General features: G+C 42.4%; 3 protein-coding genes and 1 long non-coding RNA gene across 13 annotated transcripts in view; 3 read left to right on the top strand and 1 right to left on the bottom strand.

Annotated features, from left to right (window-relative positions):
- The first annotated feature begins 8,754 nt into the window (after positions 1-8,754).
- CAPN11 (calpain 11) lies at positions 8,755-62,355 on the top strand. Of its 2 annotated transcripts, XM_089529648.1 has the most exons (22): positions 8,755-8,969; positions 25,885-26,175; positions 30,281-30,350; positions 34,779-34,897; positions 35,131-35,264; positions 35,934-36,102; positions 39,436-39,519; positions 39,604-39,689; positions 40,178-40,252; positions 40,568-40,728; positions 41,065-41,234; positions 41,338-41,349; positions 41,885-42,096; positions 43,537-43,576; positions 44,516-44,581; positions 46,410-46,467; positions 46,614-46,678; positions 50,498-50,566; positions 50,700-50,778; positions 53,060-53,176; positions 54,899-54,957; positions 59,107-62,355. In XM_089529648.1, exons 2-22 carry the CDS (start codon positions 25,930-25,932, stop codon positions 59,131-59,133), a joined length of 2,118 nt encoding a protein of 705 aa, XP_089385774.1. In that variant the 5' UTR covers positions 8,755-8,969; positions 25,885-25,929; the 3' UTR covers positions 59,134-62,355. The 2 variants fall into 2 exon arrangements, with proteins under 2 accessions (XP_089385774.1, XP_089385775.1); XM_089529649.1 differs by lacking the exon at positions 41,338-41,349.
- A 355-nt stretch (positions 62,356-62,710) lies between these two features.
- Positions 62,711-98,868, bottom strand: LOC149310742 (uncharacterized). The gene is made up of 3 exons (XR_016281703.1): positions 98,753-98,868; positions 89,577-89,662; positions 62,711-65,051 (listed from the first exon to the last, which is right to left on the bottom strand). It is a non-coding gene; the product is annotated as an uncharacterized LOC149310742 (long non-coding RNA).
- On the top strand, positions 97,787-174,588 carry LOC149310741 (uncharacterized). 4 transcript variants are annotated; one of them, XM_089529639.1, is made up of 32 exons: positions 97,787-99,007; positions 103,791-103,880; positions 114,074-114,235; positions 115,826-115,957; positions 116,728-116,916; positions 121,398-121,481; positions 122,781-122,899; positions 123,084-123,198; positions 129,302-129,388; positions 130,437-130,552; positions 131,464-131,587; positions 132,571-132,671; positions 133,415-133,508; positions 134,032-134,169; positions 134,784-135,040; positions 135,657-135,780; positions 137,879-138,103; positions 141,084-141,239; positions 142,981-143,198; positions 145,074-145,251; positions 149,082-149,228; positions 150,733-151,140; positions 151,890-152,009; positions 154,184-155,962; positions 156,857-156,937; positions 158,773-158,859; positions 159,767-159,858; positions 160,378-160,463; positions 161,193-161,259; positions 162,235-162,386; positions 164,793-164,951; positions 168,562-174,588. In XM_089529639.1, the coding sequence occupies exons 1-32, from the start codon at positions 98,585-98,587 to the stop codon at positions 168,798-168,800; spliced, it is 6,549 nt and encodes a 2,182-aa protein (XP_089385765.1). In that variant the 5' UTR covers positions 97,787-98,584; the 3' UTR covers positions 168,801-174,588. The 4 variants fall into 4 exon arrangements, with proteins under 4 accessions (XP_089385765.1, XP_089385766.1, XP_089385767.1 ...); XM_089529640.1 differs by having other exon boundaries at positions 159,764-159,858; positions 161,223-161,259; XM_089529641.1 differs by lacking the exon at positions 151,890-152,009 and having other exon boundaries at positions 159,764-159,858.
- A 6,922-nt stretch (positions 174,589-181,510) lies between these two features.
- The window catches only part of SLC29A1 (solute carrier family 29 member 1 (Augustine blood group)), a 121,746-nt gene continuing 74,711 nt past the window's right edge, over positions 181,511-228,545 (top strand). The window contains exons 1-3 of one of the 6 annotated variants that reach the window (XM_089529631.1): positions 181,511-181,695; positions 198,854-198,941; positions 208,780-208,922. The gene's annotated coding sequence lies outside the window, so the exon portion shown is untranslated. Of the gene's footprint in view, positions 181,696-198,853; positions 198,942-208,779; positions 208,923-226,204; positions 226,284-228,545 lie in introns of those variants that run through there. The other 5 variants (XM_089529634.1, XM_089529633.1, XM_089529635.1 and 2 more) reach the window with 5 other exon arrangements.

The following is a 228,545-nucleotide window of genomic DNA, read 5'->3' as shown; positions in this document are numbered from 1 at the left end:
TTGTTGTACACCTTGGTTCTGTATTGGCTATTGCTATCTTTTGTTGTGTTACAGTTGGCCCTCCATATCCATAGATTCAGCCATCCACATCTTAAAATTATTCAAAAAAGAAATTCTAAAAAGCAAAACTTGATTTTGCCATTTTCTGTAAGAGCACCATTTCACTAAGCCATTTGATATACAGGATGGGTCTCCCTTATCTGAAATGCTTAGGAATAGAAGTGTTTTGGAATTCAGATTTTGAAATATTTGCATACACGGAATGAAGTATCTTGGAAATGGGACCTACATCTAAACAAGAAATTCATTTATATTCAATATATACCTTGTACACATAGCCTGAAGATATTTTTATAGACAATACTTTTAATGATTTTGTGCATGAAACAAAGTTAGTGTATGCTGAAGCACCAGAAACAAAGGTATCACTACCATAGCCACCCACATGGTCCATTTTGGAGTATTTCGGATTTCCAGATAAGGGATACTCAACCTGTCAGGATCCCTAGTGGCACAGTAGTTAAGTGCTAGTACTGCAGCCACAACATTGTGAGTTTGATCCCATGGCTCCGAGGTTAATTCAGCCTTCCATCCTTTTGGAAGTCAGTAAAATGAGTACCCAGCTTGTTGGGGGCAATTGGCTAACACTCTGTAAACCATTTAGAGTTCACTATTAAGCAGCATAGAGATGTTATTGCTATTGCTGCTTGAGTAACCTCTGATTTTGGTATCCAAGAGGGGATCCTAGAATCAAATCCCGTTGGATACCAAGGGCCCATAAGCATAAAGAGCAGAAAAAGTGATATGGGAAGAAAGGCTAAACAGAGTGATAAAGATCAGACAGCTAAACATGGATTGTTGTAGCGAAATTACTGTTACCCTTCAGCCCACATCTAACAGCTGCTGAAGTCGGCTATTGCCATAATAATCCAGTACAATGCAGGTACACCTCAGTTAACAAACTATTTATGTTCTTGGACAGTACTTTAAATTTGGTACCAGAGGTAGAAACAACACGAAGGAATCAAGATATTCCTACTCCACAAAAAATAAGAGCAGTTCAACATGTTTTAGCAAACTTTTTATTCAAAATTAACAGTTCATGTACATACACACTTGTGAAATGAAATGGCCAGGTCAAGACAGCCTGGTATAACAACGAAAACATTTTGACTCTTCTGGAGACCAAGATGATACATTGCAAAAGGAAAGCATAGCCAACTCGTGCCAATCACAGAATCTGCTCCTGTAAGACAACACATAAAGCTTAACTCTACTTGTTTGTCATGATGGGGGTTGCTGATGAGTGCCAGCGTGGTGTAGTGGCTTGAGCATTGGACTGTGACTCTGGAGACCAGGGTTCGAATCTTTGCTTGGCCATGAAACTCACTGGGTGACCAGATGCCCTAGGAGTATGAGGCATTGCAAAAGGTAGTACATTCAAGAAAAATGTAGAACACATCCAAGCAAAAGCTAAACACACTGATATAAATATAAATTAGTCCTGCTCCAAATGGAGGACATTTTGGAATTCCAGCCAGGGCAGAAGGCTGAAATGTAGTAGATGTCCTGGAAAAGGAGGATGGCTTATCACTCTGCCCTGAGCAAGTCACACACTCTCTGCTTCAGAGGATGGCAATGGCAAACCTCCTCTGAAGAAACTTGGCAAGAAAACCTCATTATAGGGTCGCCATAATTCAGAAACAACTTAAAGGCACACAACAACAGCAGCAGTCTTAAAAAGCAGGCTTCAAGAATCCACATTCTTTAACTACTTTGCACGTCCTCAACACCTTTCCTTAGCTGAGAGGGAGGAAATAAGAAGTGCCTTTTCTATACCAGCAGAGGGAACTCCAGTCCTGTATAACTAGTTGTAACTCCCATTGCATTTCCTTTCCATCAGGGAGCTTGCAGGCTGTTTCTTTCTTCCAGAGGCCCAACCAGAAGCTCCTGGTCAAGAACCTGGGAAGTGAGCCTGAGGAGTCTTTTGGTCCAAGACACAGCAGAAAATGGCGCAATGCTAGGGAATCCTGGGATTTGTAGTTTATGTTACGCCCAACATAACATTTATTGTGGCCCCAGAGCTCTCTGATAGAAAAGGCTAAATGTCTCACAAAACTACAGTTCCATGAATTCCCTAGCATTGAGCCAAGGAATCCAAGGAAGTTAAAGTAGTCTCAAACTGGATTGTTTCTGCAGTGTGTTTTGGAGCTCTTCTTGAATCATGGGATGAGTCATTTCTTGGGACTGAAGAGCTCTAGTTCTAAAACTAAAGGCACAGAAGAAAGCAGGCTTGCCTGAAGCTGACTCATGGAAGCCCTTCCAAGAGCCTTGGGTTGGAAAGGGGAAGGCATTTTCCTTCGAGGATGGATCATGCTGCAGAGGCAGTCTGCACATGCTTTTGCTCAGAGTCACTATTGTGTGACTTTCAATGTTTCAGCCCCTCAGTACAGAATGGACTCGTGTCCTCCTCGCCACAAAATAGAGGACATTCTAGAAAACATGTAGGGACGTGGCCAAAGAAAAACTAACGACACTCCTAGAAATGTAAATTCATGCTTCTTGGTCCTGCTCAAAATGGAGGCCATTTTGGAATTCTTCCCAGACAGAAGGTTGAAATGTACGGTGGAAAAGGAAGACATTTGGTCACTGCACATAAGGAAAAGGAGGGCGCCTGGTCATTCTGCTTATAAATATAAATTCATGCTTCTTGAGTTGTGCTCAAAATGGAGAACATTTTGAAATTCCTCTTGAACAGAAGGTTGAAATATAGGACACACCTTGGAAAAGGAAGACCAAATCTAGTCACCCTGCATAGCAATGTAAATCCATGCTTCTTAGTCCTACTCAGAATGGAGGACATTTTTGAAATTCCTCCTGGACAGAAGGCTGAAATGGAGGGTGTGCCATGATTGGTCACCCTGCCTCAGCACTGGGGAAGGCAGAGACTCAAACTAGTTCACAGGTTTATCTTGCCATTCAGAGAAACCCCTGTTTGTGTTCAGTAGTCAATCTGGGTGTGGCAGCCCTGATCCAACAGAAGTTCTCCTCTAGCATAGCTGAGGCCTGAATCACAGCCCTGAGCTGTGATGCCAGACACACTTTGCCTCCATCTTTTGAGGAGGAGAGGAGAGGGCAGCCAGGCTCTTATAGGCACAGAGGTTTATGGCCTGAGCTCCCTTTCACTCTTTGGCTGCATCCAAGTGGAAATAACCTAGTTTGACACCACTTTAATTGCCATTGCTCGATGCTATGGGATTCTGGGAATTAACAGTTTGCTGTGGCAAGACTTTTGCTATCCCTTCATTAGCACTGAAATTGGATTCAAATGCCACTCCAATCTGCTTTTCTATAAGCAGTGTGCATATGGGGAGGAGAAGGGTGTAATCTTGTCCAATGCTGCAAGCAGCGAAAAATCTTGAGCCAGCCCTGGCAGTCATTTATTAATTTGTTTCAAAGATGTCGTGATGAGTGAAAAAGCTGGTACCTATCGTTTCTCTCCAGTGTTTACATGTTCTGCTTTGGAGTCTTATGGACCTGTCAGTGGTTATAGTTTCTTTGTTAAAAGAAACAAGTGGACTTTGAAACATATAGCTGTTGAGTACAAGTGGCTGGATTCCATGTGGTACATACCAAATCATAGCCAATGGAGCAAGAAACAGAACTTGCAACCCAAAGATAAATTGGGGGAAGGGGTGTGTGCCTTTTGACTATGAATAAATTTGCCCTTGTTTGCCTTTTGATGATGATGATGATGATGATGATGATGATGATGATGATGATTATTTATATTCTGCTTAATCACAGGGAATCCAAGCGGATTGACGATGAATAAATTTGCCCTCGGAAAGCCAAAGTCTCCCTCAGTTCCTGTTGCTCTGCCCTCACCTATACCTTTGTCATCTCTATTGTTCCTGTAACGAAGCACAATGCACTGAACTTTTCAGATACAAACAGGAAAATAAATAAGATGGGCGATCCAGCTAAGCTTAAACAAATAGCAAAGGGAGAGTTTCCAGGCTAATCTCACCCAACCACATTCCTCAATGTTTGCTTTCCCAGTATGTGTAATTCAGAGCCCCACTCATCTGCATTAGGCATGTTAGCATGGTGAGTACAGGTAAACCAGCATCCCTCCATGCGTATCCAGGATTTCACACCTAACCAGGCACACTCATCTCCCAGTCTTTTTTATAAGCCCATAAAGACATGCATTCAGAACATGTTATGCATAGAGGTTCTGTGGTCAGATAATTTCCAGAACATATACATTGCAAAAGTAGCAAGGATGATTAATAACACAAGAACAATGGGACCAAATAATGTGCTCATCCACTAAAATTGCAATGCCATGCACATTCAGGGCCTTATCACACGTGAAACAGGAGCTCCAATTCGAAGCGAGGGGGGGAGCAGAGTCACTTCTGATCCAAGGCAATTCCCTGAGGAACGAAATTGTGATCTCTACTTGGGCAAAGCGGAGTGAGTGTACATTGTATTACCACACCAGAGGGATTCAACTATTCGAATTGGCATCCTTGCGCATGCTCAGTGGGGCTCTGGACACTGTCATCCTTCATTGGGACAGGTGACAGGGTGGCAGAGGGGGCGAGATCGGGGTGGAGGAGCTGGCAGGGGATGATGGGACAGGTTGCAGGGGGTCACTGGGGTCAAGATCGGGGTGATCTTCCACACCAGACCAATTCGAAGTGAAATCGAAGTGAGCTCGGAAACAATTTTTGTGAATTCTCGTTACTGAATTCACAAAAATGAGGAGTCACTCCGAATTGACTGTGGATTTGCCTCGGAACGACCTCCCATATAAAGCAATCATGTCTAATAATATATAACGTTATAATGTGAATACGCATGGCTGGACCCGCAGTGTCTCCAGATCTGAGCTGCAAAACCCCTCATGTGATAAGGCCCTCAGTTGGATTCTTGCTGAACTCAGTGAGGCATAATTCTAAGCAAATGTATGCTGAATGGGGCTATATAAGTATACAAGCATACCTAAGTTAACAAAGCCTCTGACAAAGAAGCTTCTTTTCACAAAGGCCCTGTCCAGAGGCCTGAATCTGCCCTCGGAAAGCCCAAAAGCACGTACTGAATACATGCTAGGGTTGCCTGGGAGCGTCTTTTTCAGACGTTCCCTAACCCTAGTACGTACTCAGTACGTCAAAATGGCGGTGCCTGTTCTACATGGGCGCTGCCATTTTGACACGACGGACGTGTAGCGTCTGCATGTCCTGTCGCACTTGCAACATCACAAGTGCGCCATTTGCGCACTCGAGCTTCACAAGCACAATGCAAAAAGAACCCGCTTTTTGAGGGTTCTTTTTCCACCGCCGGGTAGCCTTGCCATTTGGCAGCTAAGGCTTCCCACTGGCAGAAATGGAGGCGGCGGCAGACCACCCTTTTTGGGCGGTCTGTATCCCACCATTGTCTTTTTATACTCACCAAACCTCCGCCCACCACTTCTTCATTCTCTATCCAGCTGAAAGGTTAGAGTTTTTAAAGCAGTATCTGTATTGGGAGGGTGGTGAAGGAGCACTGAAAAAACACACACTTTTGGTGTTGGGTTGCAGCAGCATGTCTGCAGCAAATAATGCAATAAATCTTTAGCTGGGAAGGAATGAGATTCTGCTCTAGCTGATCCTACTGCAGCTTTATTGTCTCTGCCTAAAACAGTAACGGTAATCAACATTCAATGAATCAATAGCAAAACAGAGAAAAGGTGAGAACAGATAAGCCTTCTTTACAGCCACCCACACCATGTTTCAATGCATAGATGTGTTAGAGGTTTATCACACGGAGATTTTTAGAGATTTTGCAGGTCAGTTCCAACGTGACTGCACTTCCAACGATGCGCATTCATGTCGTAAAGTGAATGTGTTATCAGACGCCATTCCTTTCTATGGGAGCTCCTCGTGAGGTGCTTCCGCAGTGATTCCTCTCATTTGGTAAAACCAAAAAAAAAGTAACTTCACAGAATTCGCTTCTAAGCTCACTTCAATTGCACTGCGAATTGGTCTGGTGTGGAAGACCACTCCGATGTCACCACCCTTGCCCCCCTGCGTCCTGCTCCGTCATCCCCCTCCTCCTCCTCCATGCCATCTCGTCCCCTCTGCCACCCTGCAACCCATCCCATCATTCCCATCATCCCCTGCCTTCTCCTGCATCCCAATCCTGGCCCCAGCGACCCCAGCGAGCTATCCCATCATCCCCTGCCTTCTCCTGCATCCCAATCCTGGCCCCAGGGACCACCAGCAAGCTATGCCATCATCCCCTGCCTTCTCCTGCATCCCGATCCTGGCTCCAGGGACCCCCAGCGACCTATCCCATCATCCCCTGCCTTCTCCTGCATCCCGATCCTGGCTCCAGGGACCCCCAGCAAGCTATCCCATCATCCCCTGCCTTCTCCTGCATCCCGATCCTAGCCCCAGGGACCCCCAGCGACCTATCCCATCATCCCCTGCCTTCTCCTGCACCCCGATCCTGGCTCCAGCGACCCCCAGCAACCTATCCCATCGTCCCCTGCCTTCTCCTGCATCCCAATCCTGGCCCGTGACCCCCTGCCATCCACCCCATCATCCCCCGATTGCTCCTGCATCCCCATCTCACCCTCTCTGCCAACCTGCCACCTATCCCATCATCCCATGCTGCTCCTTCATCCCGATGAAGCATGACAGCTAAGGAGGGGGCAGGGAAGGAGGACAGCATCCAGAACCCCACTGAGCATGTGCAAGGGTGCCAATTTGAATCGTTGAACCCTCTGGTGTTGTAATACAATGTGCACACACGCTGCTTTGGTTGAATCCACATCACGTGACTTGCTTGGAATAGAACTGACTTCGCTTCCCCCTCAATTCGGAAGGCAACCAGGTGTGGTAAAACATCAAGATTAACCTTAATTTGCATTGCTAGACAGGAGTGACTCTGGATCTGGTGTGAAAAAACATCACGCTTTGCATTGCCAGAACAGGAGTGACTGCGGATCTGAGCTGCAAACCCCCCCCCCCCCCCCACGTATGATAAGGTCCTTAGTCTGGTCACCAAAATGGCAATTATAAGAAAAGAAGAGGCCAGTGAAAGAAAAAATCCCTCTGCATTTTGGTAGAGGTCTTCAAGGGGTCTTGAGAAAATGTTTAACTTTCCCTATGCACGACCTCATTTTTCCACTTCATGCATGCATACTGTGAATTTTAAATAAAAATTGACTGAAATATGTCCAATTGATCTCTTTTCAGTGATGAAGTAGACCGTATGAAAGCTCCTGCTGCCAACTTCTTTCTTTCAGTTAGTCCCAAAGGTGCTACAAGATCTCTCTACATACTTTCCATGTTATTGCTGCCTCTGGTACCAATATGCTGTTAAAGAAATAGTTCCCAGGAATACATCTGTTTCCCTGTGAGGTACACCTGTATATGGGAAATAATCTTTGCAGAGATGCATGGAAGCACTTTGCCCCCTTACACTTATGGCATTCCAGTTGCTCAGCCATCCATCCACCCAGGCCTTACATTCCTCATCAATGGTTCAGATGCACTCCAAGGAGACGGGTATGACAAAAAGGGAAGGAAATAGTGAACGGGGTGCATCTATTAATTCAAAGGCAGGAAGGCAACAGCTTTCAGATGCTGACCTCCAGATCCCATCAGGCCCAGTCAGCAATGGAGATTTAAAGCGTTGTAATCCAATAATATCGATTGATTTAATACCCTACTTTTCCCAAAGTGAATGACCCAAGGCAGCTTACAACATGAACTAAAACAGGATACAGCAAAAAGCAGCCACTGATAACACTACTGAAGAACAATGTGAAAACATGAAGTAACTTGTAACATCAATACCGAAGACTGAATTAAAATACTTTTAAAGCTTCTGATGACAAACAGTTTAATGACTTAGAGCTGGTCTTGGCCTCTTGGCAGGAGGGTGGCAGAGAGGGAGGCATCTCTGGCTGCCCTTGCACTACAGAAACAATCTGGTTTGACACCACTTTAACTGCCCTGGCTCAGTGCTATATGCTCCTGGACAGGAGGCTGAAATGGAGACATGTCTTGAGAAAGGAGGATCTCTGGTCACCCTGCCTCTAAATGTAAAGCCATGCTTCTTCAGTCATGCTCCAAATGGAAGGCATTTGGGGATTCCTCCAGGACAGAAGTCTGAAATGTAGGGCCTGTCCTGGAAAAGTAGGGCCTCTGGTCACCCTGCCTATAAATATAAATCCATACTTCTTAGTCATGCTCAAAAAGGGGAAGGCATTTGGGGATTCCTCCTGGACAGAATGCTGAAATGTAGGGCGTGCCCTGGGAAAGGAGGACCACGTCTAGTCACCCTGCCTATAAATATAAGTCCAGGTTTCTTAATCATGCTCCAAATGGAGGGCATTTGGGGCTTCCTCCTGGACAGAAATGTAGGGCGTGCCCTGGGAAAGGAGGACCGAGTCTGGCCAATATAAATCCATGCTTCTCAGTCATGCTCCGAATGGAGGACATTTGGGGCTTCCTCCTGGACCGAAGCCTGAAATGCAAGTCTGGCCATCCTCCCAAATCCTCCTCCTCCTCCTCGACGAGGGCGCCGCCTTTAGCCCTCCTTCCTCCTCCTCGCTCGCATCCCGAGGGCCGGGCCAAGCCCCACCCTCTCTGGGCCGAGGAGGGCCCAAACTCGGCCCAAACTCTGCGGCTCTGAGGAGGAGGAGGAGGAGGGGAGCCAGCCAGGCCCTCCAGCCGCGGGGCCTTCCTTCCTTCCTTCCTTCCCTGAGAGTCACCGCCTCCCTCCTCCTCCTCCTGCTCCCCCTGGAGGGCGCCGCTCTGCTGCTGTAACCCGATGAAGGGCCCAAGGCGCTGAGGGGGATTGCTAATTTGGGCGCCTCCGTTGGCTGCTGCTGCTGCCGCTGCCGCTGCTTCTGCTGAAGGGCCTCGGCGCCCTGCCCCAGCCCTCCCCGCCCTGCCAGCCTCGGCCCGGTAAGCAGGGGAGGGGGCAACAAAAGCATACTCCCCTGGGAAGGAAGGAAGGAAGGAAGGGCCCTCCTCCCCATCTCAAAATGGAGGGCCTCCCACAGGAGTGCGGGGCACCCGGCCCAAGGGAAGCCCAGAGCACTCCTCCAGAAGCATGGAAATCCCTGCTCCTCCTTATTAGTCCTGCTCAAAATGGAGGGCGTTTGGGGATCCCTCCTGGATGGAGAGCTGAAATGGAGGACCAAGTCTTCTTTAGTCCTGCTCAAAATGGAGGCCCTTTTGGGATTCCTTCTAGGCAGGAAGTGGAGGACGTGTCCTGGAATAGGAGGACCAAGTCTGCTCACCCTCCATAGAAATGTAAATGCATGCTGCTCAAAATGGAGGGCGTTTGGGGGTCCCTTTTGGACAGAAGGTGGGGATTGAGGACAGGCTCAGGAAAAGGAGGACCAGGTCAGCATCATAGAAATGTGAATTTATAGTCCTTAGACCTGCTCAAAATGGAGGACCTTTGGGGATTCCTCCCGGGCAGAAGGTTGAAACGGAGGACATGTCCTGGGAAAAAGGAGGACGTCTGGGCAGCCAGGGCTGGGGAGACTGTCTGCCTGGGCTCTCCTTCCCTCTTGGCTGAGGATTTGGCTTTGCATTTCACCCTCAAATTAAGGGGTTTTGTTGTTGTTGGATGCCTTCAATTTGTTTCTGACTTAGGGCGACCCTGAGGCGAAGTTATCATGGAGTTTTCTTGGCAAGATTGGTTGGGGTGATTGCCTTTGCCTTCCCTGGGGCTGAGAGAGTGTGACTTGCCCAAGGTCACCCAGTGGGTTTCATGGCTGAGCAGGGACTTGAACCCAGGTCTCCAGAGTCATAGTCCAACACTCAAACCCACACTGGTCCTGATACATAATGTGAGTTTTGAGGGAACAAAGGGACAACAAGTCCCATCTGCAATGTTTGTAGAAAAGGATGCTTCACTATAGGCCTATGGTTGTGGGAAGCATACTCTGTCTCTCAGGATATATCCACATGGCAGGAATAAAGCAGTTTGGCATCACTTCAACTGCCATGACATTATCTTACAGAACAGTGGGATTTGCAGTTTGTTGAGGCACCAGAGCTCTCTTGACAGACCAGGCTACAAACTGCAAATCCCAGGACTCCACAGGATGGAGCTACGGCAGTTAAACTGATGTCAGACTGCTTCACTTCTGCAGTGTGGCAGGACTCTGAGTCTGCATCCTGGCACTGTACCATTTTTCACCTCAGATCTTTATGCCTGCAAATGGATCCCAGTGGGCACCTAATATTGCCTAGCAAGACCCAACCAGGAGTTGTTTTAGGGTCTGGACCGGGTGAGAAAACCTATTTCTTTAGAGTTGCAAATGCTGAAGTTTCCTTTAAAAACTCACAAGGGATACTCACTCTCTGGGGATATACCCTGCCTGCTTTAAGGGATGAGGTTGTGCCATCAGATCCCAGGCTGGAAAGGATGGCCAGCTGTCATAACCGTAAAGGAGGACACGGCACTGCAAAATGTAAGAAGTTTGAGGAAAATGTAGGACATGTCCAAATAAAGGCTAAAAACACTCATAAGAGTATGAGCTTCTTAGTCATGCTCAGAATGGGGGACATTTTGAAATTCCTCCTTAACCGAAGGTTGAAAAGGAGGACATCTGGTCAGAGTAAGGAGACAGAAGATTGAAGGATTTTTTCCCCTCCCTGCATGACTCTCCATCTCCTTTTCTCCTTGATGCACATTGGAATAAGACCAGGCAGAAGGCAAGAGGAAAGCAAGCCGAACTGAAAAACTGCAGAGCTCCTGAGAGAAGTAAGCTCTGCAGTCCAGCAACGCATAAGAAACAGGGAACTAGCCATGCCAGTTTTAATGCTGGTGAGGACAGGCTGGTTTATTTTTGCCCCAATATCTTTGACAAGTAGAATACAAATTATAAATTAGATAAATGATCAGATGTTCAGAACTAGCACTACATGCTGAGATAACTGTTTCAGCCTTTAGTAAAGAGGTGTTCTTTACTATTACCTGCTACCCATTCTGTGATGTTCTTGGGTGGGGGCGTCTGTGGTCCAAAACAGACTGCAGAAATAATCCGGTTTAAGACTGCTTTAACTGCCCTGGCCTAATACTAGGGAATCCTGGGAATTGTAGTTCTCAGAATTGAGCCAGGGTGGTTAAAGCAGTCTGAAACTGGATTATTTCTGCAGTCTGTTTGGGACCTGTGATCTTGAAGTACTTTAGGAAGACAAGCACTAGTGAGTTTTCTCCAGGACTTTCATTAGATGCCGTACCCAAAATCACTCATTCCTTACTTCTATGACCTCACAGTGTTTGATTCTGTTAACTCCTCACAGAGAAACCTCAACTTTCTTTGACCAGCTACTAGTTTATAATCTGGCCAGTTTGAGGCACAGTAGTAGCCACTGTTTACTTTTATCATAGGCCTTGTTCTGCTACATAAGCAGTCAAATGCATTTTGGAGATATCACTGGAAAAAATCTCACCCAGACTATCTGGCCTTCTAAAATCGGCCATGTTCCATGGCTTAATGACTCATAGTTTCTCTTTGGTTGATAGAGTAGGAAGACTACGCCAAAATTGTTGTGCGGGAGGGACTGCACAAGGCACAGCAGTGTCAGATCTCATTGGGGCTATTGCTCATCCCCACTTTCTATGGAGTTTTTCTGGTCTAAACTAGTTTCTTGCTGTCTGATTCTTTTTTCTTTTTCTGAAGTATTTCTCTAAGTAATGCATTCTGTTGCAAATTCCATCCTGTAGATACTTCTGTTCTGAAGCTTTGTGTATCAGTTCTTCAATTGGGATTTGCCATCATGTGTCTGGAGTTTGGGGTGACTGGGTGCAACCCATGGGTTGCTGTGGCTTATTATGGCAATTTGTGGCTTTCCTGTTTCCCAAACCTGTGAGGAAAATGCAAAGGATTTTGCCTGCCCTGGTAGGATGTGGCCAGAAATAACACTTTAATTATATTGCAGTGATTTTCTTTTTCTGCAGAGTAACCCTAGCTTCCTCCTATCTTCTCAATGTAAATGACAGGCACATTTTCTAGTTGACTGAGTTGTCACTCTTGTCCTCTTCCCCACCTTCAGGTAGTCTTAAAGTGCTGCATGTCTGTTTGTTCATTTAAATATTATTCAGTTTATTTTAAAAAGTATAAAAGAGTTGTAAAAATTATTCTGGGGGTTGGCAGGGAAATGGATCGGTTGTGCACAGATGCCATTCAAGCAGTGCTGTGCATAGTCTGCTATTGTTCATACTTGCTGAATTGGATTTTCTTGTGTCTGACCCTGGAGAAAAAAAGGATTTAAGTAAAATAATGTGAGCATGCTTATAGAGTGGCCCTTGCTTTCAAACCATGTTATAACTGTGTTCATCCATGTACTGTTGAGGTGCCAGCTTCCCTGAAGGATCTAGTTTTAATCACAGTGCAAATCACTAGTGAGGAAGATCCTATTTCACCATCATTTGTTGTAGAACTACATTGTTTATTGTAACCTAAGTATGTATTCAAAGACATAGCTGTGCTAGTCTGGAAAATCTGTGCAAAGGGGTCTTGTAGCACCTTTGAGATTAACTGAATGCAAGAAGCTGGTAGCATGAAATTAGCTGAAAGCAAGAGGCTTGGGTCTACTGCCTGAATATCAATTCCTCTGTATTCAGAGATGTAGGTTTCATTAAAAAGTAACTAAAGTAGCTACTATTAAAGAGCAAATTTTATGAATTGTTTTCAGATTAATTTCAAATTAATAAAAATGCAATCACTTATATTTATAGCTAACCTTTTCCTCCTTATTGAGATATGTTTCATCTCCCTAAATTTTCAATTTATTGATCTTCTCTGTCTTCATACGCAGAGAGAAACAAGGCAGAAGGGAAAGAAAAAGAAAGTTCATATGTACTACCTGAAAAATGACAGGTCACATTATCCCTCTTATCCATAAATGGCTGTTAATATATACATAGAATGTAGATCAGAGTATAATAGTTTTTTTAATAAAAATTTGAAATTGCTTTGAATTTTTAAAATCCAGTTTTTAATTTTTAAAAAATAATTATTTTTATTTGCCGTAGTTGAAAGAGTATTGCTACCATTTTCTCCACTTAAGGAAGTAAAATTAAAATGATGTAATCACTTTGTTTTGGTTGTAGTCTTAGTAATAGTATTTTCTCTCTCAGTGGTATCAGCAAAAAAGTATGCCTGATTTTGTTTGGTTCAAATTTAATTTGCTTTGTTTTTAAAACAAAACTCTATTTTCAAAGAAGCTGTTTTCATGTTTGATGAAGCTGGGTTTTTGAAGATGTGGGCTACATCTAGGGGACAAATACATTATACTTATGGGAATGCAGCTTCACTGTTGCACATCAATCAAAGTATGACCCGTTTGCTACTATAGAGCTGGAACATGTTTGTAGTCTGCATAAAAAGGAGTACAATCCTAACAGCCGATAGGGTAGATGTTCTAGACTTAGGCCTTGTATACACTGGCAAGTAAGTATTCAAAACTCTTTGCATGGAGTTTGGATTCTGAATGCAAATTAGTGTATCTGTGCACATTTATTTATTTTGCTACTGGCATGTAGACAACATATCCATTTGCCTTTCTTTTCCTTTCTTTTTTTATGTGCAGTGTTGAGGCAGAAAGATTAGGTTATCATTATTATTATTATTATTATTATTATTATTATTAACTTTATTTCTAAATTATACACAGCGCTGTACAAAGTCGGTAAACTTAAAGAGTATATAAAAGCCTGCCCAAGGCGTACACTCTAAGATAGTAACAATTAAAAAGAGGAATAGGTTGACAAATGGAGTGAGGAAACAGAAGCAAAATGAGACCAGCCTTTATGGAGAAATGGGCAATGGGCACAGTGCTGGGCACTGTCAGCGTACGACTGCTTTTCTCTGTATCGTTCCAATTTTAGTATATGTGCTGCCAAAGCGAGCACAACATCTTGGCCTTTCAACTAAGATCAACTGTAGTATCGTTTTTCTCTGTAGTCATGAGGGTCGTCCAGTTTCCTTTTAAAATACTGTATTTTCTGGCGTATAAGACTACTTTTTAACCCAGGAAAATCTTCTCAAAAGTCAGGGGCCGTCTTATACGCCGGGTGTCGAATTATAGGGCAGGTGCTGAAAAGTATGAGCTGGACTGGAGAATCTGTGGTCGCTGTATATGATGAGGGGAGCTCAAAAACGGCCACAGTCACATCCCCACAATATGCGGCGACCGTATGAAAGCAGCAAGGGCGGTGCTGTACAAGTACGGTAGAAGAAAATCCATTCACCAGGATTTAAATGAATGGGGCTCATGCATGTGGCAGCGCACATGCACCACAGGCACGTGCCCCATTAGTCCCTATGGGACGCGCCGCCCCTTCCTCCCTGCGCTGAAAGCCGCATAAAGCACGCCCACATATGATGAGGGCACACTGTATGTGTGTCTGCGCCTTCAAGAAGCCTGTCAACTTACAGTAGCCCCATAAATTTCATAGGGTTACAACATGAATTTCAGAGGCTTACAGCAACCCTATGAATTTTATTAGGCAAGGAATATTCAGATGTGATTTTGCCAGCTCTTTTCTCTGAAATATAGCCTACAGCATTTGGTATTCTTTGGCAGTCTTCCATCCAAGTACTAACCAGGGCTCACCCTGCTTAACTTCCAAGATTAGGCAGGTTCTCATGCCTTAGGGTATTCTTAGCTCTAGCTAATCTATATTGTCAATCATGTTATCACTTGCGAGTTACACTAAGTCAGGACAAACCCCTTAGAATTTCTTATCCAAATGTCCTATTGCACTTCTAAGGAAAAGCTTTTGTGCCAGCACTCTGTGCAGATCTCATCCACAATGCCCTTTTTGCAAAGCAGAGTTGCTTGTTGCACTGTAGCAGATGCCTGGTATCTGTGGCACGGGGAAGGAGCTTCCCACATACAGCAGATTAAGGACTGAAGGTTCTGACATTCCACCCATATTTAATCAGAGGAGCAGGAATGAGAACGGGGCAAGATAAATTCTTTTAGTTGGGATGAATTTTTTTTTCCTGAGCAATCCCTGTGTATTCAGTGCTCAGGGAGCTGCTTTCTGACATGGCTGAAATACCTGCAAATCCATGGCTTAAAGCTGTGTGTTTTTCTGTCTTAGCATTATATGCAATGATTTGGTTTCTTTCTTGGGATAAACAAGTATGATAGGATGGAGACAGTTTGAGCATCTAATTGAGCCATTCCATGAGTAGAGTATTGCCGTTCTGTCATGTCATCACCCTGTCTGTGCTACATGTGCAACAAAATTATGCCCTTTAAATTTCAGGTTATTTCAGGTGTTGTACCTGCAATCACTAAAAATAAATGGAAAATAAAAGTGATAAAAAATTATTTTCCAGTATTGTGTGACTAGATGCTTGACAAGATCCTAAAGTGCAAAAATATAACTCTGAACAGTAAAGTTAGGATCATCCAAGTCGTAGTATTCCCAGTTACCATGTACGGACGTGAGAGCTGCACAATGAAGAAAGCCAATAGAAAGAAAATCAACTAATTTCAGATGTGATGCTGGAGAGGAGTGCTGAGGATACCATGGACAGCCAAGGAGACAAATAAATGGGTTCTAGAACAGATCAAGCCGAAACTCTCCTTGGAAGCAAAGGTCCAAAACACACTGCAAAAATAGTCCAATTTGAAACCAATTTAACTGCCCCTGACTCAATGCTAGGGAATTCTGGGAACTGTAATTTTGTGAGTCATTTATTCTCTCAATCTAACTTATTAGACTTGTGCATGAGTATATACAGTATATCATGAGAAGGAGTGGATCATTTAGAAAAGACAGTGAAAGGTAGAGGGCAAGAGAAAGAAAGGAAGACCATATGCCAGATGGATGGATTCAAATCAGGAAGGCCATGACCCTGAGCCTGCAGGACCTGAGCAGAGAGGTTGTGGATAGGCAGTCTTAGCAATGTCTCATCCATGGTGTTGCCTTGAACTGAGGTCAACTCGGGAACAGTTAACAACAACAACCAGTGCTGGAGGTGGATGATTCCACATAAGGAAGAAAGCTGTATCAAATCCTAACTTGCCTGCTTTCAATGGGCAAGTAGTGTTTGACTGTAACTATGGGTGGACAACTATGGTCCTCCAGATGTTTTTGATCTACAGCTCCCATTAGCCCTGATCAGTGTAGCCAGGAGTGAAGTATTATGGGATTGGAAGAGCAAAAACAAGTGGAGGCCCACTGTTGCCCACCCTTCAGGAATGTAAAAATATGGAGTCCAAGAAAAACTTTCTCGTGATGGTAAAAATTGATGTTTGCAAATGAGAGTCACTGTATCATGCTGGTAAACAACCTTCTTTTTAACTACTCTTGGAGTACTCCTAAATAGGAGTAACAAGAGTAGTTAAAACATTTCAACTGCTTTTCATGGAAAGGTCTTGAATATACTCACCTGGATTAAATCTTGACAGCATCTGTATCTGCTGAAGTTTTGTATTTTTGGAGGAAGGAAGACCCCATGGACTTGAACTCATAATTCTGCAACCCAGCTCAGCAGTATGCACAGATCCCAGTCCTAGTAATTACTCGTTTTAGTTTGGCATGGCAGAGGCATTTTTAAAGAAATGAATAATGGATTACTTCATCCTGATGCCGGTGTTGCAGAGGAATAGTGCCTTTGGGGATGAAACTGCACAGAACTTTCTTCACCATTTTAGTTTGCATTTAAAGTGGCAGGAAATGGTTGGAGCAGGAAATATTTCTGCAAAATCAAATGATTGTACCAGCTGCAAAGGCCCCAAAATATGCTGAAAGGGGAAGATTGCAGGGGAAGGGCATCCTTTCTATTCAAATATGTTTAGCAGCTGACTAAACACTGAATCCTCTGGATGTGTGTGATGGGGTGGCACTTTGGGGAGGGATACAGTGTGTGACAGGGAGTTGAAGGAGAAAACAACCTGGACAGAGATTGTTAATTACATGATCTGAAAGCCTATCTGCATAACAGGAGAAAGAAAACAGCATGACTCTTGTGGCTATCACCTACATACTAGTGACCCTAGAACTCTGGAGTTGGCATGAGCTTCTTGTTTTATTGTTATTTAGATAGAGATTGTGTGACTTTCCATGTTGCAGAGCTCAGTTATGTCACTTTTGCGGTGGAGGGGGGGTTGTAGTTCCCTCCAGTCCCCCATTTAATGACTAGTGGCTGTGCTGGCTGAAGGATTCTAAAAGCTATAGTCCAGAAGTATTTTTTCCAAGCTCTTAGGTATTGTTGGATTACAATGAATCATAGACACACCTTTTGTTGGTGGACCGCTTGTATAGCAATAATAACTACTGTTTTACTGGATGAAGTTAACAATCCTGAGGATATGTTATCTTTGTAATTACCTGTACTAATAGCAACAGGTTGCTGGTACGGTGCCAGTGTTAGCAATTAATTGCAGCAATATAATTGGGAGTTGGCTGCATGGACAACCAGTTTCTTTTAGCATTTCATTATTAGAAACCTGGAAAAAATTAAAATTTACTAAGTTGGGCGTGGCGAAACCACAGTCTTACCAAATGAACCCCTGACATGCAGAGCAGGTACTCTATCACATATTCACTGGTGGAACAGCGACATCACCAAATGTTCTGCCAGTGAGTCTGGGCAGTCCCAAACATCTATCTCTTATGGCAACTGCATTTCAGGCAGTTCACCCAGTGCAACGGGGCTTGTGCCAGGTCTGATAGACTATCAGCCTCTGTAACTCAAATAAAAAATAGTTTTGAGTATTATAGTATATCTCTGCATTTGTCTCTCATATGCCTTTCCCAAGCATCCTAGAAGGTTCACATAAAGGAATGTCTAATATTTCTGAAGTGTGACCAAAAAGCATCTGAGCCTTTGAGTTTTCTGCCTGCACAGTCCTCTTAATATAGAACTCTTTCACCCTTTCTCTCTGTTCCCAAGATACAGGAATATTAAGTTGCAAAAAGCATGACTGTTAGGTGAAGTGCATGCTTTAGGAATTACTGTATATACTTTTCAATACTTGTACCCACTGAAAGATGTACCAGGTAGGTAAAAACCAAACAATAATTATTCCTGTAACAGATACTTGCATATCCGTGCAAAGGGGAACTGTGAAGGAGGCACTAGGTGGACTTGGCTTCAGAGAAAGAAGCCTGTGGGGGATCAGAAAGGTATCTGGGGGTATTTGGACAGGGTTGACAGTTGGATGAGTCAATGGTACTGGTGACCCAAAGGGCAAGATCTGACATTACTCAGGTTGAATATCATTATATGGTTGGAACTAAGTACTAGAATTTGTTTATTGTTTACTATTCTATGGTATTTAACAAACCACATTCATTCCCTTGATATTTTGCTAACTCTGACTCAAGACTGTCTTTGTTCATCCTGATTCAAGGGATGATCATGCTTACCAACGCAACAAACAGCTAACACATAAACCTGTTCACGCTGATATCACCTGGGTGCTCAGAAACCCAACCTAGGAAAGAGAATAGTTGGGGGAACAAGGACAGAGTGAGTTGTAAGATTCCTAGGGGCTGGAGTGTTAGGTCCAGCCTGGGTAAAGAGATCTGTTACAGAAACCAAGTTTGTTTATATGCAAATTAAGAATATTGAATTTGCATATATGTATTATGTATGTATTTTGTTGTATTACAGGCATACCTCAGTTAACAAAGGCGGGTTACACACCGCCAAAAAGTACATGCTCAGCAGTAGGGTTAGGAAGGGGCGTCCTTTCCGGATGCCCTAACCCTAGTACATGCCAAGCACGTACAAAATGGTGGCGTCCTATACACATGGGCGCCACCATTTTGACGTGGCGGACACTTAGCGTCTGCATGTCGTGGCATGGTTATGACGCCACAAGTGCGCCATTGGCACCTTGCGGCATCATAACCGCGCCGCAAGAAGAAGCTGCTTTTTGTGGCTTCTTTGTGCTGTGCGGAGGAGCCGCGTGGTTTGTCCACTGTGGCTCCTTCGTGGAGCAAACACGGGCGCCGGCAGACCGCCATAGTCTCTGACAAGCTTCTTTTTACAATGGGTTTTTTTGTCCACCTTCTCTTTTTTTCCTTGTCCTCTGTCTAGCTGGAAGCTTTTTTAAACCAACATTGGGAGACTGGTGAAGAACTGGAGAAACACAGACTTTCAATTGCCACATTGGATCAGCATATCTAAAATAAACATGCAGTAAAACTTGAGCTGGGGAAGAATGGGATACTCCCCAGCTGATCCTACTCTAGTTATGCATGCCTCCCTATAACAGGCAAAGTAACAGGAGCTTCCTCTAGGATCTCACAGAAAAGGGAATGAATTATTCTGTCTCACAGAAAGGGGAAAGTGAATTATTCTGCCTCACTGACTACCTGCAGTATGCACACGCACACATGCACATACACAGATCTATAAGTTTGTCCATTAAAATGAAAACCATAATAAAAGTCAAGGCTGGTGGGGGGGGGGGTAAATCATCCCTGGATGCATTTTGAAAGAAGCTTTCAAGTCGTCCATGGGAGGTTAAAAGTATTTGTGTTTACTTATCAAAATCTTGCCGGGCCTGATTGTTTCATTTCACATGTGCATACTGTTAGCTTAAAATAAAAGCATTGGTGAAACATGTTGAACAGCACTTTTTTGTAGTATAGGAACCTATCTCTGTTCTTTCCATATATTTATACTTCAGATACCAAATTTTCTCTTACAGAAATAATGTCTAGAAACACATCTGCTTTGTTAACAGGTATGCCTATACCTAGCTTTTTTGTCTATGACGTTAATTGAGGAGGGAGTAATTTTGATCAAAGAAATGGCATGGGGAAAACACACATTTGTGTGTGTGCATGCATACATATACTCACATATAGGGGTGTGTGTGTGTGTGTATTTTACTGGCCTAATCCAGTTCACAGCAGGCACACACAACTAGAGTAGGATCAGCCAGTTCACATTAGCCAAATTCAGGTGGCATTGCCTCCATACCTGGAATAAGGCCCATATATTCCCCACCAGTTCCATCCTTGCCATGAATTTGGAGCATATCTGCAGAAGGCATTCTGAAAGGGCTGAAATTGGGAGGTGTCCCATTTCTGGATTCCTCGTGTCATGTATCCTAGCGTTCCTGGGTCTCAGATCTTAGTGTTGTGGCAGAGGGAAGTACATGTATCAATATCAGAATTGTTCCAGATGGCATTCTGTTGGCAGCCCAGTTTATATAGAACAAAGAAACCACAAATACGGAAGCAGTTGCCATGATGTGGATGACTGTGCTCAGGGATGCCATTTTTCTCCACCCTGCCCTTGTGAGTCAGCAGAAGGCAAGGATGCCCTGGATAGAAAGATCTAGTGGAGAGAGAATATGTATATTTATGTTGGTGATTTTAACTTGAGGCAAACTAATTTTCTCTCAATATAGTTGACCTTGTTACAATTTGGAAAACATACTTTTGGGGACTATAACTCCCAGACAAAATGTAGTTCAAAAATGTGAAAGTTCAGAGGTAAACTTCCAATACAGAAATTGGAAGACTGTGTGAAACTTTTGAACTCCATTGGGAGGGACTTAGTAATAAGTTTGGAATATGGAAAAGTATTGCATATAAAGATGTCCATTTCACTGTGTGCTCTTTAATGTGTTTCTCACATACCTAAAGAACACACGGTGACCTGGTCAGTTTTGCACATAGTGTTCTTTTATAATGCATATATGCTTGAGATCTACCATTTGATGTGTAGAAGTGATAATCTGTGCAGATTGCTTTTCATCGGCAAAGCAGCTCTTAGCAAACCACAATGTGGGATGCAAGAGTTAGCCCATCCTCAAAAGGAGAAAGTCAAGAGCAAGTTGGGGTTAGTGGTTCTACAATTACAATGGGAAATAATGATTTATGTCTCTTGGATCAGGTTTAAATTTCAATGCAGCAGCTTCTTAGTCATTACTAGGTGCAGAGAAAACTTTATACCCAGACTAAAAGGACTTTGATATCTGAAGTCTCGGTTCTCTGTTTTCTAAGTGACTAAATAGTGTGGTGTTCCTTGATATTTCTGCAACTCATTCTCTCCTGTCTTTCTAAACCATAGGCTTTCCAACATCTGCCACAAAACAAAACAGAGCCACCAGATGTGGATGTCAGAATGAACTAAACATGTAGAAATGTACAGAGATACTTGGTTCTTATGTAATGTTTCACAGTGTGGTGTATCTGATTAATTAATGTTTGATTTTATCAACAAATAGAGGTGGGGGTGGTGGCTAAAGACAGTGTCCCAAAACTTTTCTTCATGTCAGATGGTGTTTGATTCATGTCTTCCTGGCTGTAGTGAGGCTTTTCAGACTTTCTTCACAGGACCTGCAGACATGACTGTCTCTAATCCCCAGCTGTACAGGGCTGGAATTACTTTGCTGATTTTTCCCCCCATGCTATTTTAGACGACCAATGCTTTTTCACTGCTAATTTCAGAAAATGTTTCTTAAGAACCAGAGACTGAGCTAAGAAGTGAGCACTCTGCCTGCATTGGGGGGAGAATGTCTGTTTATATGAACCCTTTCACAATTTGGGGGGGGAAGGTGGGAAGAGTTTGGCAGAAAAAAGTTTCTGTCTTTCACAACTACTCAGAGCTAGATCCCACGTGATGTTAGTTACATGTTTAAATGTGCATCCTTAATCAGGCCACTTTTATTTTAAAAGAAAAGTGTCTCAATTAGCAACCCTTACTGGTGGTCTCTTGCAGATCACTCCCCGCCTTTGTTTTTGCCTGAAAATGCAAACAGCACCTTCCATCAGCAGGCAAAGATTTTTTCATTCCAAGAGGCTTCTGGATAATAACTGACTGTTTTTAACAAAGGGGCTTTTAATAGACTCTTGCTCATTAGTGTTTCATAGGCTGGCACTCATTAGTGTTAAAACGTATTTTAATAATGAGTTTGCATGTGTTTTTATCTGTACTTGTTTTAAACTGTTTTAATTTTGTAATCTAACCTGATTCCCAGTTCTGAGTGCAATGGTGGGATATAAATACAATGCAACAAAATAAATCTTGACTGGTAGTCAGTGATAGTCATATCTTACTTGTTTAAGCCCACTTGTTTAAACACGTGACATCACATGAAGTTTGGTTCTTGGAGACAAGGATTCCTTTCTGCAAACTTTCAGCCAATGCCTGGGCTAGCCATCTCTGTTTCTCTCTTGCATACTCTACCCCCCATCCTGTGCTTCACAGCAAGCTTTCATTCTTTTGATCCTAATGAAAAAGGAAAATGTGGTGTTTGTTCTTTGACGCAGGGTACAAAAATAGCCAAACTGTGTTTCCAGTCTAGCCATAGACAACTCTGTCTCTATCAGACCTGAATCCCTAAAATAGGGTTGTCATCTTTAACATATGTACAGTATATTGACAGAAATTCAAAGTGTGATATTTGGGAGGCAAAGAATTATCTTTTATTTCTGCCTCTCATGCAGCTGTTGGACACAAGAGCCCATATTAAAACGAGTTAAAGTATTAGTCACAGGGAAAGGACTTTTTATCAAAATAGGATTAGAATATTGGTTGAAATTTTGACTGAAGTAATGGTTTTTAGCACTTTGAAACTGTTAAATGGATCTGTAATTGGTAGACCGGCCGAACCCAAAGGGTGCTCAACAATGGCTCCTTTTCATCCTGGAGAGAAGTGACCAGTGGGGTCCCACAGGGCTCTGTCCTGGGCCCAGTGCTATTCAACATCTTTATCAATGACCTGGATGACAGAATTGGGAGCATACTTATCAAATTTGCAGATGACACCAAATTAGGGGGAATAGCTAATACCCCAGAGGACAGGATCAAGATTCAAAATGACCTGAATAGACTAGAAAGCTGGGCCAAAGCTAACAAAATGAAATTCAACACAGAGAAATGTAAGGTATTGCACTTAGGGCGGAAAAATAAAATGCACAGATATAGGATGGGTGACACCTGGCTGAAAGAAACTACGTGTGAAAGGGATCTAGGAGTCCAAGTAGACCACAAGTTGAACATGAGTGAACAGTGTGATGCGGCAGCTAAAAAGGCCAATGCTATTTTAGGCTGCATCAATAGAAGTATAGTGTCTAAATCAAGAGAAGTAATAGTGCCACTGTATTCTGCTTTGGTCAGGCCCCACCTAGAATATTGTGTCCAGTTCTGGGCGCCACAATTCAGAAAGGACATTGAGAAACTGGAGCGTGTCCAAAGGAGGGCGACAAAAATGGTGAAGGGTCTGGAAACCATGCCCTATGAGGAACGACTTAGGGAGCTGGGGATGTTTAGCCTGGAGAAAAGAAGGTTAAGAGGTGATATGATAGCCCTGTTTAAATATATGAAAGGATGTCATATTGAGGAAGGGAGCAAGCTTGTTTTCTGCTGCTCCAGAGAACAGGACCCGGAACAATGGATGCAAGCTACAGGAAAAGAGATTCCACCTGAACATTAGGAGGAACTTCCTGACAGTAAGGGCTGTTCGACAGTGGAATGCACTTCCTCGGAAGGTGATAGAGTCTCCTTCCTTGGAGGTCTTTAAACAGAGGCTGGATGGCCATCTGTCAGGGATGCTTTGATTTGGATTTCCTGCATGGCAGGGGGTTGGACTGGATGGCCCTAGTGGTCTCTTCCAACTCTACGATTCTATGATTCTTTACTTGTGTTTCTGTTGCCAGAAGCTCCAGCCAGCATGCTAGATGGTAGAAGATTGGGGGATTTTTCTGATGGACCAAAGTGAAGATTCTTCACCATTGCATTAGAGCATTCAAGTCTTATGCTTGCACCTCAAGATCAGAACTCTCAGGGCTTGTTTATAGAAATAATAATTATGTAGCCATCACCTAAATGTGTTCAGTCAACACAAAAGAAGATTGCAAGCTAACCTTTCCCCCTCTGTCCCATTTTGGTATTCTCCACACATAGAGAATTACATATCTGAATAGGAGCACTTCCCTTATGTGTAGACACTCTACATAGTTGGGAACAAATCTGCCTGGAAAGAATACACTCCTAGAGGAAGCTCTCTTTTTTAAACTCACCATTAATTTCCATTAAGGATAGATGAAGTGGGGCTTGTGTATTGGTAGAATTCACTTAAATAATGATGGTAGTAGGCTCATCTCTGAATCAAGATGTCAGGACAAAAACAAAAATTGCCTTACCTTGTGAGATGTTTGTTTTCAGTGTTGAAGTTTCTTTAGGCTGATATCTTGTGAAGTATCAGGGTTTACTCCCCAAGGACATATAATACATCTCAGCAGATGCTTTATTATGAGAAAGTTAAAAGATATCCACTGATTATTTAGATCAGCAATCTGTTGCAGACTAGAAACTATAGGTATACCTCAATTTACAAAGTAGATGTGTTCTTGGGCTTTACTTCTTTAACAAAAACGTTGGTACCACTGGTAGCAATAACATAGAAAGAATAGGGATAGTTTTTTATACCACAAAAAAGAAGAGCTGCTCAAAATGTTTAATCAAACTTTATATCTAAAACAAACATCATGCACATGTGAAATGAAACAACTAGGTCAGGTAAGCCTAGCATAAGTAAACAAAAACATTCTGAATCTTCTCGAGACCACTTGAAAACCACTTCCACAATGCATACCAGAATGATATTTTTTTTCCTTTCATCAGCCTCTACTTTTTGTATGGTTTTCATTTTGATGGTGAGTCTTAAATCTTTGTGCTTTCTCAACATTCCAGGGTAGCTGGTGTGGCAGTCATAGAATCATAGAGTTGGAAGAGGCCACAAGGGCCATCCATGCAGGAACTCTCAATCAAAGCATACCCGACAGATGGCCATCCAGCCTCTGCTTAAATACCTCCAAGGAAGGAGACTCCACTACACTCCGAGGGAGTTTGTTCCACTGTCGAACAGCCCTTACTGTCAGGAAGTTCCTCCTAATGTTGAGGTGGAATCTCTTTTCCTGGAGCTTGCATCCATTGCTCCTGGTCGTAGTCTCTGGAGCAGCAGAAAACAAGCTTGCTCCCTCCTCAATATGACATCCTTTCAAATATTTAAACAGGGCTATCATATCACCTCTTAACCTTAATCTGCCTTTTCCTTTTCTTTCTGTTTTTCTTTCACACATCCTCAGTAAGTGATTTGGAAGATAGCAGTTTGCCTTGCCTGTTGTACTTAAGCTCACACAGCTATAGTAGGATCACTTGAACTACAATCTCATTCTTTCCCAGGTCAAGTTTTATTGCATTGCTAACTGCAGACACACTGCTGCAACTCAATACTGAAAGTCTCTTTCCCTAGCTCTCCTTCCTTTGGCCCATTCTGCCAAAAAAACAAACAAACAAACAAACCTCCAGCTAGACAGAATACAAGAAAAGATGGGCCAGGCTCCCAAAAAGACTTTGTAAAAAGGAGCTTCTTTGACAAGGGCTTTGTTAACTGAGGTACTGTATACCTGTATATTTATGTAATGATGTTACATATTCCCCTTCTTTGAACCAGTTATGTTTCTTCCTCAGCCACGACAATAGTTTAACACAAAGATGGGCTGTTGTTGCATTCTTTGGGGCTTACCGGTTTGCTGATGGATGGTCTGCAGATGCTGCTGTCTCTCACAGTGAGCCCTTTCAAAGTGGTCATAAAGACAGCAGCAAACAGCATAGGCGTCTTTGTTTCATTTGTTGAAAGTCAGTGGCTCTGTCTAGCCCAGCAAAAACATCCAGCAATGTAACTGTTTGGAGGTTTTTAAAAATAGGCTGGATGGCTATCTATCAAGAGAACTTTGATTGTGTATTCCAGCCTGGCATGGGATTAGACTGGATGGTCCTTGTGATCTGTTCCAACTCTATGATTCTATGATTTCCAGCTGATCTGTGGCCTATCTCAGTGTGCTCTTGTTTTTGGATTCTAGGGGAGCTGCTGACACCTCGTTTTCCTACATCCAGCTGGACATACCATGATGCCTTTTGGAGGTATGGCTGCCAAGCTGGAAAGGGACCGTCTGCGAGCAGAAGGCGTGGGTGATCACCACAATGCTGTTAAATACCTTGGCCAAGATTATGACGTCCTGAAGCAGGAATGTTTGGAGAGTGGCAGATTATTTGAAGACCCTCAGTTTCCTGCCATCCCTGCTGTCCTTGGCTTCAAAGAACTGGGGCCAAATTCTGGCAAAACCCGTGGAGTGCGCTGGATGCGCCCATCAGTAAGTACTTGACCCTCTGCTAAAGGGAAGCTTCCTGAAATGCCCTGATGTCATTCTGCATAGTAATTCACATTAGCAGCTTTCATGAAAAGCTTCTTCTCTCATTGATTATATGCCAGCATTTTTGTTTGTTTTTTCTTCACCCAAGGTTATATTAATTACTTCAATGGCCTTTTGCCATCTTCTTAATAATCCCTCTTTCCCATTTGAACTTCTTGCTTTGCATTCCCATAAATTATAAGTAGCTCTAGCCAAATTGCAGATGCATTCACTCTTGCAGAAGATTGTCTTGTCTGCAAAATGGGAGAGAGATGCTAGGCAGTTTCTGCACTTGAACTTTCATTTCAGCACCATTCTGTGGATTCCCAATAACTTCTATATATCAGATACTTCAGCCATTGTTTTGGAACCATTCTTTACCTAAGTCAAGTTATGCATTTATCTGTAAATTTTAGTTTATGAAGCAGCTATGGTATGCATAGTTTTCCATGTCAGTTTTGGAGAAAATGGGCCCTAATGGGCAGTTATTACATAAAAGGAACTCTTTGGCACAGACATATGAGATGTAGGCACACCAGTGAAGTAATTCATAGTATTATAGAGAGAGGTAAGGTCCCAAGAGTCTTCTAGTCAAATCCCTTGCAATGAAGAAATTGAAGCAATGTGCTGGAAGCTATTTCAAGTCCCATCTGTGCTGAATTCCCTGGATGACTCTTTCTTTCTCTCTTGATGTATTCATCCTGTATGGACCAGCAGCAGTTTTTTGGAAGGAGATCAGTCTTTGGATTTGGTGTTGGTTGAGGACTACCACCACTTGGCTATATGGTTATTCTTGTGTCTCTAGAATGACTAGTCTACTATTACATTTATGAGTGAACAGATTATTATGAAACATTAATCTTAGACATAATGCTATAATTGTGCCACTGATGAATGAGTTTTCCATTAGGTTCATGTGAGCCATGGGTCCTTACATGCCACTCCTTTTCTGGTTCCTGGCAGGTGGAGAGCAGGTGCATCCATTTTTAAATTAACTGAAAGCCAGCATGGTGTTGTGGTCCAGCACCCAAACCACTACACCACACTGGCTCTCAACTCCCTAAAATAATAAAGTGAATGACCATCTTTGTACTTTTCTCCTTAGTAGTGAGTTTTTAGAGAGGCTTATTGAGGCACGGACATGGGACAGTGTTTTCAAGCATGGCCTACGGTAGGTTGTACACAAGCAGGCTATAAGCATTTAGTTATTTGTTTAATTATACTTAAAAGGTTTAAAGTCTGCCCTTTAAAAACACTTATCCAGGTATAATATAATAAAACAGCAGGAGGTTCAAACAAAACCACACATTAAATTAAATTAAACAACAGTATAAAGTTTCAGCAAAATATGTAAAACGTGATTAGTTAATCAAGTGGTCAAATCAAAATGTCTTCCTCTGGCCCCAAAGCCACAATACAGTTGGCATCAAGCGAGCCTCCTGGGGACATCATCCATTAAACAGAATGGCACAACTAAATAGACTCTTGTTTACTTCAGTCCCCTCCTCAACCAAGTCTCTTTCATTAGTCTCAATAATACATTCAACTGTAGAAAAGCCTTGAAAAAGAAATTGTATCTATTATTCGTTACTGATGTCTGCTGGCTCCTTTTCATGTGTATCCCTTTCCCACAGATACAGAATCAGTATGCTGAAATGTTCAGAAATACAGTTGCCCCTCCTAACCCGCAGATCTGGGATCTGCAACCTTGAATACTCATGGAGGGGCGACCTCCATTATTTCCAATGGGGCGTGCCCCCATGGCCCATGCCTTGCACGCACTCATGGGCATGCACTGTATTCAAACCTATGGGGCTTGGATATGTGTGAGCCTCCATTTTTGCAGGGGGGTCCGGAACAGATCCACCTCAAAAACGAAGGCCAACTGTATTTTATTTCTGTTCTTGTCGGTTGCTTTTCAGTGCTGCAAATGCCTGTTGGCAGCAAAAAGTTAGAGCAGTGTAGAAACGTAAGGGCTACGTATCACATTTGCCAGGTGCTCCCAACCCAGGAATTCAGCATATTTGGAATTTTTAAGAAGATGATATAGATGAGGCCCCATAAAGGGGGGGGGGGGTGCCCATTCACAAAATGGTGTCAGGGAATGCTGCCAGCACATACACGAACACACGCTGATAATGATGGCACAGCAAAGAAAACAAACTAAGCAGCCAATAGACAGTTTACAGACCTTCCTCCCGTCCGAGTAGAGTAAGCCACAAACTAAAGCCAGGGTCAGGATACCAGAAGTCACGGAAGCCAGTTCAGTCCAAGGTCAGGGAAGCCAGAAGGTTTGGAGTAGTCGAGTCGGTCGTAGGTTCAGGGGCAGACAAAGATTCAAGAAGCACTGAGTTCAAGGAGCCAGTGCCGACAACAACCACTATGATGGATCTGCAATAAACTCTGGCAAAGGGTCAGCGTTCTCCAGCTACCTTAAATCAGAGACGCACTCCCTTGTGCCAGCTTGTAATGACTGCTTATCTGCAGACTGCTTGTCTGCAAGCCTCTTAGATCTCCGCAGGCAAGACCTCTCAGCTCTCTTTTGCCTAAAGGAAGGAACCACCATGCTTTGTTCTTCCACTTCCACTGGGGCAAAGCTAGGCTGCTGAGTGTCTGGAGGGGACCCCACAGAGCTAGAGTCTTGCTGAGCCTCAACCACTGGGGCTGGAAGATCAGAGCTGGGGTCTGGCAGGGCAGAACTGGGACCTGGCATGGCCTCAAGTTCCTTCTGCACCTGAGGAGCCATGGCCGCCTCCGAGTCCTCATCTCGGCTGGCCATGACAATGGCTGCTGTTAAAGTGAGCAGGAATATTTCACAGAAAGGCCAACTGCTGAGCCTAAAAATAGGTCAACATGCTCAAGATCTTTAGCATGAGGAAAAGATGGGGCATGACACTCAAGATGGAGGAATACTAGTTTTAACTCACAGTCTTCCTCCTTTCTCTTATTCTTTGCAGTGGTAATATTTAAATCCTGGTTCTTTTGCCAGAGCAAGGTGGCTTACAAAATTAAAAGAAGTGAAATCTAGTTAACAACTTATAAATATATTGTCAAAATTAAAATATCTATAACACTAAAACAATTTAAAATATACATTAAAAACGCAAAAGGTAAAAATGGTCAAAAGGCAGCAGCATTTATTTTATTCATCTTTCAAGAACACTCCCCAATAAACTCTCTCTCCTCTACTCTCATACACACTGAAGATCTTTTCTTTTTCTCTCTTTCTCTCATACATGTATGCATTCACATTCCTTTCCATTCACATCTGAGCAACCATGTGTTCCTCTCATCTACCCCAACCCACCTCCCTTCTCCATCTTCTGCCCCCTGCAGTTGTCCTGTAGTCCACTTCAACCCATTCATTCTGCAGTTCCTCCATCATCTATGACTATGACATAAGGATACAAAACAAGGGACTCTCTTGAGCTATATGTTTTGCATAATGCAAAGATGTGATGTGGTTGTTTTGTCATATCAAAGGTGATTTTTCCAAAAAGTGTACAACACATGGGGAGGGGGGGGTTCAGAGTTGGCCTAGCAATTACGCTTCCCTACACCAGCATATGAACTGGCAGCAATTTTCAGGCTAAAAATCCCTGTGGTCTGATTCAGTATAAGGTGGATTTCTATGTTCCAATGGTGACTTGCCCTTTTGCATGATAAGATTTTACTAGTACTTCTTCCTTGCCCAGCCTCATGTCTTTCATATGTGTTGGACTGTAACTCATAATCCCCATGCAGCATGGCTGTTTTAAGAAAAATATTAGAAATACATTTAGGCCACTTCAAGGCAAAAGACACTTGATTTCAACTGAAGGTCAAAGAACAAAGAAAAGACAAAGAGACATTTTTAAAAATAAGCCATAATTTTTTTTAAGTTTATGGAATACAATATGCATTTAAGCATATGTTTGGAAAAGTTAATTTTTGGCACTACAACTCCAAGAAGCCCAATCTGACTGTTTTCAGGTTCTACCGATTTCATTACATGATCTGTTCAACTTGTTTGAGAATGCTGAGAAAACTACCAACAGCTTTTTTTCTCCATTTTTCACCTCTACAGGAAATTGTGGATGACCCACAGTTTATTGTTGGAGGTGCTACAAGGACAGACATCTGCCAGGGGGCTTTGGGTGAGTAATGTATGTTTATCCTTTGGAGAAGGAGTAGGATGAGGAAAAGGAGTAGGCTGGTTTGTTGGCATATGGGGGTCAGAATTGGGGTGCTGAATAAATTTGTGTATAATCTTGACAGTAAGGCTTAAATGGTCAGAGAGTTGGAGCCGTAAATTGGTTTACATTGTGCCAATTTTTTTCTATTTGGGCTGCATTTAAGCCTAGCCCAAGATGTAAAGCAATAAAGATGCTTGCATAAGACAGCAACATCATAGGGTCTTCAGATTAGTGAGGAAAATGCTTAATGGTAGAAAGGCAGTTGCTGTCCTTCCCCACAGTGGGTGACTGCATGAAATGAGTGAAAGAAAGGGTGACAATCAAAACAGCTCAGAATGTGAAAACTGCAGGGAAAAAATGGAAGTCTGTGATGTGAAGAGCATCAGGCCATCTTGTAGGAGAGGCAAATTTTCTCCCATTCCCTGTCACCTGAGGTAACTAAGTCTGTCAATCATTGCAGCATCAAACCCAAATTGACCCCCTTATTTTATGCTGTTTTAACTGTATGTAGAGTCAGTTAAGTGCGTAGAGCCTGTATTACGAAAAGAATGGTTCTTGCTGTGCAGCCTGTTGAAATGCCTGAAATAGCCAAGTTGGAAATTTTCCTATACTGGGAAATTCTCAGAATTGTAGTACAAAAATAATATAATATCCTTTATATAGGATATTAAGTTATTTTTGCACTACAATTCCCAGAATTCCCCAGTAAAGGAAAATTTCCAAACTTTACTGTTTCAGGCAAGTCTCCTTTAGAAAGTCTCAATTATCAAGAAGATGAGTGTTTGGGTGAAGAGCCCTGTGGCATTAGCATTGCTACCATGAGAGTACAATAGTAAAATTTTTTGTATTCTGAGGTAGCATTAGGATGATCAGGTGCCAAACAGGCTAATAAGGCCTTTGTCTCTTTCTGAAGGCAGACGTGGTTTTTCCCACTGCTGCAGCCATGAGATAAACTGCATTTATCAATAATCCATTGCCTTCCTAAAAGTGCTTAAAAGTACAGAAGCCCAGACTCTTTCATACTATACAGTTAATAGCACTATGTTTGTTTCAACTGCCTTGGCAGTGTCTTTTATATTATTGGGATTTGCAGTTAAGGGAGCGATATTTAGAATTCTAAGCCAGAGAGCTTTAATACCTCACCAAACTACAAACTCAGGATTCCAGAGGATGTTGGTATGGCAGTTAAAGTGGAATATAGTGCTGTGATTTTGTACTGTGAAAGAGTGCCTCCTTTCAGTAGAACAGAGGTAGGCAAGTGCAGCCAGCAAGGGGCCCATTTTTGCCCTAGTTGGGTACACAGGAGGCTGCATCAACTCAAAATCAGCCCATACGCTGACTGGATAATTTCAAACAGGAGTATTTTAAGGCAACCCACTGTTCCTGCATCTCTGGGAGCAGCATTTAAACATTCTGGGTTCATTTGGGGTCATTTTAGTCCAGGTGGAGGCTTCTGTTTTTTTAATTTTATTTTATTTTTTATTAATTTTTGTACCATTTTCACAGAAACACAGTCACTTCACAACACTTTAAGACGCATACACTACATAACCCCATCCACCTTTCCCACCCACCCAATCAAACCACCTCTAGACAGATACATATAAACAGTATTTCCTTCTTTTTACCCAAATAACAGCTTTGGGTAAATTGTTCTCCATCCAAGTCTTGTAATTCTTCTCATTTTAAACATAAAACGTAGTCTCTCTAGACAACATTTGATTAAAAGACAATAACATATATTGCACGTCCTACTGCTTGTTTTATCTTTAAATAGTTTTACAGCTCATTTTTACCTTTACCTTTATATATAAACGTACCCTTCCACTGAATTTTTATCTCTTTCCTTCACCTTTATTTCCATTAATAATTACACATATTGTCTAGTTGTAAGATACCTTGCTTAGCTACCGTTGCTTCCTTATCAGATAAATTCTCAGACAGACCTTAACGTCTTTAATCCTTAATCTCTCCTGACTTGATATAACCATCCTTAGCCAACTGAGATTGATTGAAATTTTTCAGTTGATTTTAACATATTAACCAAGAATAATGTTCTTCCATTCTTTCTTCAAATAAACATAGAAACTGTCCCAATCTCTCCTTATCTGTTCTTCATTCTTTTCTTTCATCCAGCACGTCATTCTATCCATTTTGGCAACCTCTAACGATTTGATAAGCCATTGTTCTGTTGATGGGGTCTGTTTACATTTCCAAAATTTAGCAAAAACAATTCTTGCACAGGTTAAACAGTAATTTTCCATAGTTCCTATTCAATTCCTCATTTATCATACCTAATAAAAAAGTTTCAGGTAGGAAAGCAATTTGGATCTTTAATTCTAGGGTAATTACATTATATATTCTTAACCAATATTCTTTTGCCTTTTTACATGAAAGTATGATCCGATCTTATTTTCACATTTCCAGCAATATGGACTGCTGTTTTTGTGCATAAATGCTATTTTCTGTGGGGATAGATGCCACCTATAAGTCATCTTGTAAATATTTTCTTTTAGATCTTGATTGACTGTGTATTTCGTTCTTTTCCAAGTATTTACCCACCTCTCATAATCCAAAGTCTTCCCCAAATTCTGTGCCCATCGGATCATGCTTCAGGTGGAGGCTTCTGGGGAGGATAGGACAAGCCTGTGTTGCCACATGTGGCCCATAGGCTGCACTTCTGCACTGTTAAGGTCCAATATGGGAAAAGTTGAATGTGTTAAATTTGTTATTATTTATATTTTAAATACTGTGCAGCATTGGCTCTCTTTTTGTGATGTCCACAAGGGTTGATTCTTCCTGCTTCATACACTTTTTCTCTTGACCTAATCACTGTTGGCTGGAGATAATGCTGACTGTGTGAATTCAATCATTTAAAAAACTAAATTGTAGTCACTATGGGAGAAGGTGAGCAATTATCCTTCCAATAGCTTCCATATCAAAATTACTCCTGCAATTAATCATAGGATGGAAGCTTCTCTTGCTCTCTCCATAGCATGGAGAGAGATCATTAACTGTCCCCTCCTTGCACTCAGTATTCTTTCTTCTGCTATCTCTACCCCTCTAGCTGTTAGAAGTTTTATAAAAAATAAACATAGTCTAGTTTTATCTCTGTACTCTTATCAACATAAGCCTATTGGCTGGTGTTTCATTCATGAAGTTTTGCCGCCTCTGAGCTCCCATGTTACCACACTCCACCTGGACTAAAATGATCCCAAATGAAACCCAAAATGTTTAAATGCTGCTCCTCTGAGCAAAACTTGCTAAGAAACCCCTATGATAGTTTGCATTTAGAGTCAACATGAGTCAAAAACAACTAGAAGGCATACATCACACACACAACAGCATTGTAGGGGGAATAACAGCGCCTGTGGAATTCCTAATTGAACCAGACTCCTTATTCCTGATGAAAAGTGATATCCTTATACCAACCTATACTTCCATTTGCCTCTTGGTAACTTCATTCTTTCATCTATACAGCCTCCTAGTTTATGTTTGGGGGGAGAGGGAATGAATCCACATTCTTTTGATTGATGAGAGCATCTGGAGCTTTGCTGCAAGTTGGTTTGCATCCAGCTAGCTGTCTACTTCCTTCTTCTCTCAGATATCCTAAAAAGAACCTTTAGATGGTTTGTTCTGAGGTTAAATTGTGCATATAGTCATTTTCATCAGTCCACAGGGGCATGATATCAAAAATTTAAGCTGAGCAGGCATCCCTGTTTCACACAGAACAGAATCAAATGGATAGAGACAGCATTTTTTAAAATGTTCTTCTTGGCTTGTATACAAAAAGCATACTTTAAAACAGAAATCAAAAGAAAAGAATTATATAATTAAAAATTGACTAATTTGAAAGTGGACTTAATGCCAGATATTGGATGCTGCCTAATGGGGAATTTTCTTGTAACTTTTTTTAAAAAAAACTGTTTGTTTTTTAAGAGCCAACAAGTACATTGCTTTCATTTTATGGATGCTCAATTCACAAGTTCTGGTTAAAAAATTGTCCATCACTGTTTTTAGATATCATAATAGAATAAAGATGATAATATTATTGTTTTGCATAGATTCTGATGGTTTTGTCAGATAAATAGTTTTAAGGAACACATTTGCACGAGGTTCTGTGTCTTCTGTGCTGATTATTTTTTAGGATTAGAGCTTGGAACAGTTACTTTTTGAATTACATCTCTCAGAATCCCCCAGCCAGCATGGCCAGTGGGTTGAGGACTTGCAATCCAAAAAGTAACTATTCTATGTTTTGAGATATATGTGTTTCAGAGCAAAAGAGGATATATATGTCATGATATAAATGTCATGAGGAGTGAGCCATTATTGAACACATGGAGCAGAATAGTGATTTGGGTACCCAGATATTATGGTCTTGATCTTCAGGTGACTGTTGGCTGCTGGCTGCTATTGGTTCCCTGACTCTCAATGAGGACCTTCTGCACCGAGTTGTACCCCATGGTCAGAGCTTCCAGGAGGACTATGCGGGCATCTTCCACTTCCAGGTAAGATCAAGGAAATGGTATTCACCTCTCCACCAGGAAATGTTTCATAGTCCTTTTTTTAACAATAGAAGGGAACCGGGGTATGGAAACTGTATAGCCACAAAGAGGAAAATTCTTGGCTGGGAAACACGACTGTTGCCCTATTCATCGCTAACATTCACCTTACTTTTACCTCATCATTATCAACAATGCTGGGCCACATCCCATTGTTCTCTTGTTTCTTATCTCCCCAGATCTGGCAGTTTGGTGAATGGGTGGATGTGGTAGTAGATGATCGACTACCAACCAAAGATGGAGAGCTAGTATTTGTGCATTCAGCAGAATGTCAGGAGTTCTGGAGTGCTCTACTGGAAAAGGCATACGCTAAGTGAGTATTGCCTTAGTTCATGTTATGCAGAATGTTTGGGAATTATCGCACGAGGCACTTATCGTGCTGGAGTCGTTGCCCAAACGCTTCAGCAGCACAGAGGTGGGATAGCCAGTTGCACTTCTGATGCATCATTGAGGCGGCCCACTCTTCTCTTGTCCATGAATCGTTCGCAGAGCAGCCATTTTTGTAATAACGGAAGTTCCCATTATGGCTGCTCTACAAACAACTAGTCGACTGGAGAAGAGCAGGACGTCTCAACGACTCTTCAAAAGCGCGACCGGCTATCCCACCTCCGTGCTTCTGAAACGTTTGGGCAAAGATTTAAGCATGGTAAGGGCCTCGTGTGATAATCCCCTTTGAGCGGGTGATGGGTTCCCCTCCTTTACATACTTCCTGCAGAAAGCCATGTTCTTGTTTTGTTACTCCTCCCCGCTTTTTTCAAAAATCTCCCCATATTCACCACCCCATTGCATGCTTTTTGGGGATCAGTAGGCATAGTATAATACTATCTGCCTAAGAGCTTGGAAAAATCACTTTTTCATAGTACAGCTGCCAGAATCTCTCTGTCAGCATGGCCATCAACCATCTTCCTCTATTACTACTCCAGAAAAATACCTTTTCTGAACTCTAACCCAGCAAACTTTCTCACTTCTGTCTGTCATATAGGTTGAATGGCTCTTATGAAGCCCTGTCAGGGGGCAGCACCACAGAAGGCTTTGAGGACTTCACAGGTGGTGTGGCAGAAATGTATGATCTTAAGAAGCCACCTCGTGACCTTGCCAGGATCATTTGTAAGGCTCTTGAAAGGGGGTCCCTACTTGGCTGTTCCATTGATGTAAGTGCCTCATACTGGAGTCATTTGTCAATGCTTTTGAAGAACTGTTATGGTTATAAACAGTACAGGGATTTAATCAGGGCAGAACAGCAGAATGGGCCCAAAGATTAACTGAAAATCATAATGTGGGACAGAAAATATTACGCCATAGATTTCCTTTTCTTATGTTAAGCTGTAGGAAGAGACTTTTGGCTAGTGCCTCCTTGTGGTGAGAAGGTGTACTGAAAATCACTCTTCAGGCAAATATTCACGCTTACATTTTACTTGGAGTTTTTAATTGTGTTCTTTAAATATTGTTGCTTTGTTATGTGCAAAGAGCCAGTCATGTTCTGATCTGAGATACACACTTAATAATAATAATAATAATAATAATAATTTTTATTTGTATACTGCTTTTCCTTCAGATCAAAGCGGTTCAATCATGTCCTGGGACACTTGCCAAACACACATCCTGGAGACACACGTTGGACATTATCACACAGTGACCTATGTGCTGTCATCCCAAAAATAGTTAAAGTGCAGCCACTCCAGAAAAGCAAGCCCATTTGCTAATAATTATCATACGCAAGAGCACAACAAGGGTTTAAAGGCACAGTATTTAGGGTTAGATTCAAATTTGGCTATCAGATGGGTGAGGACAAATCCCCATTGCTTCTGTGTGTGTGTGTGTGTGTGTGTGTCATCTGTTCTGAGCATGCTCCAAACTGTCACTTCCACAAGTGCCTCGCCCACATGCTGCAGGGAGGGAGGGTAAACCAGGGAGGGAAGCCTCTTTGCCACAAAAACCCCAAAAGCTGTTTCTGAGGAAGGCAGGCCACAAAGACACACACCTACACACAAGAGTCATATGAGTCCTATTTCCTGTGGGGCTGAGAGAGTGTGAGTTTCTCAAGGTCACCCAGTGGGTTTCATGACCAAACAAGGTCCCTATCTGTCATCCATCGATCTCTGTCTGTCTGTCTGTCACCCATCTTTCTGTGTGTGTGTGTGTGTGTGATCTATCTATCCATCCATCCATCTATCCACCTACCGTACCTATCTATATCTGTCTCTCTCTGTCATCTGTCTCTCTGCCATCTATCTATATCTATCTATCTATCTATCTATCTATCTATCTATCTATCTATCTATCATATATCTCTCCATTTACCTCTCTCTCTGCCATCTGTCTGTCTGTCTATCCATCCATCCACCTATCTATATATCTGTCTATCCAACTACCGTACCTATCTATCTTTGTCATCTGTCTCTCTCTGTCATCTCTCTCTGCCATCTATCTGTCTGTCTGTCTGTCTGTATGTCTGTCTGTCTGTCTGTCTATCCACTTACCTCTCTCTCTGCTATCTACCTATCTATCTATCTATCTATCTATCTATCTATCTATCTCTGTCAGAGAAGGAGGGGTCCATAAACTTTCCTGGTTCCAGCGAGGGTGAGCCTCCCAGATGTCCTCCTTTTCCAGCACATGTCTTCCATTTCTTCCTCCTGTCCAGGAGGACTTCCAAAATGCGCTCTCTCTTCCTTTGCAAGCTCCAAAACCAGACACAGATACACAAGAGAGAGAGAGAAAGAGGAGGCTCCGGCCAGAAGCCTGCCTAATTCCATGTCCTCCTTTTCCAGGGCATGTCCTCCATTACTGCCAAAGGCTTTCTGCCTCTGCCTTCTCCCAGAAGAAAGCAGCAAAGATGAGGAAAGCCAGGGAAGTGTGTGTATGTGTCCCTTTAAATTCTCCCTCTTTGGCAAGAAAAGGCACCCTGGGAAACGAAGTCGTGGGAGGCTTGCTTTCCACATGGCTGGCATTACGTGAAAGGAGTAGTTCGCAAACAAAAGGGACTCCTAACTCCGGTAGTTTTGCGAATTTGCTTTCTCCTGATTGACCTCCCATTCACCCTAGATTCACTCCAGACTGGCTTCTGCCTTGTGTGGAAAACAGCTGCGAATTTGCCCATGAACCCTGGATGACTCTGCATTGCCCCCACTTTAACCTTCCAATTTTGCCCCGTTTGATAACGTCCATTGTCATTCCCTCTTAAACTTGATTATTTGCCCATTACAAACTCTTCTACAGTTTTCCTATCCATGTTTTTTTTAATGTGCGTAGATAAAAATAATACTAGGGATTGCATACAAATAGACACCAGCCTAACAAGATAAATCCTATAGTTCCAAGTTGTAAAGAAGAAACACGCCAAATCAAGGTTTGCCCCCAATTTGCTTTTGTTTCCCATAAGAAACAGAAACTGCAGACCATCCAATAGAATCCACAGAAGAAAAGAGACACATTTCAAGATGCTCAAAAAACAATTGATTTATTAGTAGAAAAGCCAAATGCATTTTGGCCTGTGTGCAGTCTTAAGGCTTTTGTCACGGGTGCTATTTGTTTTTGTTGTTGTTGCGTGCCTTAAAGTCCTTTCCAACTTATGGCAAACCAAAGGCAACCCTATCATAGGGTTTTCTTGGCAAGTTTCTTCAAGGGGGGTGCCATTGTGCTCCTCTGAGGCGGAGAGAGTGTGACTTGCCCAAAGTCACCTAGTGGATTTACATAGCTGAGTCAGGATTTGAATCCTGGTATTCCAGAGTCACAGTCCAGTGCTCAAAGCACTACACCACGCTGGTTCTTCAGGGTGCTGTATAAAATCATAAAAGGACAACATGTAAATACATCAGATCACATTACATAAAATTGTTATTACACTGGTACATTGGCTATAGACTGAACTTAGCTATTTGAAATCAAAAATTTCTGAGCCAAGAACTCTCAAACTGTTTACTGTGACACATTTGTTCTTTTATGATTTTATATCCCCCTGAAAAAAAAGCCTTAAGAGTACTGTATACATAGACCAGAACACATCAGCTTTTCTACTAATAAAACAAATTCTTTTATTTTCCATACTCTGGCATGGCTGTTAATGCATTGATCCCTAAGGATAGATTTCTATAGATTTGTGAGTTAAAAGAAGTTTTTTCCCTCCTCCAATTCATTTTGGAAGAATCAGAAAGACATTGTGGAGCATGCAAGAAAAATGAATAAAATCCACATCACAAATATATTATGAGAGGATGGGCTAGAGCTAATTTTTTTAGCTGGGAGCATATTTTCTTCATAGAATTTGCATATTTACAAATCCTGTAAAGACTAAAGTTGGTGTATAGTTTACACTCAGTTTAGGGATTCTTAACTGATATTCATATGTTATGTTTAGTAGATATTTTAATCATTCAGTATTGACTTATATTCTGCTGAAATTTAAGATGCTGAAATGGGAGCTTTTTTATGGGGAGAGGGAACTTAGAGCCTACAGACCAATGTCACCTTTTCTTTCTTTACAGATCACAAGTGCATTTGATATGGAAGCAGTCACTTTCAAGAAGCTAGTGAAGGGTCATGCCTATTCTGTCACAGGATTCAAGAATGTGAGTTGCTCTTCACAATGTTGTAGAGAACTGTTCAAAGGCTTAGCCAGGTTTGCAGGTTGCTTAATATCTCAACTTTGACAGGTGGAATATCGTGGCCGACAAGAATCACTCATCCGTATAAGGAACCCCTGGGGTCAGGTAGAGTGGACTGGAGCCTGGAGTGATAGGTGAGTGTGACAAGGAACTGCAGTGTCTTCAGTAAATGCCCACCTGCGGCATCTGAGAAGGGCCCTGTTGTGTGCGGGCACATAAAAGTAATTCACAAATGCAGGTGTAAATGAGCTATCACAAAAAGTTATTTCAGTATCATTTCAAATACAAATGCTTTTTGATTAAATAAGTTCACCCATGTAGCCCTGAGTAAATGAAGAAAAAATCAAGTAAGAAGCCTTACACTGAGTCAAACAAATTTAGTTTACCTGTACTAACAGGCAGTGACTCTCTAGGGTTTAAGATTAGTGTTTCCTAGTCCTACCTGCAGATACTAGGTTTTGAATCTAGGACCTTTTTCAGTGGAAAGCAGGTGCTATAACACTGAATTATTGCTCTTTGAACTAGCCTTTTGTTGCTCCCTAAAAGTGATATTCTTGGATAAATTTGGAAGTGAGTAGTATGGGGAAAACACAGCATAACAGCCTTTTGGTTGCCATTTTAGCTCTTCTGAGTGGAATGAAGTGGACCCCGATCAGAGTGAAGAACTGCAATTAAAAATGGAAGATGGTGAATTCTGGTAGGTACCTAGATTCATGGAACAATTCCTTGATGATTCATGTGCATGCAGGAGCAAAAGCCAACAAATGTGAAAGGTTATCGTTCTCACCTCTGTGTCAGTAAATTCAAAAATAATTGATGCCAACAGATTTTTTAAAAATATACTTATACCTCCTTTTGAGTTTGTACCATAAAGATGGTGCATGAGTAGTAATGGTAGCTATTCTCTTTTCATTTGAAAGCATTGTGACCATCATGTCCCCTTCTGCTCTTGTGCCTTCTCACAGACCTCACCATCCTTTCTGTTTGGTTTTGCCATCTTTTGCCCCTGCAGGATGTCTTTTCGAGACTTTATGCGTGAATTTTCCAGACTGGAGATCTGTAACCTCACCCCAGATGCTCTGAACAAGGATGAGTTAAGCAAATGGCACACCACTCTGTATGAAGGCTCCTGGCGCCGGGGCAGTACAGCTGGCGGCTGCAGGAACCATCCAGGTAATACCTGGTTTTCTATTCTTTCTCAACCTCTTTTCTCTTTCTTTGCTGGTGAACTATTGAGCCTTGTATTCTACATAACGTATACATTTTTAAAATTGGGAACATCATGCATAATTGCATGCTATAACTTGCATCAGTGTAAGTCTTAGAAGCATTGTATCTATTTTCTAATGTGGCATCTCTCTGGATGGCTCAAAAGTTGTGGAAAACCCGTTCATTTCTAGTGATACAATCATTTATTTATATTATTTGTACCTTGCCTTTCTTCCAGTACAAGACCCATGATGGCTTTCATAATATTGTCTAACTGGAGTCTTCCCTCTCTCCTTGCAGCAACATTCTGGATTAATCCTCAGTTCAAAATCAAGCTTTTAGAAGAGGATGATGACCCCGAGGACGATGAGGTGGCTTGCACTTCCTTAGTGGCCTTGATGCAAAAACACCGCCGAAAAGCACGCCGAGCTGGAGAGGACATGCACACCATTGGCTTTGCTGTCTATGAGGTAACCCTGCAAGGTCTTTTGGTGTTGCTTTTCACCAGCAAAATTTAACAGAAGCTAATTTCTAATCTTTATCTTTCTCACCCCTCCCCTCATCTTTTTGTAGGTTCCTGAAGAGGTATGTTTTGAGCAGTGAAAAACATTATTGAACTGTGACAGCTAGCTGAAATGGATTGATCTAAAGATTTATTCTCTTCCTTAATCAGTCTGCAAGGAATCTGGAAAACATATTATTAGAAATAGTCCCAGTGCGTGTACAGCTTCTTGCATATGGAACAACACTTTGTCCACAACCATGATTAACCAAGATAGTCAAAGTTTTATATGTTCTCACTAGAAATTCTCCATCCCCTGTCATTAACCAGAGCAAGTATGCAACATAAGGAAAGGTCAAAGTACTTCCTTACTTAAAGTTTTTTCAACATTGCAGTGGCAGATGGGTTTTTCTTTTGTTCTGATACTTTCCTGTGTCTTCATCATGAAGGACTTTTTGGTTCACAAGACTTATCCCCCATCTATATGATTTTATCTCTGGGCTTTTATTGGGTGTATTTGTATCTATCCATGCAGTGTGTTGGCTGTTTGTCATCTTTGGGGTGCAGGGATGACCCATTTGTATGGCTGCACCATACACCTTGCTGCTTATCTCCCAGGCACAGGGCTGCCAGAATGTCCACATGAAGAAGGATTTCTTTTTGAGGAACCAGTCTCGGGCACGCTCAGAAACCTTTATCAACCTGCGGGAAGTAAGCAATCACATTCGCTTGCCCCCTGGCGAATACATCATAGTGCCCTCTACCTTCGAGCCTAACAAGGAAGCAGACTTCGTCCTGCGTGTCTTCACAGAAAAGCAATCTGACATAGAGTGCGTTCATGATTTGTATGCATTATTCCAGTATTTATATGTTTTTTGTAAGGTATTGGTGAGCATCTCTCAAGCCTACTCTGCAGAGATTTCTGTGCTTCTGTTCTCCAATATCAAGAGTGTTGTTGTGGTGAGGAGAGTTGGTTGGAGGTGGAGAAAACTCTTTTGGGTTGTAGGTGTGGGCAAAATATTCAAAAGCACGTTTAGGAAGCCACCTGACTGTGCACTATTCAGTGCCTTGATCATCTAAAGTGACTTTATATATTTAGATACCTGAGTGAATGCCATAACATACCACTGTATGTGGTAGATGGATGGCTCCCCTCAGACTCATTGAAAGGGATCATAGAATCGTAGAATTGGAAGAGACCACAAGGGCCATCCAGTCCAACCCCCTGCCATGCAGGAACTCTCACTCAAAGCATCCCCAACAGATGGCCATCCAGCCTCTGCTTAAAGACCTCCAAAGAAGGAGACTCCACTATACTCTGAGGGAATGTGTTCCACTGTCAAACAGCCCTTACTGTCAAGAAGTTCCTCCTAATGTTGAGGTGGAATCTCTTTTCCTGTAGTTTACGTCCATTGTTCTAGTTCCTGTTCTCTGGAGCAGCTCCCTTCTCAATATGGCATCCCTTCAAATATTTGAACAGGGCTATTATATCACCACTTAACCTTCTTTTCTCCAGGCTAAACATCCCCAGCTCCCTAAGTCGTTCCTCATAGGACATGGTTTCCAGACCCTTCACCATTTTAGTTGCCCTCCTTTGGACACGCTCCAGTTTCTCAATGTCCTTTTAAAATTGTGGTGCCCAGAACTGGACACAATATTCCAGGTAGGGCCTGACCAAAGCAGAATAGAGTGGCACTGTTACTTCTCTTGATCTAGACACTATACTTTTATTGATGCAACCTAAAATTTTAGCTGCCACATCACACTGTTGACTCATGTTCAACTTGTGATCTACTTGGACTCCTAGATCCCTTTCACATGTAGTTTCATTCAGCTAGGTGTCCCTCATTCTATATCTGTGCATTTCATTTTTCCGCCCTAAGTGCAGTACCTTACATTTCTCTGTGTTCAATTTCATTTTGTTAGCTTTGGCCCTGCTTTCTAATCTATTCAGGTCATTTTGAATTTTGATCCTGTCCTTTGGAGTATTAGCTATTCCTCCTAATTTGGTGTCATCTACAAATTTGATGAGTATGCCCCCAATTCTGTCATCCAATTCATTGATAAAGATGTTGAATAGCACTGGCCCCAGGACAGAGCCCTATGGGACCCCACTGGTCACTTCTCTCCAAGATTTAAAAGAGCCATTGTTGAGCACCCTTTGGGGATACAACAAGAGTGGTGTTTTTCCCTCAAAATCTCAATCTCTGTCAAATGACTTTCATACATACTTACTACAGAGCTTTCTAACAATATTCTTTCTTCTTCAGGGAATTGGACGAGGAGATCTCTGCAGATCTGCCAGATGAGGTAAGAACCCAACCCAGGAGGTGCTTTGTTAAAGTGTCACCTTTTTTTCCCTTTACCACTCTGTACTTGTGCTTTTAGCAATTATAGTGTGTACTGATATTTTGAAAGAAACCTGGAAATATTCCCCTTCACAAATTGCTTTGCCACTAGTTTATTTCCTCCTGAAGAGCTTTATTTTAAGTAATCCTAGCTGGTGAAAACAATTTTGAGTGAAGGATGGAGAAGAAAATAGAACTAAAGTAAGGATTCAGCCAAAGCAAAGAGGGGGAAATTGTATAAAGAAGTGACCTAATGATGAAGCGAACACAAGAGCCAGTGCGTTATAGTGTGTTAGTCAGGAGCTGGCCATTCCAGAGTGTAAACTTATTACCTGACTGTGGGCCAGACTCTCTCAGCTTACTTAGTTGTTACGAGGATACAGTGGGGAGGAGGAGAGCTATTTGTGCTGAACTGAGTTCATTGGAGAAAAGGCAGGAGATATGGATATATATGAAATATAGTTATGAGCTGATCTCATTTCAAACCTGGGATTCTAGAATAAATTCAACAATGGCGGGATACTGACCGCCTAAAAGGGCGGTCTTCTGCCGCCCTAGTTTGCTGCGTGAGGGAGCCGCAGCGGACAAACCGCACGGCTCCCTCGCACAGCAAAAAGAACCCGCAAAAGAGGGTTCTTTTTGCGGTGCCATTGTGACGCCGCAAGGCGCCAATGGCGCACTTGCAGCATCATAAAGGCGCCAAGACGTGTGGACGCTAGGCATCCGTCACGTCAAAATGGTGACGCCCATGTGTGTAGGGCGCCACCATTTTTACGCCCCCGTCAACGTGCGAGGGGCATTTGAAAGCGCCACCCCTTGCACGTGACGGGGCGCCTCATAGCGCCCGTTTAAATCGGGCCAATGTTAGTTGATCTGCTCCTCCTGTTTTTTATTTCCTTAGGAAGAAATCTCTGAGGATGATGTGGATGAAAACTTCAAGAACATGTTCCGTCAGCTTGCAGGAGAGGTGGGTACTGATATACAACATTCTCTGAATTTCTCCCCTACCAGTTGTTCTAAACAGTGAATAGTCAAAATATACAGTGAATATACAACATATCAATTGCTAATGTAGAAGTGTTTAGTCATTTCAGGCTCATAGTCCTTTGGATCCAATTTGCTGTAGTGGATACAGCACATAAACTTCACCAAAGACTGGTCTGACAGGCTACCCTAAGGTCACTTTCTTTCAACAACAACCTCTGATGCTGCCTCCTCCTCCTCTTCCTCCTCTTCCTCCTTCTTGTAGATTGAGTATCCATTGTTCAGAATTCCAAATTCCATAATACTCCAAAATTTAAAATTGTCCACATAGATAGCTGAGATACCTTTGCTTTCTGGCGGTTCAGCATACACAAAATTTGTTTCATGCACAAAATTATTTAAAATAGTATGTATAAAATTATTTTCAGGCTTTCTATATAAGGTGTATATGAAACATAAAAGAATGTCAAGTTTAGACATTGGGTCCCATTTCCAAGATATCTTATTATGTATATGCAGATGTTCCAAAATCTGGAAAAATCTGAAATCCAAAACACCTCTGGTCCCATGCATTTCAGATAAAGGAGGCTCAACCTATATGATCATCATCATCATTATTATCTTTATTGATATCCCTCCTTTCCCCTCAAGATTGCAGACTTACATATTAAAAATATTACAACTAAAATCATAAAACAAAAAAATCAGCATTAAAACTAAATTAAACAATTGACCAAATTAAAAACATACACTGTAAAAGTTTTAGAAGTTTCAGTGTACAATATAGTCATTTGTCTGAACACCTGTCTGAATAACAAAAAATCTTCACCTGCCACCTGAAGGACAGCAAGGAGGTGGCCCTTCTAACCTCATTCTACCTTATAGTTTGATACGGATAAAATGCAGAGTAGTGAGGACTTGTATATTTCACCTAGAATTGGAATGGGACAGTTCAGAATTGGCTAGTTCAGGGTCCAAATTTACCTCCCCCAACAATTTGCTGGTGGATTTTTACTATGTTCCCACCACACACCCAAATTACACAGCATCAGAATTTTACTGATGGCCTTTAAAGCAAAGGGAACATGTCATACGTTTTAGAGAAGGGCTAAACTTCTGGGAATTCTGCAGCTCTCCTTTAAAAGAAGGCCCAAGCTCCTTGTACACCATGTTTTCAGTGGAAACAACCTTGTTTTTTTGTCACCATCACTATACTGTTGAACTTCTTTGGAAGAATGTTGGAGGAAAATGCAGTAAATACATAGAGTAGAATGGAAACACTATATCATTTATGATCTCATGACATCTCAAAGATGATGGTGGCAAATTGGAATGAAGATTTCTGGATGGACGGTTTCTTAGATAAAATTTTCATTTCCATTTTCATGGTATGGCTTTCTTCAAGGTTATCCAGAGCTGTCCTTCAATACAGTGTTTCTTAATGTGGTGGTCCATGGTCTAGTCCCATGCTTCAAGCCATTGGCTGCTGATCCCTGGCAAGTTTCCAGGAAAGAAAAAAGCAAGGCTCTTGATCTTTGAGAGGGAAAAAATGCTGATTCCTCACATCAGATAATTGCTTTAACAGACATTCAGAGGCTGTCCAAAATGAGAGGTTCTTGCCTGATGGTTTCTACTAGAACCTAGGAAATTGGGGGTGGGGGTAGAGTTGGAGTATAAGTCATCAACCCACCCCTCCTGTCACCATGAACATTGTCCTGCTATGGAACGACAGAACTGCTTTTGGAAGACGGTGAAATTCTCAATACATATTACCAACCAGAAATGACATGATCTGCTGTCTGTTCCTCCAGGACATGGAAATCAGTGTCTTTGAACTCAGAACAATCCTAAACAGAGTCATTGCAAGACGTAAGTGTTTCATATTTAGTCCTCTGATCTATAGTGTATAATGATTACAGCTTCTGCACCTTCTTCTCCATGCACATACCCCAACAGTGTGTCATTTTGAAAACAGCTTCATAATTATCCTTGTTCCTTGTTTCCCCTTATGCCAGACAAAGATCTGAAGACAGATGGGTTCAGCTTAGATTCTTGCCGCAACATGGTCAACCTGATGGATGTATCCTTTCTTGATGTGGATAAGTTCAGGAGGAATTGACAAGGATTTTCCTGCTCTAAAGAAAGCCAAGGAAATACAAATCTGATCCAAAGATAGGATTTCCAGAACAAGTAGCCTTGCAAGAGATGACAGTTGTCTTTCCTTAAGTCTCATAGCTTAAATGGCACTGCAATGTTTTGACGTGCTTTTGCTCATTATTTATAAAGCAGAGTGGGAACTCTATGAGATAACCACTCAGTTGTAGAACATTATTTGCCAGTTGTGTGCTATCGTGCAGTCTCACTGTGTGTAGTTTATCCCAACACCTAAACTCAGGGGTAGGCAACCTTTCTGAGCCGGGGGCCGGGTTTCTGTCCCTCAGACAACTGGGGGGCCGAAGCCGGGGGGTGGATCTTCCACCCTCCGGGGGCGGTGCCACACACTGGGGCGGGGCCAGCGCTGGAGGCCTCGCCCTCTTTCCGGGCCCCTGACAGGCCCCAGGCCCTGTCAGGGGCCCGCAAAAAAGCCAACGGCGGGCACCAGCACTAGAGGCCTGGCCCTCTTTGCCAGACCTGCCACACCCCATCTCACATTCATTCTCTTTTCTTCCTCCCTTTTCCTTCTTCCATCTCCTTTTCTCATTCTCCCACTTCCTTCCCTCACTCCCACTCTTTTTCCTTCCATCCATCTCTCTCTTCCTCTCTTTTCCTTATTCTTCCCTTTCTATTTCCCTTTCACCTTCTTACTACCCTTCCATGCCTTTCTTCCTCCATTTCCTTTATTCCCCCTCTCTCACTCTCCCTTTTACTCTTTCTTTCCGTCCATTCATCTTTCTTCCTCCCTTTCCTTTATTTCCCCTTTCTTCCTTCCCTCCATTCCACCTCTTCCTTTATTTCCCTCTCCCTTTCTCTTCCTCTTTCCTTCTTCCTTCCCTCCTGTCTTCCTAGCTCCCTTCCCTTCCCCCCATCTCTCTCTCCACACCTCTTTCCTTCCTTCCTTCTTTCCCTTCCTGCTGGAGGCAGAGGTCCATCCCTTCTTCCTTCCCACCTCCCCTTCTCTTTCTCCTTCCTTCCTTCCCTATGTCTCCCTTCACATCCCCCTTTCCCTCATGTCTGTCTTCCTCCCTCCCTCCCCCATCTCTCCCTCCACACATCTTTCAATCCCTCTCGCCTTCATTTCCCCCTTCCTTTCTTCTTTCTTCCTGGCTCTCTTCTCTTCATCTCTACCTCCACACAGCTCTTTCTTTCTTTCTTTCTTTCTTTCTTTCTTTCTTTCTTTCCATCCCTTCCACTCTCTCTCCTTCTTTTCATCTCTTTCCTTCTTTCCACCCATCTCTCTCTTCCTTTTCCTTCCCCCTCCCTTTCTCATTCTCCCCTTTCCCTCCCTCCCTCCACCTCTCTTCCTTCCTTTCTTTCCTTCCATCCGTCTCTCTCTTCCTTTTCCTCCCACCCTTCCTTTCTCATTCGCATTCTCCCTTCTCCCCATCTCTCCCTCCACACCTCTTTCTTTCCTTCCCTCCTTTCCACTCTCCTTCCTTCCTTCCATCTCTTCTTCTTTCCCTATCTTTCTCCCTTTCTTTCTCTCCCTTCCACTCTCTCTCCTTCCTTCCTTCCTATCCTCCCTTCCCTCACCTGCTGGAGGCAGAGGTCCAGGAAGGAGGAGGCCAGCGGCTCCCCAAAGGCCCCACCCGCGAGCGTGAGAGACCTTTGGCCTCTCCCGCGAGCGAGCGGCGCCTTCGGGCTCTCGTGCGAGCGGCCGCTTGCGCGACAGGGAGGAGGCCGGCGGCCCCCCCAAAGGTCCTGCCCGCTCGCGCACGAGACCTTTGGCCTCTCGCGCGAGCGACCGGTGCCTTCGGCCTCTCACACGAGCAGTGGCTCGCGTGAGAGTGAAGAGGCCAGCGGCCCCCCCAAAGGCCCCGCCCGCTTGCGCGAGAGACCTTTGGCCTCTTGCGCGAGCGAGCGGCGCCTTTGGCCTCTCACGCGAGCCGCTGCTCGCGCGAGAGGGAGGAGGCTGGCGCCCCCCCAAGGGCCTGGTGCTGCTGCCGATTGCCGCGGCGGCGGCAGCACCGGGCACGGGCCGGTCCGCTAGCCTTGGCGGGCTGCATGTGGCCCGCGGGCCCTGCCTAAACTGGTTAGAAACCTGTTGAACGTTCAAATTATTAAGCTATTGTTGGAACCAGTCCATATTGGCTCATCCCTCAACCTCTACTCAGAAAAATATTTTGCATTTCTTACTAATGCCAGTGTGTCTCGTGTGTGTGTGTGTGTGTGTATGTGAAGAAGAACGATTCTATTCTGAAACCATACTATTTCCCAGTACAATTTCCCATTGTACTTACGACCATTTTGGTATTTTAGCTAGTGGACTATCATGTGTCTGTCTAAGGAAGGCACAAACAAATTGGGCAGAGAATGGATGTAAAGAATGGGATCTAGAAGTGAGAGCAAAGCCCAGTTAAGCAAATATGCTACCTGCTACATGTTTTATGCTTTATCTTTCTAAAGGAACACTGCATCAGCACAACAAGATCAGAATGGATCATTTGGGAACAGAAAGCAGTGTGTGAGAGAACAGACTAAAACCATTAATTGAAGCTAGTTGTCTGATTATTGTGATGTGAAACACTTCAGTGCTTTCATTCAGATAGGCACAGATAGCACTGGATTCTAAGTAGCCTTGTTAACAAGCCTTTGCTGGTCATGGGGAGTTAGTTGAAGCAATCAGTCATTCATTCTGCGCAACTCTATTTCACTTTATTATATATACAGCAGTGATGGCAAACCTTTTAGGGGCCAAGTGCCCAAACTAAAAGGTCTTCTGCCTTCTGGAGCAGGACTTCTTTTCCAGAGACAGCTAAAGGCCTGGGGGGGGGGGGAGGGGGAGGAATAGCTGCGAGCCTCCTCCTCCCCTCCGTGCCATTCCCGACCTCCAGCTGTCTCCAGAGAGGGAGAGTCGGGAAGGAGGGGGAACAGGCACATTCCTCTTCTACCTCTTCTTCCTTCTCTCCCTGCTGTGTGCCGAGGGGAAATGGTGTTGTGTGCCGTCTCTGGCACGTTTGCCATAGGTTCCATATATAGCATGGATGTAGGATAATTGTTATGGCCCTCCAGATGATGATGATGATGATGATGATGATAAATTTTATTTATATTTCCTGCCTCTCCCAATGGATCAAGGCAGGATTACAACCTTAAAACAGCAGTTACATCTAGATTACATGCAATAAAACAATGCATCACTCAAAAAATACAGTTTAAAACAAGAAAAACATCATCTGAAATGCACAAAAATGTTTTTGGCCTACAACTTCCAACAGTGCTATCCAGCATATAGGCAATTGTGAGGGATTATGGGAGTTGCAGCTCAAATGCCTATCCATTACATAATGCAGTCATTCTGATGTGACATGCACACAGATGTAGTGATTGCTCAAAGTCTTTTGTATCCTACGTAGTGGTTCTGGGATGGAAGGGTGGATGGAATTGACCTGTCCAATTAACAGTTTGTAAGCCAAACAGTTTGTAAGTGGCTGTGAGAAAGCATTATCACTTTTAGCTTCTGGTGCCACTTCCATCACCATTACCCAAACATCTTTGAGCTTGAAGAAATTTGTGGCAGAAGAGCAGGATATATACTCGAAATTAATGATAAACCTGTATCCCAGCCAATACTACTTTTTGGACTTTGCATACTTCCTCTCTATCCTTCAGTGGTTATTAGGAAGCTGGAGGTCCTGCCTACCTCATCTGTTCCATTATCTTTTCCTCAGATGTAGGAATTGTAAGCTTTTTTCTGTTCCATTTTTGTTTTGTTTTTTTCCGTGACTCTTCTCATCTTTAGAAAGATGGCAGTGCTCGTTTGGGGCTTGTGGAGTTTCAGATCTTGTGGAACAAGGTCAGGAGTTGGCTGGTAAGGAAGGGAGAGAGGCATGGGTGAGTGACACAACTGATACAATTCAAGAGAGGGGGGAGAGAGGGAGAGTACACAAAGGACAATGGGAGAAAGAATTAGAGTGTCAGCATTTTTTTCTTTGTCATGACAGAACATATTTCGTCAGCATGATCTGGATAAGTCGGGCACCATGAGTTCCTATGAGATGCGTCTGGCATTGGAAACAGCTGGTACGTTTTGAAGGGGAAGTTATAAAAATGCTACATTGTTGGGAGTGTTTATGAGCTGAAGTAGATGATACATTGACTGTGCTGTGTACAGATTTTGAATCCAAACATACCTTGTGTAATGCCGTATGTTCTGTTCCACATTGAGGAGTGAGAACATGGTCTAGTTTATCAGTAGGGTTAATACTTTCAGAACCTCAGAAGGCACAGCCAGTAATATCATAGGAATAGGGATCTATCAGTTTCAGCATTCTCTTCCCAATTCAGTTATCAGGTATGTTTTTTTCTTCCCCCTTCTGCATTAATGCAAAGAGACTAAAATATATACTCAACTATAAGTTGACCTCATGCATAGGTTGAGGGCAGATTTGAGGGGGCAAAATTATGGATTTTGATATGACCAATGGATAAGTCACGGGTAAAACTGAGGGACATGTAACAAAGGATCTAAAGGATGAAGCAAAGGAAAATGATACCAAAGAACTTACAAAATTCTGGCAGGCATAACTGTTTGTGCTTACCCTAAAGCCTAGATGGATGAGAGAGTAGAGGGGGTTGGTGCTTCTTTTAGGTTCTCTTAGGACGAGCTAAGCTCTTGCCTTTTGCCACTCTACTCAGAGAAGCGGGTGGTTCCTTTTTTTAATAAGAGTTAAAGTACTGTATTTACATTGACCAATAGATAAGTTGACCCAAATGTTTGAGTCAATTTTTTTGCCTAAAATTTCTAGACTTATACATGAGTATATACAGTACATTTGGATGAGTTTTTCATGTGCGTAAACATGTTTAATTATGTGCATTTTTCAAACCCAGTCATGTTTTTGTTAACATTTTTTCCCTCTGAAATGTTTCACAGGCCTTGGATGCATTTCCAAGGCAAGATGCACTTCATCCCATTGCTAGTCTTGGAAGAACTGGTTTTTAAATTTAATTTAATTTTTTGTGTAGGGAAATGAAAATCCAACAGATTCCTGTATCTGAGAGAGATAGAAGTTGCTAACCTCCTTTGTTCCCCCAACTCCAAAGTGGCTGTAAGAAAGCATAATCACTTTCAGCCTCTGGTACCACTTCCATCACCATTACCCAAACATCTTTGAGCTTGAAGAAATTCCTCAGATGTCTGTGTGTGTGTGTGTACACCCTTTTTCAAAAAAATGTACATGATTAAACATGTTTATGCACATGAAAAACACATCCAAATGTACTATAAAGTCTAGAAACAGGAGGAGCAAAAAAACCTATGTGTATGTATACACACACACACACACATATATTTACATACATACGACACATATACATGGAGATGTGGTGGCTGGGTGGTTAAGATGCTGATTCTGATTATTGCAAGATTGGCAGGTTGGTGGTTCGAGGCCCAAGCACTGCGTGATGAAGTGAGCTTCTGTCACTAGTCCCAGCTGCTGCCAACCTAGCAATTCAGAAGCATGTGGAAATGCAAGTAGATAAATAGGTACAACTTTAATGAGACGATAATAGCATTCTATGGAGTCATGCTAGCCACCTGACCAATAGGATCATCTTGGACAGTGCTGGCTCCCTTGGATTAGTAGTGGATGAGCCAGCCCTCTACAGTCAGACACAACTAAATCTTGTCAAGAGAAAATCTTTACCTTTACCTATGTTCATATTCTGCATAGAAAACATACTTCCTCTCCCAACTTGGCATTATTTAGTGCTCCAGTTACTGCATTTGCTTTCCACTCCACTCAGTTAAGAGGCAGGGTCTTTATTCCCCCAAGACTAACAGGGGAAAAGAAAGATGTTTGTAACATCTGAGGAAGAACAGTGGGACCTTGTTACCCACTGTAATTTGGTTCCAGGATCCCCTGTGGATAACAAAATCTGTGGATGCTCAAGTCCCATTAAATATAATGGCAGAGCAAAATGGTGTCCCATATATAAAATGGAAAATCAAGGTTTGCTATTGGGAATTTATACTTTTTTGGAATATTTTCAAGCCATGTATTCTTGAATCCATGGATAAAAAAATCCATGGATAAGGAGGGCTGACTGTAGCTTATGTTACCGGTTTCTTTCTTTCTCTCAGGTAGTCTCGATGGTGCTACAAGATCTCTTCTTTTGGTCCTTGTTTCACGTGTTCCTCCTCCACACACTTTTCCCCCCCTGGAACTATTGAATTACGTTCTTTCTTCAGCTTGTTGTTGTTGTTGTTGTTGTTGAGGATTTTGTTTAGGAAGAAGCCTCCAGTTCTGTGTTCCTGGCTTAGACTCCTAGTAGACTTAACATTCATGTCTATCTGTTTTAGGATTCAAGCTGGACAACAAGTTGCACCAAGTGGTGGTGGCCCGATATGCTGATGACTCATTGGGTGTGGATTTTGATAACTTTGTTTGCTGCCTAGTCAAGCTGGAGACCATGTTCAGTAAGTTCCTCCATTGTTGAGTTATGAGAAAGGCAGCCTTCTGTAGGAGCAATTAATTCAGCAGCATGTAAGGATACACATGTAAACCTGCTGTTGTTGTTATGTGCTTTCCAGTCAACTCCAATGTATGGCAACACTGACCTGGGGTTTTCTTGGCAAGATTTATTCAGAAAAGATTTGACATTGCCTTCTTGGCAATGTGTCACTCGCCAACAGTCACCCAGTGGGTTTCCATGGCTAAGTCGCAATACTAATCCTGGTTTCCTAACATTCTTGTCCAACACTCAAACCACTACACCACACTGTTGCTCAGACCTGATGTACACATTCCTATATGTCTCAGACTGATCACAGCTGGCACATGATAGTGTATTTGTGTAAAATGGTTTGGATAAGTTCTTGTATAAGCTATTATGCAGGTATAGATCAATTTCATAATCAGGGGATATCCATCAAATTGAATCATACGATTTTGGGACAAGATAAAAAGCATGGAAACAGCTGATGTTTGGCAAGCTGCTACTTGAGTCTAAGCTTAACATTCCTATTGGGAGCCCTGCCCTGCAGTGGGAAACATGATGAAATTGCCCTCAAATCTCCTAGAGAGCATTCAGGGTTATAAAAATAAAAACAACTCTGGGGGTGCTGTCCTTGATGTATATTATTACAGTTTGTGCAAGATTACTCTTTAAGGGAATAACTGTAGAGTCACACACTCAAAACCTGTTCTGCTGCTTCCCAGAGTGCCATTACAATGGTGAAAAAACGTGTAGGACACACATGGGTTGGTTTTGTTTTGTTTTGTTTTTTCAAGGAAGAAAACTTTAGCTTGTGCACCATCACCATTCCCATCAGGAGGGGAACTTTTGTGGGGTCTCATTGCCTTGATTCAAAAAATAACTGGGGTTTGCACTTGTTACTCCAGAAAAGAAAATATAGGTACAGAGCACCCGCGTCATATGCGGGTTTGAGCACACGCTCAAACCTGTAGAGAGCCATGCGGGAGCGCGCGGGGCACAAGGGATGGCACGTTCCATTCAAAGTGAGCATACGCGTTTTTGGGCTTACACAGAGGGGGTCCAGAACGGATCCCCCGCATAAGCCAAGGGCTCACTGTGATATATTTCTGTGTAACAATTGCTGTAAAATTGTATATTAATAGGAGAGATGCTCCAGGTTTTAAAGGAATAATATCCCTTGGATAAAACATAGGAGATCTTCTCTGTCCACCACTGGAACAGAAGCCATGCTGAGTTTACCAGTAAAACAAGACAGAAATCTGTCAGTGTCTGTAGTGTAGGCTGCACGCTATGTAATATGCACCAAGAATATCAGCTTGAAGGAAACTGAAATTTATTTGGAAATACTGTTCTCATGCCAACCACTCATAATTAAGTTCACTTCAGTGCTTTATAATTCAGCTTCTTGGCTGAGACCCTGCTTCGAATGCTACTACCTTTTGGAGGTGAGGTGGGAGACTGCCAAATATAGACCATTTCTGCCATGAAGTGATTGGTCCATTTCTTGATTGATCCATGAAATTTCCTTCAGATATATTTGTAAACCTGACTACTTTGCTAAGGTTTTAGATGTCAATTAGAATGTCTGTACATGGCTCAGTATTTAATGTGTAACCTGCCATATGAACAAAATTTATGGGAAAGGGTAGAATAAATATCCTTTGAATGGCTAAGTGAATCTCCTTTTCTTAAAACCTTGCAGGGTTCTTCCAAAGCATGGATCCTGAAGGCACTGGCAGTGCTGTGATGAACCTTGGTGAGGTAAGAAAATTAAAATAGAGTCAGAAGCGTTGAACTAAAGATCCTCCCTCCAGGAAGGCAGGGTGTGACACTACTATTTTATAGATGCTATGGATAGGTATCAGTAGACATAGATCCTTCTCTTACAACAATTTTTTTGTGCTGTTTTTTTTTTTTTTTTTGGGGGGGGGGGGATGTGGATTACTATCTTGTCCCAGTTCTACAGGTATCCAGACATTCTTTTGGAAGACCAATAGATTGTGAGAAGAATATTTTGCATTAAACCAGAGATGCGGAAACACATGGCCCTCCAGATATTGTTGAACTTCAGTTCTTTTATGCTGTAGATAGCTAGCATAGCTAAAGGAGAGGGATTATGGGAGCTGCAGTCAAACAACATCTAGAGGTCTACACATTTCCTGTCCTTGAATTAAACCAAAAGTGGAAGATCCAGTGGCTTTTCAGCAGCAGATAGTTCAACTGACAGGTATTTACTTAAAAAAAAACCCTTTTATTTCTATTCCGCTTATTTGTAAGAAACAATCAAAGAGGCTTCCAATAGTTAAAATCCTACAGATATAATACAGATAATAATAATAATACGAATATATACAGAGACACACACCCTTAAAAAAGAATTAAACCATTCTAAGATTAAAATTTCAAACGTTAAAATCAACCCAGTTATATTACAATAATAGAATAACACAATAGCCGTGGGCAGAATCATGGCCGGGATTACACAAATACGCAGATGCACCAAGTACTTAGTTCTAAAACAGTGATTCCCAAACTCTGGCCTTCCAGCTGTTTTAGACTTCAGTTCCCAAAATCCCAGACTATTGACCAAGTTGGCTGAGGTGTTTAGGAGCTGAAGTCCTAAACACTTGGAGGACTAGAGTTTGAGAATCACTGTTCTAGAAAGAAGAGGATAAAGTGACAGGAATATCAGCACCTCACCTTAGAAAGGGTGAGTAGTTTTAATAAAAAGTGACCTACTGGATCAAACAAAAGCCATCTCTAGTTCTGTATTCCACTTCCTGCAGTGAACAAAGAGAAGATTTTGCAGAAGATAAACAGATCATGGAGAAGTAGCTCATCTCATTTGGAGGAATGAGTTTGTGCTCTCAGATGGAGTGCACCTGTCTTTTCCTTCCCCCAGGAGGTCAGATCAGCCAGATGTTCATAGAATCATAGAGTTGGAAGAGACCACAAGGGCCATCCAGTCCAATCCCCTGCCATGCAGGAATTCACAGTCAGAGTAGCCCGACAGATGGCTATTCAGCCTCTGTTTAAAAACCTCCAAAGAAGGGGTCATGGTCTGAAATACCTTTTCTCCCATTGGTAAGCAAAAGCAGCAGGGGGTCCTTTCTGGGACTTGACAACTGCTGACTGGTGGAAGATTTCTGGACACAGAATAAGGCCCAAGTGACTTGTCCTCTACACCTCATCCCAAAAGGGACCTACTCATGCATAAGTCACTAACAGAATGCTGGCTGGTACAGTGAAAAGGCTGTGCAACTGGTCCCACCATTTAATATATAATTAATCATCTTAATGGAGGTGTATGCAAGTCTGGATTAAGGTGGTTGGGGTCATGAAGCAGCAGTTTTCCTCTGTCTGTGTGTGTGATCTACTCTAGGACTAGAGTAACAAAAACAAAACAAAAGAAAGAATGAATAATAAGCTAGAATGCAACATTTTATTTATTTATTTATTTTTATTTACTGAAGTAGAACAGAATGTGGATGAGGAATGAAATGTCAGGAGAGATACAGGGATTTACTGGGGAAGAAGAAGAAGCAGGCTTAACCTGGATTTTCCCGTCTACGGTTGACCCATAGCCAGCCAGCAACCTGGAGTAATTGTACAAATTGATAATCCAGCCCTGGATGCATGTGTACCTTGACCGATAGTTTCTCTCAAACCACTTTTAACACTTTCTTGAAAGTAAACAAAAGAAAAACTGTATCCTTTGTGATTTGCTCCACAATTTGAACAGTGTTCTTCAACTCAAAGTGTGGCAATTTGTGGTAGCTTCACAACATCAATCCTTGGCCACACTGCGTAAAACAGATTATACACGTTAGTTGTTCTGGGCTTCTATGACTGAATTTACTGGGTTTTGTGGGGTTTTCGGGCTATGTGGCCATATTCTAGAAGAGTTTCTTCCTGACATTTCGCCAGCATCTATGTCTGGCATCTTCGGAGAATGCTGGCAAAACGTCAGGAAAAAACTCTTCTAGATCATGGCCACATAGCCTGAAAAACCCACAAAAAACTATGGCCCCATGCCCACTGGTGGTTTTGCTCTGGAAGGAACTGGGCAGATTCAGGGGGCCCCCTCCCGAATCTCTCCGTAAGCAAGTGCTCACTACAAATCAGGGGCATTTTAACCTGAATGCCCTCTTAGAGAAATCGGGTTTAACATGAAGGCATCTGCTGTCAATCAAGCGATCATCATAGGTGACGTTTGCAGCACTCATTGGGGCATCGGAAGTATGCTTCCCCCCCTCCTTTTTTTTAAAGAGGCACAAAATGCACCAAAATGCGCACATTTTGTCAGATTTAAAAACCTCTTGTGTGTGTGTGTTGTGGGCATTTGGGTCAGTGCAGGTTATGATCTGCCCTTGGCCCCATTTTCAACCCCAAAATGCAAGCTAATGCATCCTGTATCCCCCCACTCCTTGCCACCCCAGAATGCCTCTTGCACATGTAATAATAATAATAATAATAATAATAATAATAATAATAATAATAAATTCCTCACCTAGGAAATGCCAGAAAAGGATGTGATTGCCATGCATTGTTTTTTGCTTTCAAAAGCAATTCAGGGCTACCCCTGAATTCCTTAGAGACAGTAGCAAAAGCATGTATCAATTTTCCAAATTGAGAAGGGCAACTTTGTAACATTCGAATTGTAGCATTCATTCGCAAAGGAAAAAAAGTCTTGCTCTTTGCAACATTTCCCCTTTGCTGCAAGCGAGCAAATGAAAGGGAAAGGGAACAAGCAGCTAGCCACGTTCTATCCATCTATGTATCTGCCTCAAGCGAAAAACATGTGCATTTTTTGTCAAAAATAATTTTAAAAAATAAAAAGGGGGGGAGGTGCTTGATGGGAGCTCCGTTCGTGCCCTGCCTTTGACCTGAACTGAACTGACCCTTTTCCTCCTGCTTACATTCTCTTCAGAGGAGGTTTGCCATTGCCTTCCACTGAGGCTGAGAGAGAGTGACCTGTCAGTTCCAACTAAAGTAGACCCATGGAATCAATTGGGAATAAAAGGGAAATGCAGCACAGGCATTCTGACTGTAGCATCCACATATAACACAAATAATAATAATAATAATAATAATAATAATAATAATAATAATCCAGGAGCAAGAGGAAATGAAAGTAGCACAAGCAAGCACACAGACATGTCACCCAAAAAATCATGCGCATAGATTGTCAAAAATAAAATAGGCTCCTTCTGCAGCCTGATTTCCCTACATCCCTCCTCCGGCTTGGCCCCACAGCCCAATTTCCCTTGGCAATCCTCCTCCTCCTCTTTCCTTCCGACCCTCCCCTCCTCTGAGCTGCCCTGGCTCCTTCATCCTCCTCCTCCTGCTCCATTATAGAATGCCCTCCATGGCTCCCTTCTTCCTGCGGATTCTTCATCCTCCTCCTTCGCCATCACTTTCTCCAGCCCCCCCCCCCCCGCCCTCCCTTTGCAGCCTCCATCAGTCACCCTGATTTCCCCTTTTAGCCTCCTCTCACCCTTTGTCTCCTGTCAGATTCCCCTTTTGACATCCAGGCTCTTTCCCCCTCCTCCTCCTCCTCCTCCTTCTCCTATGAGGGGAGGGAATGCTCTGCCCTCTACCCACCCTCTGACCTTAAACCCTCCCTGAATTTGCCCCGATCATGATCGGGGGCAAGTTCTTATTTCGCAGAACCCAGGTTTTTTCAGAAAAGACGGATTTTACCCCGAATCTGGATACCCTGCGCTAAGGGGCATTTGCTTGTGCATGCCTCAAAATGGATTGTGACAGAATCGGGCCCAATATGTACTTCACGTGGAAGAATCGATTTCTCCTCCAGGTTAAAAGGTAGTCTGAATGGGCCCTATGAATGCCAGCCATGAAAACCTTTGACTTCACACTGAATTTACTGTTGCTTTTTTTCCTTCGCAGTGGCTGACATTCACAATGTGCGGCTAAAGCAGAGGTGAAACTTCTTGCTGCAGTGACCCTGTTGGACTGGGCCGCCCCAAGTGCCTCCACATCAGGCTGACACAGGATGGCCCTACCCATCTCCTTTTTCATTAATCCACTGCTGAGCAAGATGCCTGATTCCTCCTCTTCCCTTGACCACTGACACAGTAGTGTCCCATGATTTAAGCACCCTTTCTCTCACACATATTACTTGCTGGGGATCAATATCTCTGTAGAAATCAGGGCAGAGAGGAGGCAGCTCTTTCCTACTGTGAGTGTACCCCCTGACGTCACTAGATTTGCTGGGGCAAGCAAGAGAGGGGCATGAGTGTATGCTGGCTTTAATGTAGCTGTACTTATCAGGAGGGGATGCCTTCAGAGTTGCCTGTTGCTTCCCCTAAAAGGTTGGCCTTTTTACGCCACTTGCAGCTTTTACTGAATCTGGTCTTGCAAGAAAATCACCAGCTGTCTCTTGGGATCTTTCTACACCCTTCATCTTTGCTTTTCACTGGTAAATTTAGTGGCAATGGGAAAAGGGATCTGAGCCCTTAATTCAACTCTGTAGTCTTACGTAAATGAATACCCCCACCCCAAGTGGTAAAGTCTTTTGCTGAGATCATAAAGGAGCTCGTTTTTTCAGAATTATTGCAACTATTCTCCTTGCATAGAGCATTTTCCCTTACAAAAATACAAAATATCAGGTAATGCATAAGAATTATTGGTTCGAAAACAATAGCCTCTTCCAAGCAAAAGGCATGAAGAAGCACTTGCAGAAAATCCCAGATTCCAGGACGCTGAGATAATGGTCCTGGTCCCAAAACTAAGTGCTATGCATCAGGAGTTCTGTGCCCTCTACATAAAGCAGGCAAGGTTATTCTTGGAACCGGTAAGTGCAAGATTCAACTACAGAGTGAAAACAAGTCATCCTACCAGATTTATGAAAAACCTCAACTAGAAAGAAGGGAAGCAATTTGCTTCATATTAGTGGCCTCAGTGGCCTCTCACACAAAAAAATGCTGCAGGTGGCTTCATCTGTCCTTGGATATCTATAACGGATGAGACTGGCTGTGATTAACAACAAATTCTTTTTGGAACAGACTTCAAAAAAATCAAAGCATCACAACTGATTTCCTGACACTTGAGTCTTTAAGTTTCATTTTTACCCCTCTAATTAAAAAACATAGCCAAATTTTTAGAACTTCTAGTAGGACCCTGCAGGTTGCCACAAACATGTCCTTGGCTTTGTGTAGTACATATGCTAAATGACGATGTCTGCTTCAATATGGAGGGCTCTTTCCTTCATCAGTCAGAAAACACTGGGCATTCTTTCCTCAGTGGATTTTAGCTGAGGGAACTAAGACTAAAAACAGAAATGGCTGGAAAGACATACAAACTATCATACACAATGAAAACCTTTCCTGGAAATATCTAGCATCTCCTAAGGGTTAAAAATGAAGCCTGCTGGTTTTGAATCTTTTTTTCCTTGTCTCCCAACACTTTCCCATACAGCTCAGAAAATAAGCTGGGAGTAACTAATACTGCAGCTTTGTTGGAGCTGCAAGCATGAATATGACCACTACAAGCAATATGCAAGCATTCTGAGTAATCAGGCTAGTGCAACCAAAGGACAGAGTCCCCTTCAGTATATTACTCCTAGCCTTGCCTACAACTTCCTCTTTGGCTTTGGCTCAATCCTTTTTCTGCTTTTAGTTTTTCCACTCTAGAGATCTCTTCTAGAGAAGCAAAAATAGGGGAGAGTATTACTCACAAATTATTCCTTAATGCTGAATTGCTACAGTGCTGTTGCACGAAGCACTCTATCATACTATGCTTCTCTGTCCCTCAGAAGCTTCAGAATCACAGTAGAATTCCCACCTAAGCAGCAGTTGCAAGCAGCTGATTTTCACCTGCAGATAATTGGTGCAGGATTGGATTTATCTTTGAACCATGTCCTTCTAAGTGTTATATTTTGGAGTAACTAACAGAACAGCAACTATCAAGAAGATTTGCCAATCTTTAATGCTGCTCTGACATGGATTGGAATCTCTATTCCACACTTAAGATGTATGTTTGAAAAAAGTATAAACCAAGCTATCAGAGGGGGAAAGAGTAAACATTTTCAGTTACTATCCTATATATGGAAATTGCAATTGCCCTTTTTGCTTTTACCAGTCATGCCTGGCATTTGACAGGCTATTAAAAGTCCACAGTTTCAGCTCTGTCATTTTATTTGTGTGCCAGACAAAATGATTCAGATGTAATAAAATGTGGATCTGGCAGTTTTCAAAGGCATGACAGAGCAAGGTGGAAGTTTAAGTCAGTAAGAGGAAGAATGTGGACATGAAAGTGGGCATTCAGGTCTCAGTGCAGAGTACTTCTGACAGCAGGAAACTGGCATGAAGAGTGCTGGGATTTTCCTCTTAGTTGAAATTGTGTTTCGCCATCCCTCCGCTGCCATCTTCTCTAAACACTGCCAGTGCATTCCCAGGTTTGGTTATCCCATAAGAATGTTTAAAATTCTTGAAAAGGAAATTTTAAAATATTTTAAACTCCCAAGAGGAGAAAAGATGCCAAGTAGCCATTCCCAATATGAGGCTTCTGCAGGATCACCAAAATGCCATCCCTCATCTGATTAAGGAGAGCTGGAGTCGTGTAAGCAGTAGATGCAAGCCAACTATAATTCATTACAGAACTTTTCATGACAGAACCTTTGGTAACAAAACTCCCTGAATCCTCCCAAGTAGCATGACTTGTGGCCATGTTGATTTGGGGACTTGTAGTCTAAGAAGTAATTTTTTAAGCTTTGGTTTGGGATGATAGATTGATAGGAAATTGTTAGACTAGATGTAGCAAGATCGAAATTACAGAAGGAAAGTAGTGAATCAGATCATGTTGTACTGTCTCACATACTTGCCCTCTTGTGTGCCCCCTTGTCTTCCATAAGGACATTCCAGCTCCTGGTTACATTTCTTTCTTCACAGCCCCTCCACTGCTGGTGCAGTGCAATATTTCCCTAGGCAATGCCAGTCCTGACTCCTTCATGCCTTATGCCTGCATCCAGTTGGCAGAGTGGCCTTATTGCTTGATTAAAGGGCCTCATCCTCCTGCTGCTTTCGAATTCCTGCAGAATATGGTTCCAATGATAAACCACTTCAACTCAAACAGCAGGGCTGCCTCTTCAGCCCAATTTGCAATATATGTGAAATAATAAATAGAGATATATCAAAATTGTGGCTTGTGCACTGAGTACATGTTTGTAAGTGGATTTACATGTGTGTAAGAATGTGTATATGTGCTCATGCTGATGCACAAGTTGGAAACTTTATGCCTTTGGCAGCAGTCAGTTTGCCAGTTTGAGTTATTGTAGTCCACATGGTAATTTGCCTACGTATAAGCTAATACAGAATTCCAGCCTATGTATAGAAGTTGACATGGCATAAAATTATCATGTTCCACATACGTGCAGCCTTCTACATTCACAGCTTTGACTTTTACGGATTTGATTATTCACAAAAAAAAATTATATATGAAGTTTATTAGATTTTAAAAAGACATACATATTAAAACATCTTCCTACCTTTATTCACAAATTTGATTAACATGTTCTCTCTAAATCCTCAAGCATGACTGTACTCAACTTCCATGAAAAGCAGCGCTGGAGGACTTAGAGAACACTTCTCTGGGCATTTGTAGGTCCTCCAGTGCAGTTTCGTGGTCAACTTGTGGCAGATGTTAACTATAGAATTGCCCTAGAGGACCTAGAGCAGTGGTGACGAACCTATGGCACAAGTGCCAGAAGTGGCACTCGGAGCCCTCTGTGTGGGCACACACGCCATCACCTCAGTATAGAGTTCGCCAGAGTTTGTTACTAGGAAGTCAGAGGGACATGGCACTTTGCGATAAATAAGTTTTGGGTTGCAGTTTGGGTACTCAGTCTCTAAAACATTTGCAATCACTGACCTAGAGTTTCCTAGAGAGGTGTTCTCAGGTTAAAAAAAGTTTTTTTAAAAAAAATTGTGGGTTTCCACTTTCACGGGGGTCCTGTGCCCCTAATATGGAGGGTCCATTTACTACTTAAACATTTTTAAATTGTTTTTATTTCAAATGGATCATCTGTAGGTTCCTGAAGGATAAAGAGCGCATAACCCTCTTTCATTTTTTCAGTTCAAGAGCAAGAAAACAACCATCATAAAATAGAAGACACCATTAATGTTATTAAAAGAGAAAATTACTTTATCTCCACTAGCTTGCCAGAGTGTCAAGCAGACGTAATACACTCATTCCCATAAAAAGAACAGAAAAGGAAACCAAGACCAGGAATTGTAATGATCTGATGCTGTAGATAGCCTTATCTAAAATTCTTCCTCTTACATACTTTTTAAAAATAATTTTGGTGCTGTAGATATATGAATACTTTTCTGAATTTATTCATAACCCTAAAAGAGAATATTCCATAATCTTTCCTTATTTTTCTGGAGAAGCAAGGTTTTAGAAAAAATTGAGATATCTTTTTTTACCCCTGAATTTTTCCTTTTCCCCCCTAGGCCTAGGTAGTGACAAGGGGATGCTTTGGAATGGCCCTGTGTTTGAAAACATAACTTCAGTGTTTACTTAAATCTGTTTCCAGATTTTGATTGACTTTTGGGATAAACTTTTCTTTTTAATCCAGAAGCCACTAGGTGGCATAACGGTTCTTTTTTCCCCAACAGCCCACTTGACTCCCCTCTTGCCTGTTACCTGGCGGTTGTACAGTACTGTGATCTGAAAGTGCCAATGGGCTCAACTCCAGCAAAGCTGCCCTGTTGGCTTAAACTCTGGAAGAAGCCTGTATTGGAGCTAATGAAAAAAAGGGCTGGCTCAAGAAGCCAAGGAAACATTTGCTAGATGGAGCATCATCTCCCTCCCAGTCCCAGCCTTAAATCCATGCAATGAAGTCATCTTTACAGCTTACAAAAAGCACCTTGATGAAGAAGAGACTAGCACACTGAAAAGACTTGGGCATATGTTTAGCCATCATACTAATGACGATATCACATGACGGGTTTTGCAGCTCCAATCCAAAGTCACTCCTGGTCCAACCACGCGAATTCACGTTATAATGTGATTGATTATTACACATGATTGCTTTTTATGGGAGATTGTTCCAAGCCGGATCCAAAGTCAATCCAAAGTCCTGTTTTTTGTGAATTCGGTAACAAGCGAATTCACGAAAATTGTTTCCAAGCTCACTTCGATTTCAATCCGTATTTGTCTGGTGTGGAATGCAACTTTGCTTCTGTTCTGGTACAACCCCACAAGCCTCCAAGGTGGCAAATTCCCCATGATGCAGTGCTGCAATTTTGCTCCATTTGCTTCCGGTACTCCTTCAAAAATGGAGGACATGTTTGGATGTGGCTGACAGATGAAGGGAATGAAATGGGCGACACATTTGGATATAGCTGACAGATGAAGGGAATGAAATGGAGGACACGTTTGGATGTGGCTGACAGATAAAGGGAATGAAATGGAGGACACGTTTGGATGTGGTTGACAGATGAAGGGAATAAAATGGGCGACATGTTTGGATGTGGTTGACAGATGAAGGGAATGAAACAGAGGACAAGTTTGGATGTGGCTGACAGATGAAGGGAATGAAATGGAGGACACTTTTGGATGTTGCATGAAGGGATGGATAGACTGGGGACACTTTTCTTCAGAGAGGCTTTGTCATCCTTGGAGGCTGAGAGAGTGTGACTTCATAGCCCAAGTTCACCCAATGGGTTCCCATAGCTGAGCCAGGATTCGAACCCAGCTCCCCAGAGTCCTAAATAAATAATTAGCAGGGACCAAAAGAGGGTCGCTTTTTGGACCGCTTCCCCAATTCACAGGTCGGTGTCACACTTGGACCGAATTTTCTTTCCTCTTTCAAATGGGGTGCATTTCATCTGTTCATAGAAGGTGGGAATAAAATAAAACAATAAAATACAATAAAATAATAGTAAAATATAATAATAATAAGATAAGATAAAATAACAAGGTAAAATAATAAAATTAAATAAATGGGTTCTTCAGGCTACAAACAGTTTCCTATACGCAGCCAAGGAGGAATGAACTCCACTGTCATTATTTTTAAAAGTGTTTTTTGTAAATGTGTTTAAAACAGTGTTCAAAAATAGTGGGTTTTTTTAAATTAAAAATCTAAAGCAAAACGAGGACAAAATATTCCCCACCTCAAAAAATATAATACACTTTTAGTTTGTGGTGATGTAACTTTGAGCAACTTATTTGTGGTTTTGGTTGGCTTGTGGAGCTTTTGGCACCACAACTTTGGACACTTTAAAAATGTGTGTGTGTATGTGTGTGTGTGCGTGTGTATAATGCCGGTTGATCAGCCCCATAAGTAGTTTGTGATCGCTCAAAAACTTCGTCTGGACTTGCATAATTAGCAGCTAATTAGTTCAGCCGCTTTGCAGCTTGTCTAGTATTACAATCCAGATGGATGGATCTAACAACAACTACAACAATAATAATTTAAACATCATCATCATCAAATTAATCATCAAATATGTTTTAAGGCGTATCAAAATACATATTGTTGCTATTATTATTATTATATCCATTTCCAAATTGATTTCATCATCATCATCATCATCATCATCATCATCATCATCATCACCAAACTTGTTGAAGGTGTATCAAAATATAGACTATTATTATTATTAGATTTATTTACAGATGTATCTAAAAATAATAATCATCAAAATGGTTGAGAAACTGGAGCGTGTCCAAAGGAGAGCAACTAAAATGGTGAAAGGTCTGGAAACCATGCCCTATGAGGAAAGACTTAGGGAGCTGGGGATGTTTAGCCTGGAGAAGAGAAGGTTAAGAGGTGATATGATAGCCCTGTTTAAATATTTGAAGGGATGTCATATTGAGGAGGGAGCAAGCTTGTTTTCTGCTGCTCCAGAGACTAGGACCCGAAGCAATGGATGCAAACTGCAGGAAAAGAGATTCCACCTCAACATTAGGAGGAACTTCCTGACAGTAAGGGCTGTTCAACAGTGGAACAAACTCCCCCGGAGTGTAGTGGAGTCTCCTTCATTGGAGGTCTTCAAACAGAGGTTGGATGGCCATCTGTCGGGGATGCTTTGATTGAGATTTCATGCATGGCAGGGGGTTGGACTGGATGGCCCTTGTGGTCTCTTCCAACTCTACGATTCTATGATTCTATGGTGGAAAGTGTATAAATATATAAATATATTATTATTAGATGCATTTACAGATGGATCTAATAATAATAGTGATAATACTAATATTCAAACTTGTGGAAGGTGTATAGAAATATGGACATATTATTATCATTAGATCATTTCCAGATGGACCTAATAATAAAAATAGTGATAATAATAATCAGATTTGTGGAAGGTGTATAGAAATATGAACATATTATTATCATTATATGCATTTCCAGATGGCTCTAATAATAATAGTAGTGATAATAATCATCATCAAACTTGTGGAAGGAGTATAGAAATATGAATATATTATCACTAGATGCATTTCCAGATGAACCTAGTAATAATAATAATAATAATAATAATAATTGTTGTTTAAGATGTATAGAAAGACATCTTCGTGCTGCAATGAAGACAGTAGTAGTTACACCTTTTACAGAAACAAGAAAGTAGACGTTAAATAAACTGGGGACACATTCGAATGTTGCATGAAGGGATGGATAGACTGAGGACACGTTTGGATGTAGCATGAAGGGATAACATGAATGACATGGAGAACACATTCAGATGTGGCTGTATACTCGAGACCACACATGGCAGGAGTTGCAGGCATTGCTAAATACTTGAAATAGAGTAAATAGAATAAAAAATAGAATAAAACAGAAGGGAAGAAGAAACGTGAAGCAATCATTCATGTGAGGCTAGCATTCACGTGAAACTGGAACCAGGAAGTGGCCCCCTTCTTCACCCCGGAAGTGCAAAGCTTCACGATGCATTCAGAGCCCCACTGAGCATGCGCAAGGGAGCCAATTCTAATAGTTGAATCTGCATGGTATGTTCTGGTGTGATAATTTATTTTGCACTCGCTCTGCTTTGCCTCAGGAATGACCATAATTTAGCTCTTCATGTGTGATAATCATGTGAATTGTCTTGGATTCGAATTGATTCTGTTTCCCCATCCCTTCGGATTGGCTTTGGATTGGAGTTCCAATTTCACATGTGATAAACTCCTAAGAGAATTAAGGGGAAGAATTTACCCCTCTTAGTCTTCTTGCGCCCTTTAAAACGTTTGGAGACTAAATAACTTTCATGTCTTAAAATTATACCAATAGGGGGGGAAACGTATTAGACAGCATCTCAGGTGTGTACTGACTTGGATTAGAACTCTGTGGCACCACAAATGTTGAAGAAACTAATGCAAAAGCCATACATCTCAAAAGATGCTGACATCTCTGGGTTTTTTAAGCACTTTATTTTAGGAGGGTACCACTCAAAGTGAAGTTTTCACATTGGGTGGGAAGTGTTGAGAGGGGAAGTGCACCTTTTTAAAAACTTGGAAAAGGAACAAACAATATTTCTTTGTTTTTCTACATTTACAGTGGGTCCTTGGTATCCACTGGGGTTTGGTTCCAGGAAACACCCCCCCCCCCCATAAAGACCAAAATCAGTGGGTATTCAGATCCCATTGTATACAACAGCATAGTAAAACAGTGTCCCTTAAATAAAATGACAAAATCAAGGTTTACCTTTTGGATTTAAAATACATATATATTTTCAAGCCATGGATGGTTGAATCCATTGATGCAGAATCCATGGATACAGAGGGCCAGCTGTATGACCCTTCCATGCCATAGGCCCAGCCAGCTAACCATAATATGGTTTATAAAACAATACAACATAAAACAATTTAAAGCTTGCCTCTTTTAAAAATAAGTAGACAGTAATAAATGAAATACTGGACAAGTCACCCAAACAGTTAAAACAGCTGCTAAAATAAATATATATCTTGAAAATTAAAGAAGATGCCTATCCCAGCCTTGCACAGCCACAGAAAATATGAAGATAGGCTTTCATTCTTCCATATACTAAAATAGGGAATTGCCTATAAGCCATCCTAAAATGGCTCTCAACATAGAATTTCAACCAACTCATAGTGTTATTTATGAGGGACAGTACTCTGTAGCGGAAGAGGTCTACACATGTTCCCTCAAAGACCTTCTCTGGGGAAAGCCACTCTGCATTTGGGCCACCACACCAGATCGGGCCAGGCAGAAAGCTACCTAATGCTGGGCCAGCTCTCGATGGAGAAGAGCTTTGAATATGTGTTAGGCCTACCCATTGTCCTGCTTGAAACAGAGCAGCAAATACTGCTCTTTACTTACCTAAGTCAAGGCTTGTTGGTGATGCTGTGTGCCTTCAAGTTGTTTCCAGTTTAGGGCAACCCTAAGGAAAAACTATCATGGAGTTTTCTTGGCAAGAGGAGGTTTGCCACTGCCTTCCTCTGAGACTGAGAGACCCCAAGATCTCCTAAGGGGTTTCATGTCCGAACTGGGAATTGAACTCTGGTCTCCAGAGTTGTAGTCCAACATTCAAACCGCTACATCACACTCTTAGTAGCTAAAGATAGGCCCAATTATTTTGGCAAAGGAGGTAGAAACTCCCACAAGGACGTTTCTCCTTCCCAGGAAGTAAACGTACACGAATAACAAGGTAGATCATTTACCATTTGCTACCCTTTCAAGATATCTGAAACCTTCTGCCCTAGGTAGATCACAATAACTCACAGCTACCCCAATCTGTACTTTTTAATGATCTCTATTTACGTGTGTGTGTGTGTGTGAATGCAAGCATTGCCCATATCTCTGGGATGGAGATACATTTTTTTCCCCAACAGTGCTGGTTATATTTCCACAGGCTAATTTCAGCTTTTCTAGGGCAGTCCAGACCACAACTTTGGTTTGATTAGAGAAACCACAACAGAATGCATACAAACAAAAATATGTGCATTGTGCGCCATGTCAGTTTAACATAACTACCTCCAAGATGCTGAAGATCTGTTGCCTCAGGGTGCTGCCCAGAATGCTTGATCATGGAAAAGAGATTCCAACAAGAAAGGGCAGACAGCTTTTTCCTGTTACGTCAGAAGTCAAATGATGTGTGCTACTAGTGGCAGTACTGGTGCTGGTTCAAAAACCTGAATTAAAAATTCAGTCAAAGCTCTTGGCTTCAACTGTGGCAAGAAATGGGCTGTAACTATTCACTGCAAACATTTTTTTTTTAATGGAGACAAGCCTAGTACTTAAGAACATTCAGCATGGAGTATTTACAAGCTCTCATGGATCACCAGCAAATACTTTCTGTGCTCCTTTGGCACTGAACGGCAATCTCACCAGACAGGCCCAACCAAGCAGCCCTGTGCCAAGGTTCCAACAGGAGCTGATCTTGTTTTTTTCCACCTGGCTACTGTCTCCATTCAGTCCCAACAGTCAGGTTACTGCCTGACAAATGCTAGTAGAAGCTCTGGGAAAACTTGAGTTTCCTCAGAAACCACAGAATTAAGAAGGGCAAAGGAGCAAAGCGAATCCCTCTGTTCCAACTCATTGGGCTTGGGAAGTCTGGACCACACAAGGCACTTGCCCTTGGGTAGGATTTGGAGGAGGCTGGGGTTATTTTCCTGTGTTTTTAGGCCAGCTGTGGCTCACAGCTGGACATAAAACATTTCCAGGAAACTTTTTGAAATGAAGAAGATGGAACTTAATGTTGCTCACAAAATGTGATGCCATGTTGGAATGAACTGTGTAGTTCCATACTTGCTTTCTCATATATAGGCCTCATGGCCCTACCCCTCCACATGGACTTTTAGTGGGGAGATAGAAGAATCAGTGGGGCCAGTGGGGCCATTAGAACAGAAAACTGGGCCAAATATCCAGGACCTGTTTCAGCAGAATGAATGAAGTGAAAACTCAATGGCACCTGCTCATCACATAGTGAAGTAATTCACATGACCATGTCGGATAAGGTGGATGACCATTAGATCTGGATTCTACATGAATTTATCTACACACCTGCTTGTGGGGTTGACACAGCTCCCCTAGAGAATCCATTGTTTCCCACGCATTCCATTTAAATAGGGGAAGGCTACCAGGGCCAGCTCTAGGTTTTTTCCACCCTAGGCGAGAAATATTTTGGCATCCCTGTCGCCCCTCATAATTATTTTCACCCCTTGATTTCCGCTGTTTCATTTGTTAAAGCTAAACATGACTTATAACTTAGGCGGGATACAGACCGCTCCTTTGGGGCGACCTGCAGCCGCCCCTTTGTGCCGGGGCAGCCACAGAGGCCCCAATTCGGCACATTTCGGGACCAGAGAGAAGCGGCAAAACGCTCCAGGACACCCCAGGAGCCAAAGCCAGGGAGAAAGAGACCACTCGGCCCCTTTCCCCCTGGCGCCATTCCTGCAGCAATTAGTTGCCGTGGGAACGAGGTGCCCTCTGGGAAGGAGCTCCATTTCGGCCTGACGCAGCCCGAACACGTCACACCCACGCCATGCCGTTTGGACACAGTGTGGCTGTGACGTCATAATGGTGGTGCCCATGTATACAGGGTGCCGCCATTATGCTGCAGCAGCTACGTGTTAGGGTTGCGGGGCGTCTGTAAAGGACGCCCCAAGGCAACCCTAACACACATCCAGGCTGGCGCAAAGTGCCAGTCTGGATAGGGCCTTAGGTTCCAATCTCTCGTCACAATATTGAGAATTAGTCATAAAGCCAATTAGGTTTTTACAGATTAAAGTCCTTTTTTATTGCTGTGATATAAGGAATGGAGACTAATGCATACATATTCCTTTTGTAAGCTGGAAGCATTATTAATTCTAATGATGTGGAAAAATCTGGATCCCATCCCCATAAATTTGTGGGGTAGTTGTGGTCCATCTATGACCCCTAAAAACTAAAAATCTTCACCCAAGGGGCAAAAAAGGGTGTCACAAGAAAGAGAAGAAAAACAGTAGGGTCACCAGGTGAGAGGATCAGGGCTGCTGCCACACTGCAGAATTAATGCAGTTTGACACTTTAGCTGCCCTTGGCTCCCATGGTGACCAGATGTCCTAACCGCAAAGGAGGAGAAGGCACTGCAAAAGGTAGGGCTTTCAAGTAAAATGGAGGACATGACCAAGTAAAAGCTGAAACCCCTCATATAAATATAAATTCATGCGTCTTAGTGATGCTCAAAAGGGAGGACATTTTTGGAATTCCTCCTGGACAGAAGTCTGAAATGTAACATATACCCCCGAAAAAGAGGACTTCTGGTCATCCTGCTGGTTCCATGCTATGGAGCCCTGGGATTTGTAGTTTGTTGTTGTCTGCACTGCGCTCTGACTGAAAAGGCGAAATCTCCTCCAAAAATCCAAATCCCAGGATTCCATAGCATGGAGCCAGGGCAGTTAAAGAGGCATCAAATTGCATTATTTCTGCAGTGTAGATGCAGCCTATGAAACAAGAATGGGAATGGCTCCAGGGCGAGAAAAGAAAGACACATAGTAGGCACACCATTTACAGCGCTTTAGAAATAAACTATAATGATAATAATAATAACACCACCAAGAGTGGGCAAGCCACACTCCCACAGCTTCAGAGGAAAGCCATGGCCAAGCTTCTCTGAACTCATATTGCCAAGAAAACCCCATGGTAGCTTTGCCTGAGGGCAGGGCAGATTTCCTCCTCTTCCAGGACATGTCCTCCATTCCAACCTTCTGTCCAGGAGGTTTTCTAAAACATCCTCCATTTTGAGCATGACTAAGAAGCATGCATTTACATTTCTAGGAGTGTTTTGAGCTTTTCTTGAGTCCTGTCCTCCCTTTTTCTTGAATGTCTGCCATTTTGTGCTGCCTTCCTTTGCGGTGAAGAAATCTGGACACCTTGGGAAGAAGACCAAGCTTTTAAAACGGATTGTTGGAGCCAGTGTGGACTAGTTTGAGCATTGGACTATGACTCTGGGTTCAAAGCCCAGCTCAGTCATGGAAACTCACTGGGTGGGGACATCACACTCTCTCAGCTGCAGAGAAAGGCCATGGTGAACCTCTGAACAAACCTTGCCAAGGAAACCCCATGGGTGGCCAGGAGGCAGAAAGGACTCGAGGACACACAACAACAAACAACAACAACAATAAGGGGGTCTAGGAATCAGAGAAAAGGGTGGGTGAGTGGGAAGGGAGGCAAAGGTGGGTGGATGGGGAAGGAATAGGGCCAAAGTCTGAGAAGGAGGAAGGAGTTATTGGGGGAGGGGGGAAATGGGGCATGGAAACCCACTGGGTGGCTTTGGGGGAGTCACACTCTCTCAGCCTCAGGGGAAGGTCAGGGCAAGCCTTTCCTGAACAACTCTCCTTCTCATGGCAAGAAAGAGAGGGAGAGAGGTAGGAAGGGACAGGAGGAAAGAAAGCAGGAGGGACCCCACAACAAACTCCAACTCCCAGAATTCCATAGCCCTGATCCAGAAAGAGTTAAAGAGATGCAAAACTAGGTTAATTCTCCAGTGTAGATGCAGCCCAGGAGTTGCAGAGCACAGCAAACTTCTCTCCGCCCCCCCCCCCTTCACTTTTACAAACAGACCCTGATAAAAGTTAAAAATGCCAGGGTCAGGGCTTGCCGGCTGTGCACGCACACCAGCAGTGCCACAGCAACCAGCTCTCTCTCCCTGCTACTCACAGGCTCGCAGCTGCTGGCTGCTCCGCTCACCTCATCCTCCAGGCTCCGGCCACTCTCACTCTCTCTCTCTCTCTCTCTCTGGCCTCCTGGCTCCCTTGCCACCCTGCTGGCGCCCCCACAGGTTGCTGCCCTAAGCAGTCACCTAGCTCGCCTATATGGACAAGCCGGCTCTGAAGGCTATCTTAGTATGGTGAAAATCGTTACGATCCTGTGGGTAGACACTTAATATAAAGTACTTGCCACACAGAGCTGCCTTTTATATAACCCCAGTAGTGCTTCCCAACCAAGCATTTTCTTTAATTACTTCACCAATTTTATATTAGAGCAATGGGGCTTTAGACAGTAATGCTTTCCTGCATGCCTCCACCCTACACATGCGGTCTCTAAAACCTTCCCCATTTGCTCAGTCACCCATTGTGGGGCTGTATTTCACCAACCATGCTGTGTGACCAGAGGAACTTTCAGGTGTGTTTACAAGCACAAAAAGACTCTTTCCTCTCTTCTTCCTTGAAATGATGAGGGCAGGCTCTGCTGAGCTGCTCCCCTTGTTAAAACTTTCCTATGGTTAGCCAGGGCTTAGGCACTGCATGTATACATGCTTGAATGTACCTTTAAATGTAATTAGTAACGTTCTTTGCTATGAAAATTGCATACTGCATTATTTTGCTAAAACTTGTCCCTGAGAGACCCAAGATATTCCACTTGTGAACTTTCCTAAAGGAGACTGAATATCAATCAAACCATTCTCCAGCTTCCCCAGAAAAGGGGCTAGCACTCCCGAAATCTTCTTCTGCTCCAACGGTACGAGTTTGTTGTTTTATTTGTCTTTGTACAAGAATGCTGAATTTTTGAAGAAATGCCAGCTAGAATCATTACTTTCAACCTTTTGTTCTAGTATCTCCAAATAAGACACTGATTTGGGCAGGTTCCAGCTACAGTTTAGCCCTTTGAAATCTCTCTTATTTCAATCCTTCACATAAACTATTAGAATTTAACATGCTTAACTTTACTTGAACTGTACGTTTTAGAATCATGAGGATAGAATATGAAAAATAAAAGTGCGACCTCATTTTCCACGTAAATCAACTGTATTGTTAAGCCTGCCGTTATACAGTGGACACTTGTTATACGCTGGGGTTTGGTTCCAAGACCAACAAAATCCGTGGATGCTCAAGTCCCATCAAATATAATGACATAGCAAAATGGTGTACCTTATCAAAAATGGAAAATCAAGGTTTGATATTTGAAATTTATACTTTTTTTAACATTTTCAAACTGTGGATGCTTGCATCTGTGTCAGTGTATAAGAAGGGCCGACTAGGTATAGCAACAGATCAACAAAATGTATGACTAGATGGTAAAGGGCTCTTAGTAAACTGATAATATATGAATGTATGAAGATGTACAGTAATTAATTATTTGGATTTGAGCCCAAGCATGTCAGTGCGTGTGGGCTTGAAAAAAAATGTCAGCTGGCAATGGTTGGTTAGTCTCAAATGGAGCAGACCCATTTTATCAAATGCCTAATAATGAGTTGACATACACAGCCAACATGGTGTGGTGGTTTGAGTGTTGGATTATGACTCTGGAGATCAGGATCTGTTTCCCAATTCAGTCATGGAAGCCCACTGGGTGATCTTAGGTGAATCACACACTCTCAGCCCCAGGAAACCTCATGATAGGTTCACCTTAGGGTTGTTATAAATTAGAAACAACTTGAAGGCACACAACACCAACAATATAGACAAAACTAATGGATTCAATGGGTCCACTTTGTTTCTTGTTGTTGTAAACTACCCTCGAGTTGATCTCAATCCATGGTAACCCTGTAGATGAAACATCTCCAAGATTCCCTGTCTTCCACTGCTCTGCTCAGTTCCTGCAATTTCATACCCGTGATCTCTTTTTAGAGTCCATCCATCTAGCATGCAGCCTTCCTCTCTTTCTGCTTCCCTCCACTTTTCCTAACATTATTTTTTTTCTCAATGAGTTGTGCCTTCTCATGATATTGCCAAAGTACAACAACCTCAGTTTAGTCATCTTGGATTCCAGAGAGATTTCTAGTTTGATCTGTTCAAGGACCCATTTGTTTGTCCCTTTGTCTGTCCTCAGCCCTCTTTTCCAGCACCACATCTTCAATGAATTGATTTTCTTCCTATCTGCTTTCTTAACTGTCCAACTCTTGCATCCATACATTACACTTTAGCCAAGACAAAAGAGAGTATGTAAGCTGGGTGTTTGGGTTTCCCCACCCCCCACATTCTGTACCTGAGAGGCCTAAAACCAATTGCTTATCCCAACAAGAGTGGATCTATTGAATCAACTGCTGAACACTAAGTCAGCCATTTACAGTGGGCCCTTGTTATCTATTGAAGTTTGGTTCCAAGACCCCCTATCATGGATACCAAAATCCATGGATGCTTAAGTCCCTTTATGGACAGTGGACTGGTAAAATTATGTCCCTTATATAAAATAACAAAATCAAGGTTTACTTTTAGGAATGTATATATTTTTGGAATATTTTCAAGCTGTGGATAGTTGAATCTATGGATAAAGAATCCAGGGTTATGGAGGGCTGACCGTATATAAATTCCATTGATTCTATAGGTCTATAGAATCAATGCTGACTGGATTGAGGTAATGACATTTAATGCTATAAAAGGCATTCCTTCTCATCATTCTATTTCCTGTTGGCCAGCAGCCCTCTTCCTTGCTCCTTCAATCAAATCTCTGGCCATAACTCCCTTTAGAGCCAGCTGCTTACTAGGTCACCTCCCAAGCAACTGCTTTGCATAATTCCAGAGCAGGGGGGAGAGATATACACAGGCTGGACCCACCTGTTTATGTCAGCTGCTGTTGCTGCTGCCCATTGCATTTGAACCCTCTTACATTCCCTCTGCCCACAAGATGTGGGCTTTTCCTTCCTCCAACTGCATAGGAATTCCAGACTTGCTGGCATACAAGAGCTTTTTGTATGGAGTAAGGATGGGCAGGGACAGGGTGAGGCACCCAGGATGCTGCAGCTGCTGCTTCTGTTTATGGGATGGTTCCAGGTTTTGGACTTTTTAGCCGCACTTGCTGTAAAACCATTCTGGCTGCTCAGACTAAGTGAAGAGTCAAATAGGAAACCATAGCAGGAGCAGCCTCAGTGCAGCAAGAAGCTAAGCTGAGTTCACTGTAGACCCTTACAGAAAAGCAATGGAAAACCTCTGAATAAATACTGTCAGCAAAACTCTTAGGATCACCCTAAATCAGAGTCAACTTAAAAGCACATAACAACAGTTACATCTGCTGACACTTACTAAGCTGGGCCAGCCCAAGGCATTTTACTACCTGAGGGGGGATAGCAGCAAACAGGGCCCATACACACCACCCAAAGTGAAGACAAATAGCACCAAAACCAAATGTTTTGGTATCCAAGCAAGAAAACTCCATAATCCAAATTCTCTCCATTTGTTGTTGTTGTGTTCCTTCAAATCATTTCTGACCTATGGCAACCTTAAAGTGAACTTATCACAGGATTTTCTGGGGCTGAGACTGTGTGACCTACCCAAAGTCACCCACTGGATTTCCTTGGCCAAGCAGAGAATCCAACCCTGGTCTCCAGAGCTGTAATCCAGCACTCAAACCACTGCACCATGCTGGCTCTCTACTCTCACCATTTTTTTTGTTACCTGCCCTCAGGTCGATTTCGACCCATGGCAACCCTGCTGATGAGATATCTCCAAGCCCCCCTGTCCACCACTACTCTCCCAACTCATGCAAACCCATACTTGTGATCTCTTTAACAGAGTCCATCCATTTCTCATGAGGCCTTCCTCTCTTTCTACTTCCTTCTACCTTTCTTAGCATTATTGTTTTTTCCAGTGATTCATGCCTTCTCATGATGTGTCCAAAGTACAACAACCTGAGTTTTGTCATCATGGCTTCTAGGGAGATATCTGTCTTGATATGCTCCAGGACCCATCTGTTTGTCTTTTTGGCTGTCCATGGAATCCTTTGCACTCCTCTCCAGCACCACATCTCAAATGAGTTGATTTTCCTCCTATCCTTCTTCTTAACTGTCCAGTGCTCACATCCATACATACTGAATAATAAAATAGAACAGCAAATTACAAAAGGTTAAGAATTTGCTGCCTTTTCATGGCACCTCAGATTTGCTACCTGAGATGGCTGTCTCACTCTGCCTAATGGAAGGGCTTGCCCTGTTACCAAGTATCTGATCTTTCTTAAATGTCCACATTACTAATGAATTGTGGACTCTGGTAGATGATATTGCTTACATCACCTGTAAGGCATCCAGGTAGTGATAGGGTTTTTCATGCTGGAAAGGAGAAAAGAGTGGAATGGTGTCATACAACTTAAGAAGGCCCTCTTGAGAAGTGCTATGAATGTATTACTGGAGTGGGACTGCTTAAAGTCCTTATATAAGGACCTTTGTGCCCACTCATGTCAACTCTGGAATGGTTTCTAAGAAAATGCAAGAGCCACTCCAGATCTGGAAAGACCAGCTCTTTGTTTCAGCTGGCTCACTTTGCTCTGTGTTGAGCTCCATCATACAGATCTCACTGTACCATTAAGCAGAGGGAAGTAGGGAAGGAGGCATCTCAGGCAACAGATTTTTGGTATCATCATACTGCAGCAAATTGTTAGTCATATACTTTGCTAGTATTGTACTGGAGGGTGGGGAGGTGCTTGTGGAATTTTCTCCCTCCTTTGCCAAAATAAATTTGGCTGGCTTCAGGTACTATGCCTCTTCACTTGAGGGGTTGGGGACACTATTTGTTCCTGTGACTCACACAGAAAAATGTCTTGGGCCAACCCTGCTTTTCTAATACCCTCAAAAGCTGAACAGATTTAATATTCAGCTGAAACTAACATTGATGAGGTGGTCTTACCATTTCAAAAGGGCTTTAGTTGCCCTGGACTGTTTCCTATCTATCATGTTTTTGGAGAATAATGCTTGTGATATATGTCTTTCTACTGTCTGTACATTTTGACTCCTTGTTCCTAGAAAGCTCATACTTTGGAGGCTAAAAAGGTTTTATGTCTTTTCACTCTTCTTATTTGCACCAAAAGAGCAAATACACTTACTGTATGTAACACATTTGGGTTACAACTGGCCATTAACCATATGGTTATCTCATTACCTGACCAAAATTCAGCAAACTATCACTGTGAGAAGTCGAAGGCTTTCATGGCCGGCATCCATAGACTGGGCCAGCCAGAAAAATCAGCAGTAGCAGAACATGCCACAAACCATCCTGGGCATAAAATACTGTTTGAAAACACTGAAATTCTGGACCATGCCAACCACTACTATGTCAGGATGCACAGGGAAGCCATTGAAATCCACAAACACCTGGACAATTTCAACAGAAAAGAGGAAACCCTTAAAGTAAACAAGGTTTGGCTACCTATCCTGAAAAATAGCAAGATTTTTCAACATTTGCATCAACAAATGCAAATGAGAACTCTCCCAGCAGACAATGAGCACTATCAAGCAGACACTAATCCTCTTTTGCAGACCCTCCCACCCTGAGGCCTGCCATTAGCAACAGAACAATACACATGCAAAATCACTCCTGTCTTTCCAGGTCACACAATATATATACCCAAGACCTTTCCAGGCAAGCATGAAGATGCCAGCCACAGATGCTGGTGAAACATCAGGAAGAAATTCTTCTAGGACATGGCCACATAGCCCGAAAACCCCACAAAAAACTATCACTATGAGGTTTAGACAGCTCTTTACCCTTTCCATTCTCCTTAATTTGGCACCCATGAGAAATGTGTAACACTGCACAAATGCAAAACAAATCAATCCCACATTTTATGCCCCAAATCCCACCCCTAATCAGATGACACCTCAGCATGAATAAATCGCTGCATGTGGTTGAATGCTACATTGTGCTACATAACAGTTCTGCTCACATTTTTAATTGTGGATATTTCCACCTCCTGTACTTGTGCCATATCCTTTAGTCCTTTCACAGCCTCCCAGGCTTTGCTGGTCATCTAACCCACACTTCTGTAAAGTATGACAAAAGCCTCCATGTCTTGAAGGCATATTTTCTCTCATCAACTGCCTAATCATTAGGGATTGCTCAAGGCAAACCACACCTAAGAAGCAGAACAGTTGTGGCTGAACAAAAGAGGTTTCAGGATACAGTATATTTGCAAGTTTTGATAGGGTAACAGTTTTGAAGTACTTTTTTTCAAGGTTTGTCACAAGCATCTTAAATTCTTGAGGTCAGAAAAGATAGCTTGAGAAAAGAGATCTGTGCAACCTTCTCTCCAACACACTGTTACTCCACAAATTTTCTACAGTTCAGTCTTGGGATTCTATAAAAGAGGAACCATTCATCAGGGAAACATGGAGGGAAATAAGTTGTTTTCTCTGATATTGGTTGGTTTTTGTAATTTGTGAAATGAGGGGAACTCACTAGATTGTTTGAAGGCACCAGAGGGCATAGCTTGCCTCAAGAGCAATTTCTACAGACTCAGCTCATTTTTCGTGTTTCCAGCTGTTTGGGGGCCTGTCAGATTTTATTTGATAGCCACTTTGGAAACTTTGGTGAGCTTAGCAAAATATAAGAATGCATTTAAAAAATTATAAATTAATAATCCTCTTCAAAGCCTATTCCAAGCTTATTCTATGCACAATTGGTTGTGTGTATAAGACTTCAAGTCACCTATTGACATGGGTTTTCTTAGGCAAGGAATACGCAGAGGTAGGCAAACCACAGAAAAGTCAGTTCTTGGAGGGCAGTAGAAAATATATTTACATACATAGATGAACAAAACCATTTCTCGCATTCACTGCCTGTTCCATTCCAGAATCTCAGGTGTGTATGACTAGTTTGAGCCATTTAGTTGTGTGGCAGATTTGGATTTGAATATGTTTTTCATGAGATTAAAAAGATCACTGACTGAGTTTCTTTTCTGATCATACCAGTAATCTAAAACTATCTGCAAATGAGCAGTTTTCAGGAGACATTTTGGGTGGCATGTATTGGTCATGAAAGTGGTAAATGAAGAGGCAGTAACTCAACAAGCACTCTTGTCTTGATCCGTAGTATTCAGAGTGATGAGTTGATCTGGCTGAGTTGAAAAGATTAGGGTAAAAAAGAGGATGGATTTTAAAAAGGCACACTTTGTAACATCCCACTTAGATGAAGATAACCATTTCATATTGTGATGACAACATCATGCTTAGTCCATAGAATTTTGGAAATACAAGATGGAAGACAGCTGGCTTACCACACCTGTTTCAAACAACTGCCATCTCAGAAATGGCCAAGTGAGGAAAGAACTAGGGACTTATTTGTCCAAGCTATTTATAGTCTCTTGTGAATGAATAATAGACAATATTGTCCCTTCTTGGGCATGCCAGGAAAGAGTCAGTTGTCATTAGCCTGCTGTACTTATTCCACCCCAGCCAAAAATCTACTGATATCTGCTGGGCAGCTGCTCTCAAGAAGCTGCTCCTTTCATAAGAGATTTGGATACCTCCTGGTGCCAGTAACTTTGACAGCTGTGTTTTCTAGTCTCAGATCAGGAGCCATAAAAAAGTGGTGCACAGACCTCAGCAGTAGCTCCATCACGGTCACTGTTTTGCTTGGCATGTGCTGTCTGTGCATTAGAGGACTCCCTGTTCTGATCAATACATTTCAGAGTCATCAAAAATAATGCATGCCTTGATGAACTCCAGACAACAATAGCAAGAATAGTCCTCTGGCTACATCCATGGTCCATTCCCAGTCTATCCTCTGAGGGTTGTTGATGTTGTGTGCTTTCAAGTTGTTTCTGACTTATGGTGACCCTAAAGCAGAACCTAACATGAGGTTTTTTTGGAAAGATTTATTCAGAAGTTTTCCATGAGGGTGAGAACATGTGGCTTGTCAGGGATGATGGGAGTTGTTGCTCTTCACCTCAGGCTGTAACTCACCACCTTGTTAATGAAGCTGAGCTGACCAGCTTTGGTCAGTGGTTATTGCTTTCTCCCAAAGCAGCAGAGTTTTCTGAGAATAGGCTGAAGACCCTGACAATCTTCTCCAAGCCTTCTCACTCTTCTTCTTCAGATGTCTCCAAACACCATCAGGATTCTGCTGGTTCTTGTATCTTCACTCAAGACACCAACACAACTCAGTAGTCTTAGATAAAAGATCTACTTTATTCTACTATATACAGTTACTATCTCTATATGCCCAACAATCCACAATATCTCTACACTCTACCAATACTCCACAACTACCCACACGTTACATTAGCAAAACCGGCAATTATTATAGCAAATGTTTGTTACCACCCACTAGACAATTACCACCCAGTGGGTGTGTACATTCACAATGATTGGTTGACTTTTGTTCATCCCATACTCAAGTCCAACCCATGAACATCATCTGATCACCTTGTACATGTAACAAGTCTCAGGTGTTACCAATGTACATTCCTTAATTTTGTCCTTGGCTCCCAAGACTTCTAAATTATATCATCCTTTACATCTGTGTGATTTCTTAATTGTTCATGCTTAGTCATTCTGACTCTCACATACATATTTTATTTCTATAACTGCATGTCCCATGTTGCATTTCCTTGACATGGCTTGCCCATGGTCACCCAATGGGTTTTGTGGCTGAGTGGGGAATGAAACCCTGGTCTCCAGAGTCATAGTCCAACACTCAAACCACTGTGCCATACTTGCTCAGCCTCTGAAGGTTTCAGAAAAACAAAGCACTGGATGTTGATTTAGGATGCAGTTCTTCTCATTATGTTCATCTCAGCCACAACGTCCATGGTACTCATTTGTATATGTCAGTACATTCTGATATATGAAAATATATATTCCCTGCTCAGTAGAATTGTGGGTAAAATCTAAGTGAATAGGGAACGGAAAACTGCTTAGCTGAAGAAATTGGTCCTGCTATTTCCAAACAAACTAGTCAAGCTGCCCCTGACTGCTTTTGACCTGCATTTTGTAGGATCAGAAACACCCTGTCTGCATTGTGTTAAATCTTTTGAAATGATACTTATCAATAGCTCATGACATGAGCTCATTAATCTTATGGTTTCCCCTGCTGTCTCCCTCCCATTTCTGCTCCTTCCAACATCATTTGTGCATCTGTCTGTGAATACAGTGATGTCATGAGGCAATAGTACCTAACATTCATTTTAGCCCCCTTTAGAGAGACATTAAAAAATATGGGAGTGGGGTTAACATATATTTTCCCCAGCTCATAGTAGATCTACGCTGTCATTATATGTTGCCAGTTACACTGTATTGGAATCAGTGAAAAAAGGGAAGGTGGTGATCTTTGCTAACTCCCTACTTCCCCTGCATTCACCCGTGTCCCCAAAAAGTCTACTGGCGGGTGGAGGAAATCCTGGAAATCCTCTGGATCAGTGGTAGAGCTGATCTTGGGAACTGGCAAATATTGTCTTCTTTCTCCATATCCATTTGGCCAAGAGAAGTATTCTGGGTGGAATGTGAGCTCTCACCAGTACAAGAAAACCCTACAGGGTCCAGCCTGTACTCTCGACTTATCATTTCCAGTATTAATAATAGTAATGATGATTATGATGTTTTGTAGAAGAACTAAAACTTTTTATCACTGGATTGTTTTTTAACTAATTACAGCGCGCCCGCTCCATACGGATTGTAACATTAAATTTTAATTCATTAAGTAAATAAATGTACAGAAAACATTGTCTGAAAATAACTTTTCACATATAGTTACACACTTTAGAATACATTTGAGAGCCCCAAGGGACGTTGACAATATTTCCAATCTCTATATTTTCCATTTATCACGAGAGGAGAAGACCTTCGTGATAATTTTATTTCTCAACAAACACAAGAATATTCAATATTAATTATCCCTTATCACAGTAATGTACGCAAGGCCAACAGGCTTCAATATGTATGAATGTCAGAAGTCTATCAGTACTGTAGGCGATTCAAAATAAAAAAAATATTTTGACACAGTTCATCTGTGCATTGTCAGCTGCCATTATCAAAGGCTAATTGAATGCAACTCCATAGTTCCTCTAGTTTGAAAGGGAGGGGGACCCAAAATCTCCTCATTTTGAATAAAAAAGCTGGACTAAACTCTAAAATTAAGTTTGTTTGTTTTAAACTAAAGAAAAAAAAAAACTTCTCCCCTAGCACTGATTTTACTATACTATCTACCATGCACATTTCCTCATATCTGTTCAATTTACTAAATTTGTAACTAGTATCAAGACTTGCCTGTCAATAAGTGCTGCCAATATCCCAGGTTCTACTTCTATTTGGTATCTGGCTCAAATGAAACAGCTGAAGTGCTGACCCTGTATCTGAAGCCAATAAAAGTCTGAATTTAGAGAGGTATTGAATGTAAGCTTGATTCTTAAAAAGTTGTACAGGTGAGTTGTTCATTTGTTTGCAGAGACAGTACTTGTCTGGTTTGAATAGGGTTGCATTTCCTTTGAAAGAGCAGATTTGCTGTTTAGTGACCTAGATAAATGGATAGAAAGACAAATAGATCCAGGCTACAATGGGCCATTGGTATCTACTGGTTATGAAAATGCTTCCCCCATCTACACTACAAAAAAGTGAGTGAGGGCATGATTCAGAGCTGCTTCAGGTGAGGCAGATGGTGACTAAGGAGAAGTGATTTTTGACTGAGATCCCTCCATTGGTGTAGCTCCTTCTCCACAGAAGCTTGCCAGGTGCATATGCTCAGGGCTTAGAAAATTTATTTTTTTGGATGACAGCTCCCCAAACTCCTCAGCCAGCCTTGTACTGCCAAAAAGTAAATTTTCCAAGTTCTGCCTATGCTGTTATCTTCCAGGTACCAGAAGTAGACTTAAAAATAAAATCTCCCAGGACTTAAAAGAAAAGTATGTATTTAAGAAGACTTTTTCCCACCTGCTTTCAACTACTATTTTATTGTTAATAACTGTATATAGTTCTAGTTTTTTGCATTTTGTAAAGCAAGCATGATTCTGTGATGAAGGGCAATATAAAAGCATGTTAATAATAATAGTAAAGTGAATCTCAGACAGAAAATGCACCTAACTTGCTTCCCTGTGTGTGCATCTCAGTACATCAGATATTATGGGGCAATAAAAATGTGGTCAACAAACTTAGAACACAGAGCAAACCAGTACTTTCTGAGATGCCCAGAAATATGTGTTCTCAAGATGACCAAAAGGCCTTCGTGGTATATCTGTCTTGTCTGTTTATGTTTATTAAATAAATATATTACATTAAAATTATTTAATAAAAGTGGTTCACTTGGTTTGTTCACTACCATATTAAAACGAACATTTTTTTTACTGCAGTATATTTCTTTATCAAAGCATCAGATTGATCCAGGTGGGGAAAGCAGCTGAAGCAAGCCAAGTAAATCTGGGTTCTATTGTTTTCAACCTCTCACTGTAATAAATCTCTGACAACTTTTCTTAAATACTTTTTTCTCCAGGCTAAGCATATCCTTTAGCCTCTCCTTACATATTTTTCCTTCAAAAATTTTGAAGCTTTAATATCTGAATTGTTCTCCACTTCAAATTACCACCACCTCTCTATAACCCACTGATAGAGAACCCCATCTTCTCTACTCTTTGGAAAGCACTTAATGGTATTTTGATAGCACTACCACAACAACAGCAAGTGACAACAGAATGAAAGCTCACATTATATTAAATCCTTCATTAACTCTTTGTTATTTAAGAATAAGCAAAGGCACTAGCACTGTTACTGCTGCTGTGCTTATTATGACTAGGTACTACCACTACTACATGTGTTCCTAATGTATCTTTGTTGCCAAAGAATCCAGCTGTCAGATGCTATGGGTTTCTTTTTTCATCTAGAATTGTAACTGATTCACAATGCCGGTAGAGCACTAACCTGTTAAACAACACCAAATGCATAGTTAAGTGTGTGGAAAAGAAAAGAGGGAACTGTGAGTTCTTCAGCAGCTTAAAAGAGTCAGAGAGAGCGGGGGTGGGTGGTGTGGTGATTGGAAGGCAAGTCCCAGGAGCCTTACATCACCGTTGACTTTCGCTGTGCTCTTCCTAATAAGTGAGCTGTTGAATGACTGTTTCTGATTTTGGAGCAGGATGTTGCTGTGCTGGGGCCAAACTGGTCCCTTGGGTTGTTCTCTGCTTCCCCATGAGAAAGCTACAAGGGCTGGGAAAGGTCATCCCAGCTGAGCTCACTGCAACATCTTTCAAAGGGCAAAGGATGGGTCACATAATCAAGATCAGTCTGGAAGATGGAAAGTAAAGAAGGAAGGGGTGCTCTTTGATCTCAGACCCAAACTTCCACACAGAACCAAGCAAAGTGAACTTCTTGCAGTTCCCAGTCTTTTTTATGCTTCATTTTCCCACCTCCTTAATTATTCTCCAATGAAATCTCGCATGAGCTAAATGAAAACTGTCCCCCAGCTCTGGGAATGGAAGGATTGCATTTGCTCCTTAACAAAATAATGTTTAACTGGAGGAAGTAGATTACTTATTTTTCCCATTCAGTTTAAAGCAAAGTACTTAAATTATGTTGGCTTCAAGAAAGCTACAACCATTTAAATTAAAGTAAAGTAAAATTTAAACTCATTACTCCCCAAACCCACTACCAAGATGGCTACTGAGTGAATTCTAACAAGGCACTCCCTCTCAACTCATTTCCCATCCAGGGCTCTGGTGTCATGCCCTGCTGGAGAAGTCTTCTGTAGAGGTCAATCCAGGGCCAGAGTGCACAGAGGAGCATCCAGACTGAGGTTTCTAAAGACGTTCCAGAAAGATCCTGGTCCCTAGGGAAGAAGGGGTCCAGCATCTTCAGAGAGCATCAGTGTCTAAAAGGACATGCTTGGCCTTTGATGAATCTAGGAGAGCTAAAGCTGAAGAATGCTGGGAGTTGCAGCTCATCAACATATGGAGGGGATGTACTTTGCCCATCCTGGGTGTAGATAATAAGAAGGAAAAAAGCAGGCCAGGTCTAGTAACTCTTCCGATGAATAAACCTTGTTTCAGCAACACTCCTTCTGAGGCTTATAAGATTCATCTCTCACAGTTCCATCCAAAATTATTGCAAGCACTAAAACAGAAGACCTATTCAAAAGAAGATCAAGGTTTAGATCAGGCATGGGCAAAGTTCAGCCCTCCAGATGTTGTTGGGTTGCAATACCTATTAGGATAATCAATGGTGAGGAATGTTGGGAGGTGCAGTCCAGAATCATCTGAAGGACTGCATTTTGTCCACTTCTCACTTAACCAGTATTCTACTAGGCACTTTCATGTTAGACCTTGGGCTCCTTGTTGACTCTGTTTTTGCAGTGTCACTTGCATGCTCTCTGTTGGGATCTTCCTGGCCTCAGATTCCTTGACTTTCTTGTTTTCAGACCTCACCCAGAGTTGGCCTTCTCTGAAAGTGGATCAAATTGCAGGAGTGGCAGCTGATAGCTCCAGTGTCAGTGGGGCAGTGAATTAACTCTGGGTTTTAATCTGAATCATAAAATCTTGGAGGACAGTGTTCAGCACTTTGGATGGCTACTTTAAAGATCAGAATGAGACCCATAGTGGCTTGTCGCCCCTCCAAAATCAGAGCTGCCAGTCCACACTTGTGTGAAGTAAGAACTGTGAAGCATTTCACATGCTGAAAATACTCATACAATGACCTATAAAAAGTCAGTATGTCCATGCTTTTGTGTGATCTAAATCAGGTGAGAAAAATCTTTTGATATGTATCCCATCATCTTTTGACAAACAAAAATGATAAAAGAGAGAAAGGATGAATTTAGACATTACCTATGAAGCATGGTTGTTGCATACACTCCAACATTTCACAGATCAAAACTGGGATACGGTTTTGATCAGAATGTGGTCATGATGGCAAAAGTTAATAATGAGGAAGAACACACAACACAGGAGAGGTTGCAGCAGTTTGCTTTTGCCTAAGCTGTCTTGGAAGGGAATATTTAGCCCCCTCCTCTCCCCTACTTTTTGCACTTTGAATTAAATTTGAAGCAATTGTATGAGGACCAAGGGGGAGAGTGGGAAGGTGTAAAAACTGGGAAATACTAAAAGCAGCTGAAAAAGTGGGATAATGGAGGGTTATTCAGGATTGTCCAAGTCAAATTGGGATGGTTGAAGGGTATGTTTCTACCATAGCCAGCTCCCTTACGGACATTGCAACTATAAGCATGTTTGGTCATATCTGTAAATCCCACTGACCTAAGTGGAGTCCATGTGATTAGAACTGCAGCCATCGTTACTAAAATGCAAACATTTCATGTTATGTCAGTCTTCTGGACTATTTGGGTAAGGAGGATTTTCTGACTCATTTTGAGATGGCTCTTTCTGGCCAAAAAAAGCTTTGTTGCAAATATGCAAGACAGCACTATGAGGTGATTCAGTAGGGAAGATCCTCATGAAGGAGCAGCCCTGTTTGCATAGTTGTGATATTTATGAATGTACATAGCTACATGGGATTGCACCATGGGAAACTGGAGCCCATGAAGCTGTATGTGTGGGTGAAAGGCTCCTTTGGCAGTGAAGCAGTTATATTATTTTGTCATCATTGCTCAGCTAGCTAGCAACTCAGTTCATATTTCCTGCACCATGACTGACTGCAGTGGTCATTTCAATAATGGTTAGATTTGCAATAGATTTAGACCAAAGCAAGCCAATGACATTGTTCTGGATCCATTCAAACCATGTAACCATACCACTTATTTCCATGGCTTTCCAATTCCACTGAACTTTTCATTCCAGATTCACTCAGTTTTGAAGAACTCATTGGGAAGTAAATTCCACTCAGGGCCTCTTTCCATCAGAAGTGTTTCTGAATGTGGAGGAGATAGTGGATGAATAGGATACTCTTAGCCAGCAGCTTTTGTCTGTCTTCCAAAGATGCTATTACATGACACTGGAAAATAGGCAGCTGAATAGTTTAGTGAATCAACCAACCTGTATTTGCTGAATAAAAGGTGACTTCTAAGAAAACAGACCATATAAAGATTACTCAGGTAAGCTCTGAAAACAGGAGTGTAGGGGACTAGCTTATGCCATACCCTTCTTCTTCTTTCTTCTTCTTTTTGTTTTGTTTTGTTTTTAGTCTAGCCCTAGTTTTCTGTTCTGACTGGCAATGGTTTCCAAGAGATCAGACAAGGAGAATTTTCCCATTATCTGTTCCCTGATTCTCTAAATTAGAGCAGAACTTGGAAAAGATCCTTCTAGTATGATTCCCAGAATCTCCCAGCCATATAAAGCAGGTGAGTTACAATCCCTGTCCTAAATAATGCTACAGGATTCTTAGTGAACATGAATGGATTTGATTTAATTTTGGGTAGTATCCAAAATAAAGTGCCATTAGGTTGGCAGAAGCACACAGCAGCTCTTCCAGTCTCCAGACAATAATAAAAAGAAACTTGGGAGGGCAGGGCTGAATGGGATGGGCTGTGATATGTGTTTATTCCTGAAAAGTGCCCATGAACATAACTCAGCTCATAGAAGCTGGCTCTGGCCAGTTTGGTGGGATTCACCATTTCTCCCTAAGCCTTGGAGACAACTTACCCCATTTAGTGAGGTCTTTATGTAACATGTACAGTCATCTATCAGCCCAACTACCTATGCTTGAGTGTGAATCCAGCCCAGTCTTATAAGTCCCCTTTCCAACTGAATTTGCCAAAGGATCTTCAGTGCCTTTTAAGGCTGAGAGCCTTTTCATACTGCATATAGGCAAAGGTGAATTTGACACTGGATGAACAGTGAAAAGGGAACCACAGGTTCTTATCCATGGATTCAAGCATCCACGGCTTGAAAATATTTTAAAATTATACAAATTCCAAAAAGCAAACCTTGATTTTTGCCATTTTATATAAGGGACACTATTTTAGTATGCCTTTGTATTTAGTGGGACTTGAGCATCCATGGATTTTGGCATCCATAGAAAATTCTGGAATCAAGTCCCAGTGGATACCAAGGGCCCACTGTAATCACAACTCCTTGAGAGCATATATTATACATATTTTACAAATATGTGTTCCTCACATTCATACATTCCATTTTGCAGTATATGCTTAAATGTCCATCAGCTTTGACAGACAGGCTTGCTTTTTTTGATAGACACTTGTCCCACTGTCCTTAATTCCTTCTGAAAAAGTAGGAAAGCATTGAAGGAAAGTGGAGAATGTCCAGCCTCCTTTCCCTGCAATATAGAAACATATGTCCATGTTCTTCATTATGTCAAAGAAAACAAGTGACCATCTTTATCGGAGCAGGGAAAACTGTTTTAAACCTTCTGCCTGTTTGGGATTTTGATAGAGCCTTTCAACAGCTGCTGCTTGAGGCAGATCATGAATCTGTGTAGCACAGATGCTGTGATCATCCCTACCCCTTTCGCTCTCTGTGTACCAGAACCTAGAAGCACTACCACCCTAACAGATGGTGCATTGGGTTGGGACCTATCAACTGAGCATGTGTCTCTCCCTTCTCATTCTTGCTTTGGTGACAGGAGGCAGAGTTGGGTGTAAGCATAGAGCTTAAAGGACAGTTGAGGAGACAGGTTTTTTCCCCCTTTATGCTTGCCCCTCATTATCCATGCATATTGTTCCTCCTGGTGCAAGGGGCACATGGTTTTGTCAGACACAAAGACGTTAATGCTGTTTTTAAGAGATCCTGGTGCTTTCTGCAAATCTCTGGAAGAAGTGAAGGAGAAGACAACTAAAGAAGGAGTTCAAGACAGTAAGAGGTGCTTTACTTGCATACTTACAATGCTGAGAACTGCTCTGGTCAGGGATGTGTTCATGATGACCTCTGGGACCACTGCATCAGGTTCTGAATTTCCTGTTCCATGATCTAATGAAAAAGTATAAAAGGAAAAAAGAAAGACTAATTGCAAATTTCTGCTGTCCTTAACAGCCATCCAGCCAAAAACTGAATGTTTTTTAAGAGACAGTGATCAATGTAAAAGGTGTGTGTGTGTGTGTGTGTGTGTGTGTGTGTACACACAAACACATACATGTATATCTCTAGAGAATAACGAAAGCAACTGCTGAAAAGTAAAGGAGTGGGGTAGAAAAAATGTGTCAGGCTGACACTAGAATTTAAATGACAAGTTTAAAAGAATATTGTGGAACACAAAATGTAGAAATTAAAACATTTATACAGTAAGCAATCTGATTAATGTGCTCATATATTGCATGTATAGATTTAAGATATAGTTTTTAATCACTGGTTTTAGTTTCTACTCTGTTAAAAGGGAGTTGATGTCATCGCCTTCAACTATCTTACGAACATCTTTCAGGGATATGCATGTATTATCTGATTAAGAAGTGATAGTCCTTGCTCTATTCAATCAAGGAAAATAAATACTGTTGTTATTAATCAAATGTCATTATCAATGTCTATAAATTGTCTGCAAGGAAGGTGATGAAATATTTTAATAGGATGATCAGTTTACTAAAAGACAATTCACACATTTATCTTCAGATATGACATTAATACCCCAATATTGCAGTGCTGATATGATTCTCTAGGGTGCTGCCTGACAAACTAAAGGGTTATTAAAAGCATTTTAGAGCCTCTGGAGGCAAGGAATGATCCTGACAAGTTGGCAGAAATTTAGAATAACTTTGCCCATTTATAACAGTAATGAGACCCCTTGGTGAGAATAATTCAGGTCCTACATTTCTAGCAGATAGTAATGACCTAATATTCCCTTCTGTCTCTATTGGCAAATGTTTTCTGAGAATTTTTTTCTTGTTTCCCTAGATTTCATTCAGTTGCAATCTGAAAAAAACAGCATTTCCTGTGTAACTTGAAAACTGTTACTGGGCTTGTGGTAAGACCATATGTGATATATCCCATCTCACAGAGTCATCCAGATATTACAGTCAATTAACCAAGACAGGTCAATGAGGAAAGTTGTCATTTCATATTAATAGACTTTTGGAGGTCAGTCAATGTATAAACAAACAGGGATCTTCACATTGCAATCCCATGCATATTCAGTATCTACGCAGCATTCCCATTGAGTTCAAGGTTTACTCTTGGGATATAGGATCTCAGCCTCAGTTGTTTTAAATTGAACCAGGGCTGCTGAACCTCACCATCAAAATCAAAAAAGCAATGGAAAATTATGCAATTTTAGTGTTTTGTTTTTTCTATGATCTGGGTGGCAAGGGATGCATTGACTTTATTAGTTTTGCACGCTGTAAAAAAGTACATTGATGGAGGGGATTGTTGTTATTGTGCCTGTTGAAATAAAATATCTGCACATCCATTCATCACACTGCATTCACAGGACATGTACTCAATCTTTCTAAAAATCAGTTGTACTGTAAGAAATTTGGGTCCCCATGGAATGCACAGAATTTACAAGAATGAAATAAAGTGATAAAAATATCAGGAGAATCATTCCCATGAGCTATAGTCACAGCCCAGACTAGAGACTCTTGAAAAAAGTTCCATTTCAAACTATAACCCTCAGAATCCCCATGTAGTCCAAACAAATAACTTTTGCATAACTGAAGATGGTTTGAGCAAAGGTTTGAGCAGTTATTCTAACTCGTGGTTAGAATAAAGGTGTATCTACAATGTCAAAATAAAGCAGTTTGGCACCACTCTAACTTCCATGAGACTATCCTACAAAATCCTGGGATTTTTAGCTTGTAGACAAGGCTGAATACTTCACCAAACTACAAATCCCAGGATTCTACAGGATGGAGCTATGACAGTTAAAGTGATATCAAATCACTTTATTTCTGTAGTGTGGCAGACCAGTAAATGCTGACAGATGCATACCCTCTGACAATACGCTTATACTTCAAGGTCTCCTTTTTGGTTGTGATCTCTTTAATTGTTCACTCTGTATTTGACCATGAGCTCAGGGGTGGAGGCATGAAAACAAAAAGTCCCAAATAGTCTAAACTGAAAGACTGGCTTCTGATTCATGAAACAGAGTAAGCTTCTCAAAAATATACTTTTAAAAATAAGAGGAAAATAATGTCATACAAAACTAGTCATGTTCAGTAAAAGTCCCATGCAGTTTTAATGAGATTAAGAGAAGATCTTTCCTTATGTCGTCTATCTAATTACTTCCCCCATGGCAATATTAATTAATATTCTCTTAATTAGTCCTTGAACAGTCCAATTACCATTTTTCATTAGGATGGGGATCAATTACTGCTTCTCTTTCATTAGCTTATTTTTTTTAATAACTACAATTTTTTTTCACAATAAAGAAGAAGAAACAATTATCCGTCTGTTTCCAAGCCATACCCACACCTCCTAAGAATGAACTAGGTAAAAACAAATTAAGAGCCAATTCATAAGTAACCACAGTGGATAGGAAGCAATTAGACACCGAAATTACAAACAGGTGTCCAATTAATTAATGTCAAACAGCCTTCAAAAGCCTCAATAGTATTTTTCCCCAGTCCACACTGGACAGACTGTTGTCATAACTGCATTTTAAATAGAAAATTAATGACCATAATTTAGTTCTAACTAAAGATGGGAGAACAACATGGAAATACTGTAGGCTGCAAACAGTGTCATCTGGATTCTCTCTAAAAAGTGAGTAAACAATTTGACACTACATGACTAAATTTGAAAGCAATTAATATAGTCTCCTTCTGTTATGGAAGAATACAATATTTTGTTTTGACACTGTGGCACAGAGTACATTAAATGTCCAGTTCTCATATACAGAAACCTGACCTTGCTACTGTCTAATGGTCTCTTTCCACCAGTTGACTAAGCAACGGAGGTGGATCAAATTCCCCCTTCCCTCTCCAGACCCCCTAAATATGCTCCAGAGGATTGGGGGATGCTTTGGAGCAGGTTTGGTTTGCATGCAGATTTTTAGGGAAGGCAGGGCAGGAGAGAACTCTAATTGCATAAGCAGACATATGTTCACATAAAGTTGGACATAACTCAACTTGCTTTCCAATGTATTACAGCAAAATGAGGAGAAAAATACTGTCTACTACCTTTCATATGTTTAATATGCTGGGTAGATAGTACAGTCAACAAGAGTCAGATCAAGACCATGGTGGTCCCCAAGCCCAACAGCAGGCTCCCGACACTTAATTCACACACGTTTGTATGTCTATACACACGGGGCATTCACACTCATTTTTTGTCCTGAGATGTGGATTGCTACGCTGATGCATATCCGTTTTGTTGTTTCCATTTTGCTTTGGGTTCGTGAGTCTCTTTCAGTCATTGTAAACCCTTTGTTATTCATACATGCTATGATTTCGGGATAAAATGGAGCTGCCTCCATTCCCTTGAACTATACTAAAGCTGGGCCAAAGCTAACAAAATGAATTTCAACACGGAGAAATGTAAGGTACTGCACTTAGGGAGGAAAAATGAAATGCACAGATATAGGATGGGGGACACCTGGCTAAATGAGACTACATGTGAAAGGTATCTAAGGCACTTTACAGACCATCCAAAAGGGCAGTCTGCCGGCGCCCTCATTTGCTGCGCGGAGGAGCCTCAGCAGCCAAATCACACGACTCCTCTGTGCAGCAAAAAGCGGCTTCTTTTTGCGGCGCCATTATGATGACGCAAAGCGCCATTGCCGCACTTGCGGCGTCATAATGGCGCCGAGACATGCGAATGCTAAGCGTCCGCTACGTCAAAATGGCGGCACCCATGTAGAATGGGCACCGCTATTTTGTAGGTGCTCGGCGTGTACTAGGGTAAGGGCGTCCAGAAAGGATGCCCCTTCCTAACCCTAGTATGTGCCAAGCACATACTTTTTGGTGGTGTAGAACCCATCTAAGAGTCCAAGTAGACCACAAATTGAACATGAGTCAACAGTGCAATGTGGCAGCTAGCAAGGCCAATGCGATTTTAGGCTGCATCAATAGAAGTATAGTGTCTGGCCCCAGCTGGAATATTATGTCCAGTTCTGGGCACCATAATTTAAAAAGGATGTTGAAAAACTGGAGTGTGTCCAAAAGAGGGCGACTAAAATGATGAAGGGTCTGGAAACCATGCCCTATGAGGGAGCTGAGAATGTTTACCCTGGAGAAGAGAAGGTTCAGGGATGTAACTAGGATTTTAAGAAGGGGGGGGGGGGGTCCAGACTAAGTGCCACCATTATAATGTGGCTTGGGTGCGGCGGCACAGCAGCACACACCATTCATTTTTCTAATGGAAGGGGGGGTCCGGACCTCAAGAACCCCCCCTTGGCTACGTCCCTGGAAGGTTAAGAGGTAATATGATCGCCCTGTTTAAATACTTGAAGGGATGTCATATTGAGGATGGAGCAAGTTTGTTTTCTGCTGCTCCAGAGATTAGGACCCGGAGCAATGGATGCAAGCTCCAGGAAAAGAGATTCCACCTCAACATTAAGAGGAACTTGCTGACGTCAGGGATTTTCGACAGTGGAACACACTCCCTCGGAGTGTAGTGGAGTCTCTTTCCCTGGAGGTCTTTAAACAGAGGCTGGATGGCCAGATGTCGGGGATGCTTTGATTGAGATTTCCTGCATTGCTGGGGGTTGGACTGGATGGCCCTTGTGGTCTCTTCCAACTCTATGATTCTATATAGAGTGATCCAAATCAATTTGCCAGCTTATTCACACTGCTGATGATGTGGATCAATGCAGATCTTTCCAGAAAACCTGGGGTTGGGGAGGAAACGGTATTGAATATGCTGGGTTAAGTGGGGTTTTGGCCAGCCTCCCCCAAAAGTGCATCAGGTGCATTTTGGATGTGTGTGAACAACAAGGTTTCAAGACAAATTCATCCCAGATTATTTTGTAGTGTGAATTGGGCCACAGAGAACATTTGTGCACGTACAGCCAAAAGCTAGAATCCTGTTAATGTCTTAGTATCCTGTTGTACAAGTGGTTGTGTAAGGAAGGGTATCCTGATCACAAGCAGTGTTACACTGATTTAACCACTGCACAGATTTCCTTTTTAAGATAATTGTTGTTCCTGTGTGTAGTGGTTTGAGCATTGGTTGATTCTCCGCTCAGCCATGGAAACTCACTGGGTTCCCATGGCTGTTTCTATTTCTTCCAGTCATTTTGGATTTATGGCAACCCTATCATGGCATTTTCTGGGACCAAGAGAGTGTGACTCCCCCAAGATCACCCAGTGGGTTTCCATGGCTGAGCAGAGAATCAACCAATGCTCAGACCACTACACCATGCTGGCTCATGAACATTGCACACTACTAACATGAGCAAGCCTTATGTAACTACATATGGTCCTGCAATTACTTGCCAGGTTTTTACACAACGGTGTGATGCATCTTACCTGCTAGTATAATTCTACAATATGCAGCTAGTGAGTGAGCAATATCTTGGCATTTTAACAAACAAACATTTTATGTATGCAAAGAATGATGATTTTAGCTATACATGGACCCCAGGATGAGGGCAAGGGGATAAGGGATAGGGGACTTCAGCTTGAAATGATCTGGCAAGACTAGACCACCAAGACTCCTATGTAATTGAGCTGTCTCAGGAATTAGCAGTCAGAGATGTACTAAATTGGGAAGCACCAAGAAAGGTTAAGGGGTCGTTCACACTCATTTTTTTGTACTGATGAGATGCGGATCTCTGCAGTGATGTGATCCTGAATCAGCGTTCACATTACGTTTAGTGCAATCAAATCTCTCCAACCCTGTCCGCTATTCACACTGGTGCACTTGGGAATCAACATGGCAGTGCCTCGTGGCCAGAGATGGATCTAAGCAATCCCGAGCGATTCAGTACTGCGTTCACACTACCGAAGACGCAAATCACTCCAGACCCCCTAAAAAAGACGTGGTTATTTATCCGGTGCCAAATGCACCAGGTAAAGTTGCTTTTTCACTGCCCCCCCCCCCCCCGCACACTATGCTGGGTGTGTTTGGGGCATAGTGTGAACGACTCTGAAATAACCCACTTTCCACACTGCGTTATTTCATAGTGTGAATGACCCCTAAGATAGCTATTGCCATTTAGACCTTTTAGGAATAAAAAAGGATGCTTGCAATCTACCTGATACTTGGAAGCTAAGCAGGGTCAGTCTTGGTTAGCACTTGGATGGGAGACCGCCAAAGTGCTGTAGGCTATATTTTAGACTCTGCCTGCGGAAACCCTATTAAATTAATGGGATGGCCGCAATTCAACAGGTGACTTGAAGGTACATGCACACTCTCACCCACAAGCTTCACATAACACATGGAGGGCATTTGTAAGTAAGTACACATTGTGCTTGTAAGAGTCTTCACATCTGAGAATGTTTGAATAATAATGGATGGGTAAATTTTAGCCCCGCGCCTTAAAAACAGTTCCCCGTAGTAGCTATATGTCTTAATGGAAATAATCTTTTGCACTCTCCTGAAAGAAAAGCAGGCTAACTCCTCATCCAGGGTAGGAAACTCAAATGTAAACACAAGCTCCCATTTATGGCTTCCCCATTTGCAGCACACAACATGTAGGAAACAAACATCAATAGAAATTCTGTCAGAAACACTGTCTCACATGCGCACACACACACACAATCGACAAAATAAAGATAAAGACAGGCCTTCAGTAACTAATTACAGTAACTAATTACAGTAATGAATTACACAACATACAGGATAGCAAACATCAGAAACGCTTTCTCTCACACACTCAACAAAATAAAGATATAGACAGGCCTTCAGTAACTACAATAATAACATCCCTTTGCATACTGATTCAGACTAAGGTCCAAAACACACTGCAGAATTAATCCAGTTTGAGACCACTTTAACTGGCCTGACTCATTTGTATTTTATTGTGGTGCCTGAGCTGTCTAAATGTCTCACAAAACTACAGTTCCCAGAATTCCCCAGCATTGAGCCAGGGCGATTAAAGTGGTTTCAAACTGGATTATTTCTGCAGTGTGTTTTGGGCCTAACATAGCTATGTCTTTTGACTGGATCTAACTAGGAGTGCTGCGCTGTTAACGTTTTCACTGAATGGTTGGGTGTGTTTTTTAAGTGCTGGGCTTAACGTTTTAATGTGGAATTTAATATTTATAACTTAACCCTTGAATCGAACTGTTGACTTTGTTGGAAGTGGCCCTGAGTAAGTAAATACTCAATGAATGCCATAGTAAATCAAGTAAGGCGATGAAGTCAATAGTGGCCAGGAAGGCCACGGTCCATTGTCATGTATCACTGGAAATACTGTTCTTTCCAAATAACCTTAACGCTGCCAAGGCCTCATCCGCACTGCAGAAATAATCCAGTTTGAGACCGCTTTAACTGCCCTGGCTCAATGCTGGGGAATCCTGGGGCGCTGGAGTTTTGTAAGACATTTGGCCTTCTCTTCTCTTTATTGCATTTGGTTGGCTCCATAAAAGCAGAGTGGCCAGGCTTTCGTCCTCCTTTCCCAGGCCCTGTCCTACATTCTAGCCTTCAGCCCAAGCCCTCCATTTTGAGCAGGCCTGAGAAGCCTGAGGTTTATATTTATTCCAGGAGGAGTGTATTTAGGTTTGGTTTTGTAAGGTCCCACAACAAGCTCCAGCTCCCAGACTCCCATAGCCTTGAGCCCGGGCAGTTAAAGCGGTGCCAAAGCGGGTCATTCCTGCAGTGTGGCTGCAGCCTCTCTCTCCCTTTCTCTCCAGGTGAGATGCCCCTTCTCCTTCTCCCTCTGGCGCTGGGCCTGGGGCGCGCCCTTGTGCTCCGCCTGGCGCTGGGGGCTCGGAGGTGCCTGCTGCCGCTGCTGCGCCGCCTGGGCTCCCGGCTCTCCTCCCGAGAGACCCGCCAGGCCCTCCTCGGCTGCCTCCTCCACTGCCTCCTCCGCCTCCTCCGCAAGAAGCAGCCCGACCGACACTGAGCAGCAGCAGCAGCAGCAGCAGCAGCAGCAGCAGAGGTAGGTAAGCATTGCAGGCAGAGAGCCAGCCCCTGGGGAGGGAGAAAGAGGCCGCCTTGTAGCAGCATCGAGAGGAAGGATGCTTGGATTGAGAGTTCCTGCATGGCAGGGGTTGGACTGGATGGCCCTTGAGGTCCCTTCCAACTCTACGATTCTGGGATTCTAAAGAGGAGGAGGAGGAGGAGGAGGAGGAGGGCGTCCCAGCCTTCCCCCCTGCCTCCTCCCAAACCTGCCCGAGAAGGTGGAGGGGGCACCCCAGGCTCCTCCTTCCCAGCCCTGGGCAGGCAGGTGGGCAGCCCTGGCAGTGGCCGCCCCTGAGCCCCTGCTGCTGCTGCCCTGGCTGAGGAGCCCCTGCTGAGGAAGGGGAAGGTGCGGAGGGCCAAGGCAAGGCACCCCTCTCTCCCTCTCTCCTCTCCCCCAGGACCAGGCGCCTTCAGCCTTAGCTCCAGGAGGAGGAGGCTCTGGCTCTGATCTGCTGCCTCCAGACCCCCCCCCCCCCTTTGGACGGAGCTGCCCCCGGGCCCTGCTCCCCGCCTGTCTCTGCCTTCTCCTGCCGCCGGTGGAGGGCTAGTTCCCTGGTCCCTTCTTCAGCATCACCCAGAAAAGTCTGGCCTCTCCTGCTTGGGATCCGAGGAGGAAGGCCGGGGGCCCTTTGCTTGGGGAGGCTTCAAAGCAAGCTTGAACTCTGGGAGATCCCCCAAGAGAGGAGGAGGAGGAGGAGGAGGAGGGGAAGAAGAGAAAGCAGCTGGGAAGAAGTTCTCTGGACCCTTCTTTGAAGCCTCGTGTGGGGAGGCCGAGCCAGAAGCGCATCTCTGCAGACGGTGGCATGGGCGCTGTGGCCTTCTCCTGGGACGCTGGAGCCAAGTGACAAAACGTGCGACGCAGACCCACGGAGCCCGGGACCAAATGCTTGAGGAACAATGTCCGAGGGCACGGCAAGGAAAGTCCAGCCCTTCACCATTAGCACCAAGCTTTCCTTGCCAAAGTGCTCCCTGGACTTTCCGGGAGAGAGCTGCCCCGGCATCTCTGTAGCTGCTCTGGAGAACTGTGCTTTGCACAAAAACCTCAAGGAGAGCGTTTCTCTGTACCTGGCTCAGGGTTGCCCGGTGCCCACGGGGGCTGGGTTCGAGAGCAGCAGCCCGGCGGCGGAGGGGGTGGTCACCCAAGAGGATCGCATCAACCGCAACTCCTTGTCCCGTTCCATCAAGAAGATCACTCTGTCCAACTGGCAAAGGGAGCCTGGTCCGGGCGAGGAGGATGCCATGCTTAGGGGCACTACCCATGCCAGCTCTGAGAGGAACTGCAACAACAACAACTGCAGGACAGGAAAAGCCCAGTTCAAGGTAAGCTATTCCTTGCCCACCCTTGATTTTGTTATGCCCTGGCACTCTGCTTTCCACCGCTCTTGGGTTGAAAGCTAAGCCAGGCCTGCTTTCTCCTCAGTCTCTAGAATCCTTTGTGGCCTCCATCATGTGAGAAGGCATTGTAAGACTAGAAGTTCTAGGGGCCAATTTGCCTCATGAGATATTTTTTCGGGGTGGTTGTTGTGATAGTTCAGCTTTTGCCCTGTCTGTCTATAGTGGAAGAAGAGCTTTGTTCATGCAAAACTAAAGATGCACCACTTCTCACTTTTGAGCAGAAGTAACTCTGAGCAAAGTAAGAGTCGGAGATGGAGGGATCATCGGAGACAAAGGAGGCCATTTTTTCTTAGACTGAATCTAGCCCCTGTCTCCTCCAAATTATCACTCAGTGTCATCATATACTGCACACTGTCTGATATTATCCTTGGAAAAGGCTTTCCCCTTAAAAGATGGAGGTTAAATACTGACTTTTCCAGATAGCTCTTCTTCATTTGAAGTAACATGGGTTTTCTTGTTCTGCCTTTTCGGAATTATTTCTGCTCCATCCTCTGAGTTCATGTGTCCTTGTTTGTGTCTGTATCGCCTGCTCATGATTAGTGAAAAAAACAACTTGGAACAGGGTGGAACAAGCCTAGGAAATGTTACCCATACAATTAGCAACCATCTAAGTTTCCATCCCCTGGCAAACTGTACCGAGGCATGTCAGTGCTGGGCAGATTTGGTAAGAATAAGGCATGGAGAGTGATGCTGGTAAAGACCTGGAAGTCGTAACACCCAAGCTTGAAGGTAAAAACAAGAGTGGCATATACAAGTTTCTCAGTCTGAGTCTTCTGACAAAACGGTGCTGATGCTTATAATTCAGAGATGCCTTTTTCTTGCTAAGAGTTTTCTGTGTACACACAAGAAGAACTTGGAAAGTGATCTTTTTGGATTACAAGAATCCCCAGCCAGCATGGTCACTACAAATACCTCCCATACCAAATCCAGCCTTGTTTTGAGGAGAAACTGTAAACTAATTGCACCGTTATTTCTGTCCGTGTGCCTGTGTGTTTTAACTGATGTTCCTATAGGAAAAGAGTGAGCAAATATCTGAAAAACGGCATTGTCAGTCAAAACTTTATGGAAGTGAATGTTTCAGGTGGATGACCCAGGATCACATCAGATCCATTTGCCCATTACAAGGGTGCACCACTTCAACTGCTTTCTAACCAAATTCCCTCCATGGATTTCAAGTATTAAAGAAAGCAAATAAATAATACTGTGGTTGGCTCCATGATGTCAAGATATGTTAGAATCCTGTTTTGTGAGGTTATGATAAACTGAGGCCATGCAGCTCAGTTTTGAGCAAAGTCAAGATTTTTGACAGGTTTCGCTGTAATGCATGGCAAAGTCATTACCTCACTGCGCTATCTCATAGGCCCCAGGGAAAGTGTCCTTCAAACTGACCTTGAAATCTTGGCCGAAATCTTGACAAGTCCTTCTGTATTTCCCTGGCACTGAGCCTCGCAGAACCCAGACTTGTTCCTCCCTTGGATGGAGTAATCTGCCCTCCATTTTGTGGTCACTACCGTCCATTGAACCTTCCTGCCAGTCACTTCTCCATTGCAGTCACCACTTTCCAAAGCAATAGAAAAGGTTAACTCGGTTCTTGTTTTCACATGTGCTCCCGGCTGCTGCTTGTTGGATGGGATGAGAGGCAGGGAGGGGAAGAGCGGGGAGCGCTGCCTCTGCAATCCAAGCAGAGCAGCTCTGCAGGAAGGATGAGATCATCTTGCGCTGACAGCCTTGTTTTCCTGCAGCTGATGGATTGAGGGGGTTTCGTATGTAAATAAAGCACTTATGTCACCTGAAAGCTTATCTCCCATAACTGAGCTCAAGCTGGGGAAGTGCCAAGTAGGCTGTGGTGGTGTATGTATCTTCAACTTGCCTGTTGACTTCTGGCGACCCCTTAAATTTCATAGGGTTTTCTTAGGCAAAGAATCCTCAGAGGTGGTTTTGGCAGTTCCTTCCTCTGAAATGTTGCCTACAGCACCTGGTATTCATTGGTGGTCTCCCATCCAAGTACTAACCAAGGCTGACCCTATTTAGCTTCCAAGATGGAATCTGCTGCCCCAGGCCTCTGTGGTGGTAGTAGGTAATATATTCATATATAAGGACATGTTTAACCATAAGTATCTTGAGTCACAGGGCAGTATGCCCAGCAATGTAATGACCATTCGGTGTTTCTGACAACCAGCCTTTCTACAAATAGAACAGGAGCAAAACATCACCGGAGAATTTATTTTCTTCAACAGAGAAGTTTACTCTTTGTCTAATCTGCCCAGTTTTCAAGTGCTGAGCTGTTTCATACTCTTTAAGTTTTAGCCAGACAATAAAATATCCTAGGCTTTTCTCTTAGTGTACGTGTCTTTTATCAATGTTTCCAGGGTGGAACAGTCTTCCTTGTATGTACATTTGGAGAGGAATAGCCTCACATCAGGAAACCAGCTAAGAAACTTTCAGGACTTTCTTTTTTTAACCACCTGCCCACCAGACCTAAGTTACGTATTACAGCAGTGGACAAAAGGGAATGCACATCTATCAAAAAAAAGCTGTGAAAAGGTGATTCATACATTTAAAGAACACCCCCTCCAACCCAACAGCTGTAAGAGCACAAGATCTTCTGAACAGCGAGAAACGTACCTGAGACTGAGTTGGGTTTTTTCCTCCTAGAAAAATGCAGCTGCAAACACATAAAATCCACCAGGGATTGGGACTTTGTGGAATGAGGCATTCAAGACAATTGAGCTTGTTCATATCAAACCATTCCATGTATATAACAAGACTTAGCTGCAATACAAAAATACATTACATACTACTTATAAGTAAGTCCAGAAAGATTAATTTCCAAGTGAAATACTAATGTTTGCAGTGTTAGAAGTTCAGTGTGGAAGGAAGAAGCACAGGTTTATTTAGACATGTGTGGAGTTTTGGATGTCCAGAGATAACAGAAATAAACAATACAGAAAGTGCAATTGCTTCATAAAATGTAGTTGCTCTTGGAGGAACCTATGCACAAATTTAATTTACACGTCTTATTATAATTCCTGAACCATATCTTGTCAGTGCTCTGGTATACTTGATCTGGGTCTCAGTATTTGCTAAATGTGTGACTGCAGCAGCAGTTCCCTCTCTTTGTTCTGAATCATGAACTCTGATAAGCATTTGTGTTCCCTGGGTGATGCTTCTATGCTATGGTGACATCATCCCCTTTGTTCTTTTCAATGGAAAGTTACTCAAATCAGTATCCCGCCTCCCCCCCCCCTCAATCATGCTAAGTACAATCACATATGTAGCAAGTGTAAATTTAATTAATTAATTGATTGATTGATTAATTGTTGGCCTTTCGTTAGGCATGAGCCAAAGATGCAAACAGTCTCTGCTCAAAGGATGTTCCAAAATAGACCATGCTGGCCAGGGGACATTGATTTCTTGTTTCCTCACACAAGTATACGATACTTTGCCTTCTAAAAGACTTGCTTTTCTTGGAGACATTGCTTGTGTGGATCACAAATACCCCAGCTTGACTGTTAGGACTGTACCTTATCCCTTGGCTCCTAATGGAAGGCAAAGATCACAGAGAACAATATGTTCCAATACTGCAGTCTTTATCCTTCCTATTTAAATTTGGCCATTTCCCATTGTGCTAGATCTGTTTCCCCTTCCAAGCAAAATGAATTTTTGTGTAAACATGAGGGATGGTGTGTATTTTTTTAACTTAATTTGAAATTTTATCCTCCCAGGAAGACTTGTAGTACAAGTAGCACTGAGTAACAGTAGAGCTCCAGCTCCTGGGAACCTGCTAAATTAGGGTCTTATTTTTGTCTCTTTTCTGATAACATTCTGACAACATTTGAATAGTACTGCATTATTTTTTTCATTTGGCAGTTAATGATGTTTAAATGAGAGATGGTATAATCCTTGGGATGGAATGTTGGGCTTGGAAGTAAATTTGCACCTTGGCTATACTGATCTTTCTGCTGGGTTAATGTTATTTTATTTTATTTTGGAAAGTTTTTTTAACTTCTGTTTTCTCTTTAAAATGGGAATAATTATGACCTCTGTCACTCTTGCAAGAATGAATGGCTGATGAACTTAGTGTTCAGTAATGTATTGATATAAAATGCTGAATATGGTGATGAGGAGGCTAGCAGATGGTTACTTTTGCCCCATCTCCTCTTAGGATAGCTACATGTGGATTTGCAAAACAGTTGTCATGGGTCGAGATCGATTCGAAGGTGGATAATAATAACAACAAGTAATAGATGAGAACCAGCATGGTGTAGTGTTTTGAGCATTGGACTATGTCTCTGGAGATCAGGGTTCAAATCCGAGCTTGGCCATGTAAACCAAGTAGGTAACTTTGGCAAGTTCCACTCTCTCAGCCCCAGAGAAGAAATTTGCCAAGAGTACATGATAGGTTCACTTTAGAGCCACCATAAATTGGAAATGACTTGAAGGCACACAACAACAAAAGTAATAGCTGAGAAGCTGTATCTAAAGCAACAACAATTGGTCAACACAGCTGATCTCAAAACATTGTCTGGAGACACTGTGCTTTATGCAGGAGATGGGCAGTGATAGTAAAGTCACAGCTTGAAAAATTTTCTTTACTCTATTCCAGCACAAAGAGTTTAGAGCCCAGGGTTCTTTAATATTCTGGGCAAATATATAGTATAGCTGGGTGAAGCTGCATCCTCACCTGTTACATGATTTTTCCTTCTAGGTCTTTCTCAAAAAAGAAGGGGGGAAAGAGGAAGAAAAGCAAGAAGAAAAAAAGTTCAAGGTTGGAGACAGAGCTGCTCCACTTCACATGGTATGTGCCATTGTAACCCTTTCATTCAGTCTTCCCCAGCTATACTGGTTGTGGATAACATGACTCCTAGTCTTTCATGAACCTCTTTGCCACTTTCCAAAGCATTGGAAAGCTGACATGGAAAGTAGATTAGAGATTGTACTGCAGCTTGAAACTGGTTTGGTGGGCCTTTCATAGGCAAGTGCCTAAGTCTATTTTATTTGCTGGTGCTGATTTGGATTGCTGTGGACAAAAGTGGTTACCAGATACAGAGTTAATTACAGTCGTCCCTCCTAATTTGTGAACTTGGAATTTGCAAATTTGGTTATTTGTGATCCAGGCATTGGAGGGGTCAGGAGAGAGCTTGGCGGCCCCTTCTGCCTCCCCTCCAATGCCCAGATCGGGTGATCCAGTCATGGCAGGGGTGGAGAAAGACCCCTGCAGGTCCCCTCTGGATTCCTGCCAACCTCTCTAGAGATAGATGTAAATAAGAAAATTCTGGGGGAAATGTTGTGTGGGGAAATGAGGTTGTGCCTGGGACTCATTCACAAGATTATCTCAGTTCAAAATCAGAACAGGATACCATTCATATTGTGGCGATAGCTTTATTAAACCAGTCATAAAGGCACAAAATTAATTGTACTAGATTTCAAAGGTCAGGCAAAGATGGCAAAAAACCATGTTGGGAAAGGGAAGGAATGGTATTAGAAATTAAAAATTGATTAGAAATTAAAATTTAAAAACTCCAGGCATTTTATAGTATAGAGTACTTCATGACCCCAGTAAATTCCAATGCTCTGCTGACCCTTTGGAAGAATGTTCAGCTACCCCTGAATGAGGACAACTTGCTGACAACTACAGCATATCACTGTTTTTTCCCTGAATCATGGTTTGCTGAAGAAGCATGGGATATTGTTCTTACTCCAGTGTTTTTCATTGGCTCAGACCAGAAAGTATCCCCATTGGTAAAAGTCAATAGTTCTGTGAGGCATTTTTATTTTTAGGGGTATGGAAAAGACACATGGCAAGTACCTTTTGGGGACTGTTTGCAACTATGCAGATAACGATGCTGCAAAAAGTGCTGGAAAATGTTTATGTAACGGATCTAATTCTGCGTGGAGTCTACAACCAAATAGTCTACAACTAAAATATTGCATTCTGATGCATGAGAGTTAACTTTGTAATGCAAATGTGGCCTTATCATGAACTTGTTTTCTCAGAGCCATAATTCCTCCCAAAGGAATATGCACCCAAATTGTATTCTTAAAATTTATCACACTTCAGAGTCATGTTCTACATATATCCTGGCTCTGTTTATACCTCCTCCACTTAAGGATCTTAAATTTGATTTTGCAAAACTTGATATGTGTGCTGTCAATGTTTTGCACACAAGAGTGTTAAGCTTCTCTTTCCATGCTCTGCCATTTAAGATCAGGCAGTACTGACCTCCCTTCCTGCAAAGGGATTTGAGATACCAGGTTTACAAATTTAGCCCTCCATGGTAGTTTGCAGCTGGACCTTGGGCTGCGCTTGGAAGGAAGCCACTTCTGTAACTGGCTGACCTTAGCTGCCTTGGACCAGTGACAGAACATTACATCATTGCTGACCGCAAGAACAAAGCTTGGAAAAGGTTCAGAATTTCTCTCACTTGATGAGTTACTTAAAATAAGTGTCTCCAGGCTGCCTTTGAGGAGTAGAGTCTGAGCTCATTTGTAAGGAAGGCAGGGAGGAAAAGTCACCCTTTTGTTTCAGTAGCCTTTTAGCTTAAGGGCTGAGAATATAGAAAATTCAGAAATGCTGTTGTATTCAAGATCAGGAAGGAATAAAAAGAAGCTGGATGCAGTACACAGAAGAGTTATATAAAAGGGATAACAAAATGAAGGACACATGGATCGAAGAGTCATATGAAGATGAACCCCAAATTCTAAAAAACAGGTGGAAGCTGCAATGGGGAAAAAAATAAATCATGAGGAACAAATGATACACCAATTGAATTGCTTCAGTCCACACTAACAGAATCAACACCACTGCTAACCAACATATGTCAACAGATATGGAAAACAAAACAATGGCTAACAGATTGGAAACAATCAATATACATCCCCATCTACAAAAAAGGATATATAAAAGGCTGCAGCAAAATCATAGCTCTAATCCCTCATGCAAGCAAAATCATGCTCAAATTTCTGCAGCATAAACTCCAACCATACATGGAGAGAGAAATCCTAGAGGTCAAGCAGGATTCAGGAAAGGAAGAGACACTAGGGACTACATTACAAACATACAGTGGCTAATGATGCGCACCAAAGAATCTTCCAAAAGAAGATCAGCATGTGCTTTATAGACTATAGCAAGGCCTTTGACTGCATAGATTATGAAAGACTATGGAACACCCTTAAAGATATGGGAGTGTCAATGCATCTGATAGTCCTAATGAGGAATCTTTACTCAGGACAGGAGGCCACTTTCAGGACAGAACATGGAGAAACAGCATGGTTCTCAAATGGCAAAGGGGTCAGACAAGGCTGCATCCTCTCATCCTATCTGTTCAACTTGTATGCAAAACATATTATACGAAAAGCAGGATTGGAGACAGAAGAAGGAGAAGTAAAGATAGGACGAAGGAATATCAACAATCTAGGATATGCAGACACCATACTACCAGCTGAAAACATCACAGACTTGGAACAGTTACTAAGGAAGATCAAGGAGGAAAGTGCAAAGGCAGGCTTATTGTTGAAGAAAGAAAGAAAACAAAAACAAAAATAATGACCACAGAAAATTTACACAGATTCAACCTAGACAATGAGAAAATAGAAATAGTAAATGAATTTTCACACCTGAGATCAAATATTGATCAGAGTGGGGACTGCAGTCAAGAAATCATAATAAGACTAAGAATGGGGAGGGCAGCTGTGAGACAACTAGAAAATATCCTAAAATATAAAGAGAAACAACTGAGCATGAAATTCAGAATCATACAAACCATTGTATTCCCTATTACCATGAATGGATGCGAGAGCTGGACAGTTAAGAAAGTGGATAGGAAGAAAATTAATTCAGTTGAGATGTGGTGCTGGAGAAGAGTGCTGAGGTTACCATGGACAGCCAAGAAGTCAAACAAATGGGTCCTATAGCAGATCAAACCAGAAGTCTCTCTGGAAGCCAAGATGACAAGATTGAGGCTGTTGTACTTTGGCCACATCATGAGGAACCATGACTCACTGGAAAAAGCAATAATGCTAGGAAAGGTGGAGGGAAGCAGAAAAAGAGGAAGGCCACATGCTAGATGGATGGACTCTATTAAGGAGGTCATAGGTATGCATTTTCAGGATCTGAGCAGAGCAGTGGAGCATAGGGAGTCTAGGAGATGTCTCATCTACAAGGTCACCATGGGTTGAGATCAACTCGAGGGTGGATAACAACAACAACAACAACTGTCCCTTAGGACTGAGAGAGAGAGATGGTGGTTGATCAAGATACTATGATTAGATGAAGCTAAAGAGTTTATTTGCTTTTTCTTTTTCTTTTTTTCTTTTTAGAGTGCATGTTTATCTCTGCCTCAGGCAGAAATTGAGAAAGTTACTTTCTTGGACTGCATCTTCCAATGGCCATACTGGTTGAGGGGAATCCAGAACTGTAATCTAAAATATAACTTTTCCAAGCTCTGATTTCATGCTTAATTCTCACTAGAGTTAGGTAAGGTTTATGATGAGGAAAGATGTCTGGAAAGTTTAACTGGAATCTTTCTACCAGTCAAGCCCATATGTCTATAGATAGACCATTCATTCACTTATTACAAATCAGATCCTTGCAGTGAATGAACAATGTGAAAACACTGAGGGATTTCAATGGGACCACATTAGTTGAATGAGCAGTCTGGTGCTGGCAGAGTAAATGGGTGCAGGATTAGTCAGGGAGCTCATGTAGGCCACATTCTTATGCCATGATGTGAGAGACAGATACTGTCATGGAACAGAAACTTGCCAAGAAGCAGGAGATAAAGCAGATGAATGAGAAATAAATCTTCAGCATACCAATTAGGAGCTTAGCACTTTGAGATTATTCCCAAAGCCCATATATGATAGGAGGAGGCACATTTCTTTATTCACACATCAGCCTTGTTACATCAAAAGTAGAGATAGGTTTCACTTTTTAGCAGGCAAAAATACGTATAGAGGGAGCTATGCTAAAGCTTCCTTAGTTTTAACTTTACAGCACTATATCATTTCAGGTGTTTATCTCCTAACTCTGCTATCAGAACTGGTCCATTCACACACACACATCAATTTTAATGAAACAATTACATTCGTTGTCCCCTATTTCATATGGGGAACTGATATAAAATGTCTCTGATCATACTGGCAACTGACAGAATATATTCTAGGATAAACAAAATGTGTATGTATCTCCAAAATAAAATTGGAAAGAACAGGAATGAAATCTGGGACTTTCTGGTCTTTTCAATCACTCTGTACAAACCCAAAATTTCAAAGACTAGGGACAAGCGCAAATTGACTGAACACCAATAAGAGCCAGATCTTATTTCTAAGATAGAGGCAATAAAAATGAGAAATGGGTGAAGATGAGGTTTAAAACATGGCTAGCACAGCATTGAAACAACATAAGAAAGAGAGAGAGAGAGAGCACCTTTTATTCTGGTTAATTTCTATATATAGTTGTGAAAGCTGGACAGTGAAGAAAGCTGATAGGAAGAAAATCAGCTCATTTGAGACATGGTACAGAAGAAGAAATCTGTGGATACTGTGGACTGCTAAAAAGGCAAATAAGTGGCCCCTAGAGAGCAAACCAAGCCTGAACTCTCCCTAGAAATCAAGATTACTAACATGAAGCTGTTGTACTTTGGCCACATCATAAGAAGGCACGACTAACTAAAAAGATAATAATGCTTGGGAAAGTAAAAGGCAGTAGGAAAAGAGGAAGACCATATTCCAGATAGATAGTTTCAGTCAAGGAAGCTATGGCCCTGGGTCTGCAAGACCTGAACAGAGCTGTTGATGATAGGGTTCCTCAGAGGTCTCTCATTCATAGGTTGAAGTGGACTTGATGGCAGTTAACAATAACAACAAATAAAGGAAAAGATGTCTATATCAGAACAGTTTTGAGATCAAATGTGTCCCAAGAAAGCCATGCAGATAAAATGCCTAGTAGACTACAATAAGTTTGCCATTTGCAAGAGAGAAAAAACGCACTGTGCCTCAGTGGAGAACTTTCTTTTTCAAAGAAATAGTGTGAGAGTGAGTTCTGTATGAATTCTTGAGATGTTTAAAGAAATAATGTGTTGCTACATCAGCAAAAGTAGCCCATTATTTTGCTTGTTGCATTGAGCCTTATGCTAGGGAGGAGCTGGAGGGAGTCTTGCTTTTTAGTGAGAGGCTGTTATGTCTTCATACCTTAATTATACAAGGTGTCCATAGCTAACAAGTGAGGAGAATATATATTTATACACACACACACATGTGCACACATTTTCAAGGCAATGTTCTTGTGCTGGGATTCCTCCCCTATACTCTAGGGACTGTGGAAGAGGGGTCAGTCCTGAGAGCCAGGAACCCTACTCATAAGTATATGATATGTCTTCTGATCATGGCAGGATTATGGCTGGTCAGACTGCTTACTAAATGGTGTACATCCATAGTTTCTCCCCATGACATTTCACAGTGCTTCTATCTCCACAGTGGCTCTGAAATCACACTTAGCCATGAAGTTCTTGAATTATTTTGAATTATTTAGCCTACATCATGTGGTTGTTGTGATAGGAGGGTGGTATGTTCCTATGTATGCAGTATAAAAGCATACCCAATAATTATTACAGTACTTGCAGAAAAGTATGTTTGGTTGCAATGGTGTGATCCACATCCTATAAGAATCTATAGGAGGGATTTCAACATGCAGAGACTGCATTTTAAGTATATTTAATTTTCTTTGCTACTTGACTCAGCAGTGAGAACTAGCACAATAACTGCAGAGCAGGTACATCTTCATCACCACTGCAGTTTCGCCTGTATTGTGAGCCAGCCTAGAATTTTGCACCATTGTGTTTTGGATCTGCAACACTGTGGTATCTGTCAACAGCTATCAGCACCTGATTCTGTAATGTAAAAGTTGCACCAGATCGTGGGAATAACAAGTTAAATTTAACAAACTGTGGGATAATTAGTTATCCCTTTTCATTAGGAGAGTTTATGAGTTAAATTGATGCATAAAAGCTCCCACTATCAGAGATTGAAAATAACTAGATAAATATAGCTATTCAAAGACGTAGTTGTCTTAGCAACAAAAAAGAGAAAAGGCCAATGAAAGAGTCCAGTAGCATCTTTGGGAATAATTGATTTATTCTAGTAAAAGCCTTTATGGACTACAGTCCACGTCATTAGACGTTATACAAACTTCAAAAAGAATTTGAATGAGATTGTGACTAGGAGTAACTGTTACACACACTCACACACAATCATAGACATATATCAGCCAATGTGAAGTGAAAGGCTTTCTCGGCTGGCATCCATAATTTTTTGTGGGTTTTTCATGCTATGTGGCCATGTTCTGGAAGAATTTATTCTTGACATTTCGCCTGCATCTGTGACTGGCATCTTCAGGGAATGGTGGCATGGAGGTGTGTAGGGTATAGATACTGTGCAACCCTTGGTTGAGAGGAAGTGATTTACATGTTAATCTGTATGTTGGTGAATGGCAAGGCCTCAGGATGGGAGGATATGTGAGGAGGATTTGTGTCTATTTAATTAGTGATAGATGGGAAACCCCCTGACCCTGGGTGATGTTCATTTGCATGTGCTGAGTCTTGATTTTTGGTGTTTTTCCGGGACTAGTAGCCAAACATTGTTCACTTTCAGGGTTTCTTCTCTCCTGTCCAGGTGTTTGTGGATATCATTGGCTTCCCTGTGCTTTCTGACCTAATAGTGGTTGGCATGGTCCAGAATTTCAGTTTTTTGAAAGAAGCATTTTATGCCCAGGTTGGTTTATAACATGTTCTGCTACTGCTGATTTTTCTGGCTGGTCCAGTCTGCAGTGTCTATCGTGTTCCTTGATTTGCATTTGAACACTGCATTTGGTGGTCCCTATGTAGACTTGTCCATACCTGCATGTTATGCAGTAAACTCCTGCGGCCGTGACAGGGTCTTTCCTGTCCTTCGCTGAGTGCAGCATTTGCTGGATTTTCTTGGTCAATCTGTAGATCATTTGGAGGTTGTGTTTCCTCATTAGTTTTCCCTATTATGTCTGTGACTCCTTTGATGTATGGTAAAAGTACCTTCTTTTTGGATGGTTGTTTGTCTTCACTCCACTGTGTCTGGCAGCTATTCTGATGTCTGAGCTGGAGTAACCATTAGCCTGCAGAGCCCAGTTTAGGTGCTTCAGTTCATCATTTAGGAAGCGGAATTTGCAGATCCTTTTTGCACAGGCTACCAGTGTTTTTATTGTGCTTCTCTTTTGTCCTGAGTGATGGTTGGAGTTCTTGTGTAGGTATCTATCCATTTGTGTAGGTTTTCTGTATAGCATGTAGCCCAATCATTGGTCCAGTTTGTGGATGACCAGGACATCCAAGAATGGCAGTGTTCCTTTTCTTTTTTTCATCTTGAATTGGATGTTTGGGTGGATGTTGTTGAGATAGATTTTCTTCTCCATGGCTCTAAATGGGCTTTTCTGGTGCTGTTTCCAGGAATTGCTTTTCAACATGTTCCATGTAAAAGTTTGCTATCACGGGGCTCAGAGGGCTTCTCATGGCTAGAGTCCATTGTCCCACTGGAAGTAGTTTGTGATGAGGCAATGTTCAAACAGGGCTGTGATGTCTTCCAGAAAAAAAATTGTTGGATGAGTGCCACAGTTTCCATTAGGGGGACTTTGGTGAACAGGGAGACCACATCAAAGCTGACATACCTAGTATGCCATGTTATATTGGTATGGCAGAGGAGGTGATAGAGTGATTAGAGTATTAACTGTGCCATCAAGGTTCTACACCCTGCTGAGCTTGGAAACTCAGTAAGGGACTGTGCAGGCCTGTGAACATCTAGAAAGCAATGCCAAAATCACAAAAAGTCAACACGGGTTTCAGAGAAACAAGTCATGCCAGACAAACCTTATCTCTTTCTTTGATAAAATTACCAGCTTGGTAGATGAAGGGAATGCTGTGGATATAGTATATCTTGATTTCAGTAAGGCCTTTGACAAAGTTCCCCATGATATTCTTGCAAACAAGCTTGTAAAATGGCTAGACAAGGCAACTGTTACATGGATTTGTAACTGGTTGACCGACCGAACGCAAAGGGTGCTCAACAATGGCTCTTTTTCAGCCTGGAGAGAAGTGACCAGTGGGGTCCCACAAGGCTCTGTCCTCGGGCCAGTTCTATTCAACATCTTTATCAATGACTTGGAGGACAAAATTGGGGGAATATTTATCAAATTTGCAGATGACACCAAATTAGGAGGAGTAGCTAATACTCCAGAGGACAGGATCAAGATTCAAAATGACCTGAACAGACTAGAAAGCTGGGCCAAAGCTAACAAAATAAAATTCAACACGGAGAAATGTAAGGTACTGCACTTAGGGTGGAAAAATGAAAAGCACAGATATAGGATGGGGGACACCTGGTTGAATGAAACTACATGTGAAACGGATCTAGGAGTCCAAGTAGACCACAAGTTGAACATGAATCAACAGTGTGATGTGGCAGCTAACAAGGCCAATGCGATTTTAGGCTGCATCAATAGAAGTATAGTGTCTAGATCCAGGGAAGTAATAGTGCCACTCTATTCTGCTCTGGTCAGGCCCCACCTGGAATACTGTGTCCAGTTCTGGACACCACAATTAAAAAAGGACATTGAGAAACTGGAGCGTGTCCAAAGGAGAGCGACTAAAATGGTGAAAGGTCTGGAAACCATGCCCTATGAGGAACGACTTAGGGAGCTGGGGATGTTTAGCCTGGAGAAGAGAAGGTTAAGAGGTGATATGATAGCCCTGTTTAAATATTTGAAGGGATGTCATATTGAGGAGGGAGCAAGCTTGTTTTCTGCTGCCCCAGAGACTAGGACCCGGAGCAATGGATGCAAGCTGCAGGAAAAGAAATTCCACCTCAACATTAGGAGGAACTTCCTGACAGTAAGGCCTGTTTGACAGTGGAACAAACTCCCTCGGAGTGTGATGGAGTCTCCTTCCTTGGAGGTCTTCAAACAGAGGCTGGATGGCCATCTGTCGGGGATGCTTTGATTGTGATTTCCTGCATGGCAGGGGGTTGGACTGGATGGCCCTTGTGGTCTCTTCCAACTCTACGATTCTATGATTCTATGATTTTACAGCCAATTTGGGGCCATGGCAACCAGACACCATGGCCCCAATCTTGCCTTTGCAGGGTGCAAAAAGGAGCCACAAAAAGCGGCTTCTTTTTGTGCCCTACCATACAAGGCTCCTTGGGCACCAGAAGAGTGCTGTGACACCGCAAGCCATGTGGTGCAACACGTAGCCTCACACTGGCCTGGGGGCAGAGCCGGGGCGTACATCATGTGGATGTTATGCCCCGACTCTGCCCCAACCTGGCCAAAGATGCTGGTGTGCATAGCCCCTAAGTGACCACGAACCAGTCATTTTGTCTCAACATTATTACTGCTGTTTTTTTCTTCTTATATTTATTTATATCCTACTTTTCCAGTTTGGAACTCAAGGCAGCTTGAAACAGCTATGACAAGCATACTTAAAAATTAACAGCATACAAAAGTTAAAAAACAAACCTACACAAAATTTGAAACCAGTTAAAACAAATTGAAACAACAATAGTTAATAAAACTTCAGCACATTATGCAAGGCCTGTGTCCTCTGAAAAATCAGTTCTCAAAGGCCTGCCAGCATAAAAAGGATTTTATCTGCTTGTGGAAAGATACTAACCCTACATCATGGCATTTTTGAAAAGATAAAGTGGCAACATTGGCTTGAGCTCACTGTAAGAAATTTGGGGTATACATATTACCATTAAATAAAATAATAGCTACAGTAGTTTGAGCACGCTTGCAGTAATGCAGAGGTTTAGGATTGGGTGTTCAGTGCTCATTCATGCCAATTTATTCTCTAAAATAGATTTGCCTTTAGAACTAAAGAGCAATTGAGACACACCCACTCTCTTTTTATCTGACTTAGGGCAAATGGAAGAAATCTATACTCTCTCTTTCTCTCTTTCTCTTCCCCTTAGATTGCAGATTCTACTGCTTCATCTCCATGGAAAGAGGGTATCAAGAATATACAGGCAAGTAAGCTAGTGGAGCCAAAACATGGCATCAAGAGCAGCTCAGGGCTGGTGGACCTTTCCAAATGGAGCCCACTCATAACTCAGTTCAACTGTGATGTGATGCAGGTAAGGGTATAACTTCAAAAAGGAAAGAGTTTGGCTTCAGTGCCTTGGTGGATCAGGACATTGGAAGACCATGTTCTGCTTTTGTTTCCAAAAACTGTAGTAGAAAGGAAGGGAGAGCAACATTTCCATTGTCAGAGGTCTTTCCTCTATTAGAGTGAGAGGAACGTGCGGACGGAAAAAGACAAGGGTTTTTTTGGCAAGAGGGAAGCTGTTCTTGTACCATGAGGTCATCCTTGCAACCTCTCTTTGGGATGAAGGACCAGGGAGATAGTAGGTTAATCTGCAAAAATCTGATTTCTTTCCTGTTGTTGAGAAAAAAGATGGCATCAGACAGGGGGCTCTGTTTTGTGCAGCGAAAGCTAAATGGTAGTTTATCAAATATATGCAAGTAACCTTAGGAAAGGCTGTATTATCTTTGAGATAGTTGGCAAGTCATCTTGAACAAGGGACTCATGTGATAGTAATAGGGCTCATCTCTCTTACTGCCTGTAACAACCTGTGGGTACCAGTTTCGTAGAAGGAACTGCTGGCCTCTGCTCTGTGATCCATATTGTACCTGCTGGGTCAGCATGAGTCCAGCCACATGATACAACTATCAGTGTTCTAACAGCTTCTTCAACCCATTGGCTGCATTTTGCTCTCCCGGTTCTGTAGGAATGAAGAAAGCTGCCTTATGTGTTCATACCATTTGAAAATCTAGCCCATTATTGTTTACTCTGACTAGCAACGACTTTCTTGGGCCTCAGTCAGAGGTCTTCCCCATCACCTCCAATGTAACCATTTCAACTGGAGGTGCTAGGGGACTGAATGAGGGAACTTTTGTATGCAAAGCATGTGCTCTTTACCATAGAGCAGTGGTTCCCAACCTGTGAATTGGGACCCCTTTGGGGGTCGAATGATCCTTTCACAGGGGTCACCTAAGACCATCGAAAAACGCATATTTGCATGTAGCAATGAAATAATTTTATGGCTGGGGGTCACCACAACATAAGGAACTATATTAAAGGGTCGCAGCATTAGGAAGGTTGAGAACCACTGCCATAGAGCAATGTTTACTTCTTAAGATGCCTCTAGACCATCCAAGGTCATCAGATTTCTATGTAAATTGAATATTGTGCAGATAATTTTGCACATCTCCTCTGTATGAGGCATTAAAGACATTGCCATATCATGTAACTTAAAACATGTGGGAGGGGGGCTCTGTAAAATGGTCATAGTTGTTTCCTTTGTCCTAATTAATAGCTTTGGTGAACGATCTGCAGCACTACAGCAGTTCCACAGAGACTTTAGCATTGAAGAGTATATTGAATATTTCTATGTTGCAAGGATGGGGAGCACTGTATGTTACATCATCCATGACCATTGGCTTTGCTGTCTGAGACTGATGGGAGTTGGTGACCAACAACGTGTGGAAGGTTACAGCTTCCCTATCCCTGACATACTGTGTTTTTCTTACTGCTATCCATTTTACCAACTATCCATCCATTCTCCTGTGCAGGAACAGATCTTTCAAATTTCTGAAGGAAGTAGACCAAGGGTTTCCCCCAGATGTTTATCCAATTCCCACATCCCTGTATGATTCTGTTTCAGGCCGAAAAGTGGGTGCAAGGAAAACTCCTAGACCTGAAGGATGGCTGCAGCATTCAGGAATGGGGGCGCATGACTCAAACTTTACAAAGAGATATGAAAGACTTTGAAAATACTATGATCAAACTAAACCAGGTACAGCAAGATCTCTGGACTTCCTATCCCCACCCTGTAGTCACTTAGGTTCCAGACTTGAATCCAGTTCACACTTGCTCTCTCTACTGTTGTTATGTACCATTAAGTCAGATTTGTCATTGGCCCTATAAATAAGAGACTGCCAAGAAACTGTAATTAAAAGCATTGTTCAAGTTTCACAGACTCAAAACCATGCTTTCCTTTATTGAGTCAGTCCACCTATAATGTGGTATTTCTCTTTCCTTACTACCTTCAACTTTATTGAACATTACTATCATATATATTTGTCTATAGTCAACCTCATGTTTAGGGGCCAAAATTAAGAATTTTGATATGACTTGTGGATAGGTCAAGGGTAAAACTTAGGGGGTTGTAATAAAGAATGTAAAGAACAAAGTAAAGTGAAAAAATGCCAAAGAACTTAGAAAATTCTGGCAGATATAACTGTTTGTGCTCACCCTAAAGGCTTAATGAATGAGGAGGGAACTATAGCAAATGGTGGCTGTGTCTTGTGTGGGGGATGCATCTAGGCACAGGACTAGGAAAATGTGCCCATGTGAAAAAGGATATAAAGGCAAGAGTTAAGGGACAGTATTAACTCGTACCAAAAAAGGAGCTCCTGCGGATATGAAGGGACAACTTACTTTAAGATGCTTCCCTGCATTCCTCCAGTTTATCCACATGACAGTTCCTAGAGCTTCTCACAAAGTCAGTGATATAGGATGATGGGATGATTATTCAATGTATTTCTTTTTCTATCCATGCCACAGATCGGCGAGCAACTCATGGTTCAGCCAAACCACAGCACAGAGATAGGGAGGCGATTGCAGACCCTGAGAGAACAATGGCAACTGCTGAAGCAATTGGCAACAGATCAGAGCAAAGCAGTGGGAGGACTCAGGAACCTGCAGGAATTCAACCAGAAATCTGAACAGCTGGAAGCTTGGATCAGACAGAAGGTACCTTGCCAAGGACAAACAGGGCCAAGGACAGCCAATTAAGACCCCAAATAGCACTTTTTCCTGGGAAATCATGCCCTATGAGGAATGGCGTAGGGAGCTGGGTATGTTTAGCCTGGAGAAGAGAGGTTTAGGAGGTGACATAATAGCCATGTTTAAATATTTGAAAAGATGTCACATTGAGGAAGGCGCAAGCTTGTTTTCTGCTGCTCCAGAGACTAGGACACAGAGTAATAGATTCAAACTACAGAAAAAGAGATTCCACCTAAACATTAGGAAGAACATCCTGATGGTGGGACCTGTTTAACAGTAGAGTATGCTGCCTCAAAGTGTGGTGGAGTCTCCTTCTTTGGAGGTTTTTAACCAGTGATTGGATGGCCTTCTGTCAGGAGTGTTTTGATTGTGTCTTCCTGCATGTCAGGGTGTTGGATTGTGTGGCCCTTGTGGTCTATTCCAACTCTATGATTCTGTGACTTTCTGTCCTGCTGCCCCCAGTTGTGAACTAATCAGATCAGGAGGGTTCCCCACCACCAGCTTCATGCTTTGTTTTCTTTAGGGAATGATGGGAATATAACATATTGGAACTGTACTATCATCTCCTCCTCTAGTTTCTTTTCTTGATGCATTCATTGCTGTTGTTGTTTTAGTGAAGGCTGGATATTTGGACTGAGGAGGTTGGGGGGTTGTTTATTTATATTTGGGTCGTCCCTGTAGTTTAGGAGTAAGAAAGTACATATAGCTCCTTTAGGTGACATTTAGCTTCTGAACCCCTTCTTTATTGCACTTAATGGCTGCCTAAGCACATCCCTGGCAGCTCCTAGGATCCCCCCTCCCTTTTCTTATTTGTTCAGACCTTTTGTTGGCTCCAAAGTCACTCAAAAGGGAGCAGTTTTACTTCCCCTCTCCCCTGCCACCATCCCTGAAAAATGACCAAACCCAAAAGTTACATCATGTCATTTCCTGTTGTGTCAAGGAGCAGCTTGCCAGGAGAGGCTAGTGGTAATGAAAAATGGCTGCCAGACTCACAGTGTATTTGCTCACCCCTGCTGTAGTGTAAGGTTTAGTCAATCACTGCCCATTATGTCACCTGCTATTATAAAGGCATTTTGTGGGGAAGACCTGCTCTTTGCTTGTGTCTTCTGATATTATGCATAAAGTTTGTGGCTGATCTTGTGATGTCAGGGGGCAGTCTTTTCAGTCCTTCCAGTTCCTTGATACTTTAATTTAGCAATTCATATGCTTAATTTAAGTCAAATACACATAGCTTTTCCAAAGAATGTAGAAACTACCAGTGGGAACTGCTGACTCTAAATCAGAGGACCATTGAGGCCTCTCCAGGTTTTGAATACCTTTGAGGGAGCTGTCCAAGGTGCTGAACATGTTTTGGGGATAAGATGAAGCTTCTTTAGAGCCTAATTGTAGCCTGGAGTAGGTTCACTACCCAGGTGATCTTGGAGCCATCAGCTGCCATGAGAGCTCTCTCGATCTTAGGCACCCTCAACTTCTCATAGATAGATAGATAGATAGATAGATAGATAGATAGATAGATAGGGAGCTGAAAGTACATGGTGCACTCTGAATTATATATGTATGTGTGTATATGTACATATGTATGTGCGTGCAAAGGGATCTAGTAGCATCTGATAGACTAGCAAAGAGAAAGAAGGTAGCATAAGCTTTCTTAGACTGATTCATCAGATGCATGGAATAATAGCTTTAATAGCTGTGAATGACCTGGTTATATGTGAATAACAGTAGAAATATAAAACCTCTGGGTATGGTGATGAATTGACGTTCAGATTTAACAGTGGTTTTGGGGGACAAAGTAGAAGGGAAGATGTTGCCTAACCCCACGGTGAGTGGATAACTGTATGAATGGTGGAGTGAGTTATTGGAATGAGTTATTGCTAGCTGGGAACCAAAAAGGAGATGTGAAACTGGTCAAGAGAGCCCTGAGGTGTTAACATGTGTTGTATGCCTGGAAACCATTGTCTCTTTTCAATCCAGTGCTGATGGACTGGAATTTGTGGATATATTCCAGTTCTGCTGTTTATCTTTTTAATCTTCCTTTGTAGTTTTTTTTTGTTTTGTTTTGTTCAAGGATTGCTGTTCTGACGTCTGAGATGAAATGCCCAGGAGGATTGAAGTGTTCTACAACTGGTTTTTGTATATTCCTATTCCTAGGACCTTATCACATGGGCAAAATCAGGGGTTTAAACAACAATTATCCAGCGCAACATGTGATATTGCAATTAAGATTTTCACACAACATCACTATTAAACAGGCAATAAACAGGCAATAAACAGCAATAAATCATTTTCAGGGAAATCTCGAAAATGATTTGTTGTTGTTTATAATTATTATTATTATTATTATTTGTATACCACCCTATGGGAAACCAATCCAGGCGGTTGACAACAGTAAAATATAAAATACAACAATTAAAAACACTTTATCCCTCCCCCACTTAAGACAGTATTAAACAGTATAACATATTAAAAACACAATATCAAAGCATAAAAACAACAATTAAAAACTAAAGCCCCTGATATCCCTCTGTTGATCCTCAACCATCACTAAGATGGGGCCACGGGAGGAATGAGGGAATCAGGGAACCTGGTTTATTGCCTGTTTTTTGCCTTATTGTCCACTTAGTAGCAATGTGTGTGACAATCATAACTGCAATATCACATTTTGCGCTGGATAATCGCTGTTCCAACCCCAGATATTGCCTGATCTCGTCCATGTGCCTAATGTCTGATTTGTGTCCATTTATCATCTAGTGCAGAAACTGGCTTATTTGCACAACCAGATCATTCATAGCTATTCAAGATCTGTTTGTAGGCACTCCCCTTCATGTATTTGATAAAGTAAACTTAAGTCTGCAAAAGCTACCTTCTTTTTCTTGGTTAGTCTCAAAGGTTTTACAAGATCTCTTTGCATACTGATCTAGACTAAAACAGCTACATCATTCAGTTATGTGTGTGTATGTGTAAAATGAGATCAGGTGTGTAGGCACAGCTTTATGTATTTTGCATTATTATTCCAGAGACATGTAGAACATTATTATTTGTCTAGAATGAGTTTCCCTTCCAATTCTCAATACTTTTATTGATCGGACTGTTGCAAATCTGTCCATTGAATCAGTTCAAAATAATTTTGTGAGCGTGTGCTTTCTTTTCAAATAAATTGGTTTCTTTTGAATCCAGGAATTTGTTTTGTTTTTCCTTTTTTGTGATTGTGGGGAAAACAATGGAGAGAGCGGTGGCTAAAAAATTCCATGACAGTGAGCTGGTGAATCTACTGTAGGTTTTAGTCTGCATAATGGAGCTGTTGCAAAAATAGATGCCATACCTTGCAAAGCAGCTTTGAAGTTAAAGCTAAGGCCTTCAGAGGATTCACTGCTCCACTTCATGGGAGCCACTAGTTGCTACTGGTTGAAAAAAATTAGAGAGTGGCTCTTGAATGCAATAAAGTCAGAAGTGAGTGTTAGAAAGAGATTTTGGGAGTCAGGGAATGCAGCAGTGATGTAGATTTGAGTTGATTCATTCAGACTCAAGTTGCTTCAGTTACTTGATTTGGCTATAAATGATGCTGTGACTATACCTGACTTGCAATTTGTATATTTCTAGCAACTGACTTGCTGGCATCATTCACTTTGAGCAGTAGGCAAGACCTGCCCCCAAAGTATGGACACATTTCTCGGAGGTGAACAACAAATGCATTAGGCAAAGGGCTTGAGGCAGAAGGATCGTTCTAAAACTTTTGAAAAGCTTTCAAAGGCTCCTCCAATGTGCAGCAGGGACAGGCTGCTGAGTAGACCTCAACTTGTACCTAAAGCCCGTTGCTTTATACATTTGCTGTTCCCTCTGAGAAACATGTCCTACCTCCTTTTTTCTGTTATTTATTTATTTATTATCCTGTCTTTCTCCCAAGTTGGAACCCAGTTGGCTCCCAGATGTGAGACGTGAGACTCAACTTGAAACTTTAACATAGAGACTTGACTTGAGACTTAGAGTAAAAGACTTGAATACATCACTGGAATGTAGTTCCATTGTATCTATTTTGTGAGGTTTCCTTTGACTGTGTAGCCCTCTTTTGTTGTTGCTCTTCTTCTCCTCCTCCTCCTCCTCCTCCTTCAAATATGTATACCCTGCTCTTAATCAGGGTATTAAAAGATCTCAGAGTGGCTTACAAATAAAACAAGTCTTGATGAGAGAAATATTGTTTATTCATTTTACATACTTTGACAAAAATTCCTGTGCATCCTAAATCCTGAAAAAGAAGAATAAACCTCAACCAGAATATGAGTAAGTTTGTTAGCTGTCAGTGGTTTCCCATTTATTTCAGGTGTTTTGATCTACAAATTGGGTTTATGTGTGTATTCGGAAGCAATACTTGCATTTCTTAGCATGTGAACTCACAGCCACTATTGTGTCTACATTACCCACATTCTAATAATCACTATCCTTTCTTCCAGGAAGAGAAACCTTTGTTAGCTATCCTGCTACAAGAGAATGCAGACAAAATTCAGCTTACCCGGCGCATCCTTGACTTAAAGCAGGTAACAGTATTCCTTGCAGTCCACTAGAGAAATATGAAAACTCAGTTTTGAATGTGCACAAAAGGAAAAACTCCCCCCTCACACCTTCATACTGTGTTTCTGGTTCTGCAGCACTCTCTTCCCTGTTCCATGATTGAATATTGCTTCTAAACAACAGCAACCCCCCCCCCCCCCCGCAGGCAGTTGGAAATGGACTTTGCATCTTACACCAAATGATTTTGATCAGTGGTCCCCAAACATTTTCAGGCTACCACCTTTCCTCTTGGATGAGAATCCCAGCACCCCCAATGCTTATTTCTTAATATTAGGTCTACTGTTCAACTGCAAATTCAAAACAACCAATCTCAGTCACTGCTCCCTTTGCATCCAGTCATCTTAAAAGCAGCAAGTGAGCAGCTGACTGAGCAGTGACCAAGAAGCCTCTCCCCTGTAGCAAAGGCCAGTGTGGGCAAGAGGCTTCTCCATCACTATTCAACCAGCTGCTCAGTTGCTGTTTCAAAGGTGCCTGGGTGCAAAGGGAGAAGCTTCTCCCCAGTGAGGAAGAACTCTTAGTCTTTCTTCACTGGGTAGAGAGACACTCATCTGGCTTCCCACTTTTTCTCCCTGGCAAGGAAGAATTCTCAATCTAAGAGAGGGGAGAAAGGTGAAAGAATCTTTTGAAGGATTGACCCTGTATACTCTTCCCATTCCTTCCTTACACAGCCTCAAGTCATCACGCCCTGATCTTTCCACTGCCCCCATGGGGGCAGTACCGCCCACTTTGGGAATCACTGATTTAGATGAAGGAACAGCCTATGCACCTGCAATTTGGTAACGTTAGCCACTTTCTCATTATATTCCCCAGCTGTTGTCTGCATGGACAACAGAAAAATGCAAGTGCTCACTGGGTAGTAAAACTATTTTTTCAGCATGCCTTCCTCTTTGTATCAGCAATTTTGGAATAATGACATTTGACCTACATACACAGAGCTTGGCAATCTTACCTTTGGATTACAGCTCCCAGCATTCAGTTGCTAGGATGGTTTCCTCCATGTCCCAAAATCTCCACATTCTGGACCAGCAATTGTGAGATAATGCATGTGAACTTCTGTCTACTGAATACTGTAAAGATACTGAAACTTAATGTTGGAAGCACTCAGGTTCCCTTCAAAACAAACTTTGAGAGCAAGGTTATTCTGCCAGGGCAGAATTGCCAGTGGACAGTGCCAATAGCAGCTACTTTTTCATGAGGTCATGCTTTCATGGAAAGTTAGTTCAGACTATTTCTCTTTTCTCACCTCCTTTTTCTCTCCCAATCAGGAGGAGCAGCAATTCCAGTCCCTGCATGAGGAAATGAACAGCCTGGCTCACAAGCTTGAAAAGCAGGGGAAGAGTGAGAGTAGGAGTGTCATGGCTCGGCGCAAACACCTCAATAAAATGTAAGCACAGGGCAGCCAATGTTGGAGCAAAATGTAACGGGATTCTGGGAGTTGTGACCAAAAAAGTAACTTTTTTAAGCTCAGCCAGAGTGTGATTTGACTACATTTCCTAGACCGATAGGCATAAAGACACAGAGACCAAATTGCTAACCAGTTCTGTGATCTGACCCATCTCTCCTCCCAGGTGGCTACAGGTCCAGGGGACAATGAAGGAGCATTATGAAACCCTGCAGCTGGCTTTGGAGGCAGCTACCTTTCTACAACAAGCAGATGTGCTCCTGGGGGCCATCCATGCAAAGGTACTTAGGGGACTAAAAGAGATGTCCAGTCCAACCCACCATGTCAGCAGATTTAGGAAGCATGGTACTGAAATATCCAGGAGGGTGCATTCTGTTCAGCAAGATGCAACTTTTTCAACAGTCAGTTGGGTAGTACTTGTTTCTGTCATTTTGCATCTGGCAAGCTCATGGCTGTAGAATCAGGTAGCAAAATGGATGAGAGTTAGCATGATGTAGTGGTTTCAGCATTGGACTGATACTCTGGAGGTTTGAATCCCAGCTCAGCCATGTATACCCACCTTGGGCAAGTCACATTATCTCAGCCTCATAGAATCATAGAATCGTAGAGTTGGAAGAGACCACAAGGGCCATCACTTCTCTCCAGGCTGAAAAAGAGCCATTGTTGAGCACCCTTTGGCTTTGGTCAGTCAACCAGTTACAAATCCATGTAACAGTTACCTTGTCTAGCCCACCTTTTACAAGCTTGTTTGCAAGAATGTCATGGGAAACCTTGTCAAAGACCTTACTGAAATCAAGATATACTATATCCACAGCATTCCCTTCATCTACCAAGCCGGTAATTTTATCAAAGAAAGAGATCAGGTTTGTCTGGCATGACTTATTTCTCTGAAACCCATGTTGACTTTTTGTGATTATGGAATTGCCTTCTAAATGGTCACAGACTCTCTGTTTAATGATCTGCTCTAGAATTTTTCCTGGTTTTGATGTCTGTCTAACTGGACAATAATTGTTGGGATCCTCTTTTTTCCCCTTTTGAAGATGGGGACAATGTTTGCCCTCCTCCAGTCTGCTGGGACTTCTCCTGTTCTCCAGGAGTTCTCAAAGATTATTGCCAATGGCTCCGATATTACATTTGCCAGTTCTTTTAATACCCTTGGATGTAGTTCAACTGGTCCTGGAGACTTAAATTCATTTAGATTATCAAGGTATTCCTGTACTCTCTCTTTACTTATTCTGTACTGAAATTTCCCTATTCTGTCCTCTGCTCCATTATCCTCAGGTTGAGCACCCTTTGCCTTTTCTGAGAAGACTGAGGCAAAGAAGGTGTTGAGCAGTTCTGCCTTTTCTCTGTCCCCTGTTAACATTTTGCCATCTTCTTGACGCAGTGGCCCTACCATTTCCTTCTTCTTACTTTTGCTGCAGACATATCCAAAAAAGCCCTTTTTATTGTTTTTAACCTCTCTAGCAAGCCTGAGTTCATTCTGCACTTTAGCTTTTCTGACTTTACCCCTACACATGCCTGCTATTTCTTTGAATTCCTTTTTCGTGATTTCCCCCTTTTTCCATTTCTTATACATGTTCCGTTTCAAACTTAGCTCGGTTGAAAGTTCCTTAGTCATCCATCCTGGTTTCTTGAAACACCTCCCGTTTTTCTTTCTCGCTGGAACTGTTTGAAATTGTGCCTTCAGTATCTCCTTTTTGAGAAACTCCTATCTGTCCTGAACTCCCTTATCTTTTAGTATTCCTGACCATGGGATTACCCCCAGTATTTCTCTAAGTTTACTGAAATCTGCTGTCCTAAAGTTTAGAATGCGTGTCTGACTACCTGGCTTCTCTTTTCCACTATATAACAAACTCCAGGAGAACGTGGTCACTTCCACCTAATGATCCCACAACTTGCACCCCATTAACCAAGTCGTCCTTGTTGGTTAGGATCAGATCCAAAATAGCTGATCCCCTTGTTGCCTCTTCCACCTTTTGGACAAAGAAATTGTCTTCCAGGCAAGTGAGGAATTTGCTAGACCTTGAGGATTTTGCTGAGTTTGACTTCCAGCAAATATCAGGATAGTTGAAGTCACCCATCACTACTACATCTCCTCTTTGTGTGTGGTCATCTGTTCTAGAAAGGCATCATCCAATTCTTCCATCTGACTTGGGGGTCTGTAGTAGACTCCCACCATAACATCCTTGTTGTTTCCCTCCCCTTTAATTTTTATCCAGATGCTCTCCACCTGGCTTCCATAATTGATGTCCTGGATCTCTTCACTGGTGTAAATATCTCTGACATATAGTGCTATTCCTCCTCCTTTCCTGTTTGGCCTATTTCTCTTTAAAAGGTTATACCCCTCTATTTCCACATTCCAATTATGAGACTCATCCCACCAGGTTTCAGTGATGCCTATTATATCATATTTGCTTTGTTGTACTAGGAGTTTGAATTCATCTTGCTTATTTCCCATGCTCTGTGCATTAGTGTAGAGACATCAGAGCACTTAAATGGCAACCCCACTCTGAAGAGACATAAGAAAACCACATGATAGGTTCACCTTAGGGTCAGTACAAGTTGGAAACAACTTGAAGGCACACAACAACAAGGAGTGATACGCTTCTTCTCCCACTATTTCTCAGCATTAAAAAAACATTCAGGGGTAGCCATGTTGGCCATAGAGCAAATCAAAAATCCAACAAACAACGGCACCTTTATCCAGCCTGCAAGTAACACCCCTCCATACCATCTGAACAAAAAACAGCAAAAGCAGGCCTGTGACTAACATCTTCAAGTTTTTCCCCTCCTGTATGGTTTTTGATATCTTGCCTGATGAAGAAGCCAGTGGAGCTTCAAAAGCTTGCAACATGTAATTGTACATTTTGGTTGTCCCGATAAAGGTATCATTGTTTGGTGCATTTTTTAATTATCTCTGAGCACGTCAGCATAGGCATGTTGAAGTCCCTTACAAAGGACACTGGAAGGATTTTGTTAAAACAAAGTAAAAGGCTGTGTATTATATTGTAATACATATAAAACTGAGAGCCAGCATGGTGTAGTGGTTTGGACAAGGACACTGGGAGACCAGGATTTGGATCCTTGCTCAGATGTAGAAACCAACTGGGTGACTTTGAGCAAGTCACACTCTCTCAGCTTCAGAGGAAGGCAAAGGCAAACCTCCTCCGAACAACTCTTGCCAAGAAAACTCTGTGATAGCAACTTTGGGTTGCCTTAGGTCAAAAATGACATAAAGACACACAACATGTAAGATGCAGAGCTTGGGAAACTTATTTTCTCATATTACAGTCCAAGAATAGCAATATACAGTCAGCCCTTCTTATACACAGATTTTTTATACACGGATTCAAGCATCCACAGTTTGAAAATGTTCAAAAAAAGTATTGATTTGTTAATAAAAATAAAAATAATTGAAAATAATAAAAAAGTATAAAAAGTATAAATTTCAAAAATCAAACCTTGATTTTCCATTTTTTATAAGGGACACCATTTTGCTATGTCATTATATTTAATGGGACTTGAGCATACACTGATTTTGTTATCCACAGGGTTCTTGGAACCAAACCCCAGCGTATAACAAGGGTCCACTGTAGCAATAGCACATACATTTCTATACCGCTTATCAATGCACTTAAGCACTCCCTAAGCAGTTTACAAATTGTAAGCTAATTGCCCCCAACAATCTGGGTACTCATTTTAGCAATCTTGGAAGGATGCAAGCCTGAGTTGAGCTTGAGCCCTTTTGCTGGTATTGAACTCACAAACATGTGGTTTGTGAGTGAGTGGCTGCAGTACAGGCATTTAACCACTGCGCCACCAGGAATCTCCCATCCCCTAGCCAGTATGATCATTGGCCATGCTGACTGGGGAAATCTAGGACATGTAGTCCAAAAATAATGTTTCTAACTTCTGAAAAGCTGTAGAAGCTATAGCTGTGCAATACACAATTCAAAACCCATGACAGTTGCATAATCTGATTAAGAGAGAGTCACTGAACTCAAATTGTGGTCTAGCATATCTTTTTAAAATGTTAAGAGAAAAATAGATTTTATGAATATTTGTGACATCCATGGAGTTTCCTATGTATGGTGTACACAGCTACAGTGGTGCAGTGGTTGTGTCGGGCTGAGGCTTGGGAGATACAGGTTCAAATCTTGACTGAGCCGTGAAGTTCCCTCAGTGACCACACTTTCTCAGCCTGTGTTGGGTAATTTAAGTCTTCAGCCTTTCAGGAAACAAAAATATTTAAATATCAAAAATGTCAAAGACAAGCTTGTTAGGGTCTAGCTTTAAATTAGCACAGTAACAGAAACGTGCTCTTGACTAACTATGGCTCAGGACAGACCTCCTGAAAAGGGTGGCCTGCTGGCAGCCTTTTTCCCTCCAGAGGGATGCCAGAGCTGCCAGACTGCGCGGCATCCATCCGGAGGAAAAAGAACTCGGGAAAAATGGGTTCTTTTTGTGCTGCCTGGCAGGCGTAACGAGTGCACCAATGGCACACTTGTTACATAAGCGTTGCATGGCGACATGCGGACGCTGCGTGTTGCTTATATCACAATAGTGGCGCCCCGTATGGACAGGACGCTGCCATTATAGCGCTGCCACGCCATGCTAAGGTTAGGGACCATGCAGTTGCCGTGCAGTGCCTAACCCTAAAATCGGCGCCAGCACAGCACAAAAGGGCAGTCTGTACCGCACCTATGCTTCTCTAAGAATTGAGATTGACTCAGAAAACAAACACATAGCTTGTAGTTTTAAACAAAAGTTTACTAATGGCTGTAATCTATATTTACATAGAAGCTATATCCTAATCTAGCTAGTGAATAGTTCAGGTAAAAGGAAATATTTATTTCACCATCTCTCCAAAGAAAGTTGAAAGAGGAAGAAGGTGAAAAACCAAAATCTCAGGAGAAAATCTTGAGAGAGAATGTCTCTGTTAATCCCAAAGGGGGAGTAACCTAAGTCACATGGTTAGTTTGAATGAGAGAGAGAGAGAGAGAGAGAAGAGTTCGCATGCTGGAAATCCCTATCTATCTAAGGAAGGGTAAAGAAAATGCAAAAATCTTCCAACATCCTGACCTCCCTACAAGGTTGAGAGTAAAGCGGAAAGGAGAAAAGCCACCTTGAGCTCATTGGAAAAATGGCAGGATAACCAGTAAATAAACAGAAATCCAGGAGCTTCTACACCAGTTCTAAGGCTCTATTCAGACAGTGAAAATAGTCCAGGATGAATCTCTGTTGTTCACATGCATCCCAGATACACCCAATTAAGTTGGCGGAGGGGGAGGGGCTGTCAAAAAGAGCTCTGGTGGCGCAATGGTTAAATGCCTGCACTGCAGCCATTCACTCAAAACCATAAGGTAAGGTTGCAAGTTCAATACCAGCAAAAGGGCTGAAGCTTGACTCAGGCTTGCATCCTTCGGAGGTCACTAAAATGAGTACCCAGATTGTTGGGGGCAATTAGTTTACAGTTGTAAACCGCTTAGACACTGTTAGTTCAGTATGAAGCAGTATATGAATGAAGCTGTTTGTCAAAAAAACTCACCTACCCAGAATAATCAATATCGGGGGGGGGGGGGGTTTCGAGTTGTTTTTTTTTTAAGATTTGTATCATCAGCAGTGTGAATAACTCATGCAGATAGATCAGGGAAAATTTGGAATTAAAATTTGCATGCCTCAAATGCATTTCGAATACATTTGCATTCGTCAATAGCCTTGTCAACATTCCTGGGGTGCCCCTGGCTTCCCCCTCACTTCTGTCTCCCCATCACCTCTGGAAAATAAATCATCACCATCATCTTCATGACCTCCTCAGCACCCCCCTTTCTGTCTTGACAATTGACAGAGGCAAACCGGGACATGGAGGCACTTTGAGAGAAAGAGTGCCCAACATTGCATCAAGGGCTCCCTTCCCAAAGTGGGGCTGGAGCATCACATTTGTGACCCAGCTCCCTGATAGGAGGTGAGGGGGATGCAGTCGTAAGCCTTGCACTGAGGTGGTCGAAAAAGCGCCACCCCTCCCCCTGTGAAATAGCTGCTGCCGAAACCAGGAGGGGAGAAGAGAGGAAAAGGGAGGCCGTTCCCCTTGAGTGGCGGGAAGAGGAGCCTCTGCCCAGCTGAGTGGTACTGGAACAAGGGAAGGGTGCCAGCATGTGTGACCAACCGAACTCAGAGATGCAGAGAGGTGCACTTTGCAGAGAGGCGTGGTTCCATAGTATGAATAACAAACCCAGAATGCATGAGTGAGGTTATTTAGATCATTCTGCCAAATAAAATGGCATCTGAATGACCCCTAAGAGTGCATAGTGGATGCTACTGAAAGCAGGGGTATAATTCTACATGTCTCTCAGAGTTTACAACTTGTCATTTCTTTTTTAGCGGAGGAGTCTCTGTGGACTGGGGAAGCAGAGAGAACCTAAACCCAACTCAGACCTAGATGTCAGGGATTTAGCCAGCCAGGTGATGGTGAGTATCAGGCCTCTGGAACAATCACTTGAAGAATATCACTAGACTTGTTTCTCCTCTCCTTCCTTAGTTTAGACTAGCTTTCCCAAATCTTAGGCCCCCCAGATCTGTTGGACTACAACTCCCATCCTCCTTGATCTGCAAGGCCATTGATCACACTGGAGAAGGCTACTTGATAATATAAGCTGAGTAAGCTGGACTCAGATCTGTATCAGACTGAAGTGCCAGTTATCTAGCTCCTTAGCAAGACAGGCACTCAGCTGAAGTGACTGTATCCAATCAGGTGAGCACTGGCATTCTGGAAGAAGCTTTCCAGTAGATGCTCCAAAGTTTAGAGAACAGATAATGTGGAAGGGAGTTTGTCCCTTGTATCTTTGGAGTCTGTCTAACTCAGGCAGGTACAACCTCATCCATGAACATATATGGTTGCCCACCATATATGTTGGTACTTATGCTACTCAATTGGGGGGGGGGGGGGAGAAAACTTGTGCAATCTCTGGGAAAGCACACTTGCACAACTATTTTTACACTATTGTAGTGTGAAAAGATTCCACATAGAAAGTTAAAGTCTGTGGCTTCCCAAGCTGATTTAAAAATTAAAAATGGTTCTAGAATTAAATAGGATAGCTTTATCATGAATTTAATTTTTCCTATAATGACTTAATTTAAATCCTAAATTATAAATAATTAATACAATAATATTTAATTGCATTATCAGTTCTTAAGAGAGGTTGGACGGATGTTATTTCATATTACTTTCTATTAGGCTTTATATGTTTTGGTATAATAAACATATATTCATCCATTATTTACACATTTTAACCTGATTTATGTCACTTTTTGTTGACTTTATCCATTAAAAATTCTATAAAGCTCCACTGACTTCTCCTTGGCTGCCCACCCACCCCGATCCCCTTGGGCATATGGCCCTCAGTCAGTCAGCCAACTGGAAGATTGGCCCTCAGCCCTGAAGAAATTGCTCATATCTGTGTTAGACAACTGTTTGTCAGTCCTGGTCATTCACCATGTATCTTTTCTGCCACATCAGATGCTGGATGTAACTCTGTCTCAGCTCACAAGCCTCCATCCCAGCCTGGTAGCACCAGTTTCTCTCAAGCACCAAGATGTCAGGGAGAGTTGGGCCCAGCTCCAGCTGCTGCTGAGGTATTTGTCTCATCTCTTTTCATGAGATAAATCCTTGTCCTGTCATACGTTAACAGTAAGAGTACTCTTTCAAGATACTAAGCCTGTTGTTAAAAACAGAGTTGCATACTTGTTGCAGTTATACATGCAGAAATCAAACAGTTTTTACTGTAGTCTGAAAAGCCTTGTTTGGCACATTTCTGTATTTGAGGGTTCTACCAGAGGCAAAGGGGCAAGGCTGTTAGGAATAAGTACCCATCTTTGTTAACACCTTGTTTAAATAAGTCCGTGCTTTCTTATACTTCAGTCTTATCAAAATGTGAATAACCTGGCATAATCTTTTCAATGTTTAAGTCTTGCATTGATTGATATCTTTTCCTTCTGTGGTAGTTCGGGCGTGGGGAGGAGGAGGGTAGCCTTGTTTCTGTTCATCAGACAGAAGTAATATGGAAAATAAAGGAAGCCTGTCTTTCATTTACTATAAGAATATATGACCTTTTTGATATGAGTGGTTTGAGAAAGATCTTGCCAAAAGTAAGGGCTGAAAACTGATGTGAACAAGAAGGCATGTGGTTCTCTGCCCTGGAATTCTGGGTGCTGAGTTCTTCCTCACCAAGGTCTAGTGACTTACTTTGCTTATTTTTCCTTTTGAGTGTGCACTTTAGATTGTAAGCCTGCTGTAAGCCTTTATTGACTTTGGTAAACTGGTCTGGGAACCTTTTTTGGCTGGAAAAATGGGTAAAAATCCTTCAGAAGGATACTTCCAATGATGAAACACTGATTCACAGATTTGATTTGGGAGCCAAGGTTGCTCCAAGTCAGGTCTGGGCTAATTCAACAAAGATTCTCACTTTTATTTGCTTTCCTATATCTTTTCTTTCTTTCTTTCTTTCTTTCTTTTTATTACTTTTCTGGTTTCATGTGTCTCATAGGAATGAGAAGCCTACATTGTTGGCTTTGACAAGGAGATTGACTGATTCACCAAGTTCTGAGCTGGAGATCACCACTACTACAAGCAGTCCAGACAGAGAGCCTGGAGAAAAAACAGTATGGAGGGTAAGCAGACTATCCAGGGCGTCAGTTTCTGACATGCTGGGCACTACACATTAGTCTAATTAAATCTGCCTTCTCCAGCTGCAAAGTACTACTCATAGGTAATTAACCTCTAAAGAAAAACTAGTGTCTAGGAATTGAAGAAGACAAATGAATATTTGCTGTTAATTTCAGACATGTACTTTAGCTTTCTCTTGTTGGGCCAGAAGTAGTGGCCAGTTGCCGCAGTGAACAAGGTGGCCCTCTGTTGCTACTGCCTTCCATTCATAATTTGGTGGAACTGTAATCTCCAAAAGACCTTGGTGGCATTTTCTGGTGTGGAAATGTTGAGGGAGTGTGTTGTTCTCTCTGTGCACTACTTATGGGTCATCTAGAAAGGGAAGAAAAGAGCCTAGATGACTGCTAATCATTGTGGCAATTGCTTTAATAGTCTCCTAGAACCAGAGCTTGAGGAAGTTACTTTTTTGGACTACAGTTCCCAGAATCTTCCAGCCAGGATTAACCATTGACTCTGTCCAGGACATATTTCACGTGAGCTTGGAGGTTTTAGGTCAAGTAAGGTTGCAGCTGGAAAGGGGAAAGGCAGAAAGAGGAGCAAGATGGTAAGAGGCACCTCCTCCATCCCTGCCTTCACCTTTCTTCCAGATGGCACAGAGGGTACAAAACAAGTCACAGTATGCTTGGCATTACTGAGCCTTTGCAGAATAAATATCAGCAAAAATTCAAACTAGAATAAATCAAGTAGACTTAAAGGTGCTACTGGATTCTTTTTTGTCTTTTTATACTGAAACAGACTAACATGGCTTTCTCTTTTAATACTTCAGAAACTCAGTAGAATTATGTTAGAGGAGATCACTAGAAATTGATTCCATAATCTTAGGGTCACAACAGAGATGATCCTTTTGAGTCCCTGTGCACTTTGTCTTATTTAATAGCAAGAATCTGAGTGATGGGTTTGTTCGTTCATTCATTCATTTTGGTCCTAGGTGCATAAAGACATTTTAGAAAGTATGGAGGAATGCTTGAGAGACCAGGAGAGCAACTCAGGCTCACACAAAAGGGAGGCCACTGCCAGTGACAACAGGAGGTATGCATACACAGTACTTTCTGAGAAGATGAGTTCTTGACAGGAATGGGGATGTAGTGACAGATCAGTGTGGAAAATGATAAGACAGCAACATGGGTCTGATGGGAGTGTTTAGGTAAGAGAAGTGTTGGGATCTGCTTGTTGCATAGCAACTGATCTTTGTGGGCGAGAATCTCTTTTGCACTCATAGCTACTCTTTGGAATACATCAGTCTTGGAAAGGGCTGATCCTTGGAAGTTTATCAGCCTCAGGAGTCCCAGTGGTACAAATACCAAATCCAACCCATTATGGGTACATTCAGGAAGTCCCACAGAAAAAAATGGGGGAAAGCATGACATTGTACTCTGCAAAAAATATTACAGTGTGGAATAGCAATGCAATGATTGTCCACCAGCCAGCCATGTAGGTTGTTCATTCCATTCCCTTTTTCTCAAACGTTGAATCAGAATTCTGTGGCCACTGAACATGCTCAATCCTCACTGGGCCCTTTGAGAGTTCCTTGCCATTTTTTAATTTGTGTTTTTTGTATTTTTGAGCTCCCCACAAACTCAATGAATTGCCTCCATTAAAATTTATCATGTTTTGGGATGATTGTAAATAACATGAATACATTTTCTGTCTTCTCTTTACTGGTAGTGTATCATATGCAGTGGTTGCTTCACACATGTGTACTTGATGTGACATTCTGATTCAACAGATGAATCAGAATATATGACCTCACCCTAATTCTCTATCTCCTGCAGGAGGAAGAAGCTTCTCAGGCAGGCAAACACTTCTGAGGACCCACCGCAGCAGAAGAAGGCACACCCTCAGGACTTCTGCCAGGTGGCTGATGGGGTAATGTCTCTCCATAAGCTTCATGGAATTTCCAAGTATCTCTCATCCTGCAGCCCACACAGATTTCAGCATTGAGTCAATAATGCTAGCTTTCCTTGAGCAGCTTGGGTAGGTTGCAACTTGGATAAAAGAGAATTGGGCTAGAGCTTGGAGTGAGCCGTGGAATAAATCTGAAGCCTGGTCTACCCACACAGTGTAATGAAGTGTTGGGATCCCCAGATGGCCAGGCTAAGCTGTGCTACTTTGGAATGCAAATGGGGGAGGTTTTGCTTATGAAGACTAGCCCCTAGATATAAAATACCAATGCATTCAAGAACAGATGATGTGGAAGAAGGCTTTACATGAAAATAGGCTTACTTGGACAAGTGAGCTTGCCCGATGGGTATGGCATGTTCATATATGTTCTATCTTGAGTCCCATACTGGGACAAAGGTGAGATGATAAACACATAAATGTTGTACTTCCCTTTTAGAAACCACAACTGTTTCTCCATACTGACATGTATGTTGCAACTCCCCTTTAGAAACCACAACAGTTGCTGCATACTGACCACAGGTGGAGTCCTCAAATAGACAATACCCTCATGGAGTTGGAGGAATTGTGGGAAGAATTAAAAAGAAAGCACCAAGAGAACGGTGTTGCACTGAAGGAGATTGATACAGTGAGTATTAGGCATCATAAAAAGCAATGTCTCCGATCCCTCTTCTCCTTCAATAACATTCTGTATTACATTTATTATATTATATTCCCAACAGTATGGTAGTTCAGTTTACCTTGTTAATATGGCACTATATGGCTTCCATCTCTGCTGGCAGCAGCTATTGATGTGGGATGGAAACAATGAAACATAGGATACTGTAAGAAAAAAATAATATTTTATTAAAGGCATCATCATAATTGATGGAAGTGTGTTCTTGATGAAATGAGACATGGTGCTGTGTATTTTGGGTAACATATAGTTCTAGTCTGAGACAAAAGGCTTGTATAGTTGCATCACATAATCTACAGTTTTTGTCCCTGAGCAAGCTGTATTCATAGTCTTAATCCAACTGGTTTGTTTGATTAGATGCTGTCCTTCCTATGAAAAGCAGAATCTGTATCAATGTTTCTGGGGCATAGAGTTCTGTTTTCTCCCATAATTATAAATATGGCAGTTAGGATTAGTCGTTTATTCTTTTTCCTCTTGGAGAACTGCTACAGTTGTGAGACCTGTGGTCAGGCACTGTTGGTCCTACCCAGGCTTCTCTTACATACACTTCTCCTTTGTATTTGTAGGCCCTGCAGTTGGTTGGGGAGCTGGAAGAGGCTGAGTGTTGGCTAGGAACCATGGTAGGCTTTCTCTCTACTCCAAGAGCAACAAAGAAGCTTGATGACCTCCGTGGGGACCTAAAGAATATTGGCACTCTGGAGAACCAGGCTAGGGCCTGGAGTACTAAGCTTCAAGCCCTGGAGGAAGAAATGGAAATGGAATCTTCCTCAGAGCACACAGCAGTGGCAATGATTCAGAGAAAAATGGAACGAGTAAAAGAAAGGTCAGTTCTAAGGAACAAAATGGTGTTTTCTGCATGGAAATTGTTATGAGAAAGAGAGAAGAGGCCAGGCTCCTGAGTAGCTGGAGAACCAAACCATATTTCTACAGGGAGGCATGGTTTGGAGTGAACTGATGGAGGCCACCAAGTAAAATAATCCTAGAACTGTACAGTGCAGGAACCCACAGCTAAAGTATCCCTGAGAGATGGCAATGCAATTTCCATTTGTAAACCTCCAAAGAAAGAGTCCATCACTTCCAAGATATCCAGTCCACTGTTGAAGAGCACTTACTGGCATGCATTTCTTCCTAATGCTGAAATTCTTCATAACGTTAGCTACATAGTGTTGGATTGAAATCTCCTTTCTTTTAGTGGTTTCTTTTCCCTGATGCAGCAGAAAATAAGCTTGCTTCATCTTCCACATGACAGCCCATCAGATATTTGAACATAGCTATCATGCTACCTCTCAGTGGTGGTCTTCTCTTCTGCAGGCTAAACTTGCCCATCTCCTCGATGGTGTTATGCTTTCAGAACTTTTATAATATTGGTTGCCATCTTCTGGACATATTCTTCCTTTGTGTGATATAATTCTATCAAGGTATCACATTTTTCTTGCCAGGTTGGCTTTTGTGCAGGATGCCCTCCGACACAGAGCATCAGACTTGCGTGATTCCTTGATTTTAATGGAGTTTTTGCAGAATGTGCAGCTGGAGGAAATGCTAAGTCAGAGGAATGAAAAGCAGGTGAGGAGAAAAAAAGACAGTTCAAGGAAAGAAAAAATGATAAAGAAGGATGTATGGTTTGACTCCTTTTTTATTACTAGATCAGAGTTGAAATACAAGCAACAAGAGGTCTCTCTTAATAGCTAAGATCAAGCTAGACAAGATGAAAGCGTGGCATATCCAGAACTGCTTCTGGGTCAGCTGGCCATGGAAATGCACATGTAGAAAATGGGCTCAAATTTAGTTAAAGCTCACATGATCAGATAATATAGCAACTCAAGCCATGTGGGAAAAACAAAGCATGTTTAATGGCTGAGCGTGTTTTAAAAGGTATTGAGTAGTTACTGCAGTAGCCATCATTTCCGCTAAATTGCCTTACCAACAGTACATATGCTGTACGAGAGTTTTTGCAGGACCTATATTGCTGCTGAGACTTGTGGAAGGCTCACTGCCAACCCATGGGGAGTTTTTTTCTCCTCAGGCTGTATCACACAGTTGCCAGTGCTTGTGCAACAAGAAGTTTTATGAGTCACAATGCTGGCACACCACTCCCTGACTTGCTCCAAATGACACAATGGACCCAAATATACACATCCACCATTTTTCTTGCCAGCCTGTATCACTCCTGGCTTTTTGGTGCACCAGTAATGCAGAAAGGCAACGCACAACAAACACATTTAAAAGAGAGTTCTACACCCACTGGTAGTAGGTGAAGATAGATGCCAAGGTTTTAAAGCCACCTTACATTTCTTAAAAAATAAAATTAACTTTTTCACTTTCATTCACTTTAGCTTTTGTCTTCTGTCTGGATATGCAGTAAAAAAACAGCAGTTCTCTCAGACTTCAGCCAGTACCTCAAGACCTGGCAACCTACCTACAAAATTATGTCCTTGCTGGAGATACATCTCAGATATAACCCAGATTTCTGTTTGTTTGTGTTACTCATTTTTCTAAGTTTTATTTCAAGATGGGTTTGGCATCCAAATCACTGTGGGCAGTACTGATCTCTTTTACTGCTGAATTCTGCCACTGTTGTAGCTCTTGCTATCTCTGGTCATGAAAGCACTGATTATAATGACACAAATTGTAACTGTTCTTTGTTCAACATGCAAGTGTGCCATGATATTCTATAAAGGGCCACTGCAACATAATAAAATTTCTTAAAGAGGTTCATTGGAAACAATGCAGGTCCTTAAAAATGTGGTTGAACTCCCCACTGCCACAAAAAATGTCAGGGAATTAAAATGTATGTCAGAGGTCTTGTCATAGCTGTCGTACCACCTTTCAGTGGCATCGTTTGAGGATATTTACTAAGGAAGCATGAGGGATGAAGCCTTTTTTTGTGTGGTTATGCTGTGGTGTTTCAGGAATTCCTTCCCAATAAAAAATTCATCAGGCTGTCTCATTATGTCTCTTCCACTGAAAACTGATGATATTGTTATCTAGACATGATTTTAAATGTATAGCACTTAGTTTTATTGATGCTAGTTTTAAATTACATTTTAACTGGGGGGGGGGTATTATTATTCTTACTAATGTTAGATTGTGTATGTGTGTGAAGTAGAAGTCTGTGATAAACATAGCCCGTGGGCTACATCTCATATAGTGTGGTGAGGTAGGCAAAGTGTGGCCCATGAGCCAAAGGTTTTTTTTTCAATTTCTTTCTTGTCCCTCCCAGAAAGAAAAACAATTTTGCCCCAAAAGATAATTTTTTATGCAGGAGCAAGAATTTTGAAATAATCCCATCACAAAACGTCTGTCTCCCTAAACTAGCAGTGGTTATCCTGTCACTTCCTGTTTTGTTTTATTTTAAATTTGGCATTTTTAGATCTGGTAGAGCCTATACTAGCTCATGGAGGTAGAAAATTAGTCCTTGGATTTCTGAAATTTCACCAGTACTATTTATGGTTTTATTATTATCCTGTATGCAGCTCTCGGGAATTTAGGAGGAGAAGGAGATAAAGATGATGATGGGGTGGTTTTAGCAAATCATTGTCTGTTGGCATCATCACATTCCTCAACATCCGCAATGTCTTTTCAAGAATGCTGTGAGAATCAATAGGAGGGGTGATCTATATCCATGTGCATCCTGGTCATTTATGTGTCTGTTTTGCTGTAGGCAATAGCTAACCAGCTGGCTTCCCAGGAGTCTTTGCAATTTCATATAACCCAAAGTGGTCAACAGCTAAGCAATAAGGACATGAGCAGGCCACTGGAAGAACTTCAGGAAGCAGTGGAGATGCTGAATGCTGTGGCGAAAGAACGGCAGGCCAACAAGGCAGGGATCCAGAGCGAGACCTTCCAATGTTTTGAACAGGCCTTTAGCAATGTGGCAGAAACTAGGGTAAGATTGGGTTTAAGGAGGTGCTGTGTGCTGGGAAAGCACTCTTCCCTGGAGATTAAGAAAATATTATATTCTTCAATAGCTGGTATTGGAGCAAGAAGCTTGAAAGTAGATTCTTTTCTGGTTCCACAAAGGTGTATCGCTACTGGCCCTCCTTTGTTGCAGCTGTTCACATTTTTGTTTTAGTTTGTCCCAATACTGCTCTTCACACAGGATTAATGGAACAAATTTGGAATGCGAGAAGTTGCCTTTTGCATGAATCTGACTAATGGTCCATCCAGATCAGTCTTGTCTCTGTAGATTGGCAGCAGCTTATCAGCAATTCAGGCAGGAGTCTTGCATGACCATACCTGGATATGCCAGAGACTGAACCCAATCATTTTGGTTGCTAAACATATGCTCTACCACTGAGTCGCTGCCTCTCCTGCAAACTGGAGTTTTGACCATTCTGACATGGTCAGAACCAAATATCCCCTTCCAAATGTATTCTGTTAGTGGGAAATGCTGAAAAGGGATAGACTTATAATTTGGGGGGTTGGGGGGTGGACTCTTCTGATTGCAAAGAAGGGATTGGCCACTGGATAGTTAATGAGTAAAATTAAGGACAGCTGTTTAAACAAACCCAAGTGGCAACTAAGGAAAGTTTGTTATTTGCTTAGGAGTGTGGCATTGAGGCCTTGGACTGGTACTTCAAATACTCAGGTTCAAGTCCCTGCTGAATCTTGGCTCAATCATTCTCTGGAAGCCTGACTGCCTTACAAGGAGTGATGCTGTGAGATTAGAGGAAGAAGAGGAGAAGCGTATGCGCCATCTTGAGTTCATTGGTGGGAAGACAGGATATAAATATAACTGATAATATAATTATATTTGAAGAAGTAATATCATTAACAACTAGGAAGAAAAATAAAGCAAGAAAGTTGCCGAACATAAAGAAAACAAAAATAATGACAACGGATAATCTTGACAAATTCAACGTAGACAATGAAGAAATAGAACTAAAAGAATTCTCATACCTGGGATCAAACATGAAAAAACTAGGAAAAAAATTCTAAAATGCAAAGATATAGAAATAAACACAAAACTGAGAATCGCACAAGCCATTGCATTCCCTATTACCATGTATGGATGTGAGAGCTGGACAGTGAAGAAAGCAAAGAAAATCAATGCATTTGAGATGTGGTGCTGGAGAAGAGTGCTGAGGATCCCATGGACAGCCAAAAAGACAAACAAATGGGTCCTGGAGCAGATCAAGCCAGATATCTCCCTGAAACTAAGATGACAAAACTGATGCTGTTGTACTTTGGACACATAATGAGAAGGGAGAATTCACTGGAAAAAACAATAATGCTAGGAAAGGTGGAGGGAAGTAGAAAGAGGGGAAGGCCACATACTAGATGGATGGACTCTATTAAGGAGAATGTGGGTATGAGTTTATACAGTGGATCCTTGTTATACGCTGGGATTTGGTTCCAAGATCCCCCATGGATAACAAAATCCGTGGATGCTCAAGTCCCATTAAACATAATGACATAGCAAAATGGTGTCCCTTATAAAAAATGGAAAGTCAAAATTTGATATTTGAAATGTATACTTTTTTTTAACATTTTCAAACCATGGATGCTTGAATCTGTGAGTAAGAAATCCGTGTATAAGAAGGGCTGACTGTAGGAGCTAAGCAGAGCAGTGGAGAACAGGGAGTTTTGGAGATGTCTCATCCACAGGATCGCCATAGGTCGAGATTGACTGGAGGACAGTTAACAGCAACAAAATATCCTTAAATGAGATATGGACTAGATAGAAGCCATCAGCTTGTATCTGTGCCTAAATAAAAACTTGTGTGCCTGGATGGTTATGACTTTAAAATTTGAGGGTGGGGTGGATAATATTCTCCCAGGGTGTTTTGGGGATAATCTTCAGTTCCACTGGTTGACTAGCAGAACCCAAAGGGTGCTCAACAATGGCTCTTTTTCATCCTGGAGAGAAGTGACCAGTGGGGTCCCACAGGGCTCTGTCCTGGGCCCAGTGCTGTTCAACATCTTTATCAATGACTTGGATGACAGAATTGGGGGAATATTTATCAAATTTGCAGATGACACCAAACTAGGAGGAGTAGCTAAAACCCCAGAGGACAGGATCAAAATTCAAAATGGCCTTAATAGATTAGAAAGCTGGGCCAAAGCTAACAACATGAATTTCAACACGGAGAAATGTAAGGTACTACACTTAGGGCAGAAAAATGAAATGCACAGATATAGGATGGGTGATATCTGGCTGAACAGGACTACATGTGAATGGGATCTGGGAGTCCAAGTAGACCACAAGTTGAACATGAGTCAACAGTGTGATGTGGCAGCTAACAAGGCCAATGCGATTTTAGGCTCCATCAATAGAAATATAGTGTCTAGATCAAGGGAAGTAACAGTGCCACTCTATTCTGCTCTGGTCATGCCCCACCTGGAATATTGTGTCCAGTTCTGGGCACCACAATTTAAAAAGGATGTTGAAAAACTGGAGCATGTCCAAAGGAGGGCGACAAAAATGGTGAAGGGTCTGGAAACCATGCCCTATGAGGGACGACTTAGGGAGCTGGGGATGTTTAGCCTGGAGAAGAGGTGATATGATAGCCCTGTTTAAATATTGGAAAGGATGTCATATTGAGGAGGGAGCAAGTTTGTTTTCTGCTGCTCCAGAGACTAGGACCCTCAACAATGGATGCAAGCTCCAGGAAAAAGATCCCACCTCAACATTAGGAGGAACTTCTTGACAGTAAGGGTTGTTCGACAGTGGAACAAACTCCCTTGGAGTGTAGTGGAGTCTCCTTCCTTGGAGGTCTTCAGACAGAGGCTGGATGGCCATTTTTCAGTGGGGATGCTTTGATTGAGATTTCCTGCATGTCAGGGGGTTGGACTGGATGGCCCTTGCGGTCTCTTCCAACTCTATTATTCTATGATTCTATGACCTTGCTTATTTCTCTTCTCAGCTGGTGTGGATCAATTCACACATGGAGACAGTGAGGGAAAGAGTAGAAATATTGTCTCAAGACATTACCCAGGCAGAGAGAAGCTTTGTCATGGTGAAGAATGAGCTAGATCTGCTGGAATTGGAAGGGCTGCTGAAAAGGCAGAAAGAGATAGAGGTAAGATTAGAAGTGTTATTATGGGGGCTTTAATTCTGATTCTTCTGTGGTTAAGATTTACTCAAGTAGTGCTTTAGCTCTCTCCAATTTGATTTCTTTAGCCTCATCTGCCCTGTAGGTTAACTTGTCCATGCTTGATGAATTTGTTGATTTAAGCCAGTTTGGTCTTGAGGTAATGCTAAAATGGCTGACCTCCTATATGGCTCAATATAGCATACTGGTTCTGCATGCAGAACTATGCTACACTTTACCATTCATCACCTGCTGGACTTCCTATAGGGCTGCTGCAGCTCCCCTTCCCAACAGCCATTCTCTACCCTGTGAAAAGCATGGAGAGAAACATCTGACTGTGTCCCCATAGCCAGGTATAAAATGACTACATTTGTTGAAGTGTGGCAAAGTCCTTCAGAGGCCTCAGTGCATGATGTAATCAGCTGTGGGGATATGTTTATAGCCATATGCTTACCCAATCCCTTCCCTCATTCTCCACCAGGCACAGAATGGCCATGGTGGCCTGAAGTGGCTCTATGGTAAGTCTGAGCTGGTGAATGGAGAGGGAGGAAAGGAATACCAACCCACTGCCAACCAAACAAAGACGTATGATTGACTTACGTCTTCATATGCCACAAACAGGTTGCCAAGCAATATATGTCAAGAGCAGAATGCCCTGAGCTTTTTACAGATAGATTGACCTGAAATTCAAGCTCACTATGACAGGCCAAAATAAAGCTGCTTCGGGTAACTTTGGAGGCATACTATACTAAGAGGCCAGAAGCCTAAGGACTGGAGCGCAGCTTTGGCACAGCTTCTGGACTCTTAAGATACATGTGTCATTTAAACAGCATACCTCCAAAGTGACCTGAAGCAGCTTTATTTTGGCCTGTTTGTACGGGCCCTTAGTTCTGCCTTTTGGGCAACATCCCTGAGGGAAAGGGTTTCTGTAGTTAAGAATATCATATTCTGACATTTATGGGTTGTTTAAAAGGAAGTTCCTGCTTCTTTCTTTCTTAGATCAGGCAATCAGAGTTACAAGCCATAGTTGGACATGATCCGAGATTTGAGTCATTTGAACTGCTTGTCATGTTTGCTTGGGTATAGCACTAACAACAGGTAAAAAACCTTGTTGAAAGAGATGCAGGGATCAGCTGTCCAATAGGCTCTCAAAGTAGAAGCTACACTTAGCTATGGCAGATGGAGAATTTTAGATTTGGTGGGAGAGGCTATCACTGAGCACATAATTTGCAAGTAGAAGGTCACAGATTCAATCCCTGATATTTTTGCCAAAGTTAGAAAAGAAACCTGCTTGAAGCCCTGGAGATCCATCCATCCATCCATTTGAGAGGGAGAGAGAGGGAGAGCTGGGAGTCAATGGCCAAACCTAAACATGCATAATCTCCATTGCTGAATTTCAGTGGTGCCTGGGTTGAACAGGCTTTCCAGATGTGTTACAAAGCCGTGTTTATAACCCAGTGTTATGGGTTAGATTAGGACGGGGAAACCTGCTCAGGTATTATTTTAAGTCATACATGGGGTTGTTATGTAGATTAGGTTTGGTCACTGGTTGCTTTTACCTTCAGCATAGGCTTGGTGGCTGATGTTTCTGCTCTTCTTTGTGTCTGATTTTCTAAACCCAACAGACAGTCCCTGCTTGTTTTTGAAGAGGGTCAAACATTTACTATTGAGAAGGAGACACTCAAAACCTTTTTGAATCATCTGAATCCTATTGTTTTATATTTTATAGAGTGATGTGTCTAAACTGGCAGAAGATATAGAAAAGTTAGAAAAAGCAGTTACTCAACCGGAGGAAGGCTACCTGCTTCAAGTATCTTATGAACCCAAGCGGATACTTGAAATACTAGAATCTTGGAAGGATCTGCAAAAGCTGGTGTTGCAAAATGCAGTCCATGGGCAGCAGGCTGTTTATCTGCAACAATTCTTCAGGGATTATTTGGCCATTATGTAAGTGACTTCTACTGATCTCTCCTTGTCACTAGAACCTTTGGTTGGAAGGTGCTTTAAGAAGCATCTGTTAAAACGCAAGATCCTCCCCAAATTACTTGCTGCAGCTTCTTAAAGTCTCATATACTTCATAATGTGTTGCTTTATAGTGAACCTTACTGCCTGTGCTTTCTGTCATCCTTCACCAAGAATATGGCTTGCCCCTAAATCAATCAGTTATGAGAGTACATCAAGTCTTGTGTAGATTTTGTTTTGTTTTGCAACATGAATGCAACCTTTGGGGGTTATCCAGATGGCTTTATTTCTAACGCAGCTTGTCACATTTTGGTATACTCATGTGTTGTTGGACATTGCAGTTTTGGTTTCCAAATGCAGAGCAATTTAAATGCTTCTTCAGTCTTTTCTTAAAGATCCTGCTCCCCATGATCTACACAGTTCCCCACCACCACCTTCTTTTATATGCAAGCATCCCTTCCTCTTCCAACCTTGTGTACCATGAACAACAAACCTACCCCTATTTTGACCACCTGCTCCACTTGCCCATTTTAGTTGGGAGCTTCCAGCTTCCAGAGAGAGATGAGAATGATTATGGAAAAAGTAGCCAAAAGGAGGAGAAAATAGGAAAGGGAGGTAACATGGTAGCAGTCTGCCTCCAGAGGCTTCTTGTCATGCATTCAGCAAGAAAACCAGGAACTATCATGATTATTAACTCTACCATGCAGTTTTCCCTGGCATTTATCAGCGCCTCTCTATAAAAAGAATAAGAAAGGATCTCTTTAAACTGATGTTTATTGAAGAACTGAAAAGAGTAGTGCTAAAAATGAACTAGAACACACCGAGGAACAGGATGAATGTCCTGTAAAAGCCACAGTGCTGCAGCTGGAGGGGGAATCAGACTGCAATAAATATTGGAAGTCAGAATCACAAGTTGGGAGAAATGAAAGATGTGGAGGAGGGCCCAGGAAAGAAAGAGAGATCCTCAAACAATTCTTCACTGCATCAGACCCCACCATGACCATGAGAAGTAATACTTTAATTAAGAGCTTTGTTGCACAAGAAAACAAAGCCAAAATGGAACTGGAGAGTAGCGGCTTTTTCCCTGCCTTACTGCATGACGTTGTAGTACTTACATTCTCTTCCTGCTGGAGGACACGGTCATCAAAGGGAAACTTTTGTCAAACAGACTTTTCCAGCTAGAAAAAAAGACTTGTTAGTTTTTTGTGGGTTTTTTTGGGCTATGTGGCCATGTTCTAGAAGAGTTTCTTCCTAACGTTTCGCCAGCATCTGTGGCTGGCATCTTGAAGATGCCAGCCACAGATGCTGGTGAAACATCAAGAAGAAACTCTTCTAGAACATGGCCACATAGCCCAAAAAACCCACAAAAAACTTTGGATGCCAGCCATGAAAGCCTTCGACTTCACAAAAAAGACTTGCTTTGATGCTCATCTCCCACAGGAAGAGAATTTAAGCTCTGCGGTATCATGCAGAATGGTGTGGAGAAAGCCGCAACTCTCTGGCTTCATTTCCACTTTGTTTTCTCATGCAATGAGGCTCTAATTAAACAATATGTAAACATCCTACAACATTTATACTCTTCAAATTATTTGGGGCAGATGAAAGACCACAGAAAACCATATTTAATGCCATGGAAAAATCTTACTGTTTTAGGCCCAAAATCTGTCTTTTTAAATCCAGGACATAAACTGAAAGTTGACTTCTGGTTTACTTCCTGGTTTTCGAAAGCCCTGTCTTAGGCCTAAAACAAGAGGAGGTGGGATGGTAAAATTGCGTCCCCCCCCCCCCCCAATTCATGCAAGGTGTTAAATGATATGTTGCCTGTGTAACATTCATAATACCTTTCTCTTTCTTTTATAGCTCCTGGACAGAAGATACCCGAGCACAGATTTTCTCAGAGAGTTCAAGTACATGCGGTTTGACAGAAGCTCAGTGGAAGAAGCTAGAAAATAATATGAAGACTAAGCTCAAGGAGTTTGAGGAGTTGGCAACAGCTGGATGGAAGCTGGTAGCTGAGGAACACTTCTTGAGTGAGACAGTAAGTGTGAGGGTCACAGTGCACAACAGCTGGAGTTTATCTGAATTCTACCTTCTGACCACTAGCTAAAAACTAGCTGTCCCAGTTTTTAAATGTTACTGCTTTTTTAAAGCAAGTCTATGTCCATTTAGGACATGGCGATAGAGTTGAAAAAATGCAGGCTAATTGTTTTGTGAGAAAAGAACTTTCTACTGCCTTTTGGGGATAAATAATGAGTGAAACTGTTGGAATTGGAACATATCATGACTCATTAGAGAAGACAATAATGCTTGGTAATGTAGAAGGCAGTAAGAAAAGAAGAAGACTGCATTACAATCAAAGAAGCCATGGCCCTGAGTTTGCAAGACCTGAGCAGAGCTGTCAGTGATAGGATGACTTGGAGGTTCCTCATTTGTGTGTGTTGTGTACATTCAAGTCATTTCTGACTTATGGCAACCCTAAGGTGAACCTGTCCCGGGTTTTCTTTTTTTTTTTCTTTTTTCTTTTTTGGTGGGGGGGGGACAAGTTTCTTCAGAGGGGGTTTGTCATTACCTTTTTCTGAAACTGAAAGTGTGTGACCTGTCCAAGTGTCATACGGTTGCCATAAGCTAAAGCCAGCTTCATGGCAGTTAGCAATAATGAAACCAGTTAGTCTAAAAGGTGTTGCCACCTTTTTTCCCTCCACCTTCCTTTTTATGCTGTAAGAAACTAAGTGAAACATCACAGTATCATTGAGATGCTAATTAACTTGCTTCTGAATAAATGCTGCAATTTGAGCCCAGTTTGTTTGCAAAGACCAGAGGTGAGTAAAAGAATACAGTGAAAATATGATAACCAAACTAAGGTTTAAGAATGAATCTGTCTTCAAGATGCATGGATTCTGTTGCATTTGTTTCAGCAGACATGGCAATCTTCCCTGGGTTTCCAAGAAAAAATGTAAGTTCCATTGTATTTTCCCCAGACCTCCTGAGAGCTGAACTGGGAGGTCCCAGGTAGAAAGGAGGAAATGATACAAAGTAGGGTAAAGATAGGTTGGTAATTTGGGCCCGATTTATACGGGCCTTTGCGGCACCCCCGGCACATGCTAGGGGTTGGCCGAGGACACACTGTCCATATTAGCCTCACCCTAGCACGTGACGGGGGGCGTCAAAATGGCAGCGCCCTATACACACGGGCGCCGCCATTTTGACGCAACAGATGCTTAGTGTCACAGGTCCCGGCACCTTTGTGATGCCGCAAGTGCACCATTGGTGCATTGTGACGTCACAAAGGCACCACAAGAAGAACCCGCTTTTTACGGGTTCTTTTTGTTCCGCGACGGAACCGTGCAGTTTGTCCGCTGTGGCTCCCTCGCAGAGCAAACCAGGGCTGCACTTTTTGGGCGGTTTGTATCCCGCCAAAGCTAGATGATAGGTTGACTATTTGCTGTAATAAATAGCTAGATTAGATAGATAGATAGATTAGATAGATAGATAGATAGATAGATAGATAGATAGATAGATCAGTGCTTATTGAGATAATATAGATGCTTGCTGTAGATCTTAAGTTCCTGGTAAGTTGCGTCAAGAAATTAAATCGTTTTGGAAGGATCAATTCTACATTTCCTTGTATGGCACATATGATAGAATCATAGAGTTGGAAGTGACTGCAAGGTCCATTCCAATGCAACCCCCTGCCATACATGAATACACAGTCAAAACACTCTTGACAGAAAGCCATCAAGCCTCTGTTTAAAAACCTCCAAATGAGGAGACTACCGCACTCCAAAGCATTATGTTCCATTGTCAAACAGCTCTTACTGTCATGAAGGTCTTCCTAATGTTGATGTGGAATCTCTTTTCCTGCAGTTTGAATCTTTTGCTCTGTGTCCTAGTTTCTGGAGTCCATCATCACTCAATATGACATCACTTCAAACATTTTAAATTGGCTGTCATGTCACATCTCAACCTTCCAGGTTAAACATACCCAGCTCCCTAAGTCTTTCCTCATAGGGCATGGTTTCCAAACCTTCCACCATTTTGGTTGCCCTCCTCTGGACACATTCCAGCTTGTCAATATCCTTGATTTATCCTTTTAAACCTTTTATTCAGACATATGTCCCACCTACTGAGTTAAATGGATTTTAAACCAAAATAAATATTCAGAGGATATTTATATATTTATATTTATTAGGATTCCTTCCCATTCCCTACTGCAGTGAAATCTGTAACAGGGGAATATAACAGTAGCAATGGGGTGTTGATAGGGATGTAGGAGGGATTTATTTTGAAAACAAAAGTGGGAGGATGGTGTCAATGAGAAACACAGATCTGCCACACTAGGTTGTTACAGGCTTTGAAATAAATATATTCTTGCAACAAGGAATACCTTTCAGACTTTCAGAGAGACAGCCATGCTAATCTATTGTGAGAAAAACAGCAAAAGAGCCTTTTAGTATCTTGGAGACTAACAAGCTTTATTTGACATTAACTGTCATTGATAGAAATGGCCCAAGCTTTCCTGCTGATTGACATGGAAGTAGAAGTGCTGCTTCTGTCCCCTGCCAACTGCTTCCCTATTCGTTTTAAAATGTTGGCCTAGACCTGGTGGCAAGAAGGAGCAGTAGTTGTCAAATGAGCAGGCAGGTAGGAGCAAAAAGGAAGAAGGCAGATGTCACTGCTGTGCAAATGAGGAGGATATGGAAAGGGTAGCAAGCAGGTGCAGCAGCAAGGAGGAGCAGATGTTGCCCTTAGAGTCAGGACATGGAGGGCCATGGATGATAGAAGGCTGGAGTTTATCACACTGGGGCTAATTTTGGCATTAAAGAGAGATTAAAGCACATTTAAAGCATCTTGCAGATAAAGGGAAAATGGCAAGTTATTGCACAGATGATTATCACAATCATTGTGAAATTGCACAAATAAAGTGATATCAGAAATGCATTATCGCTGAAATCCCAAAAGTGAAAAGATGTGCATTAATGCTTCTTTGTAACCACTTTAATGGCGGGTTTTGTGCTAGATCAAGTGAAATCGTTTCGTGTAATTACATGATTTTTCTGGGATATTCAGACCCTAAGTTCTTTTGGGCTAACAGGACGAATGGAAGGCGAGATAGATTTCAAGCATCGATCTCGTCTTCCCTTGTATTTCATTTTTGCCCTGTTAGCGCTACATCTCCCATTGCCCCACACTGTTCCAATTGACATACCACCGCTAAAATCTGTTGATTTTAGGATTCCCTGGAGCCAGATAAAATAGATTTGGCAGCCTAATGCAGTTTCAGGATTGTCAATTTGTCAACCCTGGCATATAGGAATCCAGTGGGATTGATTTGATCATTAGTTTTTCATTCATTCATTTGGGTTCTGCTAAGGCTCACCTAAGGTGATGAAATTCAGAGATTACTGCTCACTGGCAATGGTAGTACATAAGTACTGAGTGATGAATCAGTGACTTACCCATTCCTTCTCTGTGAGGCAAGATGTTAAATAAATTCTGTTTCTAAAAAGAGGGCCAGTGTAATATAATGTTTAGAGTGTTAAATTAGTACCCAGCAGTCCAAATCCCCACTCAGTCATGAAGCTGGTCTTGGACCACTTATAATCTCTCAGCCAAACTATCTTGCAAGGCTATTGAGAAGATAAAATGAGTGGGGGGGAGCGGGATAATTGTGGATTATATATTGCTTTTCTTGGTATAACAGGTGAAAAATTAATCTTGTAAGTAAATAAATCCTCTCCATCCAAATTTGATAGCATTAAGGATGGTGAGACTGAAGCTCAAATTGAAAGGTGAAAGGAAAGAATTTCAGATAAGTTTTAAAATGGCATTCTTGCCTCTTGTTGTTTCTCCTGTTTGTTCTGCTTTCAGATAAAGGAACGATTGGAGGAACTGCGAAGTATGCTGGGATGGGTGATGGTGCACTGGCATGCACAGAGTTCTCAGAAGGACACTGACAACAAAAACAATGGCGCAGAGACTCAGGACGGCATTCTGAATAAGCCCCAAAACCACCAGGTTAATATGCAGTTGCTGAGTGGTCTTATAAGTACTGGGAATTAACAAGCAGCACCATTGCTGGTCTTTGTGAAATCCAGCCACAGAAACAGAATAGATCAGGACAAAGAGCTTGGGGCTTTCCCCTAGTTTATTATAACTCCCAGATTGTACTGTTTGAGGGACCCTGGAAGTTGTAGTTTAAAAAGTAACTTTCCAAGGTTGAGTTGGCTCCAGGTATTGTGGACTCAAGAATTACTTTGGAGTATCCAGTACAAACTTGACAGGCTCGTGCACATAAGAATACAGTTTTCCATGCATCCTGTTTCTAGCCTATGCAATGCTTTAAAAGTCATACTCAGCGCTTTCAATTTGTCTAGAAACTAACCAGTGATACTGTTGGAACATGACAGCCATGTATAACTGACCCTGGTAAAGAACCTGGGCAGCATTTGAACCATTTGCAAAGGCGGCCCCATATACAGCACACTGCAGTAGTCCAAACAGGATATAATTAAGACATGGGACACTATATTGAGAGCTGATATCTGTATGGGCAGGAACGGTGCAGGATGATGATGATGATGATGATGATGATGATGATGATGATGATGATGATGATGATGATGATTTTTCCCCCACCTCTCCCTAAGACTCAATACACGAGCTTTAACTGTGCAAACACATTTCTGGCTACTAAATTTTGGATATACAGTTACAGGAGCAGGACTTAATCCAGGAGTACACCCAAACTGAATTTTCAAAGGAGCGTAACCCTGTCCAACAAAAGTTGTGTTTCTGTTCTATGGTCTGCCTTCTGACTAATCAGGAGCCTGTCTGTTTTGCTTGGATTAAACTTCAATTTCTTTCCCTTTGTCCATTACTGACACTAGACCTTGATTCGGATCTCAAATAGATTTAAATCCAAAAAAGCAGACTGGTGATACTCAACTCCAAACTCTGGATTAATTGTCTCAGCAATGTTGTGTGTGTGTTAAATAGGAGGGTACTCCACAGGCTAGCAGTCATGGCAATGAACAGGAGTCTCTCAGCACCATGTTCTAAACATGTCTCCTCTATGAAGGACTGGAGACACCAGTACTTTGAAGTTCCATCTCAGAGAAGCGACTCAAAAGGCTGCCTTGACTGATCGTACTGGAAGCTGTCAAGAGGTCCAATATAATCTCTGAGTCCCTCATGGTTAAGTGGCTACTACCTTAGCTTCATCTGTCTGGTTTCTGTGGAGCAAGTTGCTGTTATAGGCACAGGATGAGGGGCAATATAGAAGGGTGGCAAAGTTAATAGTTATGTCATAAAAAATAGTTATATCATCAAGCAACAACTTTGACAGTGTGGCTGCTCTAAATACACATTAATATGACTAGGGTAAATTTTCAATTGTTGTTAATCATTCCTTTGGTGAAGGAGATCCCAGCCTAGAAGAAGTAAAAGGGAATTCTAAAATCAAGGAAGGAATTTATTATTGCTGCAACTCTATTATTCACTGTATTGTTTTATCCCACAGATTAAAGTAGCTCCTGAAACCAGTGTACCTGGGGCAGATGATACTCTGAGCTTGTGTGTGGCTAAAAGATCTCCACCCATGCTAGGTTCACTAAAGAATGGATCTGCATCACAAGACCATGAGCTAGAGAGGACCTCTGTATCCACTGCAGTCCTATCTACTGTAGATGTCCTTCCAGTGCAGAAACAGAGCTTAGAAGAATCAGAAAACCCTGAATTGGACATTCTCAGGGAGACTCTGATCCTAGAGCCTTCAGAGACCCCAGTGCTGCTAGTACCACCACCAGGCCCTGGCAGCTTGGGAGGCACAGTAAACCTGATTTTGAGCATTGGGAAGAAGGGGGAGAAAGAAGCCCCACGAAGTCAGTCTAGAGTATCACCATCATTGGTACAAGAGACCTTGCATAAGGTAAGGTAAGGTATTTTCTGGGCATGTCAGATTAAAGCAGTTTAGTGATTCTAATACATGGAATCTGTATTCCTAATCTGATTATCAGTCCATTCTGGTTGAGGCTGATGAGTATTGGAATTAAGTAGCATCTGGAGAACCAGAAGTCATCCACTCTTACCGAAGCAGAATAGGAGGCAAGAATTTATTATACAGCTGCTGGGTTTGTGTTCCTCCAGATATTGTTGCAATCAAACACATATCAGTTGTAGCCAGCAAAACTGATGGCAAGAAATGATGGGAGTTTCATTCCAACAACTGGAGGCTCACCTGTCACTTCCTTTCATTGGAGAGATTCTCAGACAGAAGTTGGATGTGACTAGTGGAGTACCAAACTTCCTGACTAAGATTGACCATTGTGGAACTTAAGTTTGGTAGTTGCCAGCTGGGCAGTAGGATGCTCATGGATGCTCTTTATCAATAGATCTTGTTGCTTTTTATGTAAAAAGCTGCAGTGCGTACTTCTAGCTGGCACATCCTTTTTATATATCAGATTTGCTGTTGCTGTGTACCTTCAAGCCATTTCCATCTTATGGCAACCCTAAGGTGACCCTATCAGAGGCTTTTCTTGGCAGGATTTGTTCAAAATAGGTCTGTCCTTGCCTTCCTCTGAAGCTGAGAGAGTGTTCCTTGTGCTGACACCTTTTTACATCCATCCTTTTCCTCCTCCCTTACATTTTTCTTTTGTTTTTTTCTCTCCTGAAATCCAGCTCCCTGAAACTAAACCCTCAACCTGTAAAACGTTTTGGAAACGTTGTCAGGGATTTTTAGAAAACACTTTGGGTAGTTTAAAGAGAAAGAAAAGGCTACTGCACCAGCATGCAGAAGAGGTAAACTTGCTGCAGGGGTGGAGTGAAGTGCATGCTAGATGGATTGGCCGCATGATGCAAGGAACCCTTGACTAATTTATCACAGCCTCACTCCAAAAGAAGTTCCACAGCACAATCAGTTCCCCAGGTTTTGGAAGACTGGAAAATGTTTTTATCTCACCTCTATGACTGCCGAGTTGGAGAGCATGAATGAGTTAGATGTGCATTGCAGCTTGTGCCTGAACTCCTGAGGAGCTGTCCAAAGAAAATACCTTCTTTAATATTTTGAATATTTTGTGAATTTTTTAAAGGGTTGCCATTTGCAAGATTCAAATGATGATCCTATGCCTCTATTATTAAAACAGATAAAAGAATTTCAGCCTGTTGGTCCTGTCATAGTATTTCTATTCTGAGAGAAGCCACATCTTTGGAAACTCCCTATTCCACACAACTATTAAAAACACAGGGCCAGTGTTGCCTATCCAAAGTGATAAACCTGGTCTTTAACCCACAACCAGTCAAGTGGAATATAGAGCAGTTTTATCTTACACAGTAATTCTGACCTCATCACAAAAGAGATACAGGATTTGACACTGAAATGAGCTTGAAGTATTCTGCCTTTTTGATTTAGATTGTAGACAGGATTAACTAGTTTCCTTTGAGGAAATAGATTACATGGGCTTCTTTCTAAAAGGTAATACTTTGGGAGCTATGACAGATGGGGAATAGAGAGATGGGTAATACAGTCAGCCTCTGTATCCATGGATTTTTTATTCGTGGATTCAACCAGCCACTGTTTGAAAATATTCAAAAAAATATATAAATTCCAATAAGCAAACCTTTACTTGGTTATTTTATATAAGAGACACCATTGTACTATGCCAATTTATTTAATGGTGTTTGAGCATTCATGGATTTTGGTATCCATGGGGAGTCTTGGAACAAAACTCTATCAGATACAAAGGGCCCACTGTACACCTGTTTGCTGAGGCTCTTACATTAACTCGTGTGATTTTAAAAGGGCATAGAAAAGACAATTGAATATTGGAGCAAAAGGCTTGAGGGGAAAGGCTTGGGAGTTCTGTGAGCTGCAACTGTTAGAGCTGGGACATTGGTGGCTGAGTCATGCTCCAGAGCCACCTCTCCAAAACAAGCCTCTGGGGAAGTGTTGGAGCACGCGGTTAGAAACTAAAGCAGCTGCAGAGCTTATGAATAGGAGAGAAGAGGGCTCCTGAGGATAAGGTGAAATTCATCTAGAAAGCCATCTGCCACTCATGAAGGCAATGCATTCTCAACCCTCTGGCAATGTAACATTAATGGGGTTAAACATATAAGCTTCCTCTGCAGCTGTTGCAGAAAAGTGATCCCCATTATACTGAGATCTGATTATGAAAGTGTGCAGTAGCACCTGGTGCAGTGTGTTATCCTAGCTGAGTTTCCTTCCTGGCATGCTGGCTATCTGGGTAGAGGTAAGCTTTGCTTTTAAACATGATGGAACATCGAGACATGCAGTATCCACCCCACTATTTAGGCATATCTCAATGGGCCCTAAGGAATGGTCTGTATTGTACTGTATTGTACCATCACAGCACTTCCCATTCTGCTGGGCTCTGCAGCATCCACTAAAACATTACATTCAAGATTCTATAGCCTCCTTTTCAAGCTATATTGTCAACGTTGAAGTAGTGTAAGATGTACTTAGCAGTACTGTCCTTGTGCTCCCTTCAAGATAGCAGATTTTGGCAGAGCTAGGTCATCCCAGACTCCTAAAATATGACTGTGGTAAACCAGACTTGGGGTAGCCTCTCCACAAATTTAAAGTGATCCTTATATCCTCAAACTTGTTGTGGATTGTCCTCCATGGTTGCTGCAATGAAGCATGAAGGAGGCCTTCTCTGATGTGTGAGCAAACACTGAGCAAGAAAAAAAGCATGTATCAGTGCATGTCCATTAAACAAGAACTGTGTGACTCCCAAGTTTCCTGCTATACCACCCAGAACAGGGTAGTTTGGGCTCCCATGGTCTTGAGGTTAGAAGAAAAGAGTTTGGAAAGTTACTTTGTTGGGCTACAGTTTCCAGAATCCCCCTAGCCAGTGGCCATGTTGGCTTGGAGAGTATAGGAGCAATGGTCCAAAAAATAATGCTTCAGAACCCTTGGGAGAGTGTTTTTTACTGTGGCTTCCCCCTCTCTACAGGTGAGCACCTATTTGCAGATGAAAGAGAAAGATGGAGATGCAGCCCATGGAAGCTCAGTCTCCAGGCCACCAACTATAAAGCAGATGCCCCCTCGAACCTATTCTCTCCCACTTCCCAGTCCAGGGTGGAGCACCGCAGCCTCTCAAACCGTGCCCAAAGCCAGCTCCAGCTGCCTTTTGCAAAGTCTGAAGAGAAAAGGCAAAAGGAAACCAGCAGGGGATGCCCACCTGCTCACCTTGCAGGGGATCATGGGGACAGAACTAAAGGATCTTCAGCTTGTTCAAGAAAAGAGGCATAACACCAGTAGCACTTGGCCCCCAAAGAACAGCAGGAAGGCACAACGTTTATGGACTCCAACAAACCTTGGAGATATGACAGACTATATGAGGAACCCACTGGCACAGGCTATTGACATTGAGTGTAACTCAGCTGGAGAAACAGCTGGAGGACGCCTTCTCTTGGGACAAAACAGAGGTCTCATCAGCTCCCAGGTACCAACAGAGAAGATAGGCACATGCCAGCATCTTTCCCTGGGTTCTGTCCTGAGCCTGCAGCTCCCCAAGGATCCCACTGTCCTCAGAAATGTCCATGAAACCATCAAGGTGATCAAAGATGGATTAGCAGAAAGGAAGAGTGATAGTCATGGCTGTCAGGTGGCTCATGGAAGCTCAGATAGGGCAAAAGTCCAGGAGAAAAGCACTCCCTTGCAAAAAAGAGGAACAGAAGGGCAGCTAGGAATACACAAAAGCATTATCAGGGCTGGGGATGTTCACAGTAAGGACAAGGGTAGTACATGGTTTGAAGAGGTAAGCGTCAGTCCAAGCTACAGCAAGCAGAAGGCTTACATTGTTGCTCCTTGTGAAGAAGACAGACAGAGTCCCAAGAGTCAGAGCAGCTCTGGTGATGACTTTCTGGATTTCAAACAGAACCGGCTCTCCCGTATCAGTGTACTGCATGAACAGATAGGCTGGGAGTGGGACAAGCTTGCGGCATCACTGAGTACAACTGGTAGCTCCAGTGAGGTGGAGGCAAAAGATCCAACTGAGCAAAAGGCCCAAATTAGAGAGTCATCCAGGGTGAGGCTGAAGCCATCCCCTACTAAGCATACAAACAATGCTGATGCTACGTCCTACACCACCCAAGTGAAGGACGCTTTAGCAAATGAGACACCAGGGAAGAAAATCACCCAGAGCCCTGTGGAAAGCTTTGTAAGAATTACTCCCTCGTTATTACCCTGTGTTGTCAGATCGCCACCCAAGATGTCTGTGCTTGAACTAGACCCCCAGGAAGCATCCTCAGAGTCAGGTCCTCCAATCCTGACTTCCAGAGGAAATGTGGCTGAAGGGCCAAAGTCACAAGTTGTGCCAGAGATGTGTCACCCTGCTCATGAGTTGTTTGAAGAGGAAGAAGAGGAGCTGCAAGCTATATGGAGTAATGTGGAGAAGGACAAGAGAAGCACAGGAACCCACAGCATTGCAGGGGAGAAAGCAGATAAGATCCAAAGCCCAGACAATTCTGGTGAGAAAGTCATACTAACATCAGCAGACAATGTGTTGATAGCCAAGTTCAGGCTTCCCACCCCTGCCCAAATGCTTCAAAGCTTGGAAGGAGAGAGAGGGACCAACAGGAAAAACAGCCCAAGCCAGCATGACTGGGCATCCATATCTTCTTTCCAGGAGCAACCTGAGAGGGCAAAGGCTTCGCCCATGGGATCTCTACAAAGCATGTGCCTTCTAAAGCAGCAGAAATTCCAAGAAGAGGACAGATTTGTTGGAAAGGTCAGAATCATTGATTGTCAAGGAGGGGAGGAGGCACAGAGTTTGGGAAAGTTGCTTTTTGACTACAACTCTCAGTATCCCAGACCCAGCATGCTCCTGGTCATGTCTATAGTCCATGTTCTATAGTCCATAAAGTAGCTCCCTAGCTCTGTTTTAACAGGATTCTCTGCTTGAAAGGCAAATTTTGACTGCTTTTCCCCATATATTCCCAAAGACTATGGACAAATGGAACTACCCGAGACATTCAAGTTGCCACCCAAATTGCAAATCTGCTGCTAGCCTATACCCACAATTTAAAATAAGAGCAGGGATAGGAACCAGAAGTACTTCAGATGTTGCTGGGCTTCCGCTTCCATAATCCATAGCCAACATAGTTAATGGTCAGGGATGATGACAGCTGTAGCTGAGCTTTTGAAGAGCCATATATGCTTCCATTTCCTTCTTCCAAGGCCAACAGCATGGCTTCTGAATTGACAAGGGAAGGGATGGGGGAATCAACGTTTATTAAAAAAAAATTACCAGATTGGTTTTCTGTGATGACTCTATAATATTTGCTTTTCCATGAAGGTAGTGGATGTCAGACTGGGGGTGTCTTACTTCAAAACTTTGACTCATAACTAATAGTAAGGAAGTATTTGTTGTCAACAGCAAGCTTGTCAGAATAAGCTGTTTGCACATTTTGTTCAAGCATCAGGTACACTAATTTGTCACAGTGAAAGAAATGCATATACATTGGCTTGGGGCAGCTGAAAGGAAATTTTGATTAGTGGTAGCATATCACTTTTTATTTGCTCAGTTTTGGGGAATGTGATCCTAAATTGCCTTAGTAATTCAAATTCTGTTGCTCGAGGACATGCGTCTTGGTTTTTTTCAATATTGTATTTGACTTTCCAGCAGCTTCCCAGTAAACTAGAACTTCAGATGATGGAAGGGACTCTGGAAAGGAAGCACTTGTTGCAGGCAGGAGGCAAAAAGGTATTGTCAGATCTTCACAGCATTATGGTGGGGGAGATAATCTCTTTTCCTTTGTACTGATATGCTGTGATATGACATTCCTTGTATGGGATGATGGTTGCTAGTAACATGCCACAACCTCACCTGCATTTTCCAATAGCACATTATTAGCACATAACAAGGGATATTGCATGTGTGTCTGCTTGTCAGTGATGGGATTAAGATTTACAAACAGGGATCTAGTCTGGGGTTTGTCGAACAAATACAAATTATAGTTTGCCAACTAAATGACAAACTGTGATTTGTTTCAAACAAGGAATGGAGGTGAAAATTGCCATACAAATGGAAAGGGGGAGCACAAAAGCCAAAGCTTTCTCACTACTTATTCACATAATACCAAGCCTTAGCTACATCTAAATCATCACAAGGTGCCATTTATTTATTTATTTATTTATTTGCTTGCTTGCTGGCTGACTGGCTTGCTGGCTTGCTGCCTTTCTCCTGGCTTGGGACCCAAGGCAGCTAATTACAGCTGACAAAGTACCCGCAAGCTTTCCCAGCTGACAAAACACCATATATTTTATTCTTACCTTAGACCTCCTAGTATCTGTTACACATAAAGGAGACAATGGGGCTAAACAGACAGGCAAAAGGAGGTGCTTTCAGGGTGACTTGAAGGTGTGGCGTTTAGATGACCCATGCCTTGAAGCCAGCAGGAAAGTGCCCTCTAGGCGCCTTAGGCAGAGAAAAACCATTTCAAAAAGAAGCAGTTTTTTTCTGCTTCTTCCTGGCTTGAAACCATATCATGTGGTCATGAATGACATGAGCACTCTAGCTGCCTTGGGAGCCGGCGGTGTGGTTGGTGGGGTTTCAATGTGGCTTCAGAAAAGGCAGCTTTAAGCCACTTTTTCCTGCCCATCTGTTTCACCCCATTGTCAGGTACAGCACAGTTTTAAGTCTGAAGAAGCTGGAAAGAAAGTAGGTGTTTCCAGTGGCAATAACATCTGCTTGCAGGGGTTTAGAATTGGTGACAATATCAGTGAATGAGAAGTTGTATCACTTTTCAGAGGAAAAACTCATGCTAATTCTAGATCCAATCTTTTAACCAAAAATCTAGTATTTTATCACTTCTGATATGTCTTGAGTGCTGCATCTGTGTACGTTCTGTTCCAAACCATCTCATCTTGAAAAACAACAACATACTTTAGATGTATGTAAAACACAAAAGTTAAGACTTACATTCAACTAGAGAAATGGCCACAATAAAGGCTTACACTTTAAGCACTCTATTAGATGAGGTGTGCAGAGCTGCTGGCTGGAAGGAGCCATCTATGTTTGTATAGTACTATGAGATGATAAATATATTGCTGTACAAAGAATGAGGGGTTGGAACTCATTGTGAAGAGTCCTTCTTGGATGAGCAGAGGAGCAATTTACTCAGCAGGCGAAGAAAGTAAATGTTGTCTTTTGCTCTGCACTAATGGTCATGTCCCCATGTTCTGAAGACCTAGAGGTTATCTTAGATGATGCTTGCCTGTATAGGCCTCCAGTGTAAAGCACTGGCTTGTCTTCCAGAGGCAAGTACAGGTAGATGGAGGACTTCATACACATGTAACTTAGCCAACAGGGAAACTTGTGAATTAACTTTAAATTTCCCAACAGGGAAACTTGTGAATCAACTTTAAATCTCATGTATTCCAGATCAGAGCTTGGAAAAGTTACTATTTCTAAAGTACAGCTCCCAATACTCTCCCACTATTATGTATGGTGGATGGGGGATTCTAGGAACTATGCCTTAAAAAGGTAAGATTTCCAAGGTTTTCTCAGGATCTGACTGTTTACTTCTGTTTTCCTAGGCAAATTGTCGTTCCTGGAACTCATTCCATACAGTGCTGATGAGACAAACATTGTGTTTCTACCAAGACAAGAAAGATACCCTCAAGGTAACGGTAGCCAATTAAATATCAAAAGGGAAGAGGAGTAAGGGAAGAGTGATAGTGTAGGATGGCCTTTGCCAGAAGCTTACTGTTCTCTTTACTACTCCTCTCCCATGCTCTTTTTGATTCTGCTCAAATTCAAACTTTCATCGGTTTTATAACTTCATCTCTCCTGCATAGGATCACTGAGTGTGTACACTTGAAAATGTTATTCATGAATTGATTTTTAACAGAATTTATACAATTGTGTTTATAAAACATGTCTAGCCATAAGTTGCAAATCTTAAAAGCAATTAAACTGCCTCAGAGCATCTACAGAGGAAAAACTCTTCTGTAGGGGAAAGATTGGGAAAAGGTGAGGAGCTAAGCTCAGTATAGTTCACCATGATTCCTGAATGATAATGCCCCCTCAAGAGAGAGCAAGGATATATTCTAAAGCTCAGAAACTGGGAAAAGTTTTTTGGGACTATAATGTCAGAATCCTCACAACCAGCTTGGTCCTGCTGGCTGGAGAATTTTGGAAACTGCAAAACAAAGAGTAACTTTTTTCAACTTCTGACAGAGTATGAGCTCTACCCGTGAGAAAGCATTGCCCTCAACATTATATCTGATTAAATTAATCTCAATAAGCTCAAGACATTCCATGTTTCAGACTGTACCATTTAGTCATCTGAACATTCACATTTTCAGACCTTAATAGTCACATCTTGGGTAGCCAGTCTTTTTCTTTTCTTTTTCCTTTTTTTTTTTTGGGGGGGGGGGGGAGAGCTTGTGCCAAGATTGCTTCTACTTTCAGCATTATTCCATTGTTCCAGGTCAGAGACACCCTTGTTCATATGGAAATATTATTCTATGCTGTCAAGTAGCTTTCACATTCCAGAAACTACATGATTTGCTTCTCTTTGCACAGCAGAGCTCTGCAGTGGCCTTCCCACTAAACGTATCTGGAGCTGTTTGCACTCTCAACAAAGAATATACCAAAAAGAACAACTGTTTCACATTGCAGTGAGTAGCCTCAGTTTTCCATTCATAAACAAGTTAATGGATTCATAAAGCTCTGAATTCTTTAAAACACTAACACATGCTAGTAAGAACTCTCTTCTCCTCCTCTTCCTCCTCCTATTACTACTACAGGGCATGGATAACTAACATGTTGGGTCTACAGTGAAGAGACTTAATGCAGTGCAGGATGGCTCATGGCTTCTGTGACAGTAGAGCACTGAATTTGCTCTGGATGTTAAGTCTGAACGTTAAAGAAGCTATCCAAAGTGTTTAACCCTATTCCCAAAATAGGGGCCCTTGGTTTCAAATTAAATCCCAGGATGGATTCAGATCCATTGACTCAGAATCTGCCAGTTGCCATTAGTGAAATACCAGCCATCAAAACATAGCTTGTGATGCTAAATTTTTGGAAAATTCCACCCTCTAGCTCTAAGATTGATGGGCTTTTGAAATTAGCTCTATCCAGTATCTCCAGTACTCCATCAAATCACTTTTTGTTGATTTCCTTTGGTATTCCTGTAGGATGAAAGATGGCTCCAAGTACCTCCTCAGAGCTCCAACTGAGCCACTTGTGAAAGAGTGGGTTATAAAATTGCAGAAGAACTCAGGTAAGTCTGAAATACTGTTAAGTAGGAAACTACAGAGGTCATTGGTAGACCCATGGAAGGGAGAGATGACTGTCAATCAGAAACATAAATCATCTAGAGGTCTCCATGTGGCCAAATTGTAACTTTTTTATATTTTCCCCACAACATGTCCCTGTACAATTCAGTCAAATCTGGTGTAAAAAAAAAGGGGGGGGGGAATAATCTTTCTAATAAAACAGGGATGTAGACATCTCTCTCTCTCCAGATGGAATAAGATTTCAGGCCTTTCCTCTCACCATTGGCTGTGTTGACCAAAGTAGATGAGGGCTGTATTCCTTCAGCATATGGAAAGACAGCCATTCTTCACCCCTGAGATAACAGGAATGCACCGGATAGTAATAATAGTTTCTAGCCTGGGCAACATGTTTCTGCCAAATGCTTGCCTACTGGTTACATGTAAAACTGTGGGTAATAATGAACCTCTTTAAAGATTATGTTTTTAGTTATATACATCAATTTAAAGTAGAATGTATCGAAAAGGTATCTAAATAGTAATACACTTATTATTCAAATATGCTATTTAGAGCAGGTGTAGCATCCTGTTGTGAAGATGTAGCTGGCAGCCAACCTGGTTGTGTTGCTGAGAAGGGTCATAGATTTATTTGGGTGGAGAGCAGTTCATACATTAAAAGCACTTTGTGCATGCTTTTAAAAACCCACTTCTCAATTGCGGCTTTGCTATGTTCCAAGGTTTACATGACATGGATTATTTCCATTCAGCTTCCCAGACTGCTCAAGAAAAAACATCTGCAGTTAGGTAAGTACAACAAGCAAAGCTTCTTTACAGATGGATTTTCTAGGAGCAGGACTGCAGGTTTCTGGGCCCATTGAGATTCTCAGTGCCACTTAAGATTACCAACTAGATAAGTCATGTAAGTCATCCAGTGCCATTTTGCCAACTATTGTAGATTTAAAAAAAACATGTTCTGGAACTTTCTGTCTAAATTCAAAACTAAGGAGGACAAGTTAGTTAGGCATTCAAATTTTTGGATGGAAATTAGTGTGTGCTGTTTTCTCTTAATTTTGTTTTAAAAGAAGTCTTAACATTTGGAAGTGAATCAAAACATTTATGTGTTAAAGCCACTATTTGCTCTATTTGGATGTAATTGTTCTTTGCTTTTTTGCATGCCTCTCTCTAGCCTTTGCCCTAATAGTGATGGTCACTCCCTCACCCACCCACCCCGCCATCATCACAGTCACATTCCATTAATATGCAATTGTTGATTTTTTTTCCCAGCTGTAAACAAAAACATCAGTGCAGGATGGGAAACCTTTTTCTGTTCAGGGGCCACATTTCGACACATTTCCACACACATTGGTGTGGAGGCCAAGGCAAAGTGGGCAGAACCACTTTAATTCTTATCAATTTGATCATTTTTTAACCAGGTGTACAGTTCAGTTCTCTGCATGTCTTCATGTCTGGAATAAGCCCCAGTACAACAGGTATTGCAGCAGCAAAGCAGAATTCAGCTCCATGCAACAGCTTCACAGGCTTAAGTAACATCTCTCAGATGAAGCTGGCTGGTCTGATAAGAAATCCTGCAAGCTATGTGTGGCCTGTTCTGCATTGTTGCACTGGTTGATCAAGTTCTCTATGCAGGGCTCTGAATAAGAAGGTTTGTGGAGGAGACATGCTAGGACTACCAGTAAATCTCACATCATCTTGGCAGTACAGCTTTTTGCAAGTGGGGATTTGCACCAACTCTGTTTCTATTGCTGTCATTCTTTCCAGTGTGATTCCTGGCCAAAGTGTTTCTCACTTCCTGGGCCTTCATCAGCCCCTTGCAACCAAGAACCAAGAAGCCATTTTGAAGTCAAGGGTCAGGATGCAGTTGCCTTATGGCGTTCAAGAAGACCCCCTTGATATAGCAGCATCTCAGACAGGTGGGTTTGTAGAATTCAAAGCTTCTCCTTAGTACCTACCTCATCATGCTTGCTCAATCTCTATCAGCAATGTCCTCCTGTCATCTCTTCAGTTAAAGTGCCATCCATGTGGAATTCACCATTCTTCTGAAATTGTGGTTGCAGAGGGGAATGCAACAAGTAACTATCTAAAGCCGTTCCCATGCCTTCTTCTCTCTTAATCCAACCTGACTCCTAAAATTACTGAGAAGTTGCAGGGCTATATAAGGGCACATAAAGAGCCATGCTGGACTAGACTGAAAGCCAGTCAGTTAGTCACACAGTCTTGTTCACACAATGGTCAACTAGTCACATACAGGAAGCCAGCCAACAGGACTTGAATGGTCCATCTTGCATCCCGCAACAATTGATGCACAGCGGTAGCATACTACTTCTGATACTGGAAATACTATATAGTCCTAAAATCCATGACCTTTCTCTAATCTCTCTGTAAAATTCTCCAAAGGGACTCTAGCGATAGGGCCCTTAGCCTATCAGCACTTATTATGTTGAAGGCCATCCCTTCAGATGCATGTTTTTTCTGTGAAGGAGGGATAGCCATTCAAATTGATTTTGTACTGTGACTATAGAGATCTCTGAACTAAATAATAGGGGGAGTAGCAGCAAGAAACTGTGCTTTTCCTATCTGGTATGAATTCTGGCATATAAAAAAAATGAACCTTAGGGATACCCAGAAAGACAAGTATCACATGTTGATTTTTATTTATTTGTTAATAGTGATCCTTCCCCAGTTTTCATCCCTGCCAAATGGGCTCCTTGGAAGGAGGTAGTGATCAATTGCTCCTCAAAGAGTCAATTGTGTTCTAGTGTCTAAGCTAGAGTAAAGTGCAGGCAGCTGTAGTTACAGTGATTGGCAAAGTGAGGACACAGTGATATTGCATATAGAAGCACCTTGACTATAAGTACTCAAGAACTAGGGAGCTCCCCATCCTTTGCCAAGCCTAGCTGGACATAACCCAAATGCACTTTACAGAACTAATATCAGTTCCACATAAGCTGAGGTAGAGTTCTCTTATCTCCCACTCCAGCCATAGCAAGTGCTTCCTCAGAGGGTAAATGAGCCATGAACAAATGAGTTGTTCATGGCTTCTGCCCCTGCAGTCTACCACTGGCTCTTATAGCCCTGAATTAAGCCACTCTGAGAGATCCCTTTGAAAATTATCTCACTGAAAGTGTTCTTAGTTGTCATCATGTCAGCATGATATCAGACCTTATAGTGATCATGTGGATATCCTTTATTTGTTGTTGTTAACTACCCTTGAGTCGATCTCGACTCACGGTGACCCTGTGGATGAGACATCTTCAAGACCCCCTATCCTCCACTACTCTTCTCAATTTCTGCAGATTTATACCTGTGATCTCCTTAATTGAGCCCATCCATCTAACATGTAGTCTTCCTCTCTTCCTAATTCCTTCCACTTTTCCTTTATACTCAAGGCCCAATTATCTTTCCATGGGGCAAAAGAACAAATGCTTTTTAAGTTTTGTCCTTAGCCCTCTGACTTGGCAGAGATAGCATGGCACAAGTTGGATATGTATTTTAAAATCTGTTTGAAGTGAATGGCAGCCTTTAGACTCTAAGAGGCCCTCTTCATATCCTTCCATCCTAGATCTATGGGAAGGGAATTACCTTTGCCAGATTGCTCAGGACATGTTATCTCCATGATTCTATAAGGTTCTGAAACTTCCTGAATTGCTTCAATACACTCCTCCAAAGCAGCAGGCATTGTAGCAGTGTAAAGGATCAATGTTCTCATAGCCATGATCTGCAGAGCATCTACTTATTGAACTTCTAGTACATCTGTAAGACACTACCCAAATTGCTGACCATTCTGCAGGGGTAGACTTTGGCAGGAGGGAACTCTTCTGTGGATACATTCAACTTCCACTCTTAAGGACAAACTAGCTTGTCCATATCCCATTCTTTTTAATGCCAGAATCCACACTAATCAGAAAATGGAAGATTGTCATGAAGACTTCTTCTGGCATGAGATGAAGATGGCAACCCAAGCTTACCCCAGCTGTGTAGGCAGAGTTATAGGACTGCTGGTTTGCATGCTGCCTCTGTCACCTGCATATAACTCCATTGTTGCTTCAGTTCTCCTATGCAAGCAAAGGGGCACCATGCTCACCTTCATTTTCCCCAGAGTTTGGAAGAACTTAACTGTTGACTAAGTTGCCAGGATCACCAGTATAGCCAGTAGCTATGATGACTTAGGGGTTGTGGTAGTTGTAATAAATAAGAACAATAACATTTCCAATATCTTTTCTTTCCTCTCTTTAATTATCTCTTCACATATTGATCTTGAGACTTTTTTTGCCCAGTCAGTGTGTCACATAGCTAATTCAACCAAACTCTTCTTCCAGGAAATGTTCACAGATCTGCTGCCATTTATACTGCAGAGCACAGCCTGACACCATGCCCTCCTACACAGTCTGCAAGGTCACAAGATCCTTATATTTGTCAGGAAGAGGAGGACTTTGGGCTAATTACAAACAAGAGGCGGTCGTATTCTTTTACATCAGGTATGTACACACTCTCAGCCTCAGAGGATGGCAATTGCAAACCCCCTCTGAAGAAACTTGCCAAGAAAACCCAGTGATAGGTTTGCCTTAGAATCTCTATAAGTCGGAAATGACTTTGAGGCATACAACAACAACACATACTTAATTACTGTGAAGGAGATCTTTACTTGCTGGGGAAAGGACAAAAAAGATCTCCCATTAGTCCTTTAGATCTCTTTCAATTTGTACCAAGAGGTCTCTACACTTCTGAATGTCTACCATTTGTTCACTTTGACTCTTTCCAGCTACAACATGCATGTCCTTCTGTTCAAGTACAGCTTAAATGTCTGTGACTAAGTACCGACATGATATCATTATGCTATTTTCAGTGCCTGGCTGTGTCCTTTCAAGGTTCTTCCGAAAGTAGCAAGTTAATTGCTTGATTTTGCCACTAGGTGTCAGGAGAACACTTTGGGCACAAATTTGCAGGCATGCTGAAGTTACTGCTGACTTTAAGAATTGTGTTAATGTGTATTTATATGCTAGTTCTCTCTGTGTGTGTGTACACACATGCATACACATAATGTGCATATGTTTTCATCCAGTCATTTATGTGCCAATATATGTGTTGTCCAATCCTCCAATAAAAGGATTATTGTTCTTATATGACATTTGCTTGCTTGAATCCTGAGATCTACATTTCAAGAAGCACAGACAGAATAGAATGTGGATACATTAACTTTTTGGACTACAACTCTCAGAATCCCCCAGCTACATTGCCTGTTGTAGTCTAAAAAAGTAACTTTTTCCAGGCTTTCTTTGCACACAAAACAGTGTTGTGTTTTGTGCTTTAGGAATGAAGCATAGCAGTATGCTGTGCCTCAGGCAACAGTGGATTGGAGCCAAGTGGCTTAGAAAGACCCAGATTCAGTGCATAATCTCTAAGCTATGAGGTTATGCCCTCTATCCTGGAAATTCTTTCATGTTTCATAATTTATTATCAGATGTATATCCTGCTTTTCCATTTCATAAAGTACCAGTAAATAAATTAGAATCATAAAGTTGGAAGAGACCAGAAGGGATATCAAGTCCAACCCCCTGTCATGCAAGAATACACAATCAAAACAGTCCTGACAGACACCCATCCAGCCTCTGTTTAAAAACCTCCAAAGAAGGAAACTCCACCACACCCAGAGGCAGTGTATTCCACCACTCTCAAACAACTCTTATGTTTAAGTGGAATCTTAGATGGAATAATTGTGTTAATAATTTTAGAAATCTAAAACATAAAAGGAAAAGGTAGTGAAAATTGCAAAATATATTTTGTTTTTTTTAATTAATCTTTACTCAAATATTTTATAAATAAGAATAAAAAACACATAACAGCAAAAACACAAAATCAAACATGTAACAAACACATAACTAATTATTGACAATTTAACAAACTAACCTATTACGAACTAACATATAACAAGACAAATTGACTTCCAAGAGGAACAGTGAGACACAAAGTTGCTAGGCTTTGACCATTAATACATTCAAATCAAATTCTCTTTACCTTCACTCCTTGCTTAACTAGGTTCTCTACAGTCCCTTCAAGAGGAGGTAAATAAAGAACCAAAATCATGATTGGACTCACTATCTTATGTATATACTTTGAACTTATTTTTTAGCCTCACAATATTATATGTCAAGATTACTATATCAACCATATTACCATTCAAAATTAGAGGCTATGTTTTCAACACAAATAAAGGACACTAACGGGTTCCATATTTTCTTGGTCTTTTCCCAATTGAGATTTTTGACATAACTGGTAAGTCTGTCCATTTCCATGAAATCAAGAAGTTTTATAATCCAATCTTTCCATGTGGGTTTAGCAGCACCCTTCCAGTGAGTTGCATAAGCCATTCTGGCTGCAGAAATCATATAAAATAATAATTTCCCATGAGCATTCTCCAAATTAACATCTAAAATCATATTCAATAAGAGCAGTTTGGGTTCAAATTTAAATTTACAGTTTAATATCAATTGCATCTTTCCATGTACTTGTATCCAATATTTTCTGGCAAAGTCACAGTACCACCACATATGTATGAATGATCCCTGTTCCTTCCCACAGTTCCAACATTTTGAGCTTACGTTTTTATATATTTTAGAAAGCTTCAGGGGAGTTAAATGCCAGCGATACTGCATTTTATAATAATTTTCTTTTATAGCAATACAAGCCGTATACTGTAATCGATGGCACCAAGTTCTTTCCCATTGGTCTAGGGCAAGGGGTTCTCCCAGGTCCTGTGCCCATTTAAGCATTGACACTTTAACAGTTTCTTCATACATTCCCAATTTTAACAAAAATTTATAAAATTTAGAGATTTTTCCGTTATTTGCAAAGATTATCTTATCAAAATCCTGAGTTGTTGGCTCAATATTGATTGTTTTCAAATCCAACATGAATCTTTCTTTAATCTGGTGATATAAAAACCAATTTACATTTAGCTCATCTTCTTCTAATTCTTCCCGTGATTTCATAGTCAAAGCATTAGTATTTTTATTTATTTTTAAAAGATCTTTATGTGTAACCCATCTCTCCAAGCGAATTTCATCATTTCTATGAAATGCCTCATTAACAGAAGCCCACATTGAAAAATTGAAAAATATTTTTGAAGGAATGAATGTGTCACTTAAAAGGTTTGTGGAAATAAAAGTATTAAAATTTTCATGAGGTGGCAGGAAGAACAAAAGAAGTAAGTTTGCTTTCCTGAGTATTAGAGTGCTCCAATAGAAAGGGTGTTTTACTCTGTTTCCCATTCAATAAACTTTATGATGGTGATGAGCTATGTAGAAAGGCCTTTGTAACTTATATCTCAGATGTGCATGGAGTTGTAGCAGATACTCAGGAGCAAGGAGCAAGGGGCAAGCACTCTGAGTGTGATCTGAACAGATGCTGTCCCTGAGTAGATTCATACATGTGTATATATCTTTTTTCATATGTTCCAAAACTAAGCCTTGGGATTTAGATATAATTTCTGGAGTTCCAGCTAAAATAATCAGTCAGTATTTCAGTAACTCATTAAAACCTATGGAAGGACACACTCAGATTTCCTGCGTGGATTTTCTTTCTTGGGGGGGGGGGGGGGGGCTTGTTGCTCTTTACCACAAAACAAAAATAAACAAAATCCTATTTTCTTAATATAATAGTGTCATTTTTTTGTTTTGAAATATATTTCTTATGTATTATTGTTGCTCTTAATTGCACATGTTTAGTGATAAATTGATAATAAATGTAAACAATAGCTACAGTTATAACAAAATAAATAGTTCTGTGGCAGAGGCATAACATACAGTTCAGCCAATGCTGTCTGTCTCTTTATTTGAAGATGGATTAGAAAGTAGCAAAAAATCCTGTATATTATAAAACAGCTTTCGCCACCCTGGTACCCTCCAAACATTCTGGTCTTACAAGTCTCATCCCTCCAACCATTTCCAACAGGACGTGAAGAGCAATACACGTGAAAGGCACCAAACTTGGAAAGATAGTACTTAAAATAATAAGTGCCCAAATAGAGGTCAACTGTTGTTCATCTTCTTTTAAGGCTGCTGCTAAATCTGTTCTTATCCTCTCTTTCAGCTACATACCAGAAGATTTCACCCTTGTCAGTGTCCAAAGAACCTGTGGGGGTTGGCAGCAGCTACTCAGTCACTTTGTACATTGGAGAGCAAGCATCTTCCACCCTCAGGCCTCGTTGCCATTCCTTCGTAACCACTCCTGGTGGGTCCCAAGAAACCTTGGGTGGGAGAAGCCAAGGTGACTCACCTCGCCAGAAGAACAAATCTGTTTTCAGAAAATTATTTGGGAAGAAAGACTGAGATGCCAGCTTATTCCTTTCCAGCTGAAAGAGATGTGTGTGGCTGCAGGTCAGCACAGAACCTATCTTTGATTGACTGGGCCTGATTGCTACCTGTGGCCACTGTTAAGTCGTGCCTCCAGTTCCTGAAAGTTTGCTGTCTTGTAAGAGGACAGGAAGAGAGAAATGGTTGGGAAAGGCTCTGCTGATGTCAAACAACCTCTTAGGCCTCAGTCTTATATTTCGCCTATTCAACTTTAATAGAGTGTATGGAGCCAAGCTTTCTTTATGTTCTGGCAAGGTGATGTACACCTTGAGCCCATTCCTTGTAAGCACTTAGTCTTTGTTTGACATGCAAGCAAATGCAGAAATTGGGTAAAGCATTCCCAAACCTGTGTGTTAATACTGTACTGTATTTGTACTCCTTTTCAGAGGGGAGAGTCACATTGTCTCCCTTTCTTCCTAACAAATGTTTGTGTGGTTAAGGATGGGATCAAAAAAAGAAAGAGCTTCCTTATTACCAATTATCCACACTACAGAATTCAAGCGCAGGGTTGACAGCTTTTTTTTCCCTTTTTTTACTTGACCTTGCTGTTGTGCATCTTAACCCAGCAGTGGCCCAATTTCAAAAGTCATTGGTACAACATATATTCAGACCAGAGGGTTGAGAAAAGTACTTTTTTGTACTATTACTTCCTGAACCCCCCAGCGAGAGGAGCCACATGCTGGCTAGTTGGATTCTGGCAGCTGTAGTACAACCCCACCCCCAAAAGTAATTTTCCTAACTGGTGGTTTAGGTCTTCAAGAGTAACTGTTTATTTTCTAGCTGCCTCCTGGGTGAAGAAAGAGAAATGCAGTAGGCTCGGCTACTTAAGTCTCTGTCCCAGTCCACCTCCCAAATGATTATCCCTAAGGCATGGGTGGGAATTGTACAGTCCTCCAAATGTTGTTGGACTGCAACTCCCAGCATTCCTCTCCACTGCTAATGCTGACTAGGGTTGCTGGGGCTTGCTGTTCAACAACATCTAAAGGGCCATATGATCCCACCCCTGCCCTAGGAGAATTTGTAGTTTGCCAAGTCCTGCTTTAAATGGAACAGAAAGTATGAATAACTGATGAGAGCCAATGTGGTATAGTGGTCTAAGTATTGAACTATGGCTCCTGAAGACTAGCATTTATATATCTGCTCAGTCACATAAGCAGATCTTGAGGATGTCACAGGAGTTTATCAGACAAGGGAAATTGGAAGTATAATCCAATGGCAATCCGAACGCAATCATGGGGTTTAACGTTGTTGCATGATAGACCACCACACGCAATTTCAGGCAATGGCAAGCTATTTTCGGGCAATGGCGAGTCAGTTCAAACGCAATTCGAATTCACTTAAATTTGCTGAACTAGTGAATTCACATGACTGCATTCTGACCCCACTTTCTTTTCATTCGAAATTAGAAATTCCTCCCGTGTGATAAATCCCACACACTATCAGACTCAGAGGAAGGCAACCCCCTCTGAATAAATCTTGCCAAGAAAACCCAACAAGAGAATCACAGTAAATTGGCTCTGACTTGAATGAATATTGTAACTACAACAGGAGAGTTTCTCTCCATGGTGTGAAAAGCTTCACTTGTTCCTTTTCCCCTAGGTCAAGCTGCTGTAAACAACAACTACATCACAAACAGGGCAGCCCAGCCAAGCCTTTTTTTTTCTTTTTTGCCTTGTCAGCTGGCGAACCTGAGTGAGGCTTAGGGTATACAGCAAAGTCTGGGGAGTTATTTCCTGGAAAATACATACAGTACTGATGGATTAGTATATATCTGAACAAAGATGATATAAAGGCTGCTGGTAGCTCTGGGCAGTAATACATTTTGGGGACCCCAAAATGACAATTTATGTATTTTTACTATTAAAAAAATGAAACATGGAGTCTTCTACTAAAGCAGGGACCTCACTGTCATTCTGCTGTCTTCTGCAGGATGATGCCCTGGGCAGCAATTAAGGCTTGTTTAATAGCTGGTTGCATCTCCTTAGGAGACATTAAAATCACATTAAAAGACCAGTTGGCTGTCTGTGTCTCTTCACTGAAAATACATTAGAGTTAACTGAGTTATAATTTAACTGACAGGCAGTAAACTTGTTGCTTAAATCATTCTGATTTAAGCATATTGCAGCACAAGTCATATACTGTAAGCGTTAGAAGAAGGGGAATAGGTGGCAGCTTTCCAAACAGTTGGCAGAGACCTTGGTATGCTTTTTGGTTTGTCATCATCAGCCTTTCTTAACCTGATACCCTCCACATGATTTGGACTACAAATTCCCCAGCCTGCATGGCATTCAATTGTGCTGGATAGGGATTATGGGATTTTTAGAAGCCTCATCTCAGCACCAAGTTAGGGAAGGCTGATCCAAAGCAACTGGAAGAGTTATGCGACAAGTTGTAAGGAGGGTGAAATGTAATATCTGCTAATGGCAGAGAGTTTATTTTATTCCAATTGCCAATTTGATTCTACAAGATTGGCAGAACATTTGGAGCAGCAAGCTCAGTGTTCACATAACCTTTCCTATACGGGAACCAATGTCCCTCTGTGTAGGCAAAGCTCAGTTCTTGTGAAGAAAATGGAGGAAATACATAGATACATGGGTGTTAATATAGTATTTACAGTCAAATCAGGAGGGTACAGGAGGAATCATGTTGCTTTGGTTTCTTAATTTATTTCTGGTACTTCACATTTCTAGTACCGGGGAGAGAGAAAATGGTTAAAATGTCTTGGAGGAGGGAATCTAGTTCTCCAGTGAAGGCATACTTTATATGGAAAAAGTTAAAAGCTGCCTGCCTTCCAACTCTCCTTGCAAGTGCCCTCTGGCCCTATATTAGTGTTGTGAAGAAATATGCAACTTTGCTCATACTTCTCCCTCAAATAAAAGAGTTCTCGTACTGCATTTTATAGTATTTATAGTGGGAAAATCTCAATTTGATCCTAAAAACCTGTTTTCTCTTGCTTAATAGATGTTATCATTTGAATAGGGAATTTGCCTATTCCTGCTTGTGTTCTAAACATTAGTATATATTCCTTTCCTTATCTTGGGGCCACCTAGTTGTCTTGGCTTTTAATCCCTATCATATTCATTTGCTAAGGCAACCCTGGAGTGTGCCAGTTTGGGAAATTGTAGCATGTAGATTGTGGTTTTTCTGTGCAACTGCAAAAGATTATAATCATCAATTTATTTGTATGCTGCTTTTGCAATTAATTGTGCCCATAGCAGGTAACAACATATCCAAGTGAACAGTGATAAGTATCAGTTAATGAGAACAATTGCAAATAATCCCCAGTATTAAATAAATACATCATATAAATATCAGTAAATCCAAACAAATTTATTCCAGAACAGTACAAACCAAGTGGCCTAGTCCAACTGTTTAAATAGGACAGAGACTAAAAGTCTCACATTGAAATAAAAATACGTGACAAACAAAATTAAATAATTTCCATTCCACAAAGGAAGCATGGGATTCTCCATATTTAACATGTTATTTATACCTCCTTCACTTGTGGATTTAATCTCAGTTCTGACATCAATCCAGCTTCCTCCAGCTCCCTATTCATCCTTTATCTTGGAAACTGGCCCAGCTGAGTCACTTGTTTTAACATAACACCAAAAGTAAACATCCAGCTTACCTGAATGGCAACAGCCAGAAAAAGAAGGTGGAAGAAACCTGATGCATACAGACACTTTTTTGTGAGCAGAACCTCAACAACAGTACCTTTGGGACACTGTCCATAGATGACAAAATTTCCGTCATGGGAAATACAAGCCTAGGTGGTAATTTTCATATAGGAAATATGAAAAGAAGTTGTGACAAAATGTTTGAATGTATTGAGGTCTCTGCACATTGGGTATACTTTGGAAATATAAAATAGCTAAAAGCCTGAGTAATACATTGGTAAGCCCCCATTTCAGAACTAATCCCTGCCATGAAGCAAATTATCTAAACTACTCAACCTTCAGTCAGTAATATGGGGCTGGTATTGCCAGACTAATTTACACAATGTCCTTCCATTAACCTAGCCAGAACTGCTGGACTATAATTCCCATCCTCCCACCCAGCCTGGCCATTGGATGTACTAGATGCAAATGGTGGGAAGAGTAGTCATGCATATTTGGAGGATGCTGGATTGGGGGAGGTTGGAAAGAAAGTATATTTTTAACACTTATTTATCAGTAATAGAAGAATGACATAGAAGAATAGAAAGTTACATACATAATTGGGGGGAAATAGATTGTAAATCCAAACATTTATCTTAGAGTGCAGGAAAAGATTAATAAAATCAAATTTGGGGAAAGTTTTGATTAGTCAACACTGGGACACACCTGCCTAATCCACTCCTGCTGGCTTAACAGCCATGCCAGCTGCTCTTACAAGGGGGTGGGAGAGGCTTTGGAAAGGCAATCAAAGTTGGTGTTTACACTGGAATTGGCACTGGGTTCCTGGAGAGCTGGATGCAGCTCAGCTCAGCTCAACTCAGCTCCAGAAGTCTAGCCACTGTGCAGCCAAAGAATTTGCTTTTTCTTCATATTAAGTACCCAATGACGGTTGCTCAGTTTGTTAATTTTCCAGGGCAAATCAAATTATTTCTATTTGAAAAGATGGAGCAGGAGATCAATAATGAGTGTTATACAAAGAATCTGTATGTGCAAACCAAGGGCATTGGGGATGCTTTTTTCTATTTTTAAAACAGAAACAGGGCTAGCCCCCACCATTAGTGTTGAACAAACACTTCAAGCGGCAGATGCTGGGGGCACCTCCCCATGATTTCTCCTGAATCTTCAAAGGCAGCCTTGCTGCCCCAGGGATGTAGCTATGGGAGCTGAAGGCAAGATGATGGCAAATAAGAATACTGCCCTCCTAGCAGTGGCATCATTTGGGGAGCACTGGGGTGACCCCATTGCTCCCCAAACATCTGCCTTTGGGCATTAACAGGCAGTGGCATTTGCCTGTGTCCCATTAAAATGATGAAGAGATGGGGTAATGCTCAGTGAGAGGAGAAAGGAGAGGCCCCAGATTTAAAAAAATTTCAAATTTCAAATTTCAAACATTAATTTTTAAAATTAATATTTAAAAACTTCTTTTAAAAATCACATTTTACTAAATTTTCACTTTAAGCACATGAAACTGTGTGTTTGTAAATACATTTAGGCTGTGCGTATGATATTGTAATTTAAAGTTATAATTTTAATTGTGCTAATTTTATGTCGCAACTATTACCATTACATTCAGTGATATATGGGAATTATGATTTATGAGTACCATTAGTTAAAAAAAAACATGACTAAGGATTCTATATGGGGTGGGATGGGAGGAGGTCAATGGAGGATGATTGGCACAATGAGTTACCACACCGGGTGACATCAAGCCTAGTAACGCCATTGCCTCACAGTACATTTTTTCTTCAGTCCTCCAGTTTCTAGCTTTTCAGTAACTTAAAAGTTCAGGTAATCTTATCAAGGGATGGTAAACACAGCAAATATAACAGAAAATTGCAGACTGAAGGAAATGGGGGGGATATGTACTTGAGTGGGCACTGCCCTCATTTTGCCCCCTACCTGCTGCATCTGTGGACATTGGAGAGGAAAAATGATTACATGATGAGTATTCAAGCAAGATTTAGGGTCTGGATTCTATACATGGAATGTGTGTGTGGGGAAAGATTCCATTTTGCCCTTTACCTTGGGAGCAAATTACCTTGGGATGGCCCTGGTTTACATCACATTTGGTTGTCTGTGTTGCTTCATATTTTTTCTGAAAAATAAAAGGCCAAAGTAGATGTTGGATGTAATTGGCACATTCTTCCTGTTAACAAAAACGTGCTGGATGAGGACAGGTGAAACCAGAGGAGCCACAGAAGGGAAAGAATTTTACGATTTAATCATCATCATTTCCATCCTTCAATCAAGTTTGAGATTCTCTTTTAGCATTTCTAGTGAAAGTGTCCCTGTTAAAGAGACAGGGATAGGGCACTTGTTGAGATAACAGAAGATGCTGCCATGCATGGGTGCCAGTCCTGAAATGGTGGGTGCACCCTAATAGAGAGTCTACCTACTGAGTTGATTTTTCTATGCAGTCATATCTGTAGATTGTCAGTGGTTGTTTGTGGTTGCTTTGAACTGGCAACACTATACACATATTTTCTATTTTTTTGCTGCTTTCTCATCTCAGTCACATTTTCTGCAGAGTAAAAATTACTTACAATAGAGCAGTGGGTATTTTGTATCTTAAACTTGCCAGTTCTCTTGTCAGTATTGCTACTGAGATTTAATTTGGACAAGACCTGAGGCCAGTTTAAGAAGCAAAAAAATGTGTATGGGTTCTCATGATACTATCACATGGCTACCACCAAGCCGATTAACACTGGAAATTAAGGTATTATGGACTGTGGCATTTTGAGGGGGGGCAACATAGCTCAGTGGTGGAACATATGCTTTGCATGCAAGAGATCCAAGCTTCCGTTTCTGTTATCTCCCATTTTAAGTGATCTGAAAGCTTGCTCCTGGTGGTCTACTACACTACCAATGCAAACTGATGATATTACTGGGATTCAGTGTTGCTGCCTGTTTTCAGTATGAAGCCTGCATTCTGGAATATTTGGTGTAATTTTAAAAAATCTGAGCATTTGCACAGTGCCCTGCCTTTCTTGCTGCCTGATTTCAAGATGAGGGGCTTCTGAGGAGGCATGGATCCAGGGATGTAGCCAAGGGGGGGGGATTGGGGTCCGGACCCCCCCTTCCATTAGAAAAATGAATGGTGTGTGCTGCTGTGCCGCTGCACTCAAGCCCCATTATAATGGTAGCACTTAGTCTGGACCCCCCCCCTCCTAAAATCCTAGCTACGTCCCTGATGGATCTCACTTTCCTTCTGTTCAGAATTACAGTGGGAAAATGTTAAAGACTGGAAGGCCACGTTGTTCCATCCACAGCTTCTTTGTAAGCCACACATCCCACTGCATAATTGAAAATTCTTTTGATCCCACATGCCCTCCAATACATAAGGGGGCATAAGGGCTATTTCACCTGTTTTGGGTTTTTTTTTACCATCTCTGAATCACTTTAGTATATGGTTGCCTATAGAAATTGTACTGGGATTCAGTGTTCCTGCCTGTTTTCTGTATAAAATCTGCATTCTAGAATATTTGATGTAATTTTAGAAAACCTGAGGAACAGGAAGTGATCTGAAAGTCACCTTCCATGTAATTTCTTGTTTTTAAAAGCCTCTCCTGGTGGCCTAAGATGTGGCGGAATGGCCCCTCACTTGTCCTGTGGGCAAGTATTTGGGACATTTAATTTTTTAATGGGGGGGTGTCTAAGGTTGACAAAAATGGCCTTTGGAGGCTGTTTGAAGATCACAGACTGAACTTTCTCCACTAGAGTACTCAGGGCCTGGCCCTTCTCATCTTCAATGCCAGGAAGAGGAATCTTGGGAGGCCAATACTTTGAAAAGTGCGTATACTGTATATCTATTATTTATATCTGCTAGATTTTGGCCTACATTTAAACCATCTATTCAGGCAGGAGGAATTCCAAAATGTCCTCCATTTTTGAGCATGGTTAAGAAGCATTAATTTATATTTCGTTGATAGCTTTTATTTGGGAATCTCCTGCATTTTTTCTTGAATGTCTTACATTTTTGCAGTGCCTTGTCCTCCTTTGAGGTTAGGACATCTGGTCACCCTGGGTCATGCTTAATGATATCACCAGGGCCCACCTAGGTCTCAGTTTTTATCTCACTCCTGAAGGCCAGACCTGGAATGTCCACAATCTTGCAGACCTATATCCCCACCTTTGGGTTAGAATTTCAACAGTGTTTTACCACCAGAGTTAGGCCTCTCTGGGCAGAGCTTGAAAACCTTACTTCTTTGGATCACAACTCCCATAATCCCCCAACCAGCATGTCCTCTTAAGTCCAAAAACTTAACATTTCCAATCTCTGTCTGTAAATCAGGATTTGTTGTTTAGGTCTGCAAAGTGGAATTTCCCATTTCAAAGTATAAGAGAGGATAAGATGATGAGCAAACAAATTCCTTTCATCCAAATAGGAAGTGAAAAGTCAGGAGAGGGCAAAAGGGGACGTTACCCTTTGCTACCACTTTTTAACTCATTTTGCTCCTGGGATTTTTTCTTTCTGTCCAAGACATCATGAGAAGCCCTACGTCTGTCTTTCACCCTCTAAGCTTACCTATGAAAGCTACTTAGCATAGCTGGAGCTGACTCACACTGAAATAAACAGAGGATTGGCCCAATTCTAGACCACTGACAAATGTTCTAAAACCTTTGCCTGATGAAGAAACCAATGGAGCATCGAAAGCTTGCATCATGTACTTTATACATTTTAGTTTGCCCAATAAATGTATTGCTGTTTTGTGGGGTTTTGTTATTGTTCTTCACTGTGTGACCAACATGTTTACCTCTGGATGTTTTCTGAGTATAATTAGAAGAATAGAAGATGACTAGAGCCAGCATGGTGTAGTTGCTTGAGTGCTGGACTACAACTCTGGAAATCAGGGTTCAGTTCCCCGCTGGAGCATTAAAAAACCCACTGGGTGACCTTGGAAAAGTCACATTCTCTTACCCTCAGAGGATGGTATGGGCTAAGAAAATCCCATGGCCTTAGGGTCACCATAAGTTTTTTAAAAATGATTTGGAGGCACATAACAACAAAAAACGCAATTAAAGGTGTTACAAGAACCTTTCTTTTTCTCAGCAACCAGGTGCAGAGCTATGAAAGAATCCCTCACCTAGTTAATTTCTGTCTGCAATATGGAGATGTTTAAATGCAAAACATGCCTTGCCTATGTGAGACAGAGTGAATGTCAGAGAGAGGACACCTGAGAGCGGAGAGCAGGAAAGGTACTGGAAGCCAGTGTGTAGTGGTTGGACTGTTGGACTAAGACACTGGGAGGCCTGTTCAAATCCCTCCCTGCTTGGCCATGGGTGACCTTGGATCAGGATGACCATATGTCATCCTTTTCCAGGACCTATCCTACATTTCAACCTTCTGTCCAGGAGGAATTCAAAAATGTTTTCCAATTTGAGCATGATGAAGAAGCATGAATTTATATTTATATGCAAGGTGATCAGCTGTCCTCCTTTTCCAGAGCATGACCTACATTTCATCTGTCCAGGAGTTCCAAAACATCCTCCATTTTGGGCATCCCTAAGCAGCATGAATTTACATTTCTATGAGTATTTTTAGCTCTTATTTGGTCATGTCCTCCATGTTTTCTTTAATGCCCTCCATTTTGCAGTGCTTTGTTCTCCTTTGTGGTGAGGAGGAGGACATCTGTCCACCCTGAGAGAGGGGAGGCCTTGGGCAAGTCACACTCTCTCAGCCTCAGAGGGAGGTTGTTGCTGCTGCTGTGTGCCTTCAAGTCATTCCTGTCTTATGGCGACTCCGAGGTGAACCTATCATGGGGGGGGGGTTCCTTGACAAGATTGGTTCAGAGGAGATTTGCCATGGCCTTCCTCTGAAGCTGAGAGAGTGTGACTTGCCCAAGGTCACCCAGTGGGTTTGACAGGAGGCAGTGCCAAAAAACATAGCCCTGTTTAAGTATTTGAAAGCGTGTCCTATTGAGGATGGAGCAAACTTGTTTTCTGCTGCTCCAGAGAAAAAGAATCAGAGCAATGGTTTCAAACTTCAGGAAAAGAGATTCCACCTCAACATTAGAAAAAAACTTTCTGATAGTAAGAGCTGTTTTACATTGAAATATAATGTAGTACAATATCCTTCTTTGGAGGTTTTTAAACAGAGACTGGATGGGCATCTGTCGTGGATACTTTGATTGTGAGTTCCTGCGTGGCAGAGGGTTGGACTGGATGGCATTTGGAGTCCCTTCCAACTTTATAATATCAAAGATACACCCATGTTAATCTGTAGAATCAGTATGCAGAGAGATCTTGGAGCACCTTTGAAATGAAAGAAAGTTGGCAACCTGAACTTTCCTAGGCCAAAGTCTACTTCCTCAGATGCACCTGAGGAAGTAGACTTTAGTCTAGGAAAGCTCAGGCTGCCAACTTTATTTTTGTTAGTCTCAAAGGTGCTACAAGATCTCTCCACATCTATGATTCTAAGACAGTGGAACATGCTATCTTGGAGTGTGGTAGACTAGCAGTGGTCTTTAAGAGATTTTGGACTTCAGCTCCCAGAATGCTCAGCCATGTTGCCAATAGTTTGGGATTCTGGGAGCTGGTCCAAAATTCTTTAAAGAGCACAGGTTGGGGACCACTGAACTAGAGTCTCCTTCTTTGGAGGGCTTTAAACAGAGGCTGGATGGCCATCTGTGGGAAAGGGGCTGAACAGACAGGCCAAAATAAAGCTGCTTTGGGTCTCTTTGGACGTATGCTGTTTAAATGACACACACCTCTTAAGAGGCCAGAAGTTGCACCAAAGCTGCAATCCAGTCTTTAGGTCTGGACTGGAGTGTGGCTTTCGCGTGGCTTCCAACTTCTTAGGATGCTTGTATCATTTAAAGAGCATACCTCCAAAGAGACCCAAAGCAGCTTTATTTTGGCGTGTCTGTTTGGGCCCTGTGGCTGCCAACTTCTTTCTTTCAGTTAGACTCAAAGGTGATCTCTCTCCACATCTATGATTCTAAGACAGTGGAATATGCTGCCTTGGAGTGTGGTAGACTAGAGTATCCATAGATTTTTGTGGGTTTTTCGAGCTATGAGGCCGTGTTCTACAAGAGTTTATTCCTGATGTTTTGCCAGCAGCTGTGGCTGGCATCTTCAGTGAATGCTGGCATGGAAGAGAGTGGGGTATATATACTGTTGGTTGAGAGAAAGCAATTTCCATGTTAATCTGTGTATTGTCCTGTTGTTGAATGGCAAGGCCTCAGGGTGTCTATTTAATTAATGATCCATTTTCTGCTGGGAAACCCTCCTCACCCTGGGTGGTTTTCATTTGCATTCGCTGGGTCTCAATTTTGATGTTTTTCAGGACTTGTAGCCCAACTTGGTTAACTTTAAGGGTTTCTTCTTTCCTGTTGAAATTGTCCAGATGTTTATAGATTTCAATGGCTTCCCTGTGCATTCTCTGAGCTGATAGTTGTTGGCATGGTCCAGAATATCAGTGTTTTCAAACAGCATTTTATGCCCATGATGGTTTATAACGTGTTCTGCTACTGCTGATATTTTTGGCTAACCCAGCCTGCAGTGACTCTCATGTTCCTTGATTTGTGTTTGAACACTGCATTTGGTGGTCCCTATGTAGACTTGTCCACAGCTGCACGGTATGCAGTAAACTCCTGCAGCTGTGAGAGGGTCTCCTGTCCTTCGCTGAATGCAGCATTTGCTGGATTTTCTTGGTCGGTTTGTAGATTATCTGGAGGTTGTGTTTTCTCACTAGTTTCCCACTTCTGTCTGTGAACTTTATCACACAGGAGAAAATCAGGGGTTTAACCAGCAATTTATCCCCCCCCCCTGCCCCCCCCCCCGGTGTGATAAATGTCTTGTGACTCCTTTGATGTATGGTAAAAAAAATACCTTTCCTTTGAGTGGTTGCATCTAAAATGCATCTGAGGAAATAGACTGAAGACTACAAAAGTTCATGCTGCCAATTTCTTTCTTTCAGTGAGTCACAAAGGTGCTACAAGATCTCTGTATGTACTGATTCTACAGACTGAACATGGCTATACCTTTGAATTCTACCCATTTGGGTGAATGTCTTCACTCCTTTGGTGGAATGCAAAAATATAGCCGTCTTTGCATATCCTCCCACCCTGAGGCCTTGCCATTCAACAACAGAACAATACATAGATTAACATGGAAATCACTTCTCCCAACCCAGGGTCACACAGTGTGTGTGTGTGTGTGTGTACACACCCCACTCTCTTCCGTACCACCATTCTCTGAAGATGCCAGCCACAGATGCTGGCAAAACATCAAGAATAAACTCTTCTAGAACTAGGCCACATAGCCCCCCCAAAAAACACAAAAAATGTAACCATGTTAGTCTGTAGAAGTAGTATGTACAGAGGTCTTGTAGCACCTTTGAGATTCACTGAAAGAAATTGGCAACATGAGTTTTCCTAGACTTCAGTCTACTTCCTCAGATGCTTTTGGTATTATTATTATTATTATTGTGAAGTCGAAGGCATTCATGGCCGGCATCCATAGATTTTTATGGGTTTTTTGGGCTATGTGGCCATGTTCTAGAAGAGTTTCTCCACAGATGCTGATGAAACATCAGGAAGAAACTCTTCTAGCACTTGGCCACAGAGCCCGAAAAACCCACAAAAATATATTATTATTATTATTATTATTATTATTATTATTTAGAGATACGAAAGCTCATGCTGCCAATTTCTTTCGTTCACAGTGACTTTCAAAAAAAGTGCTACAAGATCTCTCTATCTCTCCATATTCAGTCCTATGGGTTTTCCTGGGTCTGGCAGCAGGAAAAACAACAACCCTCTGCTTTGATGGTGAGTTCCTGCATGGCAGAATGGGGGCTGGGCTGGATCATGGCCTCTTGTGGGAGGCTCTCTTCCAACTAGTCTCTGAGGAAAACCTTTGGAGGAAAAACCCATGACAGTTTCTGCCTATAAGTCTGAAAGGGCCTGAAGGCTGCCAGCCCCAAACTCAAAGGCATTGGTGGTGTTATTAGGAGGGACGTTAAACCAAGGGCGCCAAGGAAAGGGAGGAGGAAGCAGGGAGGGAGGGAGGCAAGGCCAAGGCCTCTGCCAACGAGGCGCATGGCTGCCTCCTGGGAGCACTAGGACCTTCCTGGCGAGGAGAGAGAGGAGAGGAGGGTGTCTGCCTGGGCTGGGGGCCTCTTCTGCCGCAGGCCCCGAACAACAGGCGGGAAGAGAAGCAGAAGCAGAAGCAGAAGGCGAAGGCGAAGGCGAAGGGGAGAGTTTGAGAGTGTAAGAGCGGGTCGGGAGGCTGCTCTGCGGGCGGGGTTTTGTGGTTGTGTGTTTTGTGTGTTTGTGTGGCACCGACTGGAGGGAACAGGTTGTAAACAGAGCTTGGAGGAAGGGGGGGAGTAGGGGCAAGGAGGCTAAACGCTCTCCTTCTCCTCCTCTTCCTCTTCACAGCAAAGGAGGACGTGGCTAAAGGGAGGAAAAAACTTTGACATAGAAATGTTAAACCGCATGCTCCTTAGTCCTGCCCAAAATGGAGGACGCTTTGGAATCACCTCCCTCTGACTTGTAGCTTGGAATTGGAGGACAGGAGGACTTGTCCTCCCTGTGAGGACAAGGTGACCAGATGTCCTTCTTCACTGCCCAGAAGGACAAGGCACCGCAGAATGGAGGGCATGCCCTAAAACATGGAGGGCTGAGACTAAAGAAAAGCTTTAAAAACACTCTTGGAAATGTAAATTGCATGCTGCTTAGTCCTGCTCAAAATGGAGGGCGCTTTGGAATGACCTCCCTGGCTTTTAGTTTACAATGGAGGGACAGGACTTGTCCTCCATGTGAGGACATGGTGACCAGATGCCCTTCATGTGAGGGCAGGGTCACTCCATGTGAGGACAAGGTGACCAGATGTCCTCCTCACCGTCCAGGAGGACAAGGCACCACAGAATGGAGGACATGCCAGAAAACATGGGGGACTGTCACTAAAGAAAAACATGACACACACCCATAGAAATGTAAAATACAGACTTCTATGCCTTTTACTCCCGGCTCATCCCCCCCCCCCCCAATCTTATAATCTCTCCTATGTCCTGCTCAAAATAGAGGACGCTTTGGAATTACCTCCTTGCTGTTGTAGGTTGAAATGGAGGACAGATCTTGGAAAAGGAGGATATCTGGTCAGCCTGTGAGGACACCCTGCAAGGACAGGTTGACTACTGTCCTTCTCTCACTGCCAGGGAGGACCAGGCACTGCAAAATGGAGGGCATTCAAGAAAAGTATAGGACGTGACTAAAGAAAAAACTTGAAATACACCCATAGAAATGTAAATTGCATGTTTCTATGCTTTTTACTCCTGTTTTTCCCCCCTCCTGCAGGTCTGATAATCTCAATGTCTTGCTCATAATGAAGGATGCTTTGGAATTACATCTCTGACTTGTAGGTTGAAATGGAGGACACATCCTGGAAAAGGAGGGCTTTTCCAGGACTTGCCCTCCATGTGAGGACAGGGTGACCATACGGGTGTCCTCACTGCAAAGCAGGAAAAAGCACTGCAAAATGGAGGACATTACCAAATCAAAGTTTAAAACACACCTGTAAAGTCACGCTCCTTAGTCCTGTTCAACATGGAGGACATTTTGGAATTGAGGCTAAAAAAGTGTTACTTGCCCAAGGTCACCCAGTGGGTTTGCATTGCTGAGCTGGTATTCGATGTATATGATCAAGTTAGTGTCACAACCTTACATTTTGTCAAGATGTTGTTCTCAGTTTAGATGGAGGACCTTTTGGAATTCATCCTGGAGAGAAGGATGAAATGTAGGACAGGTCCTGGAAAAGGAGGGCCAAGTCTGGTCACCCTGGCCCAAGGGCACACAATAGGTTTCCATGGCCAAGCAAGAAGGGGTTTGAACCCGCATCTCCCCAAAGGCAGGCTCCTCAGGTGGAGTTCTGTCACACCTTCCTGCCGCCCTTTGGCTTTGGGCCTTGGGCACATGGCGGTCCTCTGGAGGAAAAAAGTACTCTGTGGCCAGGGCAGCCAGGCTGTGCAGGAACACTCAAGGGATTAGTAGTTGTTGTTTTGTTGTGTGTCTGCAAGTCATTTTTTACTTAGTGGGGCGACCAGACACTCTCCTTTTGCAGAACATGTCCTACATTTCAGCCTTCTGTCCAGGAGGAATTTCCAAATGTCCTCCATCGTGAGCGTGACTAAGAAGCATGAATTTACATTACTATGAGTGTTTTTAGCTTTTGTTTGGGAATGGCCTGTACTTTTCTTGAAGGTCCTTCATTTTGTTGTGCCTTGCCCTCCTTTGCAGTAAGGACATCCGGTCACCCTGGACCCCAAGGCGAACCTATCATAGAGTTTTCTTGGCAAGTTTCTTCAGAGGGAGTTTGCCATTGCTATGGACATTGAGGCTGAGAGAGTGTGACTTGCCCAAGGCCACTCACTGAGTTTTTACACTTGAGTAGGGAATCGAACCCTGATCTCCAGTCGTAGTCCCAGCTCTCTTATTTGTTGTTAGCTGCCCTTGAGTTGATCTCGACTCATGGCAACCCTGTGAATGAGACACCTCCAAGACCAGGGGTCGGCAACCCCCGGCCCATGGGCCACATCCGGCTCGGCGAGGCCTTGGGACCAGACCGGGCCTGGTCCTGCCACCGATTGCCAAAGATCCTGCGCCGGTGGCAATTGGCGGCAGGACTGGGTCTCTCGCGTGGGGCCTTTGGCCTCTCGCCCTCGCGTGAGAAGTCAAAGGCCCCACGCCCTCGCGCGAGAGGTCAAGCGCCCTCAGCCGGCGGACAGGCAGGGCCAAGGAGCCTCGCTTCAGCCTGGTCCCTTCCATGGGTGGGCGGGGTGGGCAGGGCTGGAGTGAGGCTCCTTGGCTCTGCCTGGCTCCCCTCCGGGCAGGGCAGGAAGGGGGCGGGGGTCCTCCTCCTCCTTCCCTCCCTTCCTGCGGCTGCCAGACAGCCGCGGGCAGGGAAGAAGGGGAGTGGGGGAAGAGGAGGAGGAAGAGGAGCAGGAGGAGGGAGGAAAGAAGGAAGGAGGGAGGAGAAAGAAGGAGGAGGAGGAAGAAGGAGGAGGGAGGAAGGAAGGAGGAGGAGGAAGAAGAAGAGGAGGAGGAGGATTTCCATTCCATTTCTACAGGTCTGCTTTGTTTTAACAATGATAGTGGTGGTGATGGTGATGGTGATGGTGATATTGATATAAGCCAGCTTCTGAGGCCCAAATGTCTTCCATTTTGATGATGCCTAACAAACATGCATTTATATTAACTTTTTTAAAAAATCATCAATTTTTTTCGCATGTCCTCCATTTTTAAAAATGTGTCCTCCATTTGAAAATGTCCTATATTATTTAATTATTTATTTTTTGTCTTCGGTCCCCCAGTTGTCTGAGGGACAGCAACCTGGCCCCCGGCTCAAAAAGGTTGCCTACCCCTGTCCAAGACCGTCCTCAGCAGTTCCTGCAGATTCAGAGCCTCCCTGAATGAGTCTAACCATCTAGCATGTGGTCTTCCTCTCTTTCTACTGCCTTCCACCTTTCCCAGCATCATTGTCTTTTCAGTGGTTGTAGTTCTTGTGTACCTTCAAGTCGTTTCTGACTTGGACCAACCCTAAATTAAATCTGTCACGATGCAGGGGATAACCACTGTGGTATACCTGCTGCACAGAACCACAGTGCTGTGAGGTACACAAAAATCATTGACCATGCAACCTCACTGCAGGCTTACTTTGAATGAGCATGCATGCCTTTGTGTCTAATGTCTGTTTTTAGCTTCCATGTATATTTCTCATGCCTGTCTTATCTTAATCTAATCTTGTTTAAACTATGTCTGTGTGTACTGGGGTGTCATGTCATCCAGGTGCACAGGCAGCAGGATTCACAGCTTGTTTTGTCCTTGATGTCCACTTTACAGGGCTGGCTCTGTGTGTACAATTCTCTGGTTTCTGAAGGTCACAACTTCGAATGCAAATCTGTTAACCACAAGACAGTTCTCTTGCAGGATCTAATTCCCCCCACCCACCCATTCCTTGCATTGCCCCAAGGGATACGGTGCAACCCCAATGGTGCTAAAAGCTGTTTACATTCCTAGAACAATGTTACATAGGCCAGTCAGGGCAGGAAAGGAAGGTGTGAGGAAGGAATCAGTAGGATTGCTAGCTAGGTTGCAATCCACAGATTGTTGGATGTCATCTGCAACTGTGTGGGACAGATAACTCAAAAGAGCAGGAGAACAGCAGGACAGGAGAATCCCAATAGTGTCCCCTTTGGCTGCTGTGACATTTCTCCTAAGAGGGTGCCTTCAGAACTTTTCTTGTCCTGCGTCTCTCAGGTTCTTTCACGCATCTGTACATTCCTTCACCTATAAGATCCCTATACAGTATGTTCTAATGTCCCTTAACCAGCCAGTTCTGATAGCACTGTGTCTGATTTGATCTCATATTCAATAAATAAACATGTGAATTGGCAACTGCTGCTGATTTAGATGTTTGACCTTGGGGGAAATCCTTGAAGCTCTCAGTCTGCCTACAGTTTCCCTTCTTTCCCGAGGAGACAGCTTTACTGCAGCAGGTTGGGAAGCTGAGTCTGGCAAAGACATTTGACATGTCTGTGAAGATGATGAAGAGGTGCTTTTTGCTAAGAGCCACATCATTGTTCTTTAGCCTTGCTGGTTCCAAATGCTAGGCAGATATTGATTGGATTGCTGCCCTAAAGAGCTTAAAGTGTGATTAATGACAGCCATGCGGCAAATAAACAGTGGGATGGGGAATGAGGCAATAGTGCAAATTATGGACATTTGTATACAAGTGTCTGCACCTCCCATTTTCAGAGGAAAAGGCCTTCTCTTACTCTTCCTCATGAACCTTTGCAATCTCCCAAATAAGCTGTACCATAGGTACCTGCACAACTTGGCTGTAGGTAGGGGCCAAAATTAAAATAGGCTAAACTTATTCAGGCCACAGATAGGTTTTAATTTATTATTATTATAATAAGAGAAAGAGAAAAAATAGCACAAAAATTGCATATTCTATCATAATTTTTTTAAAAAAATTCAACAGGTCTAGTGATGACCACTTGTTGCAGGAGTAAAGGGATTATACGAATGACAGATCAAAAGTGGGAAATTGCTGGCACCGCTTGCAAAAAATGGAGGGGAGGGCTTGCCAAGCAACTGGGGTGAGAGGGGAGGCATGTTCCACCCAACTTCCCACCCTCTGACCTTTATCCCTCCCCCTCCAAATGACCTGAGCAGGATCAGGGGAAAGTTCACATCCCCCCCAGCACGGTGAAAAAAAGGGTTATCCAAGAAGAAACGGGAGAAAACCCACTTTCGGAAAACTTGCATTAAGGGAGATTTTCCCCGGTATCACCTCGATTCGGGTGTGCAAAAACCGTCGCCAGTGTGAATTATTCGCTTCTAAGCTGGTTTGCAATCTAATCTATAATGTAGTGTGAATGACCCTAGGTTGGCTTATTTGAATACATGTTGATTGTGATGCTGTGTAAGCTTGACTCCTGAAATAATCTTTACCTAACTAACCAGAAACGTACAATTAACGTGCAGTAGTATGAAATCAGTGTTTTCAACTAGATGGAGGAAAGATACTAATTGTGCTACTTTTTGGTAGATGCTGGCTTTTGTTTTGTTTATCTGGGATGATGATGAGAAGCCAAAATGAGAGTCCTGCATAATCTTTAAGTAGACCTTGGGAACGTTTTTTCTTTCTTCCTTTTGCTACAATTCCCACAGTTCCTTAGCCAGCATGGCCACTGACCAAGCAATGCCTTATAGTAATTGTTCCAAGCTCTGTCGTAAACATTAGTGCATTAGCTTTCATAAACTAGAGCACATTATTTTAAAAAAGATTCCCATAAAAAAATTCAAGCAGATTCCTTGGAACTAGTACTGAATGAACTAGAACAACTGTTGGTATATAAGAAGAAAATCAGCCTTATATTCAACTCTTTGAATGAGATGTGGTGTGTGTGTGTGTGTTCACATGCATACTGTAGGTGTTTAGACACTTGGAGAATAGCTACAGTGAATAGACAAATTCTGATAATGGAAGACACAGAACTTCATAGCTTCTCATTTCTTTAGCTTCAGGTGCAGCTGTGGTGTTTATGGGCCCGAACAGACAGGCCAAAATAAAGCTGCTTCAGGTCACTTTGGAGGTATGCTATTAAATGACACATACATCTTAAGAGGCCAGAAGCTGTGCCAAAGCTGCACTCCAGTCCATAGGACCGAAGCGTGGCTTTGGCACAGCTTCTGGCCGCTTAGGAAACATGCATCATTGAAACAGCATACCTCCAAAGTGACCCGAAGCAGCTTTATTTTAGCTTGTCTATTCGGGCCCAGAATTACTTCATTTAATTGATCCATAGACCATTTATCATACCTAGAAAAAATCCTCAAGGCCATTTACAGTAGAAGATGAAGAAACCAAAACAAACATTAAAATGTAAGACACATTAATGATGTTAAAATCCTCAATCAAAACATTTTAAAATGAGAAATTTTAAACCACAGCAAATAACAGACTAGATAGCAGATTAGGCTTGAGGGTTTGTTATGATAACATACAAACATGTAATCTACCACCGCCCATTGGGAAGCCCTTTGATAGTCTGGATAAAAGGGGCTCCTGTAAGAATGGCACACAAAGTGAGTTGCTTGAAATACCATCCTTGTTGTGCTAATTGTTGTGCAGGATAGCCACTTGACACCTGTGGAAGAGTTTCTACCACTGGGATGTATTCATTGCTTTGAGCCAAAAAATGAATCCTGCAAACTCCAGTCACTTTGGCAGTTGTGGCAGATAAAACTGCCTTAATCTTCATCCTTGTGGCTGTTGTCCTCTATGATATGTCAGCCTTATACCAGGTATGGTGGGGCTGTTGGACACACAGTGATGATATTCTCAGCAACCAGCTCTCTGGTCTCCACACAACAAAAATGGTTTCAGAGCATTCACTGTACCAGTTCTAGCCAAGCACTGATTTACCGTAATTCTTGTGCTTTACATTGTTTTCTGGATTTGCACAGACGCTGATCTTTTTGCAGTTGCTTGCTTTTCTGCACACTTTTCCTGAAACATCCATTTGCTTGACCTATGGATGTTATAACCTTATATGCAATAGTAGTTGTACTTCTGACTGTTCAGAACACTTTGCAGGTAGTCTCTGTACGGCCCAGAAAAACTGGACTGCAGATTGGTCCTCAGCCTGAAGTCAGATGGAAAACAGCAGTATGGGGGAGAAGATAGACCTTGAAAAGCTCTTTGGACTACAGCTCCCAGAATCACCCATTAGCTATTAGATTCTGGGAGCTGTAGTCCAGACAAACTTAACTTTTCCCAAGCTCAGACTCTAAGATAGGTCACTCTTTTCTATATTGCAATTTTCTATCTAATTTCAGGCTGCCAGCATGACATAGTGGTTTGAGTGTAGAACTGTGATTCTGGAGACCAGGGTTTGATTCCCGCTCAGCCATGAAATCCACTGGGTGACCTTGCACAAGTCACATGCTCTCAGCCTCAGGGGAAGGCAATGGCAAACCTCTTCTGACCAAATCTTCCAAAAAACAAAAACGTGATAGGTTCACTTTAGGGTTGCCGTAAATCAGAAATGATTTGAAGGCAAACAACATACACAGGGTGACTTGCATTAAACCTTCAGCAAGTTACATTTAAGATAACATTTGAAGGAAAGGAAAAATCTGGATCAGTAAGAGCCAGAGGTCACAGGGTCATGGTGCCATAACTTTTAGATTAGGAGGACTGATAATGTCATCATCTTCCCCATACTCTCTTCCCTCAGCTTAACTGCAATCCTGACAGTAAGCGGGGAGAAGAATGGTAACTTTTTCAGGGGTGGACAATATATTGTTGTGAATTTGTGCAGTGGTATGATCTTGAATGGACAGTTAAGATCCATTAGCTTTACAAAAGACCTGCTCTGACTAAGGTTGCAAACTGCTTGTTTTGATTTGTGGATGTAGATCAACACAGATGCCTGTATTTGTAGACTGTCCTTGGGAACCTGACTGCGGGAAATGTAATGATGAATGCAATGCCACTTCAGCCTATGCTGTGGGTTACTCACTGTGCTGACCAATTTTTGACCATAGGGAGAGATGTGGTTATGATGGCTTGTGTTGATGGGAGATGAGTCATATCTATTTCAGGCCCACTACTGTCTTCTTTTCTAAAAGTGGTAGTGCATTTGAAGAGAAGGCTGATGCCTATTAGAGAAGGCTTGGTGATGTTTAATTCTTTTGAAGACCACATTGCTGTGTTATGTAGTGATCTAAATGTTGGATGATAGAGATTATCAGATGGTGGTGGTGGGGGGGGGGGAGCCAGGGATAAAAGGCATACCCCCAACATAATTGCATGATTGTGCTGAAGATTTTCAGACACATCCAGTCCTCATCCAGGACTTATCCCATGAAGATCCAGGAATGCTCCAGCAACAAATTCTTCACATGACTTCTCCATGTATGGTTTGTTGCTGGAGCATTCCTGGATCTTAACAGGATAAGTCCTGGAGGAGATGGAGGAGACACCATCTGAAAATCTTCGGTGCGATTGCGAGATTATGCTGGGAGTATGCCTTTTACTCCCGGCTTTTTTTCTCCATTTGATAACCTCCAATTCTCTAGAGATGAGGGTTTAGATCCTCACCATGGAAATCCACTGGGTGACCTTGGGTGAATCACACTCTCTCAGCTTCAGAGAAGAGCAAAAGCAAATACCTTCTGAAGCAATCTTGCAAGGAAAACCCCATGATAGGTATTTCCTAGGATGGCCATGAGTAGGAAACAATTTGGAGGCACACCATCACCACCAGAACATTGCTGCAGGGATACTCTTTTGGGAAGATGCATGTTGGCATTAGGTGGAGCCTGAAGCAAAAGTAGTTAGAGTCATAGTGATGGGGGGGGGGGGGGTTTGCAGTACTGTTTGATTATATAATATGTAGACTTTTTTTCCTCTGGGGCACCTTGTCTCTCCATGAAATAAGAGGCCCCATTCTCACTGGCACTTTTGCCCTGGAAGGAACTGGGCACATTCGGAGGGGGGGGGGGCCTCCCGAATCTCTCCGTAAGCAAGTGCCCACTACAAATGAGGGGCATTTTAACCCGAATGCCCTCTTAGAGAAATCGGGTTTAACATGAAGGTACCTGGCTGTCAATCAAATTTAGTTCCGCGATCGTCATAGGTGACGTTTCCAGCACTCATTGGGGCATCGGAAGTGTGCTTCCCCCTCCTTTTTTTTTTTAAAGAGCCAGGTGCCAGAATGCGCAGATTCTGTCAAATTAAAAACTTCATGTGTGTGTGTTGTGGGCATTGGGGTCAGTGCAGGTTATGATCTGCCCTTGGCCCCATTTTCAACCCAAAATGCAAGCTAATGCCATCTTTGCATTCTGTATCCCTCCTCCTTGCCACCCCAGAATGCCTCATACACATGTAATAATAATAATAATAATAATAATAATAATAATAATAAATTCCACACCTCGTAAATGCCAGAAAAGGAAGCGATGCCATGCATTCTTTAGGCTACCCCTGAATTCCTTAGAGACAGTAGCAAAAGCATGTATCAATTTGCCAATTTGCCAAATTGGAAAGAGAAACATTGTAACATTTGCATTGTAGCATTCATTCCCAAAGGAAAAAAAGTTTTTTTGCAAAGTACTCTTTGCAACATTTTCCCTTTTCTGGAAGCAAGGAAATGAAAGGGAAAGTGAACAAGCAGCTAGCCACAGTTCTGTCTGTCTGTCTGTCTGTCTGTCTGTCTGTCTATCTATCTATCTATCTATCTATCTATCTATCTATCTAATATATATCTACTACCTGAAGCAAAAAATGTGCATTTTTTGTCAAAAATAATTTAAAAAAATAAAAGGGGGGGAAGGTGCCTGATGGGAGCTCCATTCATTCCCTGCCTCTGACCTGACCTGACCTGACCCTTACATTCTTTTCAGAGGAGATTTGCCATTGCCTTCCACTGAGGCTGAGAGAGAGTGACCTGTCAGTTCCAACTAAAGTAGACCCATGGAATCAATTATTATTATTATTATTATTATTATTATTATTAACCTTTATTTATAAAGCGCTGTAAATTTACACAGCGCTGTACATACAATCTTTTTAATTGGACGGTTCCCTGCCCTAAGGCTTACAATCTAAAAAGACACGACACAAAAGGAGAAGGGAGTGGTCGTGGGGAAGGGGATGAGGTCCAGCAGTTCTTCTCTACCTCGAAGGCCTAGATCAGGGGCGATGGACTGGAGGGAGGACATAGCAATACAGGAAATGATTCAATTGGAAATAAAAGGGAAATGCAGTGCAGGCATTCTGACTGTAGCATCCGCATATAATAATAATAATAATAATAATAATAATAATAATGGCTCTTAAGTTCCAGGAGCAAGAGGAAATGAAAGGGAAATGTAACGCAGGCGTTTTGGTTGTAGCATCCACATATAACACAAATAATAATAATAATAATAATAATAACGGCTCTTAAGTTCCAGGAGCAAGAGGAATTGAAAGTAGCACAAGCAAGCACACACACATTCTATGTCAACCAAAAAATCATGCGCATAGATTGTCAAAAATAAAAAATAAAAAGAGAGAGGTGCTCCTTCCTCAACCTGGTTTCCCTCCATCCCTCCTCCGGCTTGGCCCCGCAGCCCAATTTCCCATCCCTCCTCCTCCTCCTTCCTTCCGACCCTCCCCTCCCTCTGAGCAGCCCTGGCTCCTTCATCCTCCTTTTCCTGCTCCTATAGAATGCCCTCCATGGCCCCCTTCTTCCCATGGCTCCTTCATCCTCCTCCTCCTCCTCCATCACTTTCTCCAGTCCCCCCCCTGCCCTCCCTCTGACTGCCCTCTGAAGCCCCCATCACCCCAATTTCCCCTTTTTGCCTGTCACCCTGCCTCCTGTCATATTCCCCTTTTTCCTCCAGCTCTTTCCTCCTCCTCCTCCTCCGATGAGGGGAGGGAATTCTCTGCCCTCTGCCCGCCCTCTGACCTAAATCCCTCCCCTGAACTTGCCCCGATCATGATTGGGGGCAAGTTCATATTCAGCAGAACCCGTTTTTTTTCAAAAGGAACGGCTTTTAACCTGATTCTGAATGTCCCGGGCTAAGGGCATTTGCCGTGGAACTCTGGTTCATGCCTTGAATTGTGACAGATTCGTAGCGAATATGAACTTCATGTGGAAGAATTGATTCCTGATCTGGGGTAAAATGTAGTCTGAATGGGCCCATTATAAGTGCTTGCTCTTCTTTGGATCTTGATTTTCCTTGTTGTTGTTAACTGCCTTCAACAACATCTCCAGGACCCCCTATCCTCCACTGCTCTGCTTAGGTTTTGCAAATTCAGGTCTGTGACCTTCTTGATTGAGTCCAGCCATCTGGTGTGTGATCTTCTATGATTCCTCTCTTTCTACTGCTTTCCACCTTTCATAGCATTATTGGTTTATGAGTCATGCTTTCTCATGTTGTGACCAAGTATGACAGCCTCACTTTCATCATCTTGGCTTCCAAGGAGAGTTCAGGCTTGATCAGTTCAAGAACCCATTTGTTCTAGGACCCATTTTTTCAACTCCTATTTGCTTTTATTAGGCTCTCCTAAAACCAGTATCAAGAATGTATGTCTCTTATCCACTTTTTCCCTTGTTGCTTTACCTGTTTGTTTGGGGAAAAAAATCCCCCTCATTTAATTCTTTCTGCATATCAGGGTGGTTATTACTACCCTGGTAAATTTATGCTTACATTCCAGCCTAATGCTTAGACCACCTCTGAGATTCTGTAACTCTGTAGATTGCCTTCATAATACTTGACCCAGCGTGACATTTGGCTGTTCAGTCAGCTGCTGTCTGAACTAGTCAAGTGATTCTTCCCTTGGGATTGGATCCCTCCAACTCTAGGTGGGGTAGCAGACTGTTCTTGCATAAGGAGAACTCTGGACAAAGGTTAATGTCTTATTACCACCTCATCTTGCCTATGATTAGGGAAGCATGCTCTAATGCGCATGGCTAATGATATAACCAGCACTTGGTGGAGGATTCCTTTTAGTGACTACAACTTACAGACTCCCCAAGCCACTTTTACAAACTCTGAATGTAACCTAATACCCCAAAGAGTTTTATTTTATAAAAACAAATCTTGTGTTTGTTCCAAATCTGGGATGGTGGGTACCTTCTTTTTTTTTACAAGGACACCCCCAAATGAATCACTCATAGTATGCCACCACTTAGTCTGCCTAGCCCCTCTGCCAATGTCTCCTTCCTTCAGCCCAGTGGTAGGGTGGGGAAGGGCAAGGAAAGCATTTTGGATTCTCTTTCCTAAAATGCAGGCAGATAGGGTGTGAAAATCCCCCTATGGATGCTCAAAATCTGTGGATGCTCAAGTCCCATTATTTACAATGGGGTGGTAAAATAGTGTCCCTTTTGTTATAACAAACATGCTTTGCTTGTTTTTAACTTATCTGTAAGTCACTCTAGGGCAGTGGTGGCGAGCCTATGGCACACGTGCCCTCTCTGGCATGCGAAGCCATTTCTGAGGGCATGCAGAGAGATAAGGGGGCAGGGAAAGAGTAGGAACATACGGACGCCTGTTCCTCCTCTTCCCCCACCCTCCCGTGCCTTTAGCTGCCTCTCTGGAAACAGCCGAAGGCCTGGGAGGGCAGGGAAGAGAAGGAAGAGCTGCATACCTGTTCCTCTTCTCCCCCCTCCCCTTCAGCTGTCTCCAGGGAAGTCTTGTCCCCTGGTTGTCCTGTCCCCAGAAGGCAGAAGTCCCACCCCTGGAAGTTCCCTCCCTGGCACTGGGTAACACCAGGTGCCGGAATGCCTTTGAGTTTGGGCACTCGGTCTCTAGGGGCTTTTCCAGCTGAGGAAGGGGGTATAAATTGTTTAGGTAAATATATTAACTACTGTAATTTGAATGTGTAGTGTCTATAAACATTTGATTTTGAATGTAACCTCTTCACCTTTCTGTCACAGTTTGACAACAGCTACAGGGCTAAGACACCTGATCCTGTCCAATCTTGGAAACTAAGCAGGGTCAGCCAGGAGATTGCCAATGAATACCAAGTTTTGTGGGCTAAATTACTGAAGAAGGAATTGGCAAAACCAGCTCTGAGTATTCTTTGGCAAAGATAACACTATGAAATTCATGGGGTTGCTTTAAGTCAACAGGTGACTTGAAAATGTGTGCATGTGCATACACACACACACACACACACACACCTGGCAAAATCAAGGTTTGCTTTTTGGAATATTTTTGGGAAATTTTTCAAGCCATGGGTGGTTGAATCCAAAGATGCAGAATCTGTGGCAATGGAGTAATGGCTCTGGTTCTTTTATTATTGTGTGAGTATTTATTTCATGTTTGCCTTTTTTTTTTGAGACTGTAGTTTATTTTTCCCTGTGAGATCCATCCTAGAAATGTACTGGACTGGTGGTGTGCATGTTTTTTTAGAATAAAAATAAATGAGAGACAAAACAGCAGAAGAAATGGAAAGAAAATTTTAAAAAAGCTGATAAAAATATGCCAACAATTGAAGTTTAATTTCTGCCTCAGTCAGTTTGTCTAAACCATTTGTTTTCACCCCTCTTTATTCTGTAAAGAGTCTATACCAAGAGAGAGGGAATGTATGGTCCTCTAGATGTTATTAACATACAACTCTCATCAGACTTAGTCATCATATATGCAATGGTGAGGGATTAATGAGTGTAACTGGAGGGCTACAGTATCATAACCCTGGTTTACATTTTAAGCTTCTAGTCCTCAAGCCCTTTTTCGGCATACTGAAGTCAGTGAAGAAAGTATTGGTTTGTAATTTCTGATGTTAGAAACTTGGCCAGAATTTAGAGATACATTCATTAGCAAGATTATAGAGTGGTTAGCTTCTTAACTGTTAGAATATTGGAACTTGGGAAATCTAGGATCTATTCCCTGCTGACCTGTGGAAACCTTGGGACATTAATTATCTTTCAGTTTGACCTACCTAGCAGGATTACTATGAGGATGAAGTGGGGAGGAAGAGAGCAAATTAATGCTTCTTTGAGCTCACTGGAAGAAAAGCAAGCTACAAATAGAACTAATAAATAAAATAAAAATTATATAGCTTAATTCCCATATGCATTAAATTCCTGTAATTGGAGCCAGAATGTGAAGTGTCAAGGCAATCAGGCTCTGCTTTTCCCCAATGTGTCTTATTTGTTTTTTCTCATATGAAAGAGAAATAACATGCTGTGTATCATGTGCTACTACAGCTGCAGTGCTAGAATGTGACTTCTAACACACTATTTAATATTCTTGCAAAGTAATGTTTGCAGAGGCATTCCAAAAATTTAATCCTAACCATAGCATCCTATAGGCCAAAACATACTGCAGAAATAATCCAGTTACCACTTTAACTGCCCTGGCTCATTGCTAGCGAATTCTGGGAATTTTGTGAGACATTTAGCCCTCATTTTCAGAGAACTCTGGTGCCACAATAAACTACAATTCCCAGGATTCCCTAGCACTGATCTAGGGCAATTAAAGCAGTCTCAAACTGGATTATTTCTGCAGTGTACAATGTGCTCAACAAAAAGAAAGAAACTGACATCTGTAATACTTTTTCGTTATTAAATTCTGTATCAATATGATAAAAAGGATGCTAAACATATTACAGATGGCATACACCCATACAAACATAAATATGAAAGCGCTACAATATTGATTCCACAATCATACCCCCCCAAAGCCCATACTACATATAACCTCACAACATAGTACTAAAATACTTTGATTGTGTCTTCCTGCTTAGCAAGGGGTTGGACTGGAAAATCCTTGTGGTCTCTTCCATATCTATCATTCTGTTATACCAAAGTGGCTGGATTTTTGTTCAAGTACAAAACATGTGATTCAGAAGACATGTTTCATTATAACTTCTCTGGTCACTTCCTAGCAGATGACTTGCATGTTTAATTTACTTTTAATTGGAGTCAAGTGCTAACACATTAAAATCATTACAACAGATTATTGAATATGTGCACAAAATGATTGAATGGAGTGTCCTGTCCAGTGTTTTGCACAACTTACAAGGAATACTATTTCTTCTCTCCCATTTTTCTATAAGTACTGTGTCCCATTGCTGTACCATTTCTTATTTTTCTTGATCAAATAATACCAAGGTTTTGCAGCTGCACTGATGTCTCCTTCCTAGAGTGTGTGTGTATGTGTATGCATGACAGAGAACTACTATAATACCATACTAATCAATGCAGAGAGAAATAGAAAATGACAATAAAAAAGAAAAAAAAATACAAGGGACCTCTCCCATAAAATTCAAGTAATTTAATCCAAGAGTGGGGTTGCTATACAACCATCAGGGGAACGTATTTCACAACAAAGTATGAATAAAAAGCTGATGGAAGCAATACACTGAAGAACTATATAAATGAGATGAAAAGATGACAGATTCATCCAAGAAAGAACCATTTGAAGATGAACTTACAATTCTAGAAAATGAAATGGGAGCTGTACTCAGAGCACTTAGAAGGAATAAATTACCAAGAATGGTTGGCACACCAATAGAGCTGCCTAAACCAACTGATGCAGAATCTACTCTAGTTCTAACTAAAATGTGTCAACAAATATGGAAAACAAAACAATGGCCCACAGGCTGGAAACACTCAATATACATTCTAATTCAATTCACTCAATATGCATTCTAATTCCAAAGAAAGGGGACACCACATAATAATAAATTGGAAACTAGCAATATTTTTCAAGTAGTTTTTCAAAGTTCTGATCAGGACCAACCATGTGACAGGACAATGATGTGTGAAAACATCGTAGTCTATCTCATTCACATAAAGGTACAGCCAGATTATCTGGTTTTATTACAGTATCTATTATAAATAGATCTATGATACTATTCAGTGGCTACCTGCTGCATTTTTGTAGCCTCCAATTAAAAAAAACTCATTCCATCTAGTGGAAGATTTTCATTTTCTTAACTCATAACTATTGCAATAGGACATTTTTGTTTTTGAATGCTGGGAAAACATGATATTCCAATGCATAATTTATGGCTCTCCAAGTGTAGATGCTATACAACTTCCATCATCACTCACCATTGAGTATGCTGATGTGGGCTTATGAGGATTGCAGTTCAGCAACATCAAAAGAGCCACAATTTGTGCCTTAAGATATCTAAATCTTCTGCAGTAGATGGTGGATGGGTGGGGGCTGGGGGTAGTGTTGATCCACAGTTGGGTAATATTGATATGAAACCACTAAAATACAGTAGATGAGCTTTCAAATACTCCAGGACTCTTTATTAGGGTGAGTGCTGCAGAAGTTGGAATAGAGGATGAAACAAAAATGTCCAGAAATCATTCTGTCCCTGTCTGATGAGTAATAACAATAATAATAATAATAATAATAATAATAAGCTTTGTTTGTATACCACTTTTCTGTGGACGATCAAAGCGGTTTCCAATATCAGATTAACAATACATAACACATCATGACCCTCAAGATGGTGGTCGGGAGGAGGGCTCTTCTTCTTGGCAGGCAGAGGCCTGTTGTTTCTTGCCTGCTTCTCTCCCCTCAAGATGGTGGTCGGGAGGAGGGCTCTTCTTCTTGGCAGATGTTTATGATGTTTTTGGGCTGATGTTTATTTGTGTATTATTATGTTTTACTTGATGTTTGACCAGTTGCTTGTAATAAATTTATATATATTCTGTCCATATATTGCAACTGTTATCTCTACAGTGATTCCTCCACATTTGCTGGAGTTAGGAGTGAAGGACCTCCATGAATGTGGAAAAACTGCAAATAAAAAACTACTATTCTTTTTACCTGAGAGGACATTTCTCTAGGAATCTTCTGATCCTCTAGTGCAACTCTGTGGTTAGCATCTGCCAGACATTGATCATAGAATCATGCTGGAGGACCTAGAGAATTGTTTTCTCTAGGAACTTCTGGTTCTCCAGCACAACTCTATGGTCAACTGACAAGAGTTGTGCTTGAGGACCTAGAGATTCATAGAGAGAACATATTAATCAAATCTGCAAAAGTCAAATCCGTAGATGTGGAGGGCCAACTGTACCATTTTCACTTAAATTCTTTTTTATTGACTCAGAGATATTTTAGTAGTCCAACAAAAATATTACTCAGCTCTGATTTAAAAAAAATAGTAATGATACATAGAGTTATGTTTCTTTGCTATGTTAATCTATTGCAATTAGATGTATCTGGAAAGGTCCTAGAATGTTCATGCTTATTCCCTAAGACAATGAACGGTAGGGCCCTCTCTGTGATTTCTGTTGCAAAAACTACAGCTGGTGTGATGGTTCACATTATTTCTTGCACTGCCAACTCCTTAAGGCAGGAATAGTAAACCTGCAAACCTTGGACTCTTATTTTCCAGCAGCCCAAGACAGTATGGCCAGTGATGAGGAATCCTGGGAGCTGCACTCCAACAGCATCTGGAGATGCTCATGATTTCCACCCCTGAGGTAAAATATTCTTGTAAGCATTCCCTCCCAGGCAATGTTCTTCGTAATTATTTTGGGGCAAACAAAAGAAATGCTGCTGGAAAATTACTAGGTCTGAACAAACCTAAGGCTTCAGTTCATGATTTCCCTCTTCTTGCCTCTCAAAAAGACACAGTTTGTGTTGTTCTGACACAGTTTGCTAGAATTACAGCCTTGGACTGACTCCCTGCATGAGAGTGATAAAGCAGTCTCTCTTTTTCAGAAGCAAAATACATTTTCTGCACTGGCACCAAGGTAAGGGAATAATTTCTAATGTCTTTAAAACAAAACAAGATGGACTAATTTGGTTTCAAAGAGGCCTATTCTTTGTCCTGGGCCTCTTGGGCAGTGCTCCTGAAGAAAAGCATGCCAGTCACAGCAAGTTGTTTCTAGGTCACATACTTAGCATCCTCCAGACATGTTGGACTTCATCTCCCATCACCAGCCCATACAACAGCAGCTGTGGGAAGTATAGTCAATGGAAGCAGACACCTGCTGAAGCTGATCAGAAAAAGGAGTGGGCATTCAGAGGCAGAGGAAGGTGTCTGATTTCCTCCTCTGTAAGATTTAAATATACTCCCCTTAGTTGGTGCAATCAGTATTATGATTTATGTGAGTAGTTCACTATCTTCCCTCTCATTCTAGTCCAACCTGTCTGGAAGGCACTAGGTTGGGAGAGGCAACTGTAACTTACTTTTGAAACAGAAGGGCCTTGCTAATAGTGGAGCCTTGCCACAGACATAGTCTGTCCTTTCAACTTTACCAGCTGCTGACATCTGCCAGCTGTTTGTCTATGATCATGTCAGCTGCATAGAATCTTGTAAGTAAGAGGGCAAATGCTGGCATCTGCTGTATAGCCTTGTTTGGATTTTCTGGATTTAAGAAAGCAGTATGGCCTGCAGCCGTGATTCTGATGTTTCCACTATTCAGTTAGCCAACAGTTCTTTGATATTTCTCTAGATTTAGCTATGAGAGCACACATGTTTTTATTTTAACTTATCATACCTGCCACCTTTTTCCCAAGGCAGCTCACAACATGAATAGGAACAGAATATTTAGAGCTAAAACCAATAGTGTACAATGTTTTCAGATGTATACTTGAATTTTAATTGAAAGTGAAAACAGCATTTTTATGTTTAACTTTGACATATTGCTACCTGGGCTCAAGGGAAAACTGCTTTAATATGAGTGCTTGGAAAAGTTTTTTTTTATTATTGTAAGTCCCAGAATCTACAGTAGCCATGCTCTCTGGGGGATGCTGGAAGTTATAGTTCAAAAAAGTAACTTATCCAAACTTAGCTTAATACATAGGTAAAGGTAAAGCAGGACATGTGTGACAGCAGCTTGCATTATTATTATTATTATTATTATTATTATTATTATTATTATTATTATTATTTAATCCCATGTTCCTGGGACTCTGTATTTGCTCTTTGTAGGGTCTTTGCTACCTGCTGGTCTTCAGCTCCATTTCTTTTCACCCTTTATGTGCTAGAGTGAGGTCCAGTTGTGGCCTGTTTGGTGCCCTTCTGGGGCTCTTTTTCTTTGCTGGAGTCTGTTTCCAATTGCCAAGGAGCTGGTATTGGTGCACAACAATTTTATGGGGCAGATGACCAGGTATATTGGATTTCCCTTCAGCTACTTTTCATGGGTGGACATGTCTGCCTGCTTTTTGCAAATGCCCCAGGCCAGTAAAGCAGCCGGCATGGTCTCTTAAAAGCTTGAAGTGTGAAAGGGGGTGGGGTGGTCATGTGTATATTTTTGCCTGTTGTTCATCTACCTCACATACATGCAAAGATAACAGTGTAGCTCTTTTCAGACAGCAGTACACACAAAACACATACCAGTGTTGGACACCTATCAATTTTTGCTATGCTCTTTCTGTTCTACCACAGATCTTCTTCTTATCCATTAGATGGTGTCTACCTCTCCTCAGCTTCTCCCTCCCTGCTCACTTTCACCCCATTCTTTTCTCATTCTTTTGCAGCATTACAACAGGCCTCTTGTTTTCCCCATCTCTGAAAAACATATTTGTTTTCTCTTCCCACAAGCAGCAAATTTCTCTCTCTCTCTCTCTCCCTCATACTTTATCCTTGCTTTTTTTTTTTTCAGTCTGCCTTTTGGATCATTTTTGGCCCCTTTACTACCACATCTGTGCTTAGTGAGCATGACAGCTTTCATTCTCTCCAGGATGCCAGGGGAGACTCAGATGTAAATTTTGTTTTTCTGGGAAAATTTATCCCAATGCCACCTTGTATTCCCATAATCAAGGGAGAGAACAGGCAATGCAGACAGACTGATAGATACCCCAGAACAGTTTCTACGTTGTGGGAGCTCAAGACTGGGATGCAATCATTATAAATTTTGGACACTTGCAAGTATTTTTAAAACAGTAAAAACACAGAGTACAGTGAATAATAATGCCACCACTAAAACAGTTAACAAAGTGACCATCATGAAAAAATGACAAAATAATAAATGATGTATTTTTAAAAATGGTTTAAGAATAAAATTAGTGTATCAAGGAACAAGGCTCTAAAGTAGGGTTGATGCCTGATCATGGGGGGAGGGAGGGTGTTTTAACCCCAGTTTACCCTTAATGATTAACCCTTAATGGTTAAGATGTCAGTTCTAATGACTGTAAGGTTGGCATTTCACAGCCCATGTGCTGCACAATTGGATGAGCTCCCATCCCAGCTTCTGCCATCTCAGCAGTGTGAAAGCATACAAATGCAAGTAGATAAATAGGTACTACTTTGGTGCAGTCATACTGGGCACATGACCACCAGTCCTTGAACAATGCTGGCTCTTCAGCTTAGTAACAGAGATGAGCACGGCCCCCTACAGTTAGTTATGACTAGACATTTATATCATGGCTAAACCTTTACCATTTACCCTTAATGAGGCTCAACCCCCCCCCCCCCCATTCTGCTATCCGTGCATGTTGATACATGTACTCACTCATCCACGGCATCTTCTAATGGGATTGCTGTGAGCAATAGCTTTTTGTTGTTCACCCACAGAATGTTACTCAACCTTGAGGGCTTATATTGCAGAACCTGGAAAGTTACTTTGCAAAGGTCCAATAATTCCCCACCCAGCATCGCTAGCCAGTGGCCATGCTGTCTGAAGGATTCTGGAAGTTGTAGTCCAGAAGGAACATCCCAGCTTCTGCAACCTGGGCGAATGGAAGCCATCAGGATGGTTGTAGACTATCTGCACACAACAGGCCAGGGTAGGATCTTAATGAACACTCTCAATACTTCAATAAGGGCAGCTAAAGTATGCAACCTGCAGCCCTGGGGCTACTTGCAGCCTCTGAAGCTGGTAACTAGGCTGCACCTGTTTTCTTCATGGCTAGCTGAGCTAATCATTGGACTTCAGAAAAAATAATTTTCTTCCTTGGCTTCTGATAAGATTGTTGCCTACTTGCTGCCAGTAACAGTGGTTAAATTTTAGTGGGGGGCAGAGAATGACATCTGTCTATTAGCTAGCACTGGATGTGATTTAGGAGATAAAAAGGTTGTGCAACTCTGAATGCAGTGTGTATAGAAAGGGCACATTGGGCCCCCTTAGAGTACCTTTGTTGTCAAAGTGCTGAGAGGGTTTGATACAGAACATGGAAAAGTGAGTTATGGTTTGGCAGTTCCAGAATCCCCTGTGGCTAAAATTGGTGGGAGGATTCTGGGACTCTTTTAAAAAGTCCCACACTCTGTCTTGGATATTCTGCATCACCGCTAGTCACCTGTTCAGAAGCAAGGAGTCTGTTATTCAGTAATCATTTGCCAGTAACCTGGAAAGTGAAGTGAAGCCATTAAGGTGTTTATTACTAGAAAAGGTGCAGAGTTTATCTCTATGCTGAGGCAGAGAGGTTGGGGAAGAGTAGTGAGGGAAGGGAACATTATAGGGGGGAGACATATTGAGTGGTGGTGGAGCGGGAAGTGTCAGTGAATGCTGGGTGGCTTGAGAGTCTTCTCTTATATTCTTTGAAGTTCCCACAAGTGTTTTGTTTTTCTCCATCAGTTCTGTGTGGTGCGTGTTTGGACTCACTTAGGGGGCACAGGGCAGGTAGACTGGTACAGGTGGTTTTGCCCTCCAACATGCCTTAGCATCTCTTGCCTGAAGCAGCCTCTCCATTCTGCCTAATAGTAGTAATACCTTTGAAGAACCTATGATGCTATGGTTCATAGAACTGAAGCCTTGATTCTGTGTAAATTCTGAGGCTTTCTTCCACTGTTCACTTCAGCAGAGATTTGTGGAAGTGAGCTGTCAGCTGAGCATGGGAACCAGTTGAACCCTGTTGGGAAGGCAAGGTGACAAAATGCCTCCTTGCATCTATACCACCTTATTAATCTTAAGTAAAGGAATTAAGGCCAGCTGAAAGTATTCAAACTATTCAGGCGTCTTAGTATTTTGAGCACCAAAAGTTCACAGGTATTAGCTTCCTGACAATAATGTTAGCAGTGCAGGGGGGAGCTGCCCTGAGACCAGTTTGGCTTAGATTTATCTCATGTCTGCATATGACACAGTACCAGAGTGCTTTTGCAGTGGAACTGTGTGGAATGTGTATGGCTGAGTGACCCCCATGTGAGGGGCTCACAGAGGGGTTGAGGCCTGAGCTGTAGACAATTCAGGTTTGTTTCTGCTTATTGAGCCATAAAAGCAGTACTTAAAAGACTCCTGCTTATTCTCAACATGGGAATTATGGCTCCCGCAGAGTGGCTGTTAAGTCCAATAGACCCTGCATAGGCCGTAGGCATTGTGATGGGAAGAAAATGCCATCACCTCAGGCTGACTAATGCCATCTTGATCTGTTATCCCAAATGATGGGCACATTTGTATCCTCATCATTTGGGTAACAGGTCCCAATGTCTTGGGGTGCATCTCTATTGTATAGGCTAGAAAAATTGCATTTTGCCCTTGTATTTTCCTATAAAAACAGCTTTGATTTATGATGGCCCTATGAATGAGAGACCTCCAAAAGACCTGGCCATCAACAGCCTTGATCAGATCTTGAAAATGCAAAACTGTAGCTTTAGGATTGCCAGAGTGAAAACTGGGGAGGGCTCCTGTACTTTAATTGCTGTACAGAAGAAGAAATTTTAGCAGATGTTGCTTGTTACCTGTATGTGAGGCAAGCTCCGTCTGCTGAAATGCCCTCATCTATTCAACCATTAAAGTTACACTAGCCCTCTCTAGTTTTCAATCTGGTAAAGCTATCTTGAGAGCCAGTGTGGTGTAATGGGTTGGGTGTTGGACTAGGACCCTGGACATCAGGGTCCAAATCCCCATTTGGCCATGGGAACCCACTGGGTGACCTTGGACAAATCACACTCTCTCAACTTCAGAGGTAGGCAATGGCAAACCCCCTCTGAACAAATCTCGCCAAGAAAACCCTATGAATGGGTTGTCATAGATTGGAAAATGAAGGCACACAACAACACTATCTTGTTTTCTTAATTGGATCAAGCTACTGTAGGGTGATCTTCCTTTTTAAATTCTGGATTTTTTCCCCCAATATTAGTTCCCCAAATCCCGCCAGCAAGCATAAGTGATTCTGGTAACTGTAGTCTGAAATAACATTTCAAAGCTATTTCATTTGATGCCTACTGGATATAATGGGTATAATGGCATGCTTAGAGAATATTTCCACTGATAAGACTTTTCTTTGTAAAATTATCTAAACACATGTGTAGTTCAGAGATCCGTTAGTTTTGCTAACATGCAACTTGGTTTTGTGGCCAGTTTAGCCACCCACTGTATTTAGGGTTGCCATCAGTCAGGACCTCCAAACCGGGACAAATGTAGGACAAATGTAGGGCAACATTTTCAAATGTAGGACACATTTTTATAAAAATGGAGGACATGCAAAAAATTTGAGGTTTTTTAAAAAAATCTTAATATAAATGCATGTTTTTTAGGCATGATCAAAATGGAGGACATTTTGGCATTATTCCTAGACAGATGGCAGAAATGTACTTGCCCTCGTGTTCAACTGTACTTCTCAGAAGTGTGTACTTGGTCAAGGGACTGTGGTTTTTCTTCACTGCGCATGAGTTTGTAAAAATCACAGCAAGTTACATTGGCCGTGCCTGAGAGGCTTATTGATATCAATATCACCACCACCATCATCATCATCATCACCACTATAATTGGCCAAGAAAGGCAGACTTGTTAGCATTCAAAGCGCCATAAATACACAGAAAATGCACTTGCATATATTTAATAATAAAAAATAATTAAAAAAAACAAGGCAGGGGTGTATATATTTAATAATAAAAATTAATGTAATAAAATAAAAAACAAGTAATAATAAAAATTAATGAAATAAAATAAAACAAGCAGTAATAAAAATTAATGAAATAAAATAAAACAAGCAATAATAAAAAATTAATGAAATAAAATAAAGACAAGCAATAATAAAAATTAATAAAATAAAATAAAACAAGCAATAATACTTTCCCCAAACCGGGAAAGTCCCGCCCCCCAGGCGGGATATGGCAACCCTAACTGTATTAGTAGCATCAAAAGTGGGAGACGACACCAAGGGGCCTGTTGTCTCAACACACATTATGTCCATATGTATGTATAGAATGGAAGGAAGGACAAATCACTAAGGAAGAGTGCAGATGTATAGCCCAAGCTAACGGGAACAGTATAAGAAAAGCTACCACTCAGAATGAGCTGAAGCTGGCTAGGCAAGCATGGAGCAACAATAAGGGGATTTTCACATACATTTGAGGCAAGAGAATGACCAAGGAGGCAGCGGTGCTGCCATTCAATAAAGATAACAAAATGCTAACAGATCACAGTGAAAAATCAGAACTATTCAGTATCTATTTTGCTTCAGTTTCGCCCCCCAAAAAGAGAGAAAGAGAGAGAGAGAACTCTGTGCTTTCATGCAGCAGCGAAGACCTTGTCAAGGAATCTGGATTGCAAATCAAGATAGATAAGAGTCCAGGAATTATTTTGGGAGAAAGGAGGGGTATAAATCCAATCAAGAAGGAAGGAAGGAAGGGATCACCTAGTTAACCTAGAAAAATTCAAATTTGAAGGGCCAATTAAACTGCATCCCAAAGCACTTAAGGAACTTGATCTTGTACTGTCTGTAACACTAGTCATTCTTGAGAAATCTTGGAGAACAAGTGAGTTACCAAACTTTAGCAAACATTGCCACTCTTTTTAAAAAGGGCAAAAAAGAAGATCCAGGAAATTACCGGTTAGTCAGCCTGACCTCAATACCAGAAAAAATATTAGAATGAAGTATGCAAGAGTCTGTCTGCAAGTATTTTGATGACAATTCAGTGATCAGTAAGAGCCAGCATGGGTTTGTCAAGAACTATCCTGCCAAACTAATATATCTTTTTTTGATCTGGTCTTTAGTTTAAGGTGGGAATGCTATGGATATCATTCATCTGGATTTCAGCAAAGCATTTGATAAAGTCCCCCATAATATTATGATTACCAAACTGATTAGATATAGACTAATGTTGACCCCTAATTCCCATAACAGTGTTACCAAAAATAACTACAGCTAGAATGAGCAATACCTCCTGGTCTACAGCACATATGGATGTGAAGAAATCTTATTAATTGGCTTATTCTCAAGATAGACTGTTGATTGTAGCTCATGGGATTTCTCCCTTCCAGTATACAACTGAGACAATGATCACTTTCACTCTTTTATCAAGTTTTCTATGCAGAATGCAGAATTAGTTTGCAAAAGCAGTCTGTTTTTCCTTTGTGAAGCTAAGTATCTGCTAAGTGTACAGAACAAATCCAGGAGGAGTGAGTAATCAAAAACAATTCTTCAGTGCTTCTTCTAAAAATAAAAATGGCCAGGGCATCATGGCAGCAGCTTTCATAGTTATTCAGAATTACACAGCAGTCGATCTTGAAAAAGTTCAAAATCTTGTCAAGACTGACAAGAAACAACAACAACGAAAACAAATTCACCCTTGCCCCCTTGCAGGCATCTTGACATTTATGTTTTTTGCATAGGAAACTGAGACAAGTGAGCATTTATATTCCTAGCAGCACCCAACCTGTAGGAAGAAAATCTCTTTCCTTCCTCCTTCAGAATAGGTAATATCCATGCTTTCATGTCTTCTTTCTGCCTCTGCTACCCGCTTAAGCAAAATCAGCTTTGGTGCCTCTGAGTTTTCAAAAAAAATGTTTTTACCCTGACTTTCTTCAACCTGCTAAGGATCTTCCTGTGTGTGTAAATCTCATCTGTCACTTTCTTTGGCTTGACATTATTCAGTTAGTTTGAAGAGATCCAAAGCCCACCTAGTCCTGACCCCTGCCATACAGTAATCCACTGTTAGAGCACTTCTGAGGAGGTCATTTTAAAAGCTTCCAGTGATGGAGAGTCCACCACCTTTGTGGGTGGCTCATTTTACTATTGAACAGCTCTTACCATCAGGAAATGCTTCTTATTTTTTATTTGGAATCTCATTTCTTGTAATTTGAATCCATTGGTTTGGGTCATACCCTCTGAAGCAGCAGAAAACAATCTTGCTCCATTTCTTTCCCCAGGTTCCTCCTCAGTATTGGCCAAAGAGATCCCAGTTCTAAGTTTTATCCTTGTTGTTTACTGTTTAAAAGGACTGCAATCAATGTATTAATCTCTAGCCCATCTAATCACTTTCATCTTTAGTGCTTTCATCTCTTTGCCTGGGCACCCTCATGTTTTATACTACAGCTCTCATATTGGCCAACAATTTTCTAGCACCAAATATCTGAAGGAACCAAAGTACTTACTTTGTTCCTTTGGGTGACCGTAACATTTGTAACACAATTCAGTATTTAATACCTAGATTTTTTAATTGAAATATTTATGTATTAAAACATCTCTTCCACATAAACATCCCTGCAAACTGGTGGGTTTTTGGGGTGGGTGTTGTTGAAGACTTTTTCTAGGTGCCACGTTCTGTGATTTAGACGGGCCCATGACAAGGCCTTTTCTCTTGTGTCTGAAAGTTCTATTTTCTTCATAGGTGGAAGCTAGAGATGAAAATATATGTTTTGTTGTCATTTTGTAGTGATGTTTTTTTATTGTTTTATAAAAAAATAGTATTTTAAAATTTTACCTTTGGCCACATCCTAAAGACACCAGGTTCCATCTGATCTTGGAAGCTAAGCTGGTTAGTACTTAGATGGGGGACTGCCAACAAATATGAGGTGCTGTAGGCTACATTTCAAGAAAGCCAGTGTGGTATAGTGGTTAGCGCATTGGACTACGACTCTGGAGACCAGGATTCGAATCTCAGCTTTGCAACTGGGTGTAAACTCACTGGGTGACCATGGGCAAGTCACATTCTTGCAGCCTCAGTGGATGGCAATGGCAAAACCCTCTGAAGAAAAATGCCAAGAAAACACCATCATAGATTCATCTTCGTGTTGCCATAAATCAAAAATGGCTTGAAGGCACACAACAACAGCAAACAAAGGCTATATTTCAGAGGAAAGAACTGGCAAAACCCATATTTTTTGCCTAAGAAAACCCTATGAAATTCATGGGGTCAAGGTGCTGAGATATACACACATGTTCTGTATCATTCAATGATTGATAGTTTGTCAGCTGTTCTCATACTCCTGAAGGACAGGGTATCAAGTTGTAAATAACTGCCACTTGACAAGTTTGCTGTGATTTTTTTTTTTTTTTTGGCATGGACATTCTTGCTGCAGACTAGACAGTATTTGTTTTGCTTTTCCTGTAGAGTTCCTTCCGATCCCAATTCTGCACATGCCTAAGTGAGACACCAGTTGACTGTTGATGTTTGTAAACGGACACTACTGCTTCTCTTTATTTTTACAGACAAATGAGTCACTGGGAGGAAATTTTGGCTTTGTTTCTTCAGGCCTTCCTTGATAGTCTTCCCTCCTCTTCCCCACTGATTATTTGGCCCAGAAGAAGCTTAATTAAAAGCACTGGAATCACATTTCAACATATTTTCTGATGTGAGTTGAAAATAGCTTCCTCCTCCACTTTCACAAGAACAGCAGTAAAATAGCACAATCAACTATATCTTCTACAGAGCTTGGAGAAGTTTTATATATAAACTAAAACTTCCAGAATTAGCATAGCAATAGCATTTACAGTTCTATACTGCTTATCAGTGAACTCAGCACTCTCTAAGGGGTTTACAGTCTGTAAACCAATTGCCCCCAACAAGCTGGGTACTCATTTTACTGACCTACAAAAGGATGGAAGGCTGAGTCAAGCATGGAGCCCTTGAGATCGAACTCACAAGCTTGTGGCAATATTTAACCAGTGTGCCATTAGGGCTCTTCAGAATTCCCAACCATCATAGGGGTGAATGGAGATTCTGGAACTCATCATCTAAAATTAGAACTTTTGCAAGCTCTAAACTTCTTTCTTCTTTCTCTTGAAAACTGTTACATGAATCTTTTCTCTTCAGTATATTATGAGCCTGAACCTATTGGAAGATGTGATGTATAATAATGAGAGATTGCTGAATCTGTCTCATGAGGATGACAGTAGGAAAAGCTTTTACACAGTCAGTTTTAAATCTCCAGTTTTTGCTACAAAGGGGTGTTATTTATACTACAAAAGACTTATTTTCTGCTTCTTCCATGTTAAGACTAAAACTCCCCTCTCCCAATAATACACCTCTGGTTTTCCACCTTCTAACCCCCTTTTCCTCTTAATCAAATCAAAAGGACAAATGTTTCCCTGTGCAACTCAAGTTTTAGCCTTTATGCATGTCTAGTGTGTGTGGCTATTAAATAGTTTTGTATGGCCTGTAGCTTTTGTTATAATTTGAAATACTGTAGCTTTATTTTTAAAGCCCATTACCCCAAGTCCTACACTTCTATGGCTTGCTGGTGCAGAGAAATATTGAATATATATGGGAAGTGGTTGAATTTTGTGGAGCACAACTTGTATCACTCTGAGGGCCATTTTTATTTTTAGTATTTATTATGATTCTATAAGAAAGCATTTTTTCCATGTCAGCTTACTGTTTCTGTTTTAACCTTTTTTCTGTCGGCTTCTTTTTCTCTGCCCTCCATAACATACCTTCTTATGCATCTTATCCTTGTACTTAGGGTTGCCATGTCCCGAGAACAAGTGGGACATTCACGGTTTTTGAGGGAGCGGCAAGGTCCCGTCCCTCTTTGTCCCGGGTGGCCGGGGCTCCAGGCTCCTGAGTCTCGACCAGCCCTGCCTCTCCTCCTTGCTGCCTTGCGTGCTCACGCGTGCGCTCCAACAGCACTCAATGGAGGAGCAGAGGTTCAAGCTCCTCCAATTGGCCAGCCTCAAGAAGAGGAGGAGCTTGAGCCTCTGCTCCTTCATTGAGCCTGGAGCACGCGCACCGAGCACACGAGGCAGCAAGAAGGTGAGGCAGGGCCGGGCAGCTGCCTGGCCCCGAGACAGAGCCGAAGAGGAGAAGGAAGCCTTGCTGCAGCGAGGCTTCCCTGCCCTCTTTGGCTCCTCTCTCCTCAGAGCCTAGTCAGACTCTGCAAAGCCTTCTCCAGAGGTGGAGGAGCGTCCTCCGCCTCCGAGAAGGCTGGCCCCCGAGCCGGGCTCGGCGAAGCCTTCTCCGGAGATGGAGGAGCGTCCTCCGCCTCCGGAGAAGGCCGACCGCTGTTTATATTAATGCTTTTTGAATTTATTAATTTTTTTGTTTTTTTGTGTTCATATCCTCCATTTACAAAACATGTCCTACATTGGGGAGGCTTTTTGTCCTACATTTGTCCTACTTTCCCCCCCATTTGTCCCGGTTTGGAGGTAGACAGTTATGGCAACCCTACTTGTACACTTTCATCCTATTTTCTCTCTATCCACAGCACCTGCTTCTCCCCCCCCCCCCCCCCATAAGTCTTTCTTCAGCAGTGCCATCTCACCCCTCACCTTTCCCTCAGGTAGCCCATAGCACTATTTTTGCACTAGTACAGGTCTGTTGGCATCTCCACCAGCTACCCACCCTTCCTCTTTTTCTCTATTGCAAGTGACTTCACACTCCATGGTGTTCCTCTTCTTCTCTTTAGACAGGCTAGGATGATGCTTGGCTAATGAGTGTGTCCTCACAATACATCAAGAAACCTTTTGTGTCCAAAGTGTTTAGCTTGGCTGATTTTATGGCCTCACTCCCAGGCTAATGGACACTAATGGCCAAAGGATTTGTAATTCTTTCCCTGTTCTCAAAGTCCTTTGCTTCCATGGCAGAATGGTCCCTTGGCACCAAACCCTCAGTGGCTGGGCTGGGCTCATGGATGTGCTCAGTGCAGCAGAGGGATTGGGGGAAATTTGAGCTGACAGCTTGCTGCTGGACTCTGTAGTGTAATGAGAGTAGGACATATTTTGCAAGTAAGCCTTGCAGTTAGTTGGGTATATAGGAACTATTTGCCACTTACTTTTGGCATGTAGATCTGGGAAATGGTGTGTGTGGGGGATATACACCCCTCACCCAGCACTTCTTCCCCAGTTGAATTACTCAAAGATGTTGGCAAATAGCAAAAGTTGAGTGATGTCTTGGGGTTATTTTAATAAAATTAATGCCATCCCTTTAAACTTTTATTTCTGGTTTTTGATACTCTAGAGCTTATTTGCAGTGTGAAGGGTAAAAAGATATTTGCACCTCTATCCTAAATTCCTTCCTTTTGAAGTACATCTTGTTAACATTCAGCAGGGTTTGCTTTCAAGGTTAGGTACTTAGAATAGTGCGATGGCCAATACTGATGCTGTGGAATTTAATTTTATTGCATATTGCCATAAGAAGCTTGAATAATTTACTGCTAAGGAATGTTAATTCATTCCAGATTCTAACAGGATTTCCACCAGAATCAGGGATGTGCATATTGGGTCAGATTTTCTGTCCTATGGCAAAGTATACGTCTGTGTGTTTGCATGCTAGATGCTTATTTGTTAGTGTATTCAAATATTTCTTTTTTTCTTTTTTTAACTGATTTAATATGCTTTGACACTAATGAATTTCAGTGCTTGACTCTCCATTAATTCCTTTTCTTGGATGTTCTTCTGTTTTTTGCAGGTAAGGTGACAGATTTTCATGCTTTGAGGATTAAAGGAACTTCTATGTATACTAAAAATTACATCAATCATAACTCTTAGCTGGCAAATACCACATCACGTTCACTTTGCATCCCTGACTACTCTGCAGAATCCATGGATGAGTGAAACTATGAAATCTAAATAGGTTTCTCTTGAAACATTTCCACCCACAGAAATGTTCAAAGGACTCCTACTTCACCATCTGTTGTGACAACCTGAAAGGAAGATTAAGAAGACGAACCCCTTTCACATCATACAATTACAGCACTATAATTACCCCTTTAACTGCCATGACAGCATCCTATGGTGTTCTGGGATTTGCACTTTAGGGTGGGTTATTTAGAATTCTCAGCCAGAGAGATAATAATAATAATAATAATAATAATAATAATATATCTATTTATTTATTTATTTATATCCCACCTCTTCCTTTTTGGGGATTGAGGCAGGGAACAACAAGGTTTATACAGTACAAAGATAACAAAACATCAAAATCCCCCCATCCCCCCCATCCCAGAACCTCCCTCCCTAAAGTATAAAGCTATAATAGTAAAATCATACATACATAGCAATAGCATCAAGAAAAATGACGAATAACGAGGGAACGTAATAAAATGGGTGGATTCCTTCAGTTCTGACCATAATCAATTGGGGAGGGCCTGCCGGAAGAGGATAGTTTTTATCACCTTTTTGAAGGCCTCAAGAGAGGATAATTGGTAAATCCTGTAGTTCTATTGAGAGCTGTAATATCTCAATAGAACTACAAACTCTGGACTACACAGAATGCAGCTTTGGCAGCTGAAGTGGAATCGTACTGCTATAACTAGTGTGAAAAGGCTCTCCTCACTCGTGCTATAGGGCAGAACTTTGAGGAAGGAGTTTACTTGGAGAGATGATCAAATGGAGCAGAACTGGTTTATCACTTTTTTGAAGAAAATGAAGTTATACACGTTATAATATCTAAACAACTCCTCTGCCCTACCCTGGATGGCCATTAAGTCCAGAATCTTTTCACTGTATCCTCCCAGAGAACCCAGTGAAACTTTTGGACCCTGTTTTTAGACTCACTTCTTCTGACAGAGTAACTTGTCCTACTAACATGTATTTATCAAGTACTATTAGAATCACATTCAGACTATGGATTCCTTACCAAATAATCAACTACTGTATAAATTAATCCAGATCCTAACATGTGGCAAAGTGGCTGTTGCAATAGTTATTTCTGTACCAGCTTAACGAGGAGTTTTGCTTTGCTTTGCAAGGACATGGTTAACTTACCTCTCCCTTTAAATACACTGGTACCCCGGGATACGAAAGGACCGGGTTACGAATTTTTCGGGATACGAAAAATGCGGCTTGGAAAAAGCTGTCCCGGGTTGCGAAAGATTCTTCGGGTTACGCAATCCTTTTCGGCGCGAAATTCAAAAAATGCAAAGTGCAGCGATAGGCTTTTCAGGGATTTAAAGGGCTAACGGCTAACCCAGGGGGCTGGGTTAGGCGCGATTTTTGAATTTCGTTAGCAGCAGTGATTGGCTTGAGAAATCAAGCCAATCAATTGCATTGGCTAACGAAATTGGGGGGGGTGGCTTGCCTTGCGAAATAAAAGCCGGCTTCCATTGATCGGCTCCTTTGTCTGGCCCTGTGGACTGTGTGAGGAAGAGTTGATATTTGAGCTCTGACTCTTGGGTTCACTTGCGGTTCGGACTTTTCCTGGCTTTGGACTTTTGCTGCCTTTGCCAGGTGTATCTTCGGATCAAGACCGGCATCGGGAATTTCTCTACCGGTAGGTTGATGAATTTTTACCTTCTTCTTGTGGGGTGGGTTGGGCTGAGACAGTGTGACCATGCTTTTGCTCTGGGGTGCTGGGGTGCTGTTTATTTTTTTTAAATTTTTTTAATTTTTTTTTAATTTTTATTTTTTTTATTTTTATTTTTTTGGTGTTTTCAAAGTGTGGATTGTGGGTTTTGCTACACTACTGGCATGTTCAGATTTGTGGATGATGGGCTAGAGCTGCTGGGTTGCATTTTTGGGGGTTTTTTGCTGTTTGGGTAACATGCTCTGATGTGTGGATGATGGGTTAGAGCTGCTGGGTTGCTTTTTTTGGGGTTTCTTGCTGTTTGGGTAACATGCTCTGATGTGTGGATGATGGGTTAGAGCTGCTGGGTTGCTTTTTTTGGGGTTTTTTGCTGTTTGGGTAACATGCTCTGATGTGTGGATGATGGGTTAGAGCTGCTGGGTTGCTTTTTTTGGGGTTTCTTGCTGTTTGGGTAACATGCTCTGATGTGTGGATGATGGGTTAGAGCTGCTGGGTTGCTTTTTTGGGGGTTTCTTGCTGTTTGGGTGGCATGCTCTGATGTGTGGATGATGGGTTAGAGCTGCTGGGTTGCTTTTTTTGGGGTTTCTTGCTGTTTGGGTAACATGCTCTGATGTGTGGATGATGGGTTAGAGCTGCTGGGTTGCTTTTTTTGGGGTTTCTTGCTGTTTGGGTGGCATGCTCTGATGTGTGGATGATGGGCTAGAGCTGCTGGGTTGCTTTTTTTGGGGTTTCTTGCTGTTTGGGTAACATGCTCTGATGTGTGGATGATGGGCTAGAGCTGCTGGGTTGCATTTTTGGGGGTTTTTTGCTGTTTGGGTAACATGCTCTGATGTGTGGATGATGGGTTAGAGCTGCTGGGTTGCTTTTTTTGGGGTTTCTTGCTGTTTGGGTAACATGCTCTGATGTGTGGATGATGGGTTAGAGCTGCTGGGTTGCTTTTTTTGGGGTTTCTTGCTGTTTGGGTAACATGCTCTGATGTGTGGATGATGGGCTAGAGCTGCTGGGTTGCATTTTTGGGGGTTTTTTGCTGTTTGGGTAACATGCTCTGATGTGTGGATGATGGGTTAGAGCTGCTGGGTTGCTTTTTTTGGGGTTTCTTGCTGTTTGGGTAACATGCTCTGATGTGTGGATGATGGGTTAGAGCTGCTGGGTTGCTTTTTTTGGGGTTTCTTGCTGTTTGGGTAACATGCTCTGATGTGTGGATGATGGGTTAGAGCTGCTGGGTTGCTTTTTTTGGGGTTTTTTGCTGTTTGGGTAACATGCTCTGATGTGTGGATGATGGGTTAGAGCTGCTGGGTTGCTTTTTTTGGGGTTTTTTGCTGTTTGGGTAACATGCTCTGATGTGTGGATGATGGGTTAGAGCTGCTGGGTTGCTTTTTTTGGGGTTTCTTGCTGTTTGGGTAACATGCTCTGATGTGTGGATGATGGGTTAGAGCTGCTGGGTTGCTTTTTTGGGGGTTTCTTGCTGTTTGGGTGGCATGCTCTGATGTGTGGATGATGGGTTAGAGCTGCTGGGTTGCTTTTTTTGGGGTTTCTTGCTGTTTGGGTAACATGCTCTGATGTGTGGATGATGGGTTAGAGCTGCTGGGTTGCTTTTTTTGGGGTTTCTTGCTGTTTGGGTGGCATGCTCTGATGTGTGGATGATGGGTTAGAGCTGCTGGGTTGCTTTTTTTGGGGTTTCTTGCTGTTAGTGTGGCATGCTCTGATGTGTGGATGATGGGCTTCATTTGCTGCTTTGATTTCTTCATGGCTGTGCTGTTTTCAAAGTGTGGTGTGAGACTTTTAACACTTTGGCTATGGTCACATGTGGCCAGAGACTCTCACCATAGGGTGGCATTTTCTGATTTGGGGGTTTTGGCCTTATGGGCTTGTGTTCTTGTGTGCTTTGGCCATGCCTGTGATGATTTGAGAGTGTGGGGTGGGACTTTTGCAAGTTTGGGCCAGAGAGTGTGACCATGGGGGTGGGGGTGGTTTCCAATTGTGGCTTTTGCTCATTGCCTGTGCCTTTTGTCCTTTTTAGGCTTGAGCTATGGCTCCCAAGCCAAGCGGTGAGAAGAAGAAGAGGGCTCCCTTGTCCTTGGAGGACAAGAAGGACATCATTGCCAAGCACGAGAGGGGCGTGCGCTTGGTGGACATTGCCAAGGAGTATGGACGCAACCCATCGACGATTGGCACTGTCCTCAAGCAGAAGGAGGCCATCAGAGCTGTTGTGGCTCCAGCGAAAGGCGTGACGACCATCGCCAAGCAGAGGACACCGAAGCATGAGGAGATGGAGCGCCTGCTTCTCCTCTGGATCAAGGAAAAGGAGCGAGTCGGGGACACTGTGACCACCTCGGTCATCTGCGAGAAGGCCACCGCCATCTACGAAGACCTGGCCAGCAAGGAGGCAGGCGAAGGAACTTCTTCGCAGGAGGAGCCAGCCACCCCGGACTTCAAAGCATCACGTGGCTGGTTCGACAGGTTCAAGAGGAGGACCGGGATCCACTCTGTCGTCCGTCACGGCGAGGCGTCCAGCGCAGACCACCAGGCCGCTGAAGCATTCGTCGTCGCGTTCAAGGCCATGGTGGAGGAGGAAGGCTACGTCCCGCAGCAAGTCTTCAACTGCGACGAGACGGGCCTCTTCTGGAAGAAGATGCCTCGCCGCACCTACATCACCCAGGAGGAGAGGAGACAGCCAGGCCACAAGCCAATGAAGGACCGCTTCACACTTGCGTTGTGTGCCAATGCCAGCGGGGACTGTAAGGTCAAGCCCCTGTTGGTGTACCACTCCGAGAATCCCAGGGCGTTCAAGGCACACAACATCCAGAAGGACAGGTTGCCAGTGATGTGGCGCTCCAATGGCCGCGCATGGGTGACACGCCTCCTTTTCGTCGAGTGGATCAACAGTGTCTTCGCCCCGACAGTGAAGCGGTACCTGGAGGAAGAAGATTTGCCCCTGAAGTGCCTCCTCCTCTTGGACAATGCTCCTGCGCACCCGCATGGCCTGGAGAAGGACATCCTCGCGGAGTTCTCCTTCATCAAGGTCCAGTTTCTGCCACCCAACACGACCTCCCTCTTGCAACCCATGGACCAGCAGGTGATCGCCAACTTCAAGAAGCTGTACACCAAGCACCTCTTCAAGCGTTGCTTCGATGTGACCGAGAGCACACAGCTGACCCTTCGTGAGTTCTGGAAGCAGCATTTTGACATCGTGGTGTGCATAAAGATGGTGGACTTGGCCTGGCAGGCGATCACCAGGCGCAACCTGATTGCTGCGTGGAGGAAGCTGTGGCCTGATGCTTCTTCCTTGGAAGGGTCACAGTCCGAGGGTGCTGAGCCAGGTGAAGAGGAAGAGGTGCACGAGATCGTCTCCATCGCGAGGTCCCTGGGACTCGACGTGGACAACGAGGACGTGGAGGAACTCCTCGAGGAGCACAACGAGGACCTGACAACAGAGGACCTGAAGGCCTTGGCGGCGATGCAACACTCGGCCGTGGACGAGGACGTGCTCCACTTCGACAGGGGCCAGCAGGAGGAGGCTGCGGGGGCATCTTTGCCAACGGCAGACATTAAAGACATTCTGAGGCAATTCCACAATGTGGCTTCCTTTGTGGAGAAGCACCACCCTGAGCAGGTGCTCACCAGCCATGCCATTGCCCATTTTGATAATGTCTGCCTTAGCCATTTTAAGAACCTGCTTAAGGGCCGGCAAAAGCAGACATCCTTGGACCAGTTCTTCCCTAGAGCGGGAGAACCGTCTTCCAAGAAGGCAAAAGGTGACCCTTAAAAAAAAGGTGACCCTAAAAAAAAACACCAAATTCTTTTTAAAAAAATGGTTAACTTTGTTAAATTGGTGGCATTGGCTGAATTGGTTAAATTGCTTGAATTGGCTAAATTGGCTGAATTGGTTAAATTGCTTGAATTGGATAAATTGGCTGAAGTGGTTAAATTGCTTGAATTGGCTGAAGTGGTTAAATTGCTTGAATTGGTTTAAATTTGGCTTTTTGGGCTGCCCCTCTCCTCCTCCTCCTCCTCCTGCCTCACTCCGAGATGCCAGGACCAGATGCCAAGACCAGCAAAGATAAGAAAAACACTTTTGTACTGTATGGTCATGGCTGTGATGTTTTCAAAGTGTGAGATGTGTTTGGCCTTGATTTGATGTGGGCCAGAGAGTGTGACCATGGGGTTGCTTTTTTAGATTTAGGGTTGCTTTGGTCATGGCTATGATGATTTGAGAGCTCCTCCTCCTCCTTCTCCTGCCTCACTCTGATGCCAAGACCAGCAAAGATAAGAAAAACACTTTTTTTCTTTATCCTTTAGAATGGGCCTGACCTTGGGGTGGCATGTTCAGATTTGGGGTTTCTGGCCTTTGAGTTTGGGTTCTGGGGTGGCATGGTCATGGCTGTGATGTTTTCAAAGTGTGAGATGTGAGGTTTGCATGTTTGGCCTTGATTTGATGTGGGCCAGAGAGTGTGACCTTGGGGTGGCATGTTCAGATTTGGGGTTTCTGGCCTTTGAGTTTGGGTTCTGGGGTGGCTTGGTCATGGCTGTGATGTTTTCAAAGTGTGAGATGTGAGGTTTGCATGTTTGGCCTTGATTTGATGTGGGCCAGAGAGTGTGACCTTGGGGTGGCATGTTCAGATTTGGGGTTTCTGGCCTTTGAGTTTGGGTTCTGGGGTGGCATGGTCATGGCTGTGATGTTTTCAAAGTGTGAGATGTGAGGTTTGCATGTTTGGCCTTGATTTGATGTGGGCCAGAGAGTGTGACCTTGGGGTGGCATGTTCAGATTTGGGGTTTCTGGCCTTTGAGTTTGGGTTCTGGGGTGGCTTGGTCATGGCTGTGATGTTTTCAAAGTGTGAGATGTGAGGTTTGCATGTTTGGCCTTGATTTGATGTGGGCCAGAGAGTGTGACCTTGGGGTGGCATGTTCAGATTTGGGGTTTCTGGCCTTTGAGTTTGGGTTCTGGGGTGGCATGGTCATGGCTGTGATGTTTTCAAAGTGTGAGATGTGAGGTTTGCATGTTTGGCCTTGATTTGATGTGGGCCAGAGAGTGTGACCTTGGGGTGGCATGTTCAGATTTGGGGTTTCTGGCCTTTGAGTTTGGGTTCTGGGGTGGCATGGTCATGGCTGTGATGTTTTCAAAGTGTGAGATGTGAGGTTTGCATGTTTGGCCTTGATTTGATGTGGGCCAGAGAGTGTGACCTTGGGGTGGCATGTTCAGATTTGGGGTTTCTGGCCTTTGAGTTTGGGTTCTGGGGTGGCATGGTCATGGCTGTGATGTTTTCAAAGTGTGAGATGTGAGGTTTGCATGTTTGGCCTTGATTTGATGTGGGCCAGAGAGTGTGACCTTGGGGTGGCATGTTCAGATTTGGGGTTTCTGGCCTTTGAGTTTGGGTTCTGGGGTGGCTTGGTCATGGCTGTGATGTTTTCAAAGTGTGAGATGTGAGGTTTGCATGTTTGGCCTTGATTTGATGTGGGCCAGAGAGTGTGACCTTGGGGTGGCATGTTCAGATTTGGGGTTTCTGGCCTTTGAGTTTGGGTTCTGGGGTGGCATGGTCATGGCTGTGATGTTTTCAAAGTGTGAGATGTGAGGTTTGCATGTTTGGCCTTGATTTGATGTGGGCCAGAGAGTGTGACCTTGGGGTGGCATGTTCAGATTTGGGGTTTCTGGCCTTTGAGTTTGGGTTCTGGGGTGGCATGGTCATGGCTGTGATGTTTTCAAAGTGTGAGATGTGAGGTTTGCATGTTTGGCCTTGATTTGATGTGGGCCAGAGAGTGTGACCTTGGGGTGGCATGTTCAGATTTGGGGTTTCTGGCCTTTGAGTTTGGGTTCTGGGGTGGCTTGGTCATGGCTGTGATGTTTTCAAAGTGTGAGATGTGTTTGGCCTTGATTTGATGTGGGCCAGAGAGTGTGACCTTGGGGTGGCATGTTCAGATTTGGGGTTTCTGGCCTTTGAGTTTGGGTTCTGGGGTGGCATGGTCATGGCTGTGATGTTTTCAAAGTGTGAGATGTGTTTGGCCTTGATTTGATGTGGGCCAGAGAGTGTGACCTTGGGGTGGCATGTTCAGATTTGGGGTTTCTGGCCTTTGAGTTTGGGTTCTGGGGTGGCTTGGTCATGGCTGTGATGTTTTCAAAGTGTGAGATGTGAGGTTTGCATGTTTGGCCTTGATTTGATGTGGGCCAGAGAGTGTGACCTTGGGGTGGCATGTTCAGATTTGGGGTTTCTGGCCTTTGAGTTTGGGTTCTGGGGTGGCATGGTCATGGCTGTGATGTTTTCAAAGTGTGAGATGTGAGGTTTGCATGTTTGGCCTTGATTTGATGTGGGCCAGAGAGTGTGACCTTGGGGTGGCATGTTCAGATTTGGGGTTTCTGGCCTTTGAGTTTGGGTTCTGGGGTGGCATGGTCATGGCTGTGATGTTTTCAAAGTGTGAGATGTGTTTGGCCTTGATTTGATGTGGGCCAGAGAGTGTGACCTTGGGGTGGCATGTTCAGATTTGGGGTTTCTGGCCTTTGAGTTTGGGTTCTGGGGTGGCTTGGTCATGGCTGTGATGTTTTCAAAGTGTGAGATGTGAGGTTTGCATGTTTGGCCTTGATTTGATGTGGGCCAGAGAGTGTGACCTTGGGGTGGCATGTTCAGATTTGGGGTTTCTGGCCTTTGAGTTTGGGTTCTGGGGTGGCATGGTCATGGCTGTGATGTTTTCAAAGTGTGAGATGTGAGGTTTGCATGTTTGGCCTTGATTTGATGTGGGCCAGAGAGTGTGACCTTGGGGTGGCATGTTCAGATTTGGGGTTTCTGGCCTTTGAGTTTGGGTTCTGGGGTGGCATGGTCATGGCTGTGATGTTTTCAAAGTGTGAGATGTGAGGTTTGCATGTTTGGCCTTGATTTGATGTGGGCCAGAGAGTGTGACCTTGGGGTGGCATGTTCAGATTTGGGGTTTCTGGCCTTTGAGTTTGGGTTCTGGGGTGGCATGGTCATGGCTGTGATGTTTTCAAAGTGTGAGATGTGAGGTTTGCAAGTTTGGCCTTGCTTTGATGTGGGCCTGACAGTGTGACTTTGGGGTGGCATTTTTAGATTTGGGGTGCTTTGGTCATGGGTGTGATGATTTGAGAGCTCATCCTCCTCCTCCTGCCTGACTCTGAGATGCCAGAACCATCAAAGAGAGAAAAAAACTTTTTTTCTTTATCCTTTAGAAAGTTTAGAATGGACCTGTCAGTCATTGTTAAGATCCTTAGAAAGTTTAGAATGGACCTGTCAGTCATTGTTAAGATCATTAGAAAGTTTAGAATGGACCTGTCAGTCATTGTTAAGCTCTTTAGTGCCTCAGGCAACTTTGTATTACATTGTGTATTGTAGGGTACTTAGCTTAATAGGCCTCTATTGTGACTTTGTTTTGACTTGCAGGTTCAGTCTGAGGTCATGGAACGCATTAGTTATTTTCAATGGGAAAAGCGCTTCGGGTTACGAAATTTTCGGCTTACGAAAGGAATAGCGGAACGAATTAATTTCGTAACCCGGGGTACCAGTGTATTTGCCTTGAAGTCCAGTGCTATATATGGTGGTGAGGGATTGCACTTTGTATATGGTCTGAACCCTGGCCTTGCAATCATATTTTGTACTCAGCCCTTATGGTTTGTGATTGTCTTGATGAGATTCAGGTCAGAGTAATTCCTCCCCACCAGCAGGGTGGGGGGGAAATACTGTTCTTTCTGTATTTATCAAATGTAGAAGTTAGTTTGTCTGAGAAATGCCCTGCAATTCTCAGGAAAAATAAATAAAGCATGCTGTCTCTGCCTGTCTGTTTAGCAAGCACACAAGGCAGAGTGTAGTTTAGGAATGGAGAGAGGTAAGGAAAAGAATTTTTCCCTCTCTTTCTATTGGGGGGGGGGGGGGCATAAGGCTCACTCAGGAGCCCGATTGATATTCAGATCCAATCCTGGCCTGTGTTTGGAAAAGCCAATGTGACCCACTTTATTGCTTGGGCTCATATGTAGAGGAAGGAGTGTCTCTGTAGAAGTGGCAAGACCTGGAAGGAAAAGCAAAGCTTTACTGGACAGGGCAGTGGGTGCCATTGAAATAGGCATAGGGATGCCAGCCAGAGTGAAATGCATGCCATTTAGGAGGAGGGAGGGACAAGAAGGGTGAAACAGGTAAACTTTGAGCCAGCAACAAGGGCATGAGACTTGCTGGATGGAAGTGTTGCAAGGGAGAGCCTAGAAGGAGAGACGAATGCTGAGATAAAGTAACCAACTACAATCAAGGCTCCAGGAGTAAAAATAGTTATGGGGCACTGAAACTAATGGGACGTGACTTCCAAGAAAAGAACAGCTGCAAATTTTAGGCTTGGTCTTACACTTAAAGGCACAGGGTTGTATGACTTGTTAGGTGACGCTGGACTGAAACTACTGTCATCCCTCACTGCTGTTTGTCCTGGCTAGTAATGATGGGAGTTGCAGTATGGGTGTTTCGACATTTGAATTGTGTCCTTCAAGGACATTTGAATGTTTTCCAGATTTAACCTTGTGTAATCCTCTACAACAGTGGTTCTCAACCTTCCTAATACCGTGACCCTTTAATACAGTTCCTCATGTTGGTGACCCCCAACCATAAAATGATTTTTGTTGTTACCTCATAAATATGTGTTTTCCGATGGTCTTAGGTGACCCCTGTGAGAGATCGCGACCCACAGGTTGAGAACCGCTGCCCAACAACATACTGCTAAATAACTTTGGCTGAGAGAGTTTTTGAGGTCATCTGGTCAGTGCTGTAGTAGAGCCAGACTTTACAAGGTTGGAGAGCTGGGACTGATAATTAATTAGTAAGGCCCCTTCCATTTCTCCTATTCCCTCTGAACGTAGCTGCTATTCACACGTGAGTTGAAGGGAAGATGGGATTTTCCCAGAAAGATGATATTATTGCGAACAAGCATTGTTGTGCTTGGGCTGAAATAAACAATCAAGCTCCATTAGCTTTACAAAAAAACCTGTTCCAAGAGGAACCAAATACTAGTACCAAGTTTTTAATATAGAACTACGCATCTGTCTGAATTTTGGGGCTCTTGGGGTTGTGGCTTTTTGAATTGTTACAATAAGCGTCTGCACTACACCTCTCCCCCAGGGAGTAACTCTTACTTGCTCAAAGTTCAATAGTATATCGACTCTGGCAATCTCAAGGAGGACATAATCGTCCGGTAATTAAGTGTAAGATTACAACTTGGGATTTATTCACTGCTGTTTCCAAGAAAGGCTTAGTCTTTCCATAAAAATCTGTTAAGGAAGAAAAGGCAGAACAACTACAATGACTTTTGAGTTGAGGAGTGGCTCAGTTGGTCTAGGATTTAATACCTATTTGATTGCCATGGCTCTACCATATCAAATCATGTACTTGAGAGTGAGGTACTTGGGATTCTCTGCTTGAGACTCCAGTTTGTGGGACTTGACTAAACCTCTCTAGCAGAGAAGTATATTTCACAAAACTACAAACCTCAGCATTCCCTCAGATGGAGTTTTGTTGTTGTGTGCCCTCAGGTCATTTCCAACTTACGATGAACCTAAGGCCATCGAGGGGTTTTCTTGGCAAGATTTGTTCAGAAGAGGTTTTCCCTTGCCTTCCCCTGAGGCTGAGAGAGTTCGACTTGTCCACTGGCAATCAGAAAAGTATACTAAATGTTGAATTTGTTTGTCTTTTTTTCTTTTGTGGTTTGGATGTGTTTATTTTTGTGGCAGTTGTTGTTGCTGTTGCTTTATTTTGTTAGTTGGTTTGATTAATACAGCTTTGGAAGAACTGAAAGATGAATGTTTTTCAAATCTTGGCTGTTGGAAACATCTAATAAAAACACTATTAAAAACAAACTGCTATCTTGAATGAAGACAAAAAAACACAGTAATATACTAAAAGGGTAATAACTGTGTAGATTAGATACACATTAGCACCCCCTCTCCCAAGCCCCATTTCTGAGCATGGCATCATCCTGGATGATGTAAAAGTGTGAGCATGGATAGACCCCAATCTGTGATGTGGCACTCATCCCTTAAAGGTGTTGTTGTTGTTGTGTTCAAGTCCTTTTCCGACTTAGGGCAATCCTAAGGCAAACCTATCATGGGGTTTTTCACAGAAGGTTTGCCATTGCCATCCACTGAGGCCAAGGTGACCAGATGTCCTAACTGCAAAGGAGGAGAATGCACTGCGAAATGTAGGGCATTCAAGAAAAATGTAGGGCGTTACCTAATAAAAACTAAAAACACTAACATAACTGTAAATTCATGCTTCTTGTTGTTGTGTGCCTTCAAGTCTTTTCTGACTTATGGTGACCTTAAGACTTTCCAGGTCTTGCCACTTCTACAGAGACACTCCTATCATGAGGTGTTCTTGGGAAGATGGAGTCTCCTTCTTTGGAGGTGGATGGCCATGTGTAGAGAGGGGGGTGCTTTGATTCTGTGTTCCTGCATAGCAGGGGGTTGGACTGGATGGCCCTTGGGTTTCTTCCAACTCTATGATTCTACGATTCTAAGAAGATTGGTTCAGAGAAGGTTTGACATTGCCTTCCCCTGAGGCTGAGAGTGTGTGACTTGCCCAAGGTTCCCCAGTGGGCTTCCATGGCTGAGCTGGAAATTCAACTGTGTTCTGTAGAGTCATAGAGTTGCTCAAAACACTACGCCATGCTGGCGCTCAGAGATCCCCCCCTCCAGGCTGCATCTGGGCTGCAGAAATCCAGGTTCACACCATTTTACCTGCCCTGGCTCCATGCTAAGGAATCCTGAGAAGTGTAGTTTTGGGAGACATTTAGCTTTCTCCATCAGAGAGCTCAGGTGCCACAACAAAGTACAATTCCCAAATGCATCTGCAGAAATGCATCCCTGACATGCTATTGAATACACCCGAGGCAGTAGACTCAAGTCTAGGAAAGCTCATGCTGCCAACTTCTTTTTTTCCATTAGGTCCAAAACACACTGCAGAAATAATACAGTTTGAGACCACTTTTAACTGCCCTGGCTCAGTTTTAGGGAATTCTAGGCTATTCTGCTTTGTGAGACATTTAACCTGCTCTGTCAGAAACAGCTCTGGTGCCACAACAAATCCTACAATTCCCAGGATTTCCCTAACACTGAGCCAGGGCAGTTAAAGAGGTCTCAAACTGGATTATTTCAGCACCGTATTTTGAACCTGAGCCTCAAAGGTGCTACAAAATCTCTCTCTTCATACAATTCCACAGCATGGAGGCAATGCAGTTAAAAGTGGTGTCATACTGGATTATTTCAGCAGTATGGATGCAGCAGCAGCCCTACTAAATTGACTGAAATCTACAAAAGCTCATGCTGCCAATTTCTTTCAGTGAGTCTCAAAGGTGCTACAAGATCTCTTTATATACATGATTCCACAGACTAACACAGCTATATCTTTGATTTGTTTTGTTTTGACAAATCATAGGAGTTTATCATACTGGGGCTAATCTTGGCATTAAAGAGAGATTAAAGTGCATTTAAAGCAGTCCTGCAAATAAAGCAAAAATGGTGAGTTGTGTCAATTATTATTGCACACAATTTCGCAAATAAAGTTATATCAGAAATGCATTGTTGCTGAAATCCCGAAAGTAAAAAGATGTGTGTTAATGCTTCTTTGTGATCACTTTAATGGTGGGTCTTGTGCGACGTTGTGTGTCATTTTTCCAGGAATATTCATGGGATGAACTCCTGATCTCCTTTGTGCGATAAACTTCATAGCACCATAGAGGTGGAAGTGACCCCAAGGGGGTCATCCAGTCCAAGCCATGCAGGAACTCACAATCAAAGCACCCCCAGTGAGAGATGGCCATCCAGCCTCTGTTTAAAGACCTCCTGAGAAGGAGACTCCACCACAGTTCAAAAGAGTGTGTCTATTAGATCTTACTGTCAGGAAGTTCCTCCTAATGTTGAGGTGGAATCTCTTTTCCTGTAGCTTGCATTCATTGCTCCGAGTCCTAGTCTCTGGAGCAGCAGAAAACAAGCTTGCTCCCATATCGGTGGGACACCCCTTCAAATACTTAAAGAGAGCTATCATGTCAGCTCTTAACCCTCTCTTCTCCAGGCTAAGCATCCCCAGCTCCCTTCCTCTTCCAGGCTCTTTAAGAAAGCAAGCAGGCAAGCCAGCCAGCTTAGTCCACAGCTTGCCAAGCCTTTGGAGCAAGCCAGGGGAGGCTGCCTTCCAGTGCTGCCAACAAGCCTCGAAGATAATTCCCCAAACGTTTGGCCAAAACTCACCAAATCCCCCCCATATCTCACCAAATACTTATTTCAACTCTCAAAATTACCATTAAAACCCATCACCAAAATCACACCAAAGGCTCTGAAAAGTCCCCGTTTTCGTGTGAAAGTCACCACATTGGCAACACCCAGCCTTCCTTGCCTGGAGCCAAGAGAGGCGGGCAGAGGGGAGGCACCTTCCCCTGAAGGAGCACGAGGAGGGAGCTGCCAGCCAGCAGAGAGAGAAGAAGGCAGCAGCAGCCGGAGCACAGCCAGGTGGGTCTGGTCTGGGATGGTGGCTGGGGCAGAGGAGGGGGGGCTGCTGGGTTTCCTGCTGCTGGTGGTAGTGGGGCATGTGGGCAGCCCAGGGTCTCCTTCCCAAGGAGGCCACATGCCCTCTTCCTCCTCACCCCAAAGGAGGACTTGCTTCTGTCCTGCTTCAAAAAATGAAGGGCACTTTGGAATCCCTCCTGGACAGGAAAAGGTTGAAATGGAGGGCAGGTGCTGGGAAAGGAGGACCAAGTCTTCTCTCTGTGTGTGTGTGTGTGTGTATATACACGCGTACACACACATACACAGACATATATATACACACACACCCACACCCTTGGCTGTGAATGTAAATTCCTGCTGCTGTTGGTCCTGCTCAGAATGGAGGACATTCTTTTGAGTTGCTTCTGGGCTGAAAGGGGAGACATGTGTCCTGGGAAAGGAGGACCTCTGGTCACCTTCCTATAAGTGTAAATGCATGCTTCCCAGTCCTGCTCAAAAATGGAGGGCCTTTTGTGGAGCCCCTCCTGGACACAAGGCTGAGCAAGGAGGAGCCTGCATATAAACTTAAATGTCATGCTCTTTAGTCCTACTCAAAATGGGGGACATTATGGAATCCCTCCTGGACAGAGGGTTGGCATGGAGGACAGGTCCTGGGGAAAGGAGGGCCTTTGGTCCCCCTGCATCCTCCCAGTGGTATCTAAACATGGTCCTTCTTTCCCAGGACATAACCCTCCATTTCCACCTTCTTTCCAAAATGCCCGCCTCCATTCGAACTGACCCATGGGTCCATGCCCTGCTGCCCTTTTGCTGAAGGTCCTCCTCCCTTTTGCCCTGAGCAGGAAGGGCTCTCCTTGTCCCTCGGGTCCCCAGGGCCCTAGTGTGAGACGGGGGTGTCAGTGTCTCTGCGTGTGTCTTTTGGGCAGGGCACCTGTTGCCTTTTGAGGCTTGGGTTTCTTTTTGGCTGGAGGGCGGAGTGGAAGGAGGCTAGCTTGGGCGCTGCTTTCTAAGGAGGAGGAGCACCAAGCCTGGCTTCTGGCTGGCTGGGCCTGGCTTTGGCGGGAAGAAGAAGAAACAAAGGCTGCAGCCACACTGGAGGAATAACCCGGTTTGGCACCGCTTTAACTGCCCTGGCTCAAGGCTATGGAATTCTGGGAGCTGGAGTTTGTTGTGGGGCTCTTATAAAAAGGTCTTATAAATCCATGCTTCTTAGTCCTGCTCAAATTGGAGGACATTTGGGAATCCCTCCTGGACAGAAGCTTGGAATGTAGGGCAGGTCCTGGAAAAGGAGGACAAGTTTGGTCGCCCTGGGTGGATTTCACGGCCAAGCAGGGAATCTGTCCCCTGGCCCCAGAGTCATAGCCTTAGCACTCCAACCACTAACCCTCACTGTGAGCCTGTCTCATATTTGGAGGGGAAGGGGGCCAGGGACAGGCCCATAAATGAGCAGGCCCTTTTTGTTGCTTTACCCTCCACAGAGTCCCTCCTGGGTGCCCCTGGATGATTCATGGTCTTGGAAATTCAAGAGTTGTGTGAGGCAGGCACCCTTTCCTTGTGAGTCAGCTAAATGGAAAGAAATGATCATTGAGCCCCGTAGGACTTGCCAAAGCTATGGAAACAGCATGAAAGTTCAGAGTGTGAATAGCAGACTGCCGTACAAGAGAGATCTTGTAGTATCTTTGAGACTGACGGAAAGAAAGAACTTGGCTGCATGAGCTTTCATAGACTACCTGAAAGCTCATGCTGCCAACTTCCTTCTTTCAATTACACTCAAAGCTGCTACAAAAGCTCTCTACATAGTGATTCTATATAGACCAATGGTTCTCAACCTGTGGGTCATGACTCCTTTTATTTCTGATGGTCTTAGGAATAAGGGTCACAGCATTAGGAAGATTGGGAACCACTGCTATAGACTAACATGGCTATATCTTTGAATAGAATCATAGAGTTGGCAGAGACCCCAAGGGCTATCAATTCCCAACCACTTCTGCCATACAGGAATACACAATCAAAGCACTCCCAGCAGCCTCTGTTTAAAAACCTCCAGAGAAGGAGACTCCACCACATTTCAAAAAGTGTGCCCCACTGTCTAATAGATCTTCCTGTCAGAAAGTTCCTCCTATTGTTGAGGTGGAATCTCTTTTCCTGTAGTTTGAATCCATTGCTCTGGGTCTTATTCTCTGGAGCAGCAAAAAACAAGCTTGCTCTGTCCTCAATATGACAACCCTTCAAAGGTTTAAAAAGGACTGTGACATCACCTTCTCTTCC

The sequence above is a fragment of the Sceloporus occidentalis genome, unplaced genomic scaffold (assembly GCF_023333645.1).
Source record: "Sceloporus occidentalis isolate IW3139 unplaced genomic scaffold, rSceOcc1.0.p SCAF_6, whole genome shotgun sequence".
Classification (NCBI taxonomy): Eukaryota; Metazoa; Chordata; class Lepidosauria; order Squamata; family Phrynosomatidae; genus Sceloporus; species Sceloporus occidentalis.
The sequence above is the reverse complement of the archived record's forward strand: the minus strand, read 5'-3'. Positions and strand labels throughout refer to the sequence as shown.

Excerpts from the sequence above, each read along its gene's own strand:
- CAPN11 (XM_089529648.1), top strand. The coding sequence starts at position 25,930 with ATGATGCCTTTTGGAGGTATGGCTGCCAAGCTGGAAAGGGACCGTCTG. Across the intron at positions 42,097-43,536 it reads GAAAAGCAATCTGACATAGA|GGAATTGGACGAGGAGATCT; the intron begins GTGCGTTCATGA and ends TTTCTTCTTCAG. Across the intron at positions 46,679-50,497 it reads ACATGGTCAACCTGATGGAT|AAAGATGGCAGTGCTCGTTT; the intron begins GTATCCTTTCTT and ends TCTCATCTTTAG.
- LOC149310741 (XM_089529639.1), top strand. The coding sequence starts at position 98,585 with ATGTCCGAGGGCACGGCAAGGAAAGTCCAGCCCTTCACCATTAGCACC. Across the intron at positions 145,252-149,081 it reads AACACTTCTTGAGTGAGACA|ATAAAGGAACGATTGGAGGA; the intron begins GTAAGTGTGAGG and ends TTCTGCTTTCAG. Across the intron at positions 158,860-159,766 it reads ACAAGAAAGATACCCTCAAG|AGCTCTGCAGTGGCCTTCCC; the intron begins GTAACGGTAGCC and ends TTTGCACAGCAG.